This window comes from Anas platyrhynchos, chromosome 3 (assembly GCF_047663525.1).
Source record: "Anas platyrhynchos isolate ZD024472 breed Pekin duck chromosome 3, IASCAAS_PekinDuck_T2T, whole genome shotgun sequence".
In the NCBI taxonomy this organism is placed as follows: Eukaryota; Metazoa; Chordata; class Aves; order Anseriformes; family Anatidae; genus Anas; species Anas platyrhynchos.
This window is the reverse complement of record NC_092589.1, coordinates 95,972,380-96,259,642: the sequence shown is the minus strand read 5'-3', so window position 1 is coordinate 96,259,642 and position 287,263 is coordinate 95,972,380. Positions and strand designations below refer to the sequence as shown.

At 42.7% G+C, this 287,263-nt stretch overlaps 6 protein-coding genes and 4 long non-coding RNA genes across 17 annotated transcripts in view; 5 read left to right on the top strand and 5 right to left on the bottom strand.

Moving 5' to 3' along the window:
• The window catches only part of GCM1 (glial cells missing transcription factor 1), a 15,855-nt gene extending 5,269 nt beyond the window's left edge, over positions 1-10,586 (bottom strand). The window contains exons 1-4 of one of the 4 annotated variants that reach the window (XM_072036364.1): positions 9,867-10,586; positions 9,637-9,736; positions 2,314-2,610; positions 380-632 (exon numbers count right to left, since the gene is read on the bottom strand). In XM_072036364.1, coding sequence (XP_071892465.1) covers positions 380-632; positions 2,314-2,415 — 355 coding nt within the window. In that variant the 5' untranslated portion in view covers positions 2,416-2,610; positions 9,637-9,736; positions 9,867-10,586. Of the gene's footprint in view, positions 1-379; positions 633-2,313; positions 2,611-9,636 lie in introns of all 4 variants that reach the window. The other 3 variants (XM_072036363.1, XM_072036362.1, XM_005009191.6) reach the window with 3 other exon arrangements.
• A 14,363-nt stretch (positions 10,587-24,949) lies between these two features.
• On the bottom strand, positions 24,950-60,566 carry ELOVL5 (ELOVL fatty acid elongase 5). Of its 3 annotated transcripts, none has more exons than XM_038175781.2 (8): positions 60,479-60,566; positions 41,507-41,572; positions 39,269-39,456; positions 32,776-32,853; positions 31,970-32,141; positions 30,340-30,464; positions 28,337-28,471; positions 24,950-26,869 (listed from the first exon to the last, which is right to left on the bottom strand). In XM_038175781.2, exons 2-8 carry the CDS (start codon positions 41,562-41,564, stop codon positions 26,738-26,740), a joined length of 888 nt encoding a protein of 295 aa, XP_038031709.1. In that variant the 5' UTR covers positions 41,565-41,572; positions 60,479-60,566; the 3' UTR covers positions 24,950-26,737.
• A 31,652-nt stretch (positions 60,567-92,218) lies between these two features.
• On the bottom strand, positions 92,219-124,732 carry GCLC (glutamate-cysteine ligase catalytic subunit). Its single transcript, XM_027455103.3, has 16 exons — positions 124,427-124,732; positions 112,695-112,807; positions 111,205-111,387; positions 109,029-109,142; positions 108,146-108,204; positions 107,918-108,054; positions 104,994-105,068; positions 103,954-104,070; positions 103,052-103,190; positions 102,422-102,534; positions 101,629-101,721; positions 100,786-100,890; positions 97,791-97,872; positions 97,592-97,695; positions 97,376-97,496; positions 92,219-93,954 (listed from the first exon to the last, which is right to left on the bottom strand). The coding sequence occupies exons 1-16, from the start codon at positions 124,574-124,576 to the stop codon at positions 93,749-93,751; spliced, it is 1,911 nt and encodes a 636-aa protein (XP_027310904.1). The 5' UTR covers positions 124,577-124,732; the 3' UTR covers positions 92,219-93,748.
• Positions 124,733-129,420: 4,688 nt separating this feature from the next.
• Positions 129,421-140,426, top strand: LOC110351579 (uncharacterized). The gene is made up of 4 exons (XR_005264078.2): positions 129,421-129,596; positions 136,191-136,328; positions 136,638-136,814; positions 136,883-140,426. It is a non-coding gene; the product is annotated as an uncharacterized lncRNA (long non-coding RNA).
• Positions 140,427-142,189: 1,763 nt separating this feature from the next.
• LOC110351578 (uncharacterized) lies at positions 142,190-145,950 on the top strand. Its single transcript, XR_002399190.4, has 4 exons — positions 142,190-143,041; positions 143,146-143,282; positions 144,209-144,451; positions 144,833-145,950. It is a non-coding gene; the product is annotated as an uncharacterized lncRNA (long non-coding RNA).
• Positions 145,951-152,125: 6,175 nt separating this feature from the next.
• KLHL31 (kelch like family member 31) lies at positions 152,126-164,342 on the bottom strand. Its single transcript, XM_005009187.6, has 3 exons — positions 164,136-164,342; positions 160,635-161,838; positions 152,126-158,750 (listed from the first exon to the last, which is right to left on the bottom strand). The coding sequence occupies exons 2-3, from the start codon at positions 161,804-161,806 to the stop codon at positions 158,018-158,020; spliced, it is 1,905 nt and encodes a 634-aa protein (XP_005009244.3). The 5' UTR covers positions 161,807-161,838; positions 164,136-164,342; the 3' UTR covers positions 152,126-158,017.
• A 5,179-nt stretch (positions 164,343-169,521) lies between these two features.
• On the top strand, positions 169,522-186,999 carry LOC101799581 (elongin-A). Of its 3 annotated transcripts, XM_038177643.2 has the most exons (11): positions 169,526-169,693; positions 175,155-175,211; positions 177,078-177,190; positions 178,281-178,983; positions 180,403-180,502; positions 181,406-181,570; positions 182,150-182,247; positions 183,041-183,221; positions 183,736-183,859; positions 186,521-186,639; positions 186,779-186,999. In XM_038177643.2, the coding sequence occupies exons 1-11, from the start codon at positions 169,541-169,543 to the stop codon at positions 186,838-186,840; spliced, it is 1,875 nt and encodes a 624-aa protein (XP_038033571.2). In that variant the 5' UTR covers positions 169,526-169,540; the 3' UTR covers positions 186,841-186,999. The 3 variants fall into 3 exon arrangements, with proteins under 3 accessions (XP_038033572.1, XP_038033573.2, XP_038033571.2); XM_038177644.2 differs by lacking the exons at positions 186,521-186,639; positions 186,779-186,999 and adding an exon at positions 184,226-185,165 and having other exon boundaries at positions 169,522-169,693; XM_038177645.2 differs by lacking the exons at positions 182,150-182,247; positions 183,041-183,221 and having other exon boundaries at positions 169,522-169,693.
• Positions 187,000-201,118: 14,119 nt separating this feature from the next.
• On the top strand, positions 201,119-206,219 carry LOC106014907 (uncharacterized). The gene is made up of 3 exons (XR_005264123.2): positions 201,119-204,789; positions 205,330-205,568; positions 205,691-206,219. It is a non-coding gene; the product is annotated as an uncharacterized lncRNA (long non-coding RNA).
• A 7,252-nt stretch (positions 206,220-213,471) lies between these two features.
• LRRC1 (leucine rich repeat containing 1) lies at positions 213,472-282,621 on the top strand. Its single transcript, XM_027455099.3, has 14 exons — positions 213,472-213,948; positions 228,993-229,110; positions 243,740-243,818; positions 246,770-246,859; positions 260,039-260,095; positions 261,751-261,814; positions 262,548-262,622; positions 264,342-264,486; positions 267,224-267,342; positions 268,362-268,445; positions 276,738-276,853; positions 277,731-277,903; positions 279,290-279,426; positions 281,337-282,621. Exons 1-14 carry the CDS (start codon positions 213,790-213,792, stop codon positions 281,493-281,495), a joined length of 1,575 nt encoding a protein of 524 aa, XP_027310900.1. The 5' UTR covers positions 213,472-213,789; the 3' UTR covers positions 281,496-282,621.
• On the bottom strand, positions 269,109-278,518 carry LOC119716304 (uncharacterized). Its single transcript, XR_005264126.2, has 3 exons — positions 278,435-278,518; positions 272,777-272,918; positions 269,109-269,242 (listed from the first exon to the last, which is right to left on the bottom strand). It is a non-coding gene; the product is annotated as an uncharacterized lncRNA (long non-coding RNA).
• Positions 282,622-287,263: the final 4,642 nt, after the last annotated feature.

The following is a 287,263-nucleotide window of genomic DNA, read 5'->3' as shown; positions in this document are numbered from 1 at the left end:
TTGGGCCCATGAAATGATGAAGCCACCACTCAGGTCACCAGGAACAGCACAGCAGGAAGGTGCCTACGCTGCACAGCCTTCTCAGGGGCCTCTCTCATGGGCCTGAGAAATCAGCCTCTAACCAGTTTCCATCAGAAATACAGATTAAGAAATATAGAAAACAAAACAAAACAAAAACGAAAAGACACAAGAAAACAACATCCCTATCCCCAGCAGTATGAAATGTAAAATGCATTCTTCCAAAATCAAGAGTTGCATTTGAACGTAAGGGGTGGCACAGGGGAGGTTGGACAATCCAAAGGGTTTCCTCTGCTTTGCTTTGGTTTATGTTGCATTCACTCATCGACTGCCATTTAAGAGCAGCCATCCTCATACTCACTCTGTTGTTTCTGCCTAGCTTTATCGCATATGGCTGGCCTGAGGTAGATTTTCCTCCCATCCAGGGTCGAGCAGTCGTTGCCGCAGACCACCACCCCAAGGCAGGACTTCTTCAGGATGCGCGAGTTGTGGTTGTTGGTGTTTCTCATCGCCCAGCTACTGTGGTGCCTCTGAGCGTTTTTGTCCTCTGAGCTATAGATGTGTTTCACGTAGGAATCCGGCCATTCCTGAAACCAGTCTGTCTGTCTCACGTCCTGCAAAGACACCAGAGCTGGTGTTAGGCCAGGGAAGAGAAGAGCTGATGGAGGAGCCAGCAGACTTGATCTTCTGCCTGTCTCCTCTAGTCTGGGTGACTCTGGCACCACAGCAGCAGTATTGGCTGGCAGCTCAGCTCCCAGGAGAAAGTGGCAGAGGGAAGAAAGACAAAAATTGAGCTCCCCAGGGCTCCTTGCAAGCCCAAAAGCATCAGGAAAGCCTGGCCAGCAGGCTGCTCTCACCCACCTGTGGGTCCAGCTCAGCGCAGGACTGCCCCAGGAGGGGAAGGAAGGTGGGGCACCTGACGTAAAGTAGCACATACTTTCCTATTTTGCCATCCAGGCCATTAACAGCAGCGTTACGCTGAGTCACTTGGCTTGATTTGGCTCGACTTGCTGGAAAAAGGGCAAATACAGGATCAGACCAAGGCTATTCCCACATCTGTAGGTCTTTTAGTCTGGATTTTGGTTCTGTTTGGCCTAAGTGCCATGAAAAACTTCCCAGCAATTTTTTTTGAATTCCAGCACAAGGAACAACTTGGTCAGGTTTTATTTTCCCTACTGTGGACTAAGCAAAAAAACAAAACAAATGCAGTAAGCTGTAAAGCACGAAACATACCCTCTAATGTTTTCGGAGGGAAAAGGCTGATCCTAGTAGGGGTACAAAAACTTAATAGGGCTTTCTTTTAAAATACTGATCCCAGTCACTGAGAGCCATTACAGCAGTAAGAATATGAACTGAGAAGAAAAAAAAAAACAACCTGTGTTCTTCCAGGAGCCACTGGAGAGCACTGGGAAGGGTGTGGAAGAAGCCTGCAGGCTGAAACGCAGGTGAAGGTGACCTTGGGGTGGGGGACAGCGAAGGAGGTAGCCTGGAACATGGAGGCTTTGGGCAAAAAACAGTGAGAGAGTAGGGAGGAAACTGATTATCAGGTAAGAAGACAAGGTTGAAAGGTGAAGCTGGATGGTGAAGGAGCCCAGCAGGAGGAATCTGGCACAAATGTACTAAGGCGAGACACAGGGAGATGACACTGGGGTTGCAGGGTGCTGTGGGTTTTCAGTGGAGAGCATGGGTGAGATTTTGGGGTAGGTGAACAAGAAAAGGACTGAGGGAAGCAAAGGGAAGGAAAGACCACCATGTTGCCTCTCAGCACATCTCTGCAAAACAGACTTCCAGCCCTCAGGAGGCAAGATCTTCCTGGGTGCCCAAAAGGAGCATCGCCCCATGCCAAAAGCCAGCCCGCTTGCCTGGAGCCTGGTCTGCAGCAAGGCTGAGCACCCAGAGCTGCAAGGCAGTCGTGGTGCTGTACTCTTCTCCTAAAGCACTTCCCACAGCAAAAATCAAGTCCCAGGTGTCTCCAATTGAGCATGCAAAGCAAGAGAAATTTTTTTCCCACCTTCTCTGCATCTGATCCACCAATGGACTAGGACGATGTATCTTTGACATCACTATATTTACGGCATCAACAGCTTTTCTAACAATATATTAAAGGGAACATGCATGGAAACTTTGGTATTTTACTGGCTGTTTTCTAGCCCTTCAACCAAACAGTGTCTCATAACTTATGGTCATGAAAAGCATAAAGGCAACAAGGTGCAGAGGAAAGAGAGAGAGTTTGAGGTTATTTTTGAAGAGAAGACTCATCAAAACTGGATACATTTACAAGACACAGACACGTACCTGGGGAAGTTTGATGTCATTGATATCCCAACTCGTCATTTCTCCATTTCGGGAAGCAGAGCCCTCCTGCTCCATAACAACATTGTCTGCAGCCCTCAGCATTTTTGAGTTCCTTCCCAAACTTTGCAAGAAAGTCTCTACTGGCTGCTTTTGAAGTTGACTGGCTGTCAGCTCTCTCAAGCAGTTTACAACCAGGAAGCTGTTTCCTGAAGCTAAATGATAGAGAGGCTGCTCATTAAAGATAAAAATCAGTGTTCTTCTGCCAGAAAAACTTGTTCCATTAAAAGTTTTGCAAGCCTGCAATGCAGTGGAAAATATAGCTTAGAGATAGACTGTGATGTTACAGAGGCACAGTTAATAGCAAGCAAATTGTGCTGTTGTCTCCTTTATTTTGTTGGGTCCCACCAGATTTACAGTCTTGTAACTCCTCTGACAGACTCTTTGACATGTGGTCTAACTCTGGATGAATATTTCCAGAGATAAACTGATTGAAGAGCTCAGTGGCTGCTAAGGGTGCTTTGAGTTGCTGCTTATTCAGTAGACATTTCATGTACTGCACGTGGTGGAGGTGAGCAACAAGAGGGGACTGCTGCATCATGCCAAATGAGATGGCTCTCAGCCACCTCAAAAACTGCTGGCATCTCTGAGAGCTTATCAATTGCATGAGGGAAGTGTGGAAAAGGAGGTTGGGCTACCTGCATTTTCCTTCCTTGGCAGCAGACTGAAGTGAAAACAAAACAAAACACCACCACAAGCCAGCAGAGGTTCAAATGAGACATAAGAAAATAGGGGAAGGGGACATCACTACTTGGAAATACTCAGGTCCTTGCACATATTCATATAGGAAACACCAGATCCTCCTGTATTTTCATATTACATTTCAACAAAGATAGAATTAGTAAGGTCGGGAGAAAAAATATATGAGCTGCATTGGAAAACTAGGTTGAATCTACTAAATAAATAACTCCTGTACTATTGTGTGCTCCAAAACATGAAATATTCTGTTATATAATCCAAAATGTCAATCCCATTGCTTTTTAAATTACTTTACGAAATGAGATGGTTTAGAAATTGATTTTTAATTTCCATCTTGTTAGAGAAAATAGAATCTTTCTTTTATGTTACAATGATAAAGATAAAGCAATACTTAAATATTACCTTAAAGTTTAATGAAAGACACAGATAATTTCATAATAACAAAAAAAATACCCAAAGTTACAGTGAGTCATACATATCTAGTTACTTGCTGGCAAAGGCTGAAGTAGTAGCAAAAACTTTGAGCAATAATTATGGGATGATGAGGCATATTACATTTCTGATTCTTATTTGTGTAGCTTTAATTATTACTAAGGTGTAGCAGCTTGAAAAATTGCTAGTTTTGAAATAATCTTTTTCTTCCCTTCCCTTCCCTTCCCTTCCCTTCCCTTCCCTTCCCTTCCCTTCCCTTCCCTTCCCTTCCCTTCCCTTCCCTTCCCTTCCCTTCCCTTCCCTTCCCTTCCCTTCCCTTCCCTTCCCTTCCCTTCCCTTCCCTTCCCTTCCCTTCCCTTCCCTTCCCTTCCCTTCCCTTCCCTTCCCTTCCCTTCCCTTCCCTTCCCTTCCCTTCCCTTCCCTTCCTTTCCCTTCCCTTCCCTTCCCTTCCCTTCCCTTCCCTTCTCACAGAGAAATACTATATTTTCCTGGGTTTGTGAAGTGCTTGAGAAAGGTAGATCTAGAAGAAAAAGTCTGTCTTCAGTTCCTCTTAGAGAAAAGGTTAGATAAAACACCAGTGCTGAATTATTTTGACCCGGGAAAAAAAAAAAAAAAAAAAAAAAAGTGAGAAAAATGGGAATTCTCTTGTTATGATGGTATTCTGCAAGCAACACCTCTGGCACTGGGATTGGTGGAATTCATTGTCCTTGTAAAACACTGACATTTAATTTTCAGTTGGATTCCTGCCCCCAGCTAATGCAGAGAGAAGCACTGATTCCTGAAGTGAGTGTGAACTGGTTGTCCGCCTGTTTTGCCCCAAATACTTATGCCAACCAGAGAGCAGCTCCAGGTAGGCCCTTAACAATCAGTGATTTGGGGATAGGCTTCCATTTACCCCAGTGATGCTATTTTAATATAAAGAGGATTTTATGAGATTGAATTGAGACAGAGAAAGTAATCTAGTTCTTCTCCTGCCCTTTGGTTTACTTTTGTTTTCTTTTTCCTTGTAAATACTCATTGTTACAGAAAGCAAGCACCAGAACATAGCAAGATTCTGGTTTTGGTCCAATGCTCAATGTGTTTGTTGATGATCTGGAAGGGAAGAAAGCAGAAGAAGACAAAAAATGCACAGACTGCAAAAACATCTCTGAATTAATCCCCTGGCAAAACCCGACTATATTTCACCCTGATAAAGCAATTCATGTTTAGACGGGTAATATACAAGGTACTTATTTCTCTTACCCAGCTCTAATTAACTCGTTGAAGTGACTGAGAGAACCAAATGGGCAGTTCTGTAAATACAAAGTGTCAGACATAAAAGCCACCAGGCTGCTAGGCTACAGAAGGATTGATGTGAAGAACCATACCAAAATTACGATGTTGCCCATCACAGACCACCATTATTTTTTTCAGTTATGATACCGTGTGGAAAGATTGGTCCTCCCCAGAAAGAGAAAGGGCTTGGGCATAGAAAATCCGTGAAAGCTGGGACTGTTCACTCTAGAAAAGACAATTAAGCAAGAGTCACTGTAAAATGACTACAACACAGAAGAGTGTAGGGGAAGCAGGGAGTGCTTCCTCTGAACTGCCCAAGAACCTGGGTGCACTGAATAAAATCTACTGTCAAATTCAAAAGAGAGGCAAAGAGATGCATTTGTCGTTCACTACATAATTAATATCAGTTGACCTGATGAAAGCTATTTCCACTCCCTACAAGCTTTTTCCCACATTTCTTTAGTGCCTTGTGTTTTAACACTACTGCTGGCGTTGTTGTACTGCCTCATGAAGGTTGAACACTAGATAAGCTTGAAAAAAAAAAAGAACAAAAAAGAACAGAAACAGAAAATAAATAATAAATGAAGATCTGCTTTTTGTTACTTATATGTGTGTAACATCTGAAATATATCAGCGTTCTGTGATACGTTTAGAAAGAGATAATAAGCCTCATATTTTACAGCTAATGACATTTTTTTTACTAGCAAGGATTAGAAAGGTTTCTTATATTTTCCTTAGAAGTACTTGGTGTCGACTGCTGTTAGGAACAGATTTATGTGTTTCTAAAAGACACTATGTGTACTACCAATTTACGTGAGCAAACAGCTTCAATTAATTTAAATTCAACCCAACCTGCAATGTCTTATTTGGAAGGATGGCCTTTCAAACCACAACTACAGATGGATCTCAGGGGTTCTTCAGTCATCAGCAATGACAAGAGAAGTTGGGCTGGAAAAAAACTGGAGCCCAAAGCAGCCTCTTGCATTTGGGTTCAGGCTCCAGGTGCCCCAACAGTGCCCCAGGTGCAGCCATCTCTGCATGCATTGCCTGCCGCTGCCCTTTGTTCAGGTGCCAGGCGCTGATGAAAGACGATAGCTGGCGGCAGGGACGCCTGCAGGGAGGCTTTTATGGAGCAGTCACCAGATCAGGCTTGTGTTGCCTTGCTGCCACACAAAGCTGATGCTTCTGTCAGTACCTCCATCAGTGTCACCATCGGCCTTCCTTTTCATAGAACCACAGAATGGCTCAGGCTGGAAGGGACCTTAAAGACCACCCAGTTCCAACCCCCTGCCATGGGCAGGGACACCTCCCACCAGACCAGGTTGTCCAATGCCCCATCCAGCTGGCATTGAACACTTCCAGGGATGGGGCATCCACAGCTTTTCTGGGAAAAAAAAAATCTCTTTTCCCCTCTTTGGCATCATCTTTCAGTGATGACAGTGTTTAACTGACCTCAGGCGCAGTTGGTAACCCTTTACATGGGCTGAGTTACCTGTCCTGCCATCAGTGCCTGTTTCACTCTCTTCCATGGCCACTCTTGTGTCTTGCCTTCAAGTGCATGGTTTTCCCTGATCTTGACACTGAAGGCTCTCCTCCCCGCACATACAGGAGCACTGTTACCTCTCAGCCACTGTAGGTGTTGCCTTTGCTTGTCTCTCATCCTGCTTTGGTCCTCCTGTCATTACTGCTGAGTTTCATGCTGCTGCACCACAGGTACCAAGGAACACACGTGTTTGGATGACAACACTATACCAAGATGCTACGGATGCTCCTTGTGGAATACTTCCTTAAATTGGTTGGAAAATTTGTTTTTCTTTGATTTTTTTTTTCCCCAACTGCATTTAATAGATTTAAAAATAACAATTTTATCTGCCAGTTCAGCTTCCTATTTGATCAGCTGTGGCAGCAGGATGAAGTAATATGATTCAGTTCCCAGACACAGAGCATTAAACTCACCACAAATAGATATCTTTTGTAGAGAGAAGACAGTTCTGGCCTGTGCAAGTTTGCTGAAGACGCGTATTTTCTGGAGACCCAGGCTTTTGTTCCCTAATGGCCCTGTTGTGTACTCAGCTTGCCCACCTCTATCCTCAACATCATTTGAAATGCTTACACTGTCTTCACCGTTCAGTATTTAAAAGGAGTAAGTAAAGCTTCTCCTCTGTAATTTGGTTACTTGGAAAGAAAGATGAACATTTTTTGAAATCTTTGCTTAGTTTTATTTGTCCTTTTTTTTTTTTTTTTTTTTTTCTTGAAACTAGTTTTGTTAATGCCCTTGATATCAGTACAGGTGGATGATCTCACATTTTATCCAGTTACCATATTTCTGGATTCCAGACTGCTCTGGATAAGAAGTCACTTGTAGGTAGTGTAGCTCTTATAGCTTTGTTATTTTGTTATCATTAATTGAACACATTTTTCTTTTTAATTTCAAAGTTTAATTTCTCATTTCTGCCCAGACCTCCTCTTTACAGAAGTTCTATATGAAGTGCCACATTCTGCGGTGTTCTCTATTGGTCACATCATATAGGACAGACTTATCTACATCGTAGGATATAAAATGGACAGATCAGCCCAGAATTCAACTATGAGCTCAAATTCTGATGAATGTCTTGGACTATTTTTTGACATACTACAAAAATGTAGTGTTTTGCCTTTATGGGGGTTGAGTCACAACTCAGTACAGACTCCCATGGGAGATACTGAGAGCCAGTCCATATAGCACAGAACAGACCATTGTAAGAACTTATTAACTGGATATTAAAATACTGCTGCTGGGATGGCAATTCCTTGAACTGCTCTAACTCAATAGCTTGAGCACTTTGAATTTTACATAAACTTAAATACATAAAGCATTTTTCCCCTGTGACAGTGTTTTAGCATCAAATGCTAGGAATATGTCTTTTTCTGCCATATAAAGAACATTGCTTCAGTTGTAAAGTTGGGGGACTGAGCTGTTTTTAGTGATCTCTTTGGGGTGCTTGAGTCTATGCAAATAGATGTTTCACTTTATTTCTTGGTAATTCTTTATTAAAGCCGTGAGCTCTAATGCTTTGGCAGTGAAGTCTAGCTTTTCCATTAGCTTTATTGATCTTCTTAATTTGTTTCTCTTAACACATCAGACAGTCTGCAAAGCAAGTGATGTTCTAGACATCTGATTTCCTTCCTGGGGTAAAACGGGTGGCAGCTATTTCACAGATGCAAAAACATCATGGTAATATCATAATGGCATTAATATTGGGATGTTCTGGTGGATTCAACTCTAGATATTTATTTTTACTTGTTTTTTTCTCATGCATTTGGCTGGTTGTATAAAGTATTTTTCCTGTTTTTATTTATTTATTTATTTATTTATTTATTTATTTTCATAAAGCTCATGAATTCACCTGTTCTCATTGAAATCAGTGGATTCTGTGGATTATCTAAAGTTTTAGTTAGAATGCTTTCTGTGGGTCTTATGCTTATGAATTACAATATTTTAGTGATGGCATTTTCATGTAATCAAAAAATGGCTCTAGTTTATGGCCATTCTGCTTTTTATTTTACCAGTTTTAGTCTAGTGCATTCTCACACATCTTCTCTTGATTTGACATTCAGTATCTCATCTTGTCTTTGTATCTGGTGCAAATACACTTAATTTTGTTGTTTTTCATATCATGAACATCCCACGCATACAAAATTCATCTTATGGATTGACACTTGCATACTGAACATGGTGCTTTTTTCTTCCTTGCAATTTCATATTATTCCCCTTTGTGATCTAAAGAATGTCTAATTGCTAAAAGTGTAGTCTTTCATGTCCACCTGCTTCAGAACAGGAATTTGGTATGTCACTGTAATTATTGTTTTCTTTGTTCCTTGTAAGAACTGACTCATTTCTGATATCTCTGACAGCTCTTCCTTCTCTTCTCCAGGGCCAGGTGGAGTATCATCTCTGCTGAATCCAGCCCCCCCAGAAGTAATTCCAAAATGAATTCCTATCAGTTACTGACACCCGAACTTCAGAACAGGCACTGTTGCTGGTATAATCAGTAGCTGTGGTGATCCAGTATGCTCAAATTTTTCCAGTTTCTACTGACCTCATCTTCTCACGGACTCACATGTCCATGCAGATAGATGTGATAACGCTTGGATGGATTTGGTGTGCTGTACATTCAAGAACGAGTGGAACCTCTCCACAGCCTGGACAACTGAAAGGAGCACCCTGTGGGTGGAAACTAGTTTCCTTCTGGTCGCTTGCTTGGCAATGGGACATAACTTGCTTTGCCCCTGAGAAAGCATAGCTGCTCCTCCAACTGGGCTGGTCTCAGTGTCCAAGTGATTGTTGGAAATTATAACAGTGACACAAGATCAGGCCTTTTTCAGCTTTAAAAATGCCAAATTACACTTGGCTATCTGTTTGATCCCAGGTCCTCTCCCAGTTGCTCTTAGAAGAGAGGTGCCTCAGCTATAGGCCCAGGCTCGGCAGTATGGTGAGGCCTCCTAAAATGGTTTCTCTGTCATCCCTCATAATCCCTTAGCTTCCTCCACGCACCTCATTGTCCTCGTCTTACCCAAACCAACAAAATCTTTTCCAATATCCTTTATTCAAATGTCTTACCTTCGTTCTTCACAGCAGACCCCAGCAAAGCTCAGCAAAGGCCAGCTGCGCTTCTGCCTCACATCTGAACTGGGAATGAGACAAACTCACACTGACATCTCACCAGCATGGGCAACCCCTGCTTGAACTGGTGAGGTGATAATTGTTGCCTCTTGCCTTGTAAAAATCATAGCCAACATGCTATTTTTTCATTTTATGTCCCATTGCTAAATTTTATCACACTAGTATATTTCTAAGCTTATCTATTGCTCAAGACTGACCTGAAAAAAATCTGCTTCTTATGAGTTTTTCTTGTCCTTGATACTGAGTCTCACACAGGAAGGGCCCATAGATGAGTTTCTCAGTCTTCTGAGCTGGTGCCTGTCACCAACAGTATCCCCATGAGCAGGAGAACACCCACAAGTTCACTTTACTTTACAAAAGGCCTATCTACTATCACTATTTTCTCCAGGCCTTTTCTGGTCCTAGCCGTGCTATCCACTTTGCATACCTCGCTTCACTGGCACCATGGATTCGTACTGGGACACTGGTAGTTCTGACAAGATAATCCAATGGCACTATGACTTCATCTCAAAAATTCCAGCCAGGTCAGCCACAGCTCGAGTCCTCACATGCCAGCAGGTGATTTTCCTACACGGGGAGGCAGCGCTGACTACCTTGTGAAGCCTTCATGCAGCCTGGACTTCAAGCTCACCGAAATCTGGGTATGTCTCTGTAAACCAACATAGTTGGTTAGGTACTGAAAGCTGTACAGGGTGCTCTGACAGGATTAGTTAGCTCTGCTGGCTGTTATTTTTCCATCTTTTCCTGTATCGTGACATGCAGAGTTTCCTTTTGTCTTTCCACTCAGTCTGAGGGATGTCTGACCAGCCTTGATATGAGTCCATCCACAGAAGCAGGACGTTATTGCAGGTTGTTCTGAATCTGCTCTGAACAAACCATTACCCTTTCAGGAGATGGTCCCTGTGTTTGAAACTAAATACAGTACAGTTTCCAGCGTATCTAATAACGCGGTGCAGCAATTTTCTGGTAATCTGACGACACGCTCTGGTGGTTGCCTACGTACCCACTGCCGTGCAGCACAAGCTGCAGTGGAGTTTAGCAAGGATCACTGGCTTTTCTTACACCTTGTGCTCTTCTCATCACAGAAGGACAAGCCTGTCTTTTGCTTTCTCTGTATTTCACTTGTCCATTTGTCCTTCATGAAGAGGAGTGCCAGAAGCTTTTTCAGACAGGAAAATTCATCCAGTCACTGAATTGAAGCCCCCAGATTTGTAACTGCCTCGGTAACACCAGTGAGTGAGGGCAGCGCGCAATGCAGTCCTGCCCCACGGATCTGGGGGAATGGCTGTTAACATCGAAACTGAGAAGCAGAGACCAAGAACAAAAGGTGCAGAGCAGCTTATGCTGAGCCATCACAAGTCGTCACAAACTGCAGCAGGAATAATTCAGATCATACATTTAGGAGAAGACTCCTCACCATGAGGGTGGTTGAACATTAGAGCAGACTGCCCAGAGAGGCTGTGTGATCTTTGTACTTGGGAGACAGATACTCAAAACTCAACTGCACAAGACCCCGAGCACCCTGAATTAACTGTGATGTTAGTACAGCTTTGAGCAGTGAGCTGGGCAGGGGCCCTCCTGAGGTTCTCTCCAAATTGTTCTATAAGTCTATGTCCAACAGTGTCTTTTAACTGCTCATCCTGTTTTCTGTCTTACTCTAGATGGTGTGGTTTTAATCAGTCTCAGACATCCGTGTGACAGAAATCACAGCCCTCCCATTAAGACTTTATAACCCTTTCCTATTAACTAATGACATGGGACCTCCTCCAGTTTTCCTTGTTACTGGCAGTGTTACTCTATGATGAATCCTTAAGTCTCTGAAGTCCTTCACCGGGTTTATGATTACTCGAAGACTTGTGCTTCAGTTCAGTCAGCCTGTTAAATGACACAGAAAAATCTTCCTGTGAAGCCCTGTAGCCCCTGTCTGGCAGGAAACCCTGCTGGCTCTGTGCTTGTATTTACACACCTGAAACTTAAGGAAGGAATGTACCTGTGGTGTTATTCACCTCACACCAAAGACCTGAGGCCAACATTAATTTTCTGCTGCATTTTTTTTCTTTTCCCTAGCTTTCTTACATATATATATATATAAAAATATATATATATATATATATGATAATAATAATTGCATTCAGCTAGTTGTTTCTTTGTGGATAGCTTTAATTTTGTGGCAAAACGCCTTTTTATTGTTGCTGATACGTGTGTGAAAATTGCTTTTAACATCCCCTTCCCCATGCAACTTGAAGTCTGCTAAGTGAAAGTCCTTGCAAAATGAGAAAGTCAGGATGTTCTCATCTCTTCTTCGCACAGTACGTGCATGCCTCCAGCTCACCTTGACAAAAGAGGCAAATTGATCTCCATATGAGGAATTACATCTTCAGAAGTGCTGTTAAAATAGAGTCTTGTCCTAGTACATCAAACTGGCAGCAGTTTTCATACCTCTTGGAAACAGGCACAAATTCCCTCTACCCTCCTCCTCACCAGGTGAACCCCATGTCCTTTCAGTATGGGTGGACTATGCTTTAGTTATCTGCTTTTGGAAGTGATGCCTGCCATTTCTAGCTGCTGTGTGACCCCTTCATTTTGCTGATCCTCCTTCTTGGGTTAAATACAAAATACATTAAAAGTCTAAATTTTAAATAGGTACAAGCAAGAGATGTTCTTATGAATTCAAGAGGTGATGTCTTTTAATCCTACTGCTACTGTGCATATTTGGGACATGAAAGTTTTCTGGTATGTACAGTCCCTTGAGGCAGTAAAATCACTGAAAACAGTCTCTGAAAGTTTCTGTACAGAAAAACAGAGAAAAGCAACATCAAGAAATGAGGCAACATTGACTATTGGCATTAAGAACTGGTTCTGCAGCCTGTCTTGGACACACATGGGAAGTGCACACTGCAGTTGCGTATCAGGCCTTTAATGAGCAATCGTCACAGAGGTGGAGGCTGCTGATGTCAAGCAAAAGCTGAGCTCATTACTTTTTTTTTTTTTTTTTTTTTTTTTTTTTTCCTGAATCATACAATTCAGTTATTTGTGTGTAAATGATTTGTGCAAAGGGGTTTTTCAGACATAGCTATAGAAACCACTACCACATTTATTAGTCACTTAACAGCGAAAAAAAAACAACAAAAAGCAGAAGTACAAAAATACTTGGAACCCAAAGCTTAAGTGGTTACTCATTCATGGGAAGTTTCTTCTTTCACTCACATTCAGTTAAGTCTTCAGAGGAAAAAAAAATCAGTCATCTGGTTCAGAAATACATCTTCCTAAGGAAAACAATCAAATGAATGGATGGATTTGGGATAAATACCTACTGTCAAGATCACACCTACCATTCTGGGCAACACAGGACAAGAGAAAAAGTTTCATGCAGGTGCAGGACACATGATATGTGCTCACACATTGGTCTGGTCCATTTTCTGCTGCTGCTTTTGACAGTGCAGATACTAACTTCACAAGCTAAAATGACTTCCAACCACCTTTGCTAAGCAGGCCCAGTAAGTAGCCCTGGTTAAAACGGTGGGGCAAACAGCAGCTGTTTTCAGTTTTCTTGCTTCCTTTTTCCTTTGATAGTGGTTCCTCATTTCTATGCAAACTGGAGCTTTGTGTAGTCTACAGGCAGAATATGTGGCCGGACTCACAGGGTCTTGAGAAATCACCAGTTTCCTCTGAGATTGCACAGCACAGACCCTCCATGCTGCAGAGGCACTGCCATAACTTTACGTTCAGGAAACATCATTGCAACTGAGCTTTGCAAAGGGCACACTCCCATTTGAATCAGATGGGAACTGGAAGCAGATTTGAAAGGGGAGCTTATAAAGTGGTCACATTTTCCTGGGGAGCAGACATTATCTGCTCACTCCAAGTATTACTGGCTCCCCTTTCATGTGATGTACCTTCATATTTACAACATGAAATTAAAAAAATTGTTCCAGAGTCATAAAAGCTGGAAATAACAGACTTTGAAAGTCACCTAAACCTACTTCATCGTATAATTGCTCCTTTCTGTCCCAAACCAAGTGCAGTTTTTGCCCCCAAAGCCCAATGTTTTTCCAGTTTCCCTTAGGGGTGTTTGTTGTTGTAGTTGTTTATTTTTTATTCTTCCTAGGGTAAAGTGCTCTGTGGCAACCCTAATAAATGAGAAAATGACACCTATGTTACAAAAGATCTCAAAAATTACACTGAAAGTTCAAAACTACAAAGCTAAGGTATATTTTACATTTTTTGGTGGCAAGCCTGTACCAACCTTAAAATTATTTGAAAATCTCAAGAAGTTGCCAAATACTTTCAGAGAGTAGAAAAGAGTTGTGCATTCTGTGATCGGTAACAAGCCCAAGAGGAGCTTTATTCGGTGCAGTTTCACATCCATTAGACTATTCTGCCCTTACAGCAGTCTCCAGAGAGAGCCTCTGGCTGCTTCTTAAGGTCAGTGAGTCATTTCTGTACAATAAATGATCTCGCTAGCTGGAAATGTTGGAACGGCTCTGGGCTCCTCGGTGTTCGTACATCAGTGAGTCACGTTAATCCCTGCTTTCAGGGGTGAGAATGCACCCCACCCAGCCTGCCCGCGGCACTTTATTTCCTTTGTCTTGCTTTGTGTTCTTTCACTTTCCAAGGAGCATTAAACTGATACAGATCTGTGTATTTATTTATTTATTTATTTTACAGTCTGTGGATAGAATAAGAATAGAGAAAAAAAAAAGCAAAACCTTCCAACCGTGATTCAGATTCCCCGCTTTGGCTTTGCCACTTGCACAGTTAGCAGTGTTCCCACAGGTCCCTGGCAGTGCAGAAGGACAAGCTGTCCCGGGTCAGGAACAAAGCTGTCTTCTGCACACCATAAGGCTTGGAGACAGCAAGTGTTGACAGTCAGGACGTTGAAAGGCTCGCTGGTTTAGGCCCAGGTGACACGTGTGGTGTGCCACGCTGTGTGAGCAGTAGCAGAAGGAATAGCAGGTCCCCTAAGGCGTGACTCCAGCACAGGGTGCACCAACATCTCTGAGCTGCAATCCAACAAACTGCGTGGAGGAATCAGTCCAACCTATCTTTGACAAATGCTCTGATTTCCCTTGGTAGGAGTTAGTAGGCAGTTCCCCTTGTGAAACATTAGCCTAAAACATTGCCTGCAAGCCCTCATTAACATCTTCTCCCCTTCCAACTCTACAAGACATTTTTCTTCCAACTTATTTTTCCTTTAGTTCATCGCTATTGCTTGTTTTTCTTTAAAGCTCAGTTTCTATTTGACTTAATCCGTGCAGAACATAGATGCAAGTGAACAGCACTCTGTTAGTAATAGGGTAATTCGGTAACACTGATCACAAGCCAGGCTATTAACACTTTTTCTTCCATGCATTATAGCACAGGCAAGCTTTGATGAGGTTCTTGGGAGGTAAAGTGGCTTTTGGTGGGGAAGTTTACCTGTAGGAAGCAGAATGCAGAATAAAGGCAAGAGCTCATCAAGGGAGCCAACAGACCAAGTACAACCTGACTTTTTGGTAAAATGTTAAGGTAGCAAAACAGGGACAGGACAAATAGAAAAGGATTTAGGAAGCAAGGGTAAATTTTTCTGACAATAAGTATTAACAAACACGGAACACATCAAAATGAAGGTGCGGCTGTTTGTCCAAGAAGTTAAGTTTTATTTGTTGATTTAGCTACAGCTTAAAAAGACAGGAGAAAACCATGTTAATTTAGCATCTATTGTGCAAGAAACATGGAAGTTTGAGTGGTAGAACTCGATACAAAGAAAAGACATAAAGAAAACTTAGAAGAAATTTGCAAAGACTTGAAACAGAGGGTGCAAAGCATGAGAGATGACCATCACATGTTCTTGACTGCATCTTCCCTGAGCTCCAGAGCAAAGGTAAAAGCTATGCTGCAGCCAGTGGGAAAGATCCTGTACAGAAACCTCAGAAACTGAGGAACACTTGCTTTGGCTAGTAAAAATCCAGCTAAGTTTCAGGTCATTTGAAAATTGTGATTTAGCCCTTATGGGCTGTCCTCAGGTGAAACATTCAGGAAAAGCAGGCCTAGCTCTGGAGGAGGGTAAGGTAAGGCTGAACATGAATGTCTCCAAGGATGGAGAGCACATGGTTTCTCTGGGCAGCCTGTGCCACTTTTGACCGCTCCCTGACAAGGATTTTTTCTTTATATCATGTCTGAATTTCTTCTGCTGCAACTTGCACCTTTGTCCTTCCACCACTTGTTCTCTTGCAGTGCCCCTCCATGAAGAGCCTGGCTCTTTCTCTTCTGTACCACCCACAGGTGGCTGAGGACAGCAGAGAGGTGTTTCCCCTTTACTCTGTGTTTCCCTGGAAATCTTGGTGCTCCTCTTTGGTGGGCTAAGGACCTGGAAACATGGATGCTTTGTCAACAGACACCCTCAAAAAGTGAGGACAATTGGAAGACTTCAACCTTCTTAAGTGCAAACAAAGCATGTCAAATAATCTCACGTGGCCTAAAGGTGGAGAGGAGCCAGTGAAAATGGTTACCACCACTTGTTGTTAGTGGGCTGGCTATCCAACCTCACTCAATTAGAGGTTAACACAGGATGCTGCCTTCACTTGTTCATTTCTTACACTGCTAATGTAGGATTGGATCTGAGATCTTCAGTTTCAAAGGACAAAAGAGTCAAGACAGAGTGTCCTCTAAGCTTGCATCTTGCAGACCTCTTCATTTCCGAACGGGATTACATTATTTTTAGAATGTGTTCAGTCTCCTTGAGACCTGGTTTCTTCCCACTGTACCACGAATGATTAACGTATAACCTTTCCCTCAGGAAGAGCCAGCATCTCAACAGCCAGAAAAGTTATTACAGTTCTGCAACTCCAGCACGCTTCTCATCCATTCATCATTATTTTGATAGGAAGTCGCTGCACTGATCTGATCTTTCAACAGCGAGCAGGATAAGGCTTGCCTTACAGGTTGCTGCTCTAGTACAGCAAACATCAGGCAGGCTCCCAGACACCTGGGACTGTTCCTCTTTCCATTCATCTTTTAGAACTGCTAATAGGAAGGTATTTTTGTTTTGCGTTTCTCCATAGACCATTTTGACAGAAATGAAAACATAAGGACAAAAGAATGACAACGTTTCTTTCAGCAAAAGAACTGTTAACTTGCAACTAAAATAAATGGCAAGGAAATATTGTCTTAGGATCTCAGTGGTAATGGAGACATTATTCTCCTAGGGATGGTTCCCAGGCACTTGCCAGACCACTACAGTAATTGCCGTGAAAGGGCAGTATTTTGGTGCAAGAGTGTCATGGAGGTGAGAAAGTGAATGCCTGGGGAGACTGAATTAGGCTAAGGTAATATAACTACAGCTCTGAGTGAAAACTAAGATCTGGGATGTTAGATTTTAGACAAAAACTGAAGCTACTTAAACAAACAAACAAAAAAATCCTTCCTAATTTCAAGGATTTCTTAGTTGAAATCCTCATCTTTTCTTCTGAATAGCAGATGGTTAAAAAAAAAAGAGCCCAAAGGTAGCTGAATATGGGCAAAAAGCTAAACAGAAATTGAACCTAGTGAAAAGAGGTAGCCTGAACCCAAGTGTGGAAAGCCAGCCAAATGCAAGTTGTGGAAAATGGTAGCTACTGCTCCGCTCTTTCCTTGAAAGCAAGAGTAGGCATGAAAGGCATGGAGAAGTAACTCTGCAAACTTTGAAGTGAAACCTATGAAGAGTGTTAGGAAAGAGACAGCAGCATGGCCTGGGGCGAAGGCCTGATGCCAGGGGAGAGGCGTTCCTGCACAGCCCCCAGCTATCTGAACTGCTCGGCCTGAACCACTTCATGAACTAGTGTGGCTGTCATGAGCCTCATCTGCCATTTCAGGATCAGTACTGGGATATTGTTCATGCTGCTCTGAATGCTGATTATTTCTCTCTCTATTGATATTTTAAATGACCCTACTCAGCAAGGACCGTCAAGACCTGTGGCAGAAGAGGTTTCAGTGAGCTCCATTCGTCCCCTGTGCCACAAGGCCCTACAGCACACAGCGACACCAGAGTAGGTGGGCCAGGCCCTCCACCACAGTCCGTACAGATGAGAGGACGAGAGGCAGTCTGGCTGGCAGCTCTTGGACTCAGAACAACACCTCGAGAAGCAAAACTGCGTCCAGATGGTGGGCACGGCCGTGTGAAGTAGGCCAAAGGAAGGAAGGACAGAGAACACGTCTTGGTGCTGCTCTAGGGAAACCCATCCTTGCGTGGAGCCTGCTCTGCAGGTATCAGGGCTGCTACTGGGTGTGCTCTAAGCTCCTGCTGCTGAGGCAGCCGATCAGAGCACTGATCTGGTGTCAGAATCTCCTTGGCCTTGCTGAAAATGAGAACAATTCAGCTCATATTCTCCAGTTTCTCTCTCTGTCCCTCTTCACCTCAAAACAGTCACCAGAGCAAAGTTCTTCCTTGCCCGCTAGAGTCTCCCTCTGCCTTGTTTTTTCTCTCTGGCAATTTATGCATTTTCTGCTTCCTCTGAATGTTTTCCACTGAACCATGTTCTCTCATTTTTTTCCTAAATAGTCTCCTGCTTTGCCCAACAGAAAGAACCAACAATGGTCTTTCCCCACAGATGCAATCTCTAGAGAACTGCAGGATCTTAATTGCCACTGATTCTAATTAGCATAACCCAATCCCTCCATGCCTCGTGAAGCTGTTTTGGAAGCTCGCACTTTCTATGCTCCTATATCTGTGCACATTTTCACTTGTTATCACACTGGGATGCCAGAGCAGGGAAGACAGTTTCTTCTGCACTACAGTGGTGCTGCTCTTCTGTCACCACCTTTCCTGGTGCTCTTCCAAGGCCAGACTTTTTGGGATTTGCTCACTCACCTTCATCTAGTACAAAGCACCATACCGAATACTATTAAATAATTACCAGCCATTTGTATGTATTGATGATGGTCTATTATATCATCAGTGCAGATTAACCTTTAGATGTGTTTGCTTTGAGATTTAGGCTGAGTTTAATGAGTTCTTTCTTTTTTTCTTCCTGCCTGAACATATTCCCTCACCTCTACCTATAAAACGCTTTGAAATTGTCTTGGGTACCAGAACAAACCATTTTAATCAAAACAGTGCCTGTGTTTCCCCCCAAATCACTGCTCCCAAGCTTACTTGTGTAATCAAGTCAGATGCAATACAAAAGCCATTAAGATACGCTTGCTTTTAACCTCCTCTTCCTTTATGACCCCTGTTTTCACACAAGGAAAAGCAATAGCTCTTGATTGCAAAGACTTTGCTGTGGTGAAGTAAAGGGCAATGTCATTTTATTCTTGTCTCCATTATGCAAAACCATGCTCTGATCTTTCCTACTGCTAGGAACTCCTGTGTGGGTGTTTCAAGTATTGGATAGGAGACCTGTTTACCTAAAACTTCCCTTTTTGTTCAGTCAACTTTTAAAAAAGGGCCCAGACGTGGCCTTGAAGAACATTGCGCAGTGCAATTGCCATGAAAAAGTCTCTGATGGAAGATGGTGAAGTCTGTGTTACAGTGTATATGTACATATTTATACACGATTCTCGCTTGTACCAAATGTTGGTATATTTGTCCCTTGTGCCAACTGCAGTTTTTGTTAAATCCCTCTGGTCCTACCGTGCAGGCAGGCACCAGCCTGTCCCCACCTGTCTCCTCACACGTGCTGCCAGGAGAGGGCATCATTTTATAGTAAATCTCAGAAACACCAAGCTCCACTTCTTTATACCCACTTACCGTGATGCTCACCCAATTTACCGGGTTTCGCAAGAACCTGCTCTGCTTCTCCTTCCTGAGAAGGCAGCAGGGTGTTAAAGGAGGTTACACCTTAAAGGAGGGTGTTAAAGGGTGGGTTTTTGGCTGCGAGAGGTGTTTGCTTTTTTTGTTTTGTTTTCTTTCCCTTTAAAATAAAACCATAAAATAGAATCTGACGTTGACTATCACTTTTTCTAAGTGCTCTTGTCAGCTGGAGCCAGGCAGTTGGCTCAACACTTCTTTTGGAGATTTCTGAAAACCTTGTAACCTCACTTCCTTTCTGACCCAACTAAATGGGTGTTAGCCAATTCTGATTTTCCTGTGTTACAAAGGAACTTTAATGAAATATTGCATATTGAAAAAATGTTGACGAACCAGGCAGACCATGCATCACCAAATTGCCTTGTCTGGCTCCAAGAGTTCCCACTCCTTTCAAGATCTCCTTGTACGGCTTTGTAACAGGGGGAACGGGCAGCAGTTTTCCCTGACATTTCCTGCTGAGCTGTACTTACTGTAGAAACCAGAGTGAGATGTTAAAAAGACTTCTTAGCTCTTTATTTAAACTTCTGAGGATAGAGGGGCCTTTTTCATGATGACTTTCTAAAATCTTAAAAAAATAAATAAGAAGGAAACAAAGCGGGTAACAGTTACGCCATCTGTATGCACAGCAAGTATGCCCTGGTCTTTTCTGCAAACTCATCACTATTCTGGTGAGCAGGAGTTCATTTGCATCAGATGTCTGAAGCCTGTAATAGCTCAGTGCACCAGGAGCAGCTCACGCTCTTGCTCCTAACGCCAAGTGCTGTGGGAAGCAAAGGAAACTGATAAAATGATCTTTCAAAGAGGGAATCCTTTCCAGAGGTACACAAACATGTTGGGAGCTTAGCCCTAGAAGGGCCATAAGAGACTCAGGTCCCATTGGTTTTAATGGAAGCAAGATACTTAAATAAGTATACAGACTAAAGCTTTTAAAAAATTATTTATTTCAAAAAGCTCCTTCTTATGCTATGTGATCTGGGATGCCCATTTCCCAAAGCAGCTGGTAAAACAGAACTAATAGCATTTAGTAAACATTTGGCTTCTAGTGGCGGATAGAGCCGCTCACGAAGACAAGTTTCCTGCTTGCTCAATGGGATGTGACACCATATGTCTGTCTAACCAGCTACATGAATGCTGTGATAACCTTGCTTCAGTATGCACGGAAGATATTTCACTTGCTTTCAGTTGAAATGCTTTGACCATGCACTTTGGCATCACAGCATTAACTCTGTGCTGGCTAATCCTAGAGAGAATGTTGCGAATAAGGCAGAAATAGTAAAATTATGCAATAATGTCTGTGCATTCCCCTTTACACCAATTCAGGAGAAGCAAATGCACAGATGGATACACCTCACACAGGATCACACTTTTATGTGAACAGATTCATTTCTCATCAAGCTTTACCTGTTCCCAAACAAAATGCAACGAGGCTGATCCTCCTTTCCCACTGCTGCCCAGTCTCTGTTTGAAAATCAGATCTCCAGCTGCCTCTTCTCAGAGTGAGGCAATTCCTATCTTGAGGAAATTTAGGAGGTTTCTGCAGGCCATGGGCTTCCTCCACACCCAGTGCCCTGTGATACCTTCCCTCAGCAAACAGGAAGTCCAATCACTGCCTTAAAAAACTTTCCAAAAATTACAGGCCAGATTCCTGGAATAGAAGTTGCCTTGTCATGAATTAGACTTGGAAGAAACAAGGTAAAAAAATAATAAAATAAATCCAGTTGCTTCACTCCAGAGAGCACAGTTTCCCAGACTACAGGAGCTCCAACTGTACCACGGTGCTTGATGCTCTTTAGGCCTCCACACTCTCACTCCCCCTCCTCAACAGGGCAGGGCAAGAAAATAAGATGAAAAGCTTGTGGGTTGAGATAAAGCCAGGGAGATCACTTACCTCTTACCCTCATGGACAAAACAGACTCAACTTGGGGAATAATTATTTCATTTATTAGCAATTACAGTAGATTTGGATGGTGAGAAACGAAGGCAAAACCTGGAACACCTCCCCACCCGTCTTCTTCCCAGGCTCAATTTCACCACTTTGTTCTGACTCTCCTACCTCCTTCCTCCTCCAGCAGGGCAGGAGGGATGGGGAATGAGGGCTGTGGTCAGTCCCTGACAGCACCTCTCTGCCACTCCTTCCTCCTCATGCTTCTCCCCTGCTCTGGTGTGGTTCCTCACACGGGCAGCAGTCCTTCGGGATAAACCTGCTCCAGCAGGGGCTCTCCATCGCTGCAGCTCCTTCAGTGCCCTGGTCCTACTAACCGAGCTATGGTTAGAGCCTCATCCAGAAACTGAAGGATGCCGACGTTAAATGTGACCAGTGCCCCAACTTCAAGCAATCCCCTAGGCCTCCACACTACTCTGACTGGAAAACTGCTCCAGAGCCGTATTCCACTAACAAAAATATTCTTCCAATTTGGAGCCAAACTTTACTCTTGGCAAGCGTATACCCGTTTGCGTTGTGTCAACACAATTAAAATAGCTCCTCTTCCTTCACGCGGCCTACTGTCAAGGTGTGTGTGTAGGCGCCGATCGCTCTCCTTCTCAACCTTTGTCTTGCTCCACTCTCACTTTGCAAGACTCCGTTCCTCTGGCCATCCCAGCAGCTCTTCTGTACAGCTCATCTTTTAAGTGCAGTTTTCTTGAAAATAGGTGACCACAGTCAGGGCTGGGGAAAGTGTATTCTTCAGAAGGAAAGCTAGCAGAGCCTCACCCTGCTGCTGTAGCACATTCCTGTTCCTGCTAGATACAGACTGGTTAGCAAATGAGATGTTTTTCCTTCTCTTTTTGTAGCAGCAGCTGTAAGTTGTTGAGGAGAAAATTATTTTTTTTTTCTTTCTCTCCTCTTCAGTCATTTCCAACTAAAACTCCCAGGGAAGCAGTTGAAATTCCGGTACTGGTCCCTGAGGGTGTGACTTAACACTTACACTAATCCCATCTCTCTCACGGCAGCCACCAAGGACATCTGTTGTTGTGTGTAATCCCCCCGGGCACCAGTACTGCTTCCTAACATTGCCATCTGCAAACAACACTGCAAATACTCCTACTTCATGCAGTCTTTACTAAAAACATTAATAGGCTCCCTTCAGGCTGAAAGCATCACCAAGACAAACCATCTTCCCATCGGCTTGACCCTGGCTGGTGTGTAGAGCCTGTTGCTGGGTCACCAATTATAGTTAGATAATCAGTTCTGAGATTGCAATTTGTACCTATTCCCAATGGATGAAATACATATTTCCTTTTAGACAATTATTTTTATTAAATAGTATCAGTAAGTCGAGTGCAAAACACTTCCAGAAAAACATTTTTCCCATTTTCTGTTTACCTCTATGGACTCAACAACTCCCCCTATTTATTCTGAAGCCTTGTATCACACTGAAATCACATTATGAAGCCTACCAGTTACCAGGTACCACTACTTACATTCTCCCTATAGAAAATATAACATCTACATTGTACATCCTTGAAACACAAACCATATATTTTTTCTCTTTCTCCCCATCCCAGCTTGACTCAGTAATATATTTTTTTAGACTAGACATTTGTTACTATTTTTTTCCCCATTTTGAGATGATTTTAGCACCTTCGACTTAAGATATAATGCCTCTTCTACTGGCATGTCTTTGAAGCCCCTGGGCACTCAGCTTCTCCAGATTTGTTCTACTGAAATCAAGACACATACAGACCTTGTTTTGTATATCCTTCACTTATATTAAATGGTTTGAAAGTTTAAAATTGGATTCAAGTTGTTTTTTTTTTTTTTTTTTCCTTTTTAGCCCCATTCTTGCAATATATTGGTAATTACAACTATTCACCTTTGTTGGCTAAACAATTCTTGGCTGGAGGGTGACAGTGACAACATAAAGTTAATCTGCTGTACCAACACAATTCTCAGCAGTATTTATCTAGCAAGAGAGAGAGATATCTCTATCCATAATTTAATCACCTCCTGCTCGGTTTCCAGCAGATTCCCAGCAGAACCCACACTGTCAAAGTAATTTGGCCTATGATTTATTTACATTTTCCTTCAGCATCCAGCTTATTTCTACATCTGTTTTTTGAATAATGCATGCCTTATAACAACATTTCGGTCACACACAACACACACGTCTTTATCTGCTTGTACTTCATCACAGCACCCAAATGTCAGAGGTAGAGGCAACCCCTAGAAGACTCTCCATTGGGCTTTAGGGGTCTCTGCCCCAGTTTTGGTTGTAAAAGTCCTATCAGAAGCTCCAGCACTTGTTTAACATCTGTTTTGTGTTAAATTAAAGCTAACAATGAAAAGGACTTCCTAGATTTCCAGAGGTGTTCTCTGCTTTCCATTACCCTCTGCAAGCACCAGCAATCCCAGCACCTGGTGACCACAGCCCTAGAGCTGGCTCACACCGCACTGCAGCAACACAGCACTCGAGGTACTTGCATCAGGACTGCTCTAGGATAAGCTATGTGATGGGCATCTGAGCTTACCTACCCCAAGCACAGTTCAACAAAAGCATTCGCCTCCCTCTCCATCATGAAGAGCTGTAGGGTCCAAGTACTGAAAACTCAGTCAGCTCTTGATGGAACAGCTTGAAGCTCGGTCACTCCCTTTGCAAATAGCTACTGAAGTGTTTTGTTCCCCTCAGCTTGCTTTTTCTCCAGGCCATTGGCAGTGGTTGGCCCTTTTTTACCTCTCCAAACCTTTACAACATGAACGGTCTGTTCAGAGCACCCTGACAACCCCAAGCACCCAACCACAGCTGTATCTATTAAGAGAAGAGCAGGCAGTTGGGAAACTGAGGCAACCCAAAGGTTGTTACTTGCCCCAGGTCAAGTAGGAGTGCCAAGGAGCCACAATCTTCTGGCCTGCAGGTGTGCACATTACAGATGCTGTACCTCTTTCTGTCCATGGCTGAGCTTGGAGCGCAGCTGCCCGGTCTCCCCTGGCTCCCTGAGCAAGGTGCTGTGGCTTCTGCCTTCCAGGTACAACCTGCCAATTTGGCTCAGCATCCGAAGAACTGCATTGCTCTTGGTAACCCTTCTGAGCCCTGTTCAGAAAAAAACCTGTTTCTCTCTTGTGTACTTGCAAATTTGACTGTGAAACTATCTTAGCAATCATCTGAAGCTCCCTTCTAGAAGAGACCAGCATAACAGAAAGCCTCTGAGACTTTCATACAAAACGCAAAACACATTTCCTTGGTCTAGGTTTCTTGCATTAAGAGCCTGCAAACTTGAAGACAGGCAGCTATATAAATAGTTCTGCTTTTGCTAAGTCCATCACCAAGCTATCTGAGCTTGTGGCGGTGCACTCACATCAGATAGAGCTCAGAAGTGATCATTCAAGGGCAAAAGGAGTTGTAGAGAAATTGCAAAAACGTTCTTTAATGCTCACATTCTGGATAGAAGTATTGTTTCCTGTTTATAGACAGTATATAGGAGGCAGAAAGTCCCTCTTGGCCCCTGTTAATTTTTCTGCCAGCACTCAACCTCAGAGCCGTTCGGGATGCTCTGCTTTCAGCGAGTCACAATTTCCATCAGGAGGCTTAATCCATCACACAGATAATAATTTTGACAGCCAGGCAATGGAGCCGTGTTCAGTAACAGCCAAAGGTTTCTGTACGGAATTTGATACCAAATCTCTGGTACGCTGAATTTCCCTGAGTATCTGCAGCTGTCACTCAGCCAAGACAACTCCTTCGTGGCCGTGCGCAGGAAGCAGCAATGTGTTAAATCTGTACAAACCCACTATAGAATTCAGGCAGAGATCATCAAAAGTGTTTTAATGATTAAACTATGTCAAACATTAACAATGTAGGTATATTCAATGAGCCAAGGGTTTATTTCTAGCACATTTAGACAGCCTATTTTGAACATTGTAGCTGCTGTACTGAGCTATGTAAAGACTCTGCAAACCAGTACCTAGAAATGAAGACACACACTCAAGCTTCGATAATGTAAACATAACAGACACTGTCTCCTTCAAAACAAGGAATGAAAACCCACAAGGCTAGCAGGAGAACGTATTAATTCCCTAAAAGATGTGCAAAAATTTTTTAAAAGATTTAATTTAAAAAAAAAAGAAAAATTAAACATGTTAAAACTGGCATTTACATAAATATCAAAAAAAAATATAGCTAAACTTGAGCAATGACCAACTGAACGTCTTGCACAATTTCATTCTTCAGAGCTTAATGAATAAGATATTCATAAGCCAGACTCCACCACGGCAGATACCAGAATAACACCCCAGCAATAGATATTGGCTTTGCAATTAGCTCCTCATACGTGCAAGGCAAGATTTTACAGGAAGGAGCGACTTTAACAAGCACTCTAAACAAATCCTCAGATAAGAAGCCAAAACATTACTGGTGATATACACAACTCACATTACAGAAACAGACATCTCCAGCACATTTCAGTAACATTTAAAAAACATTACGTATGACTTAGACCATTTAATTTTGCTTGTTTGGGGAAAAAAATGTTTGTTAGGCACATTTTAAAAATGAACATATGCTACATGAAGAACAGTACAGATACCAACTTAAATACAGACAATTCCGTCAGAAAAGCATCTTTCTGTCTTCGTTTTTAAATACATTTTTGGATATGTCACAGACTTAAACAGTAGCTTCTAAAGTGTGGATATGGCTATGGTAACAACACTTGAAATTCTGCCAGTTTCCATATTAAAAACCACTCTTCATTTAACATTTAAGAATTCCCAGAAATAAGAAAAAGAAAGAAAATAAAAGATGGGTCCACCCTGTATATACCCTAAACCTCAGAGACAATAATTAAATCTTCCTGGACTGTGTAAGCGCCAATTAATCTTACATTAGTGACATACTTCAAATAAAAAAATAAGATCTATTAAAAAGGTAAAATAACTTTTCCATCTGGTTTGTGACTGTTTAGTCAGTTAAAGCCAAATATACAAAACTAAATGTGCCATTTCCAATTTCACTGCATCATGTAAGAGATACTTAACGCTGTGTATCACATACAGAACAGTAAAATGATCAATGGATTCTTCTAAATGACTTTTTAATAAAAAGTCAATCAACTGAAAGGTTGAAACATACCCTAATTTTTAAACCAGTAATAAGCTTTGGGCCCTGCTTTTTAATTTAAGGCATGTGTGTTTATCTACTGAAACCAGCATCGTACAAATTACCTCTACAATCACATGCACAATCTACAGTAAAAAAATGGAGTTTAGATTACAGTGTTTTCAAATTGTGAATCATAATTCAGCACCTATCATATTGACTAGTAAGGCAACAGCAGTGTCGTATACTACAATAATACTCCCTTCCACAGTCTATAGCGGGGTCAGTGACAGCCCAGAATTATTTTTAAACTTTAACCTACTTTTATGTTCTGTATACAGTTTCTAGGGTGTTTGCACTGGTTAAGTCCTACATAAATCACACTATTCTAGGCAGGAATAGTTACAGTAGCCATTAGAGTATTAGTGCACAACTCTTATTGTGCTTACAATCAGATGATTTTGTTGTTGGGGTTATCAAAATGGTTTTTCAGTTTGGTCTTCAATCCTTCCTTTGTTTTCTTTGTTTCACATTGTTCTCAAGGGAAGAAAAGCTGTTTGTGTACCCGTTCACAGTGGCTGCAGAGCCATTCTGATACTCTTTCCTCCTCGAGGATGCCTTCTTGTTGTAAGTCTAGAATACACGGAAAGGCACACGGTTTTGTTTAAACAGGTATAAACGACCACTTCCTCACAGTAGATCAAGAAACACAGAAGTGAACTTGCATACATTATTTTTAAAGGCCTTGTGCTTGTGGCAGTCTAACAAGCTTTACCATTTTTTGTGTATAAGGCTATACTACGTGTTTCATTCATCACAAGAAGAGCATTAGGTCACTGGGAAAGAACAAGAATTGTTGTATGAGGTAGCACTGGCAGTGCTACGTTAACAGTCACTTAGAAGCAGGAAAGCAATTTTATGAGCAGACTACAGCCTAAGAATATATTCAAAATGACAAGTGAGGAAAGAGGTTTGATGCAACACAGGTGACTATCTCCAGCAATGCCAGAAGAAGTGGATAAACAAGAACAGCTAGGGACGTCTCAGAGACAGAAATGTGAAACAAATTTGCAGCAGCTGACGTATGAAGTAGGAAAGAAGTAAAAACTAACAGCTCTCAGGAGATTCAGGGCACCAAAAATTACAGGCAGTGGAAAGAATATATGTGACTTAATCTTTTTGAAAGATTAAGAGATCTTGCCTGATGAGAATGCAATGCCCAAAGTATGTGTGTGTGTGGAGGAAAGTTAAAATACGAGTAAAGCTGAGGAAGAAATTAAAGCATTATTTGGAATATACAATCATGTTTAATTAGCATGTTCCTACAGAGCAATTTATATGAACCATAGGACTGACTTTAAGAAGTACCAGAAGATAGAAAGGTGAAGCCTAGGATGTTTTCCACCCATAGTCACTCTTACTGGATCTGAAATATTTGACTCTTTCAAGAGACGTTTAAAATATGTCTCAGAATTTGTTGTTCGGGGGCTGTAGCTTGCACAGGTTTGATTTTTTGAAGATGGGGAGATCTCTGCACAGAGCCTGATTATGACCTACTCTGAACAACATATATCAAAGTCCAAGTCTGTTCAGACATGAAGCAAATTTTACAGAAACACAATTCAAAATGATGATTTTCCATACAGAATTACAAGCCGATGCTTATAAAGGTGAACCAAAACCAGGTTTTTGTATGTTGATAGTTTGGGAAGTTTCCCTAGAAATAGAATAAGCATTTACTCTTGTAAGAACAGTAGGGAACAATTCCTTTGTGTGCTTCAGAGGTTCACAGGCTGCTGTTTTATTTCAGAATGAAAAGCTGTTTCTTACATAAAGCTCCTCCTCTCCCTTATCTGCAGCTGAAATTGCATTAGTAAAATTTGTTTTTGTATTGTGATTTCTAATCATTCTGAATTATGCAGAGAACACACCCTGAAGCTCTCAAATTAGAGGGCGCACCAACAAGAACAGTACTCTAAGAATCTATGCATATTACAGGAAGATAGAAAAAGAATATTTTAAGCATCTCTTTGAAAAACAGCTTTCTGGTGATGTAAAACCAGCAGAACGATACAAAGAATTGATGAACATTGCTTTTACCTGAATGTAGAAATTTGTGAAGAGGATAATCAAAGAAATCATATAAGAAATCTGGAAATACAGCCACCCCTGAGGAAATGCACATGGCCAAACAACACCACAGCTGGTCTGGAAGATTGTCAGGACAAACTGAGTCTGGGGAAAGAAAAAAAAATAAATAAACAAGAGAAAACAGAGCACACTAATGCAAGATGGAAAATAGCCATTACTGACCAAAACCTAATTAATTATACACAAAGCAAGTTAAAACATGTAATCCTGTGTGTTTGATAAATTTATCTTCTCTGCCTTTCTAAAAGTAAACGTGAGTTAGGAAGACTTCCAGGCTGCAGTGTTCTGTTGATTAAGTGCTTTAATTTAATATTGCTCCATTCTGGAGCACTACTGTAACTCACATAGAATTGACTTACAGGTATACCAAGGAACCAAGAGTACCACTTCCCTAGTGAGAGCTCACCAAGGTTTGACTCTACCAGCCTAACAGAGTAACTCTGCATCTCACTGCTTCAGTTGCAAATATCAGGGTTCACATCCCGATCCTGCCACCCTCTCCCAGAGACTGGGACTACACTACATATGGCTCCAGGGGAGATATTCTGGGGTTGAAAGCTGCACATATGAGGCAGGGAAGCTGGGGGTAGTCAGGGAGAAGAACTGAGGTTCATTAGACCTGTTTAACTATCTTCAATGTTCTCTTTTGAGGAAAAAAAAAAAAAAAGTTTGGGCTTAAGTACTGCAGAGGCCCTTAGGCAAAAATTCACCCTTACATGAAGGCTACCACATTAGGGAATGTTTATTTAAAATAAGACAGCTCCGTTCTGCTATTTTGCTGCCCTAACAGTTATGCATGCAGAGCAGGCAGGGAAGTGGAAGTGGCTGTGACAATAGCCAGGGGAGCAGCTAAACCACTGAGACACTTGCACTCTGTGGCACTCAGGCAACACGGATGAAGAACAGGGCCTAAGTCTGGAAACGAAACAAAACAAAACAAAACAACCTGCAAAACCACAAAGAACTCCACTACTTAGCACTGTTCCTTCCTGTAGGACGGCTAAGAAAAGCAGGTTTTGAGAATCAAAACTCTGAATTGCTGGTCATCACCAGCAAAGGTTATTAAACCTATTCACAGGTCTGAGAGGGGACTGCCTAACTAGGGAGAAAAAATAATAAAATCATCATAATAAAAATTATCTCTAGGCTTTAGCTTCCCTACCTATAAAATGGGGAAGACAAAAGACCCACACACATTTCCTTGTGGTGTTCAGACATGTTACACACATCAAAACACGTAGTACCACTACTGCCTGTGCCACGTTGCTTAATTTCAGGGCTCTTTTCATCTCCAGTACACAGCACTCAGCCTTCATCACTGTACACACAGGAAACAATGCAAATGGATGCAAGGAGTCCAACACAGAATTACAAGTGAAAAAAATCTGCCCATTTAAAGTGCGGAAGGAGACCAGAAATATTGAACAGTTTTTAATAAACCATTTGCAACTGCATGCAAAAATGGGACAGAAAATCCATTGTCCTGCAGGAGCAGAATGAAGGGCCTTGTTAGCTGTGCACTGTGTTGCACTCCGTTTCTGGTCTGTCTTCTCAACATCAGCCTGAGTAACAAGCACCCAGCAGAGCACACGAGTCAAAGTGGGCTTGGAAGAAAAGCTTCTCCCTCCTCTCTGGCTCCTGAGTCCCTGAACACCCAGCATTGATTCCCAAATACATCTCACCACAAAACACGGGGAGGTAAAGATCCTTCTAAGCTGCTCAGCACTGATTTGTGTACACCACAAATCCCTGCCTCCCTTTTGCCCTGAAAACAGTACAAACAGAGGTGAAAAGCTGGATTTCTAAGGTGATTTGGGCACTCGAAGGTATAGAAGGTATTATCCTTTATTTCCCCTTTTACATCCTGCCAAAACTCTCTCACTCAGTAGTGACAAGAAGATCCCACTGGAAATACAAGAACCTGCTGAAGCACCGAGGAGCTCATCACTCACCAGCTGCCCCTGAGTGATGTATTTCTTCCACCACAGATACGGACGCATTGCTGGAACAGCAGACAATCCATAGTAGGAGTACATGAGGACGTGGATAAAGCTGTTCAGTGTGGCACCAAAGTAAGCTAAAAGAGCAAACAGGAAAGAAAGTACAGTGCGTTACCATAAAAATGGTGTTTCTTGGAGCCTACAAAGATAACAAGTTCAAAATGTCACTATTTAAAACACAATTTCCCTTAGAACAAAGGCAAAAAACTCCACTCCCCTTAAACTTTTTCTGTTGACCCAACCGAGTGGTTGAAAAGCTTCGCAACTGTACACTTTATATCAGCCTTCCAATTTTGATTGTTCTTTTTATTATTTTTCTACATTCTAGTTTCTCAAGGGTATTGAGGAAGCTGATAAAAAGGAGACATGTAAACATGCCCAGCAATCAATAGCTTCTCTGATCTAATTTTAGGCTGATATCACTTCCTTCTAGGTGGGAGCCTATTTTCTCACTTATAATCAAAAGCAACGGGTATCTTCTGAAAGCGCAAGTACTGCAAGTTAACCATTTTATTTGTCCTTGTTTACAGCGTCTTTAGTCATTAAAGAAATTTCTGTTTTAGTTCAGCACCAAACTGCGTAGTACGAGATGACTGAGCCTGACACAGAGCTTGGAAAGGAAGTAGAAAAAAAAATATCACCAGAAATAGCACAAAAGTATTTTCAAGACCACAGAAACTCAAGATAGACTCTAAGTACTTGCACTTTTGACTGTTCTATAAACAGGGATCAACTTCTTTAGAGGAAAATGTGGTTCCACATCCACATTTTTCATAGGTTCAACATTATTCACTGTTGTGCTAACAACACAAAACAAGTACGAGTTTCTATGTTGTTTGGCTCGGACTGCAGACTCCTGAGCAATCCAGCTTCTTGGTCTGCATTGCTGGGAGCTCACATCCAATGGATTTGCAAAGGTTTCTCTTGGAGGAGAGTTCAACAAAGCCAGTGCCTGTAAGATGCACATCTGAACCACAGCTAAGCCATGCTAATGCATTAAAGAATCAAAGCAAAATTGCCAGAGTCTAGCTGGATTTAGACAAGAGAGACATGGATATCTTCCACTTCAGAAGCATTTGGTCACATTCATTAGTGCTCAGGGGACAAGATTTTAATTGAAATAATAATTTATAGCTACTAGTATAATTAAATTAATTTAAGAAAGTAACATCTCAAGTGAACTTGACAGATTTGAGGTCAAGGGTCACTATTAGACAGTTAGACATCTTGCAGCTGAAACCAACTTCTGGTCCTGACTTGGAAAATAAGTATTGTTTCATTTGAGGGTCTCCAACCACCATAAAAATGAGAAAGCAAGGTTGACAGGTGTCAGACCTGGACTAGTGCAGCAGATAAATGTCCCACCGCCAAACAAAATCTTCAAATTACATAGCTATGTATTTTCTAGATGCTCTGCAGGCATCTTACTATCTTCCAGCATTGGCTGCAATTCAGCAAAGCAGGTTAGTATTGGCAAGAACAAATCCTGCAGCTGAAGGTACCAGAGAAGTTGGATTTGACCAAAAGAAAATCAACACAAGGCTTTTACTGCAAATACTCCCCACCATAGCCCAGTACTTACAGTGACCACAAGGCACCCAGTTCATAACAAACCACCAAATATTCAGCATCGTTGCATGGTGATAGACATGCAGGACGGTGATCTGATGATTATTTTTCCGCAAAATGAAAAAGAAGGTATCCATGAACTCAATGAGTTTGGAGAAATAGTACCACCAGAGGACACGTATGATCTAGAAAAGAGGAAACAAGTTTTAGAAGTATTGTACGTAGTAGGAGCTTTTAACTCTTTTGCTTAAAATTCAAACTCTGTCTTGCACTAGCTGGACTGAAGACTCTTCACTGAGATCTTCTGTAACACTTTGGCACTGAGTTCTTCCATACGAGACCCCAGTACAAACCCATAGCTACAGGTGAAAACAGGATGATAGTGTTTTACAAGGTTCTTTCTGTGCACCTGTAGTGTCCTGGCAGAAACAAGACAACGCTTAACCACAGGTGCTCCTGTAGTGCTCTCTGTAGAGGCACAGTCTGAGTGGTGACCAGAAGGAATCATCACCACGTTTTCCCTCAGATAGTGAAGGGGTCGTGACTCAGTGGCTGGATACAGACCAAAGACCAACTCCCTGGTTTTTGAGCTAGAAAGGCATGAAAATTTAAATACAGCTACTCACTGAAACTGTAAATACCAAGCATATTGCAGATTTATTATTACATTTAACTACACGTTTCCCTTCCCTATTGTAGGAGAGGAAAAAAGAACACATAATTTGAACAAAAACTACATCATCAATGCCTTTCTGCTCTCCACTTAGACTCAGGGAGACAATCTGAAATGTAATTAGCTCTAAGTCTTGATTACATTACCTTCATATCAGCTTCACCTCCACTGTGTGTATCCTGACAGAAGAAATTGTATCCTCCTTCCCATACTCCTGTCACCAGCTGGAAAGATGAAAGAACAAAGTGTCATTTTGGTGACCACACCATGCCTCGCACCTTGACAGCTTTGTTGAGTTTTGTTGAGACACCTGGTGTCAAGGCCTTCTTTTTGTGACACGAGGCTCCGGGCACTTACTGAATCATAACGGAGGCTGAAATAACACAAATTCTTCCAATTGCAGCATCCCAGAATAAAAATAGGAGGCACCATCTCATCCCAGCTTATCCCACATGGCATGCGTTTTGCATGGACATAATCTACACAGATTCTTACAAAAGGTCTCCGCTTTTTAGCTGGCGATGTCATTGATGGAAAAGTGAACGACCAAAGAAAAAGTAAACATATTTCTCCCCTGATTATAAATTTTATACACAGGGATCTGACTACAATTTTTTTCATCTGTGTAACAGAGCAAACCCTTCAGCTTTGCTACCCTTAACAGCTAACAACTGATGCTTTGCCATATTTTGATTCTTCAGGATCCTTTTAAATAATTCACTAATCCCAAGTACATTACATCCTTCATTGCCCAAGTGATTTCCTCTGCAGTATCTGCCGTTGCCTGCCTGACTTCCTGGCACATCAAGCACAACGAAATTACTTTTAAGAGTAATGACCAGCTATTAGCCACAAGAGGATGGCAGGGAACCCTCTGCCTAGGGGCTGGCTGAAACCTCTGGGGAAGCAAGAGGAAATCTGGACCAAGCTGCCAAGGAGGGTGCTCGCATCCCACCCTTTTTCCCCGGGCTGATGAAGCATGGTGCTGTGCCTGAGCTCTGCAAATGATGGGGCTATGGGGAGGAGGCAGACTGCAAAAAGGAGAGGCTGAAAAGGGCTCTGGAGGAGGCTGGAGGAGGGGGAGAGATGGAGGAGCACCCAGAGGAGGAGATGGTGAGGGTGGGACTGGAGAAGGACAGCTATGAAGACAGGAGCAGATGAGAACAAGTGTGCCTTGGCCAGGGCACAGCTTGCTATGTAACTTATTTATTTTTAAAACCAAGGATGATGCCTTGGTGGTTCTGGCCTCTGGCTTTTCTGAAGCTGCCATCAGTGCTTCTATTAAATTAATAATCAAGACAGAAGGGCTTGCTTGATGTTTATAAAGATGTTTTTTTCCTCTTGGGAGTAGCATTAGAAGCGGAGTAACAAATTTAGACTACTCCCAAGTGAAAAACGATTTTTTTACGTATCCAAAATACATTTTAAAAGCAGAGGCAGATATCTTGCACAAGAGACTTGTCCATTTTTGGCCTTATCTACACTCGTGCAGAATAAAAAAGAAAAGCTTTGCAAAGCCACAGTGAAAAGCTCTGTACCATAAGCCATTTAAAATGATGAAAAGTTGGTGAGAAGACTGCAATAACTGGTGCTATTAAACGCTGCTCAGAACTGCGAGTGGGAAACTAACTCTGAAAGGTACAATAAAGATAATCACTTAAACGCTCTACCTTTTCCTAATGTTATTTCTTTCATGGCTCATTTTCTCCCTAAATGAGCTTTTAAAACACCCAGCCAGCCTAGGTCTTTATTTCTGACCTTCTGAGATAGAATTACCACCATTATTTAGGGGGAAAAAAAAAAAGACATCTAGTTATACCATAACAGATAGACCTGGAATTACCTCATGTAATGGACAAAAATCAATATTGCCATGCCACAGTGCCAGCAGGGCAGCCTTGTGCATCAGCAGCAGACCCACGCGATTCCTCTATCCAAGCTGCAAAGGGAAGGCAGCCATGGAGACTTCTCCTTTCCACTGCTGTTTAAAAGCACAGTTTTAAGGAGATGAACCAACTCAGAGCAGGCCCTGCACCAAACTGCTCTGACGGCATCGAGGGAAAGCCCATACGGCTCCTTGGGTGCCCGCTAGAATATCAGACAGAAGCCCACATTGTGCTGTAATCGTGTTGCTGAGAGCCTACAGATGCTTTCATATAGTTCTCACAGCTCAAGGAAATGTGAGAAATAGAGGAATCATCACAACGTTTACACTGTGATCACTCCAAACAGCCAGGCTCGGTGTCCTTTAGCATCCCCATGCTCCACAAACTTCTCCAATGCAAAGGCTAGCGCAGTGAAACCCAAGCAGCTTTCTCTGTAAGGGACAGAAGTTCTCCACCTACACCTTGACATCAGGTGTCTCGATTGATCCCAGCCCTTTGAAGGGTAAAGGCATCAGTGTGGCTAACAGGCAGCTTCAGCTAAACCTTTGCTTCCAGAAGAGCATATTGGAATACGCTTGGAGCAGTAGCATCTCACAGCCAAAGTGTTTTAAATGATACAAGCAAAGCAACATTGCAGGAAATGGTAGTAACTTTTAACATATAAATAGTATAGTTGCAAAAAATAATTTAAACCCTCCCTTTCCAGAATAAACCCAGTGGTCAAAACCCGCTGCCACTGCCACGAGCTGGTGCCGCTGCCCACAGAGCTTGCTTTGTGCACCACACAGCACACACGGGCAGTGCTTTTCCAGAGGGAGCCAGCTGCCCCTTTGCCCTACGCCGCTGTTTGTTACGTCCACAATACTTTCAGCACGTGCTGGAAGGCTTCAGAAAACAAAAAAACAATCGGTCACTCTGAGACCTGACCAACAGCAGTTCCCAAATGGCTCTGCTGTGTACCTTCACTGTCAGGCTGGCAGCGGCCCAGGCTTGCTAATGGCCACAGGCACATCTCCTCTTGAGAAATTAGCCTGTCTCAAAAAGGCTGACTGTAATCATTTTCACCAGTCTGCAATTTTTAAATGACACACAAACAAGACATCTCCCTCACAGTCTGGTTAAAATGGTACTCAAAGCCAGTGTGAAGTTCTTTGGTGACAGGGAAAACCCTGCAGTTCAAGGTTGCTTTTCTGCTTCAGCAGGACCTCCTCCTTCTCTCCGGCCTTTCATTTTCGTACCACTTTCACTTTGTAATTCTGTTGTTGGATTCTTTAAACCGCTGCTGACTGCGCTTTTTATCATATCTGCTACCAAAACACGCTTACAGCATCGTGAAGGGGCTGTCAGAGGGCTGACTGGGACGGGCTTGGTGTTCTCGTGACACCAGCCAAGGTCTGAGACTTGCTGCAGAGGGCCACGCTGTGAGCGCATGATGAGGTACTTTACAGGCTTTCAAACAGACCTAGATCGGAGCAGAGGTCCACGTGTCCGATCAAAGAAAGGAAACGCTTGCCAAGATGCAAAATTGCCCCAGTGATTAGCTGCTGTGAGGCACCTGCAGCCTCCTGCCAGCCCACACCCTGCCCCTCACCTTCACTGCCTCACAGAGGACCGACCCTTCTTGCCCCTGCCCCCGGGAGGAATGCTGCTCCCACCAAAGTCCAAAGCCAGCCCTACCTCGGCCTGACCCCGTCAGGGGCATGCGACACACCTGTGGATCCTTTGGGCACACACAGCTCACAAGCACCCTCCAGAGAGGTGAGTGCAGGGCCGGCAACCCTTGGTGTGCACGGCCCAGGCTCCCCTTACCCTTTGTGCTGTCGCCCTCGGTGTTCAAGCAACACACCTATTAATGACTGCCTCGGATTATAAACTTGATGTTATAGCAGTTAATGAGGACTAACAGAGTCCACATGGCCTCTCTCAGTCACTAGGCACTGTAAATTTACCTAAAATACCCTGTTATTTCCCCCTAACGAGCATGCCCTCCCCCTACAGTACAGAATGACGATGCTGCCAGATCACCCCCTGACCTTTGTCTAGTCATTAAATGCCTGAACAAATAATTTACAACAATTATGTAAGTGAAATACTATCTAGATATCCCAACTAAGAGGTGTAAGAATTTTCGTGACTTTAAAATGAGATTATACCACATTACATCAGCAGACCATGTGGTGCAAGAGCACGGTAGCTGGAATTATGCAAATCCCACAATTTCTTTTTAATGTTACTGCACACAAACATTCAGACATAAAGGTCAGAAAACCAAGCAGGTCATCTTTCTCATCCTAGCTGGGAGCATGCCTCACTTTAATACCATGCTTTGTTCAAAAAGTATTTAAACTGAGCTGTGATGCTATGATTCATGAGCTGACACCCTGACAGCTGCAACTCAGGAAAAACTCCCAAGCAGGATTTGAGGTATATTGTACACAAGCTATTAAAACAGCTTATTTTCTGACAGGATACTGAACAAGTTCATACGTGGTGTTGTTTTATGCATTATTTCCTCAAACTACGACTGAAAACAGTTTAATTCATTTGAAATACAAAGTGATGAGGAAGGGAGCACAGAGTAACATAAGCACTGTATGGTATTATCTCACCCTCACTTCTTTTTGAATGCTTCAGCATTTTAGCTTGAAAGAGAGCTAACTTCATCAGTACCATGAAGTGCTGCTACTGATGAATCACTAATCCTTCAAAGGGAAATTTCAGTGCCTGATGTGATCTGAGCGAGGCTACCACCTGCTTTGCACTGACACGGGTAATTGCAGCGGCACTGCAGCTAGAAAACATACCTGGAGGTTCAGGAAGCTGATTTTTTCCCTATCACCTGGCCCTGGCTCCCACCCCGCAACACCAACCAGCATGGTGTTATGTCAGGAAGGCTGTCTGCTCAGCAGCATTTTCATGGGGTCAGTCCTTGCTGCAGACCATTGCTTGCCCTCAGTGTTGCTACATCAGCAGAGATGCAGCACAGCATGTTCACAGCAGAGGACATCCAGTGGTCTTCTAAGACAACTTCAGCTACAGAAGAGCAAATTTGCTTTTAAGATGTTCTCAAAAGCATTTTTGTTGTAACTATCATGAGTTTAATAGTCTTCACAACACTGCAGCTTCGTGTATTCCCATTTATAAAGTGTATTTCCAGTAATACCAACGAACACTCCCATAACACTACGTTAAGAGCAACATTCACTTTGATACAAAGTGTTTCACTTTACAGAAAGCAGAAACCTTAATATTTCACTCTATTTTAATTGTGAAGGAATGAGATAATATAAAAGCTATTCAGCTGGTCACAAGTATGAAGACTTCTCTAACACACAATAATCAATCCTTTCTTGGTAACATATTCACTATTAGCAAGAAAAGTCAGTTAAATTTAAACAATAGAAAAGATTTCATCTTTTTTTTTTTTTTTTTTATTTAACACAGCAGAATATTACAATAACTTTCACTTGGAAACTATGAGTATTATTCCAAGTATTCACGAAAAAAAGAATGGCTAGTATGAGAATTGTATTTGTACTTAGTACAACTGAAGAAAAGTTTGCACTTGTAAACCTTCAATAAAATAATTTGTATTATTTTAATCTCAAGTTATTGAGTAATTATAAATAATCTCATCATAAAACCAATAATGCAGATGTAGTATGTAAGTGCACAGCAGTGCTACATTTTAACAAATTAAAGAGATCAATATGCAAATTCTGGATGCACTCCTCACACACTTGTATTTAGAATATCCTGACGGGAAGATTAGAAATGTAAACACATCAAGAATGCAAGTTGTTCTAAGTGCCTACTGAATCCCAAAATGCTCATCCTAAAGAATCAAGTGTCAAAATTCTCAATAATCCAACTCAAGACAGTGATTTCTGAATAAACACTTCACTACAGAAGAGAACTTGAAATTTAAATCACTCCCTATCTAAACTCACTTTGTAGAACACTATGAACTACAAACTTCAAGAATTACGGCTTTCATGTACTTCTAAGCAAACGTCCCCCTCCCCCACAAAAATAAATTAGTAGTTTTAGTTCTTGTTTGTAATCTCATGTTGGAAACAAAATGCCTCCTTGCAGGAAGGAGAAACGCTTTTGGTTAAAAGCAAGCCAGAGTATTCTGTACATTAAAACCACATGCTCCATCATTCTCTGACTACATTCTTATTTACATTGCCATAGGTTTTTGGTTTTGCGTTAATCAAAAACATGCAATGCTTATTAAAAGCAGCTAAACTGCTCTATGAAAGCAGAAAACTTTACAGTGCCTAAATCTCTGTTTTGTTAAGAAAGAAATTAAGTCCACAGAAAGTCCAATTCAGTCGGAAATACATTTGAATGTTCAAATTTTAACTTTCAAAAACAGATGAATCACAAGTGCCTAGATGTAATTGTTTCAACAAAAAAGAAGATGACACAAGAAAAGCTACTCCAAGCTTACAGAAATAGATGCAGAGTGCGTGCATGATTAAATGCATTCAAATAAAACACATTTTGCACTCTGAAACAAGACAGTTTTGCTACTGAGTACTTCGCACAACCCACCAAAGCAATCAAGTTAAGCCCGTCTTTTAGACAAGCAGTAGTTTTCTCCTCTGAGAAGAGACACTGAAGAATGGTAGCAAAATTTTTCAGATGTTTCCTCAGATTTATGAGGAATATCCCCATAGATCAACACATGCCAATATAATTGAACCAGACAATGCAAAATAACCCCAGCCCAAACCCTTTCTCCTACCTCATAAAACATATACAGGGAAAGCAGCGTGAGTCCGAGGTTGTAGACCACTAGAATACCCCTGCATGAAAATGGTTGTTTGTTCCGCATGTACTTTGGTCCTAGCCATACGATTAGTAAGTACAAGACTGAGAAGATAAAGGTAGGTGTATAATTCTCCAGAAGAAGCCATCCTTTTACTCTGGGGTCTGAAACAAACAAACAAAAATTACAAACGCTTAGTTTTTTGTAAGTGAAAGAAGTTAATGTGCCCAGAAATAGCTCTACCCAAGAATGCTTCTAGTGCCAGAATTATCAGAGATGAAGGAAGAACAGCAAGTCCTTTCTATTAAGGACCAATTGCTAATTATGAAAAACTTACACAGACAAGAAGATTTTAGTTTTACAGTTGTTAAAGAAAACAGAAATAATCCTCTTCCTGAAACAAAGATAGTCCTAAATTATTACCTAATTATTATGAGTGAAACACTCACTACTGTTCCAAAACGTCATTCATCCTGAATACCAAAGATGAATTTAAATGATAAAAAAAAGCTTCAGTGACCTTTTTTCCCTTATTCTCTCAAATTAACCTTTCCAAATAGTACCCTTCTTATTTCCTCAGAACAAGCAAAGCTAGGAGTGAAGTGCACACCTTTACAGGTATCAGTGGATGCTCCGGATCATTTTTTTCTAGTCTACATTGTACCAATACTAACCCTGATAGGTATCTATATGTGCTACTCAGGATACTTAAATTCTGGAGTCCTTGTGTTAGCAATGAAACACAGAACAGTCAGTCCAGTTTGACCAACCAGATCAGCTAGCAAAATGTTGATTCTTCAGAAAAAGCACATAAACTGCTCAGAACAAGAGCAATTCAGAGGTAAGCACATGACACTTTTTCTACACGGTCACTGCTGACCTACAAGTGCATGGTCCAAGCCCAGTAACAGCACGGCATTTCACTCCCTTCACCTGATTCTTGCGCAAAGGACAGAAACCGTGCTTACCATAAACCATAAGCTTACATAAGCCAAAAATATCTTCTTTTGAAAGGTGTCAAATGTGGATCTTGACTGTACGAAATGAGGCCTTAAAATGTAGGTTGGGAAATAGTTAAGAAAGCCTGAGAATTGTTTGCATTTGCTGCCTTCATTTTCAAGACATGGCAAATACAGACCGCATGCGGGCACAGACTGGAAGTTTTATCACATCATTTGAACAGGTTCAGCATGAAGATGAGCACAAAGAGGGCACAAAGCAACACAAAGCAAACAGAAAACACACTTTGAAGAATTGGAGGCTTGCTCCACAGCAGAACAGGAATTCCCTGGTGGACTTCTGCCACCAAGGAAGGGGCAGCATCACTGCAGGAGTTTCACTTGGACAGAGAAAGAGGGTAAGAAGCAGTAGGAAAGATGCCAGAAGAAGAAAGCACAAGCCACTGAGCAACATCACAGGGGTCAGCTATGCACACTGCCTACACGATTGTCTGAATCCTGGATGAAAGCCCCCACCACAAGGGCATCGTCTGCTCTGGTCCCACTGCCTCTCCCTTCTTCACACTGACCAGGATTTCTTCTTTCCACCTGTGAACTTCCAAGTGAGAAACCCACCAAACCCACAGCTTGTTTCAAGAGGTTTTCAAAGAAGCACAGCTTTCTAAAAATTACAGATTTTTTGTCAGTGAAAACTTGGTGAGCAGCTTTAATTAAATTAAAGGGCAAGAGTAGTTTTATTTCACAATGCAAATTCAAACAAGTTTTTTTTTTTTCTTCCCCGATACAATCTATTAGTAACTTCTAAGAAAAAAAGTGCAAAGATCTGAGTGAGATAAGTAGATCACCGAGGCTAACAACACCGGCACTTAAGTGGTAGTAAAAAGAACAGCATTGCTGAACAAGTAGCTGCTCTTCAGGTCAGAAAATTGCAAGCACTGAGTAGAAATTTTTCATTTATTATAGGATCACCATCCCCGGAGGTCTTTAAAAGACGTTTAGATGTAGCACTTAGTGATATGGTTTAGTGGAGGACTTGTTAGTGTTCAGTCAGAGGTTGGACTCGATGATCTTGAGGTCTCTTCCAACCTTGAAATTCTGTGATTCTGTGATTCTGTGATCACACATTTTGATGTTCTGTCGATACCAAGAAAAGTGGTCACCTTTTGAAATCAGGATGCTAAAAATGTGTTTTCTTATGCTCTGGTGTCTACACTTTCGTATCAGTCCTAGTGTTTTATTTTTTGAAAAAGCTTACCTCTGGGTCCAAGCCAAACGTCAAGGTAGCTATTGATTGTTTTATCTAGACGTTCCATTCTATAATCTGTTGAAATGGAAAGATGAAGAGAAAGTTAGTTCTTCAGCTCAAGGAAACACTTCAATCATCTGAGTATCAACTGTAAAGGTCAACAGAGAAAATACTAACACAAAAATTGCAGACAGGTACTGGCCATTACTAGCATTTATCAAGTGTGGAAAGCTTACTCTAGTGTCAGAGAACCACTGGTGTAAAAAGCCGTTTTCTACCGAATTATTTAATTATGGATATAGAATAAAAATGGTTTAAAACTGTAAATTCAGATTAACCTGAAGTTCCCTCTAGTTCTGTGTTTAAGAGTGCAAATACAGGATGACATCTTGCAAGGTCCCTCTGCAAAGAGGAGGATGAGGCTTGGATCTTAAGAAAAGCAGCAACATTGAAATTCCCAAATAAATACTATGAAGCTATTTTAACAAAGAACCTCAAATAGCTGGCAACACTAGCTGGGAAGAAAGAAGGGAAAGAAAAAATGTAAAAACTGGCTCTGCTATCACTTTTATGAATAGGTGACTGATTACAGCTATGATTAACAGCCCATAAAACTAACAGATGAACAACTCTGGAATGAATGACATAGAGGGTTGCAGAGGCGAGGGAGGAAAATATTGCAATTCACAGCATGAACATCCCCAGTTCCACAACTTCCTTACTGGCAAAACATTGTGAAATAAAACTCATCAAATATCAGTACAGAAAAGTGATTGTGTCATCTGTCATCTCCTTACATGGCCAATATTTATCGGGAGAACCTGGCACGCTGCACTACATGGGTTTGCTGTGCTTCCCTACGGTTAAAGCAGGAAAGAAATGCATGAAATTGTTCTGAAATTGTTCTTGTGAGAATGGGAAGAAAATTTACTTTTGATTTAAAAAAAAAATCCTTCCAATTTCCTCTTTTCTGTCCAGAATTCCTTCCAATTTCTTCTAACAGATGCACTGAGCTTTCACTAAAAGAATTTTGCCTGTGTTCAGCAGGATAATTTTCACTTCTTAGTGTTTCTCTTCCCTTAAGTACTCATATTAACAGCAATTTTCAGTTACATGGAAATAACGTAAGCGACACATAAGCTGTCAACATACCCACAGTGAAAACTGAAATGATTATGCAAGTCTATGTCTCACTGCCAACAACAAATAAGTTCTTTTTTTTGGGGGGGGTGGTGGTGGTAAAAGATGCATTTACATCACTTGTTGTTCTACATAAACCTCATGTCCCTCCTACCCCGTTGCAACCTCGAGGCTCCGGTGCTCCGAGAGGATTTCTGGCTGCAACCCAAGCCCATCTTGCCCCACTGCAGTCTCAGGGACACACACACAGAAGAGGATTTTCTAATCTGTGTGCACAAACTATTTTTTACTGGTTTGGACTACACAAGCACACAGAAACTTCCCTGAAATTTTGTCACCAGAAAAAATAAAAAAAGAGGTCAATTAAAATCATCAGAAGCCTTAAAAGACTCTTGTAATCCTGATTCATAGCAGCTGTATTTTCCAACTAAGAATCCCGAAGAAGCCCAGTCCAAATAAGTACACACTTCACAAGAATGTACATTTTTTGGATTGCCTTACAGCACCAATTATGACAAGAATTATGAATGCCCCCGGCATGCTGGTATCCTAGGAATAGTGGCGTTTAAGAAAGCTGTTCTATGATAGCACAAACACGAATATCAGGAAGACTTCTAGAAATAAGTACCTAAATTCCAAGGAAAAGAAATAAAAGTATCCAGAGCATGCTTCTTTGTTTTTCACTTTAGTGTTTCTTTTTTTTTTTAATTGGTTAGCTATTAAATATCCAGGAAAAGTACTCCTCAGCTGATAAATTATTTTACTGTTTGAAACCCTCACTTACTCAATTTGTCAGTTGTTCCTTTGATCCAGCAACAATTTAGTTACATATTCATCCAATAAAACATAACCTGCTTCTAACCTCAGTTTCTCTCATTGAAGACAAAGACTTCAGATAGTGGAATTTGATTGAAAACAACAATTTGTTATACAAACTCAGCTCAGCTCATTACTGACGGGCTGTTTATTCTTGTTTGCTGGCCCATATAAAAATTCAGATATGAAAACGAAACAACTGCAAAAGCACAAACAAAGCACACCTTGCTATAGCAAAGAAGGCAAGAAACGAAACTCCATGGCCAGCCCTTTTCAGAAAACTGGCAGAAACATTCAGTCCCCACCAGGAGGCTTTCTGCAGGGGTTTCACCTCAGAGAGCTGCTACCCCAAGTCGCTTTTTGTTGCACTGTTAGCATACAGCAGACTGTAAAAGGAGGAGCGAAGGAAGAACTACTCCTGGTGTCAATTTCCAAGATTTTGCAGAAAAAAAATTTATTTCAAAAGGAGCCCATTTGTATAATGCACAAACAGAGCGAAACAATCTGCTTTTGTTCCAGAGGGGGTCATGCGAAAATGCATCAAGTCTCCTGCCAATAACTGCACAACATTAAACACTGCTTCAACTGCAGCAACTACAAGGGCTCTTTTTTGAAACTGGAATAGTTTCCCAATTCAGAGGAACATCAACTTCCAGAAAAATTGAACCAGTTGCTATTTGAAACACTGTAACCAGCACATTTCCTAACACTGAAAATAAACAAATCCTGCAGCTTGTCACATACACCAATGATAACTAGCAGTGCTCCTTTATCCAGAAATCATCCCACAGCAAGGCACACAACTTGGTACCTAAAGTGAGAAAAGGGAAAAAAAATCACCCAGTTATGTTACATTGCTTTTTAAAACAGGTACACTTATATACATTATTTTTCCTAATCTACAGTGGCCAGGAAATGAACCGTCCTCTCTGCTACCAGCCTCTCCATTACACTCTGAATGCACTGCGCTTTTAATGCTCTCCTGGCACACCAAGACCATGGTAGTGCACCTAAATAAGCCCCATCAAGGTCATCCTAAATGAAGATAAGAAAGTTTCCATCCTAATTACCTGATTTATCAGTTGTGTTCAGTAGCATGAAACCAGCTCCTCTTTTCTCTTGCCCTATCATTTTTTATGACTGTAAGTGAGCTGTTCAAAATTCATCAAAAAAATCCATTAAGGCTACTAGGAAAAAGAAGTCTGTGATGTGCCCAGCTCCATTGCTGCTCAGGTTTAGAACACAAACACCCTCAGGATCTCTGCTCACCAACACTGTGCCTAAGTTGAGCCAAATGTGTGAATATTTTTCTTCAGTCAAAACCTCCAGGGTAGAACTACAGGAAATTTCAAGTTACTATGAAAATCTTCAGAAGTATTAAAATATACTAAGTGGCAGAAGTAAAATTACCAGAGGACTGGGCAGAATTCAGGGCTCAGACATCTACCCACTCACAGGTGACCACCCAACCTACCAAAAGTCATAGTTCAGGGGACTGTGTAAACAGACTCACAGAATCATTCAGGTTGGAAAAGACCTCTAACATCATCTTAAAGGTCCTACCTTTAACCTAGTACTGACAAGACCACCACTAAACCATGTCACTAAGCTCTACCTCTACACGTTTCTTGAAGACCTCCAGGGATGGTCACTCAACCACTTCCCTGGGCAGCTTGTTTCAATGCCACACAACCCTTTCAGTAAAGAAATTTCTCCTAATATCCAACCTAAACTTCCACTGGTGCAATTTCAGGCTATTTCTCCTCATCACTTGGAACCTGAATCGAGGTTAAAAGCATTGGATGGAAGCCACCAACCAGCACATATGAAGGCTGTGAGATGTCACTTTGTGTTTTGCCACAAAAATCCAGCAGAAATCCAAAAAGGGAGCTGCTAACGAACAAGCTGGGAGAGAAGGAAGGGTGAAGGCCTTGTCAGCCTGGAGAAAGCAGCTGCGTGGTTGTAAGATGAAGGAAAAAAAGTCCCTCCCTGTCAAAATAATAAACACCTTTCCACACTCAGAGAAAAAACGTGTACCCTGCTAATCTGTTCACACTAGGAAGAGATGTGTCATTATTTCAGGTTGATATTTTAAAGTACCAAGTCTCAGTTTCCTTGGTATATATACAACTTCTTCTATGACTTGCATGCTGTAGGCAGAGATACGGTACTGATAGGCTGTAAAGTACCTGTTACAGATGATATATTACAAGAACACTTCATAAAGCTACCAAAAGCCCAGACAACCACTGATTTCTCAAAACGAGATAAAGTCTAAAGCTGGCTGACAAGAGGCTGTGGCCTTGGCTGCTGCAGCTGGCTGCACGGCCCCACCTGCCATGGCTGAGGCAAGCTGCAGTCAGCACCAACAGGCCGGGGTTGAGCACGTCAAAGCATAGCTTCTGGGAGAAGAAAGGGTCGGACAGAAGATACTAAAAATACTGTGGTTACTTTTCCAGGAGTTGTTTGTTTTGTCCCTGACCTCCCGAGGTTTGATGCTTCATCGTATCAATGAGGAAAAATTCACGCTGACTAGGTGGTGTGGAGCATGGACACATTCAAGTTCCTCAGATGACACAGTTCACGAGAAAAATAATCCTATGTTTTTAAATTGGAACAGGAGGTAGAGTACAAAGCCGTTCCTAAGAGGACTGTCAATATGAACATGAAATGCAGAGCATATATAACTTTAACTTGGCCTTTGCCTTCAAGTATAACCAAGCACTGTTCCAAAGAAGCAACAAACCCATTGAGAGATCACATCTTTGACCTTCTCCATATTTTTAAAGCTATTAGGCATCTCTAGGCAACTCTGATTTTCATAAAACTATTCCCATGTCCTTTTAATTACTGGACTTCCAATTCTCCAACGCAAACACAACAAAGGCCAAAGTTTCGTCTTGCTCCAACCACATTGAGCTCTGTCATAAAAATACTTTTTTTCTTTTTAAATCCTCTGGACTTAATCTAAGTCCAGCGAAGGACATCTACAGAATGTTTTGCATGCTCAGTCTCCTTTTAGTGTGTCCACGCATATCCTCAATACAGTGCAGGCGGAAAATCTGAATGATACTGAGCTGCTCAGTCTGGCCATGAGTGACCCTTGGCAGCTGAAAATACAGGCCAAAGGCTAAGCTCAGCTGTGTTTTTCTTGTTGAATTTTATTTGTTTATCAGTGTTTTTTTGTACAGCCTACGGATACTGAGAACCTGCTCTTTTACGCACATCACGACTCCCCGACTGAAGAGCTACTAAATACTGCAGTATTTTACCAGCTTCTTCCCTTCAAAGGAAATTCTCTCCTACGCTTTCAACAGAAAACACATTCTGGTGGGTTTATGCCAAAAGCTGATCTAAGAATTCTTGGTCCATCTTCATGTTGACTTTTTCCTTGGAGTAACTTCAGTTTCCAGGTCCAAAGACCAGTCACGGAAGCCTGAAGGTTTTCACCCCCTGCCCCACACCCCCTTTTTTTTTAAAACAAACCCAGCCACAGCAACAAAACATCTTGGGCTGAATGCTCAACACGTTAGGGGCCTGCTCCCTTTAAGCAAGAAGCTTTCATTCTGCTGCTCCAGAATTCCCCAAAATAACAGATCCCATTTATCAAATGTAAGTGCCTGAAGTTGAGTTCCAAAAAAATCCCCAAATAGGCAACTAAATAATTGTCCTGACTTCTGAGCGCAATGCAGAGTCAGGCCTGGCTGCTCGGCATTCCTGGAAATCAGCCACTTTCTCAGTCCTTAAATTAGGACTTAGGAGCCTAATTTTAGATATTAGATCCTGAACACGGTGAATGATGTTTTCTAGTTAAACTGATGTTTCCCAATCCTTACCGCTATGAAGGTGACTCCTCTTTTCCCTTCTCAGAAAATCCAACCAGCCCCTCATCCCAAAACACGACCATCACACCACTGTTTGCAAATGCTCGGCTGCTTGACACTGGGAAGGCAGCACCAGTAACTAAAGTTGTTAGCTTTTACTGTCTCCTTCACCAAAGCCATCCAGATGGCTTCACGTTCCCAAATCTTTCACTTTCACACACATTTTGTCTTCCAGCTTGCCACCAGCCCCAGATTCCTTTTTCTGCCTTTTATGAACAGGACTCGAGCATGCTTGATGTCGGCAGTGAAAGGAATTTTACAGGAAACCACAGTCCATATTGATCTGAAAGTGCAAGTCCATTTGTTTTATCTGAAACCATATGAAGTACGAGTGCTGGAGATTTTGCAGTTTATGCACTTTTTTTTGGTGAAATGAAATAAACTAATTTTAAACTTCATTTTGCAACTGTATCCCTAGCAAAGCAATGCAGATTTTCAGCCCACCTTGCAGAAGTGGCAAATCATCCCGGCTGCTGCTGACTCACCAGGACTCAACAGTGCTGAGCTTTCATGCTCACCATCAGCACAAGCGTAAGGAAGCTTAGAAATAAATGATGTGTACAAAACTCAGGGAAGTGTGAGGAGAAAAAAAAAGAGGCAGGACAAAGGGGAGAAGCCAGTCTCAAGCAGTTTAACCTCAATGGTATTTCAGAAACTTTGAAAACAAAGGGAGTAAGGGAAAGCTTGGCCCAGTTAATTAGGGTGTGATTTCATGCCACTACCTTTTCCTGTCATCCCTCCCACTCCTTGCCAAATCCTTCAGCCGTGACTGCCTTCATCCTGAAGCACAACTGTGGTAACTGAAGCATTTTTCAGAACAGAAACAAATACGAGAAAGAATTCAGAATTCTGCAAAACAGAATAATTAATTGTGCTTGATGCCCCATAACTCATTAAACCAGAATCTAATCATCACATAGACGATAAAGACAAATCACAGATCCTTGCAGTTCAATTCACATTTTCAGCAGATCTAAACAAGCTCAAATTAGGATCTGAACGTCCTAAGATTAGGATGTTCACATGCATTTCATCCCTTTGCGGTCAACAGTTTGTGCTGTGCTGTGGGACAATTTTAGCCTAAGGGAAAACACTGAGGACGATGGCCAAGTGGGAAAAACAAACTGGAAACACTCAAATAAAAGCACGCAAGTGCTGAGAGTAGGCGGAAAAGGGGTACACCATCCCCTCTCGATCCCAGAAGGATGCATCCATCTAGAAATAATAGTCTCCCTGCACTGCAGAGTCCCCATTAGCAGCAGAAAAGCTAGTACCCATCAGCGGTACGACAAAATGCTTTTTGCAGCAGCATGCATTTTCCAGGAATCAAGCGTTCGACGTGGTATCCTTTGCCCGGCCACTGCACCTATTATCCAGCAACCACAGAGCTGCTCATCACGGCTGCCAGCTTATAGCGCTGTGGTGTTGGAGTCGTAAAGTGCACATTGCAAAAGTATTTACAGAAATCAAAGGAGGAGGAAAAAAAAAAAAAGGCAAAGCACACAGGTTTATTCAACTGCTCTGTTTGGAATAGCACAGAACTACAAAATGTGCAAGGACACCAGTAACTCCCTCTGGGCTGCTCAGAACTGATTTTTTTTTTTTTTAAGTGGAAAAGAAATCAGGCAGAAGAGAGGATAAAATTGTAGCAAACTGCATTGGATGGAAATATGCACACACACACACAGAGCAGAAGAGCAGCAGGCTGACTGTTTTGGAAGTGAGGCTGACACACAGCATTTCCTACACAGCTTTGCTCCAAACCCCTCCTCACCCAGCAGTGTGAAAGTACTTAAACAGCTACTGTTTAATGGGAATTTTTCTCTTTTTCAAAAGCTTTGCTGGTATCACAATTGCAAAAATATTGCTAGCTGTAGCTTATTTGTTGCAAGGCAGCAACAAGGAGCCTGGGAAGCTAAAGAGAGCTGCCAGAAAGGAGGAGCCACGAGCTAAGTCCAAAGGGCCACAAAGACCACAGCTTTCATTTCAGGTCTCCTTCCTCTCATTCAAGTGCCACCTGCAGCAAGGACTGCAATATTCCTCTGTTAATAAAGTAACTTCTCTAATTTCAGACTGTGCTTATCACTCGAGCCAACATTTTACACCCACAGAAGATAAAGGCCTGGTCCCTGAAGCCGTTTGTAATGAGCCCTCTTGATGAAAACACCGCAGCCCCACCACACACATCGTTTTCTAGCAGCAGAGCCAACAAAGTCCAAAGGACAGAGAAGCCCAGTCTTGCATGACCATGATGAGCACCCAGCACCAGCAGCAGAGTTCAAGGGTACTGCACTGCTTCAGCAGAGTGAGCCTTTTTTTTTTTTAAATACCCCCATCATGTAATTGCATATATAAACATAAAAAAGCATTAAAATAGCAATAAAAAGAGTTGCAAGTGGAGCCACTTGAACCTTCATTTCCTCCAGCACCCCACAGCAGTGTCACTGACCCTTTCTGAGCCTGGTGGACATCTCAAGAGCGAAACAGAAAGTAGAGGACACCTCTAACTCTTAATTATTTTCTTTGCATTTACTAGCTTGATGTACAAAAGCTTGCAAACTGCCCCATAAAGACCTGAAACACCATGCTAGGCAAGAGAGCACCATGCACAGTTATCCAGTAAACAGGGCTAGCTATAAAGAGGTTATCTGGTGTCCACACGGTGACTAGATGCAGTAACCCAATAAAAAGCTGAGAAATTAGAGGCAGATCGTGAAAGCAAGGGTGATGGTCACAAAGACAGCACTACATTATGCCATACTGATGAGTACTGGGATAACAGAGCATGCAAAACCAAAACCAGATGCCCTGCTGAGCTGTGTACCTACAACCCACATTCAGATGGGTAAACAATACCTGTTGGAGGACCACTTGTGCTCGGGAAACCAAATCCCATTGAAAAAACACCTACACAACCAAGGCAACATTAGGCAAGTTGCTGCACGTTATTTATTTGAGTGCTTCTCTGATTTCCACTGAGCATGGATTGCCAGGGGAGATGGGAAATTCCCCAGTGGAATATAAGATGCAGAAAAACACATGCAATACACTGCATTAGCTACAGTCCTCAAAAAGAGCGAGTTTCTACACTTTTACCTAAAGAAAGAAAAGATGCACATTGTCCCTGTAAACCCAGCCCACAGCTTATCTTGCTGCCGTTTCTTCACACAGCCAGCCACACTACAAGAAGTCACTCTTGAAACTTTTGCATTCTCCTGCTGTACCCCTGGAAGACATGAGTTAATCATCAGGGTTGCAGCTGCACGGAAAGTTGGTGCCTTCCTTTTAAGATGCCAAGTATCCTGCCCAGCAGCACCATTCGCTACACACAGCTGTGCTATCAAAAAGAGTCAGGCAAGCACGAATGACTGCTGGCTTTAAACAGAAGGTGCCAAAGAAGTTCTCAGAATGGTGGGAAAAGTAACATGGAGAAGAGAAGAAGGAAAAATATTTAGGGTACCACCGTTAGGCCATGGCAGCGTGCCGCTCAGAACAAAACCCTGCAGCTAACAAATTCTGCAAATGCTTTCTTGGCACGGTCTCTGCATTGAAGAATTTTTAAATTTCCTTGATGAAACGATTGACTCATGAGACACAGACCTAAGTCCTGTCAACCCCCCTGCCTTCAAAACGGTGAAAAAATACAGTGCTCATCACTCAGAAAAGCAACTGCCTTTGAAGCATTCAGAGCTTACTCTCTTTTCCACGGGACAAAGGAGTTAAAACTCATCGGTGGAAGGCAAGATGGATTTTTTTTCCTGCCCAGCAATGACAAGCAAAAGCAAAGACGGCATGTCCTAGTAAAGGGGCAGAGGAAGAGGAGGCAGGAGATTTCTTACAGATGCCTCATTCTCATCACCCCCTCCTTTCCCTTCCTGTACAACACGGGCACCTGGCAGCACTTCATTTACAGATTTGCTAATAAGCCCAGCGGGCAGCCAGCTGGCAGCATTTCTGTTACAGAAGCTGAGAGCCAGGGGGGGCCTGAAGAGCTTTAGGATGTACCTGTGAGTGACCCTACACTGGCTTTGTGCTCCGCTGCCAAGAACCAGCATTTGATATGGGGCACCAAGTCAACAGCCTGCCAAGGGCTGCTGGAAGGATCACTGAATCCTGAATTAACTGGGAAAGAAAGCAATTCTACCTGTAGTTTTCCTTTGATGCTGGCAGCACTTTCATAAGTATTGCTTCATCAGAAGACCCTGCTCCAGGATGCAGTCCCTCCTGTCTTCTTGTTTGCTTTCAGGTGAGAAAGACCAACCAAGGGGAAAGGCAGTCGTGGTAAAGCTTGCTGTGATCTTATCGCCGATTCTTTCTAAGAACTTTAAAAAGGTTACTCAAAGGAAAAACACTGCCTGCAACATCCGACAGCTGCCAAGCCATTCTCTACAAGTCCACAATACAAAAAATGCAGGCACCTGCAGAATCCAGCAGGAAATTCCAGCACAATGGTTTTCTTCCCTATAAAGAGAAAGGTGCCCCTATTTTTAAAGCAAAATTATAGAAGGCTATTCAAATAAGGCCAAAATGAAATGCATCGTACACACTGCATTTCACATGTGAGAAAGGATCTGGGGGAAAGTGCAAGAACTGCAGGCAAAAAAACACAAAACTTAAATAACAGGAGGTCATACAGAGTATGTTAATGTCATGCAGAGCTAGCTTGTAGAGATGCCTTAAATATAATTATTACAGCATGAACTCACAGATTATTGTGCTGTAAGGAGCAGCAACAGAAAAGAGCTAAGATGTTCAAAATACAAAATGAAGTGGAATTTAAGATGCATCGCTATCTTTCTGTCTTGAAAAACGCAGGCCCAGGGATGGACTCAGTCCAAGCCAGCTGTGAGAGTGCAGGGCTTAAGGTGAAGGAGGACAAAGTGAACCATCAAGAGAAAGCACAGCTGGGTACTAAAGATAGACTTCTTTAGTGGGTGTTGGCTGACAAGAAGCTCGACATGAGCCAGCAATGTGTGCTTGCAGCCCAGAAAGCCAACCGTATCCTGGGCTGTATCAAAAGAAGCGTGGAAGCAGGGTGAGGGAGGGGATTGTCCCCCTCTGCTCTGCTCTCCTGAGACCCCAGTGTTCAGCTCTGAGGCCCCCAGCACAAGAAGGATGTGGATGTATTAGAATGAGTCCAGAGGAGGGCCATGAAGATGATCAAGGGGCAGTAGCACCTCTCCTACGAAGGCAAGGCTGAGGGTGTTGGGGTTGCTCAGCTTATGGAAGAGAAGGCTCCAGGAAGGCCTTACAGCGGCCTGCCAGTACCTAAAGGGGGCCTACAGGAAAGCTGGGGAGGGACTCTGTCAGGGAGTGCAGTGATAGGACGAGAAAGAATGGCTTTAAACTAAAACAGGGGAGATTTGGATTAGATATAAGGAGGAAACTTCACTCTGAAGGCGGTGAGGCCCTGGCACAGGCTGCCCAGAGAAGCTGTGGATGCCCCATCCCTGGAGGTGTTCAAGGCCAGGCTGGATGGGGCTTTGGGCAACCTGGGCTGGTGGGAGGTGTCACTGCCCAGGGCAGGGGGGTTGGGACCAGATGAAATTAAAGGTCCCTTCCAGCCCAAACCATTCTGTGATCCTATGACAAGGCAACTTAAGTGCTTCATTTTATCTGCAAAAATACTCCAACAGAAACCGAGACAGTGAAAAGAAATACACGGAAAATTATAAAAAAGCTAAACACAGGGCTTCAGGTGAATATGACTGAAAACTACTACACAACAACAGTCAGTCTGCAGATAAAGACCTTAGAAGACAGAGGGGATATCCATCAGTATCTTACCTCTCAGCGTTAAATCACATTGTACTGTAAAAAAGAATAATCTAAGTCCTTAGTAGTGATTTGAGACAAGCCTTAAGTACAGCAGCCCAAGACTGAATTTCAATGACTTTCATTTCTGATAATTCCAAACAGTTTAACTCGATGCCCAGAGCTTGTAATTAAATTCATTATATAGAAAAACACATTGCTAGATAATTAGGAAGTGATTTATAAGGGAAAATGAAGCTTCCTCCTTTCTGCTAACAGCAAAGTGAAAACCTAACCTACGCTACATTTTATAAGCACTAATATTTTGCCAAGAGTGGAAGATGGGAAAGAATTAAGTTGTGCTTCATTAGCCGCTCTTGTAAGGCAATTCATCAAACCCTAGGAAAAAGATAAGCTCTTCAACCTCCACAGCAGAACTTTGTGCACACCTACGGCATAAATAGTAATATATTAAAAGTTGCTCAGGAAGCAACGCCAAACCTTTGCATTCTGTGGTGCACCTATTTTGTATATGTTTCGTACAGACCGTGTAGGATACTGAATGTTTCAGACAACAAAATTGCTTATTGATAAAGTTGGCAGCTCTGTGAAAGTTCCCCACCAGTCTCTCGCCACCACCATGACTCTATTTTTCATGTATATTAAAAGCAAAACATGCTTTTGTCCAAAATAACCTCTTCCATGAACCAAATTTGTAAACATTAAAAGATGATGCTGGTGGCTGGAGGCAGTTGTTCCACGATGCTTTTATCACCACAAAACACGAGTCCTCCAAACAGGTGTGCCATCTCTAAAATAAACGACAAAAAAGGGACTTTTCATTTAGGCAGACCTGCTATTCCTGATGAAGGAAGCTAAATGCTCAAGTTCACAACCTCACGCAGCAACTATTACGTGGTGGAGGAACAGAGAAAGAAAAAAAAAATTGTTTAACATCCTGTTCACGATGAGAATAGCTTAAAGTGGGGATAGGCTGGGCTCCTGGCAGAGAGGAACCACGTCTTTCATCCGCCGATCACAGCCCAGGACTCCTCCGTCGGCTCAGCACAGACCCCTGCCCTGCTCACTTGTTTTGCACAGCAACCTCCCCGAGCACCTGCTGAATCAGCTTTTACAAGGCAATGCTGGAAAATGAGATAAAGAGAAAAACAGAGAAGAGAGAAAAGGCACAGCAAGGAAAAATGAAAGGGGAAGCGGGATAGAAAACCCCTTAACTTTACTGATGATCTGCTGTATGCACATGCTTGGCAATCCACTTACAGTCCCCAGCACCGTAGGGTCAGGTACAGCTGTCTCCTTCAAAGGAAGCACAGCACTGAAGCATACACATCCGTCACTCCAAAATGATCATTTTACACACTCTAAATGGTGGCTAAAACCTGGCGAAATCCCCATGTTCTCACCAAGTACGTCCCTGAGGACTCAGATTTATACCTCAACAGCTTCCTGAATATCTATTTTGACAGGCAAAGCCAGTCCACACAAACACAGAGAGACCTGACCTGTACTACATGCAGCTGACACCTAGGTTTGAGCATCATTTGAGCCTGATTTGTGTTCTGTAAAAGCGAGAGGCATTTAGCCTGCACAACTGAAAATTCACCATAGCTTTGCAGTTACTCAACTAGGGCTTATACCCGAATACGTTATCTAAACGAGCTCTGCACTGAAGGCAGAAGAAACAAGTCAATTAGGTGGCCAACTTCAAAAAAAAATGATAGAAAAACCTTTGGAAATAACATTAGCGATCCCTTCCTGTATCTTAATGCAAGCACTTAGCTGCGGTGATAGAGCAAGAAATCAATATAAAAGATAAAAAAGTACCAAAGCATGTTATTTTTGTTCTGCAAGGCATTGTCAGGCTCACAGCTTGCCTTTGCCTGCTTCAAAGGCAGCTGATGATGGCTTTGAAAGGGCAGAAGAAAGGGTAACGAAGTTAAAGGTTTCGGGAACCTGCCAGGTAGAAGCGAAGCACTGAGTACTGCCTCAAAGACCCCTGGAGGTTTCGGGACTACTCGGGAACCTGATAAAGGCTGCAAAACCAGAAGACAGAGCTAGAGCCGTGTAAAGTCTCACGACAAGGGGTACGACACTGCCATCAGCTCTAAAAACGGCTTATGCCCCTGCCAAATTTTTACATATAAGCAGCCATTGCATTACCAGGGCAATAATCTACACCGAAATGCAGTCACCCTTCTGGGACAAATGTATTATTTTATTTTTTTTCCTTTTTTCCCTCCCTGGTTGGAAAGAGAAGAGGCAAAGCTTCCCAAAGGTAGCAGGAGTAGAAGTCCTTACTAACTTGCCTGGTGTCTTCTCCCTCCATCACTAGGTATTGGGTCTGCCACCCCATATATCACTAGTGCTCCCTTATGGATGTTTCCCATAGCCCTTACACTACCTTTTAAGAAGGTGATGGGGATGATTGCCCAGAATTTCACTGTACACATCGACTACCCTGCAACTAGCACAGCATTGTTAGCACATACATAAAAATGCAAGCGTAACTCACGTTGTGGTCTCCAGAGCCAAATCCAGCTCCATGTCCCTCTACCCACAGTTGTCCTACAACTACCAGGTCATGAACGAACTGAATGTACGCGCATTCAGCTAAGTGCAAGAGCCACACAAAAACTGCCTCAAGAGTTAAACTGTAGCAGGCAGGAGGGTTTCTCGAGTTTCTTTTTGTAAAGGGCAGGGTTAAGCGCCGCAGAACGTCACCCTGCGAACTGGTTAATGGTTTAATTATTGTTATTGGAGTCAGAGGTTCTCCCTACTGCTTGGCGAGGAGATGGGGATGACCAGCACTTCTAAAAGCCAGCTGGGAACAAGAAATAATCCTTCAGGAAAAGGTTAAGAGAAGCCTTCTGATTAAATTGCGTGCATGGGAATAGCATGCCTAAGGGGAAGCCTACAAAGATCAAGGTACAAAGATTTACAGTTTCCCAGATCTTGGCTGAAACCAGAGCTGAGGACACAGGACCAACACATGACCCACACCCCTATGCTCGGATATGTCTACTGACAGTAGACAAAGTAGCCGTGAACCTACGAGCAGATATTTTTGCCCATTTCTAAGAGCTTCAAAACCCGATTTGCCCCTAAGTACAAATACCACGGTTTGAGTTTATTTTGCAGTCTGCTGGCAGGTAGTGCTTGCTGGAATAGCCTCAGAGTTGGTGGAGGGGCTCTTCCACCAGGCCATGGTCTGCTCCAAACCTCAAACCCACACCAGTGCCTGTAGGGCACCCAAGGGATGTCAGCATCTCCCTGTCACCAGCCCGAGCCAGGGACCCCTTTGGCAGAGGGGCAGAGACTGCCTTCATCTTCCATGCTCCACAGCAGGTTTGTTATAGTATTAACAAAAATACGCATGTTTATGAATGACCAAGTTAAACTTACAGGGTGCTGTAACGTGTATTTGGTCTAATAAGCCTTAGGGCAATATTCTGCAATTTCGTACCTGCTCGTTTGGGTCTGTCGTGAGTAACATCCCTAAGAATTGTGACACCAACAGAAAACATCTATCAGCACATGCATTCCTCAAAAACTTGCGTGTCATTTGAACTCAAGCCCATCTCCTTTGCTTTACAGCAGAGCCCTCAGCCTGTGCATGGGAAGAGAGCCCTTATCCTCCAGCCACAGCAAATACAGCTGGCAAGAAGAATAACAGTTTCCTCAAGGTCACAAGAAGGAGAGAGAGAGGAGCACTCTGAAGCGATAGCAGAAGGGGAATAGTCACTTTGTGTAAACGACTGACCGCGGATCCTCAAGGATGCGATTGTGTAGGAAGCACAGAGCACGGCAGAATTTAAAACTGCAGGGAAGAGAAGTTTATTCCATGTCTGCTATTGCTTTTCACAAGCAAGTCCTGTTTCCCGAAAATATTCCTACAACTTGGCATGTTTAGTCATCGCCCAAAAAACATCCCACTTGGCAGACAAATGCTCAGCACGGAGCCTTAACACGGAGGTCAATTAAATCCAGACAGCTGTAGTATAAACACAAGTTCGTGAAAGGTTTTCATATTCCTACCTCCTCAATATGCCATTGGTCATTAATGAAGCTATCAGTACTGAGGCATAACCTATATAACTAATAATGCTTTAATAGGGGCAGGCAAAACATCAGATGCAGTGGGATGATGCTGAGACCTGATCCCTGTGAGTTGGGCAGATGCAGGGTGATTCATTTCTTCCTGGAGAAGGGACAACTCCATCTAGCAGCCCGCATCCCTAAAAACTGTACACCTGGTGAGGGAGTTTATTAGACTGCCATTGAGCTTTCCACATGCTTGACGCTTTGTGCTTCGCGTGAGTCAACCATCTGATCGAGGAAACGAAATAACTTCAGCGCACAGACTGTGCTGGGGGAGCGCTCACAGAGCGCATACTTTGGGCAAGTTTGTTCTTGTGCTCTTATTTACCCCGTCAGATAATGCATCCCAAGCACCAACAACACACTAACAGAGAAACCAAGGCAGTAAGCTTTAGGGAGTAAAATTATTTTAGTAGCAAAACTGAGCGTGGCACCTGAACAGCACTCGGCAAAGCAGCTGAGCCGGCAGGCAGTTTGCAAACAGACTAGACGTAATTCCTTAATTATTCTCTTCTTTTGCCTGCACATGGATGAACCCATGTGATCTTTAAGGGGAAAAGCGTTTCTGACGCTAGCGTGCCAAAGCCCTTTGGTCTGCAGGAGCAGCACGTTTGGGAATCACAACGCAAATCAGAGAGTACACTGCAGATGACAAGACAGCCACAGATTACAAGGCTTGTTGTCAGTTTTGTGCAGCGTTTTGAAGCCCGAAAGGCATGCAGCAAGCATCAATTTCTGAAGTCGAACGGCTTAAAAGCATGTGTTGCATCCCGGAAGGGTATCGGCTTGCACTTTAAAGACAGGAGGATGTTGCTGCGAAGTTTAGGCCAGCGGCCTTAAAGCACTCACATGTTTAAACAGCTTTACGGATCTCGCTGTGAGACCGATTTCAGACACTGCAATGAAAGAGGGTGAAGATGAAGAGGACAAAACAAGCAAGTTGTGTGGCTGCTTGGGGGAGAGGCTATGGCAAAAAGCACCAGAATCAATACGCGCCCTCCTCACCTCCGCAAAGAGCTGGCAAACCTCAAGAGGAACTTCGGTACCTCACAACAGGCACAGGGTCAGCTCGTGCATGGCCTCAAAATCAAGCAAGAAACGAGACACAGAAGTACTTCCCTGGAGGTGTTCAAGGCCAGGCTGGATGGGGCTTTGGGCAACCAGGCCTGGCGGGAGGCGTCCCTGCCATGGCAGGGGGTTGGAGCTGGGTGGCCTGGGCTCCTCAGCAGCAAGGCAGCACCCCGGGCTCTGTGACAAACCCTCACCATGGGCAATAAGCAACCCACCAGGAGCCTGACTGCTCCTAGAGGCTTTTCAGGTCTCCTCTCACAAAATATTTCCCTTAGGTGATGCTCGCTCCATCGAGCCCACCAGGCTGGGGAAGGCAAAAGTGAGTGCTTGAACCTAGCGAGGGCTCCTCTGCTCAAGCACTGCCACTACACAGATGGGTTTTTGGGCTCTGCAGCAACACAAGTGTTTCGTGTCGCAATGCCTGCGGCCCAGAAATGAGGAAGGTAAAGGGGAAAAGGGTTTAAGGTCTGCTTGTTGTGTGAAAGCATTTCACCGGTTATCAGCTGAACAAAACTTCCACAGATCACGCTCCCACCCAGGCAGCTCTGATTCAGCCTCAGCACTGGGCTTTCCACCTGCCACCACCTGAACGAGAACATCACAAGCAGCCTGGAAACCTGAAACGTTTGTTTCTGCAGCCAAAAAATCAGAATTTTCAAACACATCTCCAAAAATCTGCTCCAAAAGCTGCAAAACGAGCAACTTCAGTCAGTGCCCAGCAGCCTGCCACACGTCTGGGGTTACTTCCACCTGACACATTTACACGTTTCGTCGTCCTGCTGACTGCGGGACAACCTCTAAGCTAATTCTTCTGGTAAGCAACGTAAAGGGAAGGTCAGCAGGAAAAGAGGAGATAAGAGGAGAGAATCCAAAATATTTGATTTCAGCTCCCACTGCACGAAGGGCGAGGAATGCGGCAGGAGGAATTCGTGCTGAGCAACGTGAAGGCAACAACAACTTACTAAAAATACTGCGCTGAGCATACCCCAAGGGCGGTCAGAGAGCACATCAGCTGAAAAACCCTCCGGATGCTGCCTTTACACTACAAGTACACATACATCGAGATAGTTCATCAACAGCCGCGACGTAAAATACCCCGAACTACACAAAGCGCGATGCTTTTTACAAAGGACATGTGCTTCCAGCAGGCATCGCTGGCGCCGTTTGTAGGAAATCCAGCCCAGAACCCACAATTCTGGCATCGTTTTGGGGCCACGAGCTCTGCTGGTGGGTGTCGCTGAGGACATCGCTGATTTTGGTGGTCTGCAGAGCTGGAAGGGGGCTCCCACCCCGCAAGGTTTGCACGGGAAATCCTCGCTCTGTGCACTCAAACATGAATACCCCAAAAGACTGAACCACCCCAGGACCATCCCCAGCCGGCAGCCGGCTGAGCAGGAGCCCCAGCCAACATCACCGCCACCACCACCACGTCGCCCGCACCCTGGCAGCGACCTAACCCCAAACTTTGCCACGGGGCCGTGGCCGGGGGAGCCGTCTCCAGCTGCAGGGCGTGCTGCCAGCCGCACAGCGAGCTTTTGCCGAGGTTTCCTGTCCGGAAGCATCCTCCATGCAGCAGCACCCGCTGCTTGGGGGGGGTCCTTCCCTTCCCCACCGTGTCTTAGCCCCCAGGAGCACCCCCAGCACCACCCCCAGCACCACCCCCAGCACCAGCAGCAGCAGCACCAGCAGCACCCCACTCGGGATTTTCCCCCCCTTTCCCCCATGGCACGGGATGCTCGGAGCCACGCTCCAGCCACATGGGGAGGCTCGGAGGCCGTGTGTCCGTCCGTGTCCGTGTGTCCATCCGTCTGTCTGTCTGTCTGTCCATGTCCCTGTGTCCCTCCCAGGGGCCGGCCCGTGGGCAGAGACACGCGTGGCGGGGTTATGGGGACAAGAGGAACTCCCCCCCACACTTCCCGTGCGCGTCTTTTTTAAAATTTTTATTTTTTAATTTTTTAATTTTTTCCCCTTTTTTTTCACGCCCCCCCCCCCAAGGACTCCCCGTGCCCGGGCACGGCGCAGCCCCAAGTTGGGAGATGCGGTAGCCATGGCGATGCGGGATTGCATCATGCTCCCCGACCTGCCCACGGGGGGACCCCCCCGGCTGCCCTCCCTGCTCCCCATCCCCGTCCCGAGCCCCAAAACCCCCCGAAATCCCCCCAAAACCCGCGCCCCCCCCCCCCCCCCGGGGCCGTACCTGGGGCGCGGGCAGCACCGGCCGGCACTGGGCGCGCTGCGGGGCCGGGGGGCGGGGCCGGGGGGCGGGGCTTAGCGGGGAGGCCCCGCCCCCAGGCTGCCCGTGGGCTGACCGTGACGTCACGGTGGTGCGGGTGGGGAGAGGGATGCGGGGGGGAGGGGGGGGAGGGAGAGGGGGGTGCGCGCTCTGACGTCATGGGCGGCGGGGGGCCAATCCGGCGGCGGTGGAAGGTTCGGGAGAGACCGGGCCGAGACGGGCGGACCCGAACGGACCCGAATGGACCCGAACGGACCCGAGCGGACCCGAGCGGACCCGAACCCACCCGAATGGGCCCCGCGGCGGGGCGGGCGGCCCCGGGGGCTGTGAGGACAAAATGGAGCCCGCAGCCCCCATCTTGCCCCCGTGCCCCACGCCTGCCCCTCTCGGGCTGGCCCTCACGCCCCTCGTGCCAGGAGTTCACCTTTCTAAGAGTTTGTTCCGTCTCTTTGCTAAATAAAAGTGTTGCCAAAAGAAAAAAGTTTTCTGTCTGAAGTTGAGGGGTGCTTCTTTGCTGGGAGGTGGCAGCGCTGGGACAGGCTGCCCGGAGAGGCTGTGGGGTCTCCTTCTCTGGAGATGCCCAAACCCCTCCTGGATGCTATCTATCCTGTGTGAGCTGCTCTAGGGGATCCTGCTCGGCAGGGGGTGGGCTGGGTGGTCTCCAGAGCTCCCTGCCAACCTTTATTCCCATGCTGTGGAACAAAGAGCAGCCCTGCTTCATGAGGGGCACAGCAGCAATTTGCCCGAGCTGTAGTCAAAGCCAAGTGTCCATGCTCAGCGGGCAGCAACAAACCACACCGTTAGCAGTTTTAGACATCTGCAGGAGCACGGAGGTGCTCAACTTTGGCAGATGAAGCCACCGAGGCTAACCTTTCCAGCCCGATACCCTGCAATATCCCTTTCATCCTGTACTAATCCTGTGTCGGTGGCCACTTGGCCTAAGCAGCGTGTTGCAACCTGGTCTGCGTTCAGAGTACCAAGAGGTCCTGAGGGTGATGGTCTTGTTGTAAACAGGCAACATCGTAACAGCGTGTTTGCCCACTGCCATCAGAAAAACAAACAAAAGCCAAACAAATAAAAACCTTTCTTTAATATTGGAAAAAAAAAAAAAACAAAACTTTCTCCAAATATCTTTCTCCATATTGGTCGTCAAGGCTATGCCACAGTGCTAGCTTACTTCTTGACCACAGAAAGATGTTAGTAGGAATGTATTTTGGATTTAAAAGCCCAAATTTCCCATTTCCCTTGCTTTTTGAAGGAACAACCCCCTGTATGATTATTTTGTGTGTGATTTGAGACTTTGTAACAGTTTTCAGTAAGTTGTGAGCAGTCACAAGTTTAACACTTTTGGAACAAAACCCACGAAAGCTAGCATAACTCTCAAATGAGTACATCCTTCTAGAGACCCCTTGCCCAAGTCTGTATTTGGGATGCTACAGAAGCATTCCTTCTGGTTTGAGGGGAGATCCTGTGATGCCTCCTATCTTGCTGGCAGCAAAGTTAATGGCATGAAGTTCAAGTCCCCTTGTTTCTCACATTCTCATTAGCGAGCTAAAATGTCATGCACTTGTTGAAACGTGACCAACGTTAGGTCTTTTCACATCTGTAAATCTGAACTTGACTTTGAAACGTGCTTTAAATAAAGTTGCTTCTCAACAGGCATACCCATTTTTTTTTCCCCATGGTTTATTGATGAGATATGATTGCACCGAGTGTTACTTTCACAGCCAAAACAGCTTTCTAAATCTGGAAGATGCTTAAATAATTAAGACTCAATCTGGTACCTTCAAAAATAAAAGCTAACAGCCCCTGCAACTTCAGATGCGAGAAGGGATGGAGCAGAGTGCAGGGAACTGAGCGTAGGGCTGGTAGTGGGTGGAAGGAGAGCGGTTCTCCACGCAGGAGAGGGACGTGCTGCTGGCTGCCTCCCTCGTGCCTGCGATGTGACCTGCTTCTGCCTGCGCAGTGACAAGCGGCAGGGCACACACCAGCTTCAGTTCCCTCTGATTCAGAGCATGCTCTTGTCCCTTGGACTTATAACATGCTCTATACACCTGCAGAGCCTGGGTGCTTTCCTTCAGTTGAGCAGCGGGCACTGGAGAAGGGAGAGTTACTTACGGGGGGAGAGGAAAGCTGGGGCATTTTGGCTTTACCATCACGGCACCAGCTCCCCGAGCTGCTGTTTCTTTTCCTCTCCTGACCTCTCTAAAGTGCTCGTGTTCTTATCAGGCAGAAAATGAGAGCGAGGTCACGCCATGGGAAATCTTGTTTCAGAATTACCCAGTCAGGAGAACTCTGAGTAAACAAAGGGGTTGTTTGTTCATGCTTGTTTAAAGAGTTAAAAATTTGCTGAATAGTTCTGGCACCGAGCATTTGGCACCTGATGAGGGGTAGGGGCAGGCCAATGTCATTCTGGGCTGCAGATCTACTGAGTCTTGGTCTTCCAAGTGTTTTGTTGGAGCATCTGCAAGTTTTTCACAAGTGAGCGTTGCTGTTGGCCTCAGCACCGAGTGCCGACGAAATGCTTTCAGTGTGTTTGCTCAGGATGGGCTTCAGAGACCTCGCTATCAGGGTGGGATCGATGAAGCTGGGGTTCACAACAGGGCCAATCAAACATTATCAGGGATTTAGACCCAAAGGTTGCCAGGACAAGTTTAAAATAAATTATGCCTTGCGTTTTGGTAACATTATTCATCCAGAGGTCTCCGACTAGTGGATTTCCATGCCTCTCATGGCTATCATAATCCTGCTTTTCAAGAGGGAGAAAAGAAGAGGCAGAATGCTGAGCATGAGTGGCCTAGCTTGGGTAGCAGCAGCAGAGATGACGAGGCCTCAGGAGACATGGTTGTCCTCACTAAATCAACTTCTCCTTACGCAATGGTTAGCAAAGGGAACTGGTTAAATAGCTGCTAGTGTTTGAGAATCCAGATAGGAGGACAAGAGCTGGAACAACTGAAAGGAGAATTGAGAGTTATTGGGGGCTATAGCGCAGGAGAAGGAGTTTGGAGTAGAAGGTTCATCAGCGTGAGGTTTGAAATTAGCATGAATAAAGTGATGGAAGTGTGCATTGCAGGGAGACGAGCCTAAATTTCATTATTTGGAGGGACAGGCAATTAACTTGACCTTTTCTTTTTTTAAAAAAAAAAAAAAAATAGAAATCCTGGCTATGTCTATTTATCATCCACACTGTAATGAATAGTTCTTTGCTTTGATTAGAAACAAATTAATCCAGTTTTTCCAGAAATGAACAAATTGATTTGGATATACAACCATCGTTTGCGACCCAGTCACCTCAACACAAATCCTCAGCTCTGCTTGGGTTTGCCTTGGCTTCTGTCCAGGCTGAATGTGGCAGTCCCATGTTCTTTATCAGTGAGATAAGTGGGATATGATTATTGTTCCCTTTAAATCAAGCACTGGACTAAAGTATCAGGCCTAAAATTTCAGTATCTCTCTGTTTGAAACATGGCATTTTCGTCTTATGTGTGAAGCACAAATGCTTTATGCTGTTTGTAAGACTTTGTCTAACTCTTTTAATTGCTTGATCCTTGTGAAAAAGGCTCGTGGCCAAGGTTTTCTTGATAATTTTGTACTTGGCAGGTATTGTTAACAAGTGGCTGGGTGAAGCTGTTGTTTTCATATTTCAGCACAAAACTGGTGTGAACACACTGGCTGTTCTGAGGATGATCCTGTTACAAACTGTCGTTAACTTCTAAGCACTTCTGCCATCGAGGGTAAAGCTCTCACACGCTGGACTGGAGGCAGGATTTTGCCCCAGTTCCTAATCCGATTTCACGCGTTTCACGTTAACAAGCTACGTTCCTGCATTTCCTCTTCCTCTCCTTACATCTGCCTCCAGCGTGCAGTGCTGTAGGCAAACGATTCTTTTCTAAACGATTATTTTCACCCCTGTCAATGCAGCTTATCTTTGTTGCTTGGGCTATGTTCGCCTTCATTTTGTGTCGTTAATTGGCTGCTGAGCTTTGATTGCCCTGAGCTCAGAAAATAACAAGCCCTGGGAATCTTGCCACTGTCTACCAGCTGGTTGGCCCCCGTGGCACTGCGAGATAGCTGGCGCCAGCAGCCGCTGGGGCCGCTAATAGGAGACACATGGGGGAAATTAAAAGGTGATTCTGGTGAGCAAGTAATAAAGGAGCAGGTAGTTTCCAAAGAAGCATGAAGACAAAGCATGAGGGAAAAATTGTCACTTAACCAGGGGGCACACGTACTCAGCTAGCCCGTGTGGGTGGTGCCCACATGTCCCGCACTGATTGCTCCTGCTGGTCAGCATCTGTGTTACAAATGAAGGTCAGGAGCATCTAATTTTCAACACCATGCTCAAACTGTTCCTCTTTCTGGGGCAAACCCAGTCTCTTAGCCACTTAGCTTAGGCAATAAGTGGCTGGTCGATGCAGGGAGCGGGCTGTAAGGATCATTTCAGCCCCGAGGCAGGGGCCGTGGCCAGACCTCTCTGTACTCTGTCCCTTTGGCTTCGATCTGGCCCCAGAAAGCCCTGGCAGCCTGGCCCTGCTGTCCTGCCTTGTTCTGGGTGTTCCCCTCCCAATTTGTGCACATCAGTGGTTAAGATTGGAAGCTCTTCGAGGGAGAAAGTGTATTGTGACTTCATCTAGAAAGCTGCCAAAGGGTGATGTTACAAGGGCTAATGGTAATCATAGCAGGGTAATTAGGACTGGAATCAAAGTATAAATGGCATTATTTTGCATTAGTAATTGGATGCCTGCTCCCTGACTATTCCTTTTATGGTGCCTTTTTGTTGACTTACTGTTGGGATTGCAACATCTAATCCTTCCAAACAGCATTCGTTCTTCCAAAACAACATCATAGGCCTATCCTCGTCCACTGCAGCCTGTCACCAATTTTCTGCTTTATCCTTTATTGCTGCCCCAACTCAAAACTAGTCGGAATGGCATTTATATCACTGTTACATCACCCAGTAGAGCAGAGCTGGTAGGAGCACACCACTGTGCTTCCATTAAGACTCTTAGATATTCTGGTTTGGGAAAGCAGTTAAAGACAGCATTTTTGGGAAAAAAAAATACGAATGTAACTTTTTGTTAAGTATTCTTATAGATGGCTGTAGGCTAATGTAGCTTTATATAAGAAATAAAGGAATGAAAGAGTGAAGGACAGAGAATAAATAAGAGAGCAAGGAGGAGAAACCAGGCTGTCCTCACTGCTGAAATAAGGAAATAAGGTCGGTGCAGATTTCGGTACATTTACCAGACAATATACCTATTTGACCCCAAGCCCCATGGATTTTTTTTATTTTTTTCCTGCCTTGGAAAAGGGAGATTGCCAAAGGTTTAAAACATGCACTCTTTAACCACTGGATATGTCATTAAGATAGCTGGAACGCTGTTGTCACAGGGAGCACTGGCAGTCAGCGGTGGTGCCGGCTCTCAGCATTGTGTTCCCACGTAACCTCAACTGAAAAACCCTGGCAGCTGTTCCTCAGGGGAGATGCGGTCCCTCTTCATGGGCCATGCTCCTTGTCCACTCCTCTTTAATCACAGCCAGTGTAAACCGTTTTGAGATAATTTTGTTGTTGAGAGAGAACCCTGTCCCACTGCTTAGAGCTAACAGTAAGTCATCCTGTCTTAATGCAAGCACAACAGGGGAAAGGATTTTTGTAAATACCACGATTTATCTAAAAACACATCCATAAATCTGAATGGTTGTCATTCCGTGCTGGAATCGTGCAAGTATAAATCCATTCACATTGCCTTGTGGCTTCACTTTGTGCCACCAACTCTTGCCTGAACAGTCGGTGTAGTTACTAAGTCCCCACAGCAGTCATATTCTTGAGGAGGCCGTTTCCCAAGAGAGCACTCAGGTCCTGCTGTAGCTCCTTCTCCTTTTTCTCTTTTTTTTTTTTTTTTCATTTACAAAAGATCTTTTCAAGAAAACCATTATACCTGGACATTTTTCCTGAATGAAGCCCACTGCATGTGATTTAAATAGTCTGTTTTATTCCAGGCTCACTGTCTGTGCAGCCCAGCTTGAAGCCTCCCTTCCTGCCTGCAAGATAGTAAGGCTTCAGCATGCAAAGCTGAGCCCTTCCCTGCAGATCTTCTCCCCAGGAGCTGAGTTCACAGCAAATCCAACATGCTGTCTCTGGTGCTTGCTCAGCCTCTGTATTAAGGCGAGGGTAACTGTTTTCCCCAGTATAAGGTGTTCAGGTACCTTTTCCCACTCCCAAGTGTTGCTTCAGCTCTGAAGTAGAACCTGCCTTTGCCCTGTGGTCTCTGCAGCCTTCTTGGGACCTTTGCGCAAACACCCTGGGAAGAAGAAAGGCTCGGAATATATCTTACAGGCAATTACCAGAAAACACCAAGGTAAAGCTTAAACATTCAAAATAACTGTTATTTTAGTTTATTTTTTTAAAAGGTCCCTAGGTGTGTACCCTGACAGCAAATTACCAGCAGTTGGGAATAATCCCTGTTGAGAGATAGGGCCACAAATCCATGTCAGCTTTTGTACAGGGGATACTTTAGCCTATGTTTTATTCTTGTTAGATGAAACGTAGTTTGTTTTTCCCTGTGGGTGATAGTATGAATCATGAACGGCTTGGATTGGAAAGGACACTTAAAGACCATCTAGTCCAACCTCCCTGCCATGAGCAGGGGCAGAAGGAAAGATGGTTTGCTTGTCTCTCCTAGGAATCAGTGCTGCATTTTTTTTTCCAGGTATGAACAATAACGGATATAGGTAGACACTGAGGTAAATAACGGTGGATATTCATCTCTTTCTCCCTCACCCTTTACCTTGTTTGACTGCTGTAGACTCTAAACTCCTCAGGGTAGGGATGGTCTCCTGCTATGTGTGCGTAGAGAGGACCCTGATTCTTCAGGAGATAGGTGAAAGGTATAAAGGCGTTGGGAGATGGGTGAAAGGTATAAAGGCGTTGCACCCCCTCCAGAGTCGTTTGGTTAATGACCCAAGGAGCATTAAGGGAATATTCCTGGAGGCTCTCCAGAGAAGCCTCACACTCATCACAAGGTCGTAAGTAAGCAGAGTTCTTCAAGCTGATCTAAGCCATTCCCTCACCCTTAGCACAGTGAGATTTTCTTGAGTAGAGCTGATGATACTAAACTATTCCTGCTGGGCCAGGTTAGGCAAAGCAGAGACGCTTAACACCTTCTTTGCCTCTGTCTTCAATGCCGATGATGGGCTTCGGGACCCACGGTGCCCTGAGCTGGAGGACCGGGACGGTGGGGATGACAAACTCCCAACCGACCCTGAACGTGTGCGGGATTTGCTACTCCGCCTGGATCCCTACAAGTCCATGGGTCCGGATGGGATTCATCCCCGGGTACTGAAAGAGCTGGCGGACGTCATCGCGGAACCTCTCTCAATTATTTTTCAACGATCCTGGGAGTCTGGAGAGGTCCCGGTAGACTGGAAGCTGGCAAATGTTGTGCCAATTTTCAAGAAGGGTCAGAAAGAAGACCCTAGCAATTACAGGCCTGTCAGTCTCACATCAGTGCCTGGTAAAATCATGGAGAAGATGGTTCTCGAACTTATTGAGGCGCACCTGGGGGACAAAGCAGTCATTGGTCCCAGCCAGCATGGGTTTGTGAAGGGTAGGTCCTGCCTAACTAACCTGATTTCCTTTTATGATAAGATCACCCGTATGGTGGACCAAGGGAAACCAGCTGATGTGATTTTTTTGGACTTCAGCAAGGCTTTTGACACGGTTTCCCATAGGATCCTACTGGACAAATTGTCCACCATACAGCTAAATAAAAACATCATACGATGGGTGAGCAATTGGCTAACGGGCAGGGCCCAAAGGGTTATGGTGAATGGGGCTGCGTCAGGCTGGCGGGCGGTCACCAGTGGGGTCCCTCAAGGCTCCATTTTAGGGCCGGTACTTTTCAATATTTTTATAAACGATCTGGATGTAGGAATAGAAGGCATTTTGAGCAAGTTTGCTGATGACACCAAACTTGGAGGAGTTGTGGACTCGAATGAGGGTGGAAAGGCCTTGCAGAGGGATCTGGATAGGTTGGAGAGCTGGGCGATCGCCAACCGCATGAAGTTCAATAAGAGCAAGTGCCGGGTCCTGCACCTGGGACGGGGAAACCCTGGCTGCACGTACAGACTGGGCGATGAGACGCTGGAGAGCAGCCTAGAAGAGAGGGATCTGGGGGTCGTGGTAGACAGCAAGTTGAATATGAGCCAGCAGTGTGCCCTGGCAGCCAGGAGGGCCAACCGTGTCCTGGGGTGCATCAAGCACGGCATCGCTAGTAGGTCAAGGGAGGTGATTGTCCCGCTCTACTCTGCGCTGGTGCGGCCCTACCTCGAGTACTGTGTGCAGTTCTGGGCACCACAGTATAAAAAGGACATGAAACTGTTGGAGAGTGTCCAGAGGAGGGCTACGAAGATGGTGAAAGGCCTGGAGGGGAAGACGTACGAGGAACGGCTGAGGGCACTGGGCCTGTTCAGCCTGGAGAAGAGGAGGCTGAGGGGAGACCTCATCGCAGTCTACAACTTCCTCGTAAGGGGGTGTCGAGAGGCAGGAGACCTTTTCTCCATTAACACCAGCGACAGGACCCGCGGGAACGGGGTTAAGCTGAGGCAGGGGAAATTTAGGCTTGACATAAGGAGGGGGTTCTTCACAGAGAGAGTGGTTGCACACTGGAACAGGCTCCCCAGGGAAGTGGTCACTGCACCGAGCCTGACTGAATTTAAGAAGAGATTGGACTGTGCGCTTAGTCACATGGTCTGAACTTTTGGGTAGACCTGTGCGGTGTCAAGAGTTGGACTTGATGATCCTTAAGGGTCCCTTCCAACTCAGGATATTCTATGATTCTATGATTCTACTAAACTATTCCTGCTGGGCCAGGTTAGCAGCCAAAATGAGTGTCCCTTGTTACAGAGGTTACCACATCCCAGGCTTACAGGTTGAGACTGAGACCGCCAACCAAGGCCCTGCCTGTGCTAAAGTCAACACAAGGTGACAGTGGGGTCCTCAGAAAGAAGTTTTCCCTTCAAAAAGAGGCTGTTGTTCCAGGGGGAATTGGGTCTCAGGTACAGAATTTGGCCTATAATCATAATTCCTATTTCCTGCTTACATACATGCATATATTTTTTGCATTTATAAAATTTCCAAGATGTTTTCTGCTGAAACCTGTTTATTTGTCTCCTTCATACTTTATTTCCAGTCCTTTGACACAAATCTCATTATTATTAGGGGGTTTATTGAAATATATATATATACATTTTAAAGGCAGTAGGAGCAGAACTTTAAGTGAATGACATGATTGCACTATTACCAGACACTATGTACCAGCCTGTCACATCAGTCTCTGTCCTACCAAGCTCCAGTGTGCTGAGTGTATGCTGTGGATTTTGTTAACTACTTCCAAGAGTGGAAGGTTAGTAGATCTACACATATGAGCAGTCGCTTTAAGAAAATATTGGGATTATGAGACCCAGTTCTTGTTGTGTTTTCTTTCTTTTTCTTTCTTTCTTTCTTTCCTTCTTTCTTTCTTTCTTTCTTTCTTTCTTTCTTTCTTTCTTTCTTTCTTTCTTTCTTTCTTTCTTTCTTTCTTTCTTTCTTTCTTTCTTTCTTTCTTTCTTTCTTTCTTTCTTTCTTTCTTTCTTTCTTTCTTTCTTTCACTTTTTTTCTTGTCTGCCTTTATTTCCTTGCGTAACTCCAATTTAAATGAGTCAAGTTCCTCTTTTTGAGACAGTTTTGTCTCTTACATTTAACACTAATGTTTCCAGTGATTTCTGCAGTAAGAGATTCTATATCTAAATTTGATCTCTTTTTCTTTTTGCCTTTATCAATGTCTAATAGCTGTATTGTTATTATTTGCTAACTTTAAATACCAAATTTTTATGTAACCAATTTTAGAGAAAATCTGTGCTGTATGCAATTCTTGAAATTGGCTTTTTCTCATTCAAAAGGAAGAGATTCAATATGATTGTTCTATTATCTGTTTTTATTATTATTATTGGAGTTATATTATGCACTGATTTTTTTCTAAAATCGAAAGCTGTAGCAATATATATCCAACCTCAGATTATGTTTATGTTTTGAAACAGAAACCAGAAGTTGCTTTCAGTGCTCTGAAAAATTGACCAAAGCAGCCCAGATATATTGAAATCATCAGTCTATTTGAATTTTGCAGCAGTGATAACTTGTATTAAGTGTAAGTAACTCCTGCAGCATGACAAAGCTGTAGGGTTGCTGGAGTTTATTTTTCTCAAGTTACATGTCGTTTATTAAAATAAGAAAGAAATTAGGTATCTTTGCGTCTACTTCTCTTTAGCTCTGCAATCCTAGACTTTATAAGACCTCAGCTCGTCAGCTTTAAGTCATCCTTGATTTAAGTTATTTCATTAAAACATGGTAAGGACTAAACATTTCTGAGCAGTCACTGTGGCTCCAGCCGCAGTGTGGGTGGGAATTGCTGATCTGGGATGTCCCCAGACTCCATCTCTGGAACTCAGAAACTCCATGTTACTGACGTTTAATGAGTTACCAGGCATCACTTCAACCACGGAAATAAATTGTTTGTACTCTCACTTCCTGTTGGAAATGAGAAATAAAGTATACAGCATAAATCTTCACAGGTTGAAGCTGGCGTGCATTGCTCTTGCTGTGGCCCAAGCTTTTAGCTACTGCTGGTGTGCAGGAACTTGTTCAGCTGCAGGGACTCAATTCAGTGTCTGAGCACTTACATACATTTGAACTATAACTAAATTAGCACTGTGTATACCAAGGACACTTATGGTTGCTAACAGCTCTTCTTGGCACCAGAAGCTCCTCTAGGCATATATATGAGTGCCTCCATACTTGTAATTATAGTATCACTACCGACATGCTATAATTAGACAAGTTTGAAATCGCCTGAACTCCTACTTATTGGTGAAGTGTGCTAAATTCCAGATGCAGTCGTTGCTGAGAAAAACCTCTTTGAAGCTTTAGCTTAGCATAGGCGGTGTCCTCACACCCTCCTCACCTTTCACTTGAATGGAGCTTTTTGTGTGGGTTTAACCTGCACGAATGGTCACTGTAAACAGCTCTTCTCGTCTTTCTGTTATATACCAGGAGAAGCATTAGAAGCTCAATGGAGTACATTAAAAAAATAATAATACTCTTTTATGTATAGACACCTACCAGCCTTAAGGGTCAGGATTTTATTATATTATTACAGCAGTTTCACATGCACACACTCACTGAATATGTTTATCTTCCGTGCTGGGCTCTGCACAGAGCATCCTCTGAAACACAGGAGGAATAATCAGTTCATCCCTTTATTCTGTGCGAGGACTCTGTGCTCCCCGTCCTTTACCTCTTGCACATTGCAGGTGCATGCTCTGCACAGCATGAACAAGAGGTTCTAGCTTTGAACTGCTGCCAAATTCAATACACTGTCAGCTTCAATATATCTTGCTTTCTTCAACCTACTTTTATGAGGAAAAAAAAGAACCACCAAAGCCTATTTGCTTTTCGCTATAAACTGCTCCTCCTCGTATCATCTTGACAAGGTAGCTGCCTTGTTACATCTCTTGTATGGATCATTGATTGTGCCTCTTTCTATAAACATCACATTTTTGCTCCAGCTCAGTTGTTGGAGCACCAACCCTACAGGAAAGGCAGCTTGAAGTTTCAGCTTCTGGCCCAGTTCTTGTGACAGCAGTGAATTCATCGTCAAAGGCTCTCATCAGAAATCCCCATTCCTCAAATAGTTTCTTATTTGTCTCCTAGCTCTTGGCAGGTTTTCGGCTTCCACCCACATGGTGAAGGCTTGTCTAATAATGGCAACAGCACGAAACCCATTAAGATCAGAATTACAAGCTAACTGAGCGTAACTCCCCCTTTTGATAATGGAGGGTTGTCTTCTTTAAGGAAAGTAGGGAAGTGCATCATTTTGGTTTAATAATAGTAGGGCTGGCTTCAGACGTCTGAGCAGGAGTGTGTGTGGCCCTGTGAGTGCCTGAGCTGTGTTTGTAACGTGCCTGGTGCAGTGAGTGAGGCCTTGCTCCCTCTCTGGGGAGCTCCCCCGGGCCACAGCCTGAGGGCAGGGCTGTTCACCGCCCAGCTGCTTCCAGCAGATAGCTTTGTTATACTCAGATCCTGCATTTATTTCAAGATACAGCGCTCGCCTTTCCTCTGCCCTTTCCTCAGCCGTAATCTCTGCCTGGGCAACTGGAAAGTCTCAGTCACTCGATCCCACCTGAGGTGCCGGTTCGGACAAGGAGGCCTAGCGTTCCCACCGCCAGCACTTCAGAGGACGTCTGTCCCCAGGGACAACACCATGGGCCACACAGGCCCTGAAAGGCTTTGAACTCCTCTGCCTATACGTTAGCACCACAGCTTAGTTCCTGTGTTTAATGCTCACGTTACTCAGTGTTTCTCACTTTGCCAATACACTCTATGTGCAGTGTGGAAAGCATATGCTCCCCAAATGAACTAAAGTACGCAATGTAACTTTGTAAAGTATGCATCCCCAGTTCATGAGTGGTGCCTCCTTGTGCTAAACTCCAAATCATTCCCAGGAACTCATCTGGGAGGTGGCCAGAAGTCATTACTTTAATTATTTAAGCAGAGATGCTCAAGCTCCTGTGCCTGGTTACCGTTTCTGGCACAGCTTAATTAAATAAATAGGCATAGTCCATAATGTGGCTGTGTAACTGATCAGGGAACTCCTACCACAAAAGAAGGCTCAGAGGAAGTAGGCAAGGATGATGTTCTTATGAAGCTCAGGAAGGAATGTAGAAAGTGACCACAACGATTGTAAAGGAAAACGAACTTATCTCAACCCAAGTGGACCGGAAGATGATCACTGTTGCAGATAATCAGCTCTATCAGTTGGGTGGATCAACTGGTTGTGTAAATGGCCCAAATTCCCTAAAATGGTCAACAGAAAGTATCTTCGTGAGCCAGCCAGGCCAGCTTGGGGGAAGTGTATATGCAGCTCAGCACAACATGGGGTATAAAAAGTGAATAACCATCAAAAATGAGTTTTGAAGAGAACAGATTTCAGCTGGCTTCAACCCATCTGTTCCTTCATGGCAACTGGGAATGTGCAGCATTGTGGTTGTGTACATGTAGACACCGGTAATGGCAGTCATGTTTGTATAGCGATTCAACCGTATATTGCAATTGCTGTATTGCACTTGTGTTGAGGTTTCAGTACATTGTAATAACTGTGTAAAGTCAAATATCTTCAAATAAGTGTATTTGGTATTAAAACATTACACCCTGCTCCCATGGAGTATCTAAAAGATCGTGTTCAGAGAGTAATGGGCTCTGGCAGGCTTCATGAACACTGATGTGGGTGCAAGGGAGAGGCTGGGAATGAGAGCTGGGAGCAGGGCAAAAACACTCCTCTCTGCTCCAGTGAGCACTTATCCAGAACTAACAGACCATGGAAATGCAGCGTCAGTTGTCACTGCAGGCAGATGTGGGTGCTGTGGTGCTTACTGCAACGTGCTCTTGATGATGCTTTCCGTTTCTAGAAGGTACCTAGGATTAGACCTCTCACCTCCACCTCTTGTTTCAAGCAGACTTTTTGCAAGTATTGACTTCTTTTTCTGCTTTAATTGCTTGCAGCCTCTCAAAAACGGGCACCTAACACATTTTCTAATTTTGTTTTTCAGTATGTTTTGTTGTTGTTGTTCTTTTTCTTCCCTGAAAAGGTTTATTTCCCTGCACTAGCTCCTCTTTCATTGCCTGAAATTGCAAGGAGGAAGAAAACCGAGCTCTCAGATCTCATACAACAAGAACTGAAAGAAAGCAGCTCTACAAAAACATGTATTGACTGGACCTCTCTCAGTTCAATCAGTTTTTCTATCTGTCAGTGAAGCCTTAGAGCAAATGAATGCTGTGACTAGCCCCAGAGAATCACAGCATGTCCGCAGGTGATGGGAGCAATGACTGCGCTTTGCAGGGTCTCAGGAATGTCTCTGAAGCTTGTTAGGATGTGCAGGGTAAGACCCCCAAAGTCACACAGCTACAAAAAACAGTCACGTTCACTAAAGCTGTCCAGTCCTGTGTACTTTGGAAAATTCACATAGACCTGTTGAAAATCCACAGGTCCAGCTATAGGGGTAATATGATATAAAGGAAATATTTGTCAAAGGAGCAAAATGTTTTTGGAATTATCTTTAGAAATGTTTATTTAGAACAGAGTGAAACTTAACGTGGTGTAGATTTGCTGAATTTCTTTCTTAAAAAAGAACTGACCTAAGAGAGAACGATCTGGTTTAGGTTTTCACAGAAACACATCCCAACTTCTTAAATTGCCATTGATTTTAACAGCAGAAGGAATGAGCCTCACATTGATTTAGACAAAACTAAAAATTAGATTTCATCTGGCAAACTCTTCTTAGATCATGACAAATTGTATCACTGGGTAAAAGCTATTAGGAATGCCTTTGGGTAAAAGCTATATGTGTTCCTCTTTTAAATACCATTTTATCTGAAATAATCTCTCATGAAGGTAAAAAAATAAAAATTCGTTCTTCAGTTCAGTTGTCATTACTGGACAATAATTCTGCATTCTGTACAGAAATAGAGAAGTGAAATTACAGATACCACGGACGAGGATTGGAGAGCAGTCAGCCTGCCTTTATAAGAAGTCAGCACTCACCAGCTGAATCACAGAGCATGCCAATGTGCAAATAAAACACATCATTTTAAAATTCCTTCAAAGACAAGGCTGGGAACATTGCCTCAGGCACTTCTTTAAATTCGGATGACAAATGGTTACTTGCCAACTCTAGTCACCCAGCTGTTTGCAATCCCTATTGTAAAACACCAGGTGCCAACCCACCAGTCCTTCTCTGATTTTGTTCAGACCACATTAAATCTAGAGGAATTCCACTAAAACCAGGGGATGCATTTTGATGCCTTTTTGGGTAAATTCGTAGCCTCACTTAGGTTCAAATCTAGGCATTCCCAGCTGCTCTTTCCTTTGCTTTCCACTCCTGCCTTACCACTCTTCTCTAAATAAAGTATTTTTGTTTCTTAGCTGTCTTGTTACTAAACTGACAGTTTCGACAACAGAATCTAAACAGACCACGAATACTGTGAAAGACACTTGTCACGTTCCCACCCCTGAGCATAACAAAGACACGTGGCTCTTCCCTTGCAAAAGCTGCTTGGTGGTTGCTGGTTTATAAACTCTGAGCTTGAGGCGGCAGGCTTGTTCAAGTGCATCATCCTTTGGGAAAGGAAGGGGAGCCACTAAATTCCACTTATGGTGGTGATTAAGGGTTGTTTAGGCTGTTTTAGGGCCTGGCTACCCTGCAGCCATCTTGTCCCAGGTGTTAGAACTAGGGTATTCGTCTTGGAGGCTCAAAGGGAAGATCTCAGCAGACCACCACCATTTCAGGTGCCCTGCATGCTCAGTGTTATCACAATGTCCTCTGCTGCCTGCCCTGAGAAATCCTGGGTATTTTTGTTTTGCTTTCTGGACTCGAAGAAACAGATAAAGCGCAAACTGCACCACTGGTGCCAGCTGAAGCGTTTATCATTTGCGCAGATCTCCATGCCAAGAGGAGTGGACGTGATACCCCTTTTCCAAGGGTGTGAAGGAAATGTTGAAGCAGGCAACCCCTGCCAGGGCAGCCGGGCTTTGCACAGCACTGGAGATGAACAAAACGAGCAGGGTTTCCATTGCAGTTTCCTCTCTGAGGGTTGGTGTGCCTGTGGTGCGGGCTGGGCCGGCCCAGGCCAGGAAGCGCGTGGTTGTTTTCCCGGCCGTGAGTCAGGGCTGCCGCTTGGCCTCCTGCCTCGGGATGTGCAGTGGCAGGCCACTCCCTGAGGTACTGCGAGGCATGTTTTCCTGAGAAGGCTGAGGGATTTGGGTTAAACCCACAGACAAGCAGCCGTTCGGCTTGGTTCATGCTCCCACCTCACCCCAGCTCTGAGGCGCCCAAGGGCACCGCAAGCTGCTGATAACATCCGTGGCGGGGACCAAGATGTTACAGCAGATTTGTAGGGACTAATTGCTCCTGCCCTGTCTTCTTTGCATTGCTTTGGCCTTACCTAAGGTGCAAGCATGCCCTGCCCTGCCTTGGGGCAGGCAATACCAACTGTTTCCCTGAGGTGCGAGGTGGAGGCAGGACAAGTACATATTTCTTGCAGTGAAGAGGAGGTGCAAAGTCCTCCATCCTTCTCTAATATCTATTCTGTTGGTCTCACCCCTTTGCAGGGCAATTTTTTTTGTTAGTAACATGAGCAGATGCTTGGGATTTTCTGCCCCCACAGGCTGTCCTACTGATTAACTTGTCTTCCAGGTTGAGTCCATGTTCTTCTGACCAAGGCTGTTGACTGCAACCTTACAGCCCAGCATTGGGATGTGTGGAACTAGTTCACCAGAGCAACACAGAATTCTCTTTCTTCACACTAAAACTGTGTGGTCATGCTGTCCTCTTAACTTAAGAACAGACTGATCCCTGCGATCAGGAGATTAGCTCCTCCATCAGGCCAAAATTCATCCCTCAGATAAATCCCAGTCATAAAAGCATCCATCCATTGCATACGCACTTCTTCCAGCACCCACATTGTTAGCTTCTCTCTGCAGGTACTTTCAGAACATCCTTTTTTCTTCTGAAATATGTTCTTCCTTCCTGCGCCTCCATTCTTTTTATGTTATAAAGTCACATCACAATCACACATATTTACAGTGTTGGCAGTTCATTTTAGTTAGTTGGGAAAAAGGATCAAAAAAGAAGCTCTGAAAGCAAAATTGAAAACCTAAGGAAATGATGCAAAATCCTGGAAAGGGAAAACAGTGAAGAAAACAAAGGAAAGACACCTGTAGAAAAATAGCTGCTCAGCAGAAAGAAATTAGATAAGGTTTGAAGAAATTGCAACAAGGAAATGCTAGCTGAAGAAGAAGATGAAATTTTGAACAGACTGCACTGTAATAGCATTAAGAATACAACCAATCATATAAAATCTGGTTTAATATCCTCTTTTTGAAATACCAGCAGTGAAAAATAAGATCATAAATATCTCACTTTGAACCAGCAATAGAAGCTATAAGCTCAGCTTTCTTGGAAATACTCCGTAGTGCTAGCAACACAGCCTACTGAAGGCAAGGAGCTCAGACTTCACTGAACCTGAATCCTGCTGCCAAAGAAAGGCAGAAGAGAAGAAACAGAAAATACCAAGGACTGTAACTGCTTCCAGTCAGTGCTCAGGCCAGGCCATGGTACAAAGGGCAATCCTTTATGCACCAGCAGTGCTTTACTTTCCTGGGAAACAGAGGGTGTATTAATGTGCCTCAAAGCCCTGTGCATGCCACAGAGAGGGCACACGAGGGTAAGCACCGGGAGAGCCACCAAGCAGGATGGAGAGCACAGCACTCTGCATGCAGAGCACAGCAGCAGCTAATCAAATAGCCCTGATCATTAGCGATCCCCTGTGGCTTTTTGTAGGGTGCTAATCAGCACCTTGGCTATTTTCCAGCCTGCGTGATTACATTCTGCCTGCTGAAATTACTTTCAGCAGTTTAAACCGAATTTGACATCTTTCTTTTTTTCTTTTTTTCTCCATGTGTTAGTAAAGCAAGCTGGTTAATATTTTTGCTGTGGTTTCCACATGGCTGGAAACTGCTCTCAAAGTATAAAATGTGGCCCCAGCCTTATTAGGGGCCGAGGTCTTCATTGCCATTGCCTTCTTTGAAAGCTCTAAGTGCCATCTAGTACTTAGGGAAGTGTGCAGGCAGGCAATCGGGCAGGTTCCCAGATGACAGTAGGCCTCCACTACCTGTTTGCTGTCAGCCCGCAGGATTATCATGTAAAACCTGTTAGCTGCAGGGATTCAGCTAACTGAGCCTCATTTCACAACTGCCACAGGCTGAGAAGACAAGGCAGAGCTTGCCGGTGCTACACGGGGAGCAGGAAGCTGCCTGCAGGAGCAAGCTGCTGGGAGCCACAGGCTGTGCTCGCTTCCAAATGGCAGGCACCTGCCACCCACCCTGATCACACCTCGTGCCTCCACCTCCCCAGACCCACGAGCAAAATCCTCTCTGCCACCGCTGCAAGCTTGAATTTTGCTCATGCTGCTGAGAAGCCTTGAGCCAGCTGTCACACACCCAGTTACTGCGCTCCGGTTGACAAACATTAACTCATTAATCATGGTAATTTACCCTCAGAATACCACTGCAAGAAAGGGGATCAAATTCTCTCGGCTCGGTTTGGATAATTGGGCTACTTTTGGGAGTTTAGCGAGAGGAGTGTCTGACCCTTAATCTCCCAGCAGTCACAGTTGCTACACGGAGCTCCTTCTCATGAATCCTCTGGGTTCTCAGGCAGTTCTCCTGGTCCAAATTGCTCTAAAATTAATTAAATAAATAAATAAATAAATAAATCTGTTCAGGCAAGCTTGGCTGAATGTTTCATTGTTCCTTTGTTCCTTTTTTTCTAAACACATGGAAACACATTTACGTCTGCTGCTGTCTAGCTAGAGGAACAACTACTAAAAAACCCACAGAAAATGCAAGGGGAAACAATGGGGTTTTGAACCTGAGAGGCCATAAGCCCCAAAAGAATGACTTCTGACAAATAAAAAAAAAAAAAAAAAAAAAGTTTAAAAAATATTTATTCCTGCTATATACAAAACAAATGCTATTTTTTTAAAAGCCCGTAAGAACAAATGCCCTTTGTTTTCAATGTGTTTTTGAAAACGGTGGCATCAATAGCAGGGAAAAACAGTTTTAATGCCTTGCTTGGGGAAAATGCATCAGCGCTTCCTGTCTTTGTCAATGAAACGTTCCTCAGCCTTGGCAAACAGGCAGGCCCCTGGGCTGTGCTGCCTGAATGCACTTGTCCTTCTCCCAAAAGCCGTGTTCCCCCTCCACTTCCAGCTGTCAAGTTCAGTGTTTGCTCTGAGGTCACCGAGCAAGCCTGTTAGGTAAGCACAAGGTATTGTTAACACAGAAATATTCCTAAGCCAACCTTGTGACAAAAATTTTATAATACTACAAAGGATATGCCAGCTCAGTATTTTTAGCCAGGCAGCAACTGTGAGGAGCCAAACATTTGATAGTTACAAATGTGTTTTTGTGGGCCATGGAGGATTTTACTGAAGGCAGAACAATAAACTATAATGTATGCACAATTCTTTTGCTTGATTTCTTACTCTTTCTTCCAGAATCCATGAGAAGCTTAGCTTGCAGCAAGAGGTAATTGGTTTTGCTATGAAAACAGCACAAATGAATAGTTTTCGCCTTAAAAATCTTAAACTGTTCACTAATCTTAAATACCAAAAGATGACAATAATTTAAGGGAAACCACTTGGAGTGTTTTGTGACCTAATTATGCTTTTGTGTCTTCTGGCAGCGAGAAAAAGCTTTAAAATGTGGATACACTGCGGGCTATTCTACCTTGCCAGAAATATGTGTGTAAGCACATGTGTCAGTAGGGCAATAACCACTGTCTTGTGTTGCAGTGATTTGAAATTGTATGGCATTTTCTTACATCTGCTGTGAAAGGGAAATTAAGGACAAGGTCTAAACTCAGCAAAGTCAAATATCATGCCTTCTGAATTTTGCGAAGGATGAAGCTTTTATCAAAATTGAGCTTTTTGACTTTTGTCAAAAAGCCTTTTACTTTCCCTGTTCCTGTAAAAGGCACAATTCATGTGTACAGTTCTGCACAATGCTGAACATTCAAAAGGGGAAAACGTTCCTTTGGAACAGCTTTATCTCTCTACCCATTTGGTGCTAATATCTGCTGTGGTGGAAAGGACTTGGCAGCAGAAAAATGTGCCATACTCCTGGTCTGCCTTCCCTTTGTAAAAATCTTAAACAACATTTTTCCTGAAATAAATTCGGTAAATTTGCAAGAGACTTTAAGGATATTGCCTTTATATGTTTACACAAACCCTAACTGCATGTGTAGGTGATATAACATTGCCAATGAATGGGTAAGCAAGATAAGATCAACAAAAGATAATCTGTTTACCCCTTTCAATTGCAAAACCCTCCTGCTGGATGACATTCTGCTGTCACTTAGCCTCAGCATAATGCTGAGGTAACCTCAGAGCTCTAACCCTGCTTTTATAGCAACACAGGTGAGAGAATTGGAATTTGGCTGCCTGCCTCTTTTTGATATAAAGTGCTCTGGACATCAGTTACCATCAGGCTATGAATCAAAGATCTGCATGGCTCTGCACAGTCTTCACAGATGAGCTACTTTTAGGTGCTATCTTTTTTAGATAAATGCCATGCAGCTGGTAGAAGTTGAGGGGTGAAACTTTGGCATTGAAAACGTGCCTTGAACTGGAAATCTGTATGAACAATGAGAGCCTGAAGGAAATGTGGATGTGCGTTTGTGCTTTAAAGATCGGGAAGGTTTCTCTGGGTACAGCAAATGGTCTAGAGGATGGGCACGGAGTTGGAATTTGAAAGCAAGTGTCAGTGGGAATATTTGGGAGGAAGGATGTGAGGACATCTTTCATCACAAGGTAGGTATCTGAGGAGGTAAGGTCTGTTCTGAAACAGCTAAAACCAAATTGCTGATGTGACCACCTGTGTGTCATCTGACACAGGTAAAGGCCCTGAAAAGCCTTTAGATACAATCAGGCATGTTGAATTTGAGGAAATACAAGAACTCCCATTAAAATGAGACTTTATCTTCTGTCTTTTATCCTCCCTTCTGCACTCCTCCCTCTCTGTTCATCCTTTCCACCATTCTTTCCATCTCAGACCTTCAGAGGAATAAAGATCTGCTTTTCTGCTGCCAGCCTCAGCCTTGCCTCCGACCTCAGGTTGGTCCCAAAGGCAAAGGACATCAACTGCTCACAGACCTGCAGCTTTCCAAAGGTTCTGGGTTTTTGCATAGGTCCTGGGTATGCTCAGAAACAGGTTCAAACTTAACAAAAAATAAATAAATAAAAAAAGAGTACATGACGTAGAATCAGGGACAGGTGACCCAGGAAGAATATAGAGGAACTGCACGGGATTTGAGTCTGGGGAACATCAGGAATGGTAACAAGTCAAGGAGCAAAAGGAAGACTATGTGAAGACTATGTGGTCCTGCTTTTGAGTGGGGCAAAGGACGTGGTGACAGAGTGAAAAAGCTGATGTACTCAAAGCCTTCTCACCTTGGTCTCTACTGCTAAGACTGGCCTTCAGAATTTAAACAAATTGGACATATACAAGTCCATGGGACCTATAGGATGCACCCATGAGTGCTAAGGGAGCTGGCCAATGTCATTGTGAGGCCACTCTTGATTATCTTTGAAAGATCTTGACACTCAGGAGAGGTTCCCAAGGACTGAAAGAAAGCAAATGTCACTCCTATTTTCAAGAAGTACAAGAAGGAAGATTTGAGGAACTGGGATGGGGCTGATTAACCTTGCCTCACACCCTGTAAAGATGATGGAGAAAATCCTCCTGGAAGCCAATACCAGACATGTGAAGGACAAGAAAGTGGTTGGGAGTAGTTACTATGGGTTTATGAAGGAGACATTTGCTTAACCAAACTGATAGCCTTCCACAATGAGATGAGTGGCTTGGTGGATGAGGGTGAAGCAGTGGATGTTGTTTGTCCTGCCTTTACCCAGGCCTTCAGCCCTGTCTCCCGTATCACCCTCATAGACAAGCTGATGAAGTATGGGGCTGGGTAGGTGGGCAGCGAGGTGAACCAAAAAAGGGCTGACTTGCGAGGCCCAAAGCGTGGCAATCAGTGGCACAAAGTCCCAACAGGTGTAACTAGACATTGATACTGAGGCCAATATTATTTAACATCCTTGTTAATAACCTGGGTGATGGGACAGAGTGCTCCAGGAAACTCCTGGAAACTCCATCTGAAACTTAAAAAAAACTTTTTCACTGTGAGAGAGATCAAATATTGACACAGGTTGCCCAGAGACGATGCAGAGTCTCCATCCTTGGAGACATTCAAAACCCAGCTGGACATGGTCCTGAGTGACCTGCTCTGTCTGACCCCACCTTGAGCAGGGGGATGGACCACATGACCTCCGGACGTCTCTTCCAACCTCAACTGTTTTGTGCTCCTGTTCTGTAATTTCTAAATTGGTGTGCATTTGAACTGTGCTTTTCTTTATCAGGAAAGCATATCAGTTCCTGCTCATGCTGTAGGGAACAGGCAATGCTATTAGACCTTCTCCATGCCTGAGAACATCTGTTTGTTATTTCAGGCACAAAGTCTGGATGTAGCTTTTCAGATGTTTTACCAAAAATTGGACTTGGAGACAGTGTGTACCAGGAACATTTATTATATGAGACTCAAATGCTGCTTGACTTTCACAAGGTTGAATCATAAATTTGAGTCTGTGCCATTGCCTGGAGCTGCAGTACTTGACCAGCCTCCTCATCTGTGAAGGGCTCCTTGGGTCCTGTATGGTACATGATGTGGCATCAAGTACTGCTGGATATAACCACAGTAGCATAAAATTCTAGTTTTCTAGAGAGTCAGGTGGCAAAACCAAGAAGAGATGGGGGCACACAGAAGCTGAATGTCATTGTAGTTAATTTATGGCTATAGCCTGCTTTCTCCAGTGGATATTGGTGTGAGGATGTGTAGTAGTAAATGAAACAGTCCAAGGAGGCCAACTCACCTTGAGGCCAGTGCAGCTCAAGTCCATACAGGCAGATTCTCTCCCCCTCTGAGCATCCTACCTGCCTGCCTAGCTCATGGGTCATGCATGGGCATAGGCTGGCAGACTGCAGGTCAGATCAGGCCAGGGCTGTGCCAGGGAGCAAGCTAACCATACGTTTTCTGTGCATATATCGCCACCCAGGACTGTTTGCTTTCCTAGGGCTATAACTGAGCCCCAAACTCTTTGTCCTCTTCATGGGGAGGGCTAGGTGTCTTTATGGTTCAGTGCAACCTGTACTTCCATGGAAGGGGCTAGTTAATTTTAACAGGCTGTTGGAGTGTGATTTCCCAAGATGTGGACTGTACCCGTTAAGCAGTTCAGAAGAGATGGTTGGGAAAGTAGCTGGGTATGAGAAAATGTGAGTGTAAGTCCATTAATACATTACTACTGAGGGAGAGGGGCAAGAATGAATGAATTCACCTAGAGCAGGAGCATGGAGCAAAACTGCTGAAAATGCTGCTATGTAGCAAAGTCAGCAGGAAACCATGAGGTTTTCTTACAAAACACTTAGTCAGTATTGTTAGAAGGTTAGCACTGTGAGAGCTCTGAGTCCTCTGGAGAAGAAGAGCCTACCTGCTCTGTGTGATTGCTGGAAGAGCTGGGCAGACTTCACCCTTCTGTCAGGGAACATGGCAATGTTGCTGCAGCTGGTCTGGGTGTCTTCTGTACAACACCACTGGGTTTGGAGGGCTCCCCAGAAAGCTGAAGACTTGAATTTAGATGCACCTCAGTCAAAGGATGTTCAAGTCATTAACAACCACCCCACAGAAGGAGCCCTCAGGCTGTGTTCAAGGCTCCCACCAGAGATGAACACATGTAGGCCTTGTGATTGGGAAGTTCACCTGCTAGGTGAGAGGTCTGAATGGCCCATATCCTCTTTTTCTGTACTCTACTAGTGACTTCTTGAATAATGGACCAGCTCCCCAAACCCAGGACTCCTAACCTAATACCTGCCTGCTAGGCTGCAGTCCTTTCTGTCTCCTGTGCCCTCTTCTCAGTTAACATTGAATTGTGTAAGAACACAGAAATTGTTTAACTCAGACAGACCAGAGAGACGTTATTTTTCCCCTTACAGATGTGGATGCTTAGAAAAGAACATGAGAAACAGCCTGTACAGAATGATCTGTCCCTGACATATTTTCCATCTTCCAGCAGTGGTTTGAGGATTTCCTTGGACAGAGATGGCACCCAGACCACGGCAACCGGAATGCTAAATATTAAAACAAAGTACAACAGCAGTAGTAATAATAATGATGAAGAGCCACTATCTAGCTACTGTAGCTATGTCTTCTCTGTTCATTTGGCTAATTGCTTGTTGAACTGTCTATATTTTGGCCTCTATAACATCTTGCAGTGATCAGTTCCACAATTTACTCAGATGATTTAATTTTATGTACCCCTATCATAGTTACCTCCCAGATGCCTGTTTTCCAAGAGTACAAACTCTAATTTACTTAATCTCTCACTTTTTTTTTTTTTTCCCTGAATGTTCTCTTTGGTTTTGGCCATCTCTAGCTCTATTTTATGCTTTTTGGTTAGGCAGGCAGAACATTGCATAGTAATGGAGATGCCAGTACGTCATAGAATTATAACGAGGTTTAAAAATAATGAGGTTTAAAAATATTTTGTTTTGTTTTCTATGGTAGCAAAGTCCCATGGGGAGGCTCAAGAGTTTGCGCCAGTTCCAGAGACCCTTTAGAAAACACATTCATGAATTGGTTTAGGAGCTCTGTGTGGAGATGAAGTGTATTTGAACCTTCTGAGGCAAGAAAGCATCTGGCCTTTCACTTTCTGAGAAGTCCTAACTGCAAGGGTCTCCTATGAACTTTAAGACACCTTTTTTTCTGCTAAGCCATGTTGAAAAAAGAGGCCACTATTGCAATTTGTGGACTGCTGTTGCTTGTTGCTTGCCTTCCAAACTGAGGCCCTCTGGGACGTAGGCGTTGCTGGTTTGGACATTGACTGGATTTACATAGGTCATAGAATAATAGAATTACATAATGGCTTGGGTTGGAAGAGACCTTAAAGGGATCACCTAGGTCTAACCATGGGCAGGGACACCACTGACTAGATGAGATTGCCCAGGGCCTCATCCAGCCTGGCTTTGAACACTTCCAGGGATGGGGCATCCACAACCTCTCCAGGCAACCTGTTTCAATGCCTCACCTCTAATCTAAATCTCCCCTCGTTTAGTTTAAAACCATTCCCTCTTTTCCTGTCATTGTCTGCCCAAACAAAAAGTTGTTCATCTTTTTTATAAGCCCCCTTTAAGTACTGGAAAGTTGCAATGAGGTCCCGCTGGAGCCTTCTCTTCTTCAGGCTGAACATCCCCAGCTCTCTCAGCCTTTCTTCTTAGGACAGGTGCTCCAGCCTTCTGATCATCACCCACTCTAACAGCCCCACATCCTTCATGTGCTGGGGCCCCAGACCTGGATGCAGCACTCCAGGTGTGGCCTCACAAGGACAGAGAGAAGGGGACAATCCCCTCCCTCGCCCTGCTGGGCACCCCTCTGTTGGTGCAGCCCAGGACGCAGTTGGCCTTCTGGGCCGCAAGCACGCACTGCTGGCTCATATTGAGATTTTCATCCACCAGAACCCCCAAGTCCTTCTCCGCAGGGCTGCTCCAGGTCTCGTGGTGCTCGTTGCTGTCTGGAGGTGCCTGGGAAAGTTGGAGATGAAATGTGAGAGGAATCTGGAACTTAGGCCCCTGCAGAAGACAACAAATGAGCAAGTGTCTGACATCTTGGCCCATCGTGGATAAAACTGTCAACAAAAATGGATTTTTGTCACTCCTGATCTAGATAAAACATTGCTCTAAGCATACAAAAACAAAATTTGTGTTAGGGTCCCCACTTGTGTGAGTGTCACATAAAAGCTTCAGCTGCCATCCCATGGCAGGGTGACACAGCCTGCGCTGGTTGTGCTGGACCCAGCCACCCTCCAGCCTCACCCCCACAAAGCTCTCTTTCCACAACAGCAAGTCCTGAGGCACTTAAAATGAACATTTTACCTCAGAAATGCTGAAGTCCTTTTTGATTCATGTACGTCACACAGGAAGAAGCGGAGGACAGAAAACCAAGCTGTCTTCACTGAGAAGGAATTGTTACGAATTTCAGAAAAAGTGTTGCTGGTTGCATATCAAAAACCTGCTCCACATTAACCCCACACAGAGAAGCTCCCTGCCTGCCACGCCACATGCCAAAACTAATGAAGTAAGAACGCAAAAACATTCCTTGGCAATCATTTGTGGACCTCTAAGTGGCAAGGAGTGGCTCATAATTGGAGTGGTTGGTTTGTTTTCAGCTGTGTATTTAATTTTCTTGTCAAGATAAAATTTTGCAACCAGAAAGGCCTTCCTTCAGTCCTAACTAGTGCACCAGCATTATCTCCTTGGACCATCAGGCTCCACAGACAGCCTCACCCTTGCTCCATTTTGTAGTCTTCCCTGGTTTTCTCTCGTTCTGCCCAGCCTGGGGTTCCCTCCTGGCTACCTCCCCACCGTAACAAGTTGCCTTTGGAGGGTTCTCCTCCTCTTCTCACCTCTCCTATATGCCCTGAGGGCCTCCATGTCTGCCTTCTCTCCTCCTGTCTCTGGATAAAAGCAGAATTTCATTTGCCTGTCTCCTGGCAGACAATTTACAGCTATTTCAGACTTCTTCTGCCCACAATGAAATCTCAGCTTGTTCCTTTGAGATTAGCTTCCAGATAAGCTGAGCTTGGCTAAACCAGGACTCTTCAGCATCTCCCTCTTTTTCTTCTTCCTTTTTTTTGGTTAACCATGGACAAAAAAAAAAGACACACACAAAGGAGCTTGTTGGAACTTGGTCATTCAAACTCTTCCTTCTCCCTCAGTTCCCACGTCCAGACCACCTAAGCCTTGTGGAGTCCTCTTGAGTAACAACAAAAAATAATGAGGTGTTTCAAAGAGGGCTACGGGTGGCTCACTCCTGTGTCTGACTCCACAGCTCTTCCTGTCTTTTCCATCACTTCAGCTGTGGGAAGAAGTCACCACCTCCTAGTTTGCTTCCTCCTGGTTGCTGGTGTGCAGCTGCAGAAGGACATACAGCCTCCTTCTTCCTAGGCAGGCAGGGCAAAATCAGGAGGCAGAGCTGATGCTGGAGCAAAAGGAGCACTTGGACAGGAGACTCAGTGGTGGAGAGTCTACTTGGGGAGAAGATAAGGCTGGGAAAGTGGGAAGTAATGATGAAACTAAGCCTTCTTTCCCCGAGAGACATCTCTGCACTTCCTCTCGACTAGGTTGAAGAGCTGATGGGAACTCTAGGGGAGTGGCTGAGGTTTGCTCCCATCCCTACCCAGGGAGGAATCATCACATCACAGAACTGGGAACCTCATGTTATGGAAGTTCCCATCAAAGGAGCTTTGAAAAGTAGCTGCTAAAACACTGGCTTCTGTTGTAGGGCCTGTCACAGCAGCTTATCTCCCGCTGGAGATACGCCATGAAGGCTCAGCACTAGGATTTAATGATAATTAAATCCATCTTTAATGCCTCCTGGGAGGCACACATAGCCTGTGGTACCCCAGCACAGCTCACAGATGTCTTCTCAGGGTAGGTGTCAGAGAAACACACATCTGGCAGATTACAAGTCCTTACAGCCAGTGGGCTCTGCCAGTGAAAGATGTCAATGAGGAATTTGCTGGTACAGATCAAATTTATACACGCTGCGTTTTCTCACGATAAAAGGTAGGAAATGGGTGTGTGAAGCTGTCACTGTGTCACCTCTCTCAGACTCCAGGCATGGCTGAGGAAATGTAGTAAATACAGAGCAGCTCAGTAGATAAAATCTATCATGTTAATTGCAATTAGAGCACCAGACTCACCACACCACATCATCTCTAGGGTCTGTTTGGACCAACACAGTGCCTCCAGTTGTCACACATCAACGGGAGGCACAGCGATTCATGCCTCAAGCTGCACATGGCTGCAGCAAGCTGTTACCACAGCTTTCAGACTACTGAACTCCTTTGGTTGCATTGGGACAAAAGGAAGATTAAACACTCCCTTTCTGCGTGGATGTAAGTCTGGAAACAGATGCCAGATCCGGTGGCATCCCAAACAGCGATGCGCCTGGTAGATTGTCCCTTCCTCTGGACAGCAGGACCCTGGAGGAAGTGTTCCTCTCCCTACGAAGAGCAGCTCACCCTGGTCCACCTTGCCAAGAGTTACAAAGATTTATAAAAACAGGAGCACAGAAGGCAGAGCCTTCCCCTGGATACTCTGGTACACAGCTTGAGTCCTTCAAGTTTCCTTTCTGTAGTGTGGATTTTGCTTTTCCAAGGCAGGTTGAGGAATAATGTCTTATTCTAGTGCTGGGTTCGGCTTCAGGGCAAGCACCGCGTTGCATCAGCTCATGGCAAGGCCAAACACGCCGTGCTGCTGGAAGCTGGAATCGCAGCCCAAGGGATGCAGCAGGACTGCCATCTCTCCCAGGCATGCCACACCTTCATATCCCCACAGCCTGAGAGGAAACAGGCACATACTGATGATACCACGCGTGCCTGGATGACAGGAAAGTGGGAAGTCAGAACAAGTTCCCAGGATATTGTGGATGCTTCGCAAAAATCCCTCCTGCCCTGCCTTGCCCTACCCGCACTCTGCCTTTCACATCGCTGAGATGCTCCCGGTGCGAGCAGCAGCACGGTGGGGATGTGTCCGGGGTCGGGAGCCCAGCACTTGCTCTCCCCATCAGAGCTGCCTCAGAGACTGCTGTGGGTTTCCCCACGGCTACTCCAAAACCAGCCCCAGCCCTTGCCCAGCAAAAGCAGTGGGACCTGTGCCAGTCGGGCTGGCCGTAAATAAAGGGGAAAAGACAAAAATCTGCAAAATGTTAGTTAGTAATTCTCTGAGCTGCAGTAGACAGAGTTGTTTCTATTTATTTATTTATCTCTAAAGTGACGTTTGCTGTCCAGAAGCGAACATTTCAAGAGCAACACCTCCCTACTTTACGCCTGAAAGCAGAGCTCCCGGGTTCACCCCGCAGAGCTGAGCTGGGTGTGCCACGGCCGGGAGCACTTGGCAGCTCCGCAGCCTGACTCAGAGGGGACAGTTTTGCTCTCAGCAATGCAATCAGCTGCACTAAACCCCTGGAAGGGACGGGCTGCCCTTCTTGCAGCCCCCAGGAGAGCTGCACGAGAGGGCTGGGAAGCGGCCGGAGCTGCTTGCTGAGCTCCCTGAGCTCACGCCAGGACATGACGGGATGTGCATGGACGGCATGGGCTGGGACTTGGACCGGGGGCAGATGCTTGGGGACAAAATCCAGAGAGGATTTGGAGCTGAAATCCTGAAGTTTTTCTCCTTATTCCTCCCAGGACAGTTATGTTCTCTCCCAGCTCACCGCGTTGCCTCTGAACTTAGGAGGCCACCTAGGGCTGGCCCTGGGCTTAGCAGTGAGCTTTTCCTAACCTCATCCCTCCTCATGTCGTGAGCAGACCCCAGCGAGGACTGTGGCTTGTTTGGGGGATTTTTTGCTTTGCCAACACTTTTAATACTGTCACAACTTAAGGACCCCGTCAGAGTTGAAAGTGCATCTCTGTCGTTCACCCTGGGATGAATTAGAGGCCGGGGAGCTTGGTAGCCTGGTTTACATCTGGGACACGCAGCCACATCTCCCAGTCACCCAACCCAGGCCTGGCCTCCCCCCAGTAACATCCCTTTCCGCGCTGCTTCGATTCGGAGGCTCTCGAGCTGGTGCCAGGGGGCTGAGTACGAGCCGGGCAGGCCGCGGGGTGCTGGCGGTGCGGAGGTTTTGCTGGCACAGCGCCCTGGTTTCCATCAGGCAGCTGCACGACGGGCTCTGGGCACGGAGTCGCAGTGCCTTACACGGCCAAGAGAAACACTCGGAGCTCCCGGCCCCTGGATGCCCATGTCGTGAGTAAACCGGGGCGGGGGGGTGAGGCGTCCGGCCCTGCGTGTGCGTGCTTCCATGGGAAAGGACTGGGAAGCGTGGAGCCCAGCCTCGTAAGTGGTGTAAGGGAAGGAATAAACTGAGCTGAAAAATGCCGGGGAGCCGGAGGTCATCCTGGCACAGCTGCTGCTGCGTGGGGAAGCAAAGCATGGGAAGGAGCAGGCGGTTTCAGACTCTTCGGCTTCACTCCTTCACGCTTTGTTCCCTACCACCCCCAGCCTCTTTTTCTGCACATGACCTCTCCTCCTTAAATAAATTCCCAGAGCCTCTTCAGGCGGCTCTGTGTCATCACGGGCTCTCCCTGTGAAAAAGGGAGAGCTTGGCCGTGAGTTCCCTGCTGCTCTCAGGTCACTTTGCACCTCTGAGCAGCAGAAAGTGGGGCTGGCAGAGCTGCGAGCCTGGCAGCGTCTTTATTTAATCATGTCATTACTGGCCTCTAGCAACACAAGGGCTCTCAAAAGTGTCTGACCATTGCAGGAAACACACAACCAACGAACACTTAATTTATCAACAGGTATTAGACACAAATTTTACTTTTTGTGCAGGACAAAGAAAACTAAAATTTGCACCCTCCCAGGGCAAGAGCAACATACAAAACACAACCCCTTGCTATGCACTTGGACAAGGTGCTATTTGGGATGCCTTCATCAAAATCTGTGCTGTCATCCTCATAACAACCTGCTTTCCTTTTAATCTAATTGCAGTTAATAGGAGCTTGGACTCCCTCCAGAGAAAGAGCAGTTGCTGTTGCTTCAATATTTATAAACTAACATTTTTCTAGCCAAAAAACAAACTCTTGGAAGCCAGCGATCAGGAGCCATCACACATGAGCATGCCTGTTAGCAGCTTGTCCCTGGTCCTTTCCCTCCCTTTGCTGCACCGCAGTCATTTTTGCCTTCTCACTGTCAGGATGACTACAGATTTCCCTCTAGGTGTATGCAATGGGTAGATTTTGGAAGAGCTTTGATTAAATTGAAGGGCCAAATTAATAGATAGATACACATGGACTTAGAAAAGACTAAATGCTGTATCTTGCTTCACATAAGATGTAGATTTTCACCCCATGTTCAATTCATTAACAGCATTTATGGGTGGTTGAAGTTTTCTTCCAGAGGTTGCATTTAGGTTTCCAAAGGAAACATTTCCCCAGGGCTATTTACATGTTTATTGGGGAAACCATGTGGGAAAGCAGCTCTGGAGCTGGCTGCACGAACTGACCCCATCCACTCCCAGAGACGCAAAGTGCTCGCACTGCTCTGTGCATGCACACACAGTGAGCCACATTTTGGAGATTTAGGCCATGGTACAAGTGTAGCAAAAATAATTCAGGAAAGAAAAGGTACTTGTACTCCTGTAGGTTACTGTCAAGAAAAACATGGCTGTCAGGGTATTGTTTATAGTGTTGACACCTCAGGAAATCAGAAAAAACATCTTCCAGCTGAAAGCCAAGTGGAAGGCAAGAGTTGAATCACTGCGGTTGAACTGGGGCCAAAACATTGTAGTGTTTATGGGAAATGCAAAGATCACCACGTTAATAGAGTTTTGGGATAAGGAACCAACCACCTTTCACCTCAGGTGCTCTGTGCTTCTTCCCCTCCCTTTGCGGAGGAGTCAGTATCTCCGTGAGAGCACCTGGTGACCGCAGGACCCCAAAATCCTGAATCCATAACTTGAGGCAGCGTCGCGTGCTTTGTGCTGAAGGTCAGCCAGAGCCTGCCAGCACCAGGTTGGCCTAGGGCTTGCTTCTCCACCTCTGAGTGGGCGAAGACACCGCAGGCTCCTCTCTAAGGGCTTATTCAAAGCCTGCCCTTCCTGCAGCAACTCAGCGCTGCCCCAGGGCCTTCACCACACGCCTAGAACAGGCTGGGGCACATACCTGAACTCCTCATCCAGCAACCACAGACACCTTAACAAAGGAGCAGCAGCCTCGTGTCCGGCCTTTCCCATCCTTTCTGAAACTATGAACGCAACACATTGGACACCAGAACTCAGGGCTTTTAAGTGCCAGGACAACAGCTAATAAAACTTTGGCTACCAGTCCTGAGAAGTTTCACTGTACAAAACCAGAGTCTGCCTTACACGAGCTCTGCTTGCTGCACATGCAGCTCTTCTGCTTCTTTGAATCTGAGCACAGGGGTTCAACTGATGCAAGTGACCAACACGTACTGCAAATTTTATTTTTATTTCCTTATTACAGAAACTAAATTAGCATATGCCTACATCTTGATTAAAACATTCACCACTGCAGAAAAAAAGCATTTTATTCTCTAAAGCACACCTGTGAACACAGAACAAATTCTAATGTCAGTACATAAAAGCTTCTTCTTAGTGCACCTCTTCATTGCAGTTCCTCCATTAGTTGTTTGTAAAAATTATTACACCTTAGGTAATTATATATGCTTGCGTTAAGCTTTGCAATCCACTTTTAGGAGTCAGTTAAGAAGCTAAATTAAAAAGGGCCCATTAATTTGCTTTATTTACACTTGCAATGGCTAAATTTTAAATATGCTACAGTCACTCCCAGCACTGGCTCCCAATTCAAAGGATTAGTACACTCCATGATTTCCTTTATCTGCTTTATAGAAGGGATTAAGTTGCCCATACCTATAGCTCCATGGTACCTCAGCTAGCTACATGAAGTACCTTGTCAGAAATAAACTTGCTGACATATTTTAATAAAAAGACAGATGAGAAACTTGAGCTTTAGGAAGAACCAGAAGGTCCTTGGTTTTATGCTGCAGTTGCTGTCAACTACAGTAATGTGGGAGCAGTGCCACAGTCCAGAGCAGTTGTCTGTGCTATCCTTGTAGAGATATTTATGTTTGCTTCCCAATTCTTCCTCTCTTTCACTGCCTCTCCCCGCTTACTGTTTTTTTGTTAAATCATAAAGAAACACTCAGGCAAGCTTCTGAACCATAACAACATACTTGCGAGGGGAAAAAATGATGCTGCTACAGGGAGATGTCTTCATGTTAGTCCTTTGCTGCGGGAAATGCAGGTTACTAAACCACAGGGCAGCCCTTACCTAAGACTACAGTTATCAGGAGACAGGCAGAGTTGTGTTATCTGAATAAAGATTGATCTCTTCCTCCCAATTTTACGCTCTATGACTGGATGCAGGTCTTGTGGCAACTGAGAAACTGTTGTAGAGATTGAGAAATTTGATGCACATGCAATTATCTGTTCTTACATATTTTCAAAACCAGAATGGAAGGAAGAAGTCTCTGTGAAGCAGGTAGGTCCAAAAGTTTTTTTTTTTTTTCTTACACAATAAGGTAGATTACTCAGCACATTCCAGATTAAAAAAATTACAGTAAACATTCAGTAACTGGAATGCATATAATATACAAGTACCATTACATTTACAAAGCTGTCCAGGACAATTTTTCTTTCTAGAATAAGCATAAAAAAGTTACAAGCTAATTCACAATAACTTTAGATACAATGCTTATTAAAATACATTGATGTTAATCATAAAAATATTTTACTATTTACATGTACATTGTATAAACCTTAACAATAAGAATATGCCCTATTTAGGATGCCTTAAATGAATATTTAGGCAGATTGGCCCATTTTATAGTGCAGTATCCCTGTTTTGGTCTTCACACCATGAAGCTGTATCAGATTCACAGTATCTTAGCTAGTGCTTTGCTAAAAGGCTTGAACTTTCTAATATCTGAGAAACATTCATTACAAAGAGCCGGTTTTGTTTCCGCTTTGTTTCTTGTTAAATCCTACCCCCAACAGTTCAGGGCACTCCGCCTGGCCTTGTGCGATCTGGTTGCACTTCCAGATAAGGCTGTAATTCATCTCATCTGTTATCACGCTGTCTTGCTTGTAGTCTGGATGCTGTGCGATGAACTCCCTCATCCATCGGGCAACTGTCATCAGCTCTCCTGTGGGCAAGATCAAGTCAAATTTCACAGTTTATACATCTAATTTAGCAGTAAAATGTTGTGTGCATTACATACACAATTAGTGAATAGCCTATATTTTTAGGAAACATGCTACTATGTGTATTTTTTTGCTATACAATGACTAAACTTCAAGTATACTTCAGCTGACGTATCACTGATAGTCCAAAACTCATTTATCTGGTATGATCTTCAAACTTTCAGGTCTTTTAATGAGACAGAGCAGAGAGAAGTGTTACACCCAGCTGCTGCAGCAGGTGCTACTGCCTTCTATTCAGGGTCAGGAGGTGACACCCACTACTTGCTGGAGACCTGACTTCTCAACGGGTAGCAGCTGGAGGCCAGCTGGATGCCAGTGCTTAGGGAGCTGAACCTTGCTCCTGCACACAGCATTTGTAAAGAAACCTCCATCAATACAAGTTTAAGGTAACTCTGGAGGCAAGACATTGCTTGAAGAGCCTAGCTAAACCTTTACTGCTCCCTTATTAGAGAGGAAAGAGCCGCAGGCTTCTACTACACTTTTTTTCTTAAGAATATTATTAAAAAACAAAAGGAATCAAGTTAGGGAAAGCAAGGATGAACAAACAAGAAGTAAAAAGCATTCTGTGTGTCATCAGTACTGCTTGAAGATATCCTATGAATGGTTTTGAACAGAGGCATACTAACAGAAATCAGAAAAAATATGAAAAGAACAAGAAAGGGAAGTGTAATATGTAAAGTTATTAGAAATAAAAACATCCTCAGAAAACAAGTCATGTTTTTAAACAAATGAGGCCAATGTTATACACTTCTATATAAAAAAGGGGCAGAAGAAAAATATGCAAGGCACATTTGGTGAAGGCACTAAAAACTTGAGAGAAAGCTCTCAAACAAATCAGAAGCAGAGGGCTTGCAAGAAAATCAGCGAGACCAGGAGATGAGCAGAGCATAACAAGAGACGTTCCTGCACTCCCAATACTGTGAAGCTCATACAACACTGACACCTGGTGGTCACACAGCCCCACCACTCTCCACCGAAAATAAATGACATTGTTTCTACCTGTATACATCTGTATAAAACTGTATAAACCCTCACCTTGAACTCCTCATGAAGTTCTCAAAAAGAGTATACTAGAATCAGGAAAAAAGCACCACAGACTGACAAACATTTAAGACGACTTCCAAGTGGAGAAAGAAAGGACAAAGAGTATCTCAAGGGTGGAAGAGATTTTGAGAAGCTTGCACAGTCATCAACATTGATCAAAAGTGAATAGAAAAACATTATCATCCCACAGTGCAGGAACCAGAAGCCCTATAATGAAGTTACTGGGAAGCGCATTTAAACATAAAAAAATAAAGGAAGTAATTTTTTTCAAAGAGCATATAATAAAATTGTGGCATTTTTTATGACTTTGTGGGAACAAAAATATAGTTGCTTCAAGATGGATCTGACAGAGATCGTGGAAACCATGTTTGTGAGCTGTTATCATGCACCATGCTAACTGTGCTACCTATGCATAAATACAAAAATGCCCACACTGCAGACAGCAAGAGCTGGGAGAGCAAACCAGGACAAGGATAACCTGCTGCAGCTCATCCTAACACTACTTTCTGTACCAGTTGGTGGTGGTCAGCAGCTGCTGCTTGCCTAGCACATCTGTAGTCTCACGGAGCGTGGTGACAGTCACAGAGCAGCTACACTGAGACCAGGCAGGGCAATTTCTAACCATGCTGTGAGAAAAGCAACCAACAAACTATGCCAGGGCAAGGTTAAATCCTCAGCAGCTAGGGCACCAGCATTCAACTCTCACAAGTGCTCTGTGTTCACCGTTTGAGGAGAGTAGTATGACAAGTGGCTGTTCTGTGGACATGTCTCATGCTAGACAGCCTGCAATTCAGGAACATTTGATTTCAGATCAATGGTACACCAGAAAAATCCAGAGCTCATGATTGAGAAATATGGCACAGTAACATGACGCCTAATGCTTCTTATTCCGTGTATTGTTGTTCTTATGAAGCTTTACTTAACAATTATTTCAAGCTTAGAGTTAAGATATACACCCTAGAAGATCTGTTCTCACACCTTCTACATCTGTGTAAGTCTAAGAGGGTGACTTCTGCAGTGTCCACAGCTTCACATCACAAAGCAGAGGTTCTTTGGAATGGGAACACCTGTGACACAGGGCTGAGCCTGGGCAATTAGCTCTCCACAAACAAAAAGGAAAAAAAACTTTAAGACCATTCCTTTTTTTTTTTTTCCCCAGCAGCATTTTTCTTAATGAAAAATATTAAAAGAGAAGTACTTTTGAAGCATTGCTACTTTGAGGGTTGATGTGCCTCAGATGTTTTCTACCTGCCAGCTTCTTTCCTCCCTCTCAGTTAAGCCAGGCATCAAATCCCTGGGCTGTGTTATCTGAGGGACAGAAGCCTCCTGCAAACAAGCAGCCTTAGGACACAACATTTTCAGTGAAAGCAGGAATTAATTATAACTTGTTAGCATTCTGAAGTGCTACTAAAGTATTAAATTACCAGGCAAGGAAGCAGCCTGATTTTCATCTCACCTTTAAAAATGTCTTTAGGTAGAAGGCTCTACAGCAATTTCCAAGAATTAAAAAGGAATAAAACATTTAAAACCAATGAATGCATCATAAATAAAAATCTGTGTCTCGACTTTTAAGACTAAAACTAACTGTCTAGATAAACTTACAGCAAGAAAGGCACATGAGAGATTTACACATCAGTATAAAGCTGCCACGTGCCCGGTTTTAAACGAAATCATTTAGCCTGCATCTCCTATTCAGGATACTGTTGCATTTTAAGGAGCAGCAGAAAAAGCCATTATACCACCTATCTGGGAAAACACTACAGCAAGAGAAGGGCATAGAAAGGGCCTGGTTTACTTTGACCTGAAGGCGTTTCACTACTTCCAGAAGGGCTCTCTTATTGGGGAGCTAAAGACAAGGCCCTGTGCTCTGGCATATCAGAGCTTAATCCAACTTAATGCAAGCATGTTTGGGAACTGCACCAATTACCTGGCTATCAGACCCAGCCTCATATACCCTTAAAACATTTGAGTTCCAGGAAAAAAGTAGTTTATGTACAAATTACTACAACATAGACAGTACACTGGCAAAAGCAGCAGTGCTGAAAAAAGTCTTGGAGATATAATTGCAGCTTCAGGGGTAGTGTAACAATTACTCCTGATTTAAGTCCTAAATAGATCATGAAACATTTATGATCAGAATTAAACAGGACCGAATATAAGCCAGAGAATGCATTCCAGTCCTTTGCTCCCATGATTCCACACCTACCCAGACAGCCACAGTTGCCACCAGTTTTACCAACTGATAATTAGAGAACATCTCAATTATTTTCTAAGTAGAAAAATGCCAGGAAAACAGGTGTCTGAAAGTGTCAAACATACCAGATGCTCTCTTTTTTATTAACTTCAGGTAGTTTAGGATGGTGCATCTTGTGTCCACGTCCACTTCCATGTTTTCAAGGTAAGAATTCAAAATTGGGATCAAACCAGGAAAGACTCCCTCCTGTATAGGAGAACACAGTTAACATGAAACATGGTTGATCAGATTTCTGAGAGGATGGAGAGGAGGGGTGTGTTCCAGGTAGAAGAGGTTATGACCTTCCCATTGATAATTGTATCGATGCTCATTAAGATGTACTCTTCTGTGTCTGTGCCTGTCCCATTCTGCGCAGAGCCACATCCATCCACAACAACATTTCCACCTTTATAAGTGACAAAGGGAAAGGAAGAAGCAGTTAGAAGGCAAGAGATACACTAATCATCAACAACTATGTTGCCAGATCACTGGCTGGGATACCTTTGCAAATATCCTTTCTGAAGTAAAACATTCCCTGCCGGACAGCATCTCTTTTCTGGGCCACCTTCATATTTTCATCCACCTGGAAAAAGAAATATTGCAGAGATTTGTGAAATTTTTGAAAATTAGATTCTCCAAATCCTCACATTTTGGTCTCATTTACTGAAATATCCCCTATGTTTTTTATTATCTCACCCCGGAAGGCTAAACTCTGGACTTTTTTTTTTTTATTTTATTTCCTGTGCAAAACCATAAGGAGATCACATTCTATAAATGTAGGCCTTCAGCAGAAAAGGTAATAGTATAATGTAAGTACATGCCATGCTAAGCTTTTAAGTTGGATTGAAAACAGGCAACAGGTTGCATCCCATCTGAAAGTTCTTTGCATATTCAGATGCAACCTAAATGAGTACAGACAAAGAAAACTGCCACTTTCCTAGCCATAGTTTGTTGCTTTTATTAACAAAAATCAATGAAATCTTTAGAAAAGTTAATGCTGAATTTGAGAAAAAAAACCTTTCAGAAACAGAATCCCAGTAACACTGTATGAGAATTATATCTATCCCATATCTGAACATCTGTTAGAACTACCTTATAGCTCTTTATCTAAGTTACATACTTCCCAAGAAGTCTACAAAGTACAAAGCACTGCTCATAAGTTTCCAGACAGATTTTGTCCAAGTTTTTTTTTAAACAGGAATGTTCTTGGAGAATTAACAGCACTTTGCTTTGGGACACTAACTTTACTATGTTGTCTTTAGAAGAAGGTATAAATTTGCTGAATTCTTTGCTCCACCTCTAATAGAAATAAAATCTTAACTCTTGCCTTTCAAAGCTTTGTTTGTCAAAAGCCTGGTTTTGTTCATGCTGTATTATGAAATTTGTTTACACAACTGCTAACTGAAATACAACAGTACTCAGACAGAAAAGATCAGCATGAGATTAGCCCCATAAACCTTTATTCTTTTAATTATAAGAGGCGGGTTTACCAATGGTTGTGCAATTTGGTGTTGCATTACCTGCTACATTGCTTGGCAGGCTCAATTTGGTTTCTCCATCAAAAACTCTTCATATTTTTCCTGCACCCAAGCTCTTTTTTGGTCATAACTCGTGTTCATTAGTTAAAATATTTTTGCACTTTTAAGACATCCCACTTAACATAACTGTGAACTATAAGTGCTAATCTACTGTATTAAGTATGAAATCTGAACTCCCCAACATAAGGAAGAGAATTTCTCTTTGTGGTGTTAGTATGATTTCATACAGAAATAGATCATAACAGTAATCATACCATATATATATATATATATATATATATATATATATATATATATATATATATAGTTGTTAACTGGCAACTTCATTTTTTTTCTCAGTTTTGGTTAAAACCATTAGAAAAGCATCAGGACTATTGCTACGCCACAGCCAGCATTAGCAGTGTTTTCTGTTACACAGCCTGTCAAAAACCTTCTGCTGTACAAGATCTTCTTTAAAGTCATCTATAACATTGCAGGACTATGCCTTTAAAAAGGGATTTTCTGGTCAGGTGCCTCCGGAAGGCGTACAAAGACTGTTTCCTTCAAAACAGTTCAGCAATTGTGAGGCCGATATTAAGGAAAAAACAAATTTTGCATGGCTAGTTGTAGTTGTGACCAGAATCCAGAGTATCTGTTTTCAATACTGAGTAACGCTGAGTGTGCTCAGCTTCTTTCCCTCTCCCCCAAACAAAAGCAAAATATAAATAATGTGAGATATAGGCCATAGCCACATTAAAATAAATAACTAAGGAAGTTATAGTTTTAGCCTTCACAGATTACTTTCCCCACCCATAAAATGGTGGAAATATCTCCTTTCCCATTCTTCAAGCAGATTTGTGACAATGGGCTTTTATCAACATTTCTGTAGTAGTCTGACATAGTTGGGCACCACAGAAATTCCACCAGCAGCAGCAGGCAGGGCTTCAGGGAAATATTTTGTTCAGCTTTCACTAAATAAGCATGAAGCCTCACAGCAACCAAATAGGAAAAGAACAGTACTGCATGGCTACTGCTCACTGAAATGCAGCAGCAGGTCTGCAGAAAGAGTTTGCAGTTGACATGAAGGCAATGGCTTAATACTTTTGTGAAAAAAAGAATGACTAACTCTCCACAGACCTCTTTAATTTGGCAACTGTGATAACATCTCTTCAGCAAAGCTTATACACTATTTATTCCTTCCTCCCTTTACAGAACTTGCACTAGAACAGATGCCTGAAGTTTAACTTGTTATTTTTTCCCTGGATGCAAGACTACAAGATAAACTTAGGAGGAGAGCTAAAGTACCTGGCCACCAGCACTAGATGGCACAAATGAACATTATTACTGGAAGAATAGATTTAATACAATGCCAAATTTTTAAATATGTAAGTCAAAAGGAATAAGTGAAGAAAGAACAAGGAGGCATGAATTTGTATAAGCTGCTGGAAAGGTGGATCTTGGTGGGAAAGCAAACATGGAAAAGTCAAGTTTCGCAACCTGAAAAAAATTAGTTTTATAATTTATGTTGAAGTACCTTTGGCAAACATATTTTGGCTTTGTGTAAGAGGAACAAAGATAAGATGCAGCAAATTTTCTTACTGCTAAGAGCTGAAGGCTAAATTCAGATTATTTCTTCTAAGAACAGGTAAGACATTCTTGCTTCTGATAGCTTAAAAATTTCTGTGAACAGTTTATAAATAACGGCCCATCAGACATTTTTAAGGGAGCCATAAAATGCAAATGGGAGAAAGCTAACTATCTGTCTGTAAAGCCTAACGCCATTAGATAGCAGTATTTTTTAATATAGTGTAGAAGTGAAGTTGATGCCAATTATTGGTCCAGATTTAAACTGATAGAAAGATAGAAATGATTGTTCTGTAAGTGTACAAATATTAATTCCTAGCTTGCAGAGGATAGCAATCAACTGGGATGCAAATATTTTGCAATTAGCTCTACTACATCTGACCTTTCACACCTACCTTGGACAAAGGAATGAGAAAATCCAGTTTGTATGACAGAATCACTCTGGTTAGCAGTACCACAAACACAACGTATGCAGAGTTTTCGAAGTCTGTTAACTGGACCTAGACATGAAAGGATTAGAGACTGAATTACTCTAGTGGGAACATGCTCATAGAATTAGATGGCTATCTGGGAGAGTTTAAAAGTGTGACTCAAGCACTCATGTTGATACTTGTATTCACACACACACACACACACTACTAGCAGAGATGGTGATGTACATGCTGGAATCAAGGTCTTCAAATGCACAATGCAGTGCACACACTTCAACAAGCTCAACCTTTTAATCCAATGCCAAAGCACACTCGTGTTTCAAAAGGCTAATAACTTGCATCTTTGGGCTCTCTGTGTAATTACACATGCAGAACAGCTTTTAAGTTTCTACTTAGGGGATTCAGTTCAGACAGCTCTGAAATAGACAGCTATAAAATAAAAGCACTTACAAAACACAAAATAGTGACTGTGGAATTGTTCAGTACCAACAGAAGTACTGGATAAATAAGGTCCCTGGAAACTAAATGGCTCTTTGTTTGCAATAGCTTTAGTACAAGCCTAATTCCTTTCCCCATCACCCCAAATCCATTAGCATGCTTTGCTGTGCTACAGTGGATTCTCCTGTCAGTTGCATTCCCACAGTCCGTGTCTGATTAAACACTGCTGTCCAGTTCATTTGCGTCTGGCAATTCAGAGGGGAGAAAACACAGCATAAGTAATAAGGGCCTGATACTTGATGACAGCAGACCCCATACTCTTCCACTTAAAAGTGAACGTGTTTTTGTGTGTATTGACTCTTTCCTTACCTCCATAGGCCTGAATTCCACTCTCCATCCTATATCCGAATTTGGAGGAGGTGGCTTAAATCTCATTGTCTGCCAGTTTGTAGACTGTATGTTCTGCAAAGCACATGAAAAAAATCTGTCACAGTCTAGATACGCATCAATCTATAAGATCAAAGCAAAATGAACAAACAACTACTGTCTTAGTCGTTTCCCAAGAACAACTCATCAACTTCACAGAGAAATGCTTCCAAACTGAGTTGCTCAACTTTCTAAAAACTATAATGTAACTACTCATCCAAGAAGCAGATATGCTGTACTTTCTCATGCTATTTTGTTTGAAGATTACATAAAAGATACTAGGATGTGTTGAGATTATACTGGCCTTTCCATAAGAGATCAATTCATCCAAATGTAGAAATACACAATATTACTATAGCTATTACTTCATAATCATTTTAAGATTATACAGATTTTAATAAATCTATGTAAGACACACACACGTGAATAAGAGAAGTCATGCAAAACATTTTTCAGGAAGTCACAAAAAATGCAATTCCCCATAACAATGGGGATAATTAGTTTGGGCCCTTTGTATTTTGTTGGCTATAAAATATGCTATCATCTTCTTCAAAGTAAATGGTGAAACAAAAATATGTGCTTACAACTACAAAGTCACATGCTAAGCAAGTAGCTTAAGTGAAAAACTCCAGAAAAAATATTCTTAGCTAACAGTCATCCTCCAATTAAGCAGTACTATAAAACATTTCACACACACACCTCTACATCTATTAAATTCCTCTAAATCAGATACAACCTCAAAATGATCAGATTCATTTGCATCATCAAGATGTATTTTCTCCTCAAACAAAGTCAGTGGGTCTCGAATGAACAAGTGTGCAATATGCTGTGCCAAAAGGTGGTCAATACCTACAAAATGAAAATTCAGAGAAACATTTCAGACATTGCAAAGCAGGCTCTTGGAAACAACTTGATTTATAAGAACCAAAAATGAAAAATTCCAATTCCGCGATACTATCTTAACCCACCACATCCTGTTAAGGTTTAAATGATTACTTTGGGAAGGAAGGAAATGATTAAAGAGAAAAATGAACAAGATCTCCTTTGGAAGTGGCAACTGGATATTGGCGTGGCTGCCATTCTTTCCGTTTTCTGATGCAACTCTGTGCCATGTTTCCTAATGCAGTTCTGCTCTCTCCACAAAGATAAACATTAGTACACAAAACACTAAGCTTCCTGAATTGGAATTAGGGACAGTTTCTAATTCTATTTATTTATTTTTAATTTCTCAATACCACAATGCACAGATACTTTGAGTAGAATCACTATCAGGGAAGCATGATCAAAACAAAAAGTTAAATGTAAAAATATCCCCACACACTGCAAGCATAATTCTAAACCTGCTCATAATGAAGCAAACACTTACCTTCCTTTATTAGGTGCTCGTAGATATCTTTGTCTATTGTCAAATCAATGTCATTGTATTTCTCACCACATTCAGATAGATAACTGTCTATGGAATCATATCTGGATTTACTGATTCTATAATGGTTGTTCTTCAGTGGCTATATAATTTAAGAATACAATATTTTAACAGCTTGTTAACAATGTTACCTAAGTTTTGCTCACTAATGACACTTATGTGAGAATTATTATCCTGTTTAAAATATCCTACAGCCTCAATTAAAATTATTCAAAGTATGAGTCTTAAATGGAAACATTTTCCTGACGTAACAGAACATTATTACCCCGACTGTCTGGAAAGCATTATTATACCTATTGCAACACATACTGAGACAGTTTCATTCACACATTGTTAGAGATATTCTTAAACTGTGTAGCTCAAGAAGTATTTCTAGTATTTTTGTTTGCTTGTTTTTAATTCCCTAAGTGTCCTGGATGCCAATTCCTGAAGTTCTAGCAACTGTCTCTCTTCACGTAGCTCCAGTTTACACTACTAGATTACTCAGCATCACCCACTATTTAACTCAAAGCAATTTTTGCCTTTTGGGCTTAAGCACAAAATGGAAATTTTAAACACAGAAGGACAATTTTTAGCAAGCTGTGGAGGAGTGAAAGTGGAGTTTTACTGGAATTCCATATCTAACTGAAAACATATTTGCTAACATAAGCTGTACAACCAAGATGACTGTTTGCACCATCTCTCGTGCATCTACCACAATGACTGCCACATTCCCTCATTAGGGATTCTGATGACCACAGGCAGAATTTGATAATAAAGGAAGTTAAAAAATTTTTGCCTGGAAAAAAAAAAAAGCCAACACACAACAAAAAAAATAATGGACACCTACTACTTAAATCACTTACCTCCAGCCCCCTCTCTTCTCGTGTTCGATCATCTACAGATGCAGAGATTACTCCCCAGCGACAATCAATATCAGACACATAGCCTCTGTAGAACGGAGATGCAGCACTCAATGCCATCTGAAAGAAAATAGCCTGATATGAACACAAAGGACAAGCCAAGGAACCAAACACACTATCTTAATCCCATAGGGAAGGGAAATTTGCCAGTCCAGAAGTAACTGAAGTACACACTACAGTTTGGCATGTAAATGAAGCCCATGCCACAGTCTCTCAATTGTTATCTCCATAAAATGCCTAGACGAAAGGTCAGTATTACTGACACAACAGCTTATGCTTTCCAAATGCACTACCTCTACAGATGAGCATTTAAGGAACAGAAAGTTGATACAGGTAGAAGCAATTGCGTAGGAAAAAAATCAGCAAGGATTGTGCTTGCACACTCCTTTAATCCCTGGAAGTTCACTTGGCAAACATTTTATTTCTGTTTAGCTTATCTGCCAGGCATCTTAGCAACAGAGCTGGAATACACCTCACTGGCAGCAGGAGTTCTTCCTGAACAGGGCAAAACTTTATAACACCCATTTCCACATGTTTACAAAAGGGACAGAAGGTGAATCTATTATATGAGACCAAAGCTAAAGTTTTTGAAAATTGTTTAAGGAGCGATTTTAACAAGTTTCCATGAAAGATTCTCCAAAAATTGTTTCTAAAGTAATTCAACTAAAGTCTTGTGCATGTGGGAAGCAGGGTAGAGGTGGAGAAACAGACATCTTCTGCTTTGTGGTATCACACTTTTCTTTAAGGAAGACTGTAACACACAAATACACACGCAATCCAAAGTGATAGCTCAGATACATTAAACATATTTCATCGTTAAATAAACCATACTGTTAATGTGACAACATAGTAAGAGACACCAATGCTTTCCCCAGAGTATTAAATTTGTTGCTAGTATTTAAGCTCTTAATTCTGATTTTATTTTTCACACGTAGTGGCTTGCACATAACAAATATCTGATGTGACAGAAGTGCATTACTCACCACAATGGGACAGATTGTGGCTAGCTGATCATAGAGATACCTCGCTTCAGAAATGCTGCAAGCCTGGAATGTCACCTGATAGAGAGAGGAAGGACAGTTGTTGTAACAATTTTTATAATCTACCAGCAGCATTTATATTACAAGGTTCTTTCCCCACACTTCCCACGTGTACTAAAGCATTTTATACCGCAGCACTTAGGCTGTGACACCAGATACATAAATACTTGCCAGAACCAAAGAAAACTGAGTTAACATTTACAATACACACGGACTGATAATGTGCATTCAGGAAACAAGCCAGGAGCCTACTCATTTAAAACAACAGCCAAACTGCTGCAGATACAACATTTATTTTATGTGACAGCTCATCCTCTTTTAAAGAGCTGTCTTAATTTCAACATGCCTCTGTTTGATCCTGCAATTGAGAAAAATAAATATTTATGTGTCTACTGTAATATATATTGGGCCCCTCGCTACAAGAAGGACATCGAGGTGTTTGAGCGAGTCCAAAGAAGGGCGACGAAGCTGGTGAGGGGCCTGGAGAACAAGTCCTACGAGGAGCGGCTGAAGGAGCTGGGCTTGTTCAGCCTGGAGAAGAGGAGGCTCAGGGGTGACCTTATCGCTCTCTACAGATACCTTAAAGGAGGCTGTAGAGAGGTGGGGGTTGGCCTGTTCTCCCACGTGCCTGGTGACAGGACGAGGGGGAACGGGCTAAAGTTGCGCCAGGGAAGTTTTAGGTTAGATGTTAGGAAGAGCTTCTTTACTGAAAGGGTTGTGAGGCATTGGAACAGGCTGCCCAGGGAAGTGGTGGAGTCACCATCCCTGGAAGTCTTCAAAAGCCGTTTAGATGTAGAGCTTAGGGATATGGTTTAGTGGGGACTGTTAGCGTTAGGTCAGAGGTTGGACTCGATGATCTTGAGGTCTCTTCCAACCTAGAAATTCTGTGATTCTGTGATATGTTAAAGTTTTTAAAGAATACAGTTTTGCCTGTATTAGAGACCAGGATACAACAAAATGAAGCATTATTTGCATGAACTATTAATGATACGGAAGCTCTACCACACATAAGCCCCTGGGAAGCTATGATTTCTTAGCGACTTTTGGTGAAATTTGCTCAGGGCAGCATCAAACACAATCTCAACACAGATTTCAAATCTAGAGTCCCCAAAACCATATACATTATTCTTAATCTTGCACTGAAGTCCTCCTCATCTGCAAGTAAGCTTCAAAAAAATCCATATCCAAATCCTCCTGAGCTTGGCACATGAAGCCTGAATAAGGACAGAAGCGCAGCACTTTGTCTAGACACTCGCGGGGGACATCATCTTTCTCCCCATCTGGCAAGAACTGCGCCATCACTGCACATGATCCCAACTGAACTGATCAGGACATTTCTGACCTTGAAAACTCCTCCAGCCAAGTCACAGCCTAGGTGTGTAGTGAGAAAGAGACAAAAGGAAGTTTGCATAGTACCAACTCCAAAAATTAAGTGGGGAACACGTTTTTCTTCTAGTTGGCAATTAAGAATTAACAGTTAATATGTAAGCAGCTGCTTACAGAACCTACCAGCTTTTTCTCCATTCTCCCTTTGATGGTAACAAGGGTACTGAATTTGAATTCAACCATTGATTGTAAGGATGGTTAATAGTAAAACAGTATTCTAAAATTAGGAATTTAATATATTTTTAAACAATCTTGTACAACGACTGCAAGTTAAGGCTGGACTGCTTTTATTGGTCTTAAATAATAAAAAGAGATGGTATAAAACAGGCTGTATCAAGCTTAATAAATGTGTATAATATTGCCTGTTTTTACACTTTACTACTTATTCTCCCTAGTTTATCCAAATGGACAGGAAACCTTACTTAGCTGCAGTCAAAGACATTTTATCTATTCACCTTTTAAACTTTCTTAATCTCAAAGAGACTTGTTTGGAATGTGGTTATTTCTGGCAGTGCTGTGAAACAAGAGGAGCTTGGAGAATTTCCTTTCCCTAGGGACTTAACACTAGGCTCTTCCTCACTCTGCTTCGAAGTTAATGGTGACAACAGGCAGATTTTATTGACAGTTGCACACATTGCTACTGCCTAAGCCATCATCCCCTAGTATTGGGTTACTGTGAGAGAAATTATAGCAATAATTAAAAAAAATATAAAGCACAACAGCAAAAAAGATACTGAAAGAATTAAAGCACTCCCAATATACAACACCTGGATTTAAACTAAAGTTACCTGAACTCAGGCAAATGAATTAAAACAATAAAAATAGGGCATGCATTAACAGGAGAAAAAAAAAAAAAAGATAATATCTCCCAGTAAACAGTAAGAGCTACCAACATGGATTTGGTAAGTACATGGTACAAGAAGAAGGCCTCTCAGTAGGTAGTTAAAACTACGTATGAATGAGGAATGTGTACACAGGAGTTAACACAATTTGAAAAGAAAATTAAACTACAAAGAAGAGAGCTACTTATTTCCTAAAGATGGTCCAATAACTTCTTGTCACTTAGTTTTTCTTGGAAAAAGAAAAAAATAACTGCAAAACGTATAACCAAAAAACCCCACGCATTTCTACTAGACAGTTTGTTTTCATTCCCACTGTGTCCTTTGGTTATGCCTGAAGAAAGAAGTCAGTGGAAGATCTTTCACACCTGAAAAATGCTGGAATTCCAACAGAAGGTACTTGATCAAGTGAATGGGATGTGACTAGTTTGAGCAAATCCTTGCAGTAAAGCATTCAATTACATTCAAAAATTAGCAGAAAATAAACCTAGATTTCCCGTTTTGCCATTCTGAAAACACATAAACTACATTAAGCTAGAGTGATTAGACATAAGGCAAATATTTAAAAAAAAAAGAGGGGAGGGGGGGAACAGCTTAGGGAAGATGACATTCAGTTACATCTCAAAAGCAGATGCGTTTTACCTGAAGACAGCAGTTGCCCATTCCAAAACCCATAGCATCCATATAGATATAGTCTGGTTTAGCTGCTTTTGCTGCTTCTCCATCATCGTTGGGAAATGTTTCGATAAATGGTGACGGCGTGTTCTTATCTTTAAATACTGGTTGGAAAACACAGGTACTCAGTAATTCAGAGTAACAGACTGAACATTTTTTTTGAAAAAGAGTAAAAGATACATTGGATTTACTCACTTGGTACATTTATGACAACCTTCTCTCCTCTTCGGTGCCGGATATTTCTTGTCAGTGTACTAGAACAAGAAGAATTCAATGAATCCAAAGGTTTATCTTTATGAAAATAGTTTCAGAGTTAATTTTCATGATTTCAGAATATCAGCTTCCTATTGGTTTTAGGCATTTTCCTTCAGGACCCTTCTTTCCCTGGTTTACAATAGACTATAACAGACAGCACTGAATTTTTCTTCAGTGAAGTCAAACCCACTTAGAGGAACTTAATAGGCAGAAGCAATAGGCTACTGACACGAAGAATACAAGGGTGAGTGAAAAGGCATTGCTTAGTTTTTAAACAGAATGATTTTGTTTCTCCTAAGTCCTATCCTTATAATCAAAGCTCCTCTTGAACTACATAAGTAGTAGTATAGTAGTATACAAGTAGCATACAAATAGTACAACACCATGCTCCATTCCAGAGTAACTTGGGTAAGTTCAGGACACCGAGATGTTTATGGAATAAAATGGACTGTGACATACCTGAATAGATTAACTAGATTAATATAAATAAAATTAATAAAATAAGATTAGCTAGATTAACTGTGAACAAAGAGGTTAATCATGGGATTTCAAACTGGAAACAATTTTGCAGTAGCATAATCAACACCTTTTGCCCCATAATGGCATGAACTACTATATAAAGTTACTTGAGCTTAAGTTTACTTTACGTCACTTTGACAGAAAATACATCATCACAACCATCTCTGTCCAAGTCCTTGGGATACATGCAACAACTAGCCATGTAGTTCTCTACTGCAGGTATGCCTACAATTCTATAGCACAGGAAAAAAAAAAAAAATCAGCTTCTCATTCAGACTCCTGAAATCTCCTGAAATGTTCTTACCTAAACCTAGGATGTTTATTGATGGCTTCATCTGGAAAGAAGAGAGACTTTGAAGCTCCTCCTTCTACTGGCGTTGGCTTATATTCTGGCACCGTAAATCCAGGACACCCTAACCTATATAACACAACAATGAGAGTCCAAGTTGTAATGAATACAGCCTGTGATTTTAAAAGGGTCAGATGACCTAAGATTAGGATCTCAGTATACAAAGGGAAAAAAAAAGATTTTAAAAAACTTGAATCTAAGTCTGATTACTTCTAAAGTGCTTTTCAAGACTGTTACCTGCCCATCTGGAATTGCCAGAAAGAGTTACCATAAAAAGGTCAGTGCTCGTCAACAGGTGGCTTCTGTGGTAGCTAAAACAGACTTTTTTTTTTTTAAAAAAAAGTATTACTTTACCTCTGAAGACTAAATGCAGACCTTTTCAGTGGCCAAATCAGGAAACTGCACAGAATTATACAGAGTAAGTTCACATGTTTTAGGGCATTAGCACCTGTCATTAATAGTGACACACACTGGCATTCGGTGCCTCCGTTTCTCTACACATTGCTGGTTAACATTCAATTTCTGACATATGTAATTTACCCAGTTCTGCCCCCAACAAACCACCTCTGTTAAAAGGATGTACCTAACTAATAATTAGAGGTAGTTTCATGTGTTACACACAAGCAAATGTCACAGCAATTTGTGATTTTGGAACTTTGAAGAACCCCCTAATGGGAGAAACCTAGGAAGTAACAAAAAGTTACACCTATAAGGCATAAAATGCTGAGATATGAGCAAGAAAATCAAAATAAAACCCTCCTCTTTGGAGCCCTGGAGGATGTAACAACAGGAAAAAAATCCTGGAAAGTAAGTTAGCAAGACTCCAACGAACAAGGATTTGAATGGCAAAACAGTTAAAGGCAGAAATAAGAAATATGTTCTCCTTACACAGCCTAGGGAGAACAATCTCTGAGGGATGAAACTATGAATCATTCCAAAGATAAGTCATATGCAGACTGTACATATTATTTGCCAGCTTCTACTGAATGAAGTCTAATGTACTGTTTCCACAGTCATGTAAAAACTATTTATCTGTATCTCTTTAGTCCTTGTGAGACTGGATGTGAAATCTTTTATACAAAATTTATTGAAGTAATCTTTTTGTAATGTTGCAGGGCAAAAATGCAATTCTGCAACACACTGAAAACTGCTTAATATAGGAGTTTAAAAAAGCGCTCATTACTATAGACATATCTAGTCTAGTTCCCATAAAGAAGAAGCATAGTTTAATCAATAGAGAGATCTCAGGGTAGAATACATGAGGTATTTTGGTACCTGATTTTCGCTGCTAAATCACATTTTGTACTGTTCATGCTCTCGGCAACAATTCAGGGCGTTCTGTACTACACAAGAAACCAGCCAGTAAGGCCAAATGCTTCTGTTTTATTGCAGATTTTTTTTTTTTGAACTATTTTAGGCATAATTATCTTCATTCGTTTGACTGACCAGGCTAGTTCAAATGAACACATTAAATCCCCCCTCAGAATTATGTTTGAAAATCACAAAGTTCAGTTTCTCCTAGGCAATGTAGAACATCCTGAATGTACTTTTTCAAGAGTCTCCTTACAATAAGATGAAATCTACCCTTTGTAAGGATGTTATGACCTCAGGAAAGGTGCATTCCTTTCTAGATTCAATAAATACAGGACTATAGAAGCTTTACATCTCCGTTTTGTAAAGGTAATCACATTCCTTTTCTACTGTGTTCAAAATAATAAAAGGAAGTATGCATGTGCTTCAGTGAATATGTAGTATTAAAAAATAGATCAGGTTAGCCAAGTTTTATAGAACTGCTATTTATAAAGATCAAAGCTTGGAAAATCAGTAAATGGAAACCTTTACCATATCAACTCAAGATTGCAGGCTACTCTGCATACTATACTTTGTTATGAATAATCAGGTTTTCTCTCCTACTGCAAAACCATCATAGATTAGAAGCTTAAAAATATAAAAGATGCAGACTTATTTCTGTCTCACAGCAATAAAAAAAATCAGAAGACATGACTGGAACATTAACTATTTTAGTGGAGTCATATTTTGCTCAGTTTCATTGTACTGTTTAGCTATACAGTAAAAAAGCATATATGGAAAATAAGGAGACGGTGTTACACTTCTCAAACAACAATCTCACCTTGGAAAAGATGTCACAGTGCAAACGGCCTCATTTTCTTTCAGCACAGAGGCAGCCTCTTGCCTCCTTTTCCTCATGTTGTCTTGTACAGTGTTGAATTCAGACATGGTTCCTCCATATGGCTGCCCAGGTGTCCCTTCAATCATATAGCTTCCATATTCTGGTCGCCAGAGCGTTGGGTGGCTTTAAAAAATAAATAGCATTATTTAAGTATTTATGCAACTTCAAAAAAGATAGATTAGTATAAATTTCAGACAAAGGCAACTTGTAAGAAAAACCTCCAAAAGCTGATTATTTGGTGGAGTAGAGTGGTACAATGTACCTTCAAATGGATGGAATCACTTGGAGACAGTTGAGAGAAATTAAGGTACAATTTTTCCACCAGAAGTGTTGTATAATGTAGTAAGCAGAAACTGCCTGGGCTGACAGCTTCAGTGTCTGTCTCAAACTTTGTTTCTTGGGGTTGTAACATGCTACAGAAAAAGCCAAACAAATTATGCTCCATTTCTTATTCCTACTGCCTGTGGAAACCTGGTCAGATTTCACAAATTTATTGGGCTAATAAATGAAATCAAGTTTAAACACACCATTAACCCCTGAAAAGCATCTTTCTTTCCTGACAAGCCACCCCACCTCCATGGAGCACAAAGGCAGAACAGCATTGTCCCTACACTCCTCTGTACATGAATAGTTTGAAGCACAAAGTCTTAAAAGAAGAGAAATTGCTTCTTGTAGGCTTTCAACAGCTCCTCTACCCTGGAAGAAAAACAGGAAAGCCTTGCTGGATACCAGGCGTTCCTAGCAAGGAGCAGACAGGCCCAGGGCACAAAGGCCTTTTATCACCACAGCAGTTTCTCCAACTTCCTGTAAGCTTCTGGCTCTCTTCAGCCAAAACACTTCAATATCTCTGGTCTCATTCCTCTGCTTTGGAATAATACATCTGGTGCCATGAATTAGAAGGAAATTTGCAGTTCCCTGGCTAGCTGAAGTAGGGATATGATCCACTTATCACTGCAAACTCCACAGGAGAGGATGGGGAAGAACTGCCCTGCCACCTTACGCCCAGCCTTCTGCCAAAAATGGGACAGTGTTCCTACAGATAGCAGCTCTCTTTACACAGACCTCATTCGCTCCTGTAGCCAGGGATGCATGGCTCAGTCCACACACACACTTCAGCAGGGAAGGAAGGTCTGGTATACAATTACTGAGTACACACAGACAAAACCATAGCAGGACAAAACAAATACTTAAACTGCAGCTTCTGTAGGCTCACCATTACACCCTTCATTTTCACAAGGCATAACATGAAAGGTGCACAGACTGCCTGCAGGTGCACTCAAAGCCTTTCACTTCCTGCACCCCAGTTTAATCTGCAAATATTGGTACTGGTGGTTTATGGTTTTAGAGCAGACTTGAAAGTTAGGTTAGTTGAACAAAATTCTGTACGGTATTGTAATGGGAAGAAAAAGTAACAGGAAACAGCTACTCACTTGGGGTTTATCTTCTCCCCCTTGTCTTGCAGCGTCTGAAGAACTTCTTCGCCACACAGCAGTAAGCGTACTTTCTTATTCTCATGGTCAAATTTTACTAGCATATACTCCACCTTGTAAATAATAAAAACAAAACAAACAGTTAAAGGATGGGATTTTCTTCACACACAAATTCATTGGCACTTGAATTTAAGTACCAGCTATAACGGGATGGCAGACGTCAGACTGGACTTCACCTCTAGAGAGGCTTAAAACCATGGCTAACTATGAATGTGGTAAACAATGCTGAAGAAGACAGCTGCTTGTTCATTTCATCTTGAATGAAGAACTGAAAATTCCTTGAAATCTGATTTGAAAATCCTCAGTTTTTAACTGTGGTCACTTCAGAGATTCTGAATTTACATTTGCCTCCATTATTGGCGTTATTTGCTAAACCATGCAAACTATTAACCACAAGCGTGCCTCTGTCATCCCATGGGTTACAGTCTGCAGCTGACTAAAATAAAATAAAATAAAAAAGATAAACTCTCACTTAAAAACAGGATGTCCATTTACATTAGCCACTTGTTGGAGCTATAAACCCTACAGCCACAGAGCCTCAGTTACAGCACAGAAAGCCCAGGGTTGTAACAAACGGCACCAGCCCTGCCATAAATACACTCCAGCTCTTGGTAGAGCACTGGGGCTTCCACCCCTTCTTGGTTCAGCCTTGCTTCCACGGCCCTTCTTGCCTCCCTGCCCCACAGCACCTTGCTCCAGGCCTCTGCATGTCCCCGGGGCTGTCACCTCCACCCGCTCCTGGCACCACACTGGTGGAGAACTTGACCCAAGAAGTCACTAAAGAAAGCGGTGCCAGTGCTGTGCCCCAGATCTGAAGGAAATGGTTTTTGCCCAACAGAGATTACCTGAAAGCCATCAGACCCGGAACACCCACATTTCAAGCCTTCTAATCTTGACGCATACTTGCTATCAAAACTCCCTTAAGGCCTTTTAGAGCACCACCTGACAGCCACCTGGACATTATAACCCTCCGATACTGACTGATATAACTATTTCCTGACACATATTTGGAAGGGGATGCTTTGCCTGCCAAGTAAAATCAGAAATCATACATGGAAATGCATCACAAGGGCTGTGAGAACTCCTGGCTGGCCCAGCAGTGATACACAATGCTTTCTGTTTGTAGCTCTCAAACCCCTGCTTCCACGACTAATCTAATGCAAACATCAAGCTCAAGTTGTGAACTGTAAATCCACTGCTAGAATTTATCAGTCTTTGTGCTGTGCTATTCAGTCATGTTTTCTGACTTTGTGTAGGATGCCATCCAGCAGTACTTACTGAACTCAGCTGCTTCGATGCCAGAGGCTCAGACTCACCACGACACAGATTTTGGAGCTGCTGGGTCCAAGCTGGCAGCAACTTCTTTTTGTACAGAAGTCTGTGAGTATAGGAAAACAGCCTGCCAAAGCACAGGAAAGCTTGGTGCAGTGCTTTCCAGCATACTGTAAGTGGATTTGTGGGCTTCCCAGTCTTTGGTTACTTTGGCATTCACAGAAGAGTTGTTGCTAGCCGCAGTGACAATGAATGTAATCCTCTGTTGGGATTTGTGATTAAATCTGAAACAGCATTACCCGAGAATGTTTGTAATTCTACAGAATCTGATTAGACAAATCCTGCAGGGACTCATTGAGCAATTATGCATGTTCTCAGTATTTTTTAAGATCAAATCTTAATCCCCTAAAGAAAAATGATTTCTAGTTTCCGTGCAAGATGCTATTTCTTTGCACAGCATGTTTTGTGGTTTGTGTGTATTGTGCCACAACAATCTACTCGAGATAACTGCAGACAACAGTCAACCAGAACGCACTCGAGCACTGATTTAGTTATTACCAAGTACCAGTCTCTCACTCTCAAGTGACACTTGACCCCTGATTAGTGGGGATATAAAAGGACTTTTTTCACACCTTCTTGTTTTCCTACCACATCTCTTTCTGCTTTGGAAAAGCTTCAGCCAACTTATCCTTGCTCAGACCCAGCCCGAACTAGTGGATACATAACTAGTGGTACAGAAATGCAGTTCTCCAAGTTATAAAGACAGACGTGTGACAGGATATATTGAGCCTGCTGCCCTCCTGGCATCCCACCATGCAGTCCTTGTGGTGCCTTCAGGAAGGACTGAAAGCAGGAACATGGCAGAGTAATTGCAGCTGTGTCTGAGAGACACCAAAGGCCAACATTTGTCCACTATTCTAATTTATGTTCCTGTGATTAGCCTCCTATCTCAGTAATCCCTCTCCAAATCTAATTACAAGCTGGTAGAGTGAACACTGTACTTCTCTATAAGCTGTATTATATACAGCTTAAAAGTTTCACAAAAGAAAATTAGCCAAAAGAATGTAAAGAAGCATTAAGCCAAGAAGGCAACAAGAAAGAAACCAAAACGTTTCATGATCTGAGTGCTGTAGTGAATATATTTCATTTATGCAAACAGCTTTAGAAACAACTGCTACTCTTGCCTCTGGAAACATTTGACTAAACCTTCAAAGTTGTCTTCACACACAGAAGATCTGCCATTAATTTTAATGAGAAAAGAAGAAAGCTTCAGACAGCTGCCAACGATTCTGAGTAACCCACAGAATATCTTGCCAACAGAGGGACCGACTGAATGGGCATCCTTGAAGAATTTTATTTAAGCTCATCAAAAGATTTAGCCTCCAGCTAGAAAAAGGGAAACAAATTCACAGTTCACACATTTTTACATTTAACTTCAGCTCTTCGTTTACAGACTTTGCACATGTTTTTTATCCACAGTGAAGTTCAGAGAGCTGCGGCCTAGCTGAAAGCATCAGTATGCCCATGAGAGCTTTGACTCTGAAGGCCAAGTGTGTGGGGCTTCACCCAGCCTTTGTAATTCATCGTTTTGCCAGACTCCTTTATAGTTCACTTTTCTCCCTGTTTTTAACTAGTCTACCTGCAAGGGAAGTGCACCTTGCCACTCACTGTAAGGAAGGCAGACACCATGGACCGATGGGCCCAGCTGGGGCTCCTGTCCCAAAGCAAACCAAACCCTAGATGTCTCTCTTCTCCCGCCAGAACGCACAGTATGAGGAGGAAAAAAGCCTGCCACTTGGCTCCCTCCTGCAGAGAGGGGTGTACAACCTTGTTTCAGTGGTCTAAACCCTCCGAACAGCAAGAGTCTGTCCAGCTCACAGAAGTGTGGTGGACACCTCACCAGGAGAAGGACAAGACCTTGGCCAAGAAGATTGCGAAGTGAAAGCTGTAAATCCCTCCACATATACAACAAACCTAGGAAAAAAAATTAAAGTTAAATGCATTCAAATGGCAAATAAATTCTCCATACAAAATAAATAATATTCAAGGGCAACTGATCTACCTCTGAGACAAAAACTGTTCTTTACCAGCTTCCTTCAACTACCAACCTGCAGGATACTGCAACTACAGAATATTTCCACATCAGTTTCACTCCGTGGCCTTGTCTTCTAAGAGGGAGGCCTTCACCAGCAGCTTGCTGTCAGGACAGTACCTAGAATAGCCTTGCTTCATTTGTCAGGATTACTTCTCATAGCTGGCTACTGGAGAAATGTCAGGCTTTCAAAATTCTTAATGCTGCTTCTGTAAATATGACTGCAAACAAGACCTTGAATCACCCTCAACTGGGGAAGAGCCAAACCACTCTCCCCACACGAAGCCAAATAGTTGTTACTGGACTTGCCCGGCAGCAACATGAAAGCTAATAGTCCTCTGAAAATGGGCGAGCATGTCTAAAGCTGTGTTTGAGTGCTAGAGTTCACAGAGTTTTATTTGACCATAATTGCATGTATTCTTCCTGCAGAGAACTCGCTGCTTAAGCCTGAAGAAATATCCGTCAAGCAACTCTCCAGCAACAACGCTACGAGCTGAGGAGGACTTAAGCTGATGCAAGTCCCACAGGGTATCATTGTCCAAATACACACCTGGGCAGCGGCCAGTTTCCCGGTATCAGCTCCCCTCCCAGCACACAACTAACACCGTTATGCCAGGTACACCAGGAACAAAGCCTGGCTAACATTTGGGCAAAAGCCTTTGCTCCAGAGCGTAGTTACCCAGGTGCTTTTAGCATACCAACTATTTGCCACGAGGCACGTCTGTACGTAAATACACAAGTAGGAATTTGGTCTCGCAGCTCGGTAAGGTCAGACATGAGGTGCTGAGCAGGCTGAGATTCTAAAACAGAGGAAGATACGTCAATAAGAGTTATCTGAAAAGGAGCTGCTTTTGAGAGGAAAGCGGGCAAGTTTGCATGCTCTCTGCCCTGTCCATCCTCCTGGGAAAATCAGCCCTGTGCACTCGCCTTTTACCTGGGCTTCTGATCGCCTGCCTCTGGCTAGACCTGATCACAGATGAGTCACTGGAGACACAGCAGAGTCCCGGATGACTCACAGCCGACCCTTCTTCCTAGAATAAAATCTTAGTGATGCTTTCTTCCCTAGCAGTGCCTTCACTGGGCAGCCACTGCCACAGGGATCTGGAGCAATTGCTGGAGTCACCTTATAATGCCAGCTCTCTTTATGCATACTTCACCCCTGGCCTGGAGCTTTTAAGAAAGATCTGAGGTTTTTCCTGACTTTTCTTGGCTTTTGCTAACTATTCCCAGAAGCCACTAGAACATTTAATTCACATCTCTTCATGTAGTATGCCTCATATATTTACGTACACAATAAATAAAAAAGGCAACCTTTCCTCTCAAGAGCCTCAAACAAAACAAAACTCATTTAACCAGTTATTAAACTACATCATAGCAAAAAACGTAATTCCTGATACATTTATTGGTCAGTTAATGCATCATTAACATGCCACATATCATTAAAATACCAGCCTACAGAAGAACAAAGTTTTAATAACCTGACTGCTCATCAAAAGACCTCTACCACAAGTATTCAGTGCTAACAAGCAAAAAGTAGGTTTTTCTGTAAGCACACGTACTTACAATATATGTAGAGTTTTTTAAACACAGCTATTTTCTCACCACTGCTGTCATAAAACGTGGAGCCACAGTAATAACCAGATCATGATGCACCTTTAATGAAATGTTTACTGGCCCACAAAGGGCAGCCTAACCCCCGAGGGAATGAACTTATGAGGAAAACAACTCTGGGATCGCAGCAGAAGCCATTTTCCCCATTTCTCATCAGCAAGCCTCCAAACTGCTCAATGGCACAATGCAGAGCACTCCCATGCTCATGGGATTACAATGGCTGTTTTCTGTTGTAAAACATTTTTATTTTTAAATCTGCTACTCACACTTATTTTCTGAAGTGCTTAATTTTGATCAAGCAGACTCCAAGTGGCTAATCCAATAACCAAAGCAGTCTGCAGCTCTACACAAAACCAACCTACAGAAATTGTGCACTAAAAACCAGTAACAGTAACAAAAAAAAAAACAAACAGCATAACCAATGTTCATTACATTGAGTTTGTACAAACCTGAAGTACTTTTATACCACACTATGATGACCACAGATACAGAAGAGGATGCAGCACTCCTCATCCCAGGCGACCCAAGCATCCCCCATGAAGTGCTGCTGCCCGCTGTCCTCCTGCTTGCCGACATCAGGGCTGCAGATTTTCTTCTTTTGCATGTGATAGAACACAACTAAAGGATGTCCTGCGCTGCACATACCACAAACCAGGAAGCTGGGTTATTGAAAACTAAATTTAGAGGTCATAACTCTTTGCATGCGTCTCCAGAACAAGATGTGGCACATTAGAGAACAAGGTGCCTCCTCTTTGACTGCTGCACTGCGTCACATCTGAGGTAAGACTGTAAAAGACAGGATAATGTTTAGATTTCTGTAGCAAGAGCAAATTTATGGCACTCATGGATTTTTAGATTTAAGACAAAAAGGCACAAGTGTTTTTGGCACAACTATTTTCTAATCCACACAAGCTAGATGTTTTAATAGACTAACAGCAAACCATCTCCAACTGTGAAGCAAGACATTGCAAGCTTCCAAGTTTCCTCTTGCATCACAAAGAGAGAAAAAAATAAAAAAATCCTTCCTGTACTCATCCTTCCTACTCAGCTTTTCTAACACTATTAACTAAAACAATGCATCTGCACAGCACGAGGAGGAAGTCCCGTGGCAAAAGAGGAATTATGCTGAAGCAATAGACAGTAACTCCATGACAAGATTATAACAATTCATTTGACATCCACAAAAGGCAGGAAGTTCACTGTGAACAGAGTATTTCTCTATCTGAAATACAACCAGCGGATAATTAAAATTCCTCTTATTGAGATCTGCGATTGCAGAGGAGGAAATCAATGCGTATCACAGGGCTTGGTCACTATTTATGACAAATTACAGCTTGTTTATGGAAAATAAGCAATTAAAAAAACCTTTCAAAATGTTTTCCATGAATTGCAAAATTAGCTTTAGTTTACAGTGGGATGCTTTTTTCTATTTGCTGCAACATTCAGTCTAGTTCAGCCCAATACCAGTAGGATTAGACTAATAAACTTTATGAAAGCAATTCCAAACGAATAGAGAGCAGTTTATAGAAGAAAAGTAAAAGCAGAAGCATAACATGAGCAGAAACAAGGACTGGAAAAGACGTAAGGCAAAGGACCTATAGATATATCCGCATTTTCATCTGCTAGGATTGGAGTTGAGAATTGCTTTTGCTTTCCTATCAGCCTGGGGTAAAGAAAATATCACGATGTACAAATGCTTTTATTTTTATTTTTAGTAGTCAGGGACAGCTTCCCAAATCCCAGCCCCTTCCTGTTGCTCTGGAGCTAAACTTCTCAGATGTTTTCTCTCTAAATCTAAACTTCTATGTTTTCTTCAGCATAATGGCTCTAGACTTGTGGATATTAAGTATTTTGCAGTTTTCTTCCTGTTTGTTTGCTCCCCTTTTTTTGCAGCCTGGGCAGTTTTAAGCTCAGGACAGGCCACTCTAGCAATACCAGGTATAAAGAAACTTAATAGAAACCCATGTTTGAAGTTCGTAATTTCCATAAATACAACCACTAAATAGAGGTTATCACTTCACGCATGTTTTGAGAGCTGGAAGCTTTAGGTTCAGTTCCGTTTAGGCGTTTCCCACAGGATTAAGGCAGGGCAGAGAGGTAGTACAACAACTATCAGCCGACACAGCCACTGTAGCCACACCTGCTGCTTGTTCTAAAATAAAGGAAGCACAAATTATTTGTAAACAAACAACGTCAGCCTCCCTTTATCTAGTCAAAGCTCCAAGTGTGATCAGGCAGACACATGAGGGATAATCAAATGGCTCACGAGTGCTGCCCTTCCTCACGCAGCGGGCACATAGGCTAGGACAGCCACCATCCAGAGGCATCCAGACACGCTGCATCTGGCAGGGGGCCATCACGGGGAATTTCTGCATGAAAGAAATTGAAAAATGCATTCCGTGGGGGGAATTTTGCTGGGGGAGGGGGGAGACCAGAAGCCATTGCCCTTAAAGTGACAAGGGCTCAAACTAAAACAATATATATACTATTATCTAAGTGGTTATGGACATATATCTTGCAGCATGTGGATATAAAAACACGTTTTGAATAAAAAACATAATAAACTGTATGCTTGTCATCCACCTGAGTGTCCACCTTAGCTTTAAAGCTATCACGTGGCATCCTATTCCACAGGACACCCAGACTTCATGAAGTAATTATCTTAAAAGGACATCTGCTGCTTTTCTGCTCCACTAGCTTACCCAAATTTCTTGTAAAATGAGAAAAGCTGAACGCTTTTCCTGCACACCGTGGTGCTCTCTGAACCTGTTCCTTTGAACAGTCAGTGTCTTTTCTCGTCTCCACCTGAATTCCTCTTTGCGTTCAGTTTTGAGCAAGTGTGTCTCTCTCTAGGCCTCTTTATTGTCTTTTAGAGGAGCAGTAACCAAACCTTCACCTGTGTGTTTTAGGGACAGGAGCTGTACTTATTTCCTGCAGTAGGTGAGCTAGATTCATCACTGTTAAAAACACTCTGGACTGTTCCTGGATTTACAGGAGTAACAGACATCAAACAGGAGCCTCAGTGTGTGCGCATCTGAACCCCACACCGTGTGCTTCAGTGGCAGCAAGTATTTCACCAGTCTGAAAATCCACGGGCTGTGATGCAGTGTCGCTGAGCACTGTGCTGTTGCTGCCCTGAAAAACACATACAGGCTGTGAACAGCAAGATGTTAATGCTGTAGCTAGGTCCCTGGGAAAAAATCGTTCAGAAGGAAATCGTTCAGAAGGAAAAGGAGCTCTTCTCACAGCCCAGGCTTTCCTTAGGAAAAAGGAGAAAACTTTAAAGATTGTCTCACCAGGAGGAATACCTGTGGGTCATTGTGGTAAGAGACCTTTGGTTTCTCTTCTTGCAGTGTCTGAGAAAGGCTGCTTTGCTGCTTGCATTAGGAAGTGCTGAGCAGCAAGTGGTCATTTTTTTCTAATGCATTATATGGTATAATTAAAAAAAACTAATGAACAAGGAGCAGAGTAAATCGAAAGTAAGAAGAAAGATAAGGAAAGAGTACAGATCAAAAGAACATAAAAGAAAGGACTGAGAAAGAAACAAATGCAGAAAGAAAAAAAGAAAAAAGTCAGGAAGATTTCAGCTTGCAAGCAGCAGTGGCACATTTTTCACAGTGCCTCATGGAATTCAGCATCAAACCCATTTTAAAGATGGCCAAATTCCACGTTCATTTTCCACGAAGACAACAGCTCTCTACAAGCTGAAGATGCCTGTTATGTTCCGTGCCCCAGCGCTGGCAGTAGCCAGCCCCATGCCACAGCAGGGTCATTACGTCCAACTGCACTGAACAAGGCCGGGCAAGTCAGATTGCCCTTTAATTCACGTACATTTTCAAATAAAGCCATGTTCTGCCCATGCTTGCTTTCTACAACCCTCCTTCTGAGGGGATCTCCCTCTAGCATACTTTTCTCAACACTTCCGCAAGCCGAAGCAGCTCTCCCTTCCTCTCTACAGTATTTGCTCCCTTCAACTTCTCTTTTCCAACTCTTCTGCCCAGTTCAGACAGGGATTCAGCCTGCAGAGCAGTCAACCTGTCCCTTTTAGCAGTTAAACAGAGTAGAAAAACTTGAAGTATCCCATACATGCACTCATGTGTGTGCCTGCACACGTGCACGTTGATGTCCTTGCAGACTCACATGCACACAGCACAAAGGATGGAGCTGAGTTAGCCGAGAGCCTCCCATTCCACTTGTCTGATCCCAGCATCCGCATTAAGCTGCAAAGGGAAATTTAAGCAACATCCGTCAGCTGCAGGAATGCAATCAGCAGACACGAGGTGCTGTGCAGCACAGGAGGTTTGCTGTGCACACGAACCAGCTTTCCAGAAGAAAAGATGGGAAGCAACAGAATAGGCTTTGCTTTACTAACATCTGCCAAGCATCCCCAACGTAGTACCGGCTACCTCTGCTGGACTTGTAAAACACAGCCATGAAAAGGTTCAAGTTTTTTTTTCCTCATTTGCTGCATGAGGAAAAAAAATATTAAAAGACAATCTAATGACTCCTTACTTTGGAAACTCACATATGAGCAGACGCTGCTGTGTGGGAAACAAAGATGTAAACACGAGGAAAATGTGCGACAGTACTTGCAGACCTATTTGCTGCCCAACTTCTGTGGGCATTAAGGCAAGGATAGGAAGGAGGGGGTTGATGAGGGATAATAAAATAGCCCAGTATTTTGTATTTCCCACTGCCAGGAGAAGCAAAGCATAAACAGGGAGGCCAACGATCAGTCTGAAACTAAATGAGGCAGAAGGACTAATTAAGAGGCAGAGGACCTTCACCTGCAAACATGGGTTCAAAGAGACCTTTAGGAAGATTTTTTAAGCAAGTCTTATTCTGTGCTACACTTGTGGCTTTTTTTTTTTTTAAAAAAAAAAAATGTTGCAAAAACTTTGTGGTTGTAGAAAACAGTCCAAAACATAGAGACCCCCCAGAAAACAGGATTGTTTTGGTAAACCCCTTGGTTCTCCTACTACAAGGCATTACAAGGGCACTAACTAGACAATCTTTAAAATAATCACATTACAGTAGAAGACAAACTTAGCAGGCATTATGAAAATTGGGTTTTCCTCCTAGCAGTCATTAAAAACAAAGCAAAACAAGGTACCTTTTGCCAAACCTGGTCTCAGTAACATCTTGGGAATACAAAAGTAATTTTCTTTACCCTGATTTCATCGCTACCATTATGTGAGGCCTGTCATCTTCATTCTTGATTTCTATCTTCAAGAGTTTTTCAGACAAGAGCAAACCCTCGGGCTATGACTTCACACAAGAAGGTCGAAGGGCACAGAAGGCTTTTTCATGAAAATTGTCCAGCTAGTCAGCTGAATCATCTAAGCAGCATATAAATGTGGCTATCTAATAACTAGCTATTTGCAAGAAAAATGAATTTACGGTTTTCCCCACTACCTACAGCACAGCTGAGCAAGTTGTAGAGACGGGTATGTTTCTGTGCTCGCAGAGCAGCAGACAGGCAACGAGCCTCTGCTATGCTAGTACACTCCTAAATGCTGTTACATAAAAAATTGCACAATACGGCAGAATAAAGATAAATTGCCACACCTAAGATTAGTATCATTTGCTAAAGTAATGTGTAGATTATGAGCCCAGTTACTCGAACTGCTGAGTGTTCACAGTCGCTTTGAACGTGGCTCCAAGCTCCTTGTGGAGTGTGGCAGCAAATCATACTGCCCTTAAAATTTTGCCCTATCACCCCGGGCAGGACAAAACGCGAGTCTTGTTAAAGAGCACCACGCTTTACCATGCAGAAATGCTTCAGTAAGCTCTCTGCCACGGCAGGGATGAGGTTTGGAGGGTGCAGCCCTGCTATATGGCCAGGCTCACCAACAACGAGCTGCTGCTGCAAGGGGCACTCTTGCTCGGCCCTTTCCTCCACAAGTTCCCGTTACTTTCCCTACGTTAACTTGCTGGATCTCGCAGGGGAACAGCAGAGCCTGTGCTGAGGAAAAAAAAGCCAGCCTAAAAAGCTGGATGGGGGCACAGCTTTCGGCTGGTTTGTCTCCTCGGAGCAGGAACCCCAGGGAGAGGAGGGGAGCTGAGCCGAGCCAGCTTGCTCGCAGATCGACCTGGGCTGCATGATGAAACCCTCCAGCTAAGCCTCAGAGCCACAGGGACACCGTCAGCTCCGGTTTTATTCCTGATCCCATGTGTGTGTGTGGCTGTCAGCCCAACCTCACAGCTGTGTACTGAAGGATCCCAAACCCACACCGCTCCGGCTGCGAGACCCTACAGCACGCAGCGGCCACCCCACAGCGCAACTCCCCTCACAGGGCGGCTTTTTATGGCGCAAAGCCCCCAAACCTCACTTTCTCCTCTGGAGAGCGGCTCCTCGGCTCGGGTGCGCGCCCCGCTGATGTCCCACAGCCTGTCGGTGGGACGGGGCATGTCGGCGACAGGGCATGTCGGGGGGCAGCGAGCGAGGCCCCAGCTCTCCCCGCCAGGCTCTATCGCGACAGGCCAAGCCCCCGCGGCTCCGATAACGCCAACAACAGCGTTAATCGCGGCTCTCCCCTCCCTCCCCCCCGCATTATTTCGGCGTTTTACAGCCCCGCGCCCCCCCCCGCGGCACCTGCGCGGTGCCGGAGGAAGAGGCAGGGAGGAAGAGGAAGGCGGGGGGGGGATGAAGGAAGGAAGGAAGGAGGGAGGGAAGGAAGGAGGGGGTGCCGCTCACCTCGTCGCCCCACTTGAGGACGTCCTTGTGGCGGTCGCGCAGGGCGCGGTAGATGTGCAGGAACTGCAGGATGCCGTGCTTCCGCACGTGCTCGGCGTGTCGCCGTGTCTCCTCCCAGCTCAGCGGCGAGCCCTGCGACAGCAGCCCCATGCCGGGCCGGGCAGGGTGGCAGGGATAGGGACGGGGACGGGGACAGGAGCAGGGCTGCGGGGCGAGCCGCGAGGGGCAGCGGCAGAAGAAGCGGCGGCGGCGGCCAGCCCGTGCCCGGCGCCACACGTGATGGCGGCGTCGGGCCGTGACTCAGCACTTGGCGCCGCTCGCTCCGCCCCGCAATGCCGGGCCGGGCGTGGTGCTGCTGCTGCTGCTGCTGCTGCTGGGGCCTCGGGTGGGCCAGAGCGGGGTGGTGGGGTGGGTTAATAGCGGTTGTTTGGTCTGGAGGGGGAATAAAGGTGTTTGGAAGCGAGGCTTGTGTGTGCGGTCTCTCTACTAGGGGGGGGGCGGTGGGGGGGGTGAGGGAGGTGGAGGGGCTGGGGGCAGGGGAAAGGGAGAGCAGCCAGGCCGGGCCTGGCACGAATGGCAGCTGAAAAGACAAAAAATGGGTGAACGGCCACCCCCTCCTGCAGGGGTGAGCTTCTGCACCGACACACTTTGTCAATATAGCCCCTAGCGCTACAGCCAAGTGGCCTCAGTGAGGGGCCTCAGTGAGTGCCTCAGTGAGGCACTTGAGTCCTCTTGAGACATACACGCATACATATTTCAGATTTAGAATGAGATTCCAACTTGTTACACGCTTAACATGCTCAGATGCACGGTCTGATTTTCAGGTGGTGCTGTGTGGAGTCGGGAGTTGGACTCGATGAGCCCTGCAGGTCCCTTCCAGCTCGGGATATTCTGTGCTCCCTGTGTCTGCGGTATCAGAAAACACGATAAATAATGGTATATTCAGGTGATCCTCCAGTTAATGGGCTTTTCTCAGGCTGCAAAGTGAAGTACAGCCAGCACGTTAGCACAGCTTGGCCTGGGGAAAATTTCTTCCTCAGTCCCAAATCCAGCCATCACCGTGAGCCTGGATATGTGAGCAAGGGGGGTCAGCCAGGAATGTAGAGCTGTGTGTAGGCAGGAGGACATCTTCTGGGTGTCACCTTGGCCAGGCTGATGTTCCTGATGAAAAAGGATGCTTCTGTGGTAAAGGGGCTACCAACTGTCCTAGCTAAGGGTCCCAACTAAGAGCTCCTAAAACGTGGACAGTGTACAGAAAGCTGTTACATATTTTTTAGAGATCAGAGCATACCTCTGAAAAGAAAAAAAAAAAGTGCATACGGATGTTTTGAATGGATGGAACAGGACTCAGAAAGATACCCCATCTTCCCAAGCCAGTTCTGGTCAGGCTGCAGCACCCAAGTGAGCACCCTCTTGTGCCAAGAAGAGGCCTGGCTATGAAGAGGCTAAAAATAAGTTCATTATCTGAGAGCTGCCTCGAAGGGAACCTGGACAACATTCATCTCAGCAAAGAGGAAGGAGGGAAATGTCATGTTGGGTATTTTAGATTTGATACAAAATAGAAGAAGGGCTGTATCAGTGTTATTGAAAGTGTTTTCTAAATGAAGAGACAGAAAAAAGGAACGGAATGTTACATGAAGAGAAAGACTTGCTTCTGAGAAGAGTGTCCTTTATGGGTACCATTAAAAAGCGAGGGCTATAAGCAAGTCTGCAAAGGGAAATTCATTCTGCCTGAGCCCTAGTTTTTCCTTCTATTTACACAGCTATTTCTTCGTAGGCCTTTGAGAAAAGCATGGCTGGTATGCAGTAGGATTGCATAGTTAAGGGTTTGAGGATTAGTAGAATATTTAAAATGTGGTACAGCCTACTAATGGATTAATTATATTATTAGATATTTCATTAACTGAATGACTATTGACAAAAATTGCCTAATTGTCTTTATTCCAGGATACGAGGTACCTCAAGGATAGTACAGGCTCCCAACACATTAAAATAATAAATCTAAAATGCATTAGTGGAAAGTAGAAAACAGTAAAGTAAACCCACTTCAATTTAAAATGTTTTGTATCTTGGGTTATTTTTTTAATGACTAAACTTTGCATAAAAAGGGCAGCATTGGCAAAACCATTACAACAAGAACAGCTGTGACCACTATAATTACAATTCCAGGTTTCATTTCTAATGCACTAGTTTTATGACTTTTTTAAAACTCATGGTTTTGGCTAAGATTTTCATTACTGATCTCTAACTTGAAAACAATTCTGTTGCTGGTACAGTTGTAGATCTGGAGAAGGCCAGTTGAGTTTGGAGGAAAAGAAAACAATCTTTTCCTCCAGCTAAAAAATCCCACAAATTTCTCATTTCTGAAAAATCATAAGTCAAAAAATCTTACAATTGGCAACAAAAGCCTGGTGAAGTGTATCCCTCATGTGAAAGGCAACTTCTACTTTATTTTTAGTCTGAGAGGACAAAGAGACTTTATGCACTGCCCCGTGTGTTTGAGGCCAATTGCACCAAAGGATGAAGATTCACATGTCAGTGCCACCATGCTGCCACCTTGTCTTATTTTTTCCATAACTTTAAGGTCCAAATGGAGCACCTGAGGAAGGGCTGTGCTGCTGAGAGGGAAGTCTGTGAAAGAATGGGGTATTTGTTATGATCCCAAGGTGCTTTGAGTACACCGCTGTGTATTATTGACTGTAATTGTTCTGTACGTTTCCAGCAACATACACAAATTTTCCAAACTACAGTCAGCTTTATGATAATGCAGGGTGCAATTAGGCAGTGTCTTCATCTCTTCAGCTGACCGCTAATGCTACTCTTCGTCCTGAAATTCAAGAGCACATTTTCAGTGGCTGTCTCTCCACGGTTATTTATGTTATGCTAATTCTTGAGTTATTTCAGTGTCACTATCCACTTTCTTTTTCCCCTCATTCTTGTGTGCCTTATCAACTATCAAGCTAGTACACTGTTTATAACAGAAAACCAAGATACTTTCCTTCTGCACCAGTAAAACTGATAAAAATGTAAACTCCTTTCTCACATTGTAATCTTTGGCCTAACAGTGTGACAAATCTGCTTTGTTTATGAGGTGTTTACTGTCTTCAGCTGAAGCTCTTTTTTCCTTCAGTTCTAAAAGTATGTGTTCTGGCAGCGTTGGGGTATATGTAGCCTTTTTTCTTTGTAGGGGACTGTGGCATGGAGGAGGAGTACAAGCTATTCTAATGCTGATGGCATCACATGCAGAAGTATTCATTTATGCATAGCATAAAACATGACTTCAAGACACACAAGCATTGTGTAATATTTGCATATGTCCAAAATGTTGTATAATTATTTCCAGTACAGTTAATATGATGTATAATTGCTTTCAGGGCACATACTATGAAAAAATAAAGCTTCTCCAGCCATCCACTGTTGTAGATGGTGTGATGAGTTTAGCTCAGAACTAACATCCCCAACCCCAAGACATGACTGCTTTCGCTGGACAGTCCAAAGGAAAATCTTTTGAATTCATCTTTGAAATAAATTGTTTGCTAGAAAAGTATTTCATGGAGAAGAAATACTTCCTCCTGAAAAACATCCTTTACCTAAACTTAGTAGCATGGAATTTTTATAAGGCAGACTCAGTCCAAATTCCACTTTAAGCCTTCCCTTTGCTCCAAGAAGATCTGTTTTATAACTGGGCCAAACCACTTTATTAGTTCCTTGTCTCTTGAGCAGCTGCTTTTCAGCCCCAGCTAGGGACTATTCCCAGTTCCTGAAACTGTATCTACTTACCGCACAGCAAATTACCATTTATTTGGTAAATGTGACCAGGGAGTGTGACTTTAGTGCATTTTCAATGTTTTATTTATTTATTTATTGATATTTAATTTGTTTGTTTTACTTTGGGCTCAAATGAAGCTCTAATCAAATTACATGTCCCGTTAAATACATATCATCTGTTCCTTTTTGTTCTCCTTGCTCTGATTTAGAACAGAAACTTGATGGAGGAGCCTTGCCTTGTATGAAAAGGAACACAAATTGTTTGCATCCAGTTATAAAAAGGAAATATTTATCTTTTTTCCAGGGATGGAAAAATCACTTCCAGGTGAGATTCAGCTGCTTGTTTATGATAGCATGATAGCACTGATGCAGCATAACACCTGTGCTAGAAAAAAAAAAAAAAAGTACTGAGGTTACAAAATCATGAGTGATCTTACTTATCCTTGCCTTGAAAACCATTAGAAAAGCATTCTAAAACTAAATTCTACTCAAATTTAGGTATTAGAGGTATGGAAGAGTTTTCCAGTTAAAGTAGTTGAGGAAAACAGCCCATGAATTTTTAAGTTGGAGATGATAAGGTTGTTGGAAGGGGATGTATGGCCTGGTACGTGCAATAGCGAGGAGTTGGCCTTAGCATTTATATGTTCCTGTCTTCCTAGAAACTCCCTAGAGTACAACCCACTTCATCTTTTGGGTATCTGCTAAATTGTTAAATCAGCTGCCATGTAATCTAAACAAAGTAGCTTGGCGCTTCAAGAATATACCTACAGGGAGAGATGAAATGCTCATGGGTGAGACCAGTCATAGAATCACAGACTAGTTTGGGTTGGAAGGGACCTTCAGTTGAGTTCCAACCCCCTGCCATGGGCAGGGATGCCACCCCCTGGACCAGGTTGCTCAAAGAACCATCCCTCAGAATGCTTCTTTTTACCAGCTGTCACTAGACATAACAAGTAAAAAGTAGATGTCTTGTGATGAGGCTGATATTACAGGGAACAAAGAAACACATGTTTTTCTTCATGAATCATCAGAAAGTTTTTAGAGTAGCATTGTTCAAAGTGATTATTGAGTTGACATTTCTGAATCTCATGTTATTCTGTGAATGCAATAAAGGGTTCAACCGGAACAATCCACTTTCAGAGTTTTAGAATAATATCATTGGTAGGAAAAAAAAAATCATTGTATTTTTTGATGCAAATTTATGCTTTCAGGTCTATAATTTATGATGTGCACCTGTGTCCAGTACTGACTCAGGTGAGCAGCAGATATGGTAATTGCCTTATTTTGAGCTAGGAGACCTCCAGGCATTTCATCAGGCACTGGAGAGACCTGTGCTCAAGCAATTATTTCTCAATGCAGAAAGTCTTCCAACTAGTAACTTGAACTAAATAATCTGTTTCAGGTAAGGTGAGAGTCACAACACTGAAAAGCTTCAAGTGAAGGATCTTCAAATGAAGGCCTTCCTGTTCTGCAGTGAGGAAAATTTTAATACTGATTCCTCTCTAAGCTAATTTCTCAATTAGTGTATGAAAGACACTGTTGTGACTTCTCAGTATTGCTTTAAACTTTTCTTTTTCTTGCTCTCAGCGTCTTGTTCTCCACTTGATGTATGGAATCCTACTGTACTAGGATTAAATTCTGTCATGAGCCTGAGTGGTGGGTTTTTATTTTTTTGTAGGATTTCTCATTTATACAGTTGGCTTTGATGGTTGGAGTTTTTTACTTATACATTTTAATGGAAATTAATCATGCATTTCAATGTTCAAAGTTTCATGCTTTTATGTCAAAATAATCTTTATCTGATTTTTTTTTCATAAACTTATCACTTTTTTTTTTTTCGTAACAAACTTATTGTTCTTGCAATCAACTTGAATTTCTAGTTTCTTACTAGCTCACATGTTCTTTTTCTGTGACTGTGCGCAACACATGATTAGGGTGTCTTTATTAAATCTGGCATATCTAACCTGGCCGTGAGTGCTGGTAGGGGTTGTAGCAGATACTGTATTGTGTGAGTTATTCTGTGTGCAAACTGCTGAGCTGCTACCTCTCAGAACAGTCTAGTGATGCCTATTGCACCTTGTTCATCTTTTAGCCCTGTTGCACCTTTCCTCCTGCCACTATCTGTTCCCTTGGAGATTCACTCATCATTGTGTCCTAATCTCTCCTAAAAAGAGTCTTTTTTGGCGATGCCCACAAGGTACAAAGTGCTTCCAAGAAAAGTAAGAACTTCCAAATTATTTTCCATTTTATCTTGTTTTCAGCATCTTCTAAGCTGGACAGTCTGTGTTACAGGACTATCTTAATTTTGTTTCTCCAAAGATTGACCTAGTTGTTTTCTTTTTCTTTCTTAGTAAGTAATAACTGTGTGATGTAGAACAAAAGAATGCCAGGTGCTCAGTGACAAAGCAGAAGACTGACTACCTTCTCATCCTCTCTGCATGCCAAGCTGTTTTATTTAACATGTCATTTCATTCACAACGAATATCAGAAGTGGCAAAAGTCCTTTTTAGGCAAAAGATGCGAAAAACAGTAGAGTCATGACCTGAAATAAACACTGTGTGCAACGTCCTTCCAAAGGCTTTGCTGACAGCTCAGTTTTCCAAAGGACTGAATTCAGACGTGTGCAGTTTAATAAAGCAGCTGCATTCCTTCATTATTTGGGTCCTCCCACAGGTAGGACTGTCAGTCTGTGTGCTTTTCTTGCACTGAAAGAAGGCACACTGAAAACTCCGAAGTCCACAATCAGCTTCTGCCAAAAACAACCCACAAAAACCCCAAGCATTAGTTGAGTATTAGTTGAAACATTCACAAGTTAGTTGAAAAGTAGCATAAATACATCACGTTTTTCTCTTTAGCAACTAACTGCCTTTTCTTTCCTGCCATTCCCAAATTGTGGCATATTTATTTTATATGGAGAGGTTTAGCAGCTAAGAATGAAATACCGGTTCGTAGTGGAAAATACCATAATTGCTAAGAAAGATGCATAAGTAACAGCTCATACCTGGGTTTTAACACCATGTTTCAGCCTTGAGTATTTTCCAGACCAGGAAAGTAAAGCAGAGCCTGCTGTGCCAGGTACACCCCAGAGGGGTGAAATGGCCATAGGACCATGCTGTACCCATGCCTTGGGGCAGGCCATGGTGGTGGCCTGGGTTCCATCATCCCACCTGGAGACGTGTTCTCCTGCCCAGCAGCAACCTGGACAACAAGCTTGTCCCATCCTGGCAGCAGCTTCACGCATCCCCTTGTAATCAGGTCTCCTTGCCAGGAAAGCAGACAGCCGGGAGCTGTGTAAGTACCTAACATGAAGCTCAAGTTTTTCTGCACCCACTCACATTCAGGTCAGGTCCAGCTCAATGTACTGAGCTGTCACATTATTAGATCTGCAAAGCTGGAAATACCACAAATTTCCCAAGACAGGGTCTGTCATTTTTCCCCACTTCGTGTAGCTGTTCGTTGCCTGGCAGCTTTTTGTGTGTTGCAGCTCTGTCTCCCTTAGTCATTCAATTCTCTTACTATGTTTTCAGTTATAGTTGATTGATTTGTGGTGAGGGTGGTCAATATTGACAAGATCACTCATTCTGGAAACCTTTGGCCATGTAACAATGAATCAAATGGCAATAATCCTCTTGTGTTTTAAAGGGGCATGCATATGGGCATTTGTACCTTAGAAAAACCAGCAGGGGAAACAAACTAGCCTTCAAGAGGAAAATAAGATAGAGCAGGACTTTATAAGATTAGAGCCTTTCAAAAACCTTATTGGAAGCTTTGCAAGCCCCTAAATGCAGAGTACAGAGTCTCAAAAATGATCTGATTTGAACATTTAAGTCCCAGGCAGTAGCTTAATCTTAAGAACTGCATCTGGTTAGAAAGACTGAGGCAGTCTTCGAGTACCCTTTGGTATTTTACTAACAACCAGGACATCATTGCCCTTAAAGTCTAACCCAGCATTCACATAGCAAGAAAAATAACAACCTACAGGCTTTTTTATAGGTTACAAGTAGTGGCAGTAGTGGCTGCCATTGTGAACTGTTGAAAAACAATCTCAAACTTTTATTGAGTGCCATACCTTAGTTCCTGCATGACTTATGGTTCTGATGGCTAGTGAAGAATAGTTTATTTTCAGACATAATTTTGCACCAAAGCATTTTTTTTTCAGGAACATATTGAGAACCAGGATACCTTGAGTGGCAGGTGCGGAGAAAATAGTCTACTAATAGTCAGTTACTGAATAGTCTCCAGAGATCAATTACACCTTCTTCAGTTGCAAGTTTATCTCCAAATCTTTAATTACAAAGTCCCTGCATCTCATCTACTTCATATTGCATATTGTGTATAATCTACTTCATCTGGAGTATAAAGTTCTACTGAAAACTTGAAAATTATTGGAAATGCGTTCTCCTCTTCTTCTTGATGAAATTGGTTGCTTGGTGATTTTCTAAAGGTTTTGGGCAGAGCCCAATGCAAAATCAAAATAGTGAGAGGGAACGCTGAAAGAAGAAAACAGTGAGAGAAAAAAAGTCAGTATTTTTTAACATATATTTTTTGTAACTGGTAACACCATTCATACCTCCAAAGTGTTTTCACCAGACACGTGTACATTCCAGAGAGAAGTTGGAAATGTTTTGGAGACTCCATGTCAAAGAGAATTAAAGTAGAAGATGCTGAAAATATCTTTTTTTGAAAATTTTCTAAGTGAAGCAATTGATACATTTCAAAAGCTGGCCTAGTACTTAGTGCTATAGAACTTTTTAATATGTTTGTATTATTTATAGCACCTCTGAGGAACTGTCAAGTGAGAGTAAGCATAAACAGCTCTATATAATACAGGTAGACAAATTAATGAGCAGAGATTTCAAGCTGCTCTGGGTAGGATCCAGGATACTTCATTTAAGTACCTAGAATAATTATTGCTTTACCTTAACTGTAGGTCCCCAGCTGCAGGGGCAGATCCGGGTATCTTAGAGTAAGAGCCTAAGTTACCTATAAAGCCTGCTGTGAAATTACTTTGTAAGAAAGAGTAGAGACAGGCACCTGTGGACATGGGTACTGGGACCACCAGTGAATTATGCAGTGGCCTGGCAGACATGATGTGTCATCCTGCTCTCTCCTGTTCCCTGTGCTTGCACTGGCACAGTCATTTGTGCATCTCTGTAGCTAACTGGAGCCAGGAACTGGTTAGCAGCATCCCTGCCCCATGTTAGCTTTTCAGGGTAGAGCACTGTGCCAAAGAGGACTGTTGTAAAGGTCAGGACTAATGAGAGACCCGCTGGGCAAAGCCACATATTCCCCAGCAAACCTAGCAAACCCCTGACGTGGGACTTGGACCTTCTGGTCTTCTGGTGCAGAAGGTCAACAGAGCAGGTGAATGAAATGTGCCTTCAGTCCCCTCACCCCTTCTCAGACTGGTTTCCTTTGGGAGGCTTGACAATCCATATTCTCCTGGGTGTTCAACCACTGACACTAAAGCAATGACCATAAAATAATAAAGATATGCAAATAGCTCTTGAAATAGAGCTGCACCTTTGTATGTCAGAGTCTGCGTTGATAACCTTACTTCATTGCAAAAGCGTGCAAGGTACATGTTTCGGTTGTTTATATTCCCTGTTTAAGCACAGGCTCTGTATACATATATATATATATACACACACACAAACATGTATATGCCTGTCATGTGGCATTCTTGAAGATTTTCATTTTAAGCACAAAGAAATAGTTAATGCTTAGCAAGTGAGGTAAGAGTTGGAATCCACACCAAGCTTTGCATTAGTAGATCCCTACAGGCTCTGTTGTTCAACTATTTGAGGTTTATAGAAAATAACTGCCTAGTTTCTCCTCAATGCCTGTAAATGATTCTTTGCCTCAGATTCTTACCCTTGCTAATACTTCCAGTAACAATAATACAGTGCCCGTGTGGTAAACGAGTCATTCGCATATGTGTCTTCTTTAATCTTTGCCCAAATCCCCATTTCCGCGAAAGAATGCATCGGGCACAAAGATAAGAGTAGAGGAAATTTAACCCTTGCCCCAAATAACCTGTAACATACTGTAATGTTTTATCACAGGAACTGTACTTTGTACAGTTGTGTAAAAAAGAGCATCTGTCTGCCAAACCCTGTGGTGGTGCTGACACCAGGACTCCCCTCAGTTTTGCCCATGGGATCAGCTGCTATCACCCGTTTCTTTCCAAAACTAGGGCCATAGGATCAATTGGTGCTCTTGTTTCAGGTGGAGACAGAAAGGGCAGTGCCAAGGCAGTGATGCTGATGTGTTTTCTGTCCACGCACAACGCAAAGGGGCAGAGAAGGATGAAAGGGTCACACCATGGGCTATTCTAGTCACACAGCAGATAGAATAACCCACCAAAAGCCTTCATACTCAACATAATTTAATCTAGTGCTAGTTATTTTCTTCTCAGGCATTGAAACAAGGAATTGTGGTACTTTTTAACCTCCCTTTTGGTATATCCATGTGCAGGTTTTGGTCCCATGGATCAATCTATAAGAAACCCTTGTACTTCTGAAATTTCTCATGACTTCTGTTCTACCAATCTACCCTAATATTCCTTTCCAGAAGAGCTGTATAATCTGTGGCACTCCACCAAGGTTTTCAACTTAATTCTGTAAGAGATTCTCAAAATACCAAATAAAACCCTATTTATTACTATGTGTAACAGGAGATTAAATTTGTTAGTGAGCAAAAGCATGTTCCAGACACCTCATGAGTAAACCACATTCTCAGCTAGGTCAGCAAACACTAATGAAGCTGAAATGTCAATATGCCATTTCAATTCTGAACAAACAGACCAAATAGATCGAAAAAGAATTGTTGGTCTTCCACTGAATGGTTCAGGTATTCAAATAATTTTCACAGAATCACAGAATTGTAGGGGTTGGAAGGGACCTCAAGAGGTCATCGGGTCCAACCCCACTACCAAAGCAGGTTCCCTAGAGCAGGCTGCCCAGGTAGGCGTCCAGACAGGCCTTGAATATCTCCAGAGAAGGAGACCCCACAACCTCCCTGGGCAGCCTGTTCCAGTGCTCCATCACCCTCACCATGAAGAAGTTCTTTCGAATGTTGGGGTGGAACTTCCTGGGCTCCATTTTGTGGCCATTGCCCCTTCTCCTGTCCCCACAAACCACTGAAAAGACTTTGGCCAAATCCCTCCGTCTCCCACCCCTCAGGTATTTACACATATTGATGAGATCCCCTCTTAGTCTTCTTTTCTCCAGGCTTGAACAGGCCCAGGTCTCTCAGCCTTTCCTCATAGGAAAGATGTTCCAGGTCCCATATTATCTTTGTGGCCCTCCACTGGACTCTTTCCAATTTTGCATCCTACTTGTTTCTTTCTTTGGCAGCTTATATTCCTAGAAATATCTTCAGCTCCTGAAAAGAACCGGTGGACTATGAGCTCAGTGGTGCTACTTACTGCCTGTGAGGAACCATACCGTGTGAAGGAAGAGCACTGCAGGTTGCTATCTCACCACTGCTCCCATATGCCACATCAACACTGCTGTTAGAAGATGTAGCCATTGACCATGGGCTGTCGTGGTGTTGGTGGTGTTACCACACTTGTTTCTCAGAACGTTTTGCAGAAAGAAAGACACGCTCCTAATTGACCATGTAGGTTGTGTGGAGGTGAGGCCTAGGTTCTTGGAAGACAACAGTGCTACAGCTAAAAAGAAATGCTCAGCTCTCAAGGGATATCAGGGTGCTTTGGAAGTACTACTAGATGCTACTGTACATTTTATGCTTCTAGACACATTTAATATTTGGTCTCTGAGGTAGTTTTCTCTTGAATTTCATTGTGTTTGCCATATATTATACTATTGCTTACGTTTCAGAGCTGGGCTGTATAATTACTGATGGGCTGTGGATGGCTGTTAAGACAAGTCTATAGGGCAAGTAACAGGAATTAGTGTCTGCAACAAAGCTGCCAAGGGTGAAGTTATGTGTTCAGTCTTAACATGACCTAACAGCTCATTTCCACGTACAGGAAGAGGCTTTGTGCCCTTCTTACCGCTCTCCTTGCCTTGGCCCTCTTCCTCACACTTGCACTGGCTTGTGTTTTTCTGACCCTGCACCAAGCTGATTCCGTTTACTGGAAACAAAAGAAGATTAAACTGGAAAAAAGGTGAATTTGACTTACACCATAAAGGTACTGAAGAGCACTAAAGCTAATGCTAATGGATAAGATTATCTGTTGGGTCTTGGTCTCAGGAAAGGAAGAGGAGGAAGAGAAAACAAGATCTTTATGGTATTGGCAAGCTGGTGAACCAGCTTTTTTTGTAATTTGCCACTACCCCTGAATAACAAAGAACCAAGTTCTGCTCATGCACAGTCCACTCTTAGCAGCATTCTGCATACATATTTGTTTGTTTGTTTTTTTAATCATATTTATTTATTTATTGTATTTGCTCTTATGGATTTGTCTTTCACGAAGTGATTATATTTGGAGAAGATTCTGACTACAATATTATGGGCTAGCCAGTGTGACAACAGCAAGAAGGCTTTGCTCAAAGGGAAGAAGGTCAATAAAATCCAGGCATTTTGTAAGCTCATCTTTCAGCTTCCTCCAAGAAATGACTGCAATATCTTCTACCATCTCCACAGGACTTAGGTAGGCTTTCTTTCTCCACTTTTGTTGTTGTTGTTTTTTGTTTGTTTGTTTGTTTGTTTGTATCTTAGATTTCTGGAAACTTCAAAAAGAAACTTCTCATATTCCTCTCAAAAATCTGTAGAGAAACTATGAAGCTATACAGCAGTTAATAAATGTGCTGCCCAGAAAGATTTTATGTGATTCAGTAAGAGGAAAAGAAAGAAAGCTAATGGTTGTCAGCAAGTAGTAATCACTCCAGTGTTCAAAGTGTATTCCAGATGAACTCGAACATTTTCTGTTTCTACTGAAGTCAAAGACAATATTTCTGTTGGCTGCAGTGAGATGAGTTTTAATGTCATAAATTCTGAACTGTTCTCTTTTTCAACCTAAAATAATAAAATATGGTATTATTTCAGAACCGATATCAGATAACTGATATGTGGATTCATCATTCATTTTAACACTTATCTGACTGTTTCCTCATTCTACTGCCAAAGCTGGTTTAAAAGAAAAGAAAGGCACCTCCCAAGCTATCTTCTCTTGAAAGGTCATATAAAGTTTTCCATTTTTTAAGCTCTGCAGGAAACGGAACTTTAGGCTCATTAAAACAAAACCACAGCAAGAACAACTCATCTTCCTCACGCAACAGCATCTCGGGGTGAGCACTGCAATGACTCATTGTTGCCTTTGGCACCCTGCATGAGATAGGCATGTGTGGTGGGCAGGTATGTGGGAGCATTGGGTGCATGGAAGCAGATGGGCTAAATGCCAAAGGCATGCCAAAACAGTGACATCCTCGGCGAAATGGTTGGTAGGGAACAGGGCAGCTGCCTGGACACAAGCTACTGAAAGTAGGCAAGGCATCCACTCAGTGCTGCAGATACAACCTAGGACTTCGTGGACCCTTATTCCCTCTATGCCAGCAGCTGGAGGCTAGCCACAATATCCTAGAGTGTTCAAGAGGTCACCTATATATGAAAACATGCATCTTTCTTGAATATATACAAGCAATATTATGTAGAAGTCATGGTTGAAAGGTGTAACCCTCACAGAGAGCACACCTGTTGGTTTTCCTGAACAGATTCTCCTCTGACACCTCTAAGTGGATTATGGGGTTCCAGTTTAGCCTCTTTTTAAGAAACAGGGTGTTTGTGTTGCTTTGTACTTTGCTGTAGTGCACCTCTGAACAGATAGGAAGTGCCGTAGTGCAGCTGCCACTGCCTTACAGGCAGCTCTACGCCTAGTGCTCCTTGTGCCACAAATACGGCCTTCACGTCATCTCCTGCAAGAAGCTTTGCCTTATTCCATGAGTTTTGTCCCATCTGCTCACCTTCAGGATCCTTCTAAGACAGCAGTCCATTCTTCTATGGGCATGCACATAAGCATTAGATATGTTGGTCATTTTGGGGATAGATCAGAGGGAATTGCAAGTTTTCAGCTTTGCACATCTCTGTGATACCCTGCGGCATTTTTCTGTACTCTGCAAACATTTCCTACAGTCAATCAGAAAAGTGGCAGCCTGAGGTCTTTGGTGGAACTGTGTCCGGTGAGAGGACAAGATGAACATCTTCTGGGGTGAGATGAAAGACGCCGTTCCCTGAAGGGTCTCGGATGCATTTGCTGCAGAATATGAAGGTTTCAGGGATGAGTCAGAAGTTGAAAGGAAAGCAAGACTAGTGCCATGGCAAATGCAGCTGGACATCACTGTGTCTCACAACCTGCAGGAGGCAAGACCTGAAAACAAGGTTTTCACAGCTTTGTTGGTCTTTGTGTTTTAGTTTCTTGTCTTGGACTATTGAATCTTAGCACTCATCTGCAGCTGAATGTTACCGGGAGTTGAACTTTCAAAATAAAGTGTTGTATTTTTAATTTTCTATTCCGGGTCATGTTGGGAAAGGGTTTAGTAAGCAATGCAGGGTGCAGCTCTCTGAATGACAGTGCTAATAAAAATCCTGGCTAGACTGTCTGTAAGAAACCTCTGCTGTTCCTGTGCACTGAATGAAGCAGGGATCTCTTGAAAGGAATACTAATGCAGTGGTACCATTAAAAAGGTGTATTGTAATATACACACAACAGAGTGCCACGTTAAAGGCGGACTTAATTCTGGCATTTCATGATGTTAAAGCCTTGCAATGTTAATTTTCATTATTGTGTTGGGGTTCCTAACTTTACAAGAGAGAAGCTGGAAACACAGACTTCCTATGTGAATACCAGCATGTGGACACTTAGGTGTTCATCAGCAAGTTAGATGCTTCAGATTTGCTGTGCTGACCTCTGCCATTTGGACACACACACCGAGAGAGGCTATCCTCCCTGGGAGTCAGTCAATTCCCAAAGGACCCTAAAATGTGTATTCCTACTGCCTCTCACAGATTACTTGCCAGTAAAATAAACCTTCTTATTCCTGGCTCCAGAAGAAGTTGATGTGAACTGAGCACAGGACTATGTGGCTGTTTGCTTTTCACCATTTCTTTGTGATAAACGTGCACCTTATGCAGGTCCATCCAATAAGTTGCTGTCTTCTAGTAAAAGCTCGTGGTGCTCTCTGGACAAGCTGGCTAATTCCATCTGCATCACGTAGCTGTTCTTGTGCCTCCCGACAACCTCAGCTTTCTGCTTCAATATGGGACTGCCTGGGGTTGAAAGTAATTCAAACTTGTGGTTGTTCTTTGTGTCTCTGTGTGTCATACAATGATTATGAGTAGCCATATATAACCATGGTTATATGGTTATCATGACAAACTACATTACTGCATAAGTCGGCAGCAGTGCTATGAAAAGCAGTTCATCAGTTCCTTAGTAGTTGGAATATGGTGACACTTGGAGTAATCTAAGAGGATCAAATCTTCTTTAAGAAAACAAATGAACAGATCCTTTTTATGAGTTACTTTTAATTTTCCTTGACATACCGACAAATGAAGCCAGGACTTCTTTTGGGAGGAAATTGATCCACTTGTTATCTCTGCTGACTGAGCTGTGTCATGCTATTTCACTGTGCTAATAAGAAAGATGGGTGACTCAGCATCTGCAGCTTGCAATTCAATATCAGGTGAAAAGTTGGACAGCATGTCAACATTTCATCCTGATGTTAATGTATTATCTCAAAGAAAGTCCAAAGGGCAGCCTTCTGGAATGTGAATAGATGAATATCTTTAACCTTAATTAGTTTTACGTTGTCTGCTTGTTTTCTAGTTGGCACCTCTTCTTCCTAAATGATTAAATTACTCACATGAATTAAAACATCAAATTTGCCACAGACTTTGCCTCTTTCCCACTGAGAGTGGTAGGAAGCGGTATAAACCAGAAAAAATGGATAATTGTGACAATTGACATTTTCTCTTCTGACTAGTGCGCTGGTTTGTTTTAATCCTTTGCACTGTAAATTATTTCTAAAAGCTTCAAGTGGAAAATTCAGCTGTAAACAGACTCCCAGTACTTACAGGCAGCACAGCTTGCACAGTAGTCACAGGAAAAAAAAATAGCTGCAAGAATTAAACTCATAGGAAACTCAGGTGACTTTCTTTCTGAAGCATATGCCTGCTTGTGGGGAAAAAGGGGCTGGAGGAGGCAGTCTTGAGATATTTCCCAGGGAATTCACAGGGTAGCAGCAGCTACAGATCGGTGCCCAGGTCAGTGAGCAGTATGGCCCAAGTCTACTAATTAATTTCACAAAGAAATGAGAATTTGTCAAGGTGCGTAGTCACTACCAATTCTCTATACCGTAACGCATATAGTAAGTCCTCTTCTCTCTAAAAATAATAAAAGAAAAGAAAAGAAAAGAAAAGAAAAGAAAAGAAAAGAAAAGAAAAGAAAAGAAAAGAAAAGAAAAGAAAAGAAAAGAAAAGAAAAGAAAAGAAAAGAAAAGAAAAAGTAAATCAAGCTCAATGTAAATTTCATCTAAAATTGAAAACACAATTTGTTCATAACATGGTGCTAAATTTGCTGAAGGAGGTCCTTGGTCAACTCTTGTGTTAGCCTCCACTTCTCTGTAAAAGCATAGAGCCCTGCTCTTAGGTTGTGATGAGGGCTATGTACCACATGCCCTTCCATGTGAGAATGTCCCTCTATGTGAAAAGTCCCTCTAATTTCTGTCCAGTCATTCTCTGTTGGCCCTGTTTCACATGAGCAAACTCGCTAGCAAACCAATAACTTCGTATTTGCACATTATGCGGGACATGAAACGCCCATAGCCACGTGGCACTGAGACGGGTTGCCATTGCACAACTCCCCTCTGCTATCAGAGAAAGCTCACACTCCTTCACTGGGCTAATAAGAAACAGTGCTGAAGACACAGAAGAAAGTCTTCATTTTATTAAAATTTTATGTCTTTTTAACACAATGCAAGGAATTTGCTCATTTTTCTATATATATATATATTTCCCATCTAAAATTCCTTAGTGCTCTAATCTCAACTGCCACAAAATGGCATTTTTCTGCAACTCTCAGTGCACCCAGAAACTTGGCCTGGACTTTGTGGGCCAATTTCCTGGGGTTTAGAAGATGCTTCTTTGACAGTGTGGACCTCTGAAAGGTCCACAGAAAGGTCCGTGTACAGAAATCTTGCAGTCAGGATTTCTGTACATGGAGGACGAGGATCTGGGGGACAGGAGCCTGCAGATACAGATGGGGAATTATCCAAAAGATTGGTCTTTAGCAGAGAACAGTGAATTAATTGGACAAATATCTCACGGACGTGCATCGCTTTTAATCAGTACTTCACACCAGAGGAGTTCTCTGGGGATGTGCCAGGTCACTTGGCCAGCTGCTGGGATAGGACACAGCCTTGCAGTGCTCTCTGCTTGTGAGCCGACATCTCATGCTCCCTTTCAGCAGAGCTGGAAGAGTGGAAAGCTTTTATATATTTGCAGTTGCATCCAGAGGGACTAGCCTGTGAGCTGGGATGCTCTTGGCTTAACCCACTTGAAGAATAGTCCGTGTGTCCTGGGGGCTGGAAGGAGGAGCCCCATGTGATGTTGGCAGCTGACTGCTTTGTCTGGCTTTTTGTAAAACAGATGGAATGAATACTTTCAGAGTCTCCTCTCTGCTTTTTTTTTTATTATTATTTTTTTTTTTTTAATTTTATATTCTGGTTTAAAATAACCATTGCTATTTGCAAACCATATGACTTGCAGAGCCCGGTAAGAGAAGCAGTCATGTGCCTTCCACAGTCATGAAGAAAAAGCTGAAGAGGACAGTTCTGCTAAGGATGAGAAGTTTCTGTGTTCAGTTTTGGGCCCCTCGCTACAAGAAGGACATCGAGGTGCTTGAGCAGGTCCAGAGAAGGGCAACGAAGCTGGTGAGGGGCCTGGAGAACAAGTCCTACGAGGAGCGGCTGAAGGAGCTGGGCTTGTTCAGCCTGGAGAAGAGGAGGCTCAGGGGCGACCTTATCGCTCTCTACAGATACCTTAAAGGAGGCTGTAGAGAGGTGGGGGTTGGCCTGTTCTCCCACGTGCCTGGTGACAGGACGAGGGGGAATGGGCTTAAGTTGCGCCAGGGGAGTTTTAGGTTAGATCTTAGGAAGAACTTCTTTACTGAAAGGGTTGTTAGGCACTGGAACAGGCTGCCCAGGGAGGTGGTGGAGTCACCATCCCTGGAAGTCTTTAAAAGACGTTTAGATGTGGAGCTTAGGGATATGGTTTAGTGGGGACTGTTAGTGTTAGGTTAGAGGTTGGACTCGATGATCTTGAGGTCTCTTCCAACCTAGAAATTCTGTGATTCTGTGAAGTCCATACAGGGGCAGGAAATATTTCTTTGAGCTGACATTAGCAAGAATCAGTGCCAAAAGATGGAGCACTGCTTCTTCCCTCACTTGCTCATTCTCACCCTCTCCCTTGCTCTTGGTGCACACACGAACACCCAGCCCCGCACAACAGCAGGATGCAGCAGGAGGAGAGCACTGGAGCAGCAAGCACGCAGCTCCTGAGCAACAGCCCTGAAAGGGATTTCCTGGGCTGCTTCCAACACTGAAGAGATGGGCATGGGGCCACCATGAGGATGACAAGCTGGAAGGTGTCCACACCCCTGCTGTCCTGGGATTTCACTGATGAGGTAAGAGGAGAGCACTTATGGCACAACTGTGTCTTGCAGCCCTTCTTTTCACAATGGAGTTGCACAAAGTGGACTTGTGTGTCTGTGTGTTGAGAAAGAAATTCAGTAAACGTGCTGCAGCGTTGTAGAGCACTCGTGGATCTGCTCTGTAGACCTTGGTGGGGATCTTTTGGGCCAGCTCCAGGCTTGCAGAAACAGAGGTGCGTGGTAACCCAAGCTGAACCCAAAAAGGGGCATGTAACAAAAAGCTTCAAGGTCCTTTGCAAGTTGTGTTTTGATCATTGTTATTATTTTTGTAACACAGAACTACTATTATCATCTTGTCAAAACCCATGCTTGTGTGGCTTCTCTTCCATCTTCTGGCTTTCATCACCTTATTTCTTTACCTATGACTGCAAAAACACACATCAATTGCCGGAAAAGCTTGCCAAAGACAAGAAGGTAAGTGAACTCGTTTACTTTTGTAGAATAAGACAGCTTGTTGGTACTTGCTGTCAAACAATGTGCAGTGGTTTTAACAACTGGAAAGATGGTGGTGACACCAGCACTGGAATGCCTTGTTTGAACTGCACACACACGTGCAGAACTGCTGAGCAGATGGGAAGGGCTCAAAAAGAGGCACAAAATGGCCTGAGGTCTGGAAAAGCTGCCATGTAGACTTTCTTAAAGCCATTAAAGTGATAAATGCAATTTTCTGAACTTAATTTTTCAAAGAAAGAAGGTGTCTCAATTTGAAACATATTATCTTTTTCAGCATACTCTCTACTTTGATGAATAGCTCTGAATTTTATGCAGGAATTATTGTGTGCTTCTTTTGGCAGTTTATCACAGGGGAGACCAGACCTTAAATATTTCAATCTGATGTACAGGCCTGGAATCTACAACTGATTGAGTGATGCAACAAGTAATTTATTCATCAAACGTAGCACCTTCCTCTGCAGAAATACACACAAATTTATTTTTATTTTCTCTCACTTCCCTTTTTGATTTTTTTGATTTTTTTTTTGATTTTTCAGCTTGACATCCTGAGGAAGGAAGGCTTTGGTGACCACATCTGCCCACCTGTCCCTCTCTAGTAACTTTCAAACCAACTTTCTATCAACTTTCAGATCAACTGCCGAATTTTAGCATTGTGCAATAGTGTGGCACACAGCTCACGGGCACTGGAACGGGATTCATTTCACCTAAGTTTAGCCTTCAGACATGGTATCAGTGTCCTCATCTGAGACAGTCACCTTAGGTTGTCCTTACAGTTAGTGGAGACCAGCTGGCACCTTTCAGCATGATTCAAGTGACCTGATTTAGACGTCTATTTTGGGGTGGGATGAATCACAGACTAAGTCTGCCTTCCTCTCTGTACTGTTCAGTTGGGATGATCGGTTGAGATGAAGAATGGTGAATAGTGGAGTTTTCTACAAGACTTCTGAGCACCGGGTATAGATAAGAAAGGAAATGTAATGCCTTCCTTGAAGCAAAAGCTGAAGCATGTGCACAGCAGCGGCGGTGTCTGGGGAGCACATGCCCCATGTCAGGAGCTGGAGGGAGCTCACGGTGCCCTTCACCTAGCTGGTATTTGGAGGATGTGCCCAGAAGATGAATGCATTGCCAAGGTGAGGAGAGTCATGCAGGGCTTTTGGGCCAGGAGAGCTGCCAGCGTTATTGTGTTGGGTGGGTAAGAAAATAAGACATGAGTTCATAAAAACAAGACTTCACTGGATTTACTGTTCACAGAATTAATTGCTTTTCCCCATGAACTCACCACAACTCTGCAGGCTGTGACTGCTCGGATAAAACCACTTCTAAACCAACCCTTTCATCATCCAGAGGCCAAGTCCTACCTCTGATCAACATACAATGCCAACTTCAATTTCCAGCTTAGTAATTTTCAAACAAACACTTCTGTGTTTTTCCTCACAGCCGCTCTCTCTCCTTAGAAAAAGCCACTATAAACGCTTTCAAACTAACTCATTCTCTTCTCTGAAATTCCCCAGGCCTGCCTAAGCCCTGATGATGACTGAGTGGTTGATCTGCTGAGACTGCTGCCCAGGACTGACCATCTCTTTTTCCTGTTGCTGTCCATTTGATGGCTCCCAGTCCAAGTTCTCTGGGTCAGAGCATCTCACTGCTGTGTGTGGTAGAAGTCTTGGCCAATAAACCTAAGTTTATAAAATGTATGGTAATGTAAATAGATAAATAAGGATACATTACTGTTCTGGTTCTGTTCTGAATGTGTGAACATTGGTGGTATTCATTCTAAAGTGGAGGGTCTGGGGCTTGTTATGACAATGTCTCTAAAATAGAACCACAGAATGGCTTGGGTTGGGAGCGACCTCAAAGACCATCTGGTGTCCCCCCCCTGCCCTGGGTAGGGACACCTCCCACCAGACCAGGTTGCCCAAAGCCCCATCCAGCCTGGCCTTGAGCATCTCCAGGGATGGGGCATCCACAGCTTCTCTGGGCAGCCTGTGCCAGGGCCTCACCGTCCTCTGAATAAATAACTTTCACCTTATATCTAATCTAAACCTACCCTCTTTTGGTTTAAAGCCATTCCCCCTTGTCCTATCACTGCACTCCCTGACAAGGAGTCCCTCCCCAGCTTCCCTGTAGGCCCCCTGAGGTACTGGAAGGCTGTTATAAGGCCACTGTATACTTCCCTCTGAAGTGTTTTCAGGTTAATCTCAGTCCCTTGGTTGTTTGTATGGGGAGACTGAGAACAGGATCGAGCCATACCTGCAGGAGGGGCAGACGCTGGCAACAGCAACATCTCACAGGAAGGAACAAGAACACAGGCGGTGTATCTCAGGAACCTGCTAACCCCGGTGATATCACTGAATGAAAAGAGTCATCCCCACCCTAATAACCTTCATAAAGTTGTGCTTTGTCACGGTGACTTTCTGCGTTTAATAAAGCAGGGCATTAATCAAGGTTGGCCTTGGTGAAAAGGCAGTTGCTCCCACAAGTGTGTTCTCTTCTTGGAATCACTCATTAATGCATATTTATTTAGTAATTTACTTTCTGGGTATAATTCCATTCATGTTCACTTTTTCATTATCAGCAAAGCGTAACTCATTGCCCTGCTTTTCAAAAGGCAATACTGGGATAGCTCGGTGTTTGCTCAAAGCCAGGGAGTGCATCAGTGACTCATCAGAAGAGCAGTTTGAATGGCAGGCAGTTTTTGTCAACATTTAATTCCAGGAAAATCAAAATAAGTCATACAGGCTGGGAGAAAAACTTCAAAACAAATGGACTGGAGCAATCAGTCCCAAGCTGATGCTGTCCATAAGTTGGCTTGGAATTGTACTCTGAATGACAAACAGTGAATGCTGTTTGCAATGCAAAATTTTTCATCTGCAAAAGCTCCATTCTCTATAAATCTCCAGCAGGGGTACTGTCCATGGTCCACGGTTCCTCCTTTTGGGTATCTCTGTCCTCCTGGTGGGACAGCAGAAGGAGGCATGGCACGTGGCATGCAGTACTCTTGTTGCCATCCTCTTGCTGTCAAAGCATGGGTCTTCTGGTCACGATGTAAATGAATAACTCATCCCTCAGAGCTTTCAAGTTCCACTGCTGCCAGCCATGTCCTTGGGTACCAATACTGACAATTCCTTTGTCCTTTGCTGCTTTGTCTGGTATTCTCACATATTTTCATTTCTGTTTCACCTGTAGCTATCCGACTATTTTTTGGTCTTTGCCATAGAGTTGCCTTCCAGGGGCTGTCTTGCAAAACATGATTGATGGCAGTGTTCAGTCAATTGGAGTAAGTCAGATATAGAAAGGCTTGAAAGCAGTCTCTGAACTGCCTGTATGCATGCGCACCCGTTGTAAGGCTCAATAAAATAAGCTGTCCCTGAGCAGGTAGTTCAGGTTGCCTTGTGGTGGGTGAAACAAAAGCAGGTGGGAGTCTGCAATTAACAGACACAACAGCCTCAAAGCAAAACTTCAAACCAAAGAAACTTTCAAGTGCAGGTACAAATATACAGTATCTAGAGTGGAATCCAGTTCATTAACATGTCTATTTGTAGATTAACATTGTCTATTTGTATTTCTAAATTAGTATTTATAAATAAGCTTGCTGTATTTTGACTATAGAGATCTATGGGTCAGCCAGAGGAGATCAGAGGCTTGATTCAGTCACCTAAATGCTGGTGCCATCTGAAATATTTCAGAAGTCCAAGACGTGGCAGGCACTTGCAGGGGAACTTAGAGGGGAAACCCATACCCTTTTGGAGCAGCTGGATGTCAGCCCAGATACCTCCCCAGTGCTGAGGCAGTGCTGGACACTTATGGGTAAATCTTGTGTCATGCCAACACAGTCAATAAAACCTAAAGAGCAATTCATCTCTTCCTAAAGCAGGACTTCGTGGGTGACTGAATAAATCACTTGATATGGCTGTTATTGGCTGATATTGCATCTTTGACTGTACCGACTGTAACTGGAGGTTTAACATCTGCATATATCGATGTTTACATTTTGCATTTCCTGACCTTGAATTTACTGCAGTATTAAAAGGCAATGCTGACAGCACTCGGCATGCTTGTTCCAAAGGAGCAGTGGCAGATATGAAAACATTTATGTTGCCCAACAGATGATGCCTGCGACTGCTCAGTTTCATGACTTGCATGACTTATCTGTCCCCTTATAAGTGGTCTGCCCCTCCAAAGAGATAAGATCACATGGGAATACTTTGAACATTTATTTCTCATACGAACCAATCCAAATTCTGTTGGAGTGACCAAACGTGCCCTGCTTCTGCTGGGTGAACCAGTCCCTTTCTCGTGACTCCTTGCAACAATTCAGCCCTGGACACATGCCTATCTTTAGTTTCAAAGGGTGGTTTGATAAAGAACTATTCAAGCTGCTGCTAAGAGCTTAGGGTGCTATTTATTACTCACATAACACCACGAGAGAGTTCTGCACTGAGTTTTAATCCATGATTTATGATATCTGCCCCAAGCCCCCCAATTTTTCTAAGATTCTTTGGCAGTCTTAACAGTTTTTCTGTTCACCTGTCCTGGATCCTCTCTTTCTCCTTCAGAAGAGCCGATCTGTTACTTCTGACAATGCGACCAAGGTGTCCTTTTGCCAGAACTTGTCTGACACCAGCAATGAAGCAAAGAGACCCTGAAATGTCACTGACGGCTGCGCTGGCTGCCGCAGTGCCTTTGCTATTGTTCCAGTGAGTGTGATCTAATGGAAAGCAGAGCATTCTTATTATAGCAAGCTATAATTCACTGCCTGAACTCTCAAGTGTATGCTGTGACCAGCGTAAGAGCTTCAGAGAAGCAGCTGGGCCAGGAATCTGCTGGCTGCACCATCCTCCCAGCAGCATGGGAAAGGATTGTTTTTCCCATGTCCTAAACTTTGGTAATTTCCAGTATCTATATCTATGTTGCACTGGGATGAAAGCAGAAAATGTGTTTGCAAGTGTTGTCCTGCAGCATCTAAGAGATCAGAGTTTAGGGCACGGGTTTGGGAGGCAGAAAACAAATCTGTTTGCCTTCCCTCTGCAATGGGGATAAATATTTAATTGTTTGGTCAAACTGGAACAAACTCTGGGAGAGGAAGTGGAGAAACTTTCAGAAAGGTGGTGGTTGGGATCACACATCTGAATTTGTGAACAAAGTTCCTAATCTGAGAGCCAAAAATACAAGAGACATACGCCCTCCCCAGCCAAAGCTGAGCCTCCTCTTTTCTGTGGGGATGATGCTCTCTTGTGGTGGCCAGGCATTCGTGCTGGAGCTGAGAAAACTTTTCTCCAGGAAAAGGTTGTCAAACTTACTGCATGTTTCTGTAGTTTATTGTTGTGTAGTATTGATTGTACTGAAACAGAAATTTTCATCTCATCCTCCTTGAATAACCCCCTGCATTTTTAAGATCGTTTCACCACTCTGTGGGCTGCTCCTGAGTTGCTGTCTTGTCACCCAAAACATTTGCAGGCAGGAGATGGACATGGGATGAGGGGAAGCAGGCAGGACACTGTTGAAATATTCTTTTTACATGATGTACCTATAGCTTTTGATTTTCTTCCTCTCTTCCCCACTTTGTTGTTGCCACCAGCTCCTCTGCCCGAAAGAAGCGATTTATGGCTTTTCTCCTGGATTGCCCCTTATCTGTCCCGAGGTGTCTGCTGGACGCTCTTCTACCTGAGGTCACTGCAGCATCATGGCTCATGTCCCAGCACCTCTGGGCACAGGCAGCCATGTGGCCCAGACGTCTCCCCCGAGGCAGTGGCACTGCGGAGCTGCCAGCTCCTTTCTTCTGGTGCCCTCCAGTGCTTCGGTCCCTTGCAGGGCACTGCAACAAGTCCCTGCAGGAAGGGGACAAGTCCCCTGCCCATGCTTTCTGATACTTCTCTGGACACACATGAGGGTCAGACACTGAATTTAATCGAAGTTTCAGTGCAGTTTGCTAGAGTAAGCAGTGTACCATCGACTAAAAGGAAGGAATTTAAGCACCCAACTGGCATTAACCCAGGGTAAAACAAACCTTGTTGCATTCACTTTTAATTCAGGAAAGCAATGAAGTGTCTGTGTTAGCTGAACGGCTATTCTGGGGTGCTGTCTTAACAAAGATGTTCACTGTACAATCATTTTCACTTTATTTAAAAAATAACATTAGGATACACAGGATGAGAAGCAGTGATTTGTTCTTTGCCTGGTTTAAATGATAAGAATGTGAGTTACAGGCTGCGAGACTTTTATTCTGTATTTTTCTTTTTGTTTGGATAAGTAACTTTGGCTCAGAATAATCCCACACATAAACAGCAAGAAGATAAAAGCAGACCGTTCCTTTTGATTGTTTCTAATTAACAGCAAAACTCTGGCCCTACTGATCCTCGTGGCTATTCCCACATTGCCACAGGGGGATTCTGCGTAAGGAATGCAGGATGTCCTGATTTTTTTTTCTTTCATTTCACAGAAAGCAGAAATATACCAATTTATACGCCTTTACAAACTGGATTTAAGTTGGCATAACAGACACCACAAATCTATGAAAGACCTGCAGCTAAATTATGGATCATTTAGGGAAAATCAGCTTCCTCTAAGTGAATGTTTCACTCATATTGAAGGAAAATGATGGCATAATAAGCTCTGAAATATATCTGGAATACAGAACAGTAAGTTTTCTCAGACTCTCAAGTAACAAGGCAAATGTTATAAGAAATAAAGGATACAGCTAATGTTTACTTTACTCCATGCTTTTTACTTTAGTGATGCTGCCAAATAATGCATTTGGCAAGACTTACTTAAAATCTTTGTCTTTTATACCATGGTTTATTTTCAGTTATTATTATTTTTATTTTTAGCAGCTTTTATCACAGAGATCCATGGCTTGACACAGGCACCCTGTTTTTGGCTTCCTCAAAATTATCCCTGGACTTTGATCTGCTTTACTTTAGCTCCTGGCAATGATCTACGTTATTCTTTACTTTTTTTTTTTTTTTTTTTTTTTTTCTTCTTTACTTTAACACTACTTAACATCATTTCTACCCCAGCTACTTGAACTATTTTGAAGTTTGCAGCCAGAAGACAAAGGCCCTGCTAATTCAGAGACAGCTTCTAAGCTGTTGTGATGCTCTGTTAGTTTCTATCTTTCCCTTTACAGACAAACCCCAGATGATCATTTAACTCTGCTCTTACCAACAGATCATGGATAGCTGCAATGCTGCAGAGGTTCAGGTTGGAAATTTAACATTTCTTCCCTGTTCCCCTCTCTGGCTTCAGGAAGGAGTCATCTAGTGGTGATTCAGGCCAGCAGCACATTTTTTGGCCTTTTAGTGGCGGGGGCACAGCAGTACCTCACTGGCCTCACTCCCTCCTTGAGGTCAGGACCAGTGTGCTACCAGCCCTGGCAAGAGATCAAGGGACAGCCTTGCTCTTCCCATTCTGCACAAGAACAGGTCGTAATCCCTGTCAGGCTGCTGTGATCTCGGTTATGTTTCTTTACAAACAAATGGTAAAACTTTATTTTGAGTAGGTTAATAACACATCCTATACTGGGTCTCTTTCTAAAGCTTATGCCTCCATACAAAGAAATCTCCTTATGCCAAGCACTGTCCTTTTCTCCAGCAACATCATTCACATGAAGAGACAAATCTGAGACTATCAAAGATTCAAGGCCAATATCTGAGGATCACTGGGAAATGCTTTACCAATAAACATCAACACTTCGTGCTTGCTGGGCAGAAGAAGTTCTGCACCCACATTCCCTGAATCTTTTGCTTTCTGCTCCACACCATTAACCAGGTGAAATAAAAGCAGAAAGCTCTGGGGATACATTTGCTCCCTGAGAACTGTTTTCACTGCTTTATTTACACTGGTAAACTCAGATATCACCACTTTGAATAGATTTCTCCCTGAAGGAAATACATGTAATGCTTGCACTTAGCATTTGAAAAGCGTTCTTGTTAGGATTTGAGATAGGACAGGGGGAACAGCAATGCAAATTTTGATGATAGATTTATGTGGCGTAATTACTGTGAGTTATATTAATTATAATGCATAATTTAGCAGACCTTCTTGCATAAGAGCTTCAGCACATTTGAAATGCTGTAGTTACCAAGGACTAGTGGGGCATGCCAAATAGCACTAGAGGGGAACATTCAGACACTTGAGTCCTGACCTTCGGGCTTGATGCACAGCTGAGCACACCTGCAGGCAGGTAGCATCTTTTCAGGCGACCTAAGGAGCCCAGCTGCTGCTCTAGATGTGCAGGGGTGCTGGTTCATGGTCAGCAGTCTCATCTGGGTGTCTTAGATGCTCCACAGAATCCCATCCCAAATCATGCTTTGAAGCAAGCCCTTGGGGTCAAAACACAGGGAACACTCTTTACCACTTCAAAACCTCTCATCAGCGGCACAGCTTAATTGCTTTTCAGAATTGTGACTATTTTTTTTTCCTTGAAACTTAGTTTTTTTTATTTCAATTAATGTGACTTCGACAATCAAAATGAAAGCATGTTACATCGCTAATCAGACATCTCATCTGTTTTCATGTCTTGTTAGACATTTTGATGATGAAAAATGACTGTGAAATGCATTGTTAAAAGAAAGTTGTCCTTGTGAAAAAATGAAAAAGACAGGATAAAAGTGGCTTCACTGTCATCCTGTGTGGCTCATTGTGACGGTGGTGTGACAGCCAGGGTCTAACAGAAATGCCAAATAGCTGCTCTGAAAACAGTGATCAGCACGGGGCTTGGAAAACAAAGGAGATTTGAACTGCAACCAGGAGTTAGCCAGGGAGAAAGAGAGTCTCAGAGTTTCAAAGTGACGTGACAACAAAAATAATTTGTTTGCTCTACATGTCAACAGTTTTATTTAAAGCATACAATGAAAAATACTGACATGCTGGTTTATTCCTCTTAACAACAACTGCCGCACCACATATTTTAATTTTTAAGTAGTAACATTCTCACATGACATGTATAGATTTTCCTGTTGAAATATGTTCCCTTGTGTTATCACAGTCCATCCTTAAGGTGTGTGATTAGAAAACCTATTTGTATAAGCAGTATGTCGAACAGTCAGAAGCCAGGGAAATGCTTTACACAAATAAGTTGTATTTTTAACTTTTATTGTTGACAACAAAACTGCCAAGGCAGCACCTAGTGTAACATCCAGTGTATCTAAATGTGCGTGTTCCCATTCTTACCAACAGATATCAACTATGTCTTCCTCATAAGTTTACCAACTGCCTGTATTGTTATTGAAAATTTCATTTCCATTGACACAATGGGCTCATACCAGTCTTTTGCTTGGTAAAGCTCTCACTCAAGCTATATTGAATTGCACGTGTTTTCTTTCATTTTTTAGGGAACTGCTGGGAACAGAGCTCTGAGCAGCGCCACACTTTCAGATGAGATCCATTGACTCACTGTTCACCCCTTTTTCCCAACGGGCATTTCAGAATGTGACCTTTTCTTTACTGTGGCTAACAGCAAAGAGATTTTTTTGCATTAGATTCACAGATGAGCTTTTATGAGCTCTACAGCTCCATGCACTACAAATATCTGCTTTGGTAGACTGTGAAAGAGTCACTCAGTTATGGACAAGAGAAGAGAAAATGTAAAGGATAAGGCCTCATTGTGGCCTTTCAATATAATTAAAGGGGTCTTATAAAAAGGATGGAGAAGGACTCTTTGCTCAGGTAGATAATGATAGAACAAGGAGGGGTGGTCTTAAACTAAAGGAGGATAGATTTAGACTACACATTAGGAGGAACTTCTTCACTATAAGGGTCGTGAGGCACAGGAACAGGTTGCCCAGAGAAGTTGTGGATGCCTCATCCCTGGAGGTGTTCAAGGCTGGGTTGGACGGGGCCTTGGCCTACTCGATCTAGTGGGTGGTGTCCTTGCCTACAGAAGGGGATGGGAGTTAGATGGTCTTTAAGATCCCTTCCAACCTGAGCCATTTTATGATTCTATGACAAGAGATACTCCTCCTGCATGGAGGAGTCAGAGGTACAAATCCATTCATTAAAATGTTTTTGTTTACTTATACAAAGTAGGTCTTTGACAAAAGGATGAGAAGATTCATTACAAAAAGGCCAGGAGACTGTAGGGGAACTATTGAATTCTCCAAGCAGGCAGATTCAGAACTTAAAAAAAGATCTCCCAGCTTGGGTGGGCCCAAAAAATAATTAAGTCCCTGGAGCCTACACAGAATTCTACTGAGCAGTTAACCCCAATGAAATAATCCTTATGGGGAAATCTAGTCCCTAAAAATTTCAGGTACGGCATGATAAGTAGGTAGCTGAATGGTAATATTGAGTATCAGTCTACTACCTCCATGTTGGCCTTCCTCGTGTGTTGATGCTTGTCTCCCCATGGATGTAGTTCTTGTTTTTTACTTTGCAAATGTAAGTGCATAAGAATAACTGTATGTAAGAGAAGCCCCACTGAATTCAAGATGGTTTGTATGCTCATATGATTACATGTATGACTGTTGGGTTTGCAAACAAACCCAGCCATTAGTAGGGAAATACTCCCTCTAAACCCAGCATGAGTTTTGAGAGTTAAAACTGTAGGCTCAATGAATCTAGGTTTCAGGGTAACATAGTCTTACTCAGTCATTTCATTCATTACATACTTTTCCCTGCAAGAACTGCTTTTTAAAAATCTCAGCACAGAACACTTTTTAACACTTTATGGCTTTGGTTGATGCTAATTTCGTCCACTTCCGTCTTTGATCAGCTGGATGTTGGCACTTTATCTTACTGAACTCTTCACTCATACATAGATGATCTTACAGCTTAACTACAGGAAGAGATTAAACAACTGTGGTCTCATCTTGATTAAGAACTATGCACAAAATATTCCTTTCAGCATAACTTTGCAACCCCATTACACACAACCTTATAACACACTCTCCCATGCACCTATACAAGCACAATTAAACAAGAAAGTAAAACATTATCAAACTGTTTCATTCACAGGCTGAAGAAAGATAATTTTCAGATTTGAATTCCTTGGAAACACAAATGTTGTAGACCAAAAAAATGCATAGGCATAGGCATAATTTTGAAGATTTTTTTTCCTTTTTTTTTCTTTTTTTTTTTCTTTTTCCTTTTCTATCCATATAACATTAAAGAAGATCCTTATAGTGTTTTAGCAACCTGTGTCTCATACAGTTGGAAGTTCTGCTTTACTTAATATTATCATGTCCAGTACTTCCTAAATTGCATTTTAAAATTTCTTTTCAGCATATAAAATATTTTAAGTTCCAATGAATAATTCTTATTAAATATTTGGAGCCCGAAAGAACGGTACTGGACAATGGAAGAGCACTGTCCCATAACACATAACATACAAACCACTTTTTACAGCTCTAACAAAATGAGATTGTACATAAAAATGTCACACTTAGCTCAATACATTGGTATGATCATAGTAACATTAAGTTCAGCTGATATTGCCATATATTAAAGGCCAAATCATGGCTCAATGTGCAGTTGAAGCCTAAACAGATGTTTAGAGAAAATAATGAAAATAACACACTGAAGTGCTATACTGCTAACAATACCTTTTCTTAACCTACCTAAGATTTTTGGCCTATGGTGTGTTACCTAGTTTGTGCAATGGAAGCAACACGTGGCCAGTGGTGCTTGACTCCTGTCCCAGGACACCTCCTTACGGATTTGTTGTGGCCAAGGGCAGTGAGGGCTGAGATCAGTCTTCCTTCTGGGTATGACAGTTTTGGCAGGCAGCTCTATGTATTGTTCTGCCGGAATTTGGCCAAGAGTCTGAAATCCTATACATCTTATTCAACAGTCCCAGTGAAGTCAGTGGAACTTTTTTTTTTGAGTAAGATGAAAAGGATTTGGCCCCCAAAGTTTTTAACCCTTTAAGTAGTTAAGAGAATAGTTTCATTGCACTTAGCCCATCATCCACAAATAACTTTCTATCCAAAAACAGAAGATCAGTGTTGATGTAGAGGAAGCATTGGTTCATAGAAGAGGAAAGTGTGCAGCAACACCTGACTACTCATACCATTTTGGAACTGAAATCCTAAAGGGAAAAAAGTGGCGCTTGCATATGACACAATCTTATCCTATATTTATTTGAGGCCAGAATGACTGTTTATTGAATTCCTAAATGCCATCTTAATGGGTATCTTAGAACCACTAGTGTATAACTAGTAGTATGACTATACACCATAACTAGTGTATCTATACAGATATAAATGAATTTGTGTATGTGTGTCTTTATTGACCTGGGTGGATAAGCAACTACATCTAATAGTATTACAATATTACAAAAATTATTGGAGAAGATGGATTTTTTAAAGAGCACCTTATGTATTTCCACATAGAACATGTGGTCATGACTTTGGGAAAGGTTGGACCAGGTGAACTGCAGAGGTCCCTTCCAACCCCTGCTATCCTATGAGTGCTTTTGACTGGAGTGGGCAGGAACAGCATTTTTGTATTTAAATCACATTGATCGTACTTTGTTATACAATTCCATGTTTTGTTCTGTGACAGTGGATTTGAATTACTATTATTTGGATTAGACAATACAAAGGATAACTATATGCAAATTAAATTAATCAAAACAATATGACTGCTACTCTGACTACAAGTCATCGCAATGCAGTATGATCTAATAGCATGCAGTACTCAGAAATAGAATTTGGGATTTAAATTTGTGTAGTCAGGATGCAGACATGAATTCTAAGTCAGAACTGGAATAGGACTGAGTACCATGCAGTGCAATCCCGAAGGACAGGTGAATCACATCATCTCTAATACTGTGTCACGCTCCTTGCTGATGCTCAGTATGTAGCTGTAACAACTCCTGTGAATGTTTGTCTCAACAGAAGTCTGCACATACAGACAAATTTATAGCATTTCTCTTTTGCAAATGACATGAAAGTTTGTCTGTCTTGTAAACACTGCAAAGAGTATGCCTTCCCATTGGCACTAGGACCTGGAGGTGTCAATTATAATCCAAGGAAACTGCATGAGAGGCCTCTATGAATTGGTTGAAATGAGTGAACTTCTACTGTTTTGGTTATATTAAACCATTTTAGTTCCTTGTATTGCCTCCTTCCTTCTCAAACAGAAGGATGTGGACATTTTGTACTGACAGCACTCCTTCGGTATCAAGTTCTAAGGGGTCATTATGGGCTGTACGTCTCTTTGCTTAAGTGAATAGGATTAGGTTTCATACTTCACTCCTCCACTGCATGCTGAGATTAGGAAAAAAAAGTTCTTGGAAAATCATCTGAGTTGATCAGAGACTTCACTCACCAGGAAAACTCCACAGGATTCAACAAGCACAGCATTAGTCTAGCCTTTGGAAAAACCTGAGTAAGAGCTCCTCAAAATACAAATGAGGCTTCAAAAGGAGGTACCTAACAGTATGTCTAGAAAAAGGTTAGTTTGGGTGATGGTGTGTCTACACCTGCTAAGAAAGGTGATAAGGTACCTCTTTGTTACTTCTAAGGAAAGCCTCTTTGATTTCATCCACTTTTCCATTATTCACAGTTCTCCATATACATACCCTATGCTTAAAGGCAGATCCTGCAGTCTTTATTCAGACTTTGTTCCTCACTGCACTGGGAATTTTTCAGAATACTACAGAGTAGGAGAGATGCTCTATGCATCTTCTCCACCCTCAGAAACCCGTGAGCCTTGGTGCCTCTGGGCATGAACCCAGCTTCTAGATTTTGCCCCTCTTGTGGTACCTCCTGGCTTCTGGCTTCTCAGAAGAGAAGATAACCCCGAGGTACATTCCTACACAGATGGGTAGAGAAGGAACAGGAGACAAACTGCGTGGCCTTCACACCTTCCTCTGGGAGTAACAGGAGAGCCTTCCTGGCAAGAGGAGAGGACAGGGTGGCGGTCTGCTCCCTGGTGTACACATGGGGGTCAGAAGAGGTCTTTGGCACCCAAGGCAGACCTTGGGACTTGCCCATAAGGCTTGCAGGAGCTAAAGTATTTTGTGGATTCAGGTCTTGAAAAAGCCATGCTACAGCATTAGAGAGGAGGATTAAAAGGTCTCATGGCAGAAGATAGGGATCTCTTTCTAGCTTCTGAAGGAGAAAACATTGTGAAAAAAAAATCTGTGAATATCACTGCCCCAAAAGGAAAGCATGTGTATGCTATATGCAATTTTTTTCTTTCTTTTTTTTTTTTTTTGTTTTTCTTTTTTTCTTTTTTGTTTCTTGAAAAATAAAATGCTTAGCAAAGAACAAAACTGATAAATTTTATAATGACATGGCACATTTCCAACGTATATTGAGATTTATTACTACCGATGTTTGGCTTTCATTTTGAGTTCTGAAAGCGTTTAAAACTCAGTATTAAAAAAGCCTCACAACAATCTTCTGAAGCAACTTTATCTCTATTTTACAGGTAAGGAAACCAAGTCACAAATAAATTATTTGCCACAGATAACACAGTGAGTCAGTGGCAAAGTCAGGAACAGAATAAAATTCTCTCTACTGTTATGGCTTAACTCTTTTCCTGCTAAGAAAATTCATCTTATCCCTAGTATGTTGTTTCACACCACCTGTCTTAAAGATCAGGAAAAATGGCCAATTTGAACTGTTAAAATTGTTGCAAAGCCAATTATTATTTTTTTTTTTCCACATAAACACAAAAATGCTACTTAAAGGGTTAATTAAACTGCTGTGCTGGTAAACATTTTTACCGGTTGCTGGTCTGACCAGGGTTTAGATACTGACTGGTACAGAAGAGACTGAGCTCGCCCTGGACTCCCTTGTCTTGGTGTTGGGCATGGATATAGTACAACAGGATACTCCCACAGTGGCCTCAGGCAGCTCGTCTTCCTCTGTCCACTCATTGAGATCCGGGTTATAGCACTGAATGCACTTCTTATATTTTTTCTCTATCTCATTCCAGCCCCCCACCAGGTAAATCTTCCCGTTCAGCATGGAGGCGCCGGCCGTGCTCACTCCGGTTTGAAGGGGCGCCACGTAACACCACTGCCCCGTGTAAGGGCTGTAACACTCCACGGGGAGGACGTCCACCCTTTCCCCTCGCCCGCCCAGCTGCGACCCACCCATGACATAGACCCTCTCCAGCAAGGACACGGCGCAGTGCCACCCTCGTGGGGTGCTAAGGCTGGACTTATCCTGCCAGCTATCATTGCTGGGGTCATACATGCACACTGAACGGGAGTAGGCGCTGTTAATGTAGCCTCCCGTGACCAGGATCCTACCATCCACCACAGCGCTGGCGTGGCAGCAGCGGGGCACCTCCAGGGGTGCCTTCATCTGCCACTGGTTAGTGGCAGGCACGTAGCACTCAACCGAGGAGAGGCAGCCCTCTGAGTTGCGACCACCCACTGCGAAAAGGAGGCCATTGAACACATTCAGGCTGAAGTGGGTACGCTTCTGGTTCATGCTTGCCAGGTGAATCCAGGTGTTGAAACGGGGATCGTATCTGAAAGCATTAAAAACAGAGGGTGACCATCTCACGTGCAGCTATGGTTAGTTCTACACTCCTAATTCTGTCCCACTACTACAGCAGCGGAGGATTGCTAAATCACTATTGTGTTCAGCTATTTCTTCAGCCTTGCATAAGTCAGTGGAATGGCACTGGCACTCCTGATAAATTTAAAAATAAATTTAGTTCTTTATTGGAGAAAACTGTGTTTGTACTATTCACATCTAGTACTATTTCAATAAAGTAATTCTGTCTCCTTTCTGTAATATGAGTTTGTACAATAACCTTATAAGAATATTGGAAAGCAATAATTTTAACATACAATAGAAATTTTAAAATGTTTGCAATTTATGTCTACAGCAAAGATGACAAAATTTACTCAGACAGCCTTAAAAAGTGTTAGGTGGTGATTTATACTCGCACATTTTTAGTACTTTCTAAAGGGTAAGTGATCTTTCCCTGCCACTCCTACCAAGTAAGATTTATGTGGAAAGGATATCTTTGTTTCTGAACCTATGCGAAATAATATTCTCTGTCCTTGACATTTCAACAAGCAATTTAGGAGTAGCAAATAGAACATAACAACTCCTTTGGACGAGGGGTTGGGTGAGGTGCATTAGTAAACCCATACATTTTTTCCCTTTGCATGCTGAGGGGACCAGAGAATCACACAAGAAAGAGACTATGAGAAAGTGAAGTGTAATTGCTAGCTGTTATATGGCATTGTTATCAGTAGCTCTGAAAGCAAGTTCACAGACAATTGATGTGAATTGACATGGCCAAGGATAACGGCAGGAGAGGGAGCAGAACACCAAGTGGAGCACAAGGATTCCCCCACCTCCTCCACACAACCTGGGTGTGCAGCAAGCACACAACTTGCTGGAGAATGTGAGGCACAGCTTCGAGGCAGAAGGTTGGGAGAGCAACAGTATCGTCTCCTTTACGTGATGTATTTTTCTGACAAAGTAGATTACACGAAAGAAATGACCTATAGAATTTTCCTTATTCATTATCTTTGTGTGTTAGTGGACCTCTCTGGGAGAAGTTATCTTAATGTTCTTTTCCAGGAGCAGAAAAACAATCACTGGTAGGCTGCATACTGGCATTGCTTGTCCACAGTCTGTTACATGGTCTGTTACTAGATAAACGATGAGTTTTCTCACCTCCAGCCTTTGCTTCAAGCAACAGCGTGCCATCAGCTTTTAGCCTGAACTAATCGATAACTAGCACCATTCATCTGACTGCTGCATGTTAGGCTATGGACTCTTTTGCCCTTGCTATCACCAGTACGGTTCTTAGATGATGACTGATAAGAATCGTAAGCAAGGTATTGTTTGGAGTACCTTGGAGAATAGAAATGTAGCCTTCAAGAGGCTATGATGTAGTTTCTAAACTCATCATAGATAAAAAAGCCAAAGGATATGAAATGCAGTACAAGAGCTGTTAAAAATACGGTGAATGGTGCACAGAAAGGCACCGTTATTATAATAACTCAGAGAATTTTTTAGAACTTTCTGTGAGGCGTCATCAGCTCCTGAAATTTAAAAAATCTGCTTGATTTCATGCATTTAAATGTTACCTTAGAAACTCCTAGAATTCCTGTTTATTCTCCTATTTATTTCCTCCACTTGGAATAAGTTTTCTCAGTCTGGCCATTTCCCATTGTGCATGGGTAACCATGGTGAAGTTCCTACATATTTCGATTGCATTTTTCTGTTCATTCAAACTTCAGTACAGAATAGCATCCGTACCTCCTCCACCCTGTCCTCCTTATAGGTACCTGATCTGATCACATTGCACATCACAGCCCAGCTCAGTCTTCTCCCTGAACTATATGGAATAAATAAATAAATAAATAAACATTTTAAAATAAATAGTTACCTGCAGAAATTGCTGACTGCATGCTTGGCTTGGTTCCTGGCATCGTTCTGGTCTTCCCCACCAGCCACGTAGAGAAATCCATCCATCACCGTCACGCACTGGTTAAAACTTTTAGCAGGCATCTCACTAAGCTTCTTCCATCCCTTTTCAGGATCTCTGTATAAGATGTCTCTGCTAAGAGACTTCTCTGTTAGAGCAGGGCGTCCCCCAACAGTAACTAGCACTCTGAAACCTCCACGAATCCTTGTTCTTCTGGACTGCAGTGTATTCTGATGATACGGAAGCAAATGATAGTTCATGGCATCCACCAGGAGCTTATGGCAGTCGGCATCTTGCATCATTCTCGGAACAGTTTGAACATAATTGACAAGGTCTTGAGCCGAGATGGTACCAAAACGGATGTTGCCTAAGAGATCAGCAGCAAACTTTACTCTTTTTTGGTCAAATTCCAGCCATTTTATTGCAATCTGGAATGCAACAATTTCAGAAGGAAGCTGTAAGTCATCATCTGCAAGAAGTTCATTAATCTGATCAAAAGTAAGTTTTAAGAACTGATCTGTTTCTGAAAATTCAATGAAGTTGTCTCTAATAAATTTGTGTGCCGCCTCCTTGGTCGTTTTTAGTCCGTATGTTTCTGCAATATTGGCAATGTACATACAATTTTCAACACTGATTTCTTGGATTAGGAAATCACAGCACATCTTTACAAGGGAGTGAATCTGAAGATAAATTGCTGTGGAAATAATACTACCTATTGTATAAAGCGAGAGCGTAAGTTTTCCAGTGTAAGCATAGGTGATAACAGTAGCTAGACCCAATGGGGACACATCATTGAGGTCTACTCTTTGGGTGGAAGGATCTTTCTTCAAGATGTTGTGAAAGTAGTCACTGATTGAAGCCATCACCACCTTATGAACACTGAAGGATTTGGTTTTGGTACTGATCGTCAAATCACAGAGAAAATTTTCTTGTCTCATTCTGCTTAGACCTTCCAAGAGATTTGGGCTATATGATGAGTCAGAAACTTCAGATGAGATGCAGCTTAAACCATTGCCTCCTTCTAAGAGTCCATTCAAGCCATTTAGTTTGCTGAGGGGACCGTCTTCCACAATGATAGTCGTTTCATTGATATCTACTTTGTTCTTCTTCACATTCTTCTTCTTAGGTGCCATGACTGCAATGAAATATTACAGCCACGAGCTTGCTAAAAATAAAATGAAAAAGTTTAGAGCTACACTGCAGTTGTGAAATTTAATATCTGAGTGGTTACGCAACAAAGCTAACCTTTGTCAATACATATAAATGCCATGAAAATAAAACTCGTGGGATAATCTACCTCTCTAAAAGCTATTTTATGGTCCTAAATTTAACATGGCTGCTTATTCGTAACAATGGATACTCAAATTATGAAGAATACAAGTAATTCCAAAATTCCTTTCTTTTTAATAACAAGATCATAAAAATATTTCCATATTGTCATCACATTCAAAGAGTTAAATTCTCTTCCTAAACCTTAAACAAGTTTGCCAGAGTGTAAAATTTTGGAAATATGCATTTAAGTCAGACATGCTCTAGATCTGAAGCATAGGAAAAATATGGTCCAGCTTTGTTCTAGGGCTAATACAGATTTACAGGTAAGTGAATTCAGAGTTTGACCAAGAAATATGAAGAATGGGGGAAATTCTTACAGAAAGAGTAACATAAAACATAAAGGAGAAAGTGAATTTTGGGTATAGTTATGTTGATTTTAGATTTAGAATCTGCTCCAAATTCCTTCAGTTTTTTACAACTTCAGACTTATGAGAATGATGATATTCTGTTTCCCATGACAAATTTGCAAATACCTTCTGCTCATAGACCCTTTGCTTGCTTTTCAATGTCAGTAATCTGAAACTATTTAAACTTAACCTTCCTTTTAGGATTTTGGGGATATTTAGGGAGAAGAGATGATGTCTAACTTTTATCTGAAAAAATGTCATGCAAACTGTAGCAGAATGTATTACCTTAAACGCGTTCTTCATGTGTGAAGGAAATAATTGTTCACATACAGTTATCTTAGAGAGAGGGATTTGAACCACACTTATCAACTCTAGGCAAGTTCAGCTCTTGCTGAAATGAAGACCCAGGTTTTTGTCAAACATGATGTGAGATGGCTCTTAAGTAATTCTCAAAGGGCCTATTTCAAAAAATATGTGTATGCAAACACATAGTGAAGGAAAGTGCAAGAACAGAGTTAAAACAGAATTGCTGAGATCAGCAAGCAACATATTCAAATGTAGCATTTCTCTTTGATATATTAATTGATTTTTAAAGAATGTACACAAGCTAAAATTCTTTGTGATCCTTGTGCTCAGGAAAGACAGAAGATGAAGAATTGCTGCTTTATGATAAAACAATCTGGACTACTTCAGATCAATTTTCAAAAAGTCATATTTCAATGCAGTCACACTTCAATCTGAAATCTCAGCACATCAATTTTCCCTTAAGCCCGCAGCCCGTAACAAAACAGTAATTTAATTATAGAAAGGAATGGTTGCTGCCTGTGAGTACCAGGATTTTTTTCTTCTTGTGCCGGGTGATGACTGCGTGCAGAGCAGCAGAGGGAGAAGGCCATGTGTGCTGGAAGTGTCAGTGTCAGCGCAAGCTGACGTGAGCTGCGGGCCCCGAATGTCTGGGTGCCAGCACAGGGGTCAGCTGCTCCCCGCCTCCCCCCGCTCCGGCTGCATTCCCAGAGCTGCATCTGTTGAGAGCTATCAGAGTCACCTCCGAGAATAGCAACCTCCTAGCAGCTTGCCATTTTAAGACAGGTTCAGTCAGAGGTGCATCTGGCGCTTCAGTCTACTTCGTTGTTTAACGCAACTTTTTGCAATAAAATTGTGTTATCTCCCCTGCACTGTATGATTCCTGACACAGAATAAAAGCAAAGCAGAACTTTTGGATGTCTTTGTATGTCAGCCACATAGTTATAGCTTTTCAAATTAATAGCCACAACTTCATAGCTGGCAAGGGCATATTTGTTTGGCAGTCATATTTGTGGTTCTTTGTATTTTTAGAGACCCATAACTTAAAAATTTTAATGCATGCACCACTTAATGTTTATTGCCTCACTAAATCATTGTGGAGCACATTTAAATACGTGTCATTTGAAGCTCTCTGTTAAAAAATGTTCACTTTCCCAAGTTTTTTCCTGAGCACTACTTTTCTGTCAGCAGAAACTGCACTAGCTAGTTTAGTGTATAAGTGCATAAGTGTCAGGAAATGCAAAACCAGTGAAACAAATCAAGCAGTCCTGTAACAAATCCAAGCTACTGAGCTTTGAAATCCCTGGATGGTTTGGTTTCCTATAGCTGTTTGCCTTCCCCTAATTTCCTTTTGCTTTACCACAACTTATTCCAAAAGAGATTGAGGGTCCCAAACCAATGCATTCAAACACACAACCTTCCCCCCTTTAATATGCTATCTTCTAAATGCTAGCAAAGTGAGGCGTTAAAAACCCCTTACCCTCCTCAGAAAAATGTTGTCCCAGAGCTGTCCAAGAAGCTGTCAGTGAAAATGCCTCTTCCTAAGAAAAATGAGAAGACAAAGAGACGAAAAGTGGTAAAAAGAAGAGAGAAAGATCGGAGGCCACTTGGTATGTCCCAGCTTGTGGTTTCTAGTGTGACCCTTTTCTGTCACAGTGAGCAAAAGAGACCGGAGCCTGCGCTCGGTGCTCTTTAAAATGACCCCTCCTCTCGGTGCCTTGCTCTCTGCCTCTGCCCAGCCACAGGAGTTAAGTTTCCCTGGCCTGCCTGGCCTTCAGAAACAAGGGGAACAAACCTGGGTACTTGAAATGCTCCGGTACGAGGCAGAAAAGGAGGCAGATGAAAATGGTGGACCCACAGCAGGCAATGATTGTGCTGAGTAAGCGTAGGGTGGACCATCAGATTCCCCATCTTTGGGTGCCTGGGCTCCCTGAGCGATGCTGGGGGTGAAGTCTAAGGGTGGGATGTGCGAAATCCAGTATGCTCTGGGGGACACGTCTAAAACAACCAGCAGGTAACACCACGGAGAAGCTGGCATTACAGTTCCACTTTTATTTGGACTGAGGTGCTTACCCCTGGGCAGAGGGAAGGAAACTGACTGACAGGGATTCACAGTCATGTCCTATTTCTCGGTGTTAGCTCACTGCTTCCATATAGGCTTGTCTCGGCTTTCAGGGATACTGGCTCACAACCCCTGATACATTTGCACAGAGATCTGAGCTCTGATCTGTCTCTCAAGAAGGTATCCCGACTTATGGGTTAGAAAATACACCGGGGTGTTTTACCTTCAAGACCTCTGGCCAGAAATCCCCAGGAAAAATTTAAAGCCAAGTCTCCACATCCCAGAGGAATTTCATACCATGGGGGTGGCAAAGGGGGTGGGAGTGACTGCATGGGGAAGGAGGGACATCGGGGGATACGGACAGCACAGAAAGGGAAAATTTTCTCTTGGCTGGACTTCATGTAATGCTTAATCCGATAGATTTATTAGATTACCTTCTGGCTTGGATGGGTTTTTACAGCAACTGCTGCAAAATAACACTTGTCATTTCGAACAAAAGGGCATTGCTGCGCTAGTGCAGTTACATGACAAAAATGAAAAAACAGAATGGGGACTGGGATGTTGTCAAACTACTTCTAATAACTCATAGCCAGACTTTTATCAATTTGTATAATTAAATGATGCCCTAAAAAGCCAACATTTTTCGGAGATGGAATATCTTCTTTGTTATTTTTCAGTTAGTTAGTTTGTTAAAAGGGGCATTTATGCTCCAGAATGAATATGCTATCATGAGCTGTAGAAAATAAAAGATCACTCTAATTTCAATACCATATCATAAAAACAGATTTGCAAGTTGTAAAATAAATTTAAGTCTTATTCAGAATCTAAAAATGTATTTTCAGCATCCTTATATGATTCACTGTGGAAAAAAAAAGCACACAAACTACAAAAAGGAAATATCTCCACCGAGAATACAAAACTAATATCTAATTTCCGGAAAACACTGAACACGCTTTGAGCTGTGCTATGCTGTATGGAGATAAACATCACATGAGGCATGCCTCAGCATTTCAGTGTATTAATGCTGACACAGTCAAACATCTCCCATATTTCTGAAACTCTGGTTGTACCTTAGGGCAAAAACATGAAACTTTAGTTACTTGGTCTTCAAGATCAGAAGACAGCTGATACCACATGTAGCTGTTACACAGCATGCAAGCTGAACCTGTCATTCTCATTTTCCATTAATTTGCATACAGAAAAGTCTTTTCAAAGGTAAACTGTAGTAGAATTAGCCTGGCATTGTGATGTGTTTTTAAAATACAGACTTTAATATTTTTTTTTAAATGCTGTTATAGTTAAACAGATGTTCTTAATATTATTTCCTTCAAATAACCTGCTATCTTGCTGATTATTTCCTTTCCAATGGGATAGAAATTAATTACTATGAAAATATTTTGATTGTCTACAGGAAAACTAAGTCCCTGCAAACCAGTTATAAATTATTTTCTCATTTAAAAGAAAGGATAGTACATATTTGGCAATATTTTAAGCTTGTCAATATGTGTCTTTTTAGCTGTAAGTAAATCTCATAAAAATTGAAAAAAAAAAAATAATTGCTCTATAATCAGCTGTGTGAGTGACTAAGGACAATACAATCAATCCATGCAGCAGTAGCACATCATGTAGTAATGTTTTAACATTCTTTAGGGAAAAAACACACAAACGTTTCAAGAGATTTGCTCATAGCCCAATAAACAAGAATAATTGTTATTATCTGCTCCACGCACATGAGCCAGAATTAGCAATAGGGAAGGATCTTTTATCAGCAAACATAGGCCTCAAGGCAATTACAGCAATTATATCCTTTCTAATCCATGTGCAATCAGTACTGCACTCTTTCTGGTAAATGTAAAGCCTTCTCTCTAAAGTCAGCATGTCTCAATGTGGTTGTGGAATGCTAGCACCACAGCCATGGCTACATGGAGACCTGCCTTGTTCAGCTAAAACTGTTAATAAAATTATGGCTGAGCTTTAGATTATTATTGCTTTCTTGGCTCTGAACCATTTGTGTATACTCAGCCAAGTATTATGCACCTCAAAAGCCCATATTTATTTAATGATGATAATTAGTTACGAAAGATATCTTTAAATGCACTAATCTGAACGTATTGAGTAATCATAATGCCTCCAGGAAGGCTGAAGCTCCTTCTGTAGGTATTTTTCTGGAGATACCATGAAAGCATATTGAATTTCTGTTGCAACTGCAGTCTTTTTAATAAAATGATGGAAAAAAAAAACATACATTTTCTTGGTGAGCAACAGAATAAACATAGGATAAACCATCATAGTGTAAAATCAAATAACCAGGCTTTGATTTCATGGATGGTGGCTCAGAGAAACCGTGTGCAGTAAACCAACCAACACCTATGTGGTCAGTCAGATCTCCCTGACCACACAGAGCTCCCATAATACTTGATCATTGCCTAATTTTGCTCAGCCAAATCTCTCACATCAGTTCAGCCCTTGGTACTCCTCCCTAGCTGTTCTTAGCTCAGACAAAGCCAACTTCTCTTCCTGATTTCACAGTTTGCTCAGAGCACAGCTGGCAGCACACCACTGTTCTCTGGCAGGTAATAACACGGAGCAATTATCAGAGCAGCTGTGTGCAGCACCCCCACTTCTTCATTGCAGGAGCTCCTCTTTGCAGTCAAATTAATCTTCATGACAGTTGGTATTGGAGGGCTTTCTGAAGGACCAAGTAGGCTTGTCACTTCTCTCTGCAAAAGTTATGACAAGTAATATGAGAAATTTTGCAGTTACACCTAGGTACGGCACATATTTCTTGTTCTATTAATGTTTTTGAGATCTTGCATATTTTATTCTTCACTGGCATGAAATTGTGATCTTTCAGAAGACTTGTGCAGAAACACAGGAAGGAGATTTTCTTCATTCCACAAAACCCAGTGGCTTGATAATTAAGGCTTTCATACAATGTACGGGAAACCCAGCTTCAATCACATCACTCATGTGATGACCTCAGTCTCAACTTCCCTACTCAAAGATGACTTTAACCATAATGCTGCTGTGGGTTGAATCCCTTTCAAGATTTTCTTCTGCATAAATTCCACTTTGTGTAAGTAATTGAATATTATTAGGGGAAAGAAAAAAAAAAAAAAAAAGAGAGAGAGAGAAAGAGCAACCAGTTGTGGGTGGCTGATTCTAGGGCAGGGTTAATGAAGCCTGTGTGCATAATGAAGATGAGCTAATTATTTCTGCAAAATAAAAGATGAGCATGTGAACTGGAGAGCCAGTCCACGAAAGGAAACTGGATCTGTTTTTTCCATATGCAACCTGAGTGCTCTACCTACTGCTTTGCACTACTGCCTGTTTTGGTTTCTCTACTGATAAATTTGCTACATGCTGTGCCAAGCTGTAATGAGATCTATTTTGCAATGTAATGTGCAAATACCAGACATAAAGGTAATCCTCTTTTGCCTACTTAAAATTCCCCTGTAATTTAGACTGGATACACTTTTTTTAACACTTCTCCCAAATGCTGTTTTAAGGAGTGAAAAGTGACCTACATATCTAACTATTCTAATTATATCTACAATAACCCCTGAGGAAATATGGCAAACCCATAGATTTTTTTTCAGAAAGACTCATTCAGCCTGAAGTCTTTCAGGTGCTGAGCCCCAGTAAGCTCTGTGCCAGAGATCCCATTTCACTTTCGCAGTAGGCAAAGACAGATTCCCTGCCCAATGTTTTTTGTGACCTTATGTACCTTTCAAAGAAGCCATGCTTCAAGCTGAAGGGCCCAAAAGTGCTTTGTCCTTCTGCAACAGTTGCATTAACTATCAGGCTATAAATAAGGAAAGACAGAAAGACAAGTAAGATGCTTTCTCCAGCCTGGCTGCTACCTTTACCTGGGGGTAAGCCTGCAGCAGTGTGCCTGCTGGTGCTCGGCACGTCTTCATGCACTTGGCCTTGCTACTGCTGTGTTTGCCACCATACTTACCAGCCACTAAGCAGCCTTACGGCCATGCACGCACAACAGACACACCACAGGCCTTGAAATGACCTGCAGGTGACCAAAGAAGTTTGTGTGGGCAAGTGCAACCGCTCCTGATGCTGCATCCCATCCATCAGCTGGTGCAGTGGGGGCTATGACCACGCACCCCTGCAGGGTCTATACTGATGTATTCGCCTTGGTGCTCTTGAAGGACATGTGGAAGGGCCACTGCAGGTCATGGGGCAGGCTGCTGCTCCCCCTCTGGCTCAGAGCCGCAGGCATACTTGAATTATAACTGTTTGCTAAGTACCAACCATAGTGTGTGCTTAAATAAAGGCAAAACTGAGAGAGGCAGCACAAAGCAAAGCAGCTAGTCCATATTACATGCTGATAACAAATATGTGCTGGTAATAGTACAACCAGGCTGACCACAACCACCATCCCTGCAGCCAGCCCCGCGGGGCTAAGGTGCTTTGGGCAGGACGCTGTCGGCTGTGCCCTCAGCAGCAGGACTGGGGGATGAGACCCTGCAGGACATGAGGATGAGACCCTGCAGGGCTGAGCCTGGGACAGCCGAGGGCCGGGCATGGCACTGGCAGGTGGCTGAGGACATGGAGGAGCGGAACAGGCTGCCCAGGGAAGTGGTGGAGTCACCATCCCTGGAAGTCTTCAAAAGACGTTTAGATGTAGAGCTTAGGGATATGGTTTAGTGAGGACTGTTGGTGTTAGGTCAGAGGTTGGACTCGATGATCTTGAGGTCTCTTCCAACCTAGAAATTCTGTGATTCTGTGATTCTGTGGGATGGCGGCGGCGCTCCCCCCCTTGGCCGGGGCGGGCACGGCAGGCAGCCGGCCGCGGGACGCCGCCCATGGCGCCGCTACAAGAGGCCCGAGATGGCGGCCGCCAGGGGCTGCGGGCCATGGCGGAGGGGGCGAGCGCGGCGGGGAGGAGGAGGAAGATGGGGACGAAGAGGGTGCTGGAGCTGAAGGAGCGCCTGGGCCGCGCGGAGCAGCCCGCGGAGGTAGCGGGGGGCCGGTGGGGGTCCCCCCGGGTGGCCTCGGGGCTTCGTCCCCGGCTTGGGGCGCCTGGAGGGGGCGATGCGCATCAGGTCCCTTTGGCACCCCGAGGTCCCTTTGGCACCCTCGGGTCGGTGTATGGCCAGGCTCCGGCTGCGTGGTGTTTTAAATAGGAGCCTGAGGGGTCGTGTGTAGGATGAGGTGACAAAAATCTATGTCTTAAAGCTAGATATAACACTGTGCACCAAACCAGCTGATAGATGGTGCTGGGTGTTACGTGTCTTGTCCTGGCCAGAAGCTCAAAGCTGAGGTGCTAAGCTCCATAAGAGGTTTTTATAGTGGAAAAGGTGTTCCTACTGTGCTGTGGTGGTGCAGGAAGGGCACCACATCCTGCGCTTTGATTCCTGGTAGGGGAAGAACAAAGCTATGCTTATCTGAAATAAATGAAGCAACCTGTAGGAGAGCAGGGCTCTCCTCAGGAGCTGCAAGAAGTAGATAAGGAGGGCTTGAAACAAGAAAACATCCTCTGTGAGGTGGGGCAGAGCAGCTGAAGGAGGCTGAGCCTGGCACTCAAAGGTACCAAGGTGCAGGGAAGGAGATGAGCAGGAGGGAAGGCACTTTGCTCCAGCAAAGAAGTAAGCCCCAAATTTGGCTTGCTGTTTGCCAATGAATCGTGTTTGACCAACAAAAATATATTTTAAAGGGCTTTTTTTTTTTTTTTTTTTTTTTTTTTTTTTGAGGGGCTGAATTCATCTTGAAAGTACAGAACATGCTTAGTGTGGTAGATTTCCTGAAGTGTTATAGCTTGATGCAAGTTTGTGGAAGCGTTTGCAAACAGAGGGCTGGTATGTCATTTAACTTGCTTTGTACTTTGTGGTTAATAAAACTTAAAAAGCATCATTACTACATTCATATCTATTGTGTGCTTTCTAATTGCGTGCTCATACATGTGCAAGAAATACTGATTTTCTTACCCAATGGTTTGGTTTATCTTCATCTGCTGGTGCTGTAGGCTTTATCTGTCCAAAATGCAAATATCAGAGTGCAGGTACTTCTTGAGGTACTATACCTTGCAGTTCAGCAAAACTGAAATTTCTGGTGTTCTAGAAGTGGTCAAATTTTACTCTATCTCTTTTACTCTTTTTAATCTTTTAATACTAGTGTTTGGTGATTATATGCTCTTATGAACAGGAGATTGAAAAGGAAAAGAAAACAACAACAACAACAAAAACTCTGGAATTGTTTCTAAGTGCTCCCAAAGCATTAAACTTAAAAACACATTAATCTAAGGAGAAAAACATGTCTAGCCCTGGCAGGTTTGCCTCTGTTAAAGAAGGAGATGCCCTGTGTTTGTAACATGACCGAAAGCAGGTGCTGCACAAAGTAGGTCTAATGGTGGTGCTGTAGCACTTCCACTGTTCCTGGTAAAGCTGTGTCTAGTGAAAAAGAAACAGTTACGGGTAAGGAGCAGAAGGGAAGGGAGAAACTGATAACTGGAAATTGGCAGTCATGAAATGCACTACTAATACAAGATAAACCTAGTAGTGGAAAACGTGTAGTTATGTTTAAAGGCAAAGAGAGGCTTCAAGGATGTGCAGAAAGAATAATAAATCCTTATTACTGATACATATGTCGGTAAATATTTGTATTGTCAAATATTTCTGCTCCATAGTTGAGAGTAATCTTTGTCTAACCGTGTCACATTTTTTAATAACCACTGGATACTTTGATAGGCACCAGGGAAAAGATACAGAACATCAGTTGTTCATGTCAAAAGCTTCTTAATATGCAGGGTTTAATAGCTACCTGGTGAGTTTTCAGAGAACTGACCAAAATTAACAGAACTGATGATTTAGAAGTTGAATGATCCTCAAGATACTAGAGAAGTTCAGCAGCTCTGGAAAAAAGGTTACCATGAAATGAAATGAGCCCTGTCCCTGACGTCCATGAAGCACTGCAATGAGCAGCTGCAAAATCTTGCATGTAAGATGTAACTGGTGTAGAAATAAAGGATGGTACCATGAGCCAGTGCACTCAATGAGACTTCATGTAGATATGTACTGCTAAATTTAGCTTGAATTTATCTTAAATTATATTCAGCTGACACTAGCTGTCATAAATATACATAAGTCTCTTAAAGAATTTGACTTGCTGCTGTATGATGCTGATTACAGCAGCAATGTTACAGGCCTGATGTAACATCTACAAAATGGATTGAAATTACAGTCAGCAAAAATAAGTGACAATCCTTATCAGAAAGCAATGCTGTTTATTTTTTGGGAGGGTGGGAATAGGAGGGGGAGCAATTATCCATCTCATCTTGACATGGCGTTACTCAAATCTTTCTTAATTTAGAAGACAGCAAGCAGTGCGGGGAGATGTCACAAGTACCAAAGTAATTTGTGTCAGATGAAGAGGACTCTTCTAGAAAAGGCAGCCTTGGTCATGTGCTAGGCTACATTCATTTGAGCGGCCTGCGTTTTAGCATGGCTCAGTGGAAAGTCACAGCTAGGAGCTGTGAATATAGGTCACTCAGGATAGGAGCCTGTATTTTGGAAAGCATTGACTCAGAAAATGATTTGGAGCTCTGGTGTATTACCAGTTGAGCATGAAATTGCAGTACAAGGCAGTGGCTTATGGAATAACTGCTATCTCCGGGTAGCTTAGCAGGGTCGTGTTATTACAGCGATGTAGTATTAGAGGGGCAATTACAGGAATATTACGTCCTGTTCTGGGGGCTGTTCTTAAAAACAGGGCTGCTGAGCTGGGGAGACTTTAGGACAGCAGCAGAATGGTCACAGCTCTGGCCAGCCTAACTTACCAAGGCTCAAGAACTCTGTCTGGTTGGCCCTAAAAAAAAGACCAAGAGGTAATGTGTGATTAGTGTTTATATTTGTGGTTTGTATAAGATGTTTGAGAGAGGGCTACCTTTAGTTAGCAGGAAGAGAGGATGAGATTCAGTGGCTGAAAACAAAATCAGGCTTCTTAAAGGAAATTTTTTAAAGTGAGGGCAACTGAGCATAGGGCAACTCACTTGGGGTTGTGTTAGGCTTCTCCAAAGTGCTGTCTTCAAAGACCTGACGCTCTTTCAGATGAGGTGGCAAGCTCAGCCAGGAGATAGAGACCTGGTGGGGTTTCGCCACCCAGCTGGGTCCCATCCTGCCTGAGTGAGGGCCCAGCTTCAAGAGGTGAGGTGACCCCAAGGCTCACGCGGAGAGGCTGGAGCAGCGCTGGTGCAATGGGAAGAGACAGACCTGGCGCAGCTGGGCCTCTTCTTATCATCCCTCTGCTTTCAGCTTTCACTCTGGAGAGCTGCTTGCTCGCATGCTTCTTGCCTGTTTTTTATTGCTTGGACCCTCTGCTTTCCCTCCTTCCCTTCATCTTATCTTGCTCGTGCTCCTGTTGGCCCCGTGCTTGTGTCTCAGGCTGGTGTGTGTGTTGCTCGTCCATGAGGCTCTGGTTATGCTGCACACAAAGGCACACGGGGCTGCCTCTCCTTTGGCAGCCCCGAGCAGATATGACTGCTGGGCTCACTGCAGGCTGAGCTGTTCCCAGCTTTTGGGAGATGGGGATCACTGCTCTTAACAGGATTGTTAGTGTTTGGTCAATGCTTTCTACTTAACGAAACCCTTCTGTGTGTCTTAATTCGCCAAATGGGATACACATTTCAGGAAAGCAAAATGAACAGTGTGGGCTTTGGTTTAAAAATTGAAAGTTTTGTCTTACATTAAAACGTGTTGACTGCTCTCAGACATGCTTGTCATCCAGGTACTTTTGTAATTTACCCCTGTTTTGAAGTTGCATGAATAGTAATTGCTTGCTTCCTGAACCGGTTTTAAAGATTCTTTAATGATTCTGTAATGAACTCAGCTTCATGAACTAACTCGGTCCAAAACCCATCAAATCTTCGTTGTTTCTGTAGCTTGATGAAAGCACCTTTTAGCGTTCCTAGTGCAGGATTGTGTCTGGGCTGTGGGATTTATTCCCAGTTGGTTTATACTGCTTGAGTAGCCAGTCATCCTATAAAGCAAAGCCCATCCACTTAGCAATGGGCTGCTCCCTTCTGATGGCAAAATTAGTTAAATGCTTGGGAATATCACTTTAAAAAGAAAATTAACTAAATTGACACTGATAACTTAGTTTCTAATGTTTGTGATTAACATCGTGGTCTTATTAAATTACCTTTTTTTTTTTTTTTCTTCACTTAACTCTGTAAGCATCTTTGCAGCATATTTTCTTCCTGATGGGGATTATTTTGGAAAAGTCTTCATCTCATAAAATGTGTAGTCTATGCCTGTGAAGTGTCTGGAAAAAGTTAAATGTTAAGCTACTACTGCAGGGTAGAGCCTTGCAGGAGAACCACATGCCAGGCGTATGGATGGAGCCCACTGTGCACAGTGAGGTTTAGGAGGATTCAATTTTTAATATATTATAGGAACAGTGAAATTTAGAACTGTTGTAGAGAGAAGTGACTATTATTAAAGCAATTACTAAAGTTTAAGAAGTTTTGGGGTTGTCATCCTGCATCCCAGCAGGTTTCTGCCATTGCATTTAGAAGTGGCAATGGTCTGAAAAAACCTAGAGAAGTATTCCAGGCTTTGTTAGCACCCTATGAAATGCTGTTACTTTAGTTGCACATTAATTCTGTCATCTAGATAACAACTTCAACTTTATGGAAATCTGTCAAAGATGATGCAAACTGTGTGTAGTCAACTGCAAGACTCAGGTGTGCTGCACACACGTTGCCAAATAAGTTCATACTCTATTTATAAATGAAACTTTTGTATTATTAAAAACCTCTCAGAGTAAGATAAGCAGTTTCATATTTGAAAAATACTCTTCTGTTTCTACGAAACTCAACGTTTTAATCAAAGATGTATATACTTTGCCCATGTGAAACAAAGCAGCTGTTCTAGCTTGACTTGGTCTTGTACGAATAGCAGTGAAGGCTTCAAAACCTGACCGTCTTCGCAAGCTGAACTCCCATGGGCTTTTTTTTTTTTTTTTTTTTTTTTTAATTCTTGGCCTTTAGTGGTGCTGCTGGCTGGGAGAACTTGCCTTTTTTTCCATTTTTTTTTTTTTTTTTTCTTTCAGGGTGCTGCTTCTGCTTAATGCAGCCTTTGAATCAGTTCTGTGCTGATGGGTCACTGGTACACCAGGCGTGAGGGCATAGTTGTAGCCTGAGCTGCTGCACTATTGATTTATTAATCTTTAATGTAATCTCTGTAGCAGTAAAGTCAAACCTGTTGGGGTTTCTGCTGTTACTGCTGCTAGGGGTATTGCAGAACAAATTTCAAGCATAGCCCTTACCTACAGTGAAGGAGTGCTTATGTTTTCCTGGAGTTACTGGATCTTCTTCCTGTTAAGTTTTTTTGGATAAACATGGGAATGAAGATGAGAAAAGCAGGATAGTACTTATGCATATGTTATCTAATAAAAAAAAAATAATCTAATGTTTCCTTTCAGATTCTAAAAGCACTTGAGGTACTAAAGAATCTGGATATATCACTGGATATTCTAGTGGTAAGTGACCAATAACACATTACACAGTCGTTCATCATGAAAAGAGTTTATGGGGTCTGCAATCCCAGAAGCAGTGGGCATTGCTGCATTTGGGAATTAGGACTCTTAGCATGGTTCATTTAAAGCTCTGTATAAGAAGCCATGGAGCCTTCTCCAAAAAGAAGCTGGGCTTAAAACCGAACAAATTCAGCATTGTGACAAGTGTTAGTGGTGAGCAGTGATCTGAGCATATAGGGAAGACTTACTAAATCTGCTTTCAATCACTGCTTAAGATACGCCAAATATGGGTGATCTGTTCTTTGGGCCAGTTGTCTAAATCTTCTGTCTCTTATTAGCTGGTCGAGGTGAGTTTCTTGCATCTAAAGAGCAGCCATCCCAAGTTACAGAGTAAGAATACCTGTGACTTGTATCCTTTGCCAAGGTCCACCCTATAAAGCTTTATATTGGGGATTCTCAGTGGTTTGGGAAGCTTCTGGTTACTGTGAATAATGTATCTATGTTTTGGGAGGAAGGATTTTTTTTTTTTGAGATAGTTCTTTGCAGAGCAAGAGAAAAATATGGTAATTGGAATATTTGGCCAGCTTATTTGGGCAAAGGCACTTGCCTGCCTAAAAACAGATGGGCCTCTACTATAATCCACCAATATTTTTATTGAGAAATGAAGTAATCTCATCTGAGCTGTTAAAAATGACAAAGGGCTTCCTCAGATAATTGATGTTCTCAGCATACTTGCATGCTACAATGTGACAGACTATGATGGAAGTCTTCAAGTGAGACAGAGGGAAGAGATGTCTTAAAATTGAGGTTTCTGCATATTTTAAAGCACTTCTAGGAACATAAATTTCTCACATGGATAGCTTTAGGAAATCCTCCCACCAGTTTTCTCGCATGTATTGCAATACACTGAACCTCCAAACGAGTGCTCCTGAATGATACGGAAACTGAATCTCTTTAAAGCAAAATTATTTTTCTGAGGCTTTAAGGAATTCCCTTCTAAGGCCTGAGCTGAGCCCGGAGGAGTAGTACATGCATAGTTCTTACTCAGACTTCACAGGAGTATAATTTCACTGGCTAGTGAGAGCATTAATGGGTTGCTGTTGGCTTCGCAAATTCCAGGGTTTGCACACAAAAATGTATCTTAAAAGTGGGGGTTGATGAATTGGAGATACTAATAACAGGATTAAAAATCACCTGTGATATTTATATACCCACAAAGTCTGCAGGGCAGTTCTACTTCTACAATGTAGAAATCAGAACAAGATTTGAAGACACAATGATAATGTGAAAATAAATTGTATGGTGGGTGAACAGAACGATGAACGTGGCGTCTTAAACATCAGGGGATTTTTTTCTGTGGCTGAGACTTGAGTTTAGTCACATGAACTCTGTTCACCTGGCACCTCTGCACCATGGTACTTTGTGTTGAGGCTTTTAGATTGCAATACACTGATCATTTGTGCTCTTTAACATGCTAAACTGTACCTGTATAAATATATATTATATATTAGTATATATAAATATACTTATATATATATATATGTAAAATTGATTAATTCACTTTAGCAGTATGCATTCTGTAGGTATAAGCATTCAAGCCAAGTGAGGTTTCTGGATTACATACATTTAATGGGGAAAAGTAGCTTCTTTTATGAATTCAGGCTGCACTTTGTTCCCAGCATTTGGTTATAATTATATGATTTTCTTTCAGTTCTGTTTGTAGGGTGAGAAGTGTGTTTACTTCTTTAGCTGCTGTAAGACTGCTCAGTCTGCTATGCTAATGCTGCTTGTAGCAGTTTTAGGGAAGGCTTTTCTTGGGATGTTAGTTGTGATTTATTCCGCCCATCTTTCTTGCACCCTTTTCAACAGGAAACTGGCATAGGCAAAACAGTGAACAGCTTTAGGAAACATGCCACTGCTGGGAATGTAGCTAAATCCCTGGTGAAGCGATGGAAAAAGCTTATTCCTCCAGAAAATAAAAGGTAGGTATGGACTCTTTCTACAGGATTAATTGTGGTGTAGCATAACTTAATAAAATACAACTTGGAAATATTAGAATAATACTTGGAATGACAAATGTGTTATGAAATATAGATGAATGGTAGGAATGAGTCTTTTATAAATTACTAGGAGACAGATCAAAGCAATCGGTTGGTCAATTAGCCAGCCAGCACTCAGACTTCACCTGCGTTTTTGACCAGCACCGGTTCTTAGGTACCAGCCGATGTGAGCAGCACTAAGCCAGTGATGGGCAGTGCTCTCCTCCCCTCTAGAGAAATAGGAAGTTTGCTTTTTTTTTTTTTCTCTTTCTCAGCAATGTGGCTGTTGTTAAATGAAGCATCTCTTCAGTGATTTGGTTGTGTACAGGACTTCCCTACGGTATTTCTGCAGACTGAAAAGGGTTTTGTGTGTTGGAGCAGGTACACTCGAAGAGATGTGATTCCTTCTCAGGAGTCAGCCTCCACTGCCATCAGCCGGCTGACTGTGCTCTAGGTGTTTTGCAGCCCTCTTGACAGTGGGAGAAGTTGGTCTGAGAAAGCTGAAGCTTCAGATTGACTAAGCAGTGCATGTTAAATTTGAAGCTGTTCCCACAACAGGGAAGTGGCATACCAGAGCACATGCGTAATAACAGAGTATCCAGGCTGGTGTTTTGTACTCTTACCAACCACAGAACATGTTTTAAATTCTGCCTCCTAGTTATTTCAAGTACCATCTCTGTATTATAAAACATGCAAGGAAACTTGTATAAAAGCAGTGGTATCTAAAACATTTTGAACAAATAGCACTATGTCAAACATGTTTTTCTTACTGATGCTTATGTCCCTACTCTCCATTTGTGTTGCTCTCAATTTCTTGTTGCAGTAGTTAGTGGTGCTGGACCAAGAGCGACTTCCCTCAGATTCTGTGCTGATGTGGAAGCAAAATTAGAGTGCCGTTCTGGGTCCTGTAAGAATTATGCCACGTGGTGTGATTTAAAGCTTCTGGTTTCACTAACGTAAATAAAAAGATTGATTCTTCAAGAATGTAGCATCAGATGTAGTGTGGGATGTATTTTTTTCCTTTGTGTTGCAGTGATCACAGAGGAAGAAAAAATGCTGAAAAAGAAAAAGATGAGACAAAATCTTCTGTTTCCAAAGAAACTAAGCCTTCAGAGAAGCCCAAAGCATCTGTATTGGCCTCCAAAAGTTCCAATAGCTCTCCCATTTCTAAGAAGTTGAATAAGCAGCATACACATAGGGAAAAAAAGCACCGAAATACAGGTTCTGAGTCTCAAAAAGAACGTGATAATAAAGAATGTAGCAGCAGTAGTTCTAAACGTGGCTCCCAGGGTACTGATCCTCAAGCTAAAGAAGGACACTTGAAAGAGAGAGCCTCCAAGGACAGCAAGGAAGGCTCAGAAAAGAGGCGTTCCTGTGTGGCCAGTAAGGACATATCCCCCACGAAGGAAAGGTCTGGTAAGGATGCTCCCAAACAGGAAGATCCTAAGCATGTGAAGAAACCAAAACAAAAACCTGTCACAGGAAGCAAAGCTAAATTACCTAGCGATGAGGAATTTGAGCCCCCTACTATGTCTTTTGAATCTTACCTTAATTATGATCAGGTTACAAAAAAAAGAAAGAGGAAAGCTTGCTCTACAGGTGAACGTCCAAAGAAGTGCAGCGAACAGAAGAGTAGCTCAGTACCACAGAAGACTACAAAACTTCCTCACGCAGATGAGGGAGAAGAGAAGATCCAGAACTGTGAGGATGATCAATCAGAAACGCCCAGTAAAAAGGTAAGCCACTGCATGCTTGGAATAATAGCAAATAAACTGTAGGCAAAGGAGTGTTCTGGTCTCTTACTGCCAGCAAAATTAATCTGTGCTTATTTTAAGCAACAAATGTGTGGCTTTGACATAGGCTGCATGGCAATGGCAAATAACTTTAATTGGGGCAAAAAAGGTTATTTACTACATACTGACAGTTTACAATCAGTTTCTTACGGTTTTTATGATAATTTCCTATGCAGCAGTGGTCTTTGATTGGTATCAGCTAATTGACTTTTTACCCGTAACTTCATTCTTGACCAGCTTGTTTTCTGACTTTAGCAGATGCTCGCATAGCACAGCTGTTTTGTTGGAAGCTGTGGTTCTGTACTATTACGGTCTGTAGTGGAAATGAACAGACTCTTCTTTCAGTGCATTGAAGTAAACCACATTATTGCATGTAAGGGTAGCTTATATGAATTGTTAAAGTGAAATATCCTAGTCCCTTGAAGTGGCAGAAAGCTTAAGTAGCTCCTTTGAGCTGAGGTAGAGCTAAACATGCTTACTAATTAGACTCTTTAAATGAAGCCCTTTGTACACAGGGAATTAGAGGTCTCTTCAAGTCTCTTATCTTTGCTGTGACGTGAAAGCTCCGGGCTTTATTTATTGTGCAAGATCTGCGATAGGAATGTCTTCTATCCCAAACAGAGGAATATTAACAGAGGGGCTTGTGCATGACAGCAGCATCTAGGTACTAAGGAACTGAGGGAAATCTTGGTGAAATGGAGAGGAAAATGTTGGCTGTTCAAGTTGCAAAAAGGTCTTTCAGATACCAAAATGAAGTTTAGGGAGATGCAGGTTTTATGTTATAAGTGCCTGGCTTATGACTGGAAGACACCCAAGACTTAATTTAGATACTGTATGCAATGCTGAGCATTTGCAGGAACACTTACCAGGCTCCTGGAATCTTTAAGTCACTTTTTAAGGGGATATCTGGAAGACTGTATTGCTTATCCAGCACGATGCAGGAGATGAGGTAGAACCAGGTATGAAGCTGTTTCTTGTCTTTCAGGATGACATTTAGCTTGCCTTTAAACATCTAACTCTGTTTTTTGTCATCTTGCAGTTTTGTTTCGTTTGCTGCATGCCTCTAACCTCAACAGTGATTTATCTGAAAGCCTGTTAGCTGAACACATCTGCTCCTTCCTTTAATCCCTTATTATGCACTGATTGCAGATACCCCACTAAGTTCCTTTTGTGATGTAGTACTGGCATGTAGAAGATGAAGGAATATGCTGAAATATGGGAGTAAATCCTAGTTCAGAAATGCAGTAGTTTTGGTTATCCTAGGTAATTTTTGGGCTTGCATAATTTATTTTGTAGTTTAATTTAAACCTTAGTAAATCTGAATTTTTAACAATGAAGCAATATTTCCTTGACTGTGCGCAGACCAAGGTGGCGTCCCTTCAAGATCTTCTTAGTACTCCACTGCCTAAATCTCTGCCAGGCATTTTAATCTCATCTCTCCCCTATGCTGCTGACTTTAAGGGTAAGTAGCACGTGAGGCTGGTAAATGTGAAGCTGTGCATGTTTTTACAGCTCTGTCTAGGGTAGTCTTCATCCCATTTCTTAATAAACTATAGTAACTCATCTGTCTGTGGCAAATAAATGTCTTCACTTGCTCCTTTGTAGAAATAATTTTAAATCTGAAAAGAGATATAAAGGTTTCCCTCTTACAGCTTGCAAGTAAAGAAGTGCTGTAAAAGGTTACCACAGATGTAGAGGAGGTGTAGATCCTGTAGTCGTTCTCTGGGCTCCACTTATCTTTATTCCTGTCTATGCCTTATGTAACTGGAGTAGAAATTGTCACCAGCTGTAGCTTCAGCCTAGAAACTTGCTTGCATTCCTATTCATAGGTGGCACAAAGTGCCAGTGGTTTTCCCTTGCAGCTCCTGTGAGGTTTCAGTAGTTTCACATCTCTGTAGGCTTGAGACATCATTGCTATTGCAATTTCCCTAGGATAACCCTGTAATGACAGCAGCATTTGGTGGCCTGGTGACTGAGGGTATCTAGATCTCAGTACAGCTCATGTAGATCTGAGCATCCCTGTTGCAAGGGGAAGGAAGGCTCAGGGCCCAGTCTAGCTGTGGATCCAACTTGCGTAGACCTGAGCTAATTAATGTAAGGCTGCTATGGGTACGTGTAGATTAATTTAATGTTTTGCTTTACACTTGCAATGTACTTGCTGTATTCCTCTTGGATGTTTGAGGGGACCTCTGTAACAGAGTACCTGTAAGGGATCAAACTCTAGCAGAACAACATTATATAACGTTATATTTCAAGAAGCAAGAATATGTTTGTCCTGCCAGGCATGTTCCTCTGAATGTTTAAAGCCCTGTAAAATGTCAGGAGGCAAAGAAACCCTGCCTGATGTTTTGTTTGATTTCCCTAGTGCCTGTTGTGGAAGCACCCCAGCAAGTCAGCGAATCAGTTCAGTTCACGGGACGGAGACAGAACTCTAAAATGCAAGTTTACTCCGGCTCCAAACAAGCCCATCTTTCAAAGATGCTTACACTGTATGAGCAGTGCATCCGTGTGCTTCAAAATAATATCGATTGTGAGTACTTCAAGGGCTTTGTAGCAGGCTGTACTGAAAGACTATTTGATTTCTTTGTTTCTTCCATGCTGGCCTACTAGAAGGTAGTGTTCCTCCCTACAGACAGTGACTCAGAGCTGGTCAAAAGGCATTTATAAAACCGATCTTATGATCATGCTGAAACACAGTTTTGTTTGGAGGCTTACCTTTTTTAAAGCTCCAATTCATAGTTAAAATATAATGTCCTATAAAGTATAAGCCAAAAATCCTCCTGAGTTTTTTTGCCCCTCCAAAGCGTTTGTTCACGTAAACTGGAATGAGTGATCAAGAAATTATTTATTCCTTTGTGTAGGCAGAGAGGGGAGTGATACAGATCAGTAAAGATGGGGCAATAGCTATTCCAGGATGCTTTCTCCCTCCTCAGATATAACTGCCAGTTACGAACTGCTGATTTGTAGCTTCATACCCTGACTTCAGAACATGTGTTCTGTAGGTATTTGCTGAAATTGATTTGCATTTTTATTTTTTAAACCGTTGGTAAGTGGTGTTATACACTAAGTGAAACAAATGAGCTACTAAAAGTGCTGTCCTCTCTTGTAGCACTGCATGAAGTAGGAGGTGTGCCCTTTGAAATTCTTGAGCCTGTGCTGACACGCTGCACACCAGAGCAGTTGTTTCGCATAGAGGACTGTAATCCGGTAAACTCTGCCTTGCTAAATTCAGGGAACCACAGAGGACTTTAGGCACCTGTTCTTGCTTTCCTTGCACCCCTCTTGATAAAGAGTCCAAGTGTTACACTGTTTGTGTCTTGTATACCTGTTTCTTTGAATTCATCTGTCATCAAGCCTCCCTCTCTGTCAGGATGTAAAGCATTTGGGAGGTTATTACTGACGACTAAGTGAAAGCCACTGTGGGTAAAAATGGTGCTATTTCTGAAAACAAGAGAAAACAACAACAAAGAAACAACATTTGCCAGGCACAGTAAGAACAAATGTTTTCAGGCTTAAAAAGGGTTGTGGCTGCAAAGCGTACATGAAATCTAACCCCAGGTATTTCTGAGTTTGCGTCTGGTAGATTTTGTTTTATCTATAGTGTTAAGACTTCAGCTACATGGTGCGTTTGGACACTGATGTTCTGAGTGTGTGGCACTCCCTAGTGCAAGCTGGCCACTTCTCTGCATGCCTGAAGCTGAGAGCTGGTATGGCCTGAGCCTGTGCTGAACACACACATCTACCCTGTAAGCATGGCTCATGAACTCAAATATAGAGCTCTGCTCTCTGAAGCTACGTGACTTCTAGACTGACATTGACATCTCTGTGTGGCATTGTATTGCTTCGTGGTGGAGGTACCAGCGAGGGCACCTGGTGGGATTTGTTCTGCACCTTCCTCCACGGGGTGATTGGGTTTTGTCGGCAGGCCCAGCCAAACAGGTACTCTTGGAAATGTTACTCTTAAATCCTTGATCTTAAAATACCTTGTGTTCAAACCAAGACGTTTACAGAAGTGTCCGACCACTTGTGGAAGAAACACTGCCAGAGGGATTTTAAAAATGAGAGGCTTCTGGAATATGAATCTTGGCGTGAAATGTACTTGAGGCTCTACAATGAGAGGGAGGAGAGACTGAAGACGCTTACAAAAAACATTCTTTCAGCGCAGGCTAAGAAACCAAAAGGTAAAAAAAGTGGGTAGCCTTTTGGTTTTCAAAACCCAGTCTCTTCTGTTCTTCTCGATACTTCCTGTGTGGTGTTTAGTGGTTTGTTTGCATTGATCACTGATACTGTGTCTCAGGGAGAAGGCATCAAGTAAGGATGCTGTTCCTTTTAACTTACAGGTTGCACACAAAGTGAGCATATACAGTAATACAGTACAATAATGCGTAATGCTTGCAGCATGCTGTACGCAAGCCTTACCTTACTGGTTAGAATGAGGGTTCTAGGCAACCACACAGTGCAATTTTAATGACAAATACCAAAAAATACAGATACAATTGCAAATACCAAAGTTAACGTGAAGGAATACTGTATGTGACTTGCTGTGGTTCAGTTACTACTTTGCTATCATATTTTTTTCTGAATGATTACTTTTTGCAATTTAAACCTAGAAATTGCCACATAACCATCTTCTCAACTGACTTTCAAACATAAGTAAGGAAAAATCACATCCTCTGCTCCTTGCTTCTGTATTAGGCCGGCAAGTAAAAATGGCTTACATGACTACTGCAGCAAAACCACCCAGGAATATTCGCCGAAAACAAGAAATCCATGGGACAGCAGGACCTGTCACCCAGCTTCATCCCACGGAGAAGTGCAAGTAAGTGTCCTGTGCTGTGTGTTTAATTTGAGATTAAACATCTCTGTCAGTGCTAAAGTTTGCTGGCAAAGTATTTTGCTGTTGTAAGTAGCTCTGGGTTTACTCTACTTTTTTTAAGTAGCTAGAAGCTAAGCTGCCTTTTAAGCCTTGTGTGCTCCCCTGCTGTGTGTGTATTGTCACCATGTGTTTCTCCAAGTGCCAGGGATGAATTCATCTTCCCTGCTAGTGAGTGAGCAGCCACTCTTGTTTTCTTCCAGATCACATTAATGCTGCTTGACATCCTGGGGAGATCCCAGTGTTGATGTTTGGTGTTCATAAACCTGCCTAATAGTTTCACATGTTCTTCTGTTTTCATCAAATCCCCAGTGAGCTGTCCAGAGTGATAGAGCTGACCAGAGTGAATCTCAGCAACTGTTAATACACTGGATTGTGGCCTTCTACTTTGGCAGCTTGAAGGAGTGTCTGGAACAGTCAGTCAGTGGCAGTAGCCAACACTAATCACTGGAGGAACACAAAATTGGGATTCCTCAAATATTTTCTTCGTACAGCACAAACCCAAGGTCTCCTCTTGACAACTTAATTCAGAGTGGTTCAGCAGCCATAGGAACCGAAGCAGAGAGATGGGATTTGTCCTGCTATTTGTGCTGTCCTGATGAACTCCTCTTATACCCAAGAGCATGCAACAGGGAGAAAAAACAGCTGTAGCACCAACTTCCACCCCCTTTTCCCTTCTCAAGTATGTGGAGAGACTTCTTTATGTTTGTATATCTGTTCTTGTCCAAAAGAAAATCAGCAGTTTGATTTAAAAGCACCCCATGGGTTGATAAGTCCACGTAGCAGCAGTTGGACTGTAAAAACAGTGGAGACTGTTCACACTGCCTGGATGTGGGTGTCTTGTGCTGTGGTCACTTACTTCCCTGTGAGGAGCACCGTGCCTTCCCTTCTCCCCATAGCTTGTGGGTGTTCCCCTGTTGGCATAACTGCTCTGCAGCTGCCTGCCTCAAAAATGATCCTTTTGAGGGGGAAAAACTGTTTTAATTGATCTGGGTTACTCTTGAATTAGCAGTTAATGCAGGCTGACAAATATGTAAGTGGAAAGTGACAGGTAGCTGGGGAGTATAAAACTTCAGCTGTTGCAAAGATGATGCAAAACTGACTGACAGTCACTGAAAATGTCAGCAGTCATTGTAAGTAGTTTCTGTCCTTGTGTTGCAGGGCTTGCAGTTGTGCTGAGTAATTCTTCATGTGCCTAAGGCTGAGCAGACCTGGGCTTATGGGAGAGGGGAGAAAACACAAAAACAACAGAAACTTGTGGAAGTGTGTGTATAAATATATATTTATATATATATATAAAATCAAAGTCTGCTGACTTCAGGAACTTGATTTACAGTTTAGCTGTCTACTGTCTTGCTCAAGACAGTGGTGGTATGGGGCAGGAATGACAGCCCACATGTTGGAAACCCTCAAAAACAGCTTTTGCACTGGAGACGTTCTTTTTACATCTGTACCTTTTAGGTGATTAAATTAGGAAGCTTCTTTCCAGACTGCTGTTATTGATGCAAAGATGGTCCAACACCAATGCAGTAGCTTAAGGCGCTTCAAGTTGGGCTTCTGCTTTTGGTTACCCTGTGGGAGGTTGTATCTGTTGTGACAGACTAGCCTTCCAGTTTGTGCTTCAGTACAGTAGTGTAAGTGTCCTTTCTGTCCTAGTAACTGAATAATGTACTCAAAGACAGCATAATATTTTTTTATGCATCCTAAATTAGGACAAACTGCTGTTGTGTGAAAGGAACTGCAAGGAGGGTTTGCCTTCTCGAGAAACAAAACTTTGTTCAGGCATGATGAGTTAACTTCTTAGCTTCTTTGAACATGTCCTTTGAAAACCTTCTGTCAGCTTTACTGTGTACAGCTGAAATTTTCACTTATGAAGCTGGTGTTACAGGGGCTAAAAAGGTCCTGTGGCACACATGCAGATCCCTAGCAGGCTGTTTGGTGTTTGCCATGCAGTGCTTTATGTTAACTGGCAGCAGGCCTCAGTGACTGGCTCCAAGGCGTACAAGGCTGCCCAGATTGCTGGGCAGTTAAATGCTGTGTTGATTTAACTGTTCTACACAGAGCTGATGCCTACTGCAACCATCCCAGTCCTTGTCCTGTTACTTGGTGTTTCCAACCTAATATTTAGGGCTAGTTATTGTGCCTTTTCCTGGGCATTTCTAACTTAAAGGAGAAAAACAAAACAGACCTGAAAACTTGAGTGTGAATTTTTCCTAACTTTCTGGCAAAGAGACAATTAGTAGTTCAGCTGTATTCAAAACCAAACAAAAAAATCACAGACCAAACTAGAACACAGGCCAACAGCTTATTAGTCATCATAATAGCTCCATCTGTCGTAAATACAGATCACTTTACATTAAAGACAAATAAGAGGTATCATATCTAATGAATGGAAAAACTGTGCAAGAATGGAAATGGACTAGATGACCTCAAGAGGCCCCTTCTAACCTGAATTATTCTATGATTTTAAATGTATCACAGTACTGATAAGGAGACAGACTTGTTAAAACACTGATGGTTTTTTTATCAAAATGTGATGGAGTGAATGGCAGTTCTTATTTAAAAAAAAAAAAAAAGGCTAATCTCTTTATTTCCTGGTTTTAAAAGAACACAGATTTCAGAAAGCAGAGACAGAAACAGTAATTCATCAAATCCAAACACTACTAGCAACAGTGGAAGCTCTAGCTCAAGTGGAACAACTCAAGATGGAAAGAAGCCTACCAAAAGTAAGTGGAATTTCCTCAGATTATCAGGATAATTGCTTTAACTTGCTGGTTATCAATGTATACCTAATATTATGCTACTATAACTTTGTCCTTCACATTATGCTGTACTCCTAACTGGTCTTTTTTTTTTTTATTAAAGAAGTTGCACCAATCATGAGGAAAACTTTAAGAGCACTGAAGAGTAGAGCTGGACGACGATGAAATGAGGATGCGTATTGGAAGCTTATCTGAATATTTGTATATTGTGCTATAGCTAATGGAAGTAACATTAATGTAAACCTTCCTCAGTTTACTGTGGATAAAATAGTTATCAAATGTTACAGAAGCAAATGACTTGCAATAAAAAAAAAAGCCCTGAAATCCCTTTGTAGTGTGCTGCTTCCTTCCTCATAAATAAGGAAAACTGAATTGAAAAAAGCTCAGTACATGCTAGTGACCGATCAGTTCATGTGGGCTTCTAGTGATGCTGTCTTTATCAGTTTGTTGACACATTTGAATGAGCTTTTGATGAAAGCACTTAAACAACCTTGGCAAAATACATCTATGGCTTATCTCTTAGGAGGAGCCACAAGGTATACTTAGATACAATTGCAAAGAGGTTTTGGTGTCTCCGGCACAACAGTGTTTTGGAAACTTGGTATTTGTTGTCCTAAAGGTTTCCACAGGGAGACTTCCATATGTTTCTTTCTGCTAACACCTGGTTTGGTTGGGTTTTAATTTTTCCTCTTCTGGATAAAGACAACCTGTCTTATAATATGCTCCTGGAACTCTGCTTCTGACCTGCTAGAAGAAACTGCTCAGGATGGTATTTTTTCAGAATGGTGTTTTTTTCTAGTTTCTATGAGACAATGAGCCTGTAAACGAGAGGTGGGAGGAAATGGTGTTAAATTTGAATTGCTTTTTTAAAGCAGGATTTATAAACTACTGGGGTAAATAGGGCAGGCAATGACAGTGAGTTAATGAAAAGCCACGTATCATTCAGGAACTCCTGGTTGGGACATTGTACAATAATGAAAAACAGACCTCTCAGTGTGAGACCCACTAGGGGCGCTAAGACCTTGTGTTGTGAGGTAGTGTTTTTTTTTGTTTGTTTGTTTGTTTTTTTTTTTTTTTTTTGGAAAAAAGCAGAAGGGAGGGAAGCCATCACTGTCATCAGCTTGATGTTACAGTCATCCTGTAGGAATCTTACTGACTTCAGAATAATCCCTTTGAGTCTGGAGATCAGAGAAGATTTGTGTTATGCTCCGATCTGTAACTCTGAGTATGCTGTGAAGAGACCTAGCTCACAATCTTGAGGATGGGCCCCTTACATTCGAAGTGAAAAGCTGACAGGTGTTTAATAGCTGTCCTTTCAGGAGACACAGGCGGGTTTCAGGAGGGTTGGTCTATGAATGAGCTTGCTTTTAGGAATGAGATACTTTCTTGTTGCTTCATCTAAAACAGTTCACTTGCATGAATCAAAAGTCTGACGTTGTCTTAAGGACATGGCTGCCACATGGAGGGATTCTTTCTATAAACAGTAAGTAGGCTTTGTTTCTAACCTCGTACTTCTGTAGGACTCTACATTCTGAAACAGAGTAAGACTCATGAAACCAGCCGCTGTCTCTTTTTCCTTGTGTGTGGATTTCCTCAATATTCTAGTTTTTTAATAAAGGAAAAATGTTGTTACTAAACTTGGCTCTTATCAGACTGATAAGGTAAGTCACCCATACATAACAGCTTGTGTAAATGCTCTATTTATAGAGGGAGTTTAAGTCAGCAGGTGTGCTGGTGTGTCATGGTTTATTGGGTAAAGGAACAAGGACAGATTTTTCTTGGTGTGTTATAGTTGCCCTTTTTAGTGCAATGAATGAAAGATGAGAACAGGAATGTTGACCTGCAGGCTCTTGTGCGGAGTTTTTTCTGTCTCTGGACTCAAATAAGCATTGACTAGTAGGAGGGCTGTAGTGCTTGTCATCCACATCAGTAAAGAAAACCTAAGGGAGGAGCTGTTCAGGATTCAAACCCGGCTGAACAGTCAGTGTACTGCCCTTTGTCTATCCAAGACTCTGCTCATCATATGGTTGCTAATCAGTTGGTGGCAGAAGTTTAGCTCAGCTCCAGGCTTGTATCACAGGTAGTGTGAGTTGTTGGAAAAACTCTGGTTTTATTTATGCATTTTTCCTGAAGCACTTCTTATTTGCTATAGATGTTAATGGTATCCTTTTATACAAGAGACAAGAATGCCATAACAAAGCATTTTTTTGGACTTGAGCCTTAAAGGACACAGCTGTTAAGCCAACACTTTGCACAGCTGTAGATGACAGCACCGCAGCCCCAGGAGATTGAAGATAAATGGTTGTTTTAACTGGTAAGCCTGTTAGTTGCAGGGCTAATTGAAGTAGGAGAACTCTGCCTATGCTGATGGCAGAGCTGTGTGGAGGGCGAATTTGACTTAATCTTAAATGACATTTAATCCATCTTTACAGAACCTCTATGGAGATCTCGCTTTCTCTGACTTCAAAGGGCATAGACCCATCTCTGGTAAAAAGGTTATGTACTTTCACTCTTTTTTTCCTGAACAACTTTTATATTTGAAAATATTTCAGACAAGCAAATCTCCTTACAGCAAGGTAGTCGGGTGCTACAGTCATTTTAGACGAGGGTTTTTGTTCCACTTCAGACTTGCTCTGATCTGTTCATGTGGACTGGTTGCCCAGCTCAGACAGGTGCGCTCTTGGAATGTGTCTTCCTCTTTTTGTGGTTTGACACTGCTTCATGGTGCAAATCAAAGTTTGCATGGAGGTAAGTAGAAAGCTTACTGCAAAAGCTTACCCTCTGAATCTGAACTAACATGCTGATGTTGATGTTTTCTTAGTCTCTTACCTTCAATGCTGTTTGCAGTTATGCTAGTAAAGAGTAGTTCCTAGCTCCGCATATTCTTAGCATCTAACGTACCTAACAATACAGTGTTACTGGAGTATCTGCCTGGGGCAGATCATCTTCCTTCTGCTGGATCCATGGAAAATGTTGTTGCTTGTTACCTGCTCCCCAGTCTGGTTGTCACATCTCTCTTCCTGGTAAGTCCTGTGCTCTCCTGTTGTGTGTTTGACCCGTTTTGTGTTCCTGCCTATGGCTCTGAGCTCCCAGGTGGAGAGCTGAGCCTGACTGAGGGCGGCTTGGAGGAGGAGATGACCTAAGGTAAGCGACTGCTTTGATGGAAGGTGGAAGCATCCTGAGTGTGATGTTTCTAAGGAAGAGAAGGACACTGCAGCTCCAAGTGCTTCTGGAGTCTCTCAGCAGCCTTTCGCCTTTCATCCCAGCAGCAAAACTGCTTTTTCCTCCATGTCAGGAGCAAGTTTCAAGTTAATTTCTGGCAAAAGTAAATGGAGGAAAAAAGAATTGCAAAAGGAAAGCCTCGTTGTTGTGGAAAAGACCACAAATGAAGGAGGCTTCTTAAACTGTCCATTTCATGCATAAAACCCACTTTCCACATCCTGCCAGTGTTTCATAGTATTTACAATGTTTGCCTTCTGTCCTGTTAGTGGTTGAGCCCAAGCAGAAAGCTCAGCCTGACTGCTGCCCTATTTTAAAATAAGGGTGCTTGATCTTGTAACAGACCTTATGGTAGGAGGAGAAAACACAAGTTTGAGGTGAAGTCTTCTTTCTTAAGAGACCTTGCTCAGAGGGGGTGTGAAGCTCTGGGAGTTGAGCTCTTCCAGGGACCACAGATGTTCAAATTCTAGGTTAAGACCTATCCTAAAGCCAGGAAGGGATTTTGGATTTGGCATGGTCCTTCTGGAAGAATTTGGATGGTTCAGCAAACGCAGAGCCCTGTGTGTAGTCTCCTCAGTTGTTGCTGTCCCAAGGATGAGTGTTTGAGGTGCTGCTAACATGCCATTTTTTCTGGGATTTTTTCAGATCTCTGGTAGCTATGGGATAGTCTCATCAGAGGGAAAAGGATTCCTTTCATGCAATGTAAATCTCAGACTCGCCTTCTGAAAGCTCAGGATAATATCTATAATGTCTGTGCCAGGATTTAGTGTGGTGCAAAATACTGCTGGGTTGCAGAGAAAGAGAGCACCTTGGAGCGTGTACTGCAAGAAAATGTGGCTGACTTTTTGTTTTTTTCCTTCACTGAAGGGTGAGAAAAAGAAAAGATAAAGTGAACTGGCTTTGCCTTGGCTATCTGCCCTTTCCATAAGACCACCAAGATGTTTGGGAGGGTGATGAGAGGCTGTGGTTAGATGGCCTCCCATCTCCCCTGCAGCAACCTCCACTGCTGACCAGAGGTCTCCCTCCTCCCATTAGAGATGCTGAGGTCCCTGCTGTGCTTGCAACCAGTATCATATGGGATATGGTTTAGTGGGGACTGTTTGTGTTAGGTCAGAGGTTGGACTTGATGACCTTGAGGTCTCTTCCAACCTAGAAATTCTGTGATTCTGTGATCACCACCAGAGGAGTCAGGTCTAGTTTTCTCTAGGTCTGTAGCAGTTGCTTGTGGCATGCTGAGTCCTGCCAGGCAGCTAAAGGAGTAGCTTATTCTCCTGGTTCACCAGCAATGAGAGGAATAGCCTGCCTTCTTGTTCTTTACAGCCTGAATATATGGTGTGTTTTTCCCCCACCCCACCCCCCAGTAACCTTCATATGAACAATTATTTTCTCTAGCCCCCACGCTATTTCCCATCTGATTTGCTGACTCAGGCAGGGACACACTTTTGACTTGGAGTTGCAGGTTTTTCAGAAAATTGATATAATTTGTGGTAAAATGGGATTCAAAGCAACAAGAGAATAAACCTTTGCAGCTACGCAAAGCAGCGTGCTAATCCCAGAAGCCTTGAGAAGACTGCTCCTGCAGATGAGTGTACAAAGCCTAAATCTCAGCCTGGAGCCAGGTAGAGCAGCAAAAATTGGTCTCTATAAAATGGCACATCCTGGGAATATCCTCGGATCTGGTGGCTAAAGGTCATGTACATCCAGCCCTCCTCAACTCCCTCACTAATATGGTCCTAAACAAATACAGCATTAAAGCAAAGCTCAGAATTGCCAGGACTGTCAAATAAAATATAGCATGAGGCTGTCAGTTTTCCAGAAATGAAGTATCTAACATTTAGAAAATGGCACAATTTTTAAAGGTTTCAGCATCCAGAAGTCCTTCAGATTTAGAAGAAGAAAATATTCAGGTCAGGGTAGTGGGGAAGCCTTCTTCCTTTATTCCCCCCTTGAGATCAAAGACTGAACTCCCTGCTTTAAGCATGAAACTAAAAGTCATGAGCATCATCTTTGTAGATGAAGCCCCTAATGGTGTGCTTGCTGTGGGAGGCACCAGAGGAAGCAATGTTTTTGTGCATCCTGTTTACAGATAAGTTGCCTATTCCCCTCCCTGGGGACAGACCTAAAAAATACACTAGCTCAGGGAGAGGGCTGCATGGCTCTGGAAATGCTTACATGGATGTCCTACTGAACTGCAGGTGGGAGACTGAGCTCTTTGCCACTTCTGTCCCTATCCCTGACTCTTTGCAGGATGCTGGAGCCTGTAGGAAAGGAGATGGTGCTTGCCAGAGCCTGCAGAAGCAGGGAAATAGGTGTGCAGGCAGGAACAAGGAGGAGTGAGCTGCTGCTTGCCTTGGGGAGAGGGAAGGAGCCTTCCTTCAGGAGGGGGAGGAAGCTGCTGAGACACGGCAGGGGAGCTGCGTTACCTCTCTTTGAGGTACTGACCTCTCTGAGGGGAAGAAGTTGGAGCCGTGTCCTCATGCTGCTCTGTTCCTTAAATTTCCTAAGTCCCTTTTCCCCATGTGAGGCACTTTCCCTTCTTACAGCTCTTCACAACACTCTGTGAGCTCTCTGCTTTTCTCTCCCACGGCTGTGCTCCAGCCAGGCAGCTCTCTGCAAAATACATTTCCCATAGTTACCTATGTTGGCGTGCTTTTCTGTGCTTTCAGACCTCTCAGGCTGGAAGTTAGACAATTAGTCTGTCTGAAATTTAGATAAACACTAAAGTGGTGCATTAAAGTGTGACTTCTCAGAGCATTAGTATTGTGCCGGAGTGGTGCTGACAGCTGAGATCTGGGTTTGGGTGTTCAGAAAATCGAGGCAGAGAATGAAATGCTGCAGAGAAGTCCCAGGGGCTCATACATGAAGCAGCAGCTCCAGGTTTCTAGCAAGCCTGAGACCTCAGCTTGCTTGTGTTGTTAAGGGGTGACCTGAGCGGGGCATCAGATCTCCTTGGCTTGACAGGGACTCACAGAATTGTAGGGGTTGGAAGGGACTTCGAGAGGTCATTGAGTCCAACCCCCGCCAAAGCAGGTTCCTCAGAGCAGGCTGCCCAGGTAGGCGTCCAGACAGGCCTTGACTATCTCCAGAGAAGGAGACTCCACAACCTCCCTGGGCAGCCTGTCCCAGTGCTCCGTCACCCTCACCGTGAAGAATTTCCTTTGCATGTTGGTGCAGAACTTCCTGTGCTCCATTTTGTGGCCGTTGCCCCTTGCCCTGTCCCCACAAACCCCTGAAAAGAGGTTGGCCAAATCCCTCTGCCTCCCACACCTCAGGTATTTACACACATTGATGAGATCCCCTCTCACTCCTCTCTTCTCCAGGCTGAACAGACCCAGGTCTCTCAGCCTTTCCTCAGGGAAGATGCTCCAGGCCCTGTATCATCTTTGTGACCCTCTGCTGGACTTTTTTCAAGAGATCCCTGTCTTTGTTTGTACCAGGAAGGATAAAGTACTATGTGTGGCTCCTTGCTGTAGGATGAATATGTCGGTGACCTCATTACAGCAAGGAGCTAGGGGCCCTGTGGTACCAGGTTGTGATGTTACCTGGATGGTCACCAGCCAGTTCATCACCTGGGCAGCCTTCTGAGCTCCCCTCTTTGGTAAGGGCCATTGCATTGTTGGGAGGCGAGCAGCCTTGTTGACCTGTGTTTTCATAGCACAAATGATTTTTTGCTTCAAGGAGGGGAGGAATACATGAGGAAATAAGGCTCACGTTGCTGCGCAGGCCTTGTCACTGACTCTTTTCTTCCAGCCTAATGAGCTGGGGAAAGGAGTGTTTTCTGAAACCTGCTTTCCCCGCAGCTATTTGGAGGGTAAATACTTTTAGAAGAGGCAAAAGCAGAAACATTAAGAAATTGCTTTATTCTGGGAGTCCTAATAAGGGACTTGGATTGTATTCGTAATGACCTTTAGAAGATGTTAAAATTTAATGTTCTCAGAAAGATGCTGGTGCCTAACAAAGGCAGTGTCCTCAGTCTCTATCAAATGCCATTTCTAGGAGTCGCCCCGTCTGGAGAGCTGCACCAGTGTGTTTCCCCTGCTGTTGGATGCAGTACCCTGCTTTTCATTACCAAGGGCTCGAGCTTTGGCCTGCCTAACAGGAGAGGCTCAGGGAAGAGGTTCCTTGAGAACACCTTGTCTGGGTCTGCTGCTGAGTTTTACTTCATCATTCAGTGTTATCAAAACTTCCAGTGCAAAATGCCAGAGCATCTTGATTGCAATCTGTGTCAAGAGTTCTGTGGAAGAACTCTCTGTGCATTAAGCGTTTGTGTCAGCTGTTTAAGACAGCTATATTTTGCGTTTAACATTAAAAACAGTATAATTTCCTCTAAATTATAGCACTTACAGCACAGAGGATTTTCTGAGGAAAAAACACATATATGACAGACCATGCTTTTTGTGCCGTGCAGTGCCCGACACTCAGCTTTACGTTCTTCATGGCTTTTGGTAGTTAAAACCCACTGAGATGCTGAGCTTGTGTGGAATAAGACACCCATTTGTCCTACCAGGCTTTTTATTCCTGCTCTGAACAGAGAGGGGCTGCCAGCCCATTGCAGTGACCCATGTGATGGAGAAGCTCTGCCCCGTGGGCTGCCTTCTCCCTGCAGCCTCAGCTATGGCCTGCTTACCTAAGCTTAAAGGTGATTTTATTTTTATTTTTAAAGGCTGTCATACTCTGGTTTCCAGGCAGCAGAATTTGGCAAGGATTACGACAGCAGGAAGATGACTGCACCACTGTGTGAGCACAGCCTTGAGGAGGATGAGGAGGGAGGCTGGTGCCTCTAACGCCTCATGAAGCCCACCTCGTGCCTCTGATCCTCCGTCCTCCCAGCCACTGCCCCCAGGGCCTGCAAGAAGCTGCCCTCCTGGGTCAGCAGGGCCTGGGTGTCTGCCTCCTGCTCCAGCAGTTCAGGAGAGCTGGCAGCTGGGCTCCCACTTCCTCCCGAAGTTTGTCAGGGTTTGGTTCTGCAGCTCCCTCGAGCAATTAGGGAAATGGAAGTCCACGTCATTTCCTCCTAACAACCCCCTTGTGAGCACCCTGGTGTGCAGCTTGTGAGTTGTTTTTTCCTCCCAAGATAGATGCCAAACCACAAGCATGGGCGATCTCAAAAATTGGAGAAACATCAGGCTAATCCCCAGCCGTGAGATTAAAAATAACGCTGTTTTTTTGGTCTGCCATCCAAAATGCTAATGGAGCTATTAGCGGTGCCAGCTCTCCCCGTGGCACAGAGTGAGATATTTTACCTCCTTTCTGCCCAAAGCCTCCTGGCGTTTCCAGCCTCTCTGGGGAACCCAAATGCCGATTAACCCTTGTGGTGCCATCGTCTTTACCCTCCTTGTTCCTCCCTCTTGCTCTCTGCCTCTCCCTCGTGTTGCAACCCCTCCTCTTGCAGCTCCTGGTGCAGTACGGCAACACAATGCCATGTGAAGGAAAAACCTTTGCAGGGTGCCCTAGTGTGTATTCTACCTCTTTTTGCATTTAGCACAGTTGCTTTTCTTTTAAATCCCTCATTTTCAGGGTGCTGCCTTAGCTCCCGTGTTGAAAATGTTCCCTGTTCCACAGCATGGGTAATTTTACAAATGTGTTTCAAGTGGCATTTCCCTTCTACAGAGAGCTCCTAGAGGAGGTCAAAGCTTCCCAGTTCAGAGGCTCAGCTGCCTGCTGCATAATGTATCCCAAAATAATCAGGATGCTGTTGATGTTCTCAAAAACCAGGGTATGTTTGCTATCTCTGAGTGTTTGCTCTTACTTTTCCAGGCTGCTAAATTAGCTTTCTTCACACTTTGACTAGCTGGTTTGACGTTCAGCATGAAATAGGTGGTTGTGTTCCTGAGTACAGATGCCAGGCTCAAGCTCAGACTCAGAACGTCTGATTTAGTCTTTGAAAATGGGACTTTTTTTTCTTCTCCTCCTGAAGCCTGTGTGTGTAGGCTGAAGAGGAGCTGGAGCTGTGGGGGAGGCAGGGAGGCTGAGCCGAGCATCACCAGCATCATACCGGGAGCTCGGATGCCTTTTTGCAGCTTTTTAAAAATACTTTTTCCTCTATGCTATTTTATTTAGTGGGGATAAGATGGCTTAGAGTGGTGCTAGCCAAGCTGATCTCCCCACAAGAGCAGTACCAGACCAGTTTTTTGGAGGTCTGGTGGCTGTGGCATGTGTCTACGTGTCTTGTATGTGCCTTGTATGTCCATCCTTTCTGGACATGTAGACACATACAAGACTAGAAATCATCTGAGCTCTAATCAGGTATCACACCAGTCTGTTTCTCCATCACTTCTTGTTACTGTTAAATAGGAGGAGGATTTGCTAGGGGGAAGCATTCCTCGAATGCCTTCCAAGAGCATCATTGCTTGGCACCTGGGGTACCTAAATGCATCCTCTTGGCACACCTGATCCTGTGGTGCAGCCCTGTGATTTGCAGCGTGGTGCAGCAGGCAGGAAAAGCCTTCCCATCTCCTTCAGGGTGAGGCAGGAATTCCCTGGGGAGCGCTGAAGATGCTCTTCAACTTTCCACTTAGGAAAATATGAACACGAGAGGCTGAAGGAGAGTGAGGCTGCTTTCCAGATATGACACCATGCGTTTGCATTGGGGCTGTGAGGTTTGCTGCCTCTCTTCGTGGGGAGCCCCATCAGCTCTCTGTGCTTTTCCTCTTCACCAGATGCTGTTTGCTATCCAGAGCAGAAAGTCTCCTGCTTGCATGTGACAACGCTTTTGACAAAATACGTGGCTCTGAAAGTCAGAGAAACCTCATGCTGCCAGGCCACAGAGGTGGGCATGCTCACTTTATGGGAATGTCCATGGGAGTTATCCATTAAATCTCACAGACTTTGCAGGTTAAATGTGAGTGGAGATGTTGACTGCTGTGCTGTGCTGTGGATGGATGGGGGAGGGCATGCAGGATTGAACTCAACAAACAAACAAACACAAAACCCCAAGCGGAACCATTTCATTCTGTGCTAATAAATTCAGCACTTGCAATTTATTCTGCAAAATTTGCACTGAAACCTGAGAAAAATAGGAATAGCAACATCCACTTAGGCAATCAGGCAAATTGTTTATTTTGCAATGTTCACAGCCCATTAAGTCCAATAGTTGTACAAAAAAATCCACTGTCACCGATCTGGAAAAACAAAGCTCCGTGATGCACATCTGTTATTTCTCAGCATGGTAAGGATGGTTGCATTCAATAGGACTTCAAAATGCAAGCTGCCCTGGTCAAAGTTAGATAAATCTCTTCAAAACACAGCATACATCCCCTCGCTAGTTTCAGACCCCAGCAGGAACCAGCCAGCAATTCTCAGCCTTATATTTTTTGTCTTATTATGGACAGCTGGTTTTCATCCAGCTGATGGGCTCAGGGTGGTTCAGAGAAAATGATGTTGTAGAGTCTGGCTTGTTTAAAAAAAAAAATAATCCATATTCTTCCTTTTCAACCTATGGAAGATGAAGCATGAGTTGCTATTTTTTTTTAAAGATATTTAACTAAAAAGAACATTTGAATGCCTTACAGAGCAGAGGGAGGAGGCGTATTTTGGTGCCTCCCCAGACATAAGAGTTTGATGCTAGTGGCAGTAGTGGCTATGTCAGTTTTGTGCTATTGGTAATACCAAAATACGTATTCGCTGTTGTTTTTTTACCTATGGTACTTACGCAAACAACTTTTTTTCCACTGGAAGTAGGGAGGAGAATATTTTCGCCCTTTTGCCTCACAGCTGAAAGCAGACATTTGAAGAGAAATTACACAGATGAGAAGGAACTAATGTGGCTGTTTTGTCGTTTCCAGTCTGCGTACAGTAGGGCTTCTGTCTTTGATGGACTGGTGAAAGGAAGGGAAGGATGAATTGCTTGTCACCGTGTAATCTGTCAATATATAATTTGTCAACATATAATCTGAGTCAGCCTCTGGAGAAATAACTACATGCTTCGTGGTTGCATTCATAACGAATTGAATGAAATGCAGATATCTTGTACAAAGCCGGAACAATCCAGCTGTAAGAGTAAGCTAATTGAAAAGATCTCTCTAATTTCAGGATGAAGTTCGTGTGCGCGGGCAGGGGCTCTGCATCAAAAATTCAGCAAATGGAGCCATTGTAGGACAAAACGAGCCCCGAAGCTCCTCTATTGGCAATATTCACTGACTTTGGCAATTCCCTTGCATTGCAGCACAGGTTGCAACACCTCTCGGAGCTCCGAGCCACTTTTCCCCACCTGTCCCTGCCTGCTGTCTGTAATTTAGCTGCTCCTCATGAGCTGCTCTGCAAAGTTTATGTAATTAAAATTACATTTGCAGGGGAACAAAGAGGAAAGGCAAGCAATTCAGTTTGACTGGGAACCTTGACACGACTTTGCTTAGCGCACTGTTCTAAGCATCTGCTCCCAAAACAACGTGCCTTTTACCAATAAGTAAAATCAAGTCAGTAGCTGTGTATGGCACTAATGGCCCAGAACAGATATGAGATATTAGAGAGGCAGAGAACAGCACCAGTAATGGGGAAAATAACCTGAATTTCTCACTCTTGCTCTTTGCTTCCACATTACACCGTGAAGGATGGCAGGAGTTTATATGCTGTTAGCCAGAAGGCATGGCCACCCCAAATACTGCCTGTAACACAGGAACTTTTAATATAAGGGTGCAAAAATCCGTGATGGGATTCTCATTCTGCTCTTCATAAGCCTCAAGCGAGAGAAGAAAAATGTGCTGTAATCCTGGAAGAGTCAGTCCTAGAAAACTACAGCTCTTCTTCAAAGAGAGTAATGGGAGTGCTCACCATGCTTGTAGCTTTTTTTTTTTTTTTTTTCCCTGAGCTCTAAATAGTTTCCAAGTGCTAAAGCTGTACATTCTTAAACTCTACGATATGGCAACGTGAGCTCATCAAAACTGGCATTGCTGCAGTTGCTTCCCTCTTGCCGTATGTTCCAGGGCCCCTGTTTGCATCAAGTTGAGTGTTTTCCTGATTTAGCAGTGAGCCAAATTGGTGGCATTTTTTTTTTAAACCCTCCCAAACTGCTGACCAAATGTTTCCACCTCTTTTCTTGAATCAGATCTAGTGCGCTTGTACTACGTGGTATGTTGATTCAGCGTTCAAAGTCAATGAAATAAAAAACTCTTTTTTATATTTTTCATACTCATTTGAACTACTGTGCTGCTGCAGGCAATGCCCAGGAAAGCCTGGGCAAGGGGAGACGAAGGAGAAGAGCATTTTGTTTGGCAAGTAGCCTACAACTGAAAGGTTTAGGCTGAAGTCTTTGGATGGCCAAGTGATCTGAAGCCCTCTGAGAGGTGTCCCAGCTGTGATGGCGAGCCTCGGGGCTGTGCTCTCACCTCTGCTGACCACACGGGTGTTGGGTTCAGTTTCTGACAGCAGTTTGCACCTAGCTTGACCGACTACTCTGGTCAGCCCAAGTGAAAAAGAGAAGTGAGAGAAGGTTGAGACCACACGAGTCCCTATAGCATATGACTGTGATTGTGCTTTCAGTCATACAGTGTGAATTTTTGGGTGGTGCTGTGTGGAGCCAGGAGTTGGACTCGATGATCCTTGTGGGTCCCTTCCAACTCGGGATATTTTGTGATTGTATGATTCTGCCCTCTGACCTGCACCACACACGCCGTGCCAAAAGATGCTGCTGGGACAAGGCCTGGAGCTCTCTTGTTCCCTGTGCCGTCAAGTAACGGACTTTGTGGGTTCAGAGCTTCAAGTTGTGTGAAGAGCTACCTGACAAATCTTCCAGGAATTTCTCTGCGACATATAAATACAGTCCTACGTGACACTAGTTCAAATCAACTTTTGAAGAAGTTGAGGGTTTTGCTTTTTCAATTCCGCAATATCTGTTTTTAGGTGAGCTGTTACTGTACACGATATTGTACAGCCAATCTCCAGGGAAAATCAAGGCCTGTAAATGTGCAAAAGTGGTCTGCTTTCTCTAGAAGTGACTCTAATTTTTACATATCTTCATTTATTTCTGCTGTGGTTCACACAAGGCACAATGTTCTTGTCCCAGGATATTATATTTCTGAGGTATCAGTCACTGCAATTTCATGACAAAGCCTGAATTTGATTATTAATATTTTAGTTTCTCTCCTACAACATACATTTGGAAATGTGATTAATTGCTACAAGTGCTCTATAAATGTGACAGTAGTAGGAGCTAGGTGTAAATATTCCAGCTGGGGTACCTAAGGCTAAATTATTCACCCTGTGGTGCAGGTTGCTTGCTGTACTGATTGGTTCCAGAGGGACTGGTTACTTACTAAGGGATTTCTAACACTCACAGCCATGTTTACTATCTGTAGCTAAATGAGAGATTTAGAGGCTAACCTAGAAACATGATGGGTTTTTATTAATATTTTCTTAAAGATGTAAATGAAAGTGCACGTGTGTTGTCATAGGGAAGCAGAGAAAGGAAGGTGAAGCAATATTCTTGGCAACTACTCGGCAATACTTACTGAGACTGCCCCAAAAAGCTTGCTGCAGCCACAAGCCTTTTATTATGAGGAGTTTACCCCAGTCCAGAGAGTTTATGTAAAAGCCTTTGCACCCCACGCGACCTACTTTAGGTCTCTGTGCAGAAATTTGGCATAAACGGTCAGGTGTTTCTGCTACGACACAAATCCTTCGTGAAAATCCCTGCTATGGTGTTCAGCCACTGGATGTCCTCGTTTTCAAAGGCCTTCCCCGGCTGATGGGCTGCTGGAGAGCCACATGTTGTTGACGGCTTGCAGAGTGTTGCATAAAGATGTGCTGCGCCTGTTGCACGTTGCCAAACTCCAAGCTTACCACCCATAAAGCAAGAAACTGGGTTTCACTTCTCAGGGCTATTAAACTCCTACTGCATGCAGAGCATGTGTTAGTCTGCTCTGACTTTGTCTCTTTTTGATGACTGAACTACTTATTTACGTAAAAGCTTGCTTTGCAGGACTCTCGCATGCTTAAAGCTCTACGTTTCTTCCTCTTTGCCATGCTACGCTTGCTAGAGGTTCCCACAGCTTTTACCATGCACTCTGATCACAGCTTGATTTTTCCAAATTCCTTTTCAAGAGTGTACCTTGCTGCTGGCAGAACCTGGTGTTGCTGGCAGCAGCAGCAGCAGTGCCAGCACCCATGGGCAGCCCTGATCTGACCCCACAAGGACATCTGCAGTGATAGGTGATGACTTTCTGCCTATAGCAGAGACTGCTTCTGCCCTTGCCATGAGAGCCAGGCCTCTCTTTTTCTCAGAAGGCCTCCTTCCTCCTGCAGCTGGAAACACATCACCACCCACCTTTTCTTTGCTGCAGGCTCCCGTGCCTGCACCATCGTGGAGGGTGCTTCAGCCCGAGCTTCCCCTGCAGCTAAAGCACTCACCCAGCCTCCTCTTTCTCACAGATCTGATGGGATCATCCTTCCTGCCAAACATTCCTGTCTCCTGATTATTATTTGATATTGCTTGTCATATGCTCTCCAACAGTTTGTAATAATCTAAGATGGGGGCAGGGTTGGCAAAAGGATGTCCGTAGCTGCGTGTGGGTTTCATGTGTGTTCATAAAATGTGAAGAACATGCTCATGAAAAACCTCACTGTTGTTTTTTTCAGTATTAAGTTGCAAGAAAAAAGTAATCTACTTAGCTTTCAGCCTTTTAATTTTTCTAACTTAAGCCACTGTTAAACCACATTATCTTCCCAACAATAGGGAAGCTTGTGCTATGTAAACGCATGCTTGAAATTGTGACAGCAAGTTTTGCCAGAGGACAAACTCGGTAAGAAAATTAAGGCTGGACTTCTTTTCCTTATAAAGAAAACTGTTCTATTATAAACAGACACACTCGCATCAGCTGTTTGCTTCATGTACCAGCATGGTAGTTCTGCTCTTCCCATGCTGGTACATGAGGCTTATCTCCTGTAAGCATCAGCCTCCATAGCTGCTGAAGTCTCCTCAGGTGACTGGCCAGGCGTGTGTTTGTTTTTCTACTTGGTAATCACTCTTTTTGGTGTTCAGCATTTGATGAGAGCTTCAGAAAGAGGTAAACATGTTATCTTTCCAAACACAGCTCTGCAAGACTGCTATAGATCCTTGTGGAGACTGATTCGTACACGCTGGAAGAAGAATAGTGCCCAAAGCTTCCCATGTGGGCAGAGACTTGAGGTGCACCTAAGAGGACTCTGAATCCTGGGATTTGTCCCACATCAATAACCATGCTGGTTTCCAGGCTCTGAAACAAACCTGGCATTCAGGGAAGCAGGGGGAAAGATTCAGAAGACTAGAAAATATAGAGGAAGAGAGAAAACTCCCATGGCAGATCTGGGGGATGTGATGCTGGGTCACGAAGTCATTGCCTTAACCCCCAGTATACACCAAAGCTTCCCTAAGGTGGAAACTAGCAGAGTGTGGTAGGAGCACGCTGCTTTGCCAGCACAGCAAAGGAGCAGCTTCAGAAGGAGCTGTGTGACAGACAGAGTCACAGCATCACAGAATGGCTGAGGTAGGAAGGGACTTCTGGAGCCCATCAGGTCCAACCCCTGCTCAGGGTGCCCAGGCCCATGTCAGGTAGCTTCTGAAGATCTCCAAGGAGTTCTCCCATCCTTTGGCAGCTGAGAAACAAGCGGAGTCTCGTCACTGTGCTTGGCTGGAAGTGAGCCATCTCTGCTTCTGTTGTGGGACTAATCAGGCCAGGGGAACAAATTAAATGACATGTTTCTGCCCTAGAAACTGTGATGCTGCTGTGAAATTTGCTTGCCTTAGGCTAATGATGCTGAAGGTGTCTAAAGTATTGTCTCTCAGAAAATTCTGCTTTTAAACTGCTTGGGAAGTGGTGACAACCTTCAGCACACTCAGATGAGGTAGTCTTGAAAGAACAGATTTATTGACCCTTTTCTATTGTTCTCAAGGGCAATTGGGGCCATGCTAGCAGTGGTGGTGAATATGCATACAAAGAAGAAGTGGGGCTGGAGCCCATCACCAATGTTCTGAGAACCTGGGCAAGCTGCAAGCTTTTCCTGTTGCACCCATGCTCATCCCTGAAGAGCTGAAGCCCACTGCGATTTTGGGGGACCCACCTGCTCTTTCTTCCTGTAGCTTTTGAAGATTCAATTAGAAAACATGGGATGCTGCTTTTAGTCATTTTGAAATCAGAGAAATGATTTGTCATGCTGGAAAGAAGTAAAAGCAAACCCCAGATTTACAGAGAACACAGGATTTTTTTTTCTGCTTACTATGAGAACTCAGATGCAGCTGAAATGAAAACTCAATAATTGATCTACATCCATTTACAGATCCATCAACATTTATGTAGGCTGGGAAACCTTATCCCTGTGTGCACATTTTCCCTTTAAGCAGCTTGTACTCCGTCTGCCTGTGAATACATCTGCTCTCATCGCACAGGGGATGCTAGGTTCCTTCTAGGAATGAGCTGGGGGCCTTTTCTTTTTTCCCTCCAGTAAGAGGACTGACAAGATAAGCTGCTGAACTGCTACACAGCTCGTGAGATAAGTGTGGAGTCCTTTAAAGCTCAGGACGCAACCAGGATTTACCTCTTGAAACACAGCAGCTTGTAGCTGCTGTTTAAACAGCACAAAGTCACTTGCATGGGTAACAAAATCTGCCTCAAAACAAGCAGCACAGATGTGACCTGTAAGGTCACAAAAATCAAAAATAAGCCTTTTTTTTTTTTCTTTTTTCTTTGATTGAGATGCTATAGTATGGAATGAGGCTGAGGAAATGTACTGTGATTCCCCATTTGCTGCTCGGTGTCACAGATCACAGGCTGTGCAGCCACGCCAGGCTGCAGGTCATGTGCCTTCGTTCCCTAAATAGAGAAAGTTCCCTGCTACGTTGTGACATATCTGAGAGGACTTTCACTTTTGCTTTGTCTGGTTAATGAGCAAAGTGTTTTGCAAGGAGCACATCCCAAGGTCTCCTCTGCTCCCAGTACGGTGCTGTGGGACACCCCACGTTCCCCAGCAGAGAGCAGGTCCCGGCTGCAGGAGCCCGCTGAGGCCTGCTCCAGGCCCTTGGACGTGTTGCAGGACATCTCCTGCTGCTGGAAACCTGGTTCTGTGGGGAGCTACAAGCACACCCAAGTTGTCCCCTTTCCTGGGAAGGAAGAGGTGGTGTCACAGACTCACAGGATGGCTGAGGAGGGAAGGGACCTCTGGAGGCATCTGGCCCAACCCCTGCCCAAGCAGGGCCACCTAGAGCAGGGTGCCCAGGCCCATGTCCAGGTGGCTTCTAAAGATCTCCAAGGAGGAGACTCCACAGCCCCTCTGGGCAGCCTGTGCTCAGTCACTTGCACAGTAAAGACGTGCTTCCTGATGTTCAGGTGGCACCTCCTGTGTCCCAGTTTGTGCCCGTTGCTTTGTCCTGGCAACTGGACACCATGGAAAAAAGCCTGGCTCTGTCCTCTTGCACCCTCCCTTCTGATATTTACAGACCTTGGTGAGATCCCTTGAGTCTCCTCCAGGGTGAACAGTCCCAGCTCTCCCAGCCTCTCCTCACAGGAGACGTGCTCCAGTCCCCTCATCGTATCGGTGGCTCTTTGTTGGACTCTCTCCAGCGCATCCAGGTCTCTCTCATACTGGGAAGCCCAGAAACAGACCCAAAACTCCAGGTGTGGCCCCACCAGTGCTGAATAGAGGGGAAGGATCACCTCCCTCAGCCCCTTGGTGATACCTTGCCTAAAGCAGCCCACAATACCATTGGCCTTCTTAGTGACAAGGGCACACTGATGGCTTCTGCTCAAGGAGAATTTGGTGGGTTTTAAGGTGCTAAATATTATGTGCTGCTGAATATACGTGAGCTGATTTTTTACTTTTCTATTTTTTTCAGAGGGATCTTGACAAAATTTTGTGGCTGTGGCAGCAAAAGGCACATTGCCAAACTAATATTAAGCTACCTTCTCTGCTAAAAGGACTTTTTCCAAAGTAAGTGATCTTGTTAGCAAGATTGCTTGCATCTTTTCAATGTATTGAAGGCTGTATTTTCTGGCAAATGTTCTCAGAAACAGGTGATTGTTTTAGTTGACACTTTCTTGAAAATACCTAAATATGAGTCAGGCTCATGAAGTAAAAAAACATGATCCTGACAGCCAGAGTCTGGTGAGGTTGTAAGCAAGTAGAAACTAGATCTCACAAAAGGAAGTGCTGGGCCAGATAGCAATAGAGATTATCAGCTCTTCTCATCATTCATGATGACAGAAGGAGAAAAGGCTCCCATTGCTTCAAAGAGGTTTCAAAATGTGAAGAAAGGAGTTTTGTGTTCAGTCTGAGGGAACTTCAACTGAGGAAGATGAGCAGGAAAGCGAATGGAGATAAGAAACCTTCAGCATTTGGGTGTTGTGGGTGAGGGGAGAGGCCACTCTTTCAGTGTTTACTGTGTTTCTCCAGAAACTATAAAATGTAAAATACTTCAATTTCTGGCCTCACTTACAGCTGCTATAACCTCTCACCTTTCTGCCTTTTCAGCTTCCAGCCCCAAGGTTAATTCAGGCTGTTGAGTAGAGCTTCCCACCTACTGGAAAATAAGTGCCTTGGTCTCAAAAGGATCTTGTAGGAGAAGTACAGGGAAGAAGGCAGAGAGAAACTGCACAAACCAACCAGATCTGCAATGGGCCTAACACTGAGCAAACCATGTCTGTATGACTCCAGGCTCATACCTGAAGACATGTAAAAGGCTTCAAAGAATTGAGCCCACTAAAATGAATGTGAGTTCACGTAGTCTTGTCCAAAGGTTCAAACCTGTGCAAGAGTACCAGTAGCTCCAGGAGTTTATGAAATGTTGGTGCCTTCAAGCAAGCAAACGGATTTTAATTTTCTCCTCACACAGGCAACAAGGGCCACAAGTGGAAAGACACCTGCATGGAGATGGCTGGGCTGTGTTTGGACCTTGCCTTCCTGCCCATGCTGTTTCCACAGAGCCCATCACCATGCTCAGGCCAAGAGATGCTTTTAGGAGGTCTGGGCTGGGAGGTCTCGCTGTCCCAGAGAGACATTCCTCTGATGATACAAACAGCCAACATCAGGTAAGTGAGCACAGCTCCTTCCAACAGAGCTCAGCACCTCATGCTGACAGGGTGGATGTGTAGCAGCAAAATTACTATCTCTTCTTGCCAGCTGTGTGGCTGCAAGGAGCACATGCCAGGAAGGAGGCCAAGGTGTTGCTTTCAGCCTTGTCTATGAGGTCTGTGGGGCATCTGTAAACTGAAAATATAAATAAATGATGAAAAGCTTGAATAAGATGTTCAGGCTTGAAGTCAGTGTTTGCATATGAGGTAAATTAATTAAACAGTGGTACACCATAGTGAACGCTGAGCAGTATCCACCGTCACCCCTGGCTGATGGTGTTCCCACATGAGGGTTCCCACAAATGGGCAAGACCAGGTATACTCAGCATCCCTGATATCATAGAATCAGAGTCATTAAGGTTGGAAAAGACCTCCACAGTCATCTAGTCCAACAGGCCCCCTACCACCAGTATCATCCACTAAAACATGTCCCTAAGCACCACGTCCAACATTTCCTTATATACCGTCAGGGACAGTGACTCCACCACCTCCCTGGGCAACCCATTCTAATGCCTGACTGCTCTTTCTGAGAAGAAATTACGCCTAATTTCCAACCTGAACCTCTTCTGGTGCAACTTGAGGCTTGGGAGAAATCTATATTTTAGGTTTGAATCCAAGAGAAACATCAGATGTTTCTCTGGTAGACATATTTTCAAGTGTTTGCAGTCATCTCTTCACATAATCAAATTAATTTCAGTACTTCAAATCCAAAGCAGTGCTTACTGAGTGCATTGGTACCTAAAGAAAACTTGTCTCTCATAGAAAGGCTGATGATGGGTATAGGTTCCTTGCCTTTGGGAGTTCACTAAAGGCATGCCGGGGTCCCCCTCCAGCACCTTCTGCTTTCCATTTATTTTCTGTTGGCCTGCAGAGCTTTTGAGGTGCCTCTGTAAACTTCCCAGTCTACCACACGATGTCTGTTTGCTTGACCTGAATTCTTCTGAAAACAATTATTTCTGACAATTGTAACTCAGGGTTTACAGAACTGGGTAGTTGGTTAATAGAGGCTGTCACCTGGACATGCAAGCTCTGCCATTTTGTTATCAACAGTAAAGGCAGTTATTTTTCTATTTTATTTATGTTTATAACATGAACTTTTTTTTTTTTTTTTCCAACTGTATCTCGCAACTAGAAGATTGAACTGTTGTATATATGTCCTAAATTGCTAATTTGCCCTTAGGTATGCAGCAGGATGTCTCTTCAGCAAGGCATTTAGCTCTAAAGACAATTGTGCTTCTCATTGCACTGCTGTATAACACCTAATCTCTCACTGGATTCAAATGTCTGCTTTTAGCTGCAATTGTTGCTGTGACATAATTAGAGGCAGAAGGAATATTTTACCTGGTGCAGCTGCTCGCTACAATTTTTCTATTAGGCATTCTGAATAGGTTCTGGTTATATTTCCTTTATCCAGAGTCTGATTCATAAAATAAGCCACTTTCATAGTCTACCTGTTCCTCTTTGTCTAAGGAGAAACATCAGAAATTTCATTGTTCTTTTTACTGAAGATCAATAACACTTTTCTAACGTGGTATTTTATAATGTGAAAAAAAATATCCTATGGCAAAAGTCATTAAAGTACAGCAGCCTAATTAACATGCACTATATGAGCTAAATAACTATTATAGGAAATTAGTGAAGAGTAGAATCAACTTTGAAACTTCCCTTTATGAATACCAAATGTGGAATTGTATGTGCTTCTGCAATTGTAGATAAGACCCCATGTGATTACTCGAAAGGCATTAAACTTCCCTTCCAGCTATGATGAGAGGAAGAAGGAAATTAGCAACCACACACCAAAAAATAAAATAAAAATTAAGAGCCAGTTAAAATATTTTTCATTGTCGTCGAATCTGCATTAGCCCCAGTGCTAGCAGCTCAATAAATACAACATTCTCCATTGATCAGCACCAACGCCATGGGACGTGAGGATGGTCCTGATATGAGTGATGTTCCTCACTCCTGCAAGGGCATGGGTGTGATCCTGCCCTGAGCCAGCTCTCCAGAGGAGCTGATGTCTTCTTCTGCCCTGGGTGATGCTCAGTGCTGGCTTGGAGCCCATGGGGAGCTGGTGGTCCCTCCTTGTCCAGAGGATAAAGAGCACGCAATGAAGGTGTGGTGTAACACCTCCCCAAAACCTTCTCTGACAGGTCTGAAAGGCAGGGTGAGTTACCTGCTTCTGGTACCTGCCTTTTCATTTTAATGCCAAATCCAGCAGCTTGCTGGGCATGGGAAACAGAGCACCAAACTTGCGCTCAAACACAGTGGAGTGGTATTTAGCTAAATTATGGTGTTGATTCAGAAAAAAATAAACACAGGCCTGAATTCGTGTCTCTACTCGCTCGCTTCACAGTGGCTGGAGAAGTGAAATTTGCTGCGAGAGGTTCATACCTGTTATTGAGCCTAGCGAGAATAATGAAAACCTGAAAAGTAGTTGGTGCTCAAAATCTAACCATCAGCTGTGATAGCGAGTCCAGCAATCAAGAAGGGTAAAAAAAAGAAAAAAGGGAAAATAAAGGAAAAGGGAAGAAACCCATCCCAGCCACTGGCTCCTCCTCACCTGCCAGAACCTATTACTTTGTTCTTCTGGCCAAAGAAGATGATGGGTGTCAGCCCTCAAGAGTTGGTGTGAAATAAGAAACCATAGGATACAACACAACCGCCTATTACTGGCCACTCCTTGCAAACCAAACTGAAGCAAATAGGATTAAATCAGAGTAATACCTCATGTGATTACAGCTCATTGTGTTCAAATAAAAGGTGACGTTATCGTCAGCAATTTGTTTGGGGGTGGGGGTGGAGAGATGCTGCAGCTCTTGCTCGAAGTGGCTGCTATTTATAGTGCTGCAGGAACACCGAATGTGTTAAACGCCGTGCCGCCAGCGTGTGCCACCGAGGCTGTGCGTTACAGGCTGGTAATTCATCGCAACTCTTAGGTAGAGCTTTATAGGAATAACACGTTCATATTATTCCACACCAGTTACTTCAGACGCACAAAAGCTTTGTAGACGTGAGGCCTGTGCCTAGGTAACCAGAATTGGTAGCTCGGCAATCAATAGAGGAATGCTTCGTAGTTACACCTACCTGCTGCTTGTACAACCCCCTCTAAACAATTTAAACAAAACCTGAAGAATAAATGTGGTTGGCGTCCTCAGCCAGCAAAACTGAGAGGAGAAGTATGTCAGTGCTAATTAACTCCAGCACACTGCCAGGCCTGGCTCTCAGCAGCTCTGCAGGCTTTCTGCTTGCTGGTGCCTCCGTAGTATTCACGTTTAATTTGGGTGGAGGGGTGGGTAGATACTTTCCAGCAGCAATCAGAGGCTGTGTATGGAGAGTACCACTGGGTTGTTGCACCCCAGCCTGCTCCTGTCACCTGCAGTACTTGAGTCTTTCCTTCTTTGTGCTCTTCTTGTTTTGCCCCAGCCTCTTCATGCTCTGTAATTGCATCTCCATTTCTCTAAGGGCGGTAGGGAAATGTGGCTGGGGGAGGGAGAAAGTCCCTAATGCAGACGAGACTTCAGGAACTTGCCCTGCTTTTTTTTTTTTTTTATAATTATTTTTCCTAGTGTTAATTTAAATGCATTTTGAACTCTGAACTTTACAAACTACTTAAACAGTATCTATGCTAAAAACTGCTTCTCTCCATTCTTTTTCTCTCCATCTCTGCACGCCAGAGTGCTCCTTACTGCTAATTTCTAACTGAATATTCCTGTCTCCACTGGAGCAGCACTCACCTCCTCCACACTCACCCCAACTCCTGGGTATCTGTGCTTTATGGCCTTTTGTAAGTATCTCAAAACGTGATGCTGCCTGCTTGTGCTGCAAACAAATGGGGTGTTTCTTTAGAAAAACCAGAGATCTTTCTGCCTGATCAGTGCTGAGGAGGGAGTATCTGCAGCCTGACCTTGCTCTCGCTTCTTTTGAATAATAACTTTGGGGAATTCTCCCTGAGGTTGGCATAACCTAATCTATATTTTACATTTCATTGTCTGAGAGCCTTAAAGCTCACATAAAAGTATTTTTTTCTTGAAGAGCACATAGAAGGACAGCGTCTAGAAAGAGAAACACTGATTTTCAACACTGATGTTCTTGCCTCTGTACCCAGACCAATCTGGAAGTGGCTGAAGGATGGCAGTTTGATAGTCGAAGGCATTAAGTTTTCGGTCACGACCTTTCTCCCAAATTTAAATTATGATGTGACTGTACGTGAAGCTGATACCCCACTGCCATTCCCAGCAGTGAGTGGGGTGATCCAACACAACCCTGCCAGCAGTCCTGCACAGAGAGATTGCTCTTGTACCTGGGCTGTGAATATCTGGGGGTGCAACCAGCTCTCAGGAATCAATCTTCCTTAAAAGAAGGATGTGTTTGATAACAAATTCTCCTGTGTTTATACCTTAACAGTGTTTAACAGAGCAATGGTGAATGACACAAAGCCTGATGTGGGTTGCCCAGCCAGAAAGAGATGTGAACTGTGGCACCATGGTGAGAGCAGACTTCATCTATTCCCCTCTGAAGCTGAGTTCAGAGAAACCTGACTGCGTCCACCTGAGGCTGAATAAAGCAGCCTGCCAAGAACGATCCATGAAGCTGCTCCTGATGTTAATTTCTCTAGCAAAGGAGGCAATGGGATTACCTCTCTTACAAATTTCATACAGGCTCTGGGCGTTGTTGGGAGAGTTGTAAAATAAAGCCTGTTTGTCCCAAGGAACTGAAATTAAGCCAACCAGTATACAAGAGCACTGAAGTACTTGGAGAAGCACTAGGAAGAGAGAGAGAGAGAGAGCGAAGGAAGAGAAGGAAGGAAGGAAGGAAGGAAGGAAGGAAGGAAGGAAGGAAGGAAGGAAGGAAGGAAGGAAGGAAGGAAGGAAGGAAGGAAGGAAGGAAGGAAGGAAGGAAGGGAAAAAAAGAAAGAAAGATGAAAAGACTTCCATAAAAAGGTCAGAATAAAAGTGAAAATACAACAAACTGAATGGCTATCAAATGGCAGTCTGGAGCCAGGTAATCCCCTGCAGAACTGGGAGAGCAACAGCCCTCACTTCCTTCTGTAGGCGAGCCACACCTTGGCTTGCCATGGATCTGTGTAAACCAGCAGGATTGCTGCTATCAGAGAGGGCAATACTTCTCTGAGCCCTAGGGGGGACAATTGCCCCAAGTAAGAAGTTTGTCAGATACGTGCACATACAAATCCTGGCAACCTGCTGTCCCCTGCTGCTTGCTCACGGAGGCACGTAGGTTCTCCCAAGTGCTGCTAATGAGTCTCCTTATTAGATCACCATTTTCCTTTCTCACCCCTTTTCAAAGACGTCTCACACAAATACTTACCCCAACATGAGGTTGCTTTTCTTCTGGGCAAAGGGGATAGAGAATTGGCCTCGTTTTAGGGAAGGGTTTTTTATTGCTGCTATTTCTCAGCACAAAAGGACAATAGAGACTAGTAACTCATTACACCTCCCAAAGCTGGACGGGTTTATTTACAAGCTGAAGTTCAGGATGATGCTTTCAGCTATGAGAATAGTGTTTCCTCAACAAAGGTGCTGGTTTGCCTCTCAGCCTCCTTGATGCCTGTTTCCATACCATGAGTTTAGCCACAGGCTATATCTTCAGGGCCACTGGTCCAAATGTGATGTCCAAAGCTCCTAAGTATTATATGGTGAAGGGAGAGCTTAACAATATTGAGGCATTTTGTCATCACGCTGTCCCCTGGACTGCCTGACACTCATGAGAAGCATGCAAACACTTTGCTTAATTCTTCAGTGAAGTACCCAGGCTCACCCCACAGTCACTGTCACCCTCCTGTTACTGTCCAGACTTGTCACAGTGAGACCCAGTCATGAGACACATGACAGCATCAGTGACACTTCATGCCAAACTGTGTGTCCATGTCACACCAGAAAGGATCAAGCCCTTTACAAGCCCCAGGGACAACCATTCTGTCCTCGTGTCGGCTTCTGTACCCACCAGCTCCGCACTCCTGCAGTGATTCCCAGAGGAGGGGCATTTTCTTTTGGTCAAGTCCTCTGCTGCACGGCTTCCACTTTGTCCTGCTTCTTTGAAGGGTTTCCCAGAGAGAGAGTCACCGAGGAGCCTCCATGGTCACTGCATTTAGGTTGGTAGTGCCCAACTGACCACCAAGACCCTCTTAGTACTACAGCTGGCTGTTCTTCCTTCCACCTCTGAGATCTTGGGGACAGAGTCCTGGATCCCTGCTTTTGCCAGGCCCTGCGCTGGTGCTCAACACGTTTGTTTGATTTTCTCCTGTCTTCTATGCCCCGTGGTTATCTAATCTCATGGCCAGGGGTTGGGACAGCCTGAGAATGCTGGTGCACACCCACCCTATTTACAAGCACACGTGGACATAGATTTATTGTTATTTATAAGCACACGTGGACACAGATTAGCAGATTTCTTTACATACTTTATTTAGATTTTGGGAGTTTCCATGGATTTTTTTTTTTTAATTACTGAATGTATTGGTTGAAGAAATTCTTGCTTCTGACAGCTCCTTAAGGTACATATGTGTGAAATGTGTTATTATACAATAATGCATATCAGTGGTAACTTTTAAAAAGTTTCTTAGCAATCTGTATAGCAGTCCACAGTCCTAAAATGTCCTTTTAACAACTAAAAGTGTGCAGACCCCTGCGATTCCCACAGAAATTACCCAAGTTTATCTCGCAAGATTTATCCGGTAAGAAGAAAATTGCCCTTTTATGACTGGGTATTCTCAGCAGCATGCAGGGGCAGAGGCTGCTGTGATGAACTTCCCCCTTTGCCCCATTCCTGTATCTGCACGCAGTGATAATTAGGCAAGAAAATCGGAGCATTTCAGAGAAACTCTGACGTCAAATGCCTGTTTCTGAGCGTGTTGTATGTCCCCATGTGGTTCCCCAGACCAGCGCTGGGCAGCCAACTGGCGGGGATGCTCTGGATGTGGGCTGAGGGTTTGGGAAGGGGATTTTAGAATCACAGCATCATAGAGGATGGAGAAGATCTCCAAGATCATCTGGTCAAACCATCCCCTTATGACCAATGTCACCCACTAAGCCATGTCCCTAAGCACCAGGTCCAACCTTTCCTCGAACACCCCCAGGGACGGTGACTCCACCACCTCCCTGGGCAACCCGTCCCAGTGCCTGCCTGCTCTTTCTGAGCAGAAATGTCTCCTCATTTCCCACCTAAACCTCCCCTGGTGCAACTTGAGGCCATTCCCTCTGGTCCTGTCGCTGGTTACCTGTGAGGAGAGGAGACCCCCGGCTCCCCACACCTTCCTCTCAGGTAGCGCTTTCAGGAAGCCCTGAGGATAACAGCATTCAGATAGATATAGATATATGGATATTAATGGCACGGTCTGCCACAGCAGCATTGTCCCGTCCCTGCAGTCACCCTGCCCGGCACCCAACCACCGGGGAAAAGCCAAACGCGACCGCGACCCCCGGGCAGGGCAGGGCGGGCTGGGGACCCCCCCGGCAGCACGGCGCGGCCCCGGGGCGGGCCCCGCTGATGTCAGGCGGGACGGGGGAGGGAGGGAAGAGGGAGGGAAGGGAGAGCAGGAGGGAGGGCAGGCAGGGAAGGAGGGGGAGCGGCCGCCGTGTTCCGGGTCAGGCGCGGGAATGCGCGGCGGCCGCCAGCAGCGCTGCGCCCGGCGCCCCGCGATGCCCCTGCGGGGACGGCAGCGGCCCGGCGCCGAGCACTGAGGGGGGGGCGGCCGCTCCCGGCTCCTCGCTCCCTGCTCCGCGGCTCTCTCGGCCGTCCCCTTTCTGCCAGCCTCCGGCGGCCGCCTCGCTCGCCCCGGGGGCCCCGCTGCTGGCCGCTGGATGCGGCTTGCCCGCCGCCTCCCCCCCGGCGGGGCGTCGCGGCGATGTTTCACTGCATCCCCCTGTGGCGCTGCAACCGCCATGTGGAGTCCATCGACAAGCGGCACTGCTCGCTGGCCGCCGTGCCCGAGGAGATCTACCGCTACAGCCGCAGCCTGGAGGAGCTGCTGCTGGACGCCAACCAGCTCCGGGAGCTGCCCAAGGTGAGCGGGGCGAGCAGACGACCCCCCGGTAATCCCCCCGGGGGTGTTCGGGGCTTTGGGGGTGCGGGCAGGTGCCCGGGGGCAGCGCGGGGCGGGAGGGGGCAGCGCGGCCATTTCACGCCGGTTGCCGCTCGGCTCGGCCCGGCCCGCCCCAGCCCAAGCGGATCCTTTCACCCCGACCCCATAAAGGAGGGGAATGGAGGCAGCGTAGCCCTCCCCGCTGTAAAACACCCCCTTCGGCAGCCAGCACCGTGCACGTCCCTCTGCACGACTCCCTGAAACTACCTTGCGCCTCTGCCTTCCCATCGCCACAGCCCCCCTTTGCTTGTCAGCGCCTCGCTTCCTCCAAAAAAAAAAAAAAAACCACCACAAAACCCATCCAGATTCCTGTTTATGCAGCTTTCTGATAATAAAAAGCAACGCTTCTCTCAGCCCAGCTTCACGGCGCTTGGGACGTGCAGGCTGGCACCTGGTGGCTTTGCTGGAGAAACTTTATGGCAGGATACCTCAGCGCGATACTCGGCCACCCGGCCGCCACACAGCGCGATCCACGCTGGGCTTGGTAAACCAAGGGCATTTTTCAGAGCTTCCTCTTGAAACTTCAGGCTCCTCGCAAGCCTGTGGCTGGTAACACGAGAGGGGAAGCGTTATCGAGAAGCTGGACCTCGGAGTGTGAAACTCGCCCTGCCGTGGAAGCTGAGCAGCCGAACTTGGTAGCCAGAAACACGCTCAAAAGCACCCTTGTTTCTGCCTGAACCAAAGTTGGTCTGTTCACGCTAAAACTTAAACAGCATTACTTTTTTTTTTCTTTTTTCCACACTCATTACTCTTACGTAAACTTCTTCTCACGTAAGGAGAGTAAGTATGAGGAAGAAGTCCTTGCGCAGGCAGCAGTAAAGATGTTTAGTTGAAATGACTTATTATGTATTTGGCTTTTTCTTCTGAAAAACCCAGAAACAGGTTTGTGCCTTGTTGTGACTGGGCTCTTTATCCTTCTGAAGTAGAGCAAAACTGGTTTACATAGCCTCAGTGTGGGTGCTATTTTTACTTCCAGCAATTTCTGCTGGCTTTGTGCACAGGCTAGGCGCATGAGCCTTTTTTTTTTTTTTTTTTTTTTTTTGTGTACTGGACTTTTTTCATAGTGCTGGCTTTCAAGCTTGTACCCTTTTTATTATAGGAGTACTGAATGTGTGTGGTTTCAATCCCACTGTGAACCATGGCTCTCCCTTTGAAAAAGAAACCAAGCCCCCCAAACTGGTGGCTGTGTACAAATGTAAATGATGAATGCGGATATGTCTGTTGGTGGTGGTATTACATACAATTTATTCCTGAAAACAGACTGCAGCTATTCATTGTTTCTCTTCTTCCTTGAACTGTAACTTACGAAGTGGCCTTTTTTGTCCCGTGATGACTGAAGAAGACCACTTCTTCCCATTACTTAAATATATGTGCATATTGGTCCCATACATGTGAAAAACAAACAAACAAACTGGAGGGGGGACCAGAGCATTGTAGTAGAATCAAGGAAATAAAGTTGGAGATTTTTTTTCTTACGTGCATGGATCACATTACAGTAGTGCCTAAATATACTGTAGGAATATGTTTGTGGGGTTTTGGCTGTGGTAGGAGGAATCCAGTGAAATACATTCTGCCTTCTCTACAGCATAGGAAGGCATTTTTATTAGGGCTTTCTGCAGTGACCTATGAACTTTCCTCATCAGTTCCTTATTAGTGGTTTCTGATAAGTGGAATGTAGTGCCTTCACCTCGGATAAATGTTGACTCTGTAGGTGTTTCAGGTACAAAAATTACAGCTGCAGTCCTGGATGTGATACCAATCTACTGAAGCTGGAAGCAGATGGGAAGAACCTCGCGTGAAATTTCTGCTACAAAATTCTCCTATAGGAACCTGGCTCGGGAGAATAATGGAAGATTTTTCTTTGAAAGTTAGCTACAGGATAAACTGTTGGTTCTCTGTATTAGAAGGTTAGTGTGATGAAAAGTGCAGAACTGGAAATATGTGCGAAAAGCAGGGACACACCATGCCTCCTGCACAGCAAACACTGGGGAAATCATGAGGGTGTGTAATTAACAAACTGTTAGGTCAGCATACATCTTAGTAGTCATGAGGCCCTTAATCTCCTGCGGTGCATTATAATGGTCTTACCTTGCTTAAGTTTCCTATCTATGTGGATAAAGGCAGCAAGGCAAAATGAAGCCATGATTAGGCTCAGTTTGGTCCTTAGCAGGTCCGGAGACTTGTTTAACTCTCAGTGACTTGCTCGTTAGACAGATTCCCATACTTGACAAAGTCCTGAAGTTCACAGCGATCTGTGCTGATTCCCAGTGAATCATCTGCAGACTGCTGATGCCGTCCGTGATGTATTCCGTAACACCAGTGAGACATTTGTGTTGCTGAGATGTTCATGATCATCCTCAGGAAGTTTCTGCTCACCGTGAAATAACGAGGAAGAATCACTCTGTAGGCTGTTTGACTCACAGTGGAGGTTACAATAGCGGAATGAATGAGCAAAACCGTAACTGCTGCCCTGCTCTTCATTCTGTGCTTTGGTAGTTTAGACCTCATCTTCCTAATGTGGGGAGGAGCGCTCTGAAATGGCTGTTACAGCAGGCAGGAGGTCTTGTGAATATTCCTCTGGAGCCAAGTAGGTATCAGTGAGATCTTTTCCAAGCTTGGCCATGCAGCAGCTCCGAAACATTGATGCCTGTTTTATCTCTAGACATCTGCTTTCCTTCCACTTGTGCTTTTTTTTTTGCCCCTTAGAGCTTTCCAAGGCAGATAAATATCAGCGCGTGGCACATTGGAATAGATGGACTTTCTGTGTTTGTTTCCTTCCCGTGGTATGTACCAACAGAGTCTACTACAGGAGGGTGTAATAACTGCTGGAAGGCTCTGCTGGTTGCTCTCAGGTTGATGGGGCAGCTTGTTTTGGATGCACAAACTTCCCCCTTCTCACTTGTTTCTCCCTGACCCCACCTGTGTTAAGTACCAGCTTTGGTTGGTTGGTTATACAGTGAAAAGAATACTCTACAGTATGCCCTAAACCCCCTGTTTTGAGGTACAGAAGCAGTCTGAGGCTTGTTTAATGTGCAATATTTGCTAACATGCATAGTACTATTCTTGCAGGGCAGCAGGGCATGGCACAAGCTAAGATCCTATGCAAAACAAACAAAAAATAATAATAATAAAAAAAATAAACTCAAAAATCCCCAAAAAGACAGAAAACAACTTTAAAAAGTGCTATAGGGTCATGATTGGAAAAGACCAGCAGAAAAACTCAGCAACACTGCTGCATTATGAGAGTCATCTGAGCTATCCCTAGGAGAGGAGAAACAGGAAATAGTCTTGAATTTTGAAAGAATTACTTTGTTGGGTTTATTTCTGTTGTGTTGGCTGGCCAAAGCGTGTGGTAGAAGCCTTCACTTGTTTGTGAGGGGACAAGAAGGGTTGATCTGGAAAACATTTGCAAAAGTGATGTCCAAGAAGAGATGTCTCTGCTCCTCGTTATTTCCATTCCTCACCTTGTTGTCTCCTTTGGGTGTTAATGCACACGTGGACCAAGACAAGAATGGGCAAACGTGGCTTCTCCGACCCACTTTTTCCTGCGTGTTTTTTTATATATACCAGTCATCCTCTCAGGAGTACAAGTTAGTCATTTTTATTTGTACTATAACTTAAAAAAAAAAAAAGCTTTTTGCTACTGCACAGAGATGCTTTTGGTTTCCCTTTTCGGTAAGTACTGCTGATCTTTTCCCAGGCCTCCCTAACCGCTCTGCCCCATTCCCCAGATTTCTTCTTCCTTCCACTCCCCAGTGACCTGACAGAGACCTTGCCTGTGCTCGTGCTGACAGCGCCCTTTCTTCTCTCCTGCCACCGGTGTCCCAGGCTCCTTGCCCTTGTACCTTCCCTTCCTCCCCTGCCCTTCAGTGTCCCAGGATCTTGCTCACTTCCTAAACAGCCCTTTCTGCCTTGCGTTCCTGCTCCTTGCTTCCTCTCTTTCACATCCCTTCTGTGCCTGATTCTTGGCTGCCTTTTTTTTTTTTCCCCTTTGGACTCTGCTCTCTCCCCTTCCTTTCTCCAGCCTCGCAGACTCCATCTCCTGCTCCTGCCCTTCCTGCAGGATGAGCCAGCCTGGTGGGATGTGCTGGAGGAGCAGGCTGTACTATTAAGCTGCTGGTGGTTTTCCACAATACTGAGGTCTCTATATCCCTTCTTGGCAGATGTGGCTATTTTCCCACAGAACAGCAATTTCTAGCTGTCAGCACGCTTCTCACCGCTTCTGCTTTACAAGACAAATTAAAGAGCTGCGCCCTTCAGGCTCCAAAGGAAGGCCTTTGTCTAGGGCCAGTTTTGTAGAGGGTGGCTCTCCTTTAAAAAAAAATCCTCATCCCTGTTGAATGTGGGATATCCTAAGTGCCTTGCAGTGAATGTTTGGTAGATCTGCTTTGATTGGGAAAAAGGGTATGCGGTCACCAGCGCGCACAGAGCAACATCAAGGTGTAGTTTGTGCTTTTCTCTTCAGCATGGATCGTTTTTATTTTCCTTGAGTGAAAACTTGGAGGCTAAGCTGTGATGTGTAGCGTGTCATTTGCTATGTGTCAAGAACTACACTTCACTGAGGAACAGGCTTTCTGGCAAATTGCTTTGATGGAAGAAAATAACACATTCTGCATGCTGCATTTCAATAGCTAATCTCATGAAAAGCATCAGGTACAAATAGGGTGCTTTCAGTGCTATAGCTCAGTCTGACGTCCATTAAATGTTGTCTCCTACCTTAGAATTTAAGGGCCAGGACATGCTGTCAGCTTCATTTCGCTGTCCGAGGAAATTTCTGCATTGTTTTTGTTTTCTTCTTCCCTGTTTTGCAGAAAATTGCAATTTCTTACGAGCCTTTGAATGCAGTATTACATTGTAGCTTTTATCTTAAATCACTCGCTTGTTTTTTTGCGTTGGTGAGTAGTGGAAATAGCTTGACTCTTGTTTTGCTGCTGTTTTGTCTCGTGACTGCTGTGTTGTTTTCCTCAAAGGATAAAGACCACTTTCCTATGAGACTTTGTGCAGATGTTGTTTATGTGAAAACTCCAGTGGGAAAAGAAAAAGAAAAAGAAAAAAAACACTGTTATGTGTGCACTTAGTTTAGCTTGAGAGTCTGCTGAGCTCTTTCTTCTTTTGGAGATTATTTTTCTCTAGTGTTTGTGGACATAATCTGATAGGACTCGGAATCGTGGCACTTCTCTGAGCTTACCCGTAACAGTGTCTGTGATTTTTATTTCTCGGTGCTATATGCTAATGCTTTTCTGTAGGGTTCCTTGGCTGATGTGAGACCTCTTCCCCAGGAGAGCTGCTGAGGCCCTGGCCACCTCCCGTGCCCCAGTTTCTGTCTGAGAGAAACCCAAGCCGAGCACTCGGCTCGACAGCAGCTCTGCGTCTCTTTGTTACCTGTGGTGTTGAAATCCTGGGTGCTGTTATCGTAGCAAAATCTTCTGAAGGCTCCCTAAGGAAAAAGTCTCTCCGTTCTTCCCACACCACACCTTGTTTTTTGAAAATACCTCTTTTAGGCAAAATTTCACTGTTCTACCATAGTTTCTTCCGTTATGCAACTACAGGCCTGAAGGACGCTTGGTTGACAGCCAGTAGTCAGCTGTGGAAAGAAATGATACACTAAACCTCTTTTAGGTTTGTGCTTACGGGTTGTAACTGTCCCTTCTTAAAATGTAAATGTCTAGAGCATTTTATTTACTTTTTTTCAAATTTATAGATCTCATTGGGATTGTGGAGCTGTGGCGTGACAGCTCCCACAGCTGGAGTGCTGCAAGGAACAGATGTTGGCTCTGTGAGAAGAGACCAGGAAGGCAAAGAGAGGGAGCACTGTGCACTGATGATAACTCCTAACACAGGTGGTGGAGGAGTCAGTGAACAGAGGTGCTGCGCTGGGCTGCTGCTTATAATCAAGATAGGACAGATCAGGATGTGAAGGTCAGGGGCTCCGTGGCTGTAGTGGCCATGAGATGGTTGAGTTCGGGATCCTGAGAGGAGAGAGCAGAGCAAAAGGCAAGATCTCAGCCATGGGCTTCAGGAGAGCATATTTTGGTGTGTTCAGGAATCTGCTTGGAGGAATCTGTGGGATACTGTTCAGGAGAGCTGGCTCACATTCATTGATTGCCTCTGATCTCAAGAAAGACCATTCTGATAAGCAGAAAATGAAGCAAAGGTGACAGGAAGTGTACAAGGATAAAGAAGAGCTCAATGACACTCAGACCAAAAAAAAAAAAGTATAGAACAGGTTGGAGCATTTGTCAGGTGACCCAGGGACACTGTATGGGGTTAAAAGCACCAAAGCCTGTTTGGAGTTGGATGTGGGAAGGGCTGATAAGGACAAGAAGACAAGCAGGGACCTCAGCAGCAAAAGGAAAAAAAATGTGATCCTGCATTTGAGTGAGGCAAGTGACTTGATGACAGAGGACACTGAAAAAGCTGAGGTGCTCAAAGCCTTCTTCATTTTGGCCTCTACTGCTGAGACTGGCCCTCAGCAATCCCAGGTTCCTGAGACAAGTGAGGAAAGTCTGGAACAAGGAAGACTTGCTTTTAGGTAAGGATCGGGTTAGAGAACATTTAAACAACGTGAGCATATGCAAGTCCATGGGACCTGGTAGGAGACACCCATGAGTGCTGAGCGAGCTGGGGAATGTCACTGTGAGGCCACTCCTGATAATATTTGGAAGGTTTTGGTGATCAGGAGAAGATCTACAGAACTGGAAGAAAGCAGATGTTCCCCAGATCTTCCTGTTAGAAATAGGAGTGACTACAGGCTGATCAGCCTCACCTGTGAAGGTGCTGATGAAAATCCTTCTGGAAGCCAATACCAAACATGTGAAGGACAAGAAAGAGGTTGGAATTAGTTACTATGGGTTTATGAAGGAGACATTTGCTTAACCACCTGATAGCCTTCCACAATGAGGTGAGTGGATGAGGGTGAAGCAGTGGATGTTGTTTGTCCTGCCTTTAGCCAGGCCCTCAGCCCTGTCTCCTGTAACACCCTCATAGACAAGCTGATGAAATATGGGGCTGGGTGGGTGGGCAGCCAGGTGGACCGAAAAAGGGCTGACTTGCCAGGCCCAAAGGGTGGCAATCAGTGGCACAAAGTCCCAACAGGTCCCTAGTGGTGTAACCAGACATTGATACTGAGGCCAATATTATTTAACATCTTCATTAATAACCTGGGTGCTGGGGCAGAGTGCTCCATCAGCCAGTTTGCAGGTGATACAAACCTGGGAGGATACATCAGGGGGTTGTGCTGCCATTCAGAGGACCTTGGCTCAGGGGGGATCTGGTTGGTGTGTATCCCACCTGATGGGAGGGACAGAGCAAAACTTTCCTTGGTCACAGGCCCAGAGTCGATAGGCACAAGCTGAAACACAGGAAATCCCATCTCAAGTAAGAAAACACTTAGGTGAGAGTGGCCAAACACTGGTACAGGTTGCACGGGGAGCTTGGTTTCCATCGTTGGAGATGTTCAAAATCTGATGGGGCATGGTCCTGAGTGACCTGCTGCATCTAAACCTGCCTTGGAAAGTGGGTTTGGACTAAATGGTCTCTGGAGGTCCCTTCCAACCTCAGCTATTCTGTAGAGAGCTTATCAAGGATTCCACCTGTCCTTAGTTAGCATGGGTTGTTTTCCACGATGCAGATAGATTTGTCCTGTTTTTCACTGTTTGTGCACCCTTAAATTTTGAGCTTTCCTTTTAACACTGATAGTGCCGTGGTGTTTCTCACATCTTGCTGTAGATCCTTGAAGAAATGTCATCACTGTACAATTGGAACAAATGTGTGCTTCCAGTTAACATCAGAGAATTATGGCAGTCTGAAACTGTGCTCTGTGTGCACAATAAAGCTAATGTTACCGAAAGTTTAAGAAGTGTTTTCTGTATGACAAATGCTACGTAAAATAATTTGTAAGATCACTTACAACTTTTCAAGTCGGATGTCTTGAGAATACTTATTTTTTGAAAAAAAAAATGAACATAAAAACATTTGTGAGCATTATTAATTACTACTAGTGTGCAATGTATGCTTGATTATTACAATAACGTTTTGTAGAGAAAAATCATTGGATCCTTATATTAGCATTCCTATAAACACAGACTGCTGTGTTGAAGGATCCATGTAAGTTTACTATCAGCTAATCGTCTCTTTATTTATATATGCTTAAGACTTAAAATAAGTACTGTGCCTTTCGACATGAGATTTGAGAGACTGTGATCAGATGGGAACAGAGGAAGAGCTTACTCTGGTTCTCCCCACAAAGTCTGACTTTGCTGTTAACGGCCAGGAGGTTGATTTTGGTACATTCTTTGGCAAATTTTATTAGAAATCTGCTTGGTTGAAAGTATTTCCAAGCAGCATTTCTATTTGTTTATTTATTAAATTTATTTCTCCCAGCATCAGCAGAGCTCAGCTGTTACTAGGTGTGATTTTTGACCTCAGTTGGAAAAAAGTAATGAGGTGGTTATGTTTCACTACTTCCAATGTTTTGTCCTGTCAAGGGTGTTTTGCTGAAGAAGATTGGTAGAGCCCCTTCTCCGTGTGATGTACATACAAGGATAAGGCAAGGTTTGGGGCCAGAAATTATACAAATGTAGCTCTGAAATAAGTTTTATGATAATACATAGTTATTTTTCTAATTATATCACTTGGTCTAATAAAGATGTTAACCTCCTGCCAACAATCTTGTATACTAGAAGAATGCATGCTACACATTCATTAGTGAGATTAAATGTTTTTTGTTTTTTTTTTCTTCTCTTCAAAGGGCAAGTGCATTTAACTGCAGTGAATCTGTGTTTTGTTGTAGCAGACACTTTCTGGCCTCTCTGAAAGGCAGAGATATTTCCTCCTGTCTTGGTACTATAATGGCCATGGCATCACATGCTTGCTAAGCTGTATTGCCTCTGCTTTATCAACATATAGGAGAAAATAAATCCTTACCAACTAGAAAACGGTAAGAGGCAACCTGTTCATTGCTCGGTGGAGCAGCATTTTGGTTCTCTTCTGTACAGCAGGAAGAGAAGGTGAGTGGTGACAACCTAGGTCCTGGAACCAACCCATCATTGACTCTATTTCAGAAGGTGGCAGACCCTTTGAAAATAGGGGCCAGAAAAGGGACAGGTCGGTGTTGAATGCCAGCTGCAGCAAGGCAGCTGTTGTCATCTTTGCTGTCCCTCCTGTAGACCCTTCTTCACCGCACCCCTTCTGCCTGGCTGACCCTTCAGACAGGGCTTTGAAGCGTCACTGGAAGGGGAGATAGCAGTTGTAACATCTGGTTCTGGTTAGGATGGGCTGTGAGCTTTCATTAATCCTTTATTTAGTCACAAAAATTAATCATTTTACTAATGGTTCTTGGGGATTCCTGCCTGAATGCCTGCCCCTGTGCTTTCTGCCATTATTATTCATGATGGCAGACTTGGTGCTAGGATGCTGCAATACCAAAGTGCAGTTTCAGCATATTCCACAGCTGTGGTTAGCACATATGAAACAGTCTTTCACCATGCCAAAAACCTGTAGCAGTTCTGTTTCTGCCATGAAACATGGGAGGACAGAATGAGAGACCTCAGGTGCGTGGAGCAGATGTACTTTTGCTGTTTTTGCTGAGGGGAGCTTCATTGCTGGAGAGAAAATCCAGCAGCTGCTTCCAGAAACACTCGGAGATAGAGGCATCAACTGCACGGTGACTCTGCTGTTCTGCACTGCTAATTAGTCCCTGTCCTCACAAATCGTTTCAGTAGCTTGCTTGGTACTTAAGTTGAAAATTAGCTCGTGTTTGTCCCAGAGGAGCAAGAGGGATCAGCGTTAGTGAAACCGCTTAGGAACTGTCCCTGCTCACAGGTGAAAGCAGCCGAGGTGACTGGAGGGATCCTGATGTATATCCTGATATATCCTGATATATCCTGTCTATCCTGATACAACAAGCTTTGGTAAAGTCCACACCAGGCTTCACTGGAGCCTGCCAGAAGCTCACTACACCTCATAAATCCAGAAGAGGATCCTACTTCCTAAGTATTCGTTGTGCACCTCATTTGGATGTCCTCAAGCACAGTGGGGGCTGCAGGAGTGAGTTTTGTGGGTAGAGGCAAGGAGCTGCCCCATGTTACTGGCAGCGGTCTCTGGGACGGATTTAAGGTGAGGATGTAGAGGATTAGTTAGTGAGTTGGGATGTAGTGTTGGTAAAGGTATGGCATCGATGTGTCCTGTTCTCTTGGGACCTGTAGTGCTGAATCACCTCTACGTGTGGTCAAAGGATCGACTGCAGACGACTTCTTTCCCCATCCCTCCCTAAAGGGTAGTGGAAAAGGAATGAGGAAGAAGTTGCCCTTTTCTCCTCGTGCTTGCCCTGCTTGCAAGCACGAGGAATGTGTTTGTAGGTGTGCCTGTGCAAGAACTTACTAACCACGTCCCTGGGAAGCGGTGCATTCAGTGCTGCTTCTGCCCCAGGAGATTTGAACCTTTACCTCCTGGTGTCCTAACCACCCAGCTCGTGTTAGCCTAAAGAAAGGTTGTGTTTCCCCTGCTCTCTTGCTGAAGCCTTGCAATGGTGCAAACAAAAAAGTGGCTTCTAGGGACCAAAAACAAGTGATTTTGTAGGCTGGACTTAGGTTGGATCTTAGGAAGAATTTCTTTACTGAAAGGGTTGTGAGGCATTGGAATGGGCTGCCTAGGGGAGTGGTGGAGTCACCATCTCTGGAGGTCTTTAAAAGACTAGATGTAGAGCTTAGGGATATGGTTTAGTAGAGGACTGGTTAGTGTTAGGTCAGAGGTTGGACTCGATGATCTTGGAGGTCTCTTCCAACCTCGATGATTCTGAGGTTCTGTGGAGTGGTGGAGAGAGTCGTGCTGGCCATGTCATGAATTTACCTCATGGGTTTATTGCTGTATCCTGTTTGCTGTTTTGTTACTTTACCAAAAATGAAGTCTTTCTGAAGCAGTACAAAAGGGTTGGAGGAAATTGATTTCAATTTTAGCTATCTGTGTATTGAAAGAAGACAGTTAACTCATCAACAGAGATGAACAAATGCAGCCCAGGCTTTTCCCCTTGATTTTGTTTACAGTGTAGGAGAAGAAAATGAAGCCTGAAGAAAGATTTGAAGCAGGAATGTAAATAGGTGTTAAACTGCCTTTAAATTACTCCATGCTGTGTTTTAGTCTAACATGCAGATACGCTTTAACTGGGCATTTACACGTTTGGGAAATGCGTGGAGTAAATAGAGGTGGTGGGTAAGAATCGGGACCAGGTCATGTACCGTGGCTTGGTAATTTACTTACTGTTTGAGTATAATACTGGAGTTACTTTAAAAAGCCTTAAAAACTGAGGCAGCATGCATGTTTTGAAAGTCCTCGTTGGTGTCAAAGGAAACGATGACATAAGAGCAAGCACTTAGAAATTTTTAAGCTTTTCAACAACAGCTCAGCTGCACACGCCAGAAAAGAAAAAAATAATCTGTCTAGCCTGTGTAAATACAACCCTGGAAATAGAGTTAATTTGCAGTGTTCCTCCTCCTCCTCTCTCTCTTGTTTCTATTTCTGCTAAAGATTAGGCCGTAGATTATGTTCAAGTCTCTAGTTTTTGTTCTCTCTGCTGCTAGTAAACATCTGCCCTTTAAATAGAAACATTTTGCTTCAGACAGCAAACATTTATTTGTGCCACCTGTGCCAAACCATTTGGAGTTTTGCTCTGCCGCCTCTCTAGCACTGCAGTAGCTGCAGGTAGGTCTGCGTGCCCTCCTCTGGTTTTAATTCCAGTTTCCAGTTGTTTTCATCTATTTCCATGTTATTTATTTATTTATTTTTGCCAGGGAAGGTGCCGAAGCGTTCAGGCAGTATTCTTGGGCACTCACCTTTTTGTTCCCAGGAGCGGATCATTCAAAGGAAGCCAACAACATGTGTTGGTTTGGCCACTTTCCCAGGAGAAAATCTTGAGTTTTATCAATCCAACTGGCCTGGCTTAATTCTGTTAACTTCGGTTTCTAGGATGGAGAGTGCCAATGGTAATTGGTGTTTGTAAAAGAAAGAAAAATAATAAAAAAAAAAAGTGAAAGTGAGATCAAGCCTTTTTTTTGTTTTTTTCAATGAGTCATTTGCTTGTCTCCTTTTTCTTTTTTTTTTTTTTCCTTCCATTGGCTGATATTTACCTAGTTTTGTCCGAATGAAGTTGTTGGGATTTTTGCTTTGTTTTAGTATGTGGCTGGGCGGAGACTTGATTAATTTTCCAGTGGGAGAAGGGCTCTGTTCAGGACATGTGTTCTTAGAAAATCCCCCTAAGAGAAACCTCTGTGCATTCTTTGATAGCAAGAAAAGCTTCAATTTAAGGCTGGAAATTGCCTCTAAATAGAAAGTTGTAGGCTTCTTTAGTGCTGATGCTCGTGGAATTATTTGTCTCATTGAGGCCCTGCTAATTAGGCTGGCTGAACCGAGCTGCATGAAGAGGGTTGCCAAGCTACCCGTGGAGACGTCGGGGCTGCAAGCAAACCCTGCTATTACAGCGTGCGGGGTAGATGCTCGCCTGTGACCTGGGTCCAGCTGTAAGGAGCTTTGCTTCTTGCTGCAGCTTTTCAAGCAGGAGCCGAGCTCTGGCCAGTGCATCACAGGAGGAGCAGGTCTCTGCTTGGCGTGTGCTGGAGCCCTAACAGGTTTGAGCTGTGTGTTTCCACTCGCTGATCTCTCTTCAGCACGCTCCCGGTTCTGTTTCTTCCCCGTGGACTTTTTGACAGGTTAAACAAATACAGCAATAAAAGAGTTATGGTTTGGTTCGCCAGGAGCGCTCGAGAGCATTAGCACCGTGCCTTGGTAAAGGATGGTGAGATGGGATGTACTAACCATCCAGGAGTGAGTAAGTTCTGTAGTTTAAAGGAAAAAAAAAAAAACAAAGCAAGAAAGCAAGAAGTTCAAAGAAATGCCATTCACCTAACTGCAGTGTGTGATTTTATCTGGCAAATGCTGTCATTCATTGAAAATTGTTATGCAAACTGGAAATAGAGCTCCTGGTTCACGTTTCTTTGAAGCAGTCTGTTACAGAAACAAGAATGCCTTTAAATATCACAGAGTTTGTTTGTTCCATGTGTGTGCCTTGCACCCCTGCACCACCTGATGCACCAAGAGGTGAGGGCCCTTACACCTGCCAGGGGATGCCCACCTCCTAATGGCTTTTTGATCACCGTTTTGTCTTCTAATCGTGTTCCTGCCATCTTTTAATTACGTTCCTTCTGTTTTTTCTCACTTGCAATTGCAAAGGACCTCTGGCAAGGACAGCCAGTGCTTCTGAGAGGGCTGGTATCAGCACAGCAGCGTTTGTACCTGGGCTGCAGTTCAGCAGCTGCAGAGTGCCTGGGAAAATCTGTGCAGTGAGACACCTTGGCGGTGCTTTTTGCCGAGTATTTATTTTGGCCAGCGCTGGGGCAGATTAGGATCTCCTCTGTGGGATGTACTCCTGTATTTTAACAAAAGTATCTTGAAGTGCTTTTCTCAGCTGTTGATGGATTCTTGCTTTCGTCATATTAACAGGTATTCAGCAAAAGGGGTGCAGTTGGTTTAGAAGATAATATGTTCACAATAGGAAAATGCAGGTAGGGATCTGGTGAGGACAAAGAAGGATTAAAAAAAAGAAACTGATTTGTGGCTATTTTAATTGTAACACGTATTTTTAGAGAACTTAAAAGTGCTTACAACTCTACGTTTCATCTTCCTCTTACAATTTTAACTCCGTTATCAGAGCCTTTAATGCTTTGGAGGGAGGAGTGCCATTCTCAAAATGCCTTTTAATTGTCCTGCTCACATCCAGTGCACCTTCTGCTTGCTGAGTGTTTAGAAACTTTTCAGAGCTCTATCCTTTTTAATCCCTGCAAGGAAGCCATGGTTTTGAAGGAAAACATTAATTTCCATCGTGTTTAGTTTTTCTGAGACAAGGAACAAAAATATGTATTGAAAGATTGGTGCTGGGGTTGCAAAGCCTTATACCTAAATCCAGATTTATGATCTTGGGCATAAGACACTCAAACTAAGACTGAAAACCTTTACCATGATAACAGATTTAAAAGGATGTCTTTTACCTTGTATCCTAGTAAGGTGCCTGTCTTACTGCCCCTTTTCATGGCGATTTAAGGTAGAATTGGCTGATAGTCAGAAAACTCACTTAGGATACCTTTAAAAAAAAAAAGCTGATTTCTGAGAATGGATTGCAGATAATTAAATGTAAGATGCTATCCAAAACCTGCTAGCACCTTCCTGTTGCCCCAAAAGTTTCCTGAGGGGAAGAGAGCACAAGGGTGCAGGCATCCACGTGTGCTGCTGGTGGATGGGATGGGCAGGCTCTGAGGGCTGTGTAAAAATGCCTGTGCAGCCCAGAGGCCCCAAACCCTCAAAATACGAGAAGTCCAGCCAGTCGTGGTCAAGACTACTCCTCTTCATGCTGGAGAGGCTTGAAATCGTGTGCATCACACACAACTTTCATTAGTCCTTCCGAAACTGGGCCGCTCTGCAGACAGGAACACGGGATTTATGAGGCTGGAAGGGAAGTATTCCTGGGGGATGCTCTGTAACCTAGTTGGTTACTGTACTCGCCTGCTAAGAAGACCTTGGCAGCTCCTCTGTGGGTTTTCTGGATCATCCTTTAGAAGTGTCTGTGTGCATTAACTTCCCAGTGACCCCAGTGTGTAATTAGGATGCTTTCAATTACCCTGATGGGTAACTTCACCCCGTTAATGATTTTGAAGCAGGCACTCTGGATTTCGCTAGTGTCTGTCTGCTGTGATCTTTAATAGCTGGCTTTACAGATGCGGTGCTTGCATGTAGAAAATAAAACAAAATGTTCCTTCTGAGGCAGTTCTCAAAGAGGTCTGCACAACTGATTTTGAGCAATAACTTTTAGCTCAAATTCTGCAAGCGGCTTCCAGTTGAACTTATGCATTGTGCTGCTGTTTATCAGGTTTATGTGTGAGTTTTATGGCTATCTTCTGACATGGTATTTTTTTTTCTTTCAGCCTTTCTTCCAACTTGTGAAGTTACGGAAACTTGGACTTAGTGATAATGAAATCCAGCGACTTCCTCCAGAAATAGCAAATTTCATGCAGCTGGTGGAACTTGATTTATCTCGAAATGGTAAGTTACAAAGTTAATTTGTTTGATTTTATACTGTCACATGATGTGATCTACAAAGCTGGATTAGTAGGGCTTTTCTGTCTCTGAAGCTGCTATCTACGTCCTGCAGAATGCTCTTCTGTGTAATGCATGGATTTGCCTGTAGTTCAAGCTGGGAAGGAGGGAAAGAGCAGAGGAGAGGCAGTGGCAGAAATACAGTAAAAAATAATGCTTAACTGTAGTTCTGCCTTTCTGAGAGTTTGCCTTATTTTCCAATTTAAAGAATGCTTTAAATCCGATTTTTATGTGTATCTGTCACTATGTTGATTTCTTTCCCTGAGCTCTCCAAAACGCCTAGCATTTAAGAAAAAGAGGTGGAAAGAATAAAGCTGTCTGCCCAAAAAAGGGGTGCCTTTGGGTTAGAAGTTGAGTTCTGTATTTCTGCTGTCCTCTTTACCTGGGATTATCAAGAGACAGAGTGCTTGCGTTTCTAGTTTTGCTTCTGGAAGAAAAATCAATCTAATCACTTGCAGAGAGAAACTCAGAAAGGGATGCTAGGAGGAACTGCATTTCAAAATATGTTGTTGGAAACCACGTGGATTTACCACTCTGTTGTAAAGTTTGCTGCTTTTATGGTGTCTTAAGCTGTGAAGGAATGAAATCAGCTTGGGTTTTGCCTTCCTCCCCCCTTTTATTTTTTGGTGGCCTGGTGAACTTAGCAGTTCCGAAAGAAGTTGGGGCCTGGTGGGTCACCTTTAGGCAGCCTTATGACCCAGTGGTCTAGAAAAAGCAAATCAGTGTTACCGAATTAGAGCAACTGTCAGCTATTTCTGCCTCTGTACATTCAGTGGATACGCACAGAATGCTCTCTGAGGTGTGACGGATGGGGTGGGAGAGACCAAGGCTGTGCAGCCTTGTAAATAAGGGAGGGATGTAACTGAATATTAGAAGAAATAGTGCATCGGGAAGCCTTTTCTTGTGATGGTTTAACATCATGTTGACTCTGTGCTGCCGAAGAATATTCAGTGGTCACCTCACCTTCCTGTAACTATTGGGATTTTGCATCTTGCCTTTGTGTTTGTTTGGTGTTTATAATGCAATCTGGTAATCTGATGAAGCATAATGAGACTCTAGGCAGTGTCTAAAAAAAAAATCTGTGAGCCATGTAATGTTATGCACATTTGCAAACCTCATAAAAGAAGAAAACTGGAAAGAAATCACCTAAGAAACAGAAGAGACACATTAGTTAAAATATTGTAGAAATACATGAGAATTAACCGACGCAGTATTTTGGCTACTGAGTTTGGCTGAGATGGGTGCTGTCTGTGACAGATCTTGTAAAAGAGGAAATACCATGTTGGCTTAGGAACTCTTTCTGCGAATGAATAACTAGCTGCAAAAGAGCTGATGGATCAGAGCCACGTGAACTATTGTCAGCCTGACTTGAAAGTTGGCTTGGGAGCCGAACTGTAACAAGAACAGATGGTGCGAACATTTATGGCTGGGCAGATGCATGTGCCATCAGAAGTTACTGCACCAGGAAGTGTTTTCTGAAGCGATGTGTTGGGCTAACACAGGCTGCAGGAAGCAATGTCTTTGCGATGTCCAAAGTCCAGTGGTAATTGTGCGTTTTATTGCGTTGCTTATTCTTCTCCGTGGTTCAGTGCAGAAGGTGACTGATAATGCCATCCTCTGCTTAACCACGTTGCAGATACTTCACGACTCAGACTGAACACAAAACATGCCCTGTGAGGTGATGTGGGCAGTCCGCTGCAGAAGAAGTTACTGATGTTACTTTCCACTGTTTAGCCTTTTTTTGGTTGTCTCACAACTCCTTTGGCTCTCCGAATGAAAAGGCAAAACACGCACCATATGTGATGCTGCAGGGGGAAATTCTCACATGAGGTTTTGGCTATTCCAATATTTTTGTTTCTTCGCTTTGTATTTAGAACCCAACTTCCAATATGTTAGATTCGCAACCTGCCAAAGATTTCTCCTGTTCCCTGGTTTGCACTTCATCGGTTGCTGTTTTTCTAATTAAAAAACTATTTAGAAAAAAAAAAAAAAAAAGAGAACTCTTTGTATTCCTTTCAGGCACAGAAAAACAGCCCAGCTTTTCAAAATTCAGTATGCAGCATGAATAGGAAAGCGTGATGGTGACATCTGAACTTGGGAAAGAAGAGATCATTGTTCTGTGTTTTTTGTTGTTTTAGCTGTCTGGTTCGCTGTACTAATTGCTTGCAGTTCTGGCCATTCTGTTTCCTCAAGAGCTGAAAAATGCAAATATAAGTTCATTTAGTGATCTGTGTGAGGAGTAGCCCTCTATATTTGAACCTCTCTTCAAAGGAGGAGGACGAAAGGCTTTTGAATAAACAAAGCGCTTCCATTTCCCTCTTAGTAAGACGGTAACGTGCCCTCCTTTCTCATCGCCTTCTAACCCTTTGGTCTGCGTGTGATCTCGGAAGCTGCGTGAGCTGGTGCGTGTGTCGGGTGGCTGCATGTGGGTATGCTTCCAGCTGTAGCCTTCTGTGTTTTGTGCAGTTTTGAGGTGCTGTGTCTGGAGGTGGGTCGATCCCCTCTGGCAGGATCTCTGCTGACCCTTCGGGGCCAGCTCTGGATGCCTGTGCAGTGTTATATTCTCTAAGTGTAGCTCTAGATCATGGGCCCTCAGTAAAAACGAACAGGGAAGGTCTTTGAGAGTGGCTCTCCTAAATGCCCAAGTGTTTTAAAATGCCCAAGACACGTTCATGTGTGGTAAGAATGTGCTACAGCTTATCTTCCAAGCAGTTTTTGGGTAATAAGTGAATATAGGACTACAAAAATCCTGCAAAATGAAACTTCCAAGTCTTCAGCAGGTGTAAACTTGATGTTCTGTTGTGGGGTGGTGTACATGAGGGAGGTCTGGTGGCAATAAGGTGAGACAGCAGAGTGCAGAAGGAAGAGGGTTTGGGGAAGGCCAGGAGCCACGTGGTCTTAAACTTTCCCTCAATTATTTGCATATTGATGCTGTTTCTTACTCCTCTGTGAGGATGTGTTCGTGTAGGTTTCATAGGAAGCATCCCCACCATGCTTTTCTAGTTTGGTTTTTATTTGAGCAAAGGCTGAACGGATGAATCGAAGATGGGGATATCAGAGGGCAGAGGAAGGCTGTGCTGAATGAACAGCACAGCGAGGGTGAACACTGAAGGTTATTTGGCATGCACTATATCTCTGCCCCTAGGTCTCAGGTTGTTCAAAAAGCTGATGGACCGGGTCTGAAGCTGAGGAAAGCTGATTTATGGGACTTTGACAGCAGATGCTGGAGCTTTTGGGTTGCTGGCAAAGTGTGTCTGAGACTAGGAGTATTCCCTGTAGCATCTTGTGAGGCTCAGGACTCTGCTGCTCAGCCGCTGTGTGTCTGAGATGTCTGCTGGTTCCCTCAGCCTCCCCACGGTTAGGTAAATCCCATCCGGGATTCTCACCTCGCTGGTGAATTTGGGGTTGCTGAAGCAAGCATATGTAGTTTGGGCAGGGCTCCTGTGCTTTGCATCGAGTTTCAGAGCAAGTCTTTGCTCTGTGTGGTACAGGAGAGATCCTGCTCTAGGCAGAATAAGAAATGTGTGTGTGGCATTTTCCCACAGCTCTCAGTCTCTGAAGACCCTGTGATTGAGAAAAGTGCGATCCCAAGGAAGGAAGATGCTATGAAATTTCTGCAGCTTTTCCTTGGAGCCTCAGCAGGCACTGAGCTTGAGCTTTCCTCTCTCCAGTGCTTGTTTGAAATCCCTTGGAAGTGCAGCAGGCTGCTTGCTGCCCATGCTGTTCCACCCGCAGAGGTTTCCTGCAGCTTCTCCCCACCCCCTTTTCTGCAAAATCCCCCGCAGAATCCCCTGGGGGCTAAGCTTAGGGCCCTGCCATCCCAGATTCATTAAAATGTTAATGGATTTTCTTGTTCTGTAGCTTCTTGCAGACAGGAGGGGTGCAGCACCAAGTTTCTGTAGTTAGCGTAATGCATGCTGATATTTGGGATTATGCATGCCATGTGTGTGTGCTGCGCTGGTGCAGACGTGGTGCATTCCTTTTTATTGTCCCTCTTCGACAAGAATGTGTTTTTATTTGGTTGCCTTTGATAAGTATTAAACCCTCTAGATTCCACTGATACGTTTCTGTCACTGAATATTCCTTAAAATGCCCCACAGGTGCTAACTGATTTGTAGTATTTTTGTCTGAAGGAAGTTTCTACCCCGCATGCTTTCTCTCAGTAATATATGTAGTGTGGAGTTCGGGTTTTTTTTTTTTTTTTTTTTTTTTCTTAAACCTTTGTAGTGGGTTTGTGCTGGTTCTGTTTCTGACTGGTCTCCGTGGAGCTGTGATCGGTTACGTGGTGAACCGAGGAGTGATAGGTTTGCTGGGGCAGATACTAAAGAAATCCGTGCGTGGGCAGGCCTTGTCAAGCCATGTTTGACTCAGTGTGATGCTGGGTACCAGCATCTCAAAATGGTTCTTGGCTTTGATTTCACTTTATTATAATAACACTCAGTTCAATGTGTGAGCATGGATACATACTTCAGAGATAGACTCTGGCTATATATTAGTTACTACCCATTTCTGCAGCTTCTGGTTAAACTGAGCTCATGACTATAGATCATATGGTTGTTTTGGATACACGTGTCATGAAATCAGGAGCTGCTTTCTAAAAACCCTGTCTCAACACAGTTGCCACATTATGACAAATACGCTGCTGTTTCTGTGCAAATAATTGCGTGTTTCACAAATGATAAATCTGCTGCTTCAGGATTACCCTAGCAGTAGAGATGGTTCCTCAGAAGCATCTAACAGTAAGTAGTAACACTGTAGTATAAGGAGAGAGCTACTGCTGCTAAGGGCTGACAGTCTGACCAGAGCCCAACATCCCTCAGTTCAACTTCTAGCAGCTGCAGGCCAAATGCAGTGAGCCTGATTTTACCTTTTCCTTCCTTTCAAAATGCATTGTATTTGTAGATTTGGAAATTCTTAGTTGATACCGTGTTCAGTTTTCATTGTACTTTCAGAGATCAAGAGCAGCAATACTTAAACTCCATTTTCAGTTGCAAGCAGGTTGATATCACTGCTTTGTATTTGAACTGTTTATTCTTTTCAGCTGCTTTACAGTCTAATTAAAAGTCTGTTTGCAGGTCTTAGTCATCCTCGGAACACCACATTCATTGCAGGCTGCGTGATATGTACATTTATTCAAAGAAGTGTTTTAAAGCTTCCTTAGGGTGCTTCTGGAGCACACGTAGCTGATGTACAGAGCGTCAGCTAATGCAGCAGGAGAGTGGCGTGTAATCCGTGCTTCACTTTCTCTCAGTGGCATCTCACTCGCTTGTATTGCAGTGTGCACACCCATGCTTTCCCTTTCAATTCAGCTGACTGCTATCAAATACATACCTGTCATCACTACTCTAGAATTATCTTCCTTCTGCTTGTAAAATGGGTAAGTATCCCCACAAAAAAAAAAAAAAAAAAAAAGGCAAGATAACCAGTGTTTTTGGACTAGAAGTACTGACTGAGAGGAAAGGGCTTCAACGCTTGTTTCAGTACAGCCTGGGCTGGTGACCCAGCTGTTTAATAGTGAGAACATAAGCTAATTAGGCAGAAGCACTCTAAGGCTTCTGATCCTGTCCTGCAGTTCCACTCAGGCTACGCTCCCTCATCTACCAGCTGCTGCCTTTTGACCTCTGGTCTAACCTCAGATTTCTCTCTGTCTGCCTCTGCTGCGCTTCTCCAGCATCTGAACGAGACCTCCTCCGTGAAGCCATCTTCCTCTCAGCCTGGCACCAGCTGCCCCAACACAAATGTGCTGGTACAATGCTGGCAGTAAATGGTAAAACCCAGACTGCTGGGAAGTACATGTAAATTGACACTTGCTTGGTGGACAAGAAAGAAAAAGAAGGAAACAAGATGTGTGGTGAGGCAGTGGAGTTTGCAAATGGATATTTTTTTGGTTAAAATATGCAGGTGCTAGATTCGGTAGGCTGCTTGTTCGCTGTCAGAACTGCTCTCTGTTCAGGTGAGCACTTAAAGACTTGCTCTCCACTTCCTGCCATAGATGGTTCATACCTAATACAAGAAAGCATCCTTTGAATGCTCTCACTGTAACCATCATCGTGAGCACCTGAAAACCATGGGATCAGAGACTGTTGTTGTTTGTATAGTGGCAGAACACTCTACAGGTGATGAAAAGCTTTAGCCTATGTCAGGCTTGTGACTTAGATTTGTGTGCATGCTAATGAAGGTAAGGCTCCCTTGTAGACTAGCAGAAAACAGAATTTTTCACTCTTTTAAGTGGTTGCTTGCTGGCAGTTGTATGTGTGTTAGTACTATTTTCTGGTGACATATTTTTTGTGTATTATCTCCCATACCTCCCTTGAAGTGAGTTTAAAGATACTGTTTAAAACAGTATCGTCTTCGTGTCTTAAATGTGAAGTTTAGGAATCGATACACAAACGACTACTGGGGATGAAAGACATCTACTGCAGACTACTTTCAGATGTGGAGCACTGCTGAATCCGCATAGAAATTCTTGCTTGCTTTGAAGAAGTGATATTCAAGTAGGAATTTGTGAATCTCTGTCACTAAAATTCAGATGAATATGATGTCTGTAAGTTGCAGGAGGAGGAGGTGAGCTTTGCAAGGTGAGAGAGACAAGACCCTACCTAGTCAGTGAAGAAAGCCTGTCAGGGAAGGGGGAAGAGGAAACAGCAAGTGCTGGCTGTGATTGGGAAAGAAGATAAGCAAAAGCTCATGATGGAATGATCTAATTAGGGAAGTGTAGAAGGTGTTATTTCTAAATGGATTACAGGAAAGTAGATTTTTTCCAACACGGTGATTTTTCTATCATGGTGTACTCTGCCAGATTTGGCTGTTTTTCTAAGGGAACCATGCTGAAGTACTTGTGTGTATATCTAGCAATTTTCATCCCAGTGTTTGGCATCCAAATTCAAGAGAAGGCTGTGGATGATTTCTAAGTGTTTTTATTTTTTATTTTGAAAGCAGCAGGAAAGAGTTGGAAACAGAAACCTTTGGTCAAGCATTAAACATCAATTCATGTGGGAGTGACATAAACTAAATACTTCAATTTTCTTTGCTATTTTATGATCTGTAATCTAGATTTAGTCTGCAAACAGGCTTTGTTAGCTCTTTTTCTTCCAGTGTTACTTGGGGTTTTTCTTAGGGAAGGTTAGATGCGAAGACCATAAAGTTATTGAAGAATTGATCCAATAAATGTGCAATTTCGCTGTTGCAATGCTTATGCGGTATCTGTCATCCACAGCTTCATAGGTAGAAAGCTTTTTTTTCTCTTTTATTAAGTATTTAATTCCTCGTAGCTTTGAAGTCCAAGACAGAAATCCTCATAAAAATGTCTCCTAGTCTTGCTTAACTCTCTCTCTCTCTCTTTTTTTTTTTGGTTAAGTGCTACTGAAAGCTAGAAGACCCAAATTCCTTGCTGAACTCCGGCTGTTCCACTTAATTCACCTGGACCTGCTGTTTCCCTGTGCTCTAATCTCTGAGCATTCTCCCTGGCTCTTTTCCTCATGTTTACAATTAGCAGCTCGTGATCCTATGTTTGTGCTTGTTTCTGCAGCTGAGAAGGACAGGCTGTTGATTTACCACAGGCTAACTATTCAAAAAACAGCTCACTTTTAAGTCTTTACACAGTAACATGCCTACTATCTATGTATCTGTAAAATGCTCTTTTGTGAACATTTTTTTTTCATGCTCCACTCCTCCCTTGAAAAAGGGAAGTGTACAGAAACCAGGAGGAGGAGGAGGAAGGGATTTGCTTACCTCACTTCAGTTTCTTGTTAATTATATGGTAAGAGTTTTGGTTGAGAAAATCCAAACTGAACCTGTTTGTGTATTTTCTGTAAAGCTGTGAAGGCGGCTCCTAAAAGAGCAATCTCTTTTCTCTTTGTGTATCCTCCGCCTTAGAATTTGAAGAGGAAAATGTTACAACCTGTACAAGAGCCACTTAATCATAATAGTCTTTGCAAGAACAAGGACTCCTGTCACATTTTGTCCCAGAAATTGTAACACTTTAGGTAAAGAGGTTGATTACTTCAGCCTTTGGGGCTAGCAGCAAAACCTTCTGGCTTTTGGAACAGAAAACAACGAGAAAGCCTGACACATCATGGTGAATGCCATGATCTCAGAGTGGAAGTATAGGGGGGATTAACCCTCCTCCATCCCCTTGAGGAAGCAGACCTGGAGCTGCAGGTTGCTGCCCTGGGAGAGGTGGGGGACGCGATGTTGGCCTCTGTGAGGTACCAACCTCCTCAGCTGGGCTCTGTGGCTGAAGAGCCCTTTGCAAAGACAAATAAATACTTGCAGCACAAATTCCTTCTTGCAAGGCATTTCACTAAGTGGATAGTTTCCTCCTCTATCTCAGTTTGGAAGGTGGAGGAAGTGGTGAGTGGGGAGGGAGGACTTTTACCAAGGGCAGGCTTCAGCCTGCTCAAGCCAGGCTTCTCCGAGTGCCTCTGTGCCACGGATGGCAGTGAGGACCCCCTGGAAATGTCAGGAGAGCCTCGAGACTCTTGAATCCCTCACACACCATTAAATGCAGATGTAATGGGCTAGCTGGGCCTTTAATGTGTGTATGTAACATATGTATTTTATACAATGCTATAGTACATACTCAAGAGGAGGCAGGGGGAAAATCCTTCCATGTATCAAACTGGTTGGATGTGGTCTGGATGTCTGTCCCCGGGGAAATAGTGCCACGTTGGTTCATAGTCTGGAGTGGCCTTACTGGGCAAAAACTTGGCATAAACTCCTCAATACAGTAAGGAGTTAGCAATCACTAAGTGTTATGCAGTGTACATAAGGTAGTGAGAGCCTTCAGTTCTGGCAGCCTAGGCCAGTCTGTGGGGTTCCCCTTGCTGGGGAGTGTGCAGCACTCCTGGCAGGGCGCCATGCCAGGCTGCGGCCTAGGTACCAGATATCAGTAATTATGTTCTCTGTTGCACAATATGTAAAGAATGCCGGCCATGTAGGCTTTAGGTAGAGAAAAGTGTATATATTTTTTTAAATTTTATAGAAAAATGCTGTAAAAATGTGCCATATGAAAGGTTTTATCAGTTTAAAATGAAGGCTGCCTCCCCCTCTCAGTCGTCAGAGGAAGGGAATAGAGGGAAAGGGGACCGAGGCATGTTACTGTTGTAAAAATCTTCAACGTGTATAAATTAGCACCAAACAAAAGGATATTTGGAAATAATTTTCTCATTCAGGCAGCACAGAATTCTCTAGTATCACACTTGATTCTTAAGTCACGTGTATGGGGCTTGAAAGATCATTACCTGATACCACAAGTTCTTGTGCAAACAAGAATGATAAATATCTGAAGAGGTATCTTGAGTAGAAATATGTTTGCGTGTATATATGTATACACCCTCTTATGTACACGACTGCCAAGCTCGATTTTTTTTTTTTTCATCTACTTTGCTGGCATGACTTTTTTGCTGCCAGTATATTTGTATTGTCATACGTCACAGGGCTTATACTTGGTTTATAGCTTTATTATTAGCAATGCTGCACAATCTGTATGCCAGAACATCTGGGGCATCCTGTAAATGTGGAGCATTCATCAGTATGTGGTATTAGAAGAATCCTAGATATTTAAGTAGGATTTGAGTTGGTTATCCAGCAGTGGCAAGAACAGCATTCAACCTTATTGCTGCTAATATTGGCAGAGATTTTTAATGTGTTAATGTCTGTAGCAAAATCTAGTAGGAAACAGTAATGGCAAAAGCTGCTTAATCCATCAAGAGGCAGAAGGACTTCTTTATGTATTTTAATGTCCTGTGTTGCATTTCAGTTGATTATGTCAATGCTTCTATTATGGATGATCATCTCCTTTGCTATAATAACCACCCCAGAATTTTTGTCATATACTAAAACGCTCTTTGCCTTTCTTCTTCTGAGGTCATTTATTCAAAACAATGCTACAGTAGTCTTCCCATGATTTCCATGAGTTATGATGAAGTGTCATAACTTGGTTGTGTTTTGCCTGATAAATTTCTTTAAATCTTCATGTTTCAACTGTGTTTTTCTTACTAAAAGTAAAACAAAACTCAGCTCAAAGAAAGGCACACATTTTTTGTCTGTCCTTTGTCTGGTTAAGCAGAGTAGAAAAAAAATAGTGAAGTTACTGGTGTGTGTGTGGGGGATTTCCCTTTTTTTCCTGCATCCATTACAATTTCTTATTGAACACTTTTGCTCATGTAATGATTTTATAGTCTGGAATAAATATGCTGGGAAAGCACACTTTACTTTCAAAACAGATTTCGTCATTTGCAAATGCATCCAAACTACACACAGTGTCCATGCTGCTTTATTGCAAATAGTAACCTATGCTGGAGTAATTTTAACTTAGTTCAGATACTTAACTGTTATTGTAGATAATACCCAAGCCTTGTAAAGGAAAGAGGGTACAAAAATAGTATGTTTTGAGAATGTGTATATATATATTCTTTTTCCCTGTAGCCCATTATATAGCAGTAGAAATTATTTACAGTAAGACAGTGAAACCACACATCGGTAGAGGAAATCAGTAGTCTGATTAGTTTCAGAAACTTTGTGTCATCATCAAAAATTGAAGTTTATGTTCTGCTTTATATGTTGTATATGTGTATATATTTTTTCAAAACAAATTAAGATGATTATTTTAGCTTTTTTTTTGGTTTGTTTTTTGTTTAATCAAGGAGAAGGATTCACACAGCAAGTGTGCATCTATATCTGAAAGGTGTGTGTCTGCATGCTTAAATGCATGTATAAAAGTTGTGGACACTGGCTTGGTTTAAAGACACAAGTTATTTAGACTCCCGTGAAACTTCAAGATAGCAATGTCCATTTCAGGACTCGTAAGGCAGTGACAAATACTACGTGGGTTCCTGTGGTTCAATACAAAGATCAGCTCTGAACTAGTTAAAGCTGATGTTAGTTAAGGCTAATGTTAAATATAATTTTGATGTGGGGAGGGGGAGAGGGTAAGAAGAGAGAGAAAGATACTAAAAAATAGGAGAAGTGAGCTGCTGCTTTTCTGTTCATTTCCAACTATTTTATCCAGAGGAGGATGGTAGGAAGAATAAATAGACAATGAATGACAAACTTCTGTACTTAGTGCTGATAAACAGGGCTCAGTATCGGTGTTTCTCACTAATGCAGGTAGAGGTTCCAATGTCTGTTGAGTGTATGTAGGACCTTTGTCGTCAATAATCCATTAGTGTAAATTCAGTCTTATGCAGACAGTGCTTGCATCGAGGAATGGAATGAATAAAACCTTTGCTGTCTGTGTCTCTAAGTGCAATTTTGATTTTGTTTTGATTTCATGTGTCACATATAGGGAAGGGGAAAGTTTCCAGGTCTGTGTACTGTTTGAGTTCTGTTAGAGCACTCTTTTAAAAGTGAATACTTTTTACATGAACGTGTGGGTGGTTGTTTTTTCTTGTTCTTTTTATTTATTTATTTATTCTTAAAAAAAAAAAAATTACTTGCCATCTGCTTTGCCAGACAGAGCACTGTCCCTGCAACGACTTCAGTGCTTTTACTTTCTGGAGTATTAGTGGCATGCAAATAGTTTTAAGTATTTCATGTGTTGCAACAGTTTATCACTTTATCACAGAATTTATCACACACTCATCATTTAATCTGGCAATCTTAATGTGGGTTTCTTTTTCTTTTTTTTTTTCTCTCCTTACGGTTATTTAGAAGTCAATATTCATAGCTGTTTAGTCCTTTCCTATGGTAAGGAAAAGTGTGACAAAGGACAAAGTGTGAGCTTTTGACTCAGAAGAAAGGTCAGCAGAGATGGGTGTGCTTGTGGTACTTTGACACAGGCTGCTCGTTCCAGGCGTCCCTTTGCATTCAGCAGCTCTTGTGGCTCCTGCTGAAGTAGGTTTGTGGCTGCTTCCAAAGTTCTTGGTGAGGAATCTGCTCACCAACTGTGTCACTGAAATGTATTCTGGCTGGGCACGGATTAGCGAAACCCATGAAGAAGCTTGAAGAGTGACCACGAGGTTTGGTCCCTCCTGTGCCTGATGTCCCCTGTACAGGTGTCTAAAGCCACAGCACGACAGCTCTCTGCCCGTTTTTGCAGGCTCCTGCATGGCCCTTTGGCAGGAGAGTTTTGTCTTTTTGTGAGGTAAACCACTATAGAGGGGCAATCTCTTCTTAAACCCTGATTTGAGGACTCTGTTTTACCCATCCTTTCTAACGTTAAAGGCCTCACCTAATGTTTCACGCCGACCTTACAGATGCCTGCCGGTACCTAAAGGGGGCCTACAGGGAAGCTGGGGAGGGACTCTGTTGGGGAGTGTACTGATAGGGCAAGGGGGAATGGTTTTAAACTGAGAGAGGGTAGGTTTAGATTAGATATAAGGAGAAAGTTCTTTCCACAGAGGGTGGTGAGGCCCTGGCACAGGCTGCCCAGAGAAGCTGTGGATGCCCCATCCCTGGAGGTGTTCAAGGCCAGGCTGGATGGGGCTTTGGGCAGCCTGGGCTGGTGGGAGGTGTCCCTGCACATGGCAGGGGGCATGGAATTAGATGGTCCTTAAGGTCCCCTCCAACCCAAACCATTCTATGTTGCTATGATTTATCTTGCTGTTACTGGATTTCTAATATCAACCGTTTACCCTCAGGTATCCAAGTTGTTACGAAGGAGTTCTGTGAGAGATACAAAGCATCTCTGAAAGGAGTTTGTCTCTAAAATGATCTGTTTTCTTGTATGGGAGAGCTGGTGCCATTGGCAGACCTTAGGTTTGTGTAGTTTTTAAAGGAATATATTTTCACCACCTCATAAATCCAACTATACCTTGTGTACCACTTCATGTAAACCTAGTATTGGGTGGCTTTGGCCCTGCGGTTTGGTGTTGTGGAAGAGCAGCTTTGTTGTTCTTCCATGTGCTGCACTGTGGATGTTCACCTCTGTTGCTCATAAATTGTTTTGATATTTAGTAATGCTCACAGTGGATCCATCATCTGAAAGCGCAGTGTGTTTTGGGGGTTGGTGAATAGACCGCTCCAGAGCTATTTGTAAACTTCAGGAATTTTATCCAGCTGCTTAGGCTAATTTCAGACCTGTGCCTGGTGAATATGAAGGGAGCACTGGGGCTTGTGACATAGTTTATTTTTCCTTTGGGAGAAGGGGATGACTCTTACACTGCTTGAGATGCAGTGAAACCCACTGGATGGTGCCTGTCCACCTCTGTCCCTCCAGCCCTTCCCAATCACTTAAGAAACAGAAGAGGGTTCCCAGGAGATGTTCTTGCACTAACCCTTCGTTGACCATTCACACCTGGTGATGGGGGGATTTGGGAGATGTTCATACTGGTTTGGGATTCAGTTCTGAGCTGGAATGAGTCAGAACAAGCACATTTGCTCAGATGGCCTGGCAGGAGATGGAGCCTGATGGGCAGGTACTTTCCTCCTGCTGTGCCTCCCATCACGCTGCTCAGGGGGAGAAGAGCTGAATGAAATATATTGGCGTTCAGTTCTGGGCTACTCAGCTAGGTAGGAAGAGACCTAATTTCCAAATATTTTTCAGCGTATTTAGGTCACTGATGGCTGCTGTAGTCAGTGGTGCTACTTACACGAGGAAAATCTATGAAGACATTTCCTGAAGTATTATTTGCGGTGAGAATTGCAGGAAGGGGAGAGGGAATAGATGTAATACTTCGTAGAAAGAATGGAAATAGGAAAACCTGATCACAAGACTCATTTTTATTATAAGATTTACCGCCTTTTCTGTTGAATTCCTTTCCAAATGAATCATAACAATCTAAGTTGTTAAACAAGGAAACCAAGCGTATTTGTTCCATTCTTGCTGGATCTCGATGGCAATAAACAAGGTCTTAAACAGAGGGCTCACAGGCTACTGATAGAAATGTAGCTGGAAGTAAGAGGCCCAGAGCAGCATTTATTTTTAAGATGGCATTGACTAGCTTCAGTAGTCAAACAAGTAGTATTGAAGATACCTCAAAAAACATCTGTTTTCACAAAGAAGTATCTCTGATTAGTTTCTGGCAATCTGAAGTAGTATGCTAGCACTTACTTGGGACCTGTTGTTTGAATAAATTGAATAATATTTTCAAATTAACTGTCTTTATTGTGAGAAAGGCTGGTTCTGTTCCCATGTGTGTGTGTTATGAGCAAAGAGACTTGCATGTTCTCTTCTTCCCTTCCTTGTTTTCCCTTCCCCTGTACTTTCTGCCAGCACAGATTGTGGGTGTGTATTGATCAAATTACAAGAAATTCAGACTTTAATTGGTTCTTTAGAACAGTCTTAGGACGTGGAGAATCTTTTTTTTTCCTTCTTTTTTTCTGGACAGAGACTGATAAAGATCAGTCCAAGGACAGGTGAGTAGTTTAGATTCAGTAAAAAGCATGTGGAGCAGGAGAGGGAAATGGGATTTGCAAAAGCACAAAATGGCTCTGCCCTGCTAGTTGCTCTTGCTCTCATTTGAAGTCTGAGTACTTGGACATGAAGCAGTCTTGCATGTTGAAATGTCTTGAAAGATACCAAGATAACTGCTTGCAGTAGCAAGTTACTGAATGTAATGAGGCAATAGTTTCAGTGTAGATGCAGTACAGTTGTTGATGATGTTTGTTTTTTTTTCCCTTTTTTCTTCCGCAGATATTCCTGAAATACCAGAAAGCATCTCATTCTGCAAAGCACTACAGGTAGCAGATTTCAGTGGGAATCCACTGACTAGGTAATTTCCACCTTCTTCTTAGTACTTGCCATACCAGAATTACAATCTTGCTGTAACAATTACAATTTTAAATAAGCCCTTAAAAATTGTGATCTAGCATCTCTATGAAATCTTGCCAACAGTGTCTGTCTCTGGCAGTGATTGTAGCAAAAGTTCAGATTTAAAAAGCGATGTGCTGGGAGGGGATGAAATTTGTTAGCCAACCAGGAAAAATGTAAATCTGATTCTCTCCATTTTCATTTCTCTTCTTAAATGCGTAGGATAACCACGCTCGTACTTGGGAGAGATAAGGCCATGGTTAGCATGAATGTGTTGGCACAAACCCAGGTGCCTGACAATTTGGAATAGAGTGTAGATCAGCCGCTGCAGATAATGGCTTTTTCTAACGATTAAAGCTTGGACTAGTGTTTCATCACTCTCCCATCAATTGGGACACAGTGACATGCAGTAACATGTGGCAAAAATGCACCGCGTACGTTGGTGGCTGCTACTGCAGCTCCTGGTCTGTGTTCTGACGGACTGGGGCCCGAGGATTACACACATCTACAGAGAGGAGCTTTGTTTACGTTTCTCTGTTCCACTTGCTGACAATTTGGAATGTATAAAGTGAAATGAGACTGGAGATAGCAAGGAAGAGAAGAGGTAGAAGAGGTGATCTGCCAGCTAAGGCCTTTGAACACTGTTTGGAGAACGATTTCCTAAACCAGGCTGTGCCACAGAGCTCCTTTGTGATGCTGAGCAATTCACATAAGCCGGAGTATTCACAGTGGGCATTAACCGACTTGCTTTGCTGTGCGCTGAGATAGGCTGGGAATACTTGCATGATTAGCTGGCTGGCTGGAGTGCATGAGTGGTAACAAACAGCTGAGTGTCTGTAATATCTTAAGCCGCTGCAGCGGTTTCGCAGGACAGCTTCTCCCACATAGGCAGCTGAGATTCTTCAGAGCTGCGCTTTGAATATAGCGCATAGTGCATGCTAAGTTCTCTGGAAATTCGGATCTCTAAGCATTAAAGGGACACTTGTGATCTTAATCCCTGGGCCTCTGTAGCCCATTTATATGCTGAGGATAATAATACCACAAAAATCTGGTAAAGCAAACTGAAGCTGAACTGGTGTTTAGATATTAAAGTGATGAGGGTCACTGGGCAGCCTTTTCCCGGAGATGAGTGTGCTGTACATAAAGCACAGAGCCGCATCTCATGGTATTGAAATAAAAAAAAAAAATAAGTAGCAGCATGTTAGCTGTTGTTGTTCTCCATTTTGTGCACTGAATAAGGCCTGAGGCCGAACCGATGGATCTCCTTCGACAGCATCTGTAAGGCATAACTACAGCTGAGAGGAATTAACAAAAGAATTGACAGGCTTTTTAATGGGGTTGAAATAGATCTCATAATTCTTTGTTGGTGGTTGCAGGAGAACTTTAAAAATTCTTGATAGAGTGGCTCCAAAGTATGTGTGTGTCCTGGAAAATATCACTCCAAGCAACCTAGTAAGTTAGAAAACAGAGATAACAGAAGCTGTTTACACACGGTTGCCTGGTGCTTCCTATGAAGAGGTCCAGAATTTCAGTTTTACCTGTGTAACAGCATGTAGGTCTTGGCACTAATTAGCCCAGATGGGGTGATAAAGCCTAGCAGTCATTTCCTTTTATGTGTGATATGCTGGAACTTTTTTTTTTTTTTTTTTTTTTTTTTTTATCTATTGATTCTTGCTCTTATTTTCACTGAGCTTAACAGCCAGTCAGAGGTCTTCCCAATCAATGCCCTTCCACTAATACAGTATGTTGCCTCATTGTCAAATTTAATGGCTGGTGAATGAATCTGCAGTATTAAAAGTGGGTGCTTTTCAGCTGCTTTCAGATGATTTGGAGCTTGCATTAATAAAAAGGAGGCCCATTTTTTGTAGGTTAGACCAGAAGACCACAATAGATATACACAATGCTACAGATAATCAGATTGTTTAACTCAAGTCTTAAGAGTATAAGAGCCTAAATGGTGAAACTGCTGCTTCCAAGCATGTTGCTACTATTGTACAGTTACGGGGGTGTATAGGTCACATTGTAGAGAACGCAAGTGGGTTCTGTTAGTAATGTACAGAAAGTAACAAGGCAGTATGGAGTTGAGCACGTGAGAAGTCCCCCTACTGTCATTTGTCTGCTTCCCTTTCCCCATCACATGCAGCTGTTTGCCTGCACACCACATCTCCTGTTAGAGGTCTGCAGGTTGCACCACGTACCTGGAGCTGGGGGACGTGGGGAGCAGGAACCAGACCGAGTGCTATGGCCTGAGCTTAGGTTGCAGGCTCTGAGGATCATGCAGAAGACTTGGGGAGCACTTTGCATATGCTTGCATTTTAGAGTGAAAGAGGAGAGGGATTACGTGCTGTTGTGTTGTGAAGCAGTGCATGTGGAGGGCTGTAACAACGGAACATTGTCCTGATAGCGAACAGACTGTTTCTTCAAAACGCAGCAGCTGAAGAGCAGCCTAGTGGCTAACACAAAATGGCCCTGCTCTGAGCATGTACGCAACCAAACGTACTGCATGAAACTAATTTGCTTGATTATTTTACCATATGGGTGATGCAGGATAATACCAATAGTTGTTTTTTTTCTATTTAATTTTCAATTTATTAAAATGCCGTGTATGTTCTCAAGTCATATGGCTTTTTGGAGCTGTAAATTGGAGACAGGGAGGAGAGGAGTCAGGAGACAGAGATATTACCTGCACTTTGACACAGAGGAAACTTTGAAGTTTGTCAGCTATGTTTTTATTTAGTTAGTTTACTATGATCCCTAGAATTTTTGGGAGTCTAGGCATTCCTCCCCTCTCTGTGTACATTGGCTAAATAGGCTCTAGTTTTCTGCTACACAATCTCTTTTTTTTTTTCTGTGTATTATATTAATGTGAATACTTACACTGGAAGTCCTTGACTTGAATTAATATCTCCATAGGTTGCCTGAGAGCTTTCCTGAATTACAGAATCTAACATGTCTTTCAGTAAATGACATCTCTCTGCAAGCACTACCTGAAAACATTGGGAAGTAAGTTTGTTTGTTTGTTTGTTTGTTTTAAACTTTATTGATATCTTTATTTTTCTGTCTTGTTATACATACTGTATAAGTGACTTGTATAACTGTAAATAATATGATTACCTATACGATTATTTACAGGTTTGTTTGTTTGTTTGTTTTCTTCATATTGATCTGTTTAAAAAAATCACTTTGCATTTTCACTTACCTTTAGCAGGCTACCGCAGAACCTGAATCATGTATGTTTATGCTTATGCTCTGTTCTCAGGGATTTGGAGTAACTTGGATTTTTAAATGCAGAATTAAATAGGTGTCTTATGATGCAGAACTGACCTTTTACTTTCCTTTGCTGTGATAAAGGCCATTGATCCATTATTGTAAACATGTCAGCCAGCTTGCTGCTTAGCTCAAAACCAGACAGTGCTGGCACAAGAACAAACGGGTAAAAGCTGGCCATGATCAGGCTGGAAATTAGAAGGTTCCTAATCATAGCAGCAGTCTGCTTCTGAAAAAACTCCAGCGGGAACTGTTGAGATGGAAACTCAGAAAACAGCTCTTAAGGTGAAATTTGATAAGCTTTTGAGATGTTTGTTAGCTCTGGAAAGCAGAGCATGATTGCAGGGACAGAATTCCAAAGTGGAGCACATGAAAAGTAAAGTGTACTTTATGTCTGTCTCATTTTGATTGTAATAAACATCCACGCTTGCAAACAGGAATGTCTTCTCTCTTAGTGGAGGCAAGGGTAGCTCTTCTGATTTCAAGGAGAAAAGGCATTTCCGTGTCTCAATTAAACAGGTGAGAGTGGCTTTGCTCATTCAGTTTAAGGGCCCATCTAACTTTCTTCTCCAGTTGTACTAAGCAGATGCCTAGCGAGGATTAAGAAGTGTGTGTTTGATTACTGCTCTTACCATCCTCTGGTTCAGGGGATTTCCTGAGTTTTGGGTTGTGGTTTGTCTAATGGCAGCAATAACGAATCCCTCTTCCACTTACTAGTCCAGTTTCTCGTTGAGTTTATGGAGACATCTTTAGTATTCGCCCCTGGCAAATAGCTGCAAAAGTTTATTACCCATTGCATTGGTTTTCTTTTGTTTGTTTGTTTTTGGGCCTGACTCCACCTGTCTGACTGCTTTTTTTGCTAGTATTGGAAGAGACAGTGAACAGTTGATCCCTGTGCCTCTTGATCTGCCATTGACTTTGTAGATTTCTATTATATCCCCAGGTGCTTTTTTCTTTTTTTTTTTTCTTATTATTTTTTTTTCCAGGCTGAAGAGTTTTGCTCGCTATTCCAGCTTCAGAAGTAGTTTTCACTGAACTTAAGAGATCTGTGCTTTAGCTCAACTTTATTACCTTTATTGGGAAACTCACCATTTTAGAGAATTAGAAATTTCCTGCAGCCCCTGATAGTTCTGCCTCTCTGGTTACTGTGCCCAGCGTGGATGTTGAGTTGTGTAATGGTAGAGGCCTATTAATCTTGGACATCCTTTCATAAAGTGGAGTATTTTTAATGTGGATTCTTTGGAGAGCCAACATAGTCCCTAACAATCATTAAAAGCCAACTGTTTCTAAATAGAGGACTCCTCCAGAAGGGATCTTATTAAGAGCTCCTGCAATGTAGTCAAGTCCAGACCAGTACTGCTTTAGCCACTTCCCGTGTGTATGAAAGCTGTCAGCTGGCACCAGGCCCAACAGAAGTAGAAAATACCTTTTGAAACCTTCCACAAGCACTAACAGGTACAGCTAATGTGTGCCCACTGACTACGGCAAAGTCTTACTAAAAATTGCACGGGCTGGGGCTTTTGTGACATTCTTTCGTTTCTATAAAAAGTTCACGAAACTTTTCTTGCAGCTTTTCACAGCACTGGCAGCTAAGAACAGGCTTGTTCGGACTTCTCAGTTACTGAAAACCTAGGGATAAAATTCCGCATCCTGCCTGGTTTTGAAAATGAATACAAGAAACATGACAAGCTGAAACAATTCCCAAAGTATAAGGGGGACTGCTGCTTTGCAAATAACAGCTGGAGGAAGGTTCCCTGTCTGGTCACTGCCTACTGTGACTCGACCTCCTTGCTTACCCTGCCTGTCATTTGATCATGTGGCTCATGGTGCCTCTATTTTGGAGCAAATGAATAGAAACAGTTTTGGTTTATATGGGGATACCAGGCATTTGCAGCGATGTCAGTTACGTTCAGTTCAGCTAGGCAAGAATAAATGTAATAGTCTTCCGAATTTTGATCCTAGGTAGTCCAAGGAGATGATGTGAAACTATTTCAACCTTATGTGAGCTGTTGCATACAGGTTTTGAGGGTTATGCTGCTGTATTCTGCAATTCCCAATATTGAAGCGAAAAAACAGGAATCTTCACTTGCTTCAGGAAGAATCATGCTTGTTTTGGTGTTCCTGGTAAATTTTCCTGGAGGGCTAGACTTTTATTCAGATCTGATAGGCCTGCTTTGATCTGAAAAATACACCCAGCATAGCTTTCTAAGAATATGCATATTTTATTTATACAAACCCACATGTTTTTTTTTCTTTTTAGCAGATATTTCTGCTAATCAGGTTTATGCTTAAAGACAGAAGTGTGTTGGGCTGTTCTCTTTGGCTCATCAGGTATTCGCAATAGATAGGAATATGGCAGTTTGAAAGTAAGCTTTGGCATTTCCAAAACAGAAGAATATTAACATAACAGGAAGGGAACTAATGACAGATCCCACAGAAATGTAACCATTCCTGAACTCTATTGGGGAATGTTGATCTGCATTGGAATACATTGAACTGACCTAAATCCTACCCAATGACTTTTTTTTTTAAATACATCTCATGTGTTGACCAGTAACAAAAGTGTAGGGCTCTTTTTCTGTCTGTTCTCTCCTTTAGACTACAGAATTTCAGCCATCAGTGATGAAGAGAAAGGTATTCTAATTATAGCTGGAAGTGATTGAGAAGTCTTGTTTATAGCTAAGTAGGACTGCAGCACAAAGTCCTTACATGACATTTACCACTGAGAGTGAATGTTATCAACGTTTTTGAATACTTCTACATCTATAAATAATAAATTATTATTTTTCCATCTAGCTTCCAACAGGTGCAGCTTTCCTTTACACACAAGCTTCATCTTTTAAGTGTGAAATTATAATTTAAGTGAATTTGTTTGTCCCATTGATTGCCTTATGTTTGATAAAGGCAGTGAAATACTCAGTGGATTCTCCAAATGTCGTATACTCGTGTTTTTTGTTCCCTTCTCTGTTTTCTTTCTTCTGCACTTTTTGGGACCCCCAAAATGCTAGGTATTAGGAAGAAGATAATGCTAATTGTCTCTGTGGCTGAAGAGACCAAAAAAGGCTCTTCCAGGTGCTGGAATGTTTGTAAATGCCTTACTGGAGTTCCCGTGTGCTTTGGATAATGATCCATGGTATTATTTGATGGAGTACACTGGGCCTATGTGCTTTGTATGAGATGGTCAAATAGTGAGCAAGCAAGTACATAACTTGGTGAGTTACTCTGCTACAGCTGTATTTATTTTGGGGAAAAATGTGACATCCATGTGCTTGCTACTGGTCTTCTGGCCACTAGAGTATGTGAAAATGTAGGGAAAAAAACATGCTGAATTATTACAGTCCTAGAATCTTGTCTGGGAAACTGCCTAATACAGCCAGTGAGATCTCTAATTCACCTTAGAATACTATAGCAATCATTATGCACTTAGTGTGTATATATATATATGTATATATATATATATATATATGTATATATACACTACCTACTTCAAACGTTGTGGCACCACAGATTTACCCTCCTGCATTATATGGGGAAAGCAGCAAAAGTAACAGCTCATTTTTTTCGAACGGCAGCACTTGAGATGTTAGTTCAGAAGTTACCTACCTGACATTAGGTAATACTCTTCTATTTCACTCATGGGAAGCATTTTGTGGACGTGAGTCTTCCAGATATTCTCTCCAGTTTTCCCATGCTCTGATGTATAAAATGAATACCAATGATCAGCTTCACTGTCTCAGGCGAGTATCTTAATTCATTCAAGCTTTTGATATGTAAAGTTGCTGTTTATATTTTTATTGTGCCTTTAAGAATTCTTCTGCGTAGTCCTTTTGAATGTTTCTTTTCCTTCGTGTTGCCAAAGTGGAGTGTATGTGAGGCTCCCAGGTGGGCGTGTGAAGAAGATAGGCAATGCCTTTCTATTCCCTTTTGTCTTCTTGCTTGTACACAGCCATACTCAGTGCACATCAGCTCGTCTTCTTCTGTGTGACCAAATCAATCTGCATATCCAGTGCTGGTACACGTGCTACAAGTTTTCCCTTGTCAGATAAAAACACTTCTTTTTTTAAGCCCTTTCCTCGTCTGTAGTTTTAGTGTGTCACAGATCTTTTTGCTGTGCTCTGCTTTGGGACTTGGTAATGCACTAGATATTTTAATATTAGCAATGCTATTTTTTGAGTGTTTCTCTGTGGTCTTTTTAACTCATGGTGTGGAGTAAAACAGTGAATGCTAATGCATTAAGCTAATAATTAGTTGAGAAGGAATAGGAGTTGTGCTGTTATCTAGTTGAACCATTCAGAGAAACAGGTTATACAATTTGAGCTGTTAGTGGGAGTGTCTTTTTCAGTGTTTCTCAGCCTAATGAAGCAAGTCTAATTTCCCTGCCTATTCTGCAGCACCAGGACTGTGAATGCAGAGCTGTCCGACAAGCAGGTGTAGTCTGTTCCTCCCACCACGGGTAGCATTTAGCAATTTCCATTTGCTTCCAGGGTTTTTCTTCAATAGCTCCTTACTTAACATCCAGAACACAGGGCATAACTTTTTCCTGAAATTCAAAACTCAGGGTGTTTCTTCGTACCTGCCTGTAAACCTTCCTGGGGCATGCCTCACAGTGATGCGAATAATCAGGTGCACGTCCGTCCCGAGCACATTCTGTCCTTACGTGTTGGCTTTGGGGTTAGTTCCCTCCACCCTACAGAGTGATGTTGGCATTTTACCAGCAAAGATTTGGGAACTTAGAGATTCATGCTGTGCTTAAATTGTGATTTAAGGCCTGCTGCCCATCAGCATACAAAACATCTCTCTCTTATCCAATCTTTAGCTTTCACCATTTTTTTCAGCTGTCTTGCCCATGTCTGAAAAAGGCAGACATGATTGGTAGCATCCCCACGATTTGCAACCTTTTCTTTAGAGAACTGCACTGTGATGCAAGAAAGTAGAGGAGCATAGATGAACATATATCACAGCTTCATGTTGGCTTTAGAAACCTTTAAAATGGGGAGGTGAGAGTTCCTTTAGACGGGAGGGATATTCTTCTGATGGATGCCAATGACTGATGAGTCTGGTTTACCCCCAAGCTTGCAAGCGGGCTGAGTGGATCTGTGGGCCTTACTACTGAGAGGGAATTACCAGGTAAGCAGACAAATTTTCCTCTTAATGTCTGCAGCTAGCATATGCATTTCATAATGCAAACGAACATAATGCAAAGAGCAGAACAAATGTTAGGGCGCTTAGGAGTATTGTTGTGTTAGAGGTGTGCTTTTCAAGAGTCACAGAACCACGAGTATCCAGAGATTTTGTGTTAGGGAAACAAAGTTGCTGAGCGTGACCTTTTAATATCTATGTTTTTAATTCTAGATGTTTGGAAGTTTTCAGCAACTTTCTGAATTCAGAATCTTTAATGTTGATCTGAATAGGAATAGCTGGAGAATAAAAAGTCTTCAAAGGCAGGGGCAATATCTTAAGTATCAGATGCAGATGGTCCAGGAGCAGATCAGAATGGTGTGCTTATTTTGCTAATGGATTCCTGGGCCAGTCTTTGGCTGTATTTTGCTTAGTGTATGCTAGAACGTCACGAGTGTAGACTGTGCATCTGGCAGCATTGCACAGAGGGGGAAAAGCTCTGGAAGTCGTCTGGAGCAAGACAGCATTCAGGTTTAGCATAATATGGCCTTACATGATAACAAAAGTTGGGAGGCTTACCTTGCAAACACATAGAAGAACTATTTGTAGTTGGCCTGACTAGGCTGACTATATATAGGATTAGAAGTTCGCACTCTGAATTTAGCATGACAAGGAATATTTACAGTTTGAGTAGGAGGAGTGTTTGGTGCTAATCACAGCTGTGTGCTAAATGGCAAAACTCAACGTTAAGGAACTCGAAAGTTTATTTCAGGAACAATGAAATAGTGAGTGCGGTACCATCTGGCCTTTAAAGAAGAGAAGTTACATCTTGTATGCTGTACAAGGAAGAAGCCCTTAACATATATTTAGCAATTATTTTTTGTAAATAAAATAATAATACGTAATTTTGGTTAAGGAGTGGGAAATGTATGTTACATGAGTAGAATGGAAGAGATTTTGAAAATCTTGTTGTAATAGTGAATTGGCTTAGCTTCCCCAAATTGTTTCAGTAATCTTGATAAGCAAATTGAAGAAAGCATTCAAAAGTGAGCAGACTGTGCTGTAATTATAAATCTCTCTTATCTCTTAATGATCCCTTTTGAAGGTCATACTGAGTTCAGTTTCCCTGTCTGTCTTTTGGACCATGCTCGCTGCTCTGTGTGTGAGAGAGAGAATTGAATACAGCATCTTAGAAAATAAGCTTACATAGAAAACTATTCCTAGTTAGCAGCTTAGACTACCTCTGCTACAGATCTAAGGAGCTTCTTGGTCATAAGCTGTACTACTCTGCTCCTTTTTTATAATTTGGATGTGGCTTGTACTGAATTGTCTGTTTAGTCTTTCCTCCGGTGAGTGGCTGATAAGATACTGATATTTTTCTATCTTTCTTTTTTCCCTTGTGGCAGACCTGTAGCTCTTTTACAAGCCAATTAATTGTATCAACAGTTTGATGCAAGGAACTAATGATTCAAGTGCTCTTCCTCTGCCTTTAATGTCTTTCCTGTTTAAGTCCAGGAAGACAAAATTATCAACTTGGCTTTCTTTTGAGCCTACTCTAGATGGGTTCTCCAGGGAAGCCCTGACAGCCCTTCATAAGTTTACCCTTCATGAGGGGGAAACAAAAACCAACTTCACGTGCCTTTCCCTTGTATATTATACATGTAAACTTGAGAGGAAAAGATATTGTTTAGCTTAGATGCAAGTTGCTTCAGGTTGGTTTGCCTTTAGAGGGGGGGCATAAATGGTCTCAAAGGTGACTTTTGGAAGAGTGGTCTTCAGGCCTGCTGAGGAGGAGATGTAACAACAGCTTCATCAAAACTGAAGCTAGCTACCTTGCTTTGCAGTTATTTTTAATACAGCCCTTATATTCAGAGGTAAAACAGTTCGACCTCACGTGTGTGAAGATAGTATATTTTGAGTGGGTAAGTGCCCTCATTTAGGAAATGAATTTGTGCTGTAGTTTCAGGCTCACCTAAGAGTTTGTAGGATTCAGGAACTAAGACTTTGCAAAAAGCACTCTCCCTTATTGCATGATGTGGGCCTAAGGTCTCTGTTTAAATTCTCTTGGATTGGTCTTGCAAAAATTCTTCGTCGTTCACACTGTACAACAGGTTTCTGTAACTGAAGGGGAACCAAACAAGGAGGCAGGAGAATGGTTAAACTGACATTTGGAGGAAAAAAAACCAACACAACTTTAAGCTTAAGCTAGAAAGGAAGCTAGCTGCAGTTCTCTACTATTTGTAGGTTATCATATAATGGATATAAATTTTAAGTTTTTTTCATGATAGCTTTGTCTAATTATGTCAGTATTAAGCAGTAGCTGGAAGGAAAATAAGTATCTAGTGTTTATCTTTCTAAAAAAGGGGGGTAAAACATGGACTGGGAGAGTATGGACCACAAGCTGCATGGTTACATGTTAGTGGAACCTTTGGGAATTTGAGAGGCGTAAGAATTCCCTACAGAGCTAATATTGGTTCTCCTGCGTTGGAAATGTCCTTAAACTCAAGAAACCCCCTGAGTTTCAGTGAATAATTTAGGTGCAGGAGTTTGGAGACTGGTCTTGCCAGGCTTCTTCTGCAGCCCTTCTATGAAGAGGGGGTGACAGAAGGAGACATCTTCAGGGAGTGACCTGGGACAGGGGCCCAGCTGAAATAGCCACCTGCATGGCACTACTGCTTTCAGAGTAGAAATTCATAGTTTCTTCATCTGCTCCTTCTCCCAACTCTTTCTGAATGCCTTGAGTAATGCAACAGATGAGTTCTGAAATCGCACTATTTCCAAAGTCTATAATAAAACCATTCCTCTTACTGCTATGCTACAGAGTTTATTAAAGATAACAGAGCTCAAAGCATCTTCCGGAGCTCTCCTTCTCCTTTTCCTGTCAGCATAATGGACCTTGCTTATGGTTGGCCCTTTGGTGACTCTTTCTGTGCCCAGAACCATCCTTACTGTGTGGGACTTGCCTTTGTTCCATATAAATGCAGGGACCATGCCAACTCGCCTGTCTTTTCCTTCTCTTCTCAATCCTGGAAATGTGAGGTAAAGGTCGTTCTTTATAGATTGCTATTACCAAAACTGCTCTGAGGATTTTGCATTCCAATAATGAGCTAAAGCCTGTTGGAGAGGTGCAAATGGGGCCTTGCATTTCTGCACGTCCTTTATATCTTCATCTCATGAGATTTTGCTCCATTATTTCCCAATGTCTGACTTTTCCCATATGCTCAACTGTGTCATGCTCCTCACATAGGACTGAAAGAAATACTTGAGGCTTCTATTAATGAAATGAGACTGCACTTGTTCAGTTTTTTTATTAAGAGCATTAGCTTTCATATTAGTCCTTTTATCCTTCATTTTAATTTTCTCACAGCTTTTTCCACCTTTCTTTTTCCCACTTCTTTTTAACAAGAAAATACTGTGTGTCACCATGCTTCCCTTTTATTTCCTCAGAAGCCTTTGCCGGTGTACCCAAGGGCTTGAGTGCTTCTGGTCCTGTTGTGGTGAGGGGTGAGATAAATTGGGGCAGATAATGTTCTCCTGAGGCTGACTTTCTGGTGTCTTAAGTAGGAGAACGACACGGCTGTCTATGGTGTTAAAGCACCAGCATAACTCTTCTCGGCTTTGTCTTTTATAACTTTACAATACAGAGTATGCTTAACATATGGGATACACTGAAAAAGTTGTGATTTCATCCAAGGTAACTAGGGAATGTGTCTGTCTTTTTTCTATTTTTTCTTTTGTAACTGCAGTTGATAGTATTTTGCTTACTGCAGTGCGTTGCTGTTGTCCACAGTCATCTATCTGCTTTTGAAACGGTTGTTTTGTAGGCTATGTTGCTACTGAGGCTTTTTTTTTTTTTTTTAATTAATCCAAAGAAAAATAGCCTTGCTTTGGAAGAACAAAACCGTGCTTTAATTCCACTGTTAGTGGCTCATTCTACTGTTCTCTTTATTTTGGAAGGGATGCTGTCGTTGACATAAAGGAGTATTTGCAGAGTTCCCTAGGTGTATCCTTTTCTGTGGGACATGTTAGGCTGTGAGTTTCTCTCCTAAATTCTGGCAGGTGTGCTCAGGAAAGATGTTTCCAGCATTTACAGACTACTTTTTTCCTTGTAGTTTTGTCCTCAATTATTGCTTTCACGTTTCTTCTTTTCATCTATCTCTCGTGATGAGCACCAGTACCTAAAGTTACTTTAAGTCCAGCACTGAAAAAACTTCCCTGGTTTGTACTGAAAAAGGCATTTTTAGCCATGTCATACTTTCAGATTCTGCTTGGTTCCACCCTTAAACCCGTAATCGTCTGGAATGCTAAAATGGAAAACTTGGTAATTATTTCAATTACTGGATCCTCTGGCTGGGTTTGCTGTTGCCTTGTGCTCAGTAATTTCACACACATGCTCAGCACTCCGTGTGTGTGGTAGCTTTTGTGGTGAGAATGATTACAATATTAATGCTTTTACAAGTTTCGGAGCTTCTTACAATAGTAGCCTTGGAAAAGCACTCCCTTTCCCTCCTCCCCTTTAGAGTGCAGATGACATTTTGTTTGTACATTTTCTGATTTTGCAGGGGGAGAGGACTGTTTGTCGCTTTGTTCTAGAGCAGTCTGCAATGCTCTCCAGCGTGTTTGTATTTCTAAATGCGGTTGGTGAGCAGCTGCTGCCAGAACTGCGTCTCCTGCCCTAGCAGGCTGCATCGCCTTTGTGTTTTACAGATCACAACAAAAAAAACAACACAGTGACTGCTATTTCTCTCCTAGATTAAAATGAGGAATAGGGAAAGATTCTGAAATTGTTAAGGTATGGCTTCTTTTAGTTCCTTTGAAAATCTCCAGAAAGACTCTATTAACAATGCATCCACAAAATTAATGGCAGAGGGAAAAGACAAAAAAAAAATCATTTGGTATACTGTGAAAAATCTGTTTGTACCTGAGAAGAGGAAAAATTACACTTTCCAAAGATAAAGTGTTATTTCATCAGAAAACGTATTTGAACAACAGCAAATGGCTAAAAATCCTGTCTGTTTACATAACTTAACAGGGAGAAAATGTTAGTGAACATAGAATGCACTAAGAAGCCCTTGGTAAGTATAAGGAAGAGCTCGATCTCTGCTCTGGAACGTGTCAGATCGGTGCTCTGGTACATCAGCACGCCTTGTCCATTTTTGCCTGCTATTTTATACTCTACATGTTTTCCCATGCAATTTTTAAATTGCAATATAGGCTTGCTGGGAGCCGATCCTATAACTTGCAGAAATTTAAGGCTAATGAGTTTCCTCATATTTGCTGGCCTCTTGTTTTGGAAGGATCCCACCTTAATCATAATACTTCAGTCTAATGGAACAGCTTTGCTGATGTGAACTTTGTAGCCTTAGTCTCTATTTTACATGACTTCATTGTGCCTATTGGGGGCTGCTTATATTGTGTTTGGACTGGGCTGGAGAACCTGGAAGGAGTACAAAGGATAGATTAAAGGGGTGGAGGGAAGTGTCTTTATTTTGTTCCAGGGTGAAGTTGTAATTGTAAGCACACTCGGAGTAAGAGCAGCTGTAGAATAAAGAAGTTCTCATCTAGAAAGCTGTGTCACTGGGCACGAAGAAATAATCCTACAGGTAGTGGACTCACCTAAGAAGTCTAACGTGGGCCTGTGGTCAGCCACAGTCTCCGTAAAGCACACGATCAGCAGCTGGGGGCAAATCCAGGGATCTGCAGGGCCACAGCTGCCCAGGGCCTACCACGGTCCTGCTGGCTGAGGCAGCACAGATGCCCTCCTTGCACCTTTCTGGCAGCTGTACTGGCCCAGGTGTTTAAGGGGATTTATAGTACGTTGGATTAGGGATCTGTATTATTCTTTTTTGCTGGGTTATTTTTAAGGAGGATCAATTGCCTGAGCCGATTCACTGCCCTGTCCCAGTTTAATGATACAGTGAGACTGCAGGCTGAGGAGGTGGCTCCCAGGTTCTCGCTGTTGAGCGTGGTTTTGCTGACAAAGATTTCTGTTTAACCACAGCTGAAGTGGTGTCTGATGTAAGAAGAGAAATTAAGAGATTGCACCATTTTACTCATCGACACTTCAGCGTGATGGGGAGGGAGATAAGTAGATGAAGGATGCTTTGTAAACACGAGATTCCTTGCAGCTTGGTGGTGTGTGCATCCTTCTTGTATTCTCTTGATAAAAGTGGTTCATGGGGCTGACCTCATACAAGCTTGAATTGAGAGCAGAATCTGAAGGAATTGGAATCTATTGGAATAGATTTCTGGAAAGGAAACCAGTAAAGCAAATCGTTGTGGAAATCTGGAGGTGGTGGTCAGAGTAAGAGCAGACCTGCTGTATGAAACCTCTGGAGAAAAATGGTTCTCCTTCGCTGCTTCCCTCTCCCCCTCCACTAATCTGGTTTATGTGAGGATGTCAGGTATGTGTCCCATCCTCCCTCGTGTTTTATAATGTTAACATTTTTACGTGAGAGCCCTATCTCATGTCACTGGAAAGATGTCTTCTTTGCTACCCAGTTTCTGTCAAATGAGTTTGAATGGCAGTAGTTGAGTTACTCTCACTTTTAATTGATTTTGTGATAAGCTTCTACTTAAATGTCTTCACCCATATGGCGTGTTTTAACTGTTTTTCTTCTGGAGGAACAAAGAGCCCTTCGGGTAAAATTTGCTCATTTGAAAAGCCGGGGAGGGCTGTTCGGGATGTAATCAAAACTCCTTTGTGATTTCGTTCAGTGTTCTCTGAATGCAGTGGAAAATTGGTGCTTGAAGTAAGGTGTGTTTTTTTTTTTTTCCAGACACCATCCAAATTCAATTTGTGAAAAATCTTCTCTCCCTTCTCATAACTCATTACATCGATTATGTTGCCTTCCCTGCTTATATAGCTGCACTGGAGTCACAAAATGAAGGCTTTTCTTCGGTTTTATTCAGGGTATCAGCTGCTTTTCTGCTGGAGCTAACTAGTGATTGAGTGATTCAGTATGTTGGTATTGTTTGAAGTGGAAACAAAATTCCAATTTTATGTGGCCTTAATGCATGTTTTTGTTTTCCTGAGGTGTACAAACAAAAACACGTTGGCTTTGAATTTAACAGGTGTTTCAAATTTGGTGGAATTGTTTTTATTTTCATCTAGATATCATTTAAGGCACGAGACATTGCCCCGCTTCCCTGCAGACCAAGGCAGAACATATTCTGTTGTAGGGAACTGCTTATTTGTAGTCCCCATCTCTGATTTGTCTTTTTCCCTAGGACGCTGAAGGATTAGAGCAGATTATAGTGTTGGGATAATGTCTGACTCCTTGTGTTCCATTTAGTCATAAATAAAACCCTGAAAAATCTGAATGTTGCTATGGTGATGTTAGTAAAAGCCTGGGATGTGGAGTAGTGAGCCGCTTAGGAGCATAATGTCACTTACGTTAATGAGCGTACTGTAGTTAGAGCAGTGATGAGTTTACCTGATGCCCTCCAACTTCTGTAGCCCGTGACAGATTCTGGAAGCAAAGACGTAAATTCGTGGCATGAATATGCTCCGTTTAGTAATTTGCAACTACCGACCTTTTAACAAGTGGAAAATTGTGTTTTGTCTGTTTACTTTCTAGCTCTAGTATTTTGAAGTGTCGCAGAAAAACAAGCAAAGACTTCCCCTCTTGGTATGCTTCGCTTCACATGATGGTCTGATCGAGTTAAAAACCAAACAGCTCACAGCAGATTTTTGTTTTAAACTATGTAAACACTGTTTTGTTTTTTTTTTTTCTTCTGAAAGCGCAGAATAGAAAAAGGACTGCATTAAAATATGTTTTTTATTTTATTTTTCAGTCTTTATAACCTGGCTTCACTGGAACTTAGAGAAAATTTGCTGACATATTTACCTGAGTAAGTGACATTTTGAATGTTTGATTATGTTTAGTGTAAAATGTTCTTATTCTAAAAATCTGCTAACGGCTGAAACTGAATGACAGCTAGAAAAAATACTCAGTGCAGATTGACAACGTCTATGGGATACAGCTTTGTTTTAATAACACGTAGTTACATCCATTCTTTCTAGCTGTAATTGATTAGTTGCAGGCATCTGCAGTCTGTGTAGATTGTTTCTGCTCCGTGTAGCTATTCTGTCTAAAATACAGCAACACCAAACAGTTCTTCCTGCATGCGTTGAACTAATGCTTCAGCAGTGGGAGGGGTAGTTTGGATTGCTCCCATGCTGAAATTTCATAACTGTGAAAGCAGGATAATGGGATCTCAGAGTTTTCAATTCTGAATTGCTCTATGGACCGTCATGAAATTTAAATAAGCATTCATTTGGGGACTTGAGTAAACAAAAGCTTCAAAAACCTGGAGATCAAAGCCTTTATGAAAAACCAGGCCTACTGATGTCTGAAGTCCGACTCTACCCCCAGTGGTTTTTGGGGAAAAAAATCTAGATGTCTCTATACTGTCTGCATTGTGGTCGAGGAGTTGGTGCTCTTTCATCAGATTAATCAGTTATTTAAGATTAATCAGTTAAAGTTTGGGGATCCATTTTGACTGCTTGGAAGAAGCTTTTTATTTCTGTAGTGAAGTGGTTTCCTTTCTTCACTGCCTGGCTGTTTCTTGCAGGAGTTCCCATGAATTCTGTTCAGCTTGTTTAGATCATCTAGAGTATAATGTAATAGATGTAAGCTATTTTAATCAGAATCTGTTCCCTAGTTACATTTGGGTCCCTTTTGTCCTGTCAATCTCCCCAGTATCTCTGTTGCAGTTGTTTATAGCTGGGAGCCACAAGGAACTTTAAATGTCAGTGATCAGAAGTTATGAATTGCTAGCTAGGTTTCTCCATTTACGGTAGGTTAATTCTGACACTGAATGTTGGCAATTTTGTTGCTACTGGATGGAAAATTTGGCGTGTCAGTAATGTAACTGACAGCTCTATGGTTTTCGTGCTACTGCAGCTTTGGAGAAGGTAAGCAAAAGCTCCACAGAAGAAGAATGCTTTTGAAGCAGGAAAGGATCTATTCATATTCTCTGTGTCTGTTCATGTTCAGAAAACCTTTTACATCCTTTCGGGGTTTCCCCTGTATGCATCTTCAAATCCAACCTGAAATTCTTCGGAAATTGACATAGCAGGTTGAGAAGAGAAATGATGCATTTGGTGAATCTTGATTAGCACTGGTTTAGGTACTGTCCCACATGGCCACTATGTGGGATTTTAATTCAGTTGTGTAACTGTAAATGCTCCCTAAAAATAAATCTAACCAACTGTATTAATCTGTATGGCATTGTCCACCCCAAAGACTGAAAGATAAGATCAAGGATAATGATTTGGTTGCCTACACTAAGTTTTATATTTCAAAGGCATGCAATTATGCTGACAAACCAAACTTATTTTTTAAGTAAGATATTCCTCTAAGTAGTCCATGCCTGGTAAAATAACTGTCTGTCTACAATGTGTTGCAATTTGAAATACGAGTTTCAGTAAAATGAGCTCATTCAAATACATTTGGTTTCTGTTGGTTTAGTCTGATGCGGTTTTGTTTTGACTTATCTCACAGATCGCTTGCCCAGCTGCAGCGACTAGAAGAACTTGATTTAGGAAACAATGAACTTTATCACTTGGTAAGCGAACATGCCACTGAAAGTGCGCATTGGTCTTGTTTCACGTGTAATTTAAATTAGACAGGCCAAGGGATGTCCAAAATTGAGAAGAAAATGTGGAGGAGAGAGTCTTTCTCTATGTGCAGATAAATTTTGGTAATAAGATAGATTTTCCCTTATCTGCTGCATCTTGTTCGGTAGAATATTACTTTGCCTGAACAATTTCTGCACCTGTTCTCTAGAAAATGAATGCTCCACAGACTTTTTCAATGGAAAAAATGAAAGTGTAGAAGGGCACAAACTCTGCACTAGCAGTTGAAGTGAACACATGAACATTTGTTGGAAACTGGAAGGGGGGAGCACAGATAAATGTTCCACTATATTTTCGGGAGTAGAATAGGAATCTGTGGGATAGGGCAGAGACAAACTTCGGGGTTTCAGTGTCTTAAATTGTGGCCGACAGGTCTACCAGAAGATATGTAACCTCCTTTAAGCTGACTCAATAAAATGTTGCATTTGCAGTAGATGAAGAGTTTTGCATGCAATTTGTTAGTGCGTGTCAGGTGAAGTATTGTAGGTTATTAAGCTGTGGCAGGTAATTTGTCTGGTGGAGTTCCCAAATGCTTCCAGTCACTCTTGCTGCATTGGACTGTAGTGTGTGTAGTACAGAATGGTTTACTCAAACTGTAATTATGGGATGGCTGTTGGGTTAAAAGTCCCATGTTGTTTGACATTATTACTTTTTGTGTTATAGCCAGAAACAATTGGTGCACTTTTCAATCTTAAAGACCTCTGGTTGGATGGAAACCAATTAGCTGAAATACCTCAGGTAAAGATGGGCTCTAACGATATTGTATTGAAGGTGTTTTTAAAAGAAAACCTTGTCATTTATACCTAAAGGGAGACAATCTAAAACTGACTTGTTTTTGCAGTTCACTTTGCCTGGGTTTGGTTTTGGATGTTTAAGGGTTTTCTCTTCCTCTTTAAAGGATTACACATGATACTGTGCTGTCAGACATTTTCTTTTAGATGTGTCGACAAAGGAGTTGTTTGATAATAGACACTTTGTTCTGTTTATAGAATGACACATCCTTTGTTTACAATCCCTGTGCAATGATCAGGGAACCACTAATTGGCTGAGCTAACCTTCACTTTTTAATTTTATTTATTTTTTGTATCTATCTAAACTGAAATTTTCAATGATAAAACTGCTGCCACAAATAGAAATTTTGATCTGTGCAGGCAAATCCCCCATCTGACATCAGCCGTGGGGAGAGGGGCCTTAGCATTTAAATCTTGGGGCACTCTAAATTCTCCTTCCTTAGAAGGGGCACTTGGGGCACTCTAAATTCTCCTTCCTTAGAAGGGGCACTTGGGGCACTCTAAATTCTCCTTCCTTAGAACAATGGTAACATGTGGAAGGGTTTCTTCTTCCTTCAGAGCCAAGTCAAAACCTGTTTTCTCCTGTTCCTTGCGCAGCTTGCTGTTATTTGCTGTATTGATCTCATTGTCAACAGTGTAAGTTGGAATTTGGTTATAGGTTAGTGACTTTGTTGTTGTTGGCCTGGCCTAACAACTTTGAAGGGCTCATTCTTAAACACAGATAATCATTCATAAAAGGTCAAGTCTGACTTTAGCAACTGTTTTCATTGAAGCTGGCCATAACTGTGTATTTTGTGTAACGTCCAAAGGATGAACTTGTAGGAGCAAGGGCTGTGTGTTTAATGAAAGATTCTCTGGAGAGGCAAACATTTTGTAAACAGAAGGAGTGATCTTGGGAGTTAGGATCAAGGCTGTCCCTGTATGGAAATTGCGTATATGTAAGAGTAAAGGACACCCCCCTTCTTTCCCCTGCTGTTCTGTTCCCCTGCAGATGATTTAGATGACTAAAATGTGAACTATTCTAGAACACGTATAGAGGTGTGTGTGGAGGTGGGGAAAGGGAGGGTGCTCTGATAGCTTATAGGGAGAAAGGTATTTCTTTGTCAGACTTCTAATTGTCAGGTTATCACTGTAAAAATTTAGTAATCACTAATAATTGTAGTGTAACTTGTCACTTGGAAGATGCTTGCTGGAGCAGCACTCCCTATTCCTGTTTCTACATTCGCTGCAGTGGGGAGATGTGAAGATAGGAAATCCCTAGATGTCACGGCATGTTGCTGTATCAGCCAGGAGAGACTAATCCGAATTTGCCTAGGGTTAATTGGGAGGGGCAGATTTAATTATGCGGAGCTTGATAATCTGTAGTTCTGAAAAAACAACTTTGCACTCTTCACTTGAAGAAAACTCCAGTTTTGGTTGGTGCTTGCCTGGGTGTGCTTCGCACGCCTTGTCTGGCTGCTGAGGCCAGTAGTAGTATTTAGAACAAGAAACCCCAACTGAATCTCTCAGTTGGGTTATCACGGAAAATTTACCCACCTCCTTTTTTCAGGACTTGGAGGTCACGCAAAGAATTGCTTTTCTTTCTGGAATTTCATGGTGATCGTACATTTTTCAAATTGCTTTGCTGCATGTTTGAACACGACTTACATTTCATCTTGTGTCGCAGGAAGTAGGAAACCTGAAAAACCTGCTTTGTCTGGATGTTTCTGAAAATAAATTGGAATGCCTTCCTGAAGAAATTAATGGTCTGACTTCTTTAACAGACTTGCTTGTTTCTCAGAACTTAATTCAGGTCCTACCTGATGGCATTGGTAAGTACAAGGTGAACGTTGCCATGCAGAACCATTTAATCCTCTGCAAGTTGGAAGTCGCTTGGTTTTAAGTCTTTTGAAGTCTTCTCTTTCTTTGTAAGAGATGAGTTTGTCTTATTTTTTTTCCTTAGTGTGAAATACATAGCTCTATTAATTTTGCATTTTAATTGTCAGCATAATGACTACCTCTTAATTCTTTTTTGGCCTGCACTTGATAGCTACTAGAACAAACTAAAAGTTAATGACATCTCTATTCCTACTGTGTCCACGTCACAGTCAGAACTCCCCAGCAGTGTAAAATTCTAGCTTGTAACATGCTGTAGGTCACTTGATAACACTGACCGACAGTATCACTACAAAAAAGACATCCTCTTTAGTGGGATGTGTAATTATCTTGAACCGAACAATGTGGTTAATCCTGTACTGAACCCAGTGGAAGGCTGTTCCAGCTTCAGCCTTCACCCTTGAGGATCCAAACTACAACCTTTCAGTGCCTGACCCTTTATAACAGGTTTAGTAATTGAGGAATGTTTCCTGAAGCATTACCAGCGCCTTTTTAAAAGCAAATATTTTTGCCCATGCAGTAGTTAGTGAGGCATTATTTCTTTACTACTCATCAGCTGTTTTTCCAGAAGGTTTCATGTTGGAAGAGTATTCCTGGCCAGGTGCTTTTTTTAAAAAGGTAGTGGAAGGAGGATTTGTGAATTTGGTTTAAATAAGAATGTGGCAAAGAATGGACAGACCTCCCCGTTCTCTCTGTATGCTGTGTAAGCCTGAGAAAAGACAAATATTTCTCTAGAAATTAAATATAGAGGTGTGGGGTGAGTATTGTGGGTCCTACAGTTGAGTAGTGTGTGCTTGGGAGGTGGCTGCAGCAGCCCTTTCTGATGATCTGAGCTGGGGAAATGATGCGTTATCTTCTGAGAGCGTACAGAGCACACAGCTTGCAAGAGGGGAGCTTGTCTGTAACACCAGTTGGTGGACGAGAGGAGCTGCCTGTTCCTGAGAACCCTGTTAAACGCAGGTCTGGTGCTGGGGGAGGTGACTGCGGAGGGCCAGGCCTCGTTTGCATCATTTTTATAATGTTTTCTTGAATGTGCTTTTGTCATAAGCACAAAAAAGTGCTACGTAGGTGACTATAATAAGTTAATTGTGTTTGGAAAATTGGGCAGGGATGTCTCTAACTCTGTGGAAGCTTCTGGGAGGAGCTCAGCTGATGGTTGAAGTGTTGGTTGGCCTGCTGGGTCTGGAGAAGTCACCTGGTGCAGGCTCCTGCTCAGAGCAGGGCTCTGACCACCGCCAGCCCCTCACACCAGCTGTAGCAGTTCTGCCAGGTCTCTGAAGCCCCTAACAGGGCTGCTACAGCATCCCCTGGGCAGCCACCACCTCCCCCTGAGGAAGCTTCTCCTGATGTCCCACTGGGCCCTCCCACGCTTGAATTTGTGGCCACTGCTGTCTCACCTGCCACTGCAGAACAGTTTGGCTCTGAGTAGTTGTGGGCTGCTCCGTGATGCCTCCTTGGCTGCCTTTTTCTGTGGTAAACAAATCCAGCTCCCTCATCCTCAGCTCACATTGTATCCCTGCTGCCTCAGCAGCTTTGTGTGGGGCCCCCATCCGCTTCTCCACACTGGGATGTGAAACTGAGCCTGCTTTTACAGGTGTGGGCTCACCAGTGCCCAGGAGATGAAATACAGTAACTTCTGTTGACCTTCTGGCTGAAATTACCCCCTAATGTAGCCCATGTACTTTTTACTTCATTTCTGGTGCCATCTCACTGCTAAGCCATATGCAGCCTGGTGTCCACTGTAGTCCTCAGGTCATTTCCAGCAAGGCTCCTGTACAGCTGGTCACTTCCCAGCCTGTACAGGTTATTCTGTCCAGGTGCAGAGCTCCGTACATCACCTTGCTGGACTCCGGGTTTTCTTTTTACGTGGCTGCCTTTCCGTACATCAGCCATGTCTTCATGATTTAGCATCAGCAGCAAGTTTGATGTGCTGGCCTGTTGGAGCTATTGTGGACAGTGGGGATGAGCAGGGAGGCGTCAGCAGCTCATGTCTCCTGAATTCTCTGCCCTGGGCTCTGCCTGGGTCAGCTCTGCCTTGCACAGTGCACGAAAGATCACTCTGGCATAAAGGAGCTTTCTGCTCTGAAATAGTATTTTGGCCTTCCTGGAGAGAAGACCTTCAAAGAAGTTTGGTCTCTGTTCTAAAAAATAAACTTGGGTTTTGTGTTCGACTGACTGGCTTGTATATTAGGACAAAGACGTGATCCTGTTTGGGTTTGGGCAGTCACTCTAGTGCAAGCCTTTCTTATTGTGGCTGAGTAGACAGGTGATCTTCTGAGAACTCCTTTATTAGTAAACATGGAATAATTTATTAGTAAACATGGAATAATTGAGGGGGAAAATAATTTTTTCCTCTGTTTATAGGCCTTTGAGAATACACTTAACTTTTAGTCCTTGCCTTTAGATGGAGTACCATTCAGACTGTAATTTTAATACAACTTAATATGCTGAAAGATGACTATTACATCATTGAATTCATATTCAAGATAAACAAACTTGCAAAAATATTACAAGTGCCAAGTGAAGCACTGCTTGAATTTTTATTACATGAAAAAAAATATTTCATTGGGTTAGAGAATTTCTGAAAGGTTTACGGCAGAATGCTTTTTCTATAATTAAAGCAGGGTATCTGAGGTCACTAAGCCAAACAAACGTGGTGTTCTTTCTGTCCAGGAAAATTGAGGAAACTATCCATTTTGAAGGTTGACCAGAACAAACTCATTCAACTAACAGATTCAATTGGAGACTGTGAAAGCCTTACAGAACTAGTTCTAACAGAGAACCAGCTGCAGGTAAGTGTGGTCGTGACTGCTCAAATTGCTGGCAGTAGTAAGACCTGCTGCGAAGTGTTGATTCACTGGGCTTGTAAGTGAATCACCATCACTTCTTGCTACGTAGCAAGCTTCCTTTAGATGCATCTTATTTCTAACCTGTTAAATGAATGCTGAAGATCAAGTTGTGTAGTAAAAATTCTCTCCCCAAAAGTCTAAGCAATTACATATTCACTCTTGAATCTTTCATGATCACTAAGGGAATTGGAGCACCTGGAGTGCAGATATCATTTACTTTGTTGTGTTTTTAATGTGGAGTTTGTGCTGCACTGTGTTTTTGCCAATTTTTGCCGTACATTACCTTGATCAGACTTGTTGGAACTGAACAGAAACCCCAAGTGCTACAGAGCTACTGTTGCACTGTTTCTTGCTCTGCTGTTCTACTCCAGTCAGATAAATATGACCAATATGACATGTGGTCAATTAAAATGAAATCTGAGACTCCTTTCCACTAGGTGTTTCCTTCCATTGCTTTAAAATTGCCTTCACGTGATGCTGACATTTGAAATTGAAAGTAGAAGTGTTTATAAGAATCTGACTTTGAGCATTTCTCAAGTTACGTTGGTGCTTGGTGAAATTAGGAGCTTAAGCCTGTTGGAAAGAGACTTCTGCAGAGGTCGGTTCATGGCACCTAACTGAGAGGTTTGCCTTTCAATTAGCTATTTAGTGACACTCAAGTTAGATAATACGGACATCCTGCATACATGCTTCTGTTAACAGCTGTTGTGCATCTGTCATCTTACTGCAGAGATAACACAAATTCACTCATGAGTTAGAAACTGAAATTCTTGAATGTTTCCTCTGCGAGATAAGACCTTGGAACGACTTTGGAAGGCGTGTTAATGACTGGGGATAACTAAGTGCCAGTTTTGAAAATCAGTCAGTCTCTTAATTCGTTTTTAAAGTGAGATAAATTTTTCGTTCTGACTTTGTGAATTTACAAAATTAATTTGCTTATTACTTTGTTTTTGTTGGCATAGACATTGCCGAAGAGCATCGGGAAACTAAAGAAGCTGAATAATTTGAATGCCGATAGAAACAAATTAACATCTTTGCCCAAAGAGGTAAGTCTTGTGCAATTAACTTTAATAGATGTGATTATACAAACAAAAAACTCTGATTTCACATGCCTACAAGAAGTAACAGGCAGCTTTGAACCACTGGATATTCTTCCCAGAAAAATCACAACTGGAAACTTGTCCATTAGCTCTGATCCGTGTAAATCTGAACAGTAGCTGTGGTGATTTGGTGCCTTGGAAGTACAAAATGTGTTTGCACTTTAACAAAAAGGCCCAAATCTAATCAACTTGTAACTAGTAATTCCCAATGTGGATGTCAGGTCCAGCACTATTTGAGGACTGAAAGTTCTGTTTGAGTGAATACACTTAAACGTAGATATGTTTAGTAGCAGTATAAAAGTACTGCCAGGAGCCTTCCTAGCCTCACTCATGTGAGCAGGAGTGGAAGGAAGTTTTCTAATTCTGGAAAACATTTTTTTGGACAGTTTTCTTGGGTTTGGAGATCTTAGGCTAACTTTACCTTTAAATGTGAGGACCTGAGGTGACCCACATCACTGATACCTGACATCTTACCGCTATGATCACTAGGACTTCTTCACAGAAACACAGAACGGGTGAGGTTGGAGGGGACCTCGGGAGGTCATCTGGTCCAGCCTCCTGGCTCAAGCACAGAAACCGAGAGCAGGTTGCTCGGGACCTTGAAGATCTGCGAGGGGGAAAACTCCACATCTTTGGATCTCAGTCACTCACAGTAAAGAAATCCTGAAAGTGCTCCTTGAAGTGCTTCTTGTCCGTCATAACAGTGTATGGAGTGAAATGAGGCTAGAATTTCTGATGTGAAACTGAAAACAATAATGGTCTTATGAGCTTAGTTCAACATTCAGTTCTGGAAAGAGAGAGGATTGATATTTAAAAGAGAAAGCAGCGTAATTGTGATAGGTAGGAGCATGTGATTGAGAGTTAGTTCCTTTTGCACCACTGTTTCTATTATTTTTGTCCAAGTAGTTCTCCAATGACCAAGCTGTGAGCTTCCTTGGGTTGGTTACACAGAAGGGGCTACACGATAGCCCTTACTGTTTTCTGGTTTGGTTTGTAAATGTGTGGTTGAGTGGGGGTGAGGGCGGGAGGAGAAAGGTGTGAGTACTACAGCTTCCCTGTCAGGACAGTGTCTCCTCCGCAGAGGTGCTACTTGCTCTAAAGAGAAAATTACCGAGGGCGTACCCAGACGGATTGCATAAATGCTACCAAGCGACGGGATCTTGGGAAAACTGTTCCTGGGTTGGGATCTAATGACAGTTTGATCTTTGTGCTCATTCAGCAGAAAGCTTTCTGTGTCTTTACAAAGACCTTAATATATTTCGTGAGTGGCCTAAGCAATCTGTACCTGAGACTTGTACAATTTTTTGTCTAGTGTAGCTGTAAACAGAATTGGGCTGTTACAGCATGGAAGGTTTTGCTGATGTGCTTCAGATTCAGACATAAGTCAAACAGGATAAATATGGGATACATCTGTTTGGGAGGGGTGGCAGAACTGAGGGCTTGGTACAGGAAAAAAAAAAAAAAAGTATTGATGCTGAACAAGAAACAGGGGACTGGGAATCAGAAGTGGATGGCAGAGGTAGAAAGCATTGCCCAATCACTGAAGGAGTGGGGATATGGAAGGGTGAAGTGAAGAACAAGAATGTGTGTGGAAAACATTGCTGGACGTTGGACTTCTGGAATTGGAGAGAAGGGAGAGGGGGCACTTGCAGAAGGAGTGGCATTAACTATGGGACAAGTTCGTGTTCGAGGGAGGTGGCTCATGAGGAAATGAGAAGTGGTACCTGGAATGAGATGAGCTGAGAAATTGTAGAAAGCCCATGAAATAGAGATGGGAGGGGGTGATTCACAGCAAGCTTGGCAGAGAAACAGAGGAAACAGCTCCTTGGCATCCACTTCTTTGAAATAGATTGTTGTGTTTTTTTTTGTTTGTTTGTTTTTCTGGAAAGGTCTCCACACCTAAATGGCTTTCTCATTTGAACAAACACTTTGAAATCGCATGTAACAGAATGTTTCATTAGATATGTTTTGCTTTTTTTTAAAGGAAGGAAGTTCTCAAACTGAAGGGTTGTATCCACCCTCTAGATCAGTGGGTTTGAATTCTGAGCTAGTAATGGTAACATACATCAACAGCTGATGCAGTGGTAGAGGCAAATGATCTTTTTCCCTTTGGGTGGCAGGGAGGAACAATGTGGTGTTCTGGTGACATGTTCTGTTTCTACTTTCCTTCTTGCAATTACTGACTTGGAAAAAAAAACTAAAAATGCATCAATAGAGCACCTAAACTGAAAAATACATCACCATTATCTGTTTCTTGGAACATTCTGCTTGGTAGTGAGAGAGCATACTGTCCTTTCCATTTATTTTCATCTCAAACTGACTAATTAATCCTTCAAGCCAGCCAGTAGCCTGCTGTGTGTTGTTCAAGATGTCTCCTGAGATGGTGCGGTGAAGATTGGGGTCTCAGACCTTTACATGTCCATCAGTATTAGTAGCTGTATGCTGGTTCCCCCTTCACAGAAGCGGAGTGGAGTGTGCATAACAGATAATCTTGCTTGGTATCTTCCCCTGTTTTCCTGGCTCCTTTCTCTCTTCCTTCCTGTGCTATACAGAACTGCTACACCAGCTGTGCAACTGTGGTCTTCGTCCTTATAAAAATGGGTGTGTGACGTAATTTTACTGATTTATCTTGGAGAGGGACAAAGATGCAGGGTCTGATAAAATGCATGTAGAAAACGTGGAGCTTTATGTTATAGAGAAGAACACATGAGACTGATAATCATGTCTGCACACTGGTACCTTTATTGGTCCATCCAGAATTATTCCTGTAGCAAAGGGAACGTTTCTAGGTATAATGGCAGAAATTGTGTGCCTGCTGTAATATTGTAATATAGTCTGGTGAGATAAATTCTCCATTTTAGCTTTTTTTTTTTTGTTTGTTTTCTAACTGTTACCAGTTTACTTGGATTGGATTTGGGGTCAGCCTGGCAAACCATTACACTGTCAGATTGCTTCTGTGCACACTTGTAAAACCGGTCTCCACCTTTTGGTGTAACATTTCTTGACTTGGGGTTATTGAGGAATTTGCTTGCGATACCCCTTCAAAGTTCCTGGTTCAAAGGTTCTTCTGGATGTGGTGTTGGTGTATAAGGCAAAACGCGAAACAGCTGAATGCCTGACAAAGGCTTGAGTCACAGTTTTCATCTTCAGTATCTCATCTTGCAGCTTGATCCCTCTCTCGGTGAACTGAGTAGTGAAACAGACTGCAGCAAGAACCGAGTATGTCCAAACCTGTTCGCAGTTACAAATGTTTTTCCCCTTCTACTTGAAAGACCTGCCTGGTGACTCTTTCGTATTGAAATCCCACCCTGGCACTGGAACGCTGGTGAAACTGGTGTGTTGATTTTGGCACTTACATAAATAACCTCCTTGGAATGTTTTCCAGTTCGTGTGCTTTCATTAATGAGTCTCTACAACTCACAGAGATCTGGTAATGTGTCCTTCCTGGCCCTGAGGTATATTGTGGCTGAGAATTAGTACTGCAGGAGGTGAAACTGCAGGGTTTCTTTGGCAATAACCGTGCTTTTTACATTTCTATTTTTTTTTTTTTAGCAAGTTGGGGCTGTTCTGTTGTTTCTGTTTTTGACTTCCTACATCTCTTCCCTCGTTTCTGTACATGTGTTTCTCAGAGAGAAAAAAGGCATTAGGGAAAAATGCAGGAAAACTTGTCTTGAAGCAGGGGGCAGGGAAGCTCTGTTGCTGTGCTCCTCGTGCACTATTTATTCACTGGTGGTGCAGGAGATACTGAACTGTGTTTGTAGAAGATCCTCCTAGCCAATTTAGAGTTAGTAATAGCTGATACTGCTCCTTACAGTGAATTGGGCAGTTTCTTCCATGTCTAAATATATTCTGTGCTTGCAATTAGGGAATTAATCCATGTTATCTGGGGCCAAGGAAAATTCTGACATTATTTGCTCTGAATCCAAACAAAATGTTGGTTGTGACACCCTGGGAAAGGTTTTACAGCAAAACAGGAACTGTGTTTAAATTTCCAGTACATTTATCTGAGTTCTAAAAGCCTGGTGAGAGGTCTTGATGCTGAGAGCTGTACTGAGAGTTAAATAAGAGATGTCACTGGGCCTCAACTAGTCACGTACTAAAACATAATTGTGGTATTTGTCACAACGGTGTATCTTTTGTATTTTTATACCCGTGTGAAAGAACCTAACTGTTAAAGGACAGTGGAATTGAGTCATAGCGTTTAAGCAGTTAACAGATGCTGAGACCAAAAGGTGTTATTCAACTAAAGTAACTTCAAGGTCTTGTAAGTTTCCCACCTTTAATCTGTGCTTTGGTTTTAGAGCAGTAACAAGATGAGGATGTGTCATAACAATCAGTGAGATTCGGTCAGTGATGATGAATGGCTGTAACTGCGCAGCTGGACTCGAGAGGAACCAAAAGGGAGTTCTTGGGAGGGACCTAAAATGGAAGACAGAGGTGAACCTGTAAGCTCTTCATAGGTTTATCTACAGAAAACTGCAATTGAGGTGCAGTGGTGTCACCAGCAGGAAAAAACAAATGGCAACCACAAGGTTATCGTGACACAAAAGTGCAGCTAAAGACAGATGATCAAAAATGTGCAACTGATGCAGGTGTTGGAACAGCAACCTGTCTGCAGTAGAGAAAGGGAGCCATCAGCAACATCAGCAGAGAAGTGATGTGCTGAATTTAGGTTCTGGAGGATTGTTTAAGATGAACTGGCACTGGGTATGTGGGTTTCAAAAAAATGGGAAGCAGAAGTGATGGATGCCGGTCGTTCTCAGAATGTAGGGGGGAGTTATAGCAGCCAGTTTGTTCTCTGTGCATATCCAAGTCTTACTGTTTCTCCAGAACAAAGAAGCTGATGAAAGATGAATATCAGAGTGAGATAGAAGAAGAATAAGATAACCAACAAAGCTTCTCCAAGGCTAGAGTTATGTGTGAAACCAAAAGAAATCTCCGAAGACTCATACTCTTCAGAAAGCCCCCCAGATGCAAATAAGCAGTTCTGTTGAGAATTTACAGTACTTCAGAATCAATGATCTCAAAATTAGACCTTCATATTAACCATCATTTTCTACCTTAGATTCAGTCTGACCATTCTTTTGTTGTTTTTAATCTGGAGTTTTAATTGGCTGTTCTCTGCAGGTGGTGAGATGAGACAAGTGAATAAAGTGGCTAGAATGAAATGTTTATTTAAAGTGTTATGACTTAGACAAACACAAGTCATTTGAGACATTTTGCTGATGTCCAGTTCCCCTCAGAAGGATGTGAGGACCTATTAAACCTCCACGCTTTGGAGCAGTTATTCACGTGCCCAGACCTAAGCACATGCTTGTCCATTAAGCAAAGTCTTGTGCTCGAAATGAACGATGTGCTTAACTGTTAAGTGGGCTTGTGGTCCAAAATGTCGACTTGGTGCCTACGTCACGGTTTGGCGAGGTCTGCTGTAAGCATGTGATCACACCCAGGGAAAGCATGAGCAGAGTGTGCCTGGCTCTTTGTCAGTCGATGACTCTAAGCCAAACCAACAAAGTTCCTATATTGTGCTACTTCAGAGTTGTCACGGTGATGTTTTTCTTTCAGCTTACCATTTGGTGTGTGCGTTGTGCCTCAATGATACCACTTTGTTTTTTTTTCAAATGTTGGACCTGATGTCTTTCTGTACTGCTGAATGAGTCCAATCTTTTTTGAAATGACAAAGATTTTAGTTTTTTTACTGTCACCCTGTCTTTTTTTCTCTGTGATACCTTGCCTGATGCTAACTGCTTGTTAGATGCTGCCTGTGTTTTGAAAAGGTTTCATACAAAGGTTTCTGTATTGTCTGTTATGCCCTTCAGCTGCCCTCTTCAAATAAAAAAAATCACCAAAAAAACAAAACTCTACCTCTGAATGAACCAAACATTAACTTTAAAATAGCTGAAGACAGCAGCAGCTTGTGCATCCTAACCCTGTGTAGGAGTAGAATAATGTATGTTCTGTCTCCATTTGTTGGCATGCTCTTGTCCAGTATGGATAAAGAAACATGAATTGAACATCTTTTGTATTTTCTTAATTGTTAGCCGCTTGGAAAATTATGGGTCAGGTAAATTGATAACCCTGTAAGTATTATTCAGTCCACGGTTCTACTGTTACCTCTCATTAAACTGCTTTAAATGCATGACGACTCAGGCCGGCTGGTTCCACTGCTGCATTTTTCCATTGTCACACGTAACAGAAATTGCAGTTTCATCAGGGTTGCATGGCTTACTTTGTTTGTTCGCCTAAATTGTTTGGGTCTTCATGCTCCAAGACTGAATAATGCAAATTTCATTCATAGAAAAGCGAGCACTGTGTACAGTTAGGGCATCACTTGCCAGCTCATCAGCATCCACACAACTTTATCTTTTGCTTTTCACGACTCCTTGTGTTAGATAAACCAATGAGACAGTTTATATCCTGTTTTCTCTGTATGGCACTCCGTATCCTGCGAATGTGTCAAGGCAATTATTTAAGAATCTTTACATGCTTTCAAGTGACAAGCGGAATTCTTGTACTAAAAAGTGTTTGCTTGTGGTTTGAGCGCTGGTTTCCAAGGGCTTTGATTCACAAGCTAAAATAGCTAACAAGGTTGCTGCTCCTGTGTACACACGGGCTCTGAGAAGCTGCTACTCTTGTGAAATGGTGGCATCTTAGAGGGCAGTGATTGCAGAGAAACCAACCCAGATTTTGTTTTGTCAACAGAATGTTGTGCTGTAACTTGGTGCTCTAAATAGCTTGTGAATCAGAAGCTATGAGCAGCTGATACCTGCTTTCTTCCATTACAATGTATTTATATGATAAAGGAAGGTGAGTGGGGTATAATTGCTCCATTTGATTGTTTTATTTTCTAACTCACAGTGGCATCCTTTTTAAAATGCCCTTTTCCTCGGTAAATAGCATAGGTTAAATTGAAATGATTTTTGCTTTGACTAGGGGAAAAGCTTTTGTGGTATTTGCCTGTAACCTAAAACTTGATTTTGGACGAAGCTGCAGATTTTCCAGGGACAGATCTGACAGTTAACTAGAACACATAAGTAATTTCAGCTCAGATTTGGATGCTTAGACTAAATGAGGCATTGGCTGTATTGTAACAGAAGAAGCTTCTTACATGTGAGTAGCTGTAGAAGTCCCTAATTTTTGAGCTAAGGTCTTCTAATAGGTTTGCTGTCTTTAGTTCAGTTCTAAGTCTGCTTGACTTGAAAGCTTCAAAAGGCTTTGAATATTTTTCTTCTAATATTTGAAAAAAGGGAAGAAACTTTTCCATTCTGAGTTTTGTCACTGGAAAATAAACAACAGCTTTTTGAAGCTATATAAGATAAGCAAACAAAGGTAAGTTTCTTTTGTGACTAGGAACAAAGAGTTACTTGAGGCAGTTTTCAAGTTGCTAAAACTAATAATCTTTATGTTTGTAGAAGTAGTAATTGCCATCTGGAACAAAAAGGCAATATTTTAAAATTGAATTTAGGGGGTTTATTTTTTCTGAAAAATACGTACCTTTGACGTAAATTACAGACACTTCAAGGGTAAAACTGAAATCTCATCTTTTGCACCCCAAAACTATCTTGGGAATTGAGCTGCTTAGGTTTGGGTAAATTAGTAGAGACAGAGGATATTAGATTGAATTGGCCAGTTCAGATGGGAATTATTTTGAAATTAGATGCTTCTAATAAAACAGGGCGTCAGAGATGTTACTCATAAAGCCTACTTTCTGTGAACTCTTCATTACTCTTTGCTGACTCAATAAATGTCAGGAGTTGATTGGTTTATTTAGCATTTTGTATTGCCTAAAGCCCCATTGCACTCATTTGTATATAAAGTTACCGTGAGGAAAGAAAGAATTAATATGTAAATACTGAGCTCAGAAATATGGAACATTAAAGCTGGTATTTTTTGTGAGGGTAGTCTACAAAGTGACATCTGTGTGGTTACTGACTTCTTCCTGGCTTGGAAGGCTATAAAAAGTAGGTAAAATTTGATGTATTTGTAAAGATACACATTATTCACAAATAAAGCTGTTCAAGAAACTGCTACAACATGCCAGCTTCAGGTCGGGCTTCTTTTAAGTTAACACTTGTTTGCAATCTGTACCCTTGGGTGACGTGTCTTGCAGGCATTGTAACTTGAATGTGCTATGACATCTTATGTGACCCATACTGCATGCCTTTGTTTGTGTTACAGTACTGCAATAAAAATAGTCTTTTTTTTCTTTTTTTTCTTCCCATTTTTTCTCTAATATAGATCGGGGGATGCTGCAGTCTTAATGTCTTTTCTGTACGTGACAACAGATTGTCTCGAATTCCTTCTGAAATTTCACAAGCCACTGAACTCCATGTCCTGGATGTTGCAGGAAACAGGTGGGATTTTTGTACTGTTATGTTCTTTTGCTGGTTTTACATAATTGTTTATAATGACAGAATACATTAGGTCTAAGAATGAAGTAGCAAAACCCCAATTATCACTGTTGTGTTAGCATTACTGTTGAAACTGTCAAAGCAATCTTCCCCTCTGGCCCAAAGTAGCATAAATTGCATATTGTTATGTGTACCTTTTCTGGATTGCTTTGACCCCAAGGAAAAGGTAGGATTTAAGATAAAACTCTGGATTTGTGCATTTCTGAATTAAAACTGATAATCGAGGCAATTCTGTAGAGCTTCAGCTGAAACTGATGACAAGCATCACTGATTGTCCTATTTTAGGCATAGCAGTGCAAGTGACAAACAATGCAACTTTGCACCTTTTCATGAATCTTAGTTGATACACTTTACAAATCAAAGTTCAAAGAGGAGTGGATTGAAGCCTAAAACAGCAAATTAGTGCAGTTGCTTAGTAGGAAGTTAAAGAAAGTAGAGGAAAAGCAGATGGCATTTTGTCTGTGCAATATAATTATTTCATAAGTGTTTCTGTTCTGGCAATTGTATACATAAGGTTCCAGAGCAGGAGCAGCAGTCTGCCTTCCCAGGGCAGTTATCACAGGAGAAAAAGCTCAGCATTATTTTAGCAGATATTCACAGCTACAGAGAATTACAGTATAAAGTTAAGCTACAGATTGTTTCCAAAGGAATGGGATGGTTTGAGCTGAAAAATACTGTAATGCCTGTAATGTGAGGCATTATGTCACTCCTGCCTCTTCCAACTCAGGACTGTGTAGTTATGAGTCAACTTCATGACCATCGATTAAGTCTCCTGGAGATTACCCTGACTTTTTTTTTCACTTTTTTTTTTTTGAACTAGGCTGACGTATCTTCCCCTTTCGCTGACTACCTTAAAGCTGAAGGCTTTGTGGTTGTCTGATAACCAGTCCCAACCTTTGCTGACGTTTCAGACCGACACAGACCCTGAAACGGGAGAAAAGATTTTAACATGTGTATTACTTCCTCAAATGCCTTCTGAGCCTGGTTGCCAAGGTAAATGCTTAGAGTTAGTTTTTGATCATGTATAGAAATACTACTGCTTTGTTTACTGTGTTTTCTGTTCTGGAAAGGTTTGTAAAACAGACTTCTTAATATCTATGTATTAGCTCTGTTGAACACAGTTATGACTGAATTTTCACTTCTAAACTTTTTTCTTTTGTAATCATAACTTGAAAATGCTCCCAGACATGTTACTGAAGATAAAATGCAACCACATACAATACATAAAAATACGGACCTGGAGGAAGATGGCTTAATCATATCATTATTCCAGCGTTTGCCAGTGGTCAAGTAGTGGTGTCCATATTTGTGTACATTGTTTATGCATTTTAAATTACATATATATGGTGAAAACTGATGGCTTTCCAACTAGTCTTTTTATCAGAAAAATAATTAAATAGTTAGTAAAAAGCAGGAGATGTTGTACTTCTTAGCAAATGAATTTTCTTTCAAGCAGGCCTGCCTTACAGTAACTTTATTATATTTTTTCACAAGCACAGAATCGTAATGATAAGTTGCTTTTACCTTTTGTGGTGAAGCTCGCCTCTTGGTCAGGTGGAACTGTAAACTCTTTCACAGTTTGCTGTTCCACTAAGTTCTGGATGTTATTTGTCCTCCGAAGCTTTTATAGCAATGTGTGAACATTGAACGGGCTTCATCTGAGCTAATATTTAAACTCCTACTGTAATCGCTGGAGAGTAATTCATCCTATCCCAAAACACTCCACCGAGTACAAAGGGAACCTGAGGAGAGAAGCTCAGCTGTAGATATCTATATTATAGGTATCCATACTTAAGTGAGAGTAATTTCAATACTTTCAAGTCTTTCAGTATTGTGGGACAGGAGCAAATAGAAACCATTAAAACAGTAGCAGTGTAGAAATGGCTGTTTTGTGCCAGTTTATGGGTTTTAAGAGAATAGAAGTTACATTAAGAATTAAAAGAAGTAAATGAGTTAATGCCTTTAGGTTTAGAGAAAAATAGCAAGAAGAGTAGTGGGGAGAGACAGACTTTAAAGGCTTGAGTAGTGGAAATCAAATTTCCTCCTTCTCAAATGAATCTTATGTCTTCAGGGATAGAAGATTGGAATTAAGATTGTTCAACACATGTGCATAGCAACAGTAAAAGGACAAGGTTGATAAAGCTAATGATACTGTGATATGAAGTGTCATTTAGCTAAATGGCTAACATCAAGTGGCAGGCCTGATCTGAAAGAGAAACACTTATCAGGGCAAGTATCTTAAAGTAGGTAATCAACACTGTAAAACCACCACGAGCCTGAAACAGCCCAGGTGCAGAAACTTCTCATACAGAAACTTCTCTAACATGCTGGCATTCTACACTTGCTGTGAATCTTCAGTTATGTTTGCTGTTTTAACAGATAACCTACCACGATGTGGTGCATTGGAGAGTTTGGTAAACGAAATGTCAGATGAAACGTGGAATGAGCGGGCAGTGAACAGAGTCAGTGCAATTCGCTTCTTAGAAGATGAAAAAGATGAAGAGGATAATGAAATGGTATGTTTTCCAAGTCTTTGGCTACCTGCAGGCACTGTGGCTTTAATGCAAAAGTGTGGAAAGTATGTGAGCTGTCGTGCTCTAAATTTCAGCTGTGACTGCATGCATTTTGTACATGTTTACAGTGGAAACTGTTCATGTTGACTGCTGAAACTTTTCATATAAACTTAAAATGTATGGTTTTTTTTCTGTGGTTTTTTTTTTCTTTTTTTTTTTTTTTTTTTCTGTTTGAATTTAAGTTCTGATGCAGGGCGATCTTTGTTTTGTTTTCTTTCCTGTGTCTCCTCAGGATGTTTTCTTTCCAGCTTTCCAGAAACAAGATAGGATCTTCCTCTGCATCTGTGAAGCTTTACTGCCTGAAAGTATATAGGGCCTAATTTAGGATTCCAGCACTCTGGCATGTGTCTCCACCAAGTTTGCTACCCTGCTACATTGTTTGTCTCTCTTGTTTCTATTTCTTATCTTTCTTTGTGTTTCTCCCTTTTTCCTTTTTTCACCATTTGCATTGAAATAACCATAATGTCCATGAACAGCAAGGATTTGCTCATTAGTTTCCCACTTAAAGGATGTGGGAACATCTGTCACTGTACTTATCAGACCTCTCCATTAAGTTGGGCTTTGCATGTCCTGAAGATCAAAGTGCAACAGTCTTTAACTTTACTAACTTCTATTAACAATTAAATATCTATGTAAAGATTAAGACTGCTTCAATCAAATTTTCAGCATGCTTTTCTAATGCTCTAAAAACTTGCTGGTGGTCCTTGTTAGAGCTCAGCCTGAGGTAGTTCAGAGCACTCTCTGGATTGTAGCACACTGCAAGCATGGTCTTACTTTAAAAAATTATTATAAAGATTCTTTCTTGTCAGGGAAATGAATATTTAAGTTTTCAAGTAAGATACTTAGTCTAAAGTACCAGAAACTAAATGTCTTTGACAAGCATGGTTTTTAGATCAACCGATAAAGGATTTCAGAATGGTGCTTGTTAACCACTGTGCCAATCTGAGAATGCCCTTGCCAGGGCTCAGGTGTTAATGATAACTGCTTTCAGTCATGGTATTACAGCCTGACCTGAGGCAAGAATATTTTTTTGAGAAAAAGAGGGTTATGTTCCTTTTTGAGGGAGGTGGGATTTATAATTAAGTCCTGACCAATCCATCCATTTATAGGTGGCTTACCAGTTCCAGTGTACATAGTTTACATATATGCCACAGAAAAGTGATTGCATTTATATATCTATTATGCTGATGCATATGGTACAATTATTGCTGGTGTCCTGTGGGTCCCTAATCTGGACTCCAACTGAAGTTTTTGTAACTTTGGTTTTCTTTGCAAGTGTCAGCACAGTGATGTTAAATAGTCTGTCTAAGATGCAAGAAAAATGTTCCCTCTTCTTGCTTTCAAGATACTTGTTTTCAATTGATAAGAGAACCAAACTGACTGCAAAGCATACAGATATCCATGCAAACGTGTAATTGACACTGTAAAGAGATCTTGTTGGATTCTTTGGATTCTTTCAAAACCAGCTAAATCTTTTTTTTTTTTTTTTTTTTTTTTTTTTAATCTTAAATCACTTGGATGGTTTTGAGAAAAAAAAATCCCGACTATGTTAAAGAAAGTCTTAATTTCGGGAACTTGTACTTCATTTGAGTGGCTTTCAGATTTGTAGGTCAAGAGGAGAAAATATTTGCTCCTAGACAGTTCTTAAAACCTCTTTCGCTGTCTTCATAAACAAGCAGCTATGATAAAAACTTTAAAAATTAAGCTTAGTAGTTTGAAAAGGAAAAGGGGGGGATTTTTTTTTTTTTAAATCGATAGCTAATATTTGGTATGTAAATGCTAAAGCCTTGAAAGTGTATGTTGTTTTTCAAAGAGACAAAGGCAAAACCACTTATTGCACTGTTTATTTTTAGAGAACACTTCTAAGGCGAGCCACTCCACACCCTGGAGAATTAAAGAACATGAAAAAGACAGTGGAGAATTTACGGAATGATATGAATGCTGCTAAAGGACTGGATTCAAACAAAAACGAGGTCAATAATGCCATTGACAGAGTGACCACTTCTGTGTAGAATTTCATCTCCAGGTTTTACCTCCTGTGTCTTCCCCTGCTGTTGAAACGTTCCTGTCGTCTCCTGGGACCTCACTGAACCCCTTTTTTGTTTTTAACCAGAACCTGATTCATCATCTCCATATATGTGAAAAGTGCTGCCCACTGGAAGAAAGTGCCTTATTTCATCCAGGCAGTGAACCAATAATTTCCAAATCAATATTGTAATTTTAATAGTACTACGCTTTTTAAAGTATAATACACTACTGTATGCAGAATACAATATTTTTGTCTTAAACACAGGGGAAATAATGCTCTTCATTTCCAGAGTGCTGGGATATCTTTTTCCCAGTGGCTGGATGTGCTGGTGAGAAATTTAGTTTTGTGGAAAAGATACAATTTTTTTTATTTTTTTGGCAGCTCAGATGGTGTAAATTTTAAAATTTTGTATAGGACTTTCATAACAAAACGATGTATTTCATTTTTAAGAGAAAATTTATCTTGAGCGGTACATATTTTAGTATTTGTGGAAGAGAACAAGTTTCATGGACAACTGTACTCATTTGTTTGTACCACCCATTGTGCCTTATTGTGTCTTATATGTCATACTAGTCTTAAATATAGAAATCCTTGAAGAAAGTGAGTAGATCTGAACTTGGTCTTCTGTTTTAGATACGTTTTTCTTTTCAGACAGTAATTTGTTGAGATTTTTACAAAACAGAATTTACGTTTATGTCATGGGATTTTAGTTCGTGAAACACAAATGTTAGTTTTGTTGTGTACGGAATTAAGATTAAAATGACCAAACTGCTATTGTTTATTACATAATGCACTCACACTTTAACTTAGTTGTAAGGAAACATCTTGTTTTGGATGCAATGTTGCATTGCAGTCACTAGAAATTCATGCTTCCATTGTTGTTTTTAAACGTGCCATCTGTAAAATAACTTGAAAAACAGCACGATAGACTTTCAGAAGCACAGTATGAAACTAGTTTTATGTATTACGCAAGAAAGCATGATTCTTTAAAGTGCTTTGGTGGTTTTATATACTTATATAAAACCATAATAAAAAAATCTTTAAAAGCTTCGGTATATTTATTGTATCATTAAAACAGCAATTAAAGTATGTATGGATTAATACTAGAATTTACAATCATTGTTACTGTGTTGCACTTAGAGTGGTCCAATGCTGATTTCAAGGTCTTATTATATCTGTGGGTTCTGGTTTGTTTACAAAGGTAAGTATGAACTGAGCTGATTCAGTAAATAACAATTTTACAAAAGGCTGATAAAGACTGATTTTTGGTGTCTATGGGGTTCTGTGTGTGCCGTGAACTAACAAAGATCTCTGACTTGTTCATCATGGGAACTTGAGCAGTCTGAGTTCAGAGCAAAGATTTGACGTGTTTTGTGTGAACTAATGCAACGAACCCAAATTTCAACAAAATGGAAGACAGGACAACATCTGCATGTATGGCTAGCCGCATCCCTTCTTCTGCCAGACATTTCTTCTAGCAAGTGTTGGTTGCATAGAGTTTTGGGGAGAAGATGGGAAAGGAGGAAATCGAGGGAGTCACGATAACTTCTGTGTTAAAATTAACAACCTGTAGTGTTTGATAATTTTTGTAATTTAACTTCATAACTTTTAAGTTGAGGCTTTTACAAACATCATTACTTTCTTTTTGAAATCAAGCAGGGTATCAAGGTATTGCAAGCCATCTCCAAATATTCAAATCTAAACTGGCAAAATATATTAGATTTTTCATTATTTCTTCTCACCTCAGTCATTCCTCATTTACACTTTGAGGCTTGAGCTTTTGGCAGGAGCTGCTGTGGTTTGATAGGTGTTAGGTTAGTTCAGGCAGGGACAGTGCAATTTCGTTCTTCCCAAGGCAGAGTTCTGCCACTTGTTCTTGGTAAGCTGCTATTAAAGGAAAATGAGAAAGAAAATGAGGGTTTGGTACAGTTGACTCCAACTTTGAGTAGAACTTTCCTTTTAAAGTAGTTACTGGAATTGGCACATCCAAAAGCTTAAAAAGGATAGGAAACTGTAAGGAGAGTCCAAGTAAACCTCAGCAAATCCATTTAAATGAGAGGGAAATTAGTTCCTAAAAAAAGACAGACCAGAGACAAAGGCAACAAGACTGTGTACTCTGTGGTGACAGCTATAATGTTTTTCATTTAGAGGCTGTGGTTTGTTTTGTTTTTTAGCGTCTGCTCCAGATATAAACAAGAGAGCTCAATCAGCAAGATGAAATGAATGTGTAAAGCTTGGATTTGGGCCTTGCCTAATGCACTGTCAGATGAAAATAATTAACAGCTTGTGTGTACCTACTCCCTCCTGCCGAAGTCGGAATAATCTGTAAACCTTGCAATAGCTTAATGACAAAGCACCTTATCATTATTCTATTCTAAAAATGAGCTTTTTGGTCCCTCTGAGGAGACCTTAGAGTGTAGAAATGAGGCAGTTGGATTAGCTGATCTCTGAAGGCTCCTTCCAGCTGAACTCTTCTAGTAGGCAGTTTCTTTCTGTAGACCCTGGCAGGCTTGTGGAGACTGTGCTGCAATCCAAAAGCTAGCCAGAAGGCAGGCAGCACTTGCTGCGTCAGCTTTGACATAAGTAATTGCTCTGGAATCTTTTTGAGTAGTGGGAGGAATATTAGTTTTGGTTTCTCTGGCGTGTAAGCTACATGTGAAAGGACAGCAGCGAATGGGAAATCCAAACCTGTTGCCAGAAGCTGGCTGGCTAGTCTAGTGTCCCTGTGGTCATCCAAGCCTAAGACAGGTGATGTGAACTTCTTGTTGAAGGTGTTTGCCTCCACTGATTTGTAAGAAAGAGTAAAATGAGCTCCGAATATAATTCAACAGTTGTTTGGCTAGAGGTTAAAGGAGTTGATGTCCACTGAGGCACCATCCTCTAACTGTCCCCTACCTTCTCTCTCCCCCAAAACCTAAACGTTTGAGTGACAGCAGCTTTATCATAAAAGGGGGACTTCCCTGTCACTCAACCTGATCAAAACACCAGTAGCCTAGACCAGTGGTGGTCCCTCTGATCTCTCGAATGGCCTGTATGCGTGCCACTTTATAAGGCATTTTGTACTCTACACAGTGTTGATAAGACTTGTCCTGGCAATTTTAACTGCGTTTTATAGGCAGAAAAAGCTGGCGCTGTTTATTATGCTGAAATTGTCTGTCCTTGAGAGCATGAGCTCTCCCTTCCCAGTCTGTGGCTTTATCTTTCTGATGCTTTGAGGAGCCTGAGTAATGAACACAATTTTGTAAGCATAACTTTTTTTTTTTTTTTTTCCCCTTAAACTTTTTCTGCTTTTTAAAATTGCTTTGCAACTCTTTTGGGAGCTGGTTTATGCAAGGGAAGGAATCCTGCAGTACTTGCATGCTGCTTTATTAGCCGAACAGTTAACGAGGGAAAACCAATTGACCATAGTGGTGGAGTGGGTTTAATATTAACCTGTCAGTTATTACACGCGAGTTGACTTTATTGAAAGGCACAATTGCATAGGCTTAGGAAAGCAGAAGCAGTAGTTGGTGTAGCAACAGATTTTTCCATCCCCTTTTTCTTGCCCCAGGCATTTTCCACAGTTTCCATATAATTTATATGTCACGATTATTTTTCTGGCTCGCATTCCATATTTTTGATAATTGGTGTATTGTTGTAAAGCGAGTGCTGGAAACTTGCATACCGATGTTTTTTTCCAGGAAATGACTTGCCTGTGTCCAGGACGAGCTGATCAGACTGTTTTTTGTCTAATGGGAACAGTACTTTACCACTGCTGGGCGAGCCATTTGTAGCTGATCAGCTACTTAACACATTTCACTACTTGGTGTTCACAGATTCTGCCATTGGAAGGAGAGTAATGACACTGGGAATTTAATTTTTGTAAAGTAAATTATTTTAATATACTTTAATGGTCAGTTGATATAGCCTGAAAATTGAATACACGGTTATCTGTGAAGACGTACCTCCCTCTGAGACTGGCGTGTGCTCTTTATCATAAATCTCTAGACCTTGTGTTAATGGAGAACTCACTGCCTTTCTTCGCCTTGCATATGGAAAATAAAATTACTTCAATTTTTCAGTTGTCTTGATGAGAATGTTTCCCACCTTCGGTTTCTGTCAAACACAGGAGTCGGTTCCCATGCTTAGGCTGAGGTCAGAGAAGATGGGTAAAGGGGACTGGTGTTGGCTATCAGTACATGTTTTGGGTGTTCCCTTCCTCCTGAGCTGTTTGTGACATTTTCAGCGGGATGTCGCCTTCCTCTTTCAATCTGAGCTCAGGAACATATTCAGCTTTGAAACAGCGTGATGAAAAATGTGAGATTTTTGGAGCGGAAAAGCACACACCTGGTTTGAGGGCAGCTTTGTGAGCTGCTTTACAGGAGCCATCTTATCTGCTCTTCTGGTAGGTGTTGGAGACGCTATGCATTTTATCCCTTTTTATTCAGATCTTGTGCTAACAGGATGGCCAGTGCTGGATTCAGCAAGGGCAGAGGGCTCTGAGGAGCTCAGCATGCGTGGCTGGGCTGTGCTGTGCCCGACTGAATCACCATCCCTGGAGGCCTTCAAGAAACATGTAGATGTAGGACCTAGTAGCATGGTTTAGTGGTGGACTTTAGCACTAGGTTAAAGGTGCAATCTTGGAGGTCTTTTCCAACCTGCATGATTGTGTAAACGAGGAGGAAGGATTTGTAGCAGTCTGGTTTCAAATTTGTGACTTGTTCAGGGCGTGCCTGGTGAGAGTGTACCAGCATCAGTATTAACACAGATCCTAAGAGGCCACTTACCTTTATACAGGAAAGGTCCTTGGCTGGTAAGGATGTCATCAGCACTGTCTGTGGGAAGGACTGTAGCTCCTTGGTGATGTTCAGGGAAGGGATATAGGAAACTTCCTTTTCAGTAAATACCAGGAAGTTGAGAACTGATGTTCAGTAACCTTTGACACTTGCTCTCTTAGTGCTGATCTGTTGTTGTCTTTAACTGACACCTCTGGATTTGGAGCTGAAGGCATGATAACAATCAATCAAAACCAACTCTCTGTAGCAGATGAATGCTGACTGTGGTAACTTTCTTCAAAATCCATGGGTGCACGTGCAGCTTGTAGATACCAGCAAGTCATGAGCAGCTTCAATTTCAATTTATAAGCATCCCCAGAATAATGCAGAGGTAGGACTGAATGCTTTGAAGTTAGTTTAGTGTTAGACTAGAACCACCTTCTTTTGGCACTCAAGCAAACTATGGGACTGTACTAGTGATGCAAACAGTTTGATTCTCTCTGATCTTTCCCAATAACTTGCCAGTTTTACCCAAACCCAGAATGAATGAGCTACACTAAACTATTTTGAAATTACTTCTAGCAGATACGATTGTCCTGAATTTCTGGAATATTAAGGGCGCTTGCATAGTGGATGCTTTCAGAACAACCTACAGCATGTTTTTATTTTTAGAATGGTATGTTTAGAAAATTGAAAAATGGATTCTGGCTAGTTAATGCTTGAACATCTAAGTTTAAAGTTATCTATTTACTGCTAGCGAAGTTTCCCTGTACAAGTCTTGCTTCAATAATCTGTCCAGGCAGCTGTTTTGCTGCCTCTTCTCCAGTGAAAGCGTATTCAAGTATGCCTTTGTTTCTGCAGCAATTTGGTTCGCCTTCATTCTTGTTTCATCCGAATCACACAAAGCTCTTTTAGCTCTTTGTACTTTGCAAAGGGAAAGAATCTGAAATAGTTTCCAGTTGGAATACTGAATGTTATGTGTAGCTGTACTTGAAAA

Coding starts and splice junctions, on each gene's coding strand:
- ELOVL5 (XM_038175781.2), bottom strand. CDS start 41,564: ATGGAACGTCTAGATAAAACAATCAATAGCTACCTTGACGTTTGGCTT. Junction 32,854..39,268: donor CCCTGTATATGTTTTATGAG/GTAGGAGAAAGG, acceptor TCATCTTTCCAG/CTGGTGACAGGAGTATGGGA. Junction 28,472..30,339: donor ACATCACTCAGGGGCAGCTG/GTGAGTGATGAG, acceptor TTCTTTCCCCAG/ACTCAGTTTGTCCTGACAAT.
- GCLC (XM_027455103.3), bottom strand. CDS start 124,576: ATGGGGCTGCTGTCGCAGGGCTCGCCGCTGAGCTGGGAGGAGACACGG. Junction 101,722..102,421: donor ATGAATCTGATCATTTTGAG/GTTGTATCTGAT, acceptor TGTGCTTTGCAG/AACATACAGTCTACAAACTG. Junction 97,497..97,591: donor ATACAATTATCAATGGGAAG/GTCATAACCTCT, acceptor TCTCCTATACAG/GAGGGAGTCTTTCCTGGTTT.
- KLHL31 (XM_005009187.6), bottom strand. CDS start 161,806: ATGGCACCTAAGAAGAAGAATGTGAAGAAGAACAAAGTAGATATCAAT. Junction 158,751..160,634: donor GCAGTCAGCAATTTCTGCAG/GTAACTATTTAT, acceptor TAATGCTTTCAG/ATACGATCCCCGTTTCAACA.
- LOC101799581 (XM_038177643.2), top strand. CDS start 169,541: ATGGCGCCGCTACAAGAGGCCCGAGATGGCGGCCGCCAGGGGCTGCGG. Junction 177,191..178,280: donor ATTCCTCCAGAAAATAAAAG/GTAGGTATGGAC, acceptor TTTGTGTTGCAG/TGATCACAGAGGAAGAAAAA. Junction 180,503..181,405: donor CTATGCTGCTGACTTTAAGG/GTAAGTAGCACG, acceptor TGATTTCCCTAG/TGCCTGTTGTGGAAGCACCC.
- LRRC1 (XM_027455099.3), top strand. CDS start 213,790: ATGTTTCACTGCATCCCCCTGTGGCGCTGCAACCGCCATGTGGAGTCC. Junction 261,815..262,547: donor ACAATGAACTTTATCACTTG/GTAAGCGAACAT, acceptor TTTGTGTTATAG/CCAGAAACAATTGGTGCACT. Junction 279,427..281,336: donor ATGAAGAGGATAATGAAATG/GTATGTTTTCCA, acceptor GTTTATTTTTAG/AGAACACTTCTAAGGCGAGC.